The sequence below is a fragment of the Hemitrygon akajei genome, chromosome 8 (assembly GCF_048418815.1).
Source record: "Hemitrygon akajei chromosome 8, sHemAka1.3, whole genome shotgun sequence".
In the NCBI taxonomy this organism is placed as follows: domain Eukaryota; kingdom Metazoa; phylum Chordata; class Chondrichthyes; order Myliobatiformes; family Dasyatidae; genus Hemitrygon; species Hemitrygon akajei.
In genome coordinates, this window is record NC_133131.1 from 177,820,122 (window position 1) to 178,108,479 (window position 288,358).

Consider the following 288,358-nt stretch of genomic DNA (forward strand, 5'->3'; position numbering starts at 1 on the left):
GTGGTACTATATTCAAGAAGCTGTCCCAGAGCCTGTTGGTCCTGGCTTTTATGCTGTGGTACTGTTTCCTGGATAGAAGCAGTTGGAACAGTTTGAGGTTGGGGTGACTCAGGTCCCCAATGATCCTTCAGGCCCGTTTTACACACACGTCTCTGTAAATGTCCTGAACAGTGGGAAGTTCACAACAACAGATGCGCTGGGCTGTCCACACCACTCTCTGCAGAGACCTGCGATTGAGGGAAGCACATTTCCCATACCAGGCAGTGATGCAGCCAATCAGGATGCTCTTAATGGTGCTCCTGTAGTAAGTCGTTAGCATCTGAGGACCCATACTAAACTTCCTCAACCGTCTGAGGTGAAAGAGGTGCTGCTGTGCTTTTTTCACCTGTTACGTACCCTGTAACTGGGTGTCAGACCAGCAAAGATAGAAGTATCCATTGGAGTCTGGTGGTACTATATTCAAAGGTGTTTATTAGTAAAATAAGCAAAACAATACCAATACAGCAAATATACATACAACACAAGTTAGCAGTAATAAACCTAAAAGTGTAGGAATAATAATAAACAATAATAAACAAGCTCTATCGATGTCTAGGGGTAAATGAATTGTCATAGAAAAGTATTAAGTTCAGTTCAGTTCATGCATGCTGAGGTAGGTATAGTTGTTTTGTGGTAATCGTTGGAGAGAGAGAGAGAGAGCGAGCGAGATGTAACAGCTGCAGCAGGCAAACCTTCCTGTGGCTTTCTTAATTCGTCGTGTCGTTGCGGCCATTCAGTTATGACCCCTCCGTCCTTCAGCTAGATTGTTCTTCTGTGGTGGACTCGTCACTCTGGCATGAGTGGACACACACACAAGTCCCCACCGACCCCGCCGTTACACTGAGAGCTATATTGACCAATCTCCTGATTCGGTCTCCGAAGCCCCCACCTTTCTGTGGGTTCCACAACACTCAGTCAGTGTCCACTGGTGTGTCTGAAGGGTGTCTCTCCAGACCTGTCTTTTATCCCTACTAACGGGGTCTCAGCTAGCTATCAACTCTGAATGACTGTGTCCATCAAATCAGGCCACTCCTGCTGTCTCCTGAGGAACGTTAACGAGCAAAGTGAAGTCCTTGTAGTGAAAGGTAAATAATCCAGGAAGAGCCAAAATACAATAAATCAACAGTCTCTCTCTCCCTCTTATCTGTAGCCAATGTTCGTGCCTGTGTTTCGTCTCTCTCTCTCATGAGCAGCATAGCAACAGCAATATTTCATGGTTCTTGGAGGGGGGGGATGGTTAACTCTGCACCCCATTGTCCATCAGGTCTGTTCATCACTCATAACGATATATATATAAATTAATAAAAATATTGGAAAGGAGAAAGATAAATGAAATATAATATTTGAATGTGTATGTTCATGCACTTTGGTAGATGAAATAAACAGGCACACTATTATTTAAATGGGGAGAGAATTCAAAGTGCAGAGATGCAAAGGGACTTGGGAGTCCTTGTGCAGGGCATCCTAAAGGTTAACCTTCAGGTTGAGTCGGTTGTGAAGAAGGCGAATGCAATGTTGGCATTTATTTCTAGAGGTATAGAATATAGGAGCAGGGATGTGATGTTGACACTTTATAAGGCACTCCTGAGACTACACTTGGACTATTGTGTGCAGTTTTGGGCTCCTTATTTTAGAAATGATATACTGACATTGGAGAGGGTTCAGAGAAGATTCATGGGAATGATTCCAGGAATGAAAGGGTTACTGTATGAGGGACATCTGGCAGCTCTTGGGCTGTATTCCCTGGGGTTCAGGAGAATAAGGGGGGATCTCAAAGAAATACTCTGAATGCTAAAAGGCTGGAACAGATTAGATATGGCAAAGTTATTTCCCGTGATAGAGGAGTTTAGGACAAGAGGGCACGACTTCAGGATTGAAGGATGTCTTTTAGAACTGAGATGTGGAGAAATTACTTTAGTCAGAGGGTGGTAAATCTATGGAATTCTTTGCCATGAGTGGCTGTGGAGACCAAGTCATTGGGTGTATTTAAGGCAGAGATAGAGAGGTTCTTGATTAGCCAGTGTATCAAAGGGTATGGGGAGAAGGCAGGGGAGTGGGGATGACTGGAAGAATTGGATCAGCCTATGATTGAATGGTGGAGCAGACTCGATAAGCTGAATGGCCTACTTCTGCTCCTATATTGTATGGTCTTATGGTCTGTCCCTCCTCTTTGTTTTTTGGCTCTGTACTCTCTCGCCCTCTCCTAGATCTGTCTTCGCTCCTGCTCCGTCATCTCTTATCTTTCATGTTTTCTGAAAGATGAAATGTAGTAGAATTTTATGTTTGAAAGAAAACAATGCATTGACAGACAACCATCTCCAAATCAATCAGAGCCAAACACTGCCAGACAACAAATTTGCGAAGATTAACTATGCAAATAAATCCAAAAAAGAGAACATTATGTGCAAAGAATCACTTAAGGTTCATCAGTTCAGAGTTCAGTTGAGTGAAGTTATCCACGTCTTTACAGGAGCTGATAATTGAAAAGTAACAACTGTTCTTGAAACTGGTTGTTTGGGAACTAAGGCACCTGTTTCTGCTGCTGGGTTGTAGTAGAGAAGAGAGGGCATGGCCTGGATGGTGGTGGTCGTTGATAATGGATGGTGTGTTATTGTAGCAGCACTTGATGCAAATGTGCTCTATGGTGTGACAGTTGTGTCTCTGATAGATTCAGCTGTGTTCACCACCATTTTCTGAAGCCTTTGCCTATCCCCTTTTCCCTCTCTCACCTTATCTCCTTGCCTGCCCATCGCTTCCCTCTGATGCTCATTCTCCCCTTTTCTTTCTTCAATGGCCTTCTGTCTCCTTCACCAACTAACCTCCCAGTTCCTTACTTCACCCGTCCCTCTTCAGGTTTCCCTATCACCTTGCGTTTCTCTCGCTGCCCTCCCCCCAACTTTTAAATCTACCCCTCAGCATTTTTCTCCTGCCCAGCTGAATGGTCTCGTCCCGAAATGTCAACTGTACTTTTTCCATAGGTGCTGTCTGGCCTGCTGAGTTCCTCCAGCATTTGTGTGTGTTGCTTGGGAGTGTGTGTGCAGGATTCTCTAAAGGTTAGTTTGCAGGTTGAGACTGTGGTGAGGAAGGTAAATGCAATGTTAACATTCATTTGTAGGGGACTAAAATATAAAAGTAAGGTTCACGAAAATGATTCCATGATTGAATGGCTTGTCACATGAAGAGCTTTTGATAGCTTGGGGGCTGTATTCACTAGAGTTCAATCAAATAAGGGTTGACCTCATTGAAACCTATCAAAGGGTGAAAGGCCTTGATAGAGTGGATCTGGAGAGGATGTTTCCGATGGTGGGAAAATCTAAGTGCAGATAACAGAGTGACGTGAGGTGTGTTCTTTTGGAACAGAGTTGAGGAGGAATTACTTGAGCGAGAGAGTAGTCAATCCATGGAATTCATTGCCACAGGAAATTTTGGAAAATACTCAATGGGCCAAATGGCCTTTGTTATGAATGCAGCAGCAATGAATATGAAACCGAGACAGGGTTTAAAACAAATCCCGAGATTTATTAACCTCCGCTCAAACCTTAGGAAAGTGAAGAAATGACTAAACCCGAAGTTAACAGTTAGGCGGCAATATCTAACAGTCAAACTTAGAAACTGTTCTTAACAAGTTCTCATCCAAGCACAGACTTAAAGTGATAAATTCAAAAGCCCATGTGGTTTATACAGTCATTAAGGAGAGACTTCCCCAAAACAACGATTCCTTTGACGTAACGACGAATCTGCCGATCCCACAGCCGAGAGATGCCTTGGTCACAGAAATCACGAGGAAATGAAAAGGAACTGAACTTTTGACTGGAGGGTGGTCACTACACAAACTTTCCTGACTTTGTTGGGGTTTAACTGTGATGTGCATGCCACAATTCCTGAACAAAGTCACAAAGGTCTATCATTCCCCCAAACGCTGAATGACATTAACTTTATCCAATCCAAACTCGGATAATTCCGGTAATGCCTTCACTCTCCGATACTGGACTGTAAGGGAAAAATAAACGTGTAACAAACAAAATCAGTGGAGCCTCACACCTCCGACCGGCAACAAAAACTTTGCACAAAAATAAAAATGAGGACTGCGTCACAGACCGCGGCTTGGTTTAACTACTGTTTGGAACATGCCATCACGTGACATAACATCACCCCACGGTCATGAGACAATTACATCACCCCACGGTCATGAGACAATTACATCACCCCACGGTCATGAGACAATTACATCATCCCACTCACAAGACCATTACATCATCCCACTGTCCCGTGTTCAAACTATGAGTATGTAACACCTTATTTTGCTTCTCCATCTTATGGCCTCATATCTTAATCCGAACATAGATCAGGGATGGTAGTTACAGAAGGGTCAGAGTATGTTGGTATTTCACTTAATGTGGGGATGTCATGCTTTATACTTGATTAATATTTATTGATTAGAATTGACTTTATTATTTACATCCTTCTTATACATGAGGAGTAAAAATCTTTACATTATGTCTCTGTCTAAATGTGCAATGTCCAATTTATAGTAGTTTATAATGAATGGTATGTACAACAGGACAGTCAATATAACCTAGAAATACAATTATATCAGATGAATGAATAAGTCTGATGGCCTGGTGGAAGAAGCTGTCCCGGAGCCTGTTGGTCCTGGCTTTTGTGCTGTGGTACCGTTTCCTGGATGGTAGCAGCTGGAACAGTTTGAGGTTGGGGTGACTCAGGTCCCCAATGATCCTTCAGGCTCTTTTTACACACCTGTCTCTGTAAATGTCCTGAATAGTGGGAAGTTCACATCTACAAATGCGCTGGGCTGTCCACACCACTCTCTGCAGAGTCCTGCGATTGAGGGAAGTACAGTTCCCATACCAGGCAGTGATGCAGCCAGTCAGGATGCTCTTAATGGTGCTCCTGTAGTAAGTCGTTACTATCTGGGGACCCATACTAAACTTCCTCAACCGTCTGAGGTGAAAGAGGTGCTGCTGTGCTTTTTTCACCTGTTACGTACCCCGTAACTGGGTGTCAGACCAGCAAAGATAGAAGTATCCGTTGGAGACTGGTGGTACTATATTCAAAGGTGTTTATTAGTAAAATAAGCAAAACAATACCAATACTGCAAATATACATATAAAACAAGTTTGCAATAATAAACCTAAAAGTGTAGGAATAATAATAAGCAATAATAAACAAGCTCTATCGATGTCTAGGGGTAAATGAATTGTCATAGTAAAGTATAAAGTTCAGTTCAGTTCATGCGTGCTGAGGTAGGTATAGTTGTTGTGTGGTAATCGTTGGAGGGAGAGAGAGAGCGAGATGTAACAGCTGCAGCAGGCAAACCTTCCTGTGGCTTTCTTAATTCGTCGTGTCATTGTGGCCATTCAGTTATGACCCCTCCGTCCTTCAGCTAGACTGTTCCTCTGTGGTGGACTCGTCACTCTGGCATGAGTGGACACACACACACACAAGTCCCCACCGGCCCCGCCGTTACACTAAGAGCTTTACTGACCAATCTCCTGATTCAGTCTCTGAAGCCTCCACCATCCTGTGGGTTCACAACACTCAGTCAGTGTCCACTGGTGTGTCTGAAGGGTGTCTCTCCAGACCTGTCTTTTATCCCTACTAACGGGGTCTCAGCCATCCATCAACTCTGAATGACTGTGTCCATCAAATCAGGCCACTCCTGCAGTCTCCTGAGGAATGTTAACGAGCAAAGTGAAGTCCTTGTAGTGAAAGATAAATAATCCAGGAAGAATCATAATACAATAAATCAACAGTCTCTCTCTCTCCCTCTTATCTGTAGCAAATGTTCGTGCCTGTGTTTCATCTCTCTCTATCATGAGCAGCATAGCAACAGCAATAGTTCATGGTTCTCGGGGTGGAGGTAATGGTTAACTCTGCACCCCATTTCCATCAGGTCTGTTCATCACTCATAACACCACCATCCTTCCAGGAATTTTCACCAAGATGAAAATTAACTTATAAAGCATATTACAGAATTACAGAATTTAACAAAAATACGGACGTGGTCTTAACTACAAGAATAATACAGATACACGTTCAAATTAACATCTGGATAAACAATCAGCAATTACATTGTCACTCCCCTTTACATGTTGTATTTTAATATTGAATTCCTGTAACACCAGACTCCAACTTAATAACCACCTATTTTTATTCTTCATGTTAGCCAAAAATACCAAGGGGTTGTGATCTTAGCTTAGGTGTATATTACAAAATATGAACCAATCCATGTGTGATTATAATGTAGTACATTACAGAAGTTTGTGCGAATACTAATCTCTATTTTACTTTTAAACTTAACATTCAAACAGTCAATCTTCCACGGTGTTTTTATCTTTCACATGCTTTGTCAAAAAAAAAATCAAATTCCCGCAAAACCAGATCCTGTTATTCAAAGTGGCATTTGGTCAACCCTTGCCTCTTTTCCACTTAATTCTCATGTGGTTAGTTTGCTCATCAGTGTGGAATAGACCTTCACAGACTCCTTTCACAGGAGCTATCTGATCACCAATGTTTTCCAAACTGAGCCCATTTTCTGAACTTCCACACAATTCATTAATTTTCAGCAAGTCATTAATTTTATCTTCAGGATCTTGAATTCTGTTAGTTTCCAATTTAACATCTGCAGGTGATCCCTCTTTGTTAAAACAACACTTTAGGTTCTGTCTCTCCAAATCACATCCTTGAACAACATCAAGTTGTTTATCCTCAAATTCCAAAACAAACTGTAATTGATTCGCAGGCACTTTGTTAACAAGCCATTGTTCAGTTAACGGTCCCTTCCCTTTTGTCAACAATTCTGGAACCAAACCCGACTTTAAATTTACTTTTTTCAAAAGTTTAGGAACAATACTTTTCCTTTTTCCTTCGATAATATTCATCTCACCGGCTTTCATCTCATTGCTAATTTTTAACACAAGTGACTGAGAATTCTCACTTTCTACTGGTGCCAAGGTTAACCTTTTCTTCACTGAACCAAGTCTATCTGACCCAAAAGGACTGCGTTGCTTTTTAACTAAATCAGATACCTCAGACTTTTTCTGAGTTTCAACACAAGGTTCAGTACCCTGTGACTCCACATCCTTCACATCCTGAACACAAGCAAATGGGACTTCTGCCTCTTCTAGGCTTTCAATACCAGTCCCTCTTTCAAATTCCAAGTTCCCCTGATCCTCCCAGTTACTCTCTGGGCAACTCCCCTTCGGAGTAAACTCAACTTTGCGGGTTAAAACAACCTCGTCTGCTAACCCAGCAGACTCCCTCAAGGTAGCGGCATCCTTTTCATTTAGGACTGCCCTTATATCATTTTGAACGTACTTAAATTCTTCAACTGAAAACAGCTCTGTCAAGCCAGACAGATCATCCATGTCCAACCCTGGACCTTCTAACTGCCCCATCTGTTTCTCATCTTGCCTCTGTGCCTCCATAACCTCCTTCCTCACTCCAAAATGTCCACCTAGGGGTATCTTATGAGTCAGGTTCAAAATCTCGTTGCTTGACAACACTAAATCTGCTTCGTCTCCCTTACTTTCCTTCACTCCACTATCCTCCGTTTTACCCTCCTCTAACCCCTCTTGGTACAGGGTCGGTAAAAATATCTCTGCTAAATCAACACTGAACTCATTTAAACGGGTTCCTGTTTCAGCCGCCTTTCTAGACATGCTGCGAGTGACTGCGCATGCGGGATAAATCTTGGAATCTATGGGCGGGTCCTCAGCACTTACAGGTTTACTTGTTAATTTCACTGCTGAATACACGACACCACCTGCCAGATCGTTACCAAGTAGGATGTCCACGCCGTCCATCGGTAGTTTCGACCGCACCCCTATTTCGACTGGTCCAGATACCAGGTCACATTTCTGAAACATCCTGTGCAAAGGTACAGCCTCGGTTCCTTTCCCGATACCTCTTAACACAACCTCCCCAGTCTCAGTCTCAGGACCGAAGTCTAACACCTTCCTTAAAATCAATGACTGACCAGCCCCAGTATCTCTCCAGATCCGCACTGGAACTGGGGTTTCTCCTTCCTTCACAGACACCGTCCCTTCCGAGATAAACTTCTCACGCCCCTCTTGCGCTCTATCTACCTTTGCCTTCCTCATCGATCTATTGACTGGCTCAATGCAACCAGTCGGGATTGCTGTTTTCCCTTTTCCTGTCTCCTCATATAGTCATATAGCACTATATGACCAGCTTTCCCACAATTATGACAGGTAAAGCTAGGAACCTTCCTGCCAACCTGCTTTTCCTCCTCCTTACCTTTTCACTAGTTCCCTGCTTATTCTCTACCTTAGACGGTGAGCTTTCTCTGCCATCCCTACTGCCACTCTGGTAACTCTTATTTGAGGAAAACTTTGACTTGTGGGTTAAGGCATACTCGTCTGCTAACTTGGCAGTCGCGGACAGAGTCTCTGTCTCCTTCTCGTCCAAATACGTCTTCATACCTTCAGGGATACAACCTTTGAACTGCTCAATCAGCATTAACTGTAACAGTTTATCATAATCTCCAACGACCCCTTTTGAGGCTCTCCAATGCTCACAATACATTTGCATCTCACGGGCAAACTCTAAATACGTGTGGTTCCACGGCTTTCTCAAGTTCCGGAACTTCTGCCGGTATGCCTCTGGCACCAACTCGTAACTCCTCAGTACAGCCCTTTTTACTTCCTCATAATCCTTAGACTCATCCATGGACAAATGTCGAATACGCTTGCTGAGCCTTCCCCCTAAGTACACTCTGTAACAGAACAGCCCATTTCCCCTCTGATTCACAGCCACTTTCTCAAAATGAAGGAAGAACTTATCGACATCCATCTCCTTGAATGGAGGTACCAACTGGATCTCCTGAACAATCTTGAACCCCCTCATTTGGGTCTGCTGCCCGGTCTCTTCCCTGCGATGCCTTTAACTTCTCTATTTCCAGCTCATGCTGCTTCTCTTCCCCACTTTCCTCCCTCTGCTTATCAGCTTCTTCTCTCTGCTTTGCAGCTTCCATATCCTTTATCTGGAACTCATGCTCCGTTTTCTCCTTCTCCGCAGCCAACATTAATCTTTCTATATGTAACTGATCCGCTCCCTTGGCTGGTTTCCTCTCAGGGAACAGGTCCAATGCCCCCGACGGAAACACACCTTGGGATACATAATACTCTGCTAATGCTCTCTGTATTTCCAACATTCTCATCGCCGGCCGAGAGAGTCAATCGTCTCGCAGCACTCACCAATTCCAACTTTCTGGTATCCTCTAATGCCCCGGTAGTTGGTTCTTTTAAAGATTTGTCAATTTCCATCTCTGCTGGTTTCCCGTCTGGTTATCCGCACAACCAGATCAGATAAGGGAACTCTATCCCGATTCACTAGCCCCCCAATTTGGTAATCAAATCCCAAGACGAGGCCCCAATTTGTTACGTACCCCGTAACTGGGTGTCGGACCAGCAAAGATAGAAGTATCCGTTGGAGACTGGTGGTACTATATTCAAAAGTGTTTATTAGTAAAATAAGCAAAACAATACCAATACAGCAAATATACATACAACACAAGTTAGCAATAATAAACCTAAAAGTGTAGGAATAATAATAAGCAATAATAAACAAGCTCTATCGATGTCTAGGGGTAAATGAATTGTCATAGAAAAGTATAAAGTTCAGTTCAGTTCATGCGTGCTGAGGTAGGTATAGTTGTTGTGTGGTAATCGTTGGAGAGAGAGAGAGAGCGAGCGAGATGTAACAGCTGCAGCAGGCAAACCTTCCTGTGGCTTTCTTAATTCATCGTGTCGTTGCGGCCATTCAGTTATGACCCCTCCGTCCTTCAGCTAGACTGTTCTTCTGTGGTGGACTCCACCGGCCCCGCCGTTACACTGAGAGCTTTACTGACCGATCTCCTGATTCAGTCTCTGAAGCCTCCACCTTTCTGTGGGTTCACAACATTCAGTCAGTGTCCACTGGTGTGTCTGAGGGGTGTCTCCCCAGACCTGTCTTTTATTCCTACTAACGGGGTCTCAGCTATCCATAAACTCTGAATGACTGTGTTCATTAAATCAGGTCACTCCTGCTGTCTCCTGAGGAATGTTAACGAGCAAAGTAAAGTCCTTGTAGTGAAAGGTAAATAATCCAGGAAGAGTCAAAATACAATAAATCAACAGTCTCTCTCTCCCTCTTGTCTGTAGCAAACGTTCGTGCCTGTGTTTCGTCTCTCTCTATCATGAGCAGCATAGCAACAGCAATAGTTCACGGTTCTCGGGGGGGGGATGGTTAACTCTGCACCCCATTGTCCATCAAGTCTGTTCATCACTCATAACACACCACACAGCCGATATGTGCAGAGCACATGAGATCCTTACTCCTGTGTATGCCGAGGAACTTAAAGCTGTTCACCCTCTCGACCCAAGCTCCATTGATGTCAATAGGGGCTAGCCTGCCTCCATTCCTCCTGTAGTCCATAACCAGCTCCTTTGTTTTTGTAATATTGAGGGAGAGGTTGTTTTCTTGACACCACTGTGTCAGGGTGATGACTTCTCTGTAGGTTGTCTCGATAGTATTTAAGATTAGGCCAATCAGTGTAGTGTCATCAGCCAATTTAATTAACACATTGGAGCTGCGGGTGGTGACACAGTCATGGGTGTACAGGGAGTAAAGGAGGGGGCTTTGGACACAGCCCTGAGGGGCAGCTGTGCCGAGGGTCAAGGGGCAGAGGTGAGAGAGCCCACTCTAACCACCTGCCGGTGATCTGACAGGAAGTCCATGATCCAGCTGCACAAGGCCGGGTGAAGGTTGAGGTCTCTAAGTTTCTTGTCAAGCCTGGAGGGAATTATGGTGTTTTATGTTGAATTCTAGTCCAAAAACAGCATTCTCACATAAGCATCCTTCTTTGAAAAGTGCTTTGGATGCAGTGAGTGTGTTGTCATGTAAATTGCAAATGGAAGGTCATTTTGAATATTGGACTGATCCATACAACAGGTCAGTGTTAATTCCCTCAGCTTCTGAAATCACATATTTATCTAGCTGCTCACAAACAAGAGAAAATCTGCAGATGCTGGAGATCCAAGCAACACTTAAAAAGTACTGGAGGAACTCAGCAGGCCAGGCAGCTTCTATGGAAATAGTTCAGTCAGTGTTTCTGGCTGATACCCTTCCACATCACTGGAGGAAAAAAGATTAGGAGACAGCATTACAAGTTGGGGTGAGGGGAGGAAGGTGATAGTTGAAGCCAGGAGGGGAGGGGTGAAGTAAATAAAATGTCTTTTTCAGTCAACCTTGGCACTGCTGGGTTGTGATGTAGTTCTAAAGGATATTAAAGTTTCTACCCTCCTTGCAGATAACCTTCAGTGCACTGGAGAACTGCATAGGAGTCAGGACATGACCACAAGTGACCTCAAGGGACCATTTGTATCAAAGTAATAAGGGGGAACTGAAAGGAGAACAGAAAGCAATACCAGAGAACACAGACTCAAAGGAAAACCTCCATTTTTATAAATGAATCCTCGGTTATTCAGAATGGTGAGAAGAGAGTCATCTGTGGGATATATGTGAGGGTAGAAGAACACAGTTATGAAGGTGAAAGCTCACGTCAGGTGTCCCAGAGGGAATAATAGTTAATTTTTAGATCTAATTAATGAACAGCCCTCGGGTAATACTGGCCATGGTAGGGTGACGGTTCTGTGGGATCACACGTATCTGAATATAGAGGAACACTGATTCACACGAGGTATATCAATTAGGCTGGCCACACCAAGCATTTCTCAAATATTGCTTCAATCATTATAAACTGTCTACAGGAGAATATAGCACTCGGGGAGTGCAGAAACGGAGAGGCACTAAAGGACAGAGACAATAGTTTCTTTCAGGGTGCAGGCCCCTTCTAGGTTTTCAGAACTGCTAGAAATGTCATAAGGTGGGGCGTTGGAGTGGACTCAAATGCAGGACGCAGACACTGAACTACCAGGAACAGGACTAGGTGTGAGAAGGAAGCACAGAAAGGGGGGAAGAAAGGACGCTGGACATGACACAGGCCCTGGATGAGACAAGGATTCCAGGCCTGGGCGAGGACTTGACTAGGATAGCAGAACCAGGACATAGAACTGGGAACTAGGAGCCTAGGCTTGGACTCCGAGCCAGAGACTGGACAAGGACCTAGAATCTGGGTCTTGACTCGGGCTCAGACTCCAGAACTAGGCGAGGACAAGACATGGATACAGTATGAGAAGTGGCAACAGGACTGGACGTGAGACTCCCGGACAGGACGAGGGAACCCCAGCACCGGGCTGGGCAAGGTACTCCTGGGCTGGGCGAAGCACATGGACAAGGCGAGAACACGAAGCCGTGGCTTGGACAGGACAAGGTTCTTGGGCGTGGCTAGGACTGGACGAGACCCCAAAGCCTTGACCTGGTTGAGGGAGAGACAGGAACGCAGAGCCTTGGTCGAAGAAGAGGCAGGAACACAGAACACAGAGCCAGGACCCCTCCTTGGGTACAGGACGTAGGGCCGGGACTCATTACACAGAACGCACAGCCGGGACCCCTCCTTGGGTACAGGACGTGGGGCCGGGACTCATCACACAGAACGCAGAGCCGGGACCCCTCCTTGGGTACAGGACGTGGGGCCAGGACTCATTACACAGAACGCAGAGCCAGGACCCCTCCTTGGGTACAGGACGTGAGGCCGGGACTCATTACACAGAACGCAGAGCCGGGACCCCTCCTTGGGTACAGGACGTAGGGCCGGGACTCATCACACAGAACACAGAGCCGGGACCCCTCCTTGGGTACAGGACGTGGGGCCGGGACTCATTACACAGAACACAGAGCCGGGACCCCTCCTTGGGTACAGGACGTGGGGCCGGGACTCATTACACAGAACACAGAGCCAGGACCCCTCCTTGGGTACAGGACGTGGGGCCGGGACTCATCACACAGAACACAGAGCCGGGACCCCTCCTTGGGTACAGGACGTGGGGCCGGGACTCATCACACAAAACACAGAGCCAGGACCCCTCCTTGGGTACAGGACGTAGGGCCGGGACTCATTACACAGAACACAGAGCCAGGACCCCTCCTTGGGTACAGGACGTGGGGCCGGGACTCATTACACAGAACGCACAGCCGGGACCCCTCCTTGGGTACAGGACGTGGGGCCGGGACTCATCACACAGAACGCAGAGCCGGGACCCCTCCTTGGGTACAGGACGTAGGGCCGGGACTCATTCCACAGAACACAGAGCCAGGACCCCTCCTTGGGTACAGGACGTGGGGCTGGGACTCATTACACAGAACACAGAGCCGGGACCCCTCCTTGGGTACAGGACGTGGGGCCGGGACTCATTACACAGAACGCACAGCCGGGACCCCTCCTTGGGTACAGGACGTAGGGCCGGGACTCATTACACAGAATACAGAGCCGGGACCCCTCCTTGGGTACAGGACGTGGGGCCGGGACTCATTACACAGAACACAGAGCCGGGACCCCTCCTTGGGTACAGGACGTGGGGCCGGGACTCATTACACAGAACGCACAGCCGGGACCCCTCCTTGGGTACAGGACGTAGGGCCGGGACTCATTACACAGAATACAGAGCCGGGACCCCTCCTTGGGTACAGGACGTGGGGCCAGGACTCATTACACAGAACACAGAGCCGGGACCCCTCCTTGGGTACAGGACGTGGGGCCAGGACTCATTACACAGAACACAGAGCCGGGACCCCTCCTTGGGTACAGGACGTGGGGCCAGGACTCATTACACAGAACACAGAGCCAGGACCCCTCCTTGGGTACAGGACGTGGGGCCAGGACTCATCACACAGAACACAGAGCCGGGACCCCTCCTTGGGTACAGGACGTGGGGCCGGGACTCATTACACAGAACACAGAGCCGGGACCCCTCCTTGGGAACGGGACGTACGGCCGGGACTCATTACACAGAACACAGAGCCGGGACCCCTCCTTGGGTACAGGACGTGGGGCCGGGACTCATTACACAGAACTCAGAGCCAGGACCCCTCCTTGGGTACAGGACGTGGGGCCGGGACTCATTACACAGAACACAGAGCCAGGACCCCTCCTTGGGAACGGGACGTGGGGCCGGGACTCATCACACAGAACGCAGAGCCGGGACCCCTCCTTGGGTTCAGGACGTGGGGCCGGGACTCATTACACAGAACACAGAGCCGGGACCCCTCCTTGGGTACAGGACGTGGGGCCGGGACTCATTGCACAGAACGTAGAGCCGGGACCCCTCCTTGGGTACCGGACGTGGGGCCAGGACTCATCACACAGAACACAGAGCCGGGACCCCTCCTTGGGTTCAGGACATGGGGCCGGGACTCATTACACAGAACACAGAGCCGGGACCCCTAGTTGGGTTCAGGACGTGGGGCCGGGACTCATTACACAGAACACAGAATAAGATGAGACGATTCCCAACACAAGGTAGCAGCAGATAGCTGGACCTACATCGCAAAGACGTGGACACAGACAGTTTCCAACACTAGGTAGCGGGCGCGAGAGAGAGAGCTGGGAAGGGGGCGGGTGCGAGAAGGAGACGGCGGGGGGGCGGGCGCGAGAGAGAGGCGGGAAGGGGGGTGGGTGCGGGAGGGAGAGCTGAGAGGGGGGGTGGACGCGGAAGGGAGAGCTGGGAAGGGGGGCGGGCACGAGAGAGAGGCGGGAAGGGGGGCGGGTGCGAGAGGGAGAGCGGGGAAGGGGGCGGTCGCGGGAGGGAGAGCTGGGAAGGGGGGCGGGTGCGAGAGAGAGGCGGGAAGGGGGGGCGGGTGCGAGAGAGAGGCGTGAAGGGGGGGCGGGCGCGGGAGGGAGAGCTGAGAAGGAGGACGGATGCGGGAGGGAGAGCGGGGAAGGGGGCGGATGCGGGAGGGAGAGCTGGGAAGGGGGCGGGCGCGGGAGTGAGAGCTGAGAGGGGGGGCGGGCGCGAGAGGGAGAGCTGAGAAGGGGGGCGGATGCGGGAGAGCTGGGAAGGGGGCGGGCGTAAGAGGGAGCTGGGAAGGGGGCGGGCGCGGGAGGGAGAGCTGAGAGGGGGGGCGGGCGCGAGAGAGAGGCGGGAAGGGGGGCGGGTGCGAGAGAGAGCTGGGAACGGGGCAGGCGCGAGAGAGAGGCGGGAAGGGGGGTGGGTGCGAGAGAGAGGCGGGAAGGGGGGCGGATGCAGGAGGGAGAGCGGGGAAGGGGGCGGGCACGGGAGGGAGAGCTGGGAAGGCGGCAGGCATGGGAGGGAGAGCTGGGAAGGGGGGCGGGTGCGAGAGAGAGGCGGGAAGGGGGGCGGATGCGGGAGGGAGAGCTGGGAAGGGGGCGGGCGTGGGAGGGAGAACTGGGAAGGGGGGCGGGCGTGGGTGGGAGAGCTGGGAAGGGGGGCGGATGCGGGAGGGAGAGCGGGGAAGGGGGCGGGCGCAAGAGGGAGCTGGGAACGGGGTGGGCGCGGGAGGGAGAGCTGAGAGGGGGGGTGGACGCGGGAGGGAGAGCTGGGAAGGGGGCGGGCGCGAGAGGGAGCTGGGAAGGGGGGGCGGGTGCGAGAGGGAGAGCTGGGAAGGGGGCGGGCGCGGGAGGGAGAGCTGGGAAGGGGGGCGGGGCGCGAGATAGAGGCGGGAAGGGGGGTGGGTGCGAGAGGGAGAGCTGGGAAGGGGGCGGGCGCGGAAGGGAGAGCTGGGAAGGGGGGCGGGCGCGAGAGAGAGGCGGGAAGGGGGGCGGGCGCGAGAGAGAGGCGGGAAGTTGGTCGGGTGCGAGAGGGAGAGCTGGGAAGGGGGCGGGTGCGAGAGAGAGAGCTGGCGGGGGGGGCGGGTGCGAGAGGGAGAGCCGGGAAGGGGGCGGGCGCGGGAGGGAGAGCCGGGAAGGGGGGCGGGTGCGAGAGAGAGAGCCGGGGTAAGGGGGGGAGGGGGCGAGAGAGAGAGCCGGGAAGGGGGCGGGCGCCGGAGGGAGAGCTGGGAAGGGGGGGTGGGTGCGAGAGAGAGGTGGGAAGGGGGGCGGGTGCGTGAGAGAGCTGGCGGGGGGTGGGTGCGAGAGAGAGCTGGCGGGGGGGCGGGTGCGAGAGAGAGAGCTGGCGGGGGGGCGGGTGCGAGAGGGAGAGCCAGGAAGGGGGCGGGCGCGGGAGGGAGAGCCGGGGTAAGGGGGGAGGGGGCGAGAGAGAGAGCCGGGAAGGGGGCGGGCGCCGGAGGGAGAGCTGGGAAGGGGGGCGGGTGCGAGAGAGAGGTGGGAAGGGGGGCGGGTGCGAGAGAGAGGTGGGAAGGGGGCGGGTGCGAGAGAGAGCTGGCGGGGGGGGGGGGCGGGTGCGAGAGAGAGCTGGCGGGGGGGTGGGTGCGAGAGAGAGCTGGCGGGGGTCGGGTGCGAGAGAGAGAGCTGGCGGGGGGCGGGTGCGAGAGAGAGAGCTGGCGGGGGGGGGCGGGTGCGAGAGGGAGAGCCGGGAAGGGGGCGGGCGCGGGAGGGAGAGCCGGGAAGGGGGGCGGGTGCGAGAGAGAGAGCCGGGGTAAGGGGGGAGGGGGCGAGAGAGAGTGCCGGGGTAAGGGGGGAGGGGGCGAGAGTGAGAGCCGGGAAGGGGACGGGCGCGGGAGGGAGAGCTGGGAAGGGGGGCGGATGCGGGAGGGAGAGCGGGGAAGGGGGCGGGCACGGGAGGGAGAGCTGGGAAGGGGGGCGGGCGCGAGAGAGAGCTGGGAAGGGGGGCGGGTGCGAGAGAGAGGCGGGAAGGGGGGCGGGTGCGGGAGGGAGAGCTGGGAAGGGGGGCGGGCGCGAGAGAGAGGTGGGAAGGGGGGCGGGCGCGGGAGGGAGAGCTGGGAAGGGGGGCGGGCGCGAGAGAGAGGCGGGAAGGGGGTCGGGTGCGAGAGGGAGAGCTGGGAAGGGGGGCGGGCGCGGGAGGGAGAGCTGGGAAGGGGGGCGGGCGCGGGAGAGAGGCGGGAAGGGGGGCGGGCGCGGGAGGGAGAGCTGGGAAGGGGGGGCGGGCGCGGGAGGGAGAGCTGGGAAGGGGGGGCGGGCGCGAGAGAGAGGCGGGAAGGGGGGCGGGCGCGGGAGGGAGAGCTGGGAAGGGGGGGCGGGCGCGAGAGAGAGCCGGGGTAAGTGGGGCGGGTGCGAGAGAGACAGCCGGGGTAAGTGGGGCGGGTGCGAGAGAGAGAGCCGGGGTAAGGGGGTAGGGGGCGAGAGAGAGAGCCGGGGTAAGGGGGGAGGGGGCGAGAGAGAGCTGGCGGGGGGGGGGGGGCGAGAGAGAGCTGGCGGGGGAGGGGGGGGGGGGCGTGTGCTCGATCAAAGTAACTGCCGGGGATTCAGAAGGGAGGGGAGAGAGAGAACAGTGGTTTGCAGAGGTATTTAAGTGCCAGCCCGAAACGAGGATCAGGTGCCTGAACAGAACCGGGAAAACCGGAAAAGGTGAAATAAGGATCGATGGACCGGACCGTGAACCGGAATGCGGATATCGCGGACTGGACCATGAAAACACTATCTCTGATCAGCAGTGCCACGGCCCCACCTGTTTTGCCTGCCTCTCTGTCCTTTCTGAAAATCTAAAGTCTGGCACTCTGAGATTCGGAAGAAGAAGGCAGCGGGAGAGCACCCAAGGATTTCCAGCGGGAAGACATTTTGAGTTCTCGGGGGAAGAGAAAGGCAGACTGCGCAGGCGTGTGACGTCAGCCAGTTGAGCACGAACGCCAGAAGGCAGCCCCATCCAGCGGGCAGCATTGGGAGCGGGGAGCAGAGTGAAAGGGCTTTGGCTCAACAGGTTTCGCCGGTAATGGGACGAGGTGAGACAGTTGTTGATTGCAAAAGGAGGTAGTATGTGTGTGAGGCCAGTTTTCTGTGGTCGGTGTTAGACGTGGGAAGTCCTGGAGTCTCCCGGTGTCCTGGACGGCCACATCTGCACCCGGTGAATCGAGCTGCAGCTCCTAAGGGACCGTGTTAGGGAAATGGAGATGCAGCTCGATGACTTTCGCCTAGTCAGAGAGAGAACAAGGAGGTGATAGAGAGGAGTTATAGGCAGGTGGTCACTCCGGGGTCACGGGCGACAGACAAGTGGGTCACAGTCAGGAGAGGGAAAGGGAAGAGTCAGGTACTAGAGAGTATCCCTGTGGCTGTACCCCTTGACAATAAGTACTCCTGTTTGAGTACTGTTGGGGGGGACAGCCTACCTGGGGGAAGAGACAGTGGCCGTGCCTCCAACACAGAGTCTGGCCCTGTGGCTCAGAAGTGAAGGGAAAGGAAGAGAAAGGCAGTAGTGATAGGGGACTCTATAGTCAGGGGTTCAGACAGGTGATTCTGTGGATACAGGAAAGAAACTCAGATGGCAGTTTGCTTCCCAGGCGCCAGGGTCCGGGATGTTTCTAATCACGGCTAAGATATCCTGTGGTGGGAGAGAGAACAGCTGGAGGTCGTGGTACATATTGGTACCAATGACATATGTAGGAAAAGGGAAGAGGACCTGAAAGAAGACTACAGGGAGTTAGGAAGGAAGTTGAAAAGCAGGACCTCAAAGGCAGTAATCTCGGGATTACTGCGTGTGCCACGCGACAGTGAGAATAGGAATAGAATGAGGTGGAGGATAAATGCGCGGCTGAGGGATTGGAGCAGGGGGCAGGGATTCAGATTTCTGGATCATTGGGACTTCTTTTGGGGCGGATGTGACCTGTACAAAAAGGACAGGTTGCACTTGAATCCCAGGGGGACCAATATCCTGGCGGGCAGGTTTGATAGAGCTGTTGGGGAGGGTTTAAAGTAGTTTGGCAGTGGGGTGGGAATCGGAATGTGAGTGCAGGGATTAAGGTAGAAGGACAAGGGCATGATGCTAAGAGTTCTGAGTTGATGAGGAAGGACAGGCAGGGGACAGAACATGATTGTAGCCAGTTAAAGGGGTTGAAATGTGTCTATTTCAATGCTAGGAGTATTAGGAACAAGGAGGATGAACTTAGAGCATAGATTAGTACGTGGAACTACGATGTTGTGGCCGTTACTGAAACTTGGTTGGAGGAAGGGCAGGATTGGATGATGCAGGTCCCGGGGTTCAGTTGTTTTAAAAGGAATAGGATGGGAGGTAGAAAAGGGGGGGAGTGGCATTGCTGGTCAGGGATAGTATCACGGCTATAGAAAGGGAGGATGCTGCAGAAGGAGTGTCCACGGAGTCAGTCTGGGTGGAAGTCAGAAATAGGAACGGATCAATCACTGTGCTGGGAGTAGTCTATAGGCCCTCAAATAGCCCTCAGGACACCGAGGAGCAGATAAGCAGGCAGATTTTAGATTGGTGCAGGAAATACAGGGTAGTAGTTATAGGTGATTTCAACTTCCCTCATATTGACTAGCACCTCCTGAGTGCAAGGGGGATAGATGGGGCTGAATTTGTCAGGTGTGTTCAAGAAGGATTCCTGACACAGTATGTGGACTGGCCGATGTGAGGAGAGGCTATACTGGATCTAGTTTTGGGTAATGAACCTGGTCAGGTGACAGACCTCTTGGTGGGGGAACATTTTGGTGAGAGTGACCACAACTCCCTTAGCTTCAGCATAGCTATGGAAAGGGATAAAATCAGACGAAATGGTAAAGTGCTTAACTGGGGAAGGACTAACTTTGAAGGGATGAGGCAGGAACTAGCGAGAGTAAACTGGAAACAGATGTTCAAAGGGGAAAGCACAGAAGTAATGTGGGAGAAGCTTAGGGACCACTTGAGCTGGGTTCAGGATAGGTTTGTCCCACTGAGGCACGGAAAAAATGGTAGGAAAAGGGAACCGTGTCTGACGAAACACGTGAGGCAACTCGTCAAGAGGAAAAAGGAAGCATATGTTAGATATAAGAAGCAGGAAGTAGGAGGGGCTTACGAGAAATGTAGGGTAGCCAGGAAGGGGCTAAAGAAAGGACTTAGGAGAGCTTGAAGGGGGCATGAGAAGGCCTTGGCATGTAGAATTAAGGAGAACCCCAAGGCATTCTATGTGTATGTGAAGAATAGGAGGATGACGAGAACGACGGTGGGATCGCTAAAGGATAAAGAGGGCAACATGTGCCTGGAGGCGGAGGAGGTTGGGGAGGTCCTAAATGAATACTTTGCTTCAGTATTCACAAGTGAAAAGGATCTTGATCAGGATGAGGTCGAAGTAGAGCGGACCTGTGTGCTGGACAATGTAGAGATTAAGGAAGAAGAAGTCCTAGATCTTCTTAAAAACATTAAGATGGATAAATCCCCAGGGCCGGATTTGATACACCCCAGGTTGTTGTGGGAATTGAGAGGAGAGATCACAGTAGCATTAGCCATGATCTTTGAATCCTCTTTGGCTGCAGGGGAAGTGCCGGAGAACTGGAGAATGGCAAATGTATTTCCCTTGTTTAAAAAAGGTAATAGGGAGAAACCTGGGAACTATAGACTGGTGAGTCTTACGTCAGAGGTCTGCAAACTACTGGAAAGGATTCTTAAGGATAGGATCTACGAGCATTTGGTGAAGTACAGTCTACTCATGGATAGTCAACATGGCTCTCTGAAGGGAAGATCGTGCCTCATGAGCCTGATTGAGTTTTTTGAAGAGGTAACAAAAGAAATTGATGAGGGTAGGGCAGTGGATGTGGTCTACATGGACTTTAGCAAAGCATTTGAAAAGGTCCCTCACAAGAGACTCATCCAGAAAGTCATGAGGCATGGGATAAGTGGAACCTTGGCTGTTTGGATAAAAAATTGGCTTAAAGGAAGAAAGCAGAGGGTAGTTGTGGAAGGTAAGTATTCTGCCTGGAGGTCAGTGACTAGTGGAGTGCCGCAGGGATCTGTCCTGGGACCCCTGCTATTTGTGATTTTTATAAATGATCCGGATGTAGAGGCAGAAGGATGGGTGAGTAAATTTGCGGATGGCACGAAGATTGGAGGAGTAGTGGATGGAGCTGTAGGTGGTCGAAGGTTACAAGAGGATATAGACAGGCTGCAGAGTTGGGCAGAAAAATGGCAGAAGGAGTTTAATCCGGACAAGTGTGAGGTGATGCATTTTGGAAGGACAAACCAGAAGACTGAGTACAGGATTAATGGTCAGTTACTTAAGAGTGTGGATGAACAAAGGGACCTTGGGGTTCAAATCCATACATCCCTCAAGGTCGCTGCACAGGTCGATAGGGTAGTTAAGAAGGTCTATGGGATGCTTAGCTTCATTAACAGGGGGATTGAGTTCAAGAGTAGAGAGGTCATGTTGTAACTCTACAAATCTCTGGTGAGACCGCACTTAGAGTATTGTGTTCAATTCTTGTCACCGCATTATAGGAAGGATGTGGAAGCTATGGAGAGGGTGCAGAGGAGATTTACCAGGTTGTTGCCTGGTTTGGAGAACAAGTCATATGAAGCAAGGTTAGCAGAGCTGCGACTTTTCTCTTTGGAGCGTAGAGGAATGAGAGGGGACTTGATAGAGGTCTACAAGATTATGAGAGGCATAGATAAGTTGGATAGTCAGTACCTGTTTCGCAGGGCACCAATAGCAAACAACAGAGGGCATATGTACAAAATTAAGGGAGGGAAGTTTAGGGGAGACATCAGGGGTAAGTTATTTACACAGAGGGTTGTGAGTGCCTGGAATAACTTACCAGGGACAGTGGTGGAGGCTTAAACATTAGGGATATATAAGAGCCTGTTGGACAGGCAGATGGATGAAAGAAAAATGAAGGGTTATGGGGTAGTGTGGGTTTAGTACTTTTTTTTAAAGGATTATATGAGTCGGCACAACATGGAGGGCTGAAGGGCCTGTACTGTGCTGTAGTGTTCTATGGTTCCAAGTAGCATTCTTGCCATCCAAGTCTTTGTAATGGCCACAACATCATAACTCCAAGTACTGATCCACAGTCTAAGTTCATCTGCTTTCTTCATGATGCTCCTTGCATTAAAATAGACTTACCTCAAGTCATCAGTCTGAGTGCAACCCTTCCTTATCACCTGCCCATCGCCCCTCTCACAATGCCTAGAAACTTTCTCGATTTGTGAGCTAACCACCCCTCCTTCCGGCTCTTCAATTCAGTTCCCACCTCCAGCGATTCTAGTTTAAATTCTCCCCAGTAGCCTGTGCAAACCTCCCTGCCAGGATATTGGTCCTCCTCAGATTCAAGTGCAACCTGTCCTTTTTTTACAGGTCACTGCTGCTCCAAAAGAGATCCCAATGATCCAGAAATCTGAATCCTTAACCCCTGCTCCAATCCCTCAGCCGCACATTTATCCTCCACCTCACCGTATTCCCATATTGACTGTCACGTGGTACAGACAATAATCCCGGGATTACTACCTTTGTGGTCCTGCTTCTCAACAACTTCCTTCATAACTCCCTGTACTCTGCCGTCAGTACCTCCTCGCTTTCCTACCTTTGTTGCTGGTACCAAAATGTACCACAACCTCTTCCGACTTCAGGATATTGCGGACTCGATAGAAACTTTTGGACTCTGGCACCTGGGAGGCAAACTACTGAAATCAAGTTTGCATGCACCACTTGTGCTGGCAGCTCATTCCACACTCTCATGGCCCTCTGACTGAAGAAGATTGATGCCATGTTTCCCTTAAACTTCTCACTTTTCACCCTTAAACTATGACCTATGGTTGTAGTCCACCCAACCTCAGTGTAAAAATCTGTTTGCATTTACCCTAAGTATACACCCCATAATTTTGTACACCTCTATCAAAACTTCTCTCAATCTTGGACATTCTAAAGAATGCAGTCGTTTTCGATCTTTTCTTCTAACTCAGATTCTGCAGACCCAGCAACATCCTTGTAAATTGTCTCTGCACTCTTTCAATCTTGTTACATTTATTCTTTAGGTTGGTATAACAGTGATCTGTTATTACAATCTATTGTGATTGGAGCCTCTTCAGGGTATACAGAGAAAAGTAATCTGAAAGAATGATTGCGAATTCTCCGTTGTTTTGAGTCATAGGGTCACGTATCGGAGAAGATCAATTCCACTCACCATGTCCATGCTGGCAATAAACTGCTAGTCGAGACATAGAATAAATGTTGTGAGTATGCCTGTTTTCGTAGCCCGTTTCAAGCTCTCTTGTACCTTCTGAGATTCCCAGAAGTTTAGAAGTGAAGGGCTTTCGGATTGAAACGTGGGAAATTCTAAAGTACTGGAAATTGGAACCCTTTGAGGATATTTCACATCGTCGGGATTTCACGAAGTCTTATCCATTTGTTATGGAGTTGGAAAGTAATTTCCTCTCTCAGGGGGTTCCTGATCTTTAGCATCCTCTACTACAGGGAGACTAAACCATTAAATGTTTTAGAAGTCGAAGCAGAACAGGGAATAAAAAGAACAACTTTGGAATTTGGAGCAGGGGGAGTCTGTTTAGTTCTACCGGGCTATTACATCAGTGATCAGCATCAGGCCGATATGCTGCCTCCGTGCCATTATCTGGTACTGTCCACATGTTCTTTCTCTCCTTCCCCATTATGTACAGAAACGCACCAGGCTCCGCTCCGAATGAGCTCGATGATCAGCTCCCACAACTCTTTGCGGCAGGACATTTCTAAGCTTCTCCGGCACCGAGTACATAAATGTCCCTTCTCAGCTAAACAGCAAACTCTCTAATTTGAATTCTGCACACCAAACCTCTCATCTTTTCATCTATTTCCACTCCATAATATCAGACCTTTGCCATCTTATCATTACAGACTTGTCCATGAGGTGTTACAATTATTTATCAATTATACATCACCAGCCATTAATCACACGCTCCTCATTAGAGCGTTTTTGCCGAGACATCTGATGCTTCTCTTATACAAAGTTTACACATCTGCCTTTTCTTGTTTCAACATCTTGAATCCATTCTGACCACTGTTTCATTTTGGGAAATATTCTGTACCAGCCTTGTTGACTTCAAGTGGTGTGATTAACCCCAATGTGATTACCGACTGTTGTCCTATTCCACCGACACACCCAGCCTCCTGTTGGCCCTATTACCTGTGTGCTACGTGGACCTGGGTTCATTCATATTGTTATTTAGCGATGCATTGCGGAGTGGTCCTTTTTGGACCTTTGAGCAACACCGCCACAGCACCGCACAACTGCAATTTGCCCTAACCTAATCATGGGCAATTTACAATGCTATATAACCTACCGGTAGGTTTTCTAGGATAAAAAAAAATGAAATGTGATTTGAACCAAGAACCTCGTGATTCTGAAGCTCGAACCCTGCTAACTGACAAGCACTTATTATCAGTTTCCACTCAACAATTGCGTGAATGTCCTGGGAACTCACTGCACCCTCCACGACAATGAATGAGACCACAAGTGACACATTCTTTCTGCCAATAAGAGAAATTTATTTCCGTAGTTCACTGGACAATAGTAAGTCCACCGTTGAGTCTCTTGAATAAACTCAGAAGCGGAACAACATGCCACGGAGTTTGCAAGTCGCCCAGACTTCTCTATCGTAGGAACGCGGCTGGTGAAATCTGTAAAGTTGGAATTGGTTTATTACTGTCATGTCAAAAGCTCGATATGCAGTGCATTGAAAGAGCTAAAACAATAACAGACTGTAGAGCAAAGAGCAGTGCAGGTAAACAATAAGGTGCAAAACCATAACGAGGTAGATTGTGAAGTCAAATGTCCAACTTATCGCATGAAGGAACTATTTAATTCTATTGTAACAGCTGGTAGAAACTTCATCGAATCAGATGGTAAGTGCTTTCAGTTTTTTAAAAATATGTTGGCACATTAGGGGATGTTCCGGGGCAGGGAGAAGGAAGAATGTCAATTTGGGTGGGATCTTTGATTATACTGGCTGCTTTACTGAGGCATCAAGAAATGTAGGCAGTGTTCAAGGAAGGGAGGTGGGTTTCCGTGATGCGCTGAGCGGTCTATAAGTCTCTCCCATTTCTTTTGGTCATCAGCAGGGCAGTTGCCACATCAAACTGTTATGCACACTGTTATGAAAACATTTGATGCTTTCCTGGTGTTGCAATCAAAACGGGCAAAGATCGACAGGGGCACGTCAAATTTCTTTCGCCTTCTGGGGAAGTATAGGTATTGGTGAGCCTTGGCATCACGCTCAGGTGGCTGGGTCACGACGGAATATTGCTGAAGTGAAAAAATCTATGTTTCACACCAGAATCATGTCAATGTCATCAGCAGAAAATATCAGCTCTGGTACTCCAAACAAAATTCAAAAGGGTGAAGAACGCAGGACTGAAGGTGCTGTATTTAAATATGCATACATTTTGGACTAACTTTTGGCACAGTTAGAGATTGGTCAGTATGACTGTGGGCATCATTGAGTCATGGCTGAAAGATGACCATAGTTGGGAGATTAACATCAAAGACTATACTTTGCATCAAAAGGACAGGCAGGAAAGTGGTGGTGTTGGAATTATATCTTTAGAAAGAGGTGACAGGGTCAGAAATGTTGAATTTTTGAGGGCAAAGTAGACAATACTATAAGGTAGGATACTAAAAGTTTTTTTCAGTTACATAAAGAGTAAAAGGGAGGTTAGAGATTATATTGGATCGTTGGAAAATTATGCTGCTGAAGTAATGAGAGATAAAGAAATAGCAAATGAACATAATGGGTACTTTGCATCAGTCTTCACTGTGAAAGACACCAGCAATGTGCTAGAAGTACGTGAAAATCAGGGAGCAGGAGTAAGTGCCTTTGCAGTTACAAAGGAAAATGTGCTAGGCAAATTCAATGGTTCTAAGGTGAATAAATCATCTGGATCAGATGGACTACATCCCAGGGTCCTGGGAGAGTCTTCTGAAGAGATAGTGATTGCATTGGTCATGATCTTTCAAGATCATTTGATTTTTACATGATCCCGGAGGACTGGAAGATTGCAAATGTCACCCCACACTTTAAGAAGGGAGGAAGGCAAAATAACGGAATTATAGGCCAGTTCACTTAATTTCAGTGGTAGGTATGTGTTAGTGTCCATTATTAAGGATGGGATTTCGGGTTACTTGGAGACTAATGATCAAGTAAGTCAAAGTCAGCATGGTTTCTGTAAAGGGAAAACGTATCTGACAAATCTTTAAAAATTATTCGAAAAAGTTACAAGCAGAATGGATAAAGGAGAGGCAGTCGATGTTGTTTACTTGGATATTCAGAAGGCTCTTGATAAGGTGCCACACATGAGACTGCCTACCTTGATAAAATCCTATGGAATTGCAGGAAAGATAATGCCATGGATAGAGGAATGGCTGACAGGCAGCTGACACCGAATGTGAATGCCTTTTCTGGTTGGCAGCCAGTGACCAATGGTATTCCCCCTGGGTCAGTACTGGGACTGCTGCTTTTCACACTGTTTGTCAATGATTTGGATAATGGACTTGATGGCTTTGTGGCAAAGTTTGCGGATGATATGAAGATAGGTAGTGGTAGGTAGTGCTTAGGAAGCAAAGTGATTGCAGTAGGACTTAGAAATATTAGAAAAATTGGCATAAATAAGTGGCAGATGGAATACAGTGTTAGGAAATGTACGATAATGCATTTTGGTAAAAGGAACAATAGTGAAGACTATTATCAATTTGGGGAGTTAATTGAAACATCAGATATGCGAAGGGACTTGGGAGTTCTTCTGCAAGACACCCAGAAGGTTATGTTACAGGTTGGGTCTGTGGTAAAGAAGGCAAATGCAATGCTAGCATTTACAGTATTTCAAGGGGAATAGAATATAAAAGCAAGGACATAATTCTGAGCCTTTATAAGACACTAGTCAGGCTGCACTTGGAGTATTGCCAACAGGTTTGGGTTGCATATCTCAGAAAGGATGTGTTGTCATTGGAGAGACTTCAGGAAAGGTTCACGAGGCTGATTCTGGGACTGAAGTTGTTAACATATGTGGAGTGTTTGGCAGCTTTGGGCCTGCAGTCCCTGGAATGTAGAAGGAAGTATGGGAAGCTCATTGCAACCTACTGAATGTTGAAAGGACAAGATAAAGTGGATGTGCAGAGGATGTTCCTGTGATGTGTATATCCAGACCTAGAGGGTACAAACTCAAAATTGTGAGGTGGCCTTTTAGAGCAAAGGTAAGGAGAATTTATTTTAGCCAGAGAGAGGGAATCTGTTGAATGCTCTTTACAATCTGTGGAATGGACTTGGTGGAGGCCAAATCCATGAGTATATTTAAACCGTGGGTATATTTAAAATAGAAGTTGATAGTTCCCTGATTGGTTAGGGTAAAAAAGGATATGGCAAGAAGGCAAGTGTATGGGGTTGAGTGGGATCCAGGATCGGCTATGATGGAATGGCTGAACAGACTCAATGGGCTGAATGGCCCAATTCTGCTCTTATGTCTCATAGTCTTGTGGTCTTATGGTCCTTTAACAGTGCTGTAATCTGCCATCATTTCCCTCATAAAGTGCTGTTTCAATCTGGACGGTCCTCTCCAGTGATACCTGTTAAAAATGGAGGCAACCTCGATACAACATTGTCTTGATATTCCGCCTCGACTGTTCAGGCGGACACTCATCAATTCTATGGGTTTGCACCAAGCTGCAACACTATGCTGCACTCCTGTCCATATGCATTTGGGACATTAGACCATTAAACAATACAGTACAGCCCTTTTGTCCCACTCCACTGTACCAAACTCATAGGCTACTCAAAGATCAATGACAAATTTCCTTCCCACAGGCCTTCCATTTGTTTCTATCATCCCCCTGCCTATCTCAGATACTCCTAATGTATCTGCGTCTATGACTTTCTATAGCAAGGTATTCCGCTCAACACCACTCTCTGTGTAACAAGAGCTTACCCCTGACATTCACCACATACTTTCCTCCACTTAAAATAATGGCCGCTTGTAATAGCCATTTCCACCCTGGGAAAAATCTCTGGCTGTCCACTCGATCTATGCTTCATCAGCTTGTACACCTCTCTCAAGTCACTTCTCATCCAACGCACCAAAGAGAAAACCACCCAGAACATAGAACATAGAATAGTACAACACAGTACAGGCCCTTCGGCACACAAGGTTGTACCGACCCTCAAACTCTGCCTCCCATATAACCCCCCACCTTAAATTCCTCCATATACCTGTCTAGTAGTCTCTTAAACTTCACTAGTGTATCTGCCTCTACCACTGACTCAGACAGTGCATTCCACGCACCAACCACTCTCTGAGTGAAAAACCTTCCTCTAATATCCTCCTTGAACTTCCCTCCCCTTACCTTAAAGCCATGTCCGCTTGTACTGAGCAGTGGTGCCCTGGGGAAGAGGTGCTGGCTGTCCACTCTATCTATTCCTCTTAATATCTTGTGCAGCTCTATCATGTCTCCTCTCATCTTCCTTCTCTCCAAAGAGTAAAGCCCTAGCTCCCTTAATCTCTGATCATAATCCATACTCTCTAAACCAGGCAGCATCCTGGTAAATCTCCTCTGTACCCTTTCCAATGCTTCCACATCCTTCCTACAGTGAGGAGACCAGAACTGGACACTACTCCAAGTGTGGCTTAACTAAAGTTTTATAGAGCTGCATCATTACATCGCATCTCTTAAACTCTATCCCTCGACTTATGAAAGCTAACACACCATAAGCTTTCTTAACTACCCTATCTACCTGTGAGGCAACTTTCAGGGATCTGTGGGCATGTACCCTCAGCTCCCTCTGTTCCTCCAAAATACCAAGTATCCTGTCAATTACTTTGTACTCTGCCTCGGAGTTTGTCCTTCCAAAGTGTACCACCTCACATTTCCCCGAGCTGAACTCCATCTGCCACTTCTCAGCCCACTTCTGCATCCTATCAATGTCTCTCTGCAATCTTCGACAATCCTCTACACTATCTACAACACCACCAACCTTTGTGTCGTCTGCAGACTTGCCAACCCACCCTTCTACCTCCACATCCAGGTCGTTAATAAAAATCACGAAAAGTAGAGGTCCCAGAACAGATCCTTGTGGGACACCGCTAGTCACAACCCTCCAATCTGAATGTACTCCCTCCACCATGACCCTCTGCGTTCTGCAGGCAAGCCAATTCTGAATCCACCTGGCCAAACTTCCCTGGATCCCATGCCGTCTGACTTTCTGAATAAGCCTACCGTGTAGAACCTTGTCAAATGCCTTACTAAAATCAATGTAGATCATATCCACTGCACTACCCTCATCTATATACCTGGTCACCTCCTCAAAGAACTCTATCAGGCTTGTTAGACACGATCTGCCCTTCACAAAGCCATGCTGACTGTCCCTGATCAGACCATGATTCTCTAAATGCCCGTAGATCCTATCTCTAAGAATCTTTTCCTACAGCTTTCCCACCACAGACGTAAGGTTCACTGGTCTATAATTACCCGGACTATCCCTACTACCTTTTTTGAACAAGGGGACAACATTCGCTTCCCTCCAATCCTCCGGTACCATTCCCATGGACAACGAGGACATAAAGATCCTAGCCAGAGGCTCAGCAATCTCTTCCCTCACCACGTGGAGCAGCCTGGGGAATATTCCATCAGGCCCCGGGGACTTATCCATCCTAATGTATTTTAACAACTCCATCACCTCCTCTCCCTTAATATCAACATACTCCAGAACATCAACCTCACTCATATTGTCCTCACCGTCATTAAGTTTCCTCTCATTGGTGAATACCGAAGAGAAGTATTCATTGAGGATTTCGCTCATTTCCACAGCCTCCAGGTACATCTTCCCACTTTTATCTCTAATCAGTCCTACCTTTACTCCTGTCATCCTTTTGTTCTTCACATAATTGAAGAATGCCTTGGGGTTTTCCTTTACCCTACTCGCCAAGGCCTTCTCATGCCCCCTTCTTGCTCTTCTCAGCCCCTTCTTAAGCTGCTTTTCCTCAATAGACCGATCTGATCCTTGTTTCCTAATCCTCATGTATGCTGCCTTCTTCCACCTGACTAGGTTTTCCACCTCACTTGTCACCCATGGTTCCTTCACCCTACCATTCTTAATTTTCCTCACCGGACAAATTTATCCCTAACATCCTGCAAGAGATCCCTAAACATCGACCACATGTCCACAGTACATTTCCCTGCAAAAACATCATCCCAATTCACACCTGCAAGTTCTAGCCTTGTAGTCTTATAACTTGCCCTTCCCAATTAAAAATATCCCTGTCCTCTCTGATTCTATCCCTTTCTGTGATAATGCTAAAGGCCAGGGAGTAGTGATCACTGTCCCCCAGATGCTCACCAACTGACAGATCTGTGACCTGACCCGGTTCTTAACCAATACTAGATCTAGTGTGGCATTCTCCCTAGTTGGCCTGTCAACATACTGTGACAGGAATCCATCCTGGACACCCTTAACAAACTCTGCCCCATCTAAACCCTTGGAACTAATCAAGTGCCAATCAATATTAGGGAAGTTAAAGTCACCCATGATAATGTAAATCTGCCTCCCAATCTGCTCCTCTGTATCTCTGCTGCTACCGGGGGCCTATAGAATACCCCCAGTAGAGTAACTGCTCCCTTCCTGTTCCTGACGTCCACTCATACTGACTCAAAAGAGGATCCTGCTACATTACCCACCTTTTCTGCAGCTGTGATAGTATCCCTGACCAGTAATGCCACCCCTCCTCCCCTTTTTTCCCTCTCTCCATCCTTTTTAAAGCATTGAAATCCAGGAATATTGAGAATCCATTCCTGCCCTGGTGCCAGCCAAGTCTCCGTAATGGCCACTACATCATAATTCCATGTACATATCAAGCTCTCAGTTGATCTCCTTTGTTCCTGATGCTTCTTGCATTGAAGTACACACACTTTAGCCCTTCTACCTTACTACCTTTACACCCTTTATTCTGCTTCTCTTTCCTCAAAGCCTCTCTATATGTTAGATCTGGCTTTACTCCATGCACTTCTTTCACTGCTCTATCGCTCCGGGTCCCATCCCCCTTGCAAATTAGTTTAAACCCTTCCGAATCATGCTAGCAAACCTACCAGCAAGGATATTGCTCCCCTCGAGTTCAGGTGCAACCCATCCAATCTGTACAGGTCCCACCTTTCCTAGAAGAGATCCCGATGATCCAAAAATCTAAAACCCTGCGCCTTGCACCAACTCCTCAGCCATGCATTCAACTGCCATCTCCTCCGATTCTTACCATCGCTATCACGTAGCACTGGCAGCAATCCTGAGAACGCCACCCTTGAGGTCCTGTTCTTCAGCCTCCTGCCTAGTTCCCGAAACTCACACTTCAGGACCTCATCCCTCTTCCTGCCTATGTCGTTGGTCCCAACTTGCATCACAACTTCTGGTTGCTTTCGCTCTCATACCAGGATGTCGTGCACCCAGTCAGAGACATCCCGGACCCTGGCACCCGGGAGGCAACAAACAATGCGGGTGTCCTTCTCACATCCACAAAATCTCCTGTCTGCTCCCCTGACTATAGAGTCTCCAATGACGACAGCTCTCCTCTTCTCCGTCCCATCCTTCTGCACCACAGGTTCAGACTCAGTGCCAGAGGCCCTGCCACCGTGGCTCACAACTGGTCGGTCGTCCTCACCAACAGCACCCAGGACGGTAAACTTATTATTCAGGGGAATGGCTACAGGGGTGCTCTGCACTACCTGTCTACTCTCCTTCGCTTTCCCCCCTCAGACTGTCACCCAACGACCTGCTTCCGGCAGCCTAGGTGTGACTACCTCCCTGTAGCTCTTATCTATGACTGTCTCATTCTCCCTTATGAGTCGAAGGTCATCCAGCTGCTGCTCCAGATTCCTCACACGGTCTTCCAGATCACCCAGCCGCAAACACTTCTGGCAGATGTGACTGTGCGGGAGAGGGGAGTTCCCACAACACCGCCACGTCTCACAGGAGAGGCACATCACCGTCTCAGGAGGCATTGTAAAGACTAACTGGGAACAAGCTTGTCTTCCGCTTCTCGTCGAAGCCTCTCGAATCAAAGCCTCAAATCTCCACTCCTTCACTGGCCCACTCACTCAGTTTTTATTATGACTATAACATCTCAGTTCCATGTACCAACATACACCTTGAATATCTCTGTCTTAACTACTCGGCTTCTTGCATGAAAACAAATTCAGTTTAGTCGAAAGACTACCTTTCTTCCTTTCACAGCCCATCATGTCTACTATAGGCCCTCTCTGTAACTTTTATACTTTTCACAACGTAGCCATCCACTGAACCACCCTGATCAGTTCCCCTGCTGGCCCGGTGTACTCCCTCCTGAGCAGCATCCGCAGCTTTTCTTTGCAGGAGGTTTGGACTGGTCCAACGCAAGTGAAACCTGCATGATATCTCTGCTCAGAAGATATCAGAAGCCTCCTGAACAATGAAAGGGCTGAATAGAGTGAATGTGGAGAGGAGTCTGATGCCAAATCAGCTCATCAGCCAGGCACCTATCTGCACTATCGTCCTATTCCTGCCCTCGCAGTCTGTTCAGCCTTCACCCCACAACCCTTAACCCTTTTACGAGTCAACCACCTATCAATTTCTGCCTTAACTATTCCCGATGACTTGGCCTCCATCGCACTCTATGGTATCGAACTCTACAGAGTCAACATCCGTTGCCTAAAGAAATTTCTCATCATCTCAGTTCCACTGGCATGTTTCTTTATTCTAGTGCTCTGATTCTAGCTTGTCCTAGTAATGAAAATGCCCCTTCACATTCATTCCATTCAAGGCTATCATCGTTAACCATATAACATATAACCATATAACAATTACAGCACGGAAACAGACCATCTCGGCCCTTCTAGTCCATGTTGAACGCTTACTCTCACCTAGTCCTACACTCACATAACCCTTCATTCCCTTCCTTGTCCATATACCTATCCAATTTTACTTTAAATGACAATACCGAACCTGCCTCTACCACTTCTACTGGAAGCTCGTTCCACACAGCTACCACTCTCTGAGTAAAGAAAATCCCCCTCGTGTTACCCTTAAACTTTTGCCCCCTAGCTCTCAAATCATGTCCTCTTGTTTGGATCTCCCCTACTTACAGTGGAAAAAACCTATCCACGTCAACTCGATCTATCCCCTCATTATTTTAAATACCTCTATCAAACCCTCCCTCAACCTTCTATGTTCCAAAGAATAAAGATCTAACTTGTTCAACCTTTCCCTGTAACTTAGGTGCTGAAATCCAGGTAACATTCTGGTAATCCTGGTAGTGCCAGACACCCTGAGCCAATAGGCTGGTCCTGGACTTATTTCCACTTGGCATGATTAACTTATTTTTATTTAATTATTTTTATTTTATATTGCTATATTACTTCACTATTCTTGGTTGGTGCGGCTCTAACGAAACCCAACTTCCCTCGGGATCAATAAAGTATGTCTGTTTGTCTGTCTGTCTGTAAATCTTCTCTGTACTCTCTCTATTTTGTTGATATCTTTCCTATAATTCGGTGACCAGAACTGTACATAATACTCCAAATTCGGCTTTACCAATGCCTTGTACAATTTTAACATTACATCCCAACTCCTATACTCAATGCTCTGATTTATAAAGGCCAACGTACCAAAAGCTTTCTTTACCACTCTATCCACATGAGATTCCACCTTCAGGGAACTATGCACCATTAATCCTAGATCACTCTTCTACTGCATTCTTCAACACCCTACCATTTACAATGTATGTCCTATTTGGATTATTCCTACCAAAATGTAGCACCTCACACTTATCAGCATTAAACTTCCTCTGCCATCTTTCAGCCCACTCTTCTAACTGGCCTAAATCTCTCTGCAAGCTTTGAAAACCTACTTCATTATCCACAACGCCACCTACCTTAGTATCATCTGCATACTTAACTAATCCAATTTACCACCCCATCATCCAGATCATTAATGTATATGACAAACAACATTGGACCCAATACAGATCCCTAAGGCACACCACTAGTCACCGGCCTCCAAACTGACAAACTGTTATCCACCACTACTCTCTGGCATCTCCCATCCAGCCACTGTTGAATCCATTTTACTACTTCAATATTAATACCTAACGATTGAACCTTCCTAACTAACCTTCTGTGCGGAACCTTGTCAAAGGCCTTACTGAAGTCCATATAGACAACATCCACTGCCTTACTCTCATTAAGGAGGCTTCAATGAGACACCCTCATCCTTCTGAACTCCATCGAGTTTAGTCCCAGAGATATCAAAATTTTCTCGTAGGATAAACCTTTCATTCCTTGGACACTCTTGTGTACCTCCTCTGTAACCTCTTTATTCCTCCTAACAAACTGCACAAACCATGCATTTGACTCCCATATTTCACCCGTCCTTCCTTTGCCCAAATGCTGCAGTACCTCCTTTCGTAATGTTACGAGTCCCTCCACTTGGCTTTGCATCATCTGCAGACTGTCACCCTTCATCTGCATTGCTAATATATAAAGTGAAAAGTTGTCACCCCAACACCAAGAAGTAAGGAATGATGTCATCCATTATCATGGACTCCCACCACCCAGAACATGTTTTGTTTTGCTCCTACCATCAGAGAGAAGGCACAGAAGCCTTATGACCCACACCACCAGATTCAGGAACAGTTATCTCTCAAACATCAGGCTCTTGAACCAGAGGGGAAACTTCACTCAATTTTACTCATCCCAAAACTGAACTGTTTCCACAATCTATGGACTATTCATCTTCCAAGTACTATTCATCTCATGGCCTTGATGCTTATTGCCTATTTCTTTATTATTATTGTTAGTCTTTTTCTGTCTTTGTGCAGTTTGCTGCCTTTTGAACTTTGGTTGTTTCTTCATCTTGTGTGCCATTTTCATTGTGTTTCTTTGAATTTACAGTGATTGGGAACACAGTAAATGGATATCATGACTGCAGATAAGCACATTGATTATAAATTTACTTTTAACTTTGAACTTTGATTCATGGAAAGCCATCCTAAGAATGATCCTTTTATTCCTTCTCTTCAATGTTTGCTAGTTAGCCAGTCTTCTTTTCATACTAGTACCTTCCTTATAACTCCATGGGCTCTTATCTTGTTTAGTAGCTTCATGTGCAGCACTTTGTCAATCCAATTAAATAACATGCACCGACTTCCCTTTTCTAACCAGCTTGTTACATCCACAAAGAATGCTGACAGATTATCAGGCAATATCTCCTCTTCTGGAAAGCATACTGACTTTGCCCTATTTGATCAGGCACTTCCAAGTAACCCATCATTTCAGCCTTCGTTATGAAAATCTTGCTCATCCTGAGCTCAGACTGACCAGCGAGTAATTTCCAGTCCTTTGTTCCAATTTCCCTCTTGAGTGTCACACTCAAGAATTTGACGGGGGTTTTCATTGTGGTCTGGCTCCTTCCTCGATTTCGTCCTCTACCTTAATCTGCGCTAGGATGGAATTTGATATTGAACTGATTATTTTGTACATACGGTAGTTTGTGATGACCTTGAGATAGTAAGCAATATGTTATTGCAGTCGGCTATCCCAGAATGACTTCCAGGGCTGCATGCACGCATTGAGCCAGGGCGGGGTTTTACATTGCATTTTTATGTGGATGCCAGGACCCCCCCAGTCTCAAAAATGCTACTTCCTCCAACCCGTCAGGCTGTTCAACTCATCCACCTATTAATCCACCCTACCACTGCTTCAACATTTTCTGTCAGAGTCACATTATGTACACCTTGGGCACGCCCTATACCTTATATATATATATACAAATCTGTCAACGTATATGTTAAAGTTCTGATATATTGTGCTATTTACACTTCATGTGTCCATTATGCTGCATCAGATCCAGAGTAACAATCATTTTGTTGGTAGGAGTATTAAAGAATGACAATAAACAATCTTAATTCTTGAATCATATGGGATGATACAACTTGTTTAGAGCATTGGTTCTGTTATATGATATTATAGGAAATTATAGGAAAGATATCAATAAATTAGAAAGAGTGCAGAGACGATTTACCAGGATGTTACCTGGGTTTCAGCACTTAAGTTACAGAGAAAAGTTGAACAAGTTAGGTCTCTATTCATTGGAGCGTAGAAGGTTGAGGGAGGATTTGATCGAGGTATTTAAAATTTTGAGACGGATAGATAGAGTTGACGTGAATAGGCTGTTTCCATTGAGAGGATTCAAACGAGAGGACATGATTTGAGAGTTAGGGGGCAAAAGTTTAAGGGAAACACGAGGGGGTATTTCTTTACTCAGAGAGTGATAGCTGTGTGGAATGAGCTTCCTGTAGAAGTAGTAGAGGCCAATTCAGTTGTGTCATTTAAGGTAAAATTGGATAGGTATATGGACAGGAAAGGAGTGGAGGGTTATGGGCTGAGTGCGGGTAGGTGGGACTAGGTGAGATTAAGAGTTCGGCACGGACTAGGAGGGCCGGAATGGCCTGTTTCCGTGCTGTGATTGTTATATGGTTATATGGTTACAATCTTTACTGCTGTTCCAATGTGGTTCAATAGGAATGAAATTATACGTTCAGAGGTTGTTTCAGCAGAAGTTACCTTTACTTCGGACTGGACGCGTGTGCAAATCTAAATTACATGGAAGTGACAGCATATTGTTGAACAGATAATTCGGTCCACGATGTTCAATCAAGCTTTTAGTTTAACTCTTTCCTCCTACATAGTTCTCCACTTTTTCTATCATCCACATGGCTATGTAAACATTGTGGTCATTAATTTTGGGAAAATGAATAAAGGCATAGACTGATTTCTAAACGGGGAGGAAATTCAAAATGTAGTGATGAAAGTGACTTGGGGGCCCTAGTGCAGTATTCCCTGAAAGTTAACTTTCAGGTTGAGGCAAAGGAAGCCAAATGCCATGTTAGCATTCATTTCCAAAGGACTAGAATAAAAAAGCAAAGATGTAATGCCGAGGGTTTATAAGGTGCTGGTCAGACCACACAGAGTATTATGAGCAGTTTTGGGTTGAGTATCCAAGAAAAGATGTGCTGACATTGGAGGAGGTCCAGAGGAGTTTCATGAGAATGATTTTGTGAATGAAGTGGTCAATGTAAGAGGAGCAATTGATGTTTCTGGGCTTGTACTCACTGTAGTTTCGAAGAATGAAGGAGGATCTCATTGAAAACTATGGAATTCTGGAAGACCTGTATGAAGTGAATGTGGAAATGATATTTCCTATTTTAAGAGGTGAGGACCATAGCCTCAGAATAGAGACACATCGACAGGTTACTATCGATGCAATGCTCCTCAGACAGGATGAAGAGGTCAATACTCCCCAATGCCATTAGGCTTTACAATTCTACCGCCAGGACTTAAGAACTTTTTAAAAGCTATTATTAATGCTTTTTGAGATAGTGATTTAGATGCATATCATATTTTTTACTGAGTTAAGTATTGTATGTAATTAGTTTTGCTACAACAAGTGTATGGGACATTGGAAAAAAAGTTGAATTTCCCCATGGGGATGAATAAAGTATCTATCTATCTATCTATCTATCTATCTATCTATCTATCTATCTATCTATCTATCTATCTATCTATCTATCTATCTATCTATCTATCTATCTATCTATCTATCTATCTATCTATCTATCTATCTATCTATCTATCCACTTAAAACAGAGATGTGGAGCAATTTCATTGCCACAGATGGTTGTGGAGGCCAAGTCATTGAGTATATTCAAAGCGAATGTTAATAGGTTCTTGATTAGTCAGGGCATCAAAGGTTACAGGGAACATGCAGGAGAAAAAGGTTGAGAGGGATAATAAATCAGCTGTGACAGAATAGCCTTATTCTGCTCCTGTACCTAATGGTCTATGTATTGTCTATATTTCCCTAATACACATATCTGTCTCCAACGAGAAAAACCCTAGCTGTCTAACCTATCCTCATAAGGTTTATTATGGATTTCATCCTACCTTCAGTTCAGTGGAGTTTCTGTGCCAAAAACTTCAACCTCACACAGAGCCAGGGTTTTATTTGGTCCCGGGACCATGATATTCACATATTGACCTGTGAATCCAGGACAGTTGAACGTATAGCTTTCCGACACTGTTTTGACAATTCCACAGCTGAAAAAAAAAGAAATTATCCAGATGAGCACCTTCACATAGGAATTTGCCATACATTGCAATATGTTATACTTGGTTTGAAGGATTTGATCCTGTAGAGGCTGTGCCTTCCTGTCAGCCATTGTTCTCTGCCAGCCTGCGATGGAGAACAGCTTACAGCATTTGATAGTGGTATAAAGAGTAGAGTGATCTGATAGGAATGAGTCAGATATACTTAAAATGCAAATGTGTACACCTACTCATTAATCACAACATCTAATCATCCAGGCAGTGGCAGCAACTCAATGCTCGAATGGATGGAGACGTGGTCAGGTGGTTCTGTCATTGTTCAGACCAGGTATTAGAATTAGGAAGAAGTATGATCTAATTGACTCTGGCTCTGGAATGATAGTTAGCGCCAGACAGAGTGGTTCAATTATCTGAGAAACTGTTGAAGCCCCAGGGTTTTCCCGCACAACAGGCTTTGGAGTTGGGGGCGAAAACCACAGAACATCCAGCGAGAGGCAGTTCTGTGGGCAAAAGCACTTTGTTAATGAGAAAGGTCATAGAAAAATGGTCGGGCTGGTTCAAGCTGACAGGAGGGTGACAGTACATCAGATGAGCAAGCGTTAAAATAACGATGTGCCGAAGGGCATCTGTAAATGCACAGCACGTTGAACCTTGAAGTTGATGGGCTACTCTTGCCTCTCTGTTGCACTTTATATATCTGAAACTTCTGGTATCCTCTAATATTATTGGCTAGCTTACCCTCGTATTCCATCTTTTCTTTCTTTATGACTTATTTAGTTGCCATTTGTTGGGTTTTAAATTATTCCCATTCCTCTAACTTCAGACTAACTTTTGCTCTGTTATATGCCCTCCCTTTGGCTTTTAGGTTGGCTTTGAATTCCGTTGTTAGCCACAGTTGCAACACACTGCTTTCAGAATTCTTCATTAGGACCTATCTATCCTGTGTCTTCCGAATTGTTCCCAGAAACTCCAGCCATTGCTGCTCTGCCGTCATCTTCACTAGTACTCCCTTCAGAGACAGCTCCTCTCTCATGCCTGGGCAATCCCCTTCACTTCATTGTAATACTGATACATCTAAAGCAAAGGGTGAATTCAATCATATTATTATCACTTCCCTGAGGGTTCTCTTACCCTAAGCTCTCTAATCAAATCCAGAACATTGTAAAACAACCAATCCAGTATAGCTGATCCCCTAGTAGGTTCCACCCTGAGCTGATCTGAAAAATAGCATCTCGTAGGCATTCTCAAAAGACAGACAGACATACTTTATTGATCCCGAGGGAAATTGGGTTTTGTAACAGTTACACCAACCAAGAATAGTGTAGAAATATAGCAATATAAAACCATAAATAATTAAATAATAATAAGTAAATTATGCCAAGTGGAAATTAGTCCAGGACCAGCCTATTGGCTCAGAGTGTCTGACACTCCGAGGGAGGAGTTGTAAAGTTTGATGGCCACAGGCAGGAATGACTTCCTATGACGCTCAGTGTTGCATCTCAGTGGAATGAGTCTCTGGCTGAATGTATTCCTGTGCCTAACCAGTACATTATGGAGTGGATGGGAGACATTGTCCAAGATGGCATGCAACTTGGACAGCATCCTCTTTTCAGACACCACCGACAGAGAGTCCAGTTCCACCCCCACAACATCACTGGCCTTACGAATGAGTTTGTTGATTCTGTTGGTGTCTGCTACCCTCAGCCTGCTGCCCCAGCACACAACAGCAAACATGATAGCACTGGCCACCACAGACTCATAGAACATCCTCAGCATCGTCCGGCAGATGTTAAAGGACCTCAGTCTCCTCAGGAAATAGAGACGGCTCTGACCCTTCTTGTAGACGGCCTCAGTGTTCTTTGACCAGTCCAGTTTATTGTCAATTCGTATCCCCAGGTACTTGTAATCCTCCATCATGACCACACTGACCCATTGGATGGAAACAGGGGTCACCAGTGCCTTAGCCTTCCTCAGGTCTACCACCAGCTCCTTAGTCTTTTTCACATTAAGCTGCAGATGATTCTGCTCACACCATGTGAGAAAGTTTCCCACCGTAGCCCTGTACTCAGCCTCATCTCCCGTGCTGATGCATCCAACTATGGCAATTTTCCCTTCTGGGATCCATCACCAATCTGATTTTCCCAATCTACCTGCATATATTCCCCTATGACTATTATAACATTGCCCCTTTGAAATACACTTACCATCCCCCGTTCTAATTTGCTACTGTTTGCAGGTCAGTATATAATTCCCATCAGGGTCTTTTTACCCTTACATTTTCTTAGCTCACAATGTTTCTACCCCTTCCGATATTATGTCATCTCTTTCTAAGGATTTGATTTCATTTATTTTTTCCAACAAAGCCACACACCCCTCTGCCTACCTGCCTGTCCTTTCGATGCAATGTGTATCATTGGACGTTAAGCTCTCAGCAATTTTAGTTCAGCAACAATTCAGTAATATCCACAAAGTCATACATACCAATCTGTAACGGTGCTATAAGTTCATCTGACTTATTCCTTATACTGCATGCATTCAACACTTCAGCCCTGCATTCATTACTCTTTTCAGTTTTGTCCCATTTTCACATTGTTACTCATTCCGCTGATTGCAATTTTGCCCTATCAACAGCCTCTCCTAATTACACATTGCCTCTGTTTGTAATCCAACTATCCCATCCCCAGCACTGTCACTCCAGTATCGCTCCTACAAAATTAGTTTAAATCCCCAACCCCCGAACAGCTCTAGCAGACCATGCACCCCCCCATGGCTTAGGCATCCCCCGTGCGTTTTGTACCAATTGTACCTTCCCCAGGTGAAATCCGAATGATCCATAAAGCTGAACCCATTCTCCCTGCAACAGTTACTCAATCGCACATTCATCTGCCAAATTTGCTGCACAAATCACTCTCTCACCTAGAGGGGGTCAGTTGTGCTGTGAGGATTACATTCCTTGACTTCTCTAGTGCCTTTAACACCATCCAGCCCAAGATCTTAAGGCACAATCTAACGGAGATGGGAGTAGACTCTCACATGGTGGATTGGATAGTGGACTACTTGACAGATAGACCTCAGTATGTGCGGTTGGGAGACTGTAGGTCTGACACGGTGGTCAGCAGCACAGGGGCGCCGCAGGGAACCGTACTCTCTCCGGTCCTGTTCACCCTGTACACATCAGACTTCCAATATAACTCGGAGTCCTGCCATGTGCAGAAGTTCGCTGATGACACGGCCATAGTGGGGTGTGTCAGGAATGGACAGGAGGAGGAGTATAGGAAACTGATACAGGACTTTGTGATATGGTGCAACTCAAACTACCTGCGTCTCAATATCACCAAGACCAAGGAGATGGTGGTGGACTTTAGGAGATCTAGGCCTCATATGGAGCCAGTGATCATTAATGGAGAATGTGTGGAGCAGGTTAAGACCTACAAGTATCTGGGAGTACAGTTAGACGAGAAGCTAGACTGGACTGCCAACACAGATGCCTTGTGCAGGAAGGCACAGAGTCAACTGTACTTCCTAAGAAGGTTGGCGTCATTCAATGTCTGTAGTGAGATGCTGAAGATGTTCTATAGGTCAGTTGTGGAGAGCACCCTCTTCTTTGTGGTGGCGTGTTGGGGAGGAAGCATTAAGAAGAGGGACGCCTCACGTCTTAATAAGCTGGTAAGGAAGGCGGGCTCTGTCGTGGGCAAAGTACTGGAGGGTTTAACATCGGTAGCTGAGTGAAGGGCGCTGAGTAGGCTACGGTCAATTATGGATAACTCTGAACATCCTCTACATAGCACCATCCAGAGACAGAGAAGCAGTTTCAGCGACAGGTTACTATCGATGCAATGCTCCTCAGACAGGATGAAGAGGTCAATACTCCCCAATGCCATTAGGCTTTACAATTCTACCGCCAGGACTTAAGAACTTTTTAAAAGCTATTATTAATGCTTTTTGAGATAGTGATTTAGATGCATATCATATTTTTTACTGAGTTAAGTATTGTATGTAATTAGTTTTGCTACAACAAGTGTATGGGACATTGGAAAAAAAAGTTGAATTTCCCCATGGGGATGAATAAAGTATCTATCTATCTATCTAAATCATCCCCTTCTTGCCCTTACTGGGACGTGACACAGGCAGCACTCCAGAGATTTCTATGCTAGATGTCCTGTTTTTCAGCTTTCTACCTATCTTCCTAAACCCGCTCTTCAGGACCTCCTCATCTTTTCTATTTATGTTATTGGTGCCAGTATGTACCAGACCTTCTGGCTGTTCACCCTCGCACTTTAGAATGCTATGGGCTGGATTGGATTCATACCTGATCCTGGCACCTGGGAGGCAACTCACCATCCAGTGTTTTCATCGTGTCTCCAGAATCTTGTCTTTATTCCCCTAACTAAAGAATCTCTTTTCACTACTGCAGCCCACTTCACCTTATTTCACTTCGGAGCCACAGGGCCATACTCAGTGTGGTGATTTTTCGCTGTGGCTCCTCTCCTCCAGTCCATACTTCCACAGAAGCACCGTCCAATGTGTCCCATCTGGCTGAATCGTTGTGAAGTATGGAAGCTGCTAGGCGTCGGACCACAAAACCCTATGGAGGACAGGAAAAACCCTACAGAGGACAGGAATAACCCTATGGAGGACAGTGAAACCCTACGGAGGACAGGAAAAACCCTACGGAGGAGAGTGAATCCTTACGGAGGAGAGTGAAACCCTACGGAGGAGAGTGAATCCTTACAGAGGAGAGTGAAACCCTACGGAGGAGAGTGAATCCTTACAGAGGAGAGTGAAATGCTACGGAGGAGAGTGAAACCCTACGGAGGACAGTAAAACCCTACGGAGGACAGTAAAAACTGCTGAGAGGATCACTGGGGTCTCTTTCCCCCATTTGTGATACTTACTGGGAGCTTAGCAGACAAAGGGCCCCAAGCATTGTTGAGGATCTCCAACTCTCATCACACAATCTCTCTGACCCACTACCGTCAGGAAGGAGATTCAGGAGTATCAGGATTAGTACTGCCAGACTGGTTAACAGCTTTTATCTCAGGCTGTGAGAATCATGAATACGCTACCACCACCGAGTTTTCATCATCAGGGCAATGGACTGTTTACATGTGGCTGCACTGTATACTGTTCACCAGGCTGCACACCACATGTACTTTGAATTATATTAGGTATTATTAATTTAGTTGCAGTAATATTTTGTTTTATGTGCTGCATATATTATATACTATGTCTTATAGCTGCACAATAGACCAGAGGAACATTATTTCATTTGTTTGTATATATGTACAGCCAGATGACAATAAGCTTGAACTTGAACTTGAAGGCATTCAAGAATTTAAGGTGACAGAAAAATTACTTAATAGGAGTTGCAGGGGCACAGTTTTCTTTCTTTTACAATCTTTTTATTGAATTTTCGAAAATAGATATATAACAGTCATAATAATACAAAGGGAGTGAGATTACATTGTTGGCTGTTAACATATGAGTAAAACCTACAGGTAACAGCATATAATAGACCTCCCAAACCCTAAAAATAAACAGGATACCAGAAAAAAAGATGGAAAAAACCCCAAATTGAAAAAAAAACCAAAAATAAAATTTACTAAACTAAACACAACTAAACCTAAACTTAAAAAAAAAGCAAGCTGGGCTATTCTATCACATCAAAAAAAAATTATTAGTGTCATTTACTCTGCTCCTCTACTCAAATTAATGAATACTATAAAGGAATCAGAAAAGGTGAAATTACATTCTGTGAAAGTATTGAATAAAAGGCCTCCAAATTTCTTCAAATTTAACCAAAGAATCAAAGGTAACACTTCAATTTGTTTTTCTAAATTTAAACAGGATATGGTTTGAGAAAACCATTGAGATGTACATGAAGATTGGAGGAGTTGTGGATGGAGCTGTAGGTAGTCGAAGGTTACAAGAGGATATAGACAGGTTGCAGAGTTGGGCAGAAAAATGGCAGATAGAGTTCAATCTGGATAACTGTGAGGTGATGCATTTTGGAAGGACAAACCAGAAGATTGAGTACAGGATTAATGGTCAGTTACTTAAGAGTGTGGATGAACAAAGGGACCTTGGGGTTCAAATCCATACATCCCTCAAGGTCGCTGCACAGGTTGATAGGGTAGTTAAGAAGGCCTATGGGATTCTAGGCTTCATTAACAGGGGGATTGAGTTCAAGAGTAGAGAGGTCATGTTGCAACTCTACAAATCTCTGGTGAGACCGCACTTAGAGTATTGTGTTCAATTCTGGTCACCTCATTATAGGAAGGATGTGGAAGCTATGGAGAGGGTGCAGACGAGATTTGCCAGGATGTTGCCTGGATTGGAGAACAAGTCATATGAAGCAAGGTTAGCAGAGCTGGGACTTTTCTCTTTGGAGTGTAGAAGAATGAGAGGGGACTTGATAGAGGTCTACAAGATTATGAGAGGCATAGATAGGATGGATAGTCAGTACCTGTTTCCCAGGGCACGAATAGCCAACACCAGAGGGCATATGTACAAAATTAAGGGAGGGAAGTTTAGGGGAGACATCAGGGGTAAGTTTTTTACACAGAGGATTGTGAGTGCCTGGAATGACTTCCCAGGGATGGTGGTGGAGGCTAAAACATTAGGGGTATTTAAGAGCCTCTTGGACAGGCACATGGATGAAAGAAAAATGGAGGATTATGGGGTAGTGTGAGTTTAGTACTTTTTTAAAGGATTATATGGGTCAGCACAACATGGAGGGCTGAAGGGCCTGTACTGTGCTGTAGTGTTCTATGGTTCTATGGTAGTTGGAGGATTTATCTTTCCATTTTTTAAACTAGATCATCTAGCCATTAAAGTAGCAAATGCAATTATCCACCGAGCTGAAGAGGACAAATGAATTATTAGTAAACCAAAAATTGCAGTAATAGGGTGAGGTTGTAAATCAATATGCAAAACTATAGAGAATGTATCAAAAATATCTTTCCAAAATTTTTCCAAAACAGGACAAGACCAAAACATATGAGTCAGAGAGGCTACCTCAGACTGATATCTATCAGAAATCGGGTTTATATCTGAGTAAAAATTAGCTTATCTATCTTTAGCCATATGGGCCCTATCCACTTTAAATTGAATCAACGTCTGTCTAGCACACATAGAAGAAAAATTAACTAATTGAAAATTTTCCCATTTCTCTAAAGGTAAAGAAAGTTGAATTTCCTTCGCCCAATCATTTTTAATTTTATCAGATATATCTGGCTGCATATTCATAATCACATCATAGATGATTGCAATTAAACCCTTTTGATAGCGGTTTAAGCCTAAATCTTTTTCCATGATATCAGTTGGATATGAAATCAGAAAAGTAGGTAACATCGTATTTAAAAAATCTCTAATCTGTAAGTATCTAAAAAAATGAGATCTGGGCAAATTATATTTATTAGATAATTGTTCAAAAGACATAAAACAGTTATCCAGAAATAAATCACGAAAACATATTATACCCTTTGTTTTCCAAACCAAAAAGGCTTGATCCATGACAGACGGTTGAAAGAAAAAAATAGATATAATAGGACTTGATAAAATAAATTTATTCAAGCCAAAAAATTTACGAAACTGAAACCATATCCGAAATATATGTTTAATTATTGGAATAGCCATTTGTTTATTCAATTTAGAAAAAAACCCAAGGGAAGTGAAGTCTCTAAAATGGAAGTCCATGAAAATCCTTGTACAGAATTACATTCAAGATTAACCCATTATGGACTGACGTTAATATCCACATCTTGTGTCCAAAATATTAAATATCTAATATTAATTGCCAAATAATAAAATTTTAAATTCGGCAGTGCCAGCCCACCGTTTTTTTTGGATTTATGCAAGTTTTTTTACGTAGCTTAGGATTTTTATTTTGCCATATATATGACGGAATTTTGGAATCAATAGTGTCAAAAAAAGGATTTAGGAATAAAGAGGCACAGTTTTCATCGAGGGTGTGTTACGTATATGGAACAAGATGCCAGAGGAAGTAGATGAGACAAGTACTGCATCATCACTTCAAATGCATTTGGACAGTGCGCAGACAGAGAAGGTTTAGAAGGATGTGGGTCAAACACGGCCACATGGGACTAGCATAGCTGTGTATAAGACTATAAGTTATAGAAGCAGAATTAACCATTCCATTATGGCTGATATATTATCCTCTCAACCCAATCTCCTGCCTTCTCCCCGTAAACTTTTTCGCCCTAGCTATCCAAGAACCAATTAACTTCTGCTTTAAATATACTCAGCGACCTGGCTTCCACATCCGTCCATGACAATGAATTCCACAGATTTCTATCCTCTGACTACAAAAAAAAACTTCTCTGTTCTGAATGAACATCCCTCTATTCAGAGGCTGTGCCCTCTGGTCCTAGACTATTCCACTATAAGAAATGTTCTTTCTTCATCCACTCCAAGCCTTTCAATATTTAGCTGGGCGTGGAGGAGTTCGGCCAAGGAGTACGTTTCCATTTTATTATGTTACTCTCTGATCTGCAAGGAACCAGAGTTGCTGCTGAATACTTACAGCCTGTTAGCACTCCTGGTAATCTTGGCTGAGTTCCCGATGCGGACTTCGGCTCCTAGGATTTGGTTCGAGCTCGAGCAGCAGTCCATCCTGTTGGTGATTCTCACTGTGGAAATTGCATACGTTTTTTGTAAGTCTAACCTCCACCAGGGGTTTTGGCCTTGCTTGGTTTCTGTACAGGAACCCATCTTACTGTTCCAGTTGTTGCTGCCATCAATAGCTCGTTGAGCATCTGCCACCGAGTAAAAGCTCGACTGTGACGCAGCCCCTCTTAAAGCCAGGTTTACTGTTGGGTGAGAGAATAAGTTATCCATCAACGAGTTTGAAATATTATTCTAGTTTTCCATCAGCTGTTCTCCAATCATTTTCCATGACTGATCAAATATAATTCTTAACAGGGATTTGCCCTGGAACATGAGGAATTGTGGGATCCGAGGGGAAATAAGCAGTAGAGGGAACTGGGTGTATGTAGATACATTCTATGAAGTCTGGAGTATACACGGGGAACCATGCAGGGGTGTAGGGTTCGTGTTAGGAGCCAGAGTGTTGAGTCATATAGGTGGCCAATGTTCCTATTTTGTTCCTGTTCTGAAATGAAATCATTAGAAAGAGGTGACATAGGGTCATTTGCTGTGGATAAAGCTAAGGAACCGCAAGATGGGAGTTATATACAGATTCGCAAACAGCAGTAAGAATGTGGTCTACAATTTACAATAGGAGATAGAAAATGCATGCCAAAACATCAATGTTACAATTGTCAAAATTGATTCCAATGTGCAGGTAGATTTGGAAAATTAGGTTTGTTTTAAGCGGGAGCATTTCTAGAATGCCTAAGAGACAGTTTTTTTAGAGCAGCTCATGGTTTTGTCCACTAGGGATCAATAATTCAGGATGGGTGTTGATGAGTAAGCTTAAGGTAAATGAATCTTTAGGAAAGAGTGATCATAATGTGATCGAATTCACCCCGAAATTTGAGAAGGAGAAGCTGAAGTCAGACGTACCAGTGTTACAGTGGAGTAAAGGAAATTACAGAGGAATGAGAGAGGAGTTGTCCACAATTGATTGGAAAAGAATACTGGCATGGATGTTGGCGGAGCAGCAATGGCTGGAATTTCTGGAAGCAATTCGGTAGTACAGGATATATACATCCCAAAGAGGAACAACTATTCTAAAGGAAAGATAACATAACAGCAACTGACAAAGGAAGTCAAGGCCAACATAAAAGCCAAAGAGTGGACCTAAAATGGAGCAAAAATTAATCGGAAGCTAGAGGATTGGGAAGCTTCTAAAAACCAATAGAAGGCAACCGAAAAATCGTTAAGAAGGTAAAGATGGAATTGAACATTAAGTTTGACAATATAATTAAATAGGATACCAAAAGTTTCTTCAGGTACATAACGTTAAAAAGAAAGGTTCGAGTGGATATTGGACGCTGAAAAACGATGCTGGAGAGGTAGTAATGGGAGACAAAGAAATCGTGGAAGAATTGAATAATTATTTTGCATCAGATTTCACGGTGGTTGTCACTAACAGTTTGAAGGTAATTTCAGGAGTCAGAGGTCATGCAGCATGTGAAATTTTATTAATAGGGTGAAGGGTTTTGGGAAATTGAAAGCTCCAAAGATAGATAATTCACCTGGGCCAGATACACCAGATTCCTGAAGGAGGTAGTTGAGGAGATTGTGAAGGCATTAGTAGTGATCATTCAAGAATCATTAGATTCTGGAAAACTGCAAGATTGCAAATGTCACTCCACTCTTCGAAAAGGGAGAGAGAGACAGAAGAAAGGAAATTATAAACCAATTATTCTAAACTGATTGGTTGAGAAGATGTCAGAGTCAATTGCTAAAGTTGTGGTTTCGGGATAAAATAATCCGTAGTCAGTATGGTCTCCTAGAGGGAAAATCTTGCCTGACAAATCTGTTGGAAGTATTTGAAGAAATATCAAGCAGGATGGACAAAGGAGAATCGGTCGATGTTGTGTATTTGGATTTTAAGAGGGCCTTTGACAAGGTGCTGCACATGAGGCTACCTGACAAGCAGCGAGCCCATGGTATTGCAGGAAATATTCTAAGATGGAAAAGCAGTAGCTGATCGGCGAGATGCAAAGAGTGGGAATAAAGGGAACCTTTTCTGTTTACTGCTGGTGACAAGTAATGTTCAACAGGGGTCTGTGTTGGAACAGATTTTTTTTTACGTTATATGTCAATGATTAGGATGATGGAATTGATGACTTGTAAAGTTTGCAAGCAACACGAAATTAGGTGGAGGGGCAAGTAGTTTTAATAGGCCACAGAAGGACCTAGACAGATTAGGAAAATGGGTGAAGAAGTGGCAGATGGAATACAATGTCGGAAAGCGTATGGTCAAGCACATTGGTCGAAGAGATGAAAGGTTTGACGATTTTGTAAATGGAGAGAAACTGAGGTGCAAAGAAATTTGTGAGTCCTTGTGCCCGATTCCCTGAAGGTTAATTTGCAGGTTGAGACCCGTTTCCTTTGAGAGTTAGAAGAATGACGGTGGTCTTTCCGACATCCTCAGGGGGCTGAAAGTGTCGAGATTGAGATGTTTGAGAGGTTTGGATTGGGACATGGATGAGAGGTATATTGAGGACAATGGTCCAGGTACGAGTTGATGAGGTTATGAAGAATAAACTTCGGCATGGGCTAGATGGGGCAAAGGTCATTTTTATCTACTGTAGTGCTCTATGACTCTACTACCCTGAAGTAAGAGAGTACGGAGTACGGGAGCGGTGATTTCAATAACTGCACGGTTATACTTCCTAAGAAGGTTGGCGTCATTCAATGTCTGTAGTGAGATGCTGAAGATGTTCTATAGGTCAGTTGTGGAGAGCGCCCTCTTCTTTGTGGTGGTGTGTTGGGGAGGAAGCATTAAGAAGAGGGACGCCTCACGTCTTAATAAGCTGGTAAGGAAGGCGGGCTCTGTCGTGGGCAAAGTACTGGAGAGTTTAACATCGGTAGCTGAGCGAAGGGCGCTGAGTAGGCTACGGTCAATTATGGAAAACTCTGAACATCCTCTACATAGCACCATCCAGAGACAGAGAAGCAGTTTCAGCGACAGGTTACTATCGATGCAATGCTCCTCAGACAGGATGAAGAGGTCAATACTCCCCAATGCCATTAGGCTTTACAATTCTACCGCCAGGACTTAAGAACTTTTTAAAAGCTATTATTAATGCTTTTTGAGATGGTGATTTAGATGCATATCATATTTTTTTTTACTGAGTTAAGTATTGTATGTAATTAGTTCTGCTACAACAAATGTATGGGACATTGGAAAAAAAAAGTTGAATTTCCCCATGGGGATGAATAAAGTATCTATCTATCTATCTATCTATCAGTTGTGATGAGAATTGTTCAGTTCAAACTCATGTCCTCAAACAGAAAAGCACACGTTCTGTTTCCTCTACATTGACGTTCTAAAGGATCATCTTTCCATTCTGAAGTTGTTCCCTTTGGTGCTGGATTCCGTCAGTATGGGTAACATGTTTTCCACGCTCACTCTGCCGAGGCCTTCCAATATTACACAGAGTTCAACAAGAACCACTTCACGGCATTCTTCCAAACTCCAGCGAGTACAGGATCAGCGGCATCAAACATTCCTCATACATCAACACTGTTAATCCCGGGGTTCTCGTGAACTTTCTCTGGACAATGTTGATTTGTTTTTGGATGTTTGAGGGATGAAATAGGATATTCATAAAGGCACCTTGATAAGGCCTAGAAGGTTTGTGGAGCTCGCTACCGGGAATATGCCATAATCTGTTTGCTGAGTCATCAGTTTCTGTTCAATTGTTATTCAAAGAACTCTGCACGTCGATCCTTCTGTGCTCCTGTTACGTTCCTCTTCATTGCCATATGTAAGGTCACTCTGCTAGCTCATTGCCGTAACGATTAGTCCAACGCTTTGCAGCGCCAATGGTTGGAGTTCTACTCCCAACGCTGTTGTCAGGAATTTGCACGTTCCCCCCTTTATGTGCAGGTTATAGTTAGTAAGAAGTGGGCATGCTATATTGGAGCCGAAGCACACTGTTGGACTGTGGAACACACAGAAATTGCTGCGGGAATTCTGCAGATCAGGCAACATCTACGGGAAAAAAGTACAGTCGACGTTTCGGGCCGAAACCCTTTCCACAGATGCTGCCAGGCCTGTTGAGTTCCTCCAGCATTTTGCGTATGTTGCTCGGATTTCCAGCATCTGCAGATTTTCTCTTGTTTGCCGTTGGACTGTGCTGGTCTTTAACGCAAACAATATATTTCATCGCATCTTTCGATGTAGATGCGACAAATAAAGCTAATTTTACGCTAATAGTTCCTACGCCCTGCACGCGATTTGGTTCAGAAATAATTGTCAACGTCTACATGGATAATTCTGCCAGTCTTGGGCCACACGCGTGATGGGATACTGCTGACGGCAGTGACAGAATAATCTATTGCTTTTACAAGCTCATTTCCATCAACGTACGGATCAGATTGTGGTTTTCTCAGGCCTTTCTTTGCACAACGTTGATGCAACGCTTTTCCGTTTCGGCAGTAAATACTGGTCAAAAATTCTCACTGTTTCTGAAATGCTTTGCACGTTCAGAGGCACCACCTGCACATGACTCACCGACCGAGGCTGCCAGACTGTGTACCGGAAAACACTATATGCAAAAGAAACCCACCTTGATCATGTCCACCGGAGGATATCGGAGGCATATACGACAATCCGAGTATTTTATGCAAAGCTGTCCTGTGCAAAACAAATAGAAAGAAGTCACTTCATCCCAGTCACATCATCGTCACATTCGATCTCCCAATCTGCTCTAATGGGAGCGCTTTGAACCACCGAGGTTCCTGTTTGCACCCCTAGTTAATCCGGTTATCTACCACCAGTAGAAAAGCAGCTGCAAAATTTGCTCTTCTTCCTATTTTCTAAATTTAAAATATGTATTAGACAGGACTCTCTGAGCAACAACTCAGATTGTGTGATACCAGCCCTCAAGGTGGGGTTCTGTCCTGGAAAATGAGATGATGTCAATAAAGTTTCCGCTGCTATTTGTGGGAAAGAATCTTGGGACTCTTTGGTTAAAAGGCTGGCACAGCACCGTGGGTCTATGGGCCTGTACTGTGCAGCAATGTTCTAAGTTTTATATTTATTTATTAAGATTTAGCTTGGAACAGGCACTTCCGACCTTTGAGCCACGCCACCCAGCAATCCCCCTGTTTAATCCTAGTCTAATCATTGATAATTTATCAGTTAACCTACCAACTGGCACACCTTTGAATTGTGGGAGGAAGCCGAGGCACCTGGGGGAAACCCATGCAGTCATGGGGAGCACGTTCAAACTCCTTAAAGGAGGCGATGGGAATTGAACCCGTGTCGCTGGTATTTGTAAAGCGTTGTGCTAACCAGTGGGTACCATGCTGCCTCAGCCGAGTTTGCTATGTTCTAAGATACTGCTGCGAGAAACTGATTTTCCTGGTGTTTATTCCATGGGTGTGAGTATGTTTGTCCATGGGAAATAATTTCAGGTAGGCTGCAGATAACTGTAACTCTGATCGTTGGAATATTGTGGAAGGAGGTTGTCAGATATAGACATCTGCGAGTGAGGGGTGATTGGAATGCCCTGCTAAGAATTGTGGCAGAGGCAGGGACATTAAAGATAGTCTTAGATAGGCATATGGATCGCACAAAATGGAGGACTATGTGAGAAGATTGATCTTAGAGTAGGGCCAGCATCAGAAGGAAGGACTTGAACAGAGCTGTAATGTTCTGCGTTCTATTTTTGTTTATTATCCGAGCTCAGGGAGGAGTGTCACTGGACTGGCAGGGTTAATCTGTCATCATCGTGTGCAAAAGAGACTGTTAGATGCTAAGTGAAAGGGAAAGGCTGGGAAACGAATGATATTGACAATTTAAACAGGGAGAAGAAGGGAGTGCACATCATGTATAAGGATCGGGTAAAGAGGGTTCATTTGAGAATTTTCATGGATATAGGAGAGTAGGAAGAAATTCAAAAAGCAATAAAGCACCGTGAATCAATACTGCATTGATACCAGCTTTTGGCTAGAACCAGCCTACTCCCCTGTTCTAAAACGGGAGTGGGAGTTTCATGGAAGACTCAGGCTGCTGAGTTTATACCGGTGGAAAGAAAGTTGTTGGAGAAGACTCTGAGATACGTTATTGTGTTCATTTCTAAAGGCAGGACTTTATACACTGCGGATTGTTTTGAGGTTCAATGTGTTTTAAGGTGACAGGTAATAAACGATGGAAATATGGTGGTCGACATAATTTGCACAGATTGAATTAAGAACAGGGTAAGTTAGGTAGGTTACGGTACAAAGAATCCCCAGTGTGTGGGCCAACGTCACTCACACCATCACCGATCAGTCTGTGTATTCACTTTCAAGGACTCTGCAAATAATGTTCTCAATATATACTATCTATCTATCTTTTTTTATTTTCACAATTTGTTGTCTTTTGCACATTGGCTTTGTTCGTCCTTGTGTTTAGTTTGCCGTTGATTCTATTGTGTTTACATTGATTCCCCGCAAGGAAATGAATACCTCGGTAGTATAGTGACATACGTATATGTTCTTTGATGATAAATGCACCTTTGAACTGTGGATTGAATCAAGCCATTTCTGGCTCACAAGAAGCAGCTGCCGTTTTCTGTACTGCAAGTTGGTGACATGGGGTAAGACACAGATATCGGTGATTCCATGCAGGGAGAAGACTCAGAAACTAGAGGTGTGGGGGGCATAGAGGTGCTCGTGCAGGGTTTCCTAAAGGTGAACGTGCAGGTTGGCACGAGGGTAAGGAAAGCAAATGCATTGTTAGCATTCATTTCGAGAGGAGCAGTATATAAAAGCAAAGATGTCATATTGAGGGAGCTAGAAAACATCATTCAGATTGCATTTGGAGTATTGTGAGTAGTTTTGGACCCCTCATCTAAGAACAGATGTGCTGACATTGGAGAGGGTTCAGAGGCTGTTTAGGACAATGATCCTGGGAATTAACTCTTTAGAGTTCAGAAGAATGAGTGGGGATCTTACGCAAATGTCGAATATTGTAAGGCCTACATAGATGGATGTGGGATGACTTTTTCCTACAGTGGTGGAGTCTACGGCTAGCGAGCACCGACTCAACAAGGCGATGACCCTTTAGAACAGAGACGAGAAGGTTTTGTTTTTACCAGAGGGTTGTTAATAAGTTTAATTCCGGACCACAGACGGCAGTGGAGACAGTGTATTTTAAAATGGAGGCTGATAGGCTCTTGATTAGCCAAGGCATCAAAGGTTATGGCGGGACTTCCGGTAAGATGGCGATTGCTTAGCTGCTCCGAACTTTTGTTCTGTTACTGTCGCTATCTTTGCACTAAATGTCTCAATTTTTTAAACCTTAATTAGGAACTTTTTCGGTATCTCTTAATTGCCTGTGAACACATCTAACTTACAATGTCTAGCAAGAGTTCTAAATCCGGGAGAAAGGAAGCTACGGCTCTCTCAGACGAGACCCGGGCTGCGCTCGGACAGCTCCGAGACGAAATTTTAAAGGAATTCAAAACCGCTTTCAAACAGTTGGAAGACAAACCGGATTGGATCAACGATAAAGTGGACAAACATGCTGAACACTTATCTCGCATCGATTCGACTTGTGAAGATTTAGCAAGCCGTGTTCGATACTTGGAGACTCTGTTCCAGCTTAGAGGGAAAATGTAACAAACTCCTTTCCAAAATGGTGGATCTCGAAAATCGCAGCAGACGCTGCAATCTTAGAATTCTTGGATTACCAGAGGCCACCGAACAGGGATCAACAGTGAAGTTTTTCGCCAAGTTTCTCTGTGAGATATTCGGGAAAGATTTGCTTCCGAACCCGCCCGAGCTCGAACGGGCACACAGAGTTTACGTTCCCCCCGGCATTCTGGGCTCCTGCCCGCGACCAGTAATTTTGTGCTTCCATCAATACCAGGTAAAACACAGTCTGATTGTGGAGGAACGTCACAGAGGTCCTTTTTCTTTCCAGGATACAACCATTCGCTTTGTGGAAGATTTTGCACCCCAGACCTTAAAGATGCACGCTGAGTTTAAAGGCACAATGAAAGTGCTTTTTGATCGTGGTTTTAAACCCTCTCTTCATACTCCTGCTGATCTACGAATCAAGCTTAATACTGGAAAATACAAGTGGTTTAAATCAGCGAAGGAAGCTGAAGCATTTGTGGCAAGTCTTCCGGCTATCCAGTCATCTTCGGAACCCGATCGGACCTCCTAAAACGGTGGATAAGTACTTCTCGTAGTAAAATTACTTTTTCTGGACTCAGACTTTACGTGAATCATTCAGATATTATTCATTGAAACTCTAAGGGCTGTTGACAATCTCTCCCTGGATTTGGTGTGTGAGTAATCTATTTTATTCTTGTATAACTTTATCTACAGAGTTCTACAACTGACTCTAACTTGTTTTGGAGGTGTGAAGTCTTTAGTGAAGGCCTCCCTGTTTGTTGGTTCACAGTTTAATTGCTGATTTATTTTTCCTTTTTGAAATATTTATTTATTTATTTATTCTCTTTTCTTGCCCTTTTTTCTAATCTCTGAATTTTTTTCTCTCCTCTCTGTAAATGGTTGATAAATACTCATCTTGAATTTATAATTTTCCCTTTCTTCTCCTTTTTTAACCTTTTTTCCCCCTTTCTCTCACTTTATTCTTCTATAATTTTTCGCGGGTAGGTTAGTTTTGGTTTTCTCCCGATTTTCTTTGTATTAAGTTTTATATTTCTGCAGAAGGTGTTCTAATCTGTAGTTATGTTTTCTAGTGTGTAAACTAGTTACTATTTGCTATAGTATTTATACGGAACTGCTGTTAATGACACAGATCTGGAAGTTGTATTTGGGTTAATTTTTTTGGTAGAGCTAGCTACTTGTTTTGGTAGCCGTCCAGTTTTGGGTTGTGTGGATGGGGTGGGTTTTCCAGTTCCAACATCACTCACTGTATTTATTGTTTCTCTTTGTTGCTCAGGACACGTATATGTTTTGATTTTACGAATCTATGTTTACATCTCTGCTCTCAGACTGCTACTGTACTGCTTGACTTTTTATATGCCTGCTGCCTTTTATGCATTAGTAATTGATAATGGCTAGTGCACTTAAATTCGTGAGCTGGAATGTAAAGGGATTGAATCACCCTGTTAAAAGGAGGAAGGTATTCTCACATATCAAACAACTCAAAGCTGACATTGCTTTCCTTCAAGAAACTCATATTCGGTGTGTTGATAACTCCCGGCTTCTGTCAAAGTGGGCGGGTCAGCATTTTCATTCATCCTTTACCGCTAAAGCTAGGGGAGTCTCCATTCTTATTAACTCAAATATTCCATTTGAACTCCATAATAAAACTTCTGATACAAATGGCCATTTTATTATTGTTTCTGGTAAACTATATAACACTAAAGTTGCACTAGCAACCCTGTATGCCCCCAACTTTGATGATGTTAACTTTTTTGAACGGTTTTTTTCCTCACTACCAGACTTAAACTCATACTCTCTTATACTGGGTGGTGACTTCAACTGTTGGTTGGATCCTAATCTGGATCGATCGTCCTCTGTTACCAGATCACCTACTAAATCTGCCTTAGCTATCCAATCGTTTCTCTCTAATTTTGATATCTCTGATATATGGCGTTTCTTTCATCCTACGGAGAGAGATTATTCTTTTTTCTCACATGTTCACCATACCTTCACTAGAATTGACTATTTCTTACTCGATAACCAACTTATTCCATTTGCCCACTCTTGTGACTATCAGAGTATACTGATTTCTGACCATGCCCCAATTACTCTCTCTCTGAACTTTCCTGGTCTCCCTCAGAGGAATAAACACTGGCGGTTTGATTCAACTTTATTATCGGATGATGATTTTTAAAAATTCATTAAGGATCAGATAACCTTTTATTTTAACACCAATACATCACCTGAAGTGCCATCCCAGATTGACTGGGATGCCATGAAAGCATATCTGAGGGGTCAAATAATCTCTTACACAGCAAATCTCAACAGAAGATCCCGTGCAGATCGACTAGACCTCATTAACCAGATTAAAGAATTGGGTCAAATATATGCTCAAACTAAGAACCCTGAATTATACAAGAAGCGCGTTGAACTCCAAACTAAATTTAACCTTCTGTCCACTCAACCTATCGAACGCCAACTTCTCTAAAGCAAGAGTCGCTTTTACATTCATGGGGATAAGTCTGGTAAACTCCTAGCCAATCATCTGAGGCGTTCCAAAGCCAAACAACATATTACAAAGATCCGGAAGGAGAACGGAGACTTTACATCGGATCATTTAGAAATTAATGACGCATTTAAAAATTTCTATTCTTGGCTTTATTCCTCTGAAACTCTGAATGACAATATCTCTGTTGATCAATTTTTACAGAATCTGAATATCCCCACACTTTCATCTGATTTCAAAGCCAAACTCAATGTGCCTATATCATCAGAAGAAATATCTTTTGCAATTTCTGCACTGTCCACAGGGAAATCTCCTGGACCTGACGGGTTCCCTGTAGAATTTTATAAATCATTCTCTTCACTTCTTTCTCCTCAGTTACTTTCAGTATTATCTGACTCGTTTAATTGCGGCAAATTGCCACCCTCTTTCAATGAGGCATCTATTATTCTTCGTTTAAAAAAGGGCAAAGACCCAACAGAGTGTTCCTCGTACAGGCCGATCGCTGTGCTCAATGTTGATGTAAAGATCTTAGCTAAAGTTTTGGCTCATAGACTAGAAATCGTTACTCCCTCCATTATCTCTGATGACCAAACAGGCTTTATTAAAAACCGTCTCCCTTTTTTTAACATCTGGCGTTTATTCAATATCTTATACTCACCTCCAACTGGGATTCCTGAATGTGTTATTTCCATCGATGCGGAGAAAGCATTTGACCATATAGAGTGGAACTACCTTTCTGCAGTCTTAGAAAAATTTGACCTCGGCCAAAGTTTCATCTCCTGGATCCAATTGCTGTACCTGTGTCCTACTGCTTCTGTTTTAACTAATTTTCAGAAATCCCAAGTATTTAATCTCAAACGTGGCACCCGTCAGGGATGCCCCTTAAGTCCCTTTCTCTTTGATTTGGCTATAGAACCTCTGGCGATAGCATTTCGAAATTGTCCTGAATTGACCGGGATTTGGAGAGGGGGTGTTGAGCATAAAGTTTCTCTCTATGCTGATGACTTAGCACTCTTTCTCTCAAATCCGTCTACGTCCTTACCTCTAATGTTTTCACTTCTTGACCAGTTTAGCCAGATCTCTGGCTATAAACTTAATTTACATAAGAGTGAACTTTTCCCAATTAATAAAGAAGCACAAGAACTAACATTTCGTGATCTCCCTTTTAAAGTAGTCCATAATCAATTTACTTATCTTGGAAATACAGTCACAAGGAAGTTTAAAGATCTCTTTCGTGAAAACTTTGCTAATCTTTCATATGCTATAAAACAGAATCTGGTACAATGGTCACCTCTATCTATGTCTTTGGTAGGTCGTATTAATGTTGTTAAAATGTATGTTCTCCCCAAATTTTTATACTTATTTCAATCTATCCCAATTTTTATTCCTAAATCTTTTTTTGATTCCTTAGACTCTATTATTTTGTCATATTTGTGGCAGAATAAGTGCTCTAGAATTAATAAAATACATCTCCAAAAATCTAAAAAAGAGGGTGGCATGGCTTTACCTAACTTTCGCTTATATTATTGGGCAGCTAATATACGTTGTGCTACCTTTTGGTCTTTCTTCCACGGCCAACCCGAGTGCCCTAACTGGGTGGCAATGGAGTTGAGCTCCACTAAAGAATTATCTATCTCTGCACTTCTTGGCTCTGCACTCCCTAGTAGTCTGCCCAGATCAATAGCTAATCCTCTTGTTAGACACACTTTGCGTATATGGGCTCAGTTCAGGAAGTGCTATGGCTTCCAGGGGTTTTCCGTTTCCAGCCCTGTCGCACATAATCACCTTTTTTTTACCTACTACGTACGATTCAGCATTCCATGTTTGGTATAGGAAGGGCATTAGACATTTTGAAGATCTTTTCATTGATAATCGCTTCGCCTCTTTTCAGCAGCTCTCTGTTAAGTTCAACCTGCCTAACGCTCACTTTTTCAGATATCTCCAAATCCGACACTTTACTGCTCCTTTAATTCCTAAATTTCCTGAAATGCCTGCGAAAAATGCTATGGACCTATTTCTTTCCATCAATCCACTAGGTAAAGGTTTAATATCAATTATCCAAGATAAACTAGCAGCCTTACGACGGGCCCCTGTGGATAAAATTAAAATGGCCTGGGAGCAGGACTTAAATATCTCCTTATCCGAGGAGAGCTGGGGCTCAGTTCTCAAATCGGTTCACTCAACCTCTCTTTATGCTCGCCATTGCCTTTTACAGTTTAAGATTGTTCATAGAGCCCATATGTCTAAATCTAAACTATCTCGATTCTACCCTAGCATTAGTCCGCTCTGTGATAAATGCAAGAAGGGCGTGGCCTCTCTCATCCATATGTACTGGTTCTGTCCTAGTTTGGAGAAATTCTGGAAAGATGTCTTCACTACGTTATCGTGTATTCTGAATCAGCACCTAGAACCAAACCCCTTAATTTCTCTGTTCGGTTTTTGGGGCGAGACAGATTTATGTCTAGGTCCGACCAAATGCCGAATATTATCCTTTGCCTCTCTCCTGGCTAGACGCTTGATCCTCCTTAGATGGAGAGATGTTGCCCCGCCCACTCATGCGCAATGGCTTAACGACATTATGGCCTGCTTGGACCTCGAAAAAAATCATTATTCATTTCTGAATTCGGATCTAAAGTTCCATAAGGTCTGGGGACCTTTTATCGAGTACTTTCATAACCTTCCTCTTGACTAGGGGTTTTGTTTTTTTTTTCTTCTTCTTTTCGGTCCTTTGCTTTCAGCTCCCTTTTTTTCTGGTAGTAGGCATTATTATCCTCTGTTGCTAAGTGTAATCACAGTCTGGGAGCTTGACTGTTCTGACTTATACTCTCTATATTGTGTGGTGGTTGGTCTGGAGTTGTTGTTTTTTTCTTGTGTTGTGGGGCTTGGGGAGCACACTAAGCTCACTTGTCTTTAATTTAGGTGCTTTTTTGTTAATTCTCTTCCTTTGTAGCATATTGTTATTGTATGCTTAATTTTGCACTATATTAATGTCCCTCATTGGGATTTGGGGTTTTTAATTTGTAAAATGTTTTGAAAAACTTATAAAAAAACTAATAATAAAAAAAAGGTTATGGCGAATGGGATTGAGAATGATAATAAGTCAGCCAGGGGCGACTGGCAGAGCAGACTGGATGAGATGGAGTCTGGCCAATAACGGGTGACCCTGAGGTCCCGCTTTTCAGCTTTTAACCTAACTCTGTTCACTCTCTCTTCAGGTGCTCAGCTCCTCCATCGCTGTAGCACGTGGTTGGTGCCAATATGTATCTCGACTTCTGATTTTCTGCCTCCTTAGAATGTGAACCTCGGGCAGTGAGCTCTCTAACCCTGTCAGCTGGGAGGCCACATACCATCCTGGTGTCTCCTTCGCGTCTTCTCCTCTGGCTATTGAATCCCCTATCACTATGGCACTCCCCTCCTCCTCACTTACCTCCTGAACCACAGGGCCAGACTCTGCTAAAGACCAGGTCGCTGTGGCTAGCCTCTCTTACATCGTCCCGCACAACAATATATAAACCTATTTTTGAGAGGAATCGCACAGGGGTACTCTGCACGGGTGGCCTATTCCTTTTATCTCTGCTGACTGTCACACAGCTTCCTGCTTCCTGCAGCTTAGGAGTGACTACCTCCCCGTATCTCCTGCCTATTACCTTCTCATTCTTACGTATGAGCCGAAGGGCATCCAGAACACGGTTCGTGAGGAGCTTGCAGCTCAGTGCACCTCGTGCAAATGTAGTTATCAGGGAGATGGCAGTTCTCCCTGTCTTCCCAACTATCACACGAAGAATATATCACTGGCCCTGGATGTATTCTCACTGCGCTAGCTGTGTACTAATACTCAAGGAAAGACAATCTATTTTCTTTCAGAGTAGGAACCAGAACCTCCCCTGGACATTTAGCTCTTCACGCCAAGCCTCTTGAGCCGAAGCCTCTCTAGTACTGTCCTACTCACACTATGGCCGCTCCCACAATGGCTGCTCCGCTTAAACGTCAATTCTTTTCATTCGCCTTTGCCAGGGACCTATAGATCACAATGATCAAAACCTACTAATAAGTTCTGGAAGATCCCGAGCTCTTTTAGAACCTTACACCATTTCAGCCAAAGAGTGACTGCTCACGATGATAGAAGATAGCCAATAAGTCCCTAAAGACCCCGAGCTTATCTGGCATGTCCAGCTAGATCTCGCATTAATTCTACCTCATGGAGCCTGAATAAAACAGCACAGCCTTTCCCCCGGGATGTTCTGTTTCATATACTCGATGGAACAATTCCTGCTGAATTCCGGACATTCATGTTCTTTGGTAATCCTGCTGATCTGATGACTCCAGTACAGCACACAAATTAAAATCAGCAGCGATGGTTTCTTCAGTGCATGCCAGTATGTTCTCATCTGTGCTTTGCACTGTCAAGAGGCGACATCATGAGGATCTATAGGATCTCTCGCTCACGTTTTCCTTTATCAATGTCACTGTGATACCGCCGATAGTTTGGTTTATTTAGAGATACAGCAAGGTAACAGGCCCTACTGGCCCAACAAGCTTGCACCGTCTAATTACACTTGTGGCCAATTAACCCACTAACCTGTATGGGTCTTTGGAATGAACACCAATGACTAACCCGGAAGTTCTGTACGTAGTTGGAATGTGGAAGGAGACCAAAACAGCCTGAGGAAACCCAGGTGGTCACAGGGAGAACGTACAAGCTACTTACAGACCGCAAAGGAAGTTAAACCCAGGTAGTTAGCATTGTAAATTATTAGGCTAATAGTTACATTACCCAATATATTCGCAAATTCCCTTCTCAGTGTCATTCATCTCGTAAGCAGTGAGAACTGCAGTGACCAGATGACCAATGTTTCACTTTATTACTGACCAACCTGTTGTCCTTCCAGCCAAAGACCTCAACCTCGCACAGAGTGAGGATTCTGTTAAAATCCCAGATGCTGATCAACAGGTATCGGCCCATAAAGTAGTGACAGCTGAAGCTAAACGATGGAGAAATGGTTCGTACAGTTCCACAGCTGAAAGAGATAGAAATCCCACCATGAGAAGCCAAGATCTGAGATTATGCATCATCTGAAACTTAACTCCTTGATGTCGAGTGCTGGAAGGCAGACTTAGTTGTCCTAAATGACCAGACGGTAATGAGTCACTATCAAGGGGTGATCAGACAGGGAAGGGTCCTGTTTAGCACCAAATTACCAGAGGAAAGCGTCTGAGGTTACATAGAAATGAGACTGAGGTACCTTCCTGCAAGGAAAAGTTGGTGAAAATGGGTTATAGCCACAACTGAAATAACAGTCTATTTGTTACTTCTGTTGAGATATACACTGGTGGTCAGTTTATAATCGTTTATTAATGCAAATACGTGGCCTATAAAAATTATTTATTTCCCCCGACCGCTGGAAGTTTTCATGTTTTATTCTTTTACAACATTGAATCACAGTGGATTAACTGAAAAATACTCTTTCGTATCAAAATTAAAAACAGATAAAACCATAGAACCATAGAACATGACAGCACCGAAACAGGCCATTCGGCCCTTCTTGGCTGTGCCGAACCATTTTTCTGCCGTGTCCCACTGACCTGCACCTGGGCCATATCCCTCCATACACCTCTCATTCATGTACCTGTCCAGGTTTTTCTTAAATATTAAAAGTGAGCCCACATTTACCACTTCATTTGGCAGCTCATTCCACACTCCCACCACTCTCTGTGTGAAGAAGCCCCCCCCATGTTCCCTTTAAACTCTCCCCCCTTCACCCTTAACCCATATCCTCTTTTTTTTTCTCCCCTAGCCTCAGTGGAAAAAGCCTGCTTGCATTCACTCTATCTATACCCATCACAATTTTATATACCTCTATCAAATCTCCCCTCATTCTTCTACGCTCCAGGGAATAAAGTCTTAACACAACACAGTCTCAACATAGTCACCAAAATTAATTACAAATATAAACACAAAGTAATTTGTGCATAAGTATTTATCCCCCCCTTTAATATGACACACTAAATCATCATTGGTGCAGCCAATTGGTTGGAGAAGTCACATAATTAATTGAATGGAGATATGTTTTAGAGACCTGTGTGCAGTCAACGTACACTGTATTTCAATTGATTGCAGCAAAAAATGCACTTGCGTCTGGAAGGTCGAACTGCTGATGAGATAGTATCCTGGCAAAAGCTACACCATGAAGGCAAAAAACAATTCAAGCCTCCACAAAAATGGTTTTAAAAACACAAGTCAGGAGATGGATACATGAAAATTTCCAAGTATGTGAATATTCCTTGGATCACAGTTAAGTCAAACATGAAACATAGAATCACCGAAAACCTCCAACACAATACAGGCCTTTCGGCCCACAATGCTGCGCCGAACATGTACTTACTTCAGAAATTACCTAGGGTTACCCATAGCCCTCTATTTTTCTGAGCTCCATGTACCTATCCAGGCGTCTCTTAAAGGACCCTATTATATCTGCCTCCACCACCATCGCCGGCAGCCCATTTCACGCACTCACCACTCTCTGAGTACAAAGATTTAACCCTGAAATCCCCACTGTACCTATTTCCAAGCACATTAAAACTGTGCCCTCTCGTGTTAGCTATTTCAACCCTAGGAAAAACCCTCTGACTGTCCACGGGATCAATGCCTCTATAACTCATGCTTCGTTAGCAAAAAAGAAACAGACTGTTGTTAATGTCATTCCTGCATTATCTATGCAGTACTTAAGATTATGATTTCTTAAGATTAGTTTTATTTTTCACAAGGATATCGATATATGGAAATATGCAATGAAATGTGTTATCTTAGTCAATGCCAGTATTATCCGAGAATGTGCCGAGAGGAGCCCGCAAGTTTCGCCATGCTTCTGGCATGAACATAGCATGCTCACGGCTCACTAACCCTAACCTGCCTGTGTTCAGAACGTGGGAGGAAACCGGAGCACCCGGATCAAGAAATGGGAAGAAAATGGCACTGCTGCACATCTACCTAGGGCAGGCTGTCCTAATAAAACTGAGTGAGTGTGCAAGAAGAAGACTAGCCGTTTTTTTAAAGCTGTCCTATTCTCTAACTTCCCGTTATTTTTTACTACATTAGCTGTATTCGTTATATGCTGGCTTTTACTTCTCCAGTCAGCCATGAAAGCCTCATCAACCCTGCAGAATACTTTGTTATCTTTGGAATGGGTCAACCCAGCACCTTCTGAAGTGCTTTCCGAAACTCCAGCTATTGCTGTTCTGCTATTATCCCTGCTAGTGTTCCCTTCCAATTAATTTTGGCCAGCTCCTGTCTTGTGGCTCTGGAATTTCATTTACTGCACTGCACTGCACTGTAATATTGACACATCTGACGTTATCTTCTTCATTTTGAAGTGCGTGGTGTGTTCTGCTGATATTATCCATGTCATTGCTGGGAGTAATTTATCATTGCAAAGCGGGATTTTTAAAAAAATCCTTGAATTTAATTTGCTCCCCCGGCCGAATGGACGTTGGGCGCAGGTCTCTCATAAAGGGTTTACTCTACTGGTTTATCATGTGCAATCAGGATCCTGTGGGCCAGAACTCCGCGCATGAGTCCAGTAATGTAAACAATACGTCACCGCAGCCTATTCCATTGTCAGCGAAGCATCAAGAAAAGTGGAATTTGTAGAACAGCCGCCTCCAGCTGTGGAATTCACTGCCGCAGACGGCTGCGGAGGCCAAGTCATTGGGTCTATTTAGCGCCGAGTTTGATACCTCACTAAAGGCATCAAAGGTTACGGACAGAAAGCAGGAGAATGGTGGTGAGAGGGATAATAAATCGGTCATTATGGAATGGCGGAGCAGGTTCTATGGACAGAAAGGCTTAATTCTAGTCCTATGAGTTATGGTCTTGTGGTCTAAGATGTGCAGCTAGTGCTGCTGAATACCTACAGCTTGTCGGAGTTTGGATTGATCTTTTGAACCGTCTTGATGCGGACCTCGGATCCCACGAGTCGTTCCAAACAACAGTCTTGCCTGTTGGTGATTCTAACTGTTGCCACGATGTAGGTGCTACCCAAATCGAGCATCCACCAGGGGTTTATGGATGAGCTTGTGCGAGTACAAGACCTCTCATTCGCGTCCGCGCTTTTCCTACCGTCAATAGCCCGAGCAGCTTCTCCATTCTCGTCGGTGCTGGACTGGATGGCAGTTCCGAATGACGCCAGGTTTACTGTTGGGCGACAAATTAATTCAAGTCCAAGTTTAATTGTCATTCAGCCATACACAGAAATACAGCTAAAGACAACAGCTTTCCTCTGGGGCGAATGAACCAACAGCCGCAAGCAGTGCACAGCGCAAATAATTATGATCGCAGAGAAACATGCAGGTATAAAAATAACGATAGAGCCCAAGTTCCTGAGAGTCATAGCCCGTGGATTGATGCTACATGGTCGTTGCCTTGGAGTCACGTTTCTGCAATAACAGTCTGTATCACTTTCTCATATCGCTCAGTGCAGCCGCCGACGAACGCAGTCTACAGAACGAACACGACGGACGGAAGAGGCCAAGCCCCCAAACCAGCACGGAATCCAGAGACACACTGGCTGATAAGAGTTAGGTCACAGGCCTGCTCTTCACTGGGCTAGATAACTAAAGAGATGAGAGGTGTCACTACTTTATTCGTGAGGGGTGGTGGGGGGGGGGGGAGGGAGATTGATAAAAGTCGGCTCCTCAGCCAGCAGTTCTTGAGCAAAGCCGTTCTGCTAGGTACAGCGAGGGCTTGAGTGCGGGTTTGAGCCTACCTGTGCCTTCTACCGTCAGAATCCTCGTCCCATATACCTCAACCTCGCACAGACTGAGAACTCTGTTAGGTCCCGGGACCATGATGTTCACATATCGACCGATACATCCTTCACAAACGTAAAGGTAACTTTGCTTTACTGTTTGAACGGTGGCACATCTGAAAGGGATGAATTCATGTTCAAGTTAACAACCAAATGAAACAAGGTACTTCGGACACGGTTCTCCCACAAAATATACATCACAGGCAGTATATAAAGCAAACTATTACCATTAATAAGTTCATAAAATATATTTCAAAATGCACGTCGTATGCAGCAAAGGTGAACAGTAAACGGTTCGCTATATATCCGAGTAATGAGACCTCGGTGGTGACGTGGATATTCATTAGTCTCACAGCCTGAGGGGGAGTAAGTTGTTACCTAGCCTGGCAGTCCTAGGCATGCTCCTACCTGACGCTAGTGGGTCAAAGGTGGGACTGTTGCTAAAGGTCGTCAACAACGCTCCCGGTTTGCGCGGAATTCGACAATGCTCTCAAACGTGTTTCACACTCGAAGCACGGCTATGGTCGTTCCTCTCACGTCTCTGATCACCGTCAATAGATATTACTGTATCGTCGGTAACTGCTGGTAGGATTTATGTGTCTCCAAAAGCCATGTCATCGCACCCTGTCTGAGGAATTCTAATATGTCGGCAAGGCTATAAGACATCAGAACAGGATCAGGCCATCCGGCCAATCGAGTGAGTTTGCTCCGTCATTCAATTATGGCCAATCTATAATCTCTCTCAACCTAATTTTCCTGCCTTCTCCCCAGAACCTTTGATGCCCTTACTAATCAAGAGGTTATCAATCTCCACTACACCATCAGCCGGCCAATTCTTCACACTGTGACTAATGAAATTCCTCCTGATCTCAGTTCTAAAAGGACTGTGCCCTCTGGTTTTAGACTCCCCCCACTATAAGAAACATCCCCTCCACATCACTTCTATCTTGGCCTGTGAAATATTGCCCGGCTGGCGCGCGTGTACGCGCGCGCGCACACACACACACACACACACACACACACACACACACACACACACACACACACACACACACACACACACACACACACACACACACACACACACACACACACACACACACACACACACACACACACACACATTAAACCGGGCATCGAAGACGCAGACTGGGCCTGTATCAGTGCTAGATGACTCTATGAATTAAATGTTAGTTTCTTCCCTGCAGAACTTCGAAGCTAGGATGTCTTATGACCACAGTTAGGATCTTTGGTTTATATCGTTACAGAGCCTAATTTAATTGGTATTAAGCAGATTCGGTTAATTCTCTGATTCTCTGACTTTAAAGATACCCTCTGCTGAGCCAGTGTTGAAACTCATGTTTATGGAGCAGTGATCGGTACCATGGAATCTGAGAAACGGAACCTGGCATCCGAAGTTCTCACCTCTGGCTTCCAGCACGGTGAGGTAAAGCTACCCCTCTGCACCTATTCCTTTCTGCCATGTCTAAACACATGCTAATCTCTTTCAAAGTTTTCCATTTTTTCAAGATCCCCGTGCTTTCAGATATGTTTCCTCATCTATGAACCTTGTGTCCTAGCACAGTCAATGCAGACAAAATGCTGGAAAAGCTCAGCAGGCCAGGCTCCATCTATGGAGAAGAGCAAGCGGTCGCTGTTTCGGACCGAACCCCTCGTCACAACAGGAGAATAAAAGATGAGGTCAGAGTGAGATGTTGGGGGAAGTGGAGGAATAAATACCAGGTAGTAGATGATAGGTGAAACCGGATGGGGGTGGGGAGTGGTGAGGTGGAGAGGACAGGAGGCCATGGAAGAAAGGGACGGGGCAGGAGCACCAGAGGGAGGTGATGGATAAGTAAGGCAATGAGGTGAGAGAGGAAAATGGGAATGTGGAATAGTGAAATGGGGGGGGGGGGGGCATTACCAGAAGGTCGAAAAATTGATGTTCAGGCCATCGGGTTGGAGGCTACCCATACGGAATATAAGGTCGTGCTCCTCCACCCTGAATGTGGCCTCATCACGGCAGTAGATGAGTAGACTGGCATGTCGGAACGAGAATGGGGAGTGGAATTAAAATGAGTGGCCCCTGGGAGATGCCGCTTTTTCTGCCGAGCGTAGATGCTCGGCTAAACGGTCTCCCGATCAACATCAGGTCGCACCGATATACAGGAGGCCACGTCGGGAGCTCTGGATACAGTAAATGTCACCAGAAGACTCACAGGTGAAATGTCGCCTTACCTGGAAGGACCTGGATGGCAGTGAGGGATGAGATGTAGAGGCGGGTGGAGGTCAGTGGGGAGAAACAAATGGGAAAGGGAGCCGCATAGGGAGCGATCCCAGTGGAAAGCAGAAAGTGGGGGTGGGGTGGGGGGGAGAGGGGAAGATGTAATTGGTGGTGGTATCCTGTTGGAGATAGTGGAAATTACGGAGAATTGTGTGCTAGACGCCCTAGCACAGCCACTGTCTTACACTTGAAAATATTCAGTCAATCAAAAGCTGCAAATCCTCATTTAAATTCTGTTTTTCTAGTCCGTCTGACCAATTTCATTCTTTTTTCCTCCTCCGAGTGAAGTCCCTTGATTGAAAATTTTCCTACCTTTGTTCTCTGGATTGAGATTTGTTTTTGAATTCTCAATTGTTACTTTCAGTACTTCGTGAGAATGGATATTCCAGAGTATCGGCCTTGCGTGGGCCTTTGCCACTGAATACTTACAGATGGTTGTAATTGCCATTGTTCTCCAGTGAGTCCCCGATGAGGACTCTGGCTCCTTTGATCCGATCCGAGCAGCAGTCCATTCTGTTGAAGATTTTCACCGTTGACACGGCGTAGGTTTGCTTTAAATCGAGTCTCCACCAAGGGTCGTTGCTTCGCGTTGTTTGCGTACAAGTGCCGTCGGCTGCGTTTCTGCTCCCGTCAATAGCTCGGGATGCGATTCCGTCGTATTCCACACTGGATTGAATCGCGGTTCCCTTGATCGCGACATTTATTGCTGAACACGAAAGATAAAATCAGTTACGAATAAATTTTAATAGTCAATAGGTGCAGCAGTAGGCCATTCGGCCCTTCGAGCCAGCGCCGCCATTCAATGTGATCATGGCTGATCATCCACAATCAGTACCCCGTTCCTGCCCTCTCCCCATATCCCTTGAACCCGCTATCTTTAAGAGCTCTATCTAACTCTTTCTTGAAAGCATCCAGAGAATTGGCATCCACTGCCTTCTGAGGCAGAGCATTCCATAGATCCACAACTCTCTGGGTGAAAAAGTTTTTCCTCAACTCCGTTCTAAATGGCCTACTCCTTATTCTTAAACTGTCGCGTCTGGTTCTGGACTCCCCCAACATCGGGAACATGTTTCCTGCCTCTAGCATGTCCATCCCTTAATAATCTTATATGTTTCAGTCAGATCCCCTCTCATCCTTTTAAATTCCAGTGTATACAAGCCCAGTCGCTCCAATCTTTCAACATATGACAGTCCCGCCATCCCGGGAATTAACTTCATGAACCTATGCTGCACTCCCTCAATAGTAATAATGTCCTTCCTCAAATTTGGAGACCAAAACTGCACACAATACTCCAGGTGTGGTCTCACCAGGGCCCTGTACAACTGCAGAAGGACCTCTTTGCTCCTGTGCTCAACTCCCCTTGTTATGAATGCCAACATGCCATTAGCTTTTTTCACTGCCGGATGTACCTGCATGCTTACTTTCAGTGATTGGTGTACAAGAACACCTAGATCTCGTTGTACTTCCCCTTTTCCTAACTTTTCCTGTTCTTGCCACTGAAGTGGATAACCACACATTTATCCACATTAAACTGTATCTGTCATGCATCTGCCCACTCACCCAACCTGTCCAAGTCACCCTACATTCTCCTAATATCCTCCTCATATTTCACACTGCCATCCAGCTTTGTGTCATCTGCAAATTTGCTAATGTTACTTTTAATCCCTTCATCTAAATTATTAATGTATATTGTAAATAGCTGCTGTCCCAGCATCGAGCCTTGTGGTACCCCACTAGTCACTGCCTGTCATTCTGAAAAATACCCGCTAATCCCTACTCTTTGTTTCCTGTCTGCCAACCGATTTTCTATCCATGTCAGTACCCTACCCCCAATATCATGTGCTCTAATTTTGCCCACTAATCTCCTATGTGGGACCTTATCAAAGGCTCACTGTTTTATCTCACTGTTAATTGCTCAATCTCTCCTCTTCGGCCAAGTCAGCAACTGCGTAAAACAGCGTCAGTGATAAAGAAGCTTTCAAGATACATTTACAAGTTAGTATGGAGTTTCCGTCAATGCACCCCATGTTGTCCATGTCATGGCAAAACAGAATATTGACGATTTCCATCATTTTGTTCCAATCTGGAGATTGAAATTCCTGTATATGTGTGTGTGTGTGTGTGTGTGTGTGTGTGTGTGTGTGTGTGTGTGTGTGTGTGTGTGTGCGTGCGTGCGTGCGTGCGTGCGTGCGTGCGTGCGTGCGTGTGTGTGTGTGTGTGAGTGTGTGTGTGTTTGCGTGTATGTATGTGTGCGTTTGTGTGTGTGAGTGTGTGTGTGTGTGCGTGCGTATGTGTGTGTGTTTGCGTGTATGTATGTGTGCGTTTGTGTGTGTGAGAGTGTGTATGTGTGTACGTGTGTGTGTGTGTGCGTGCGTGCGTATGTGTGCGTGTTTGCGTGTAAGTATGTGTGCGTTTGTGCGTGTGTGGGAGTGTGTATATGTGTGTGTAGTTGTGCGCGTGTGTGTGCGCGAGAGTGAGAGTGTGCATGTGTGAGTGTGCGTGCGCGTGTGTGTGTGCGTGTTTGTGTGTATTGCAAAGAGAAAGAACGAGAGATGTCCACACGGCTGGTGGGAATCTCTCTCTCTCTCTCTCTCTCTCTCTCTCTCTCTCTCTCTCTCTCTCTCTCTCTCTCTCTCTCTCTCTGTCTGTCTGACTCTCTCTCTCTCTCTCTCTCTCTCTCTCTCTCTCTCTCTCAGTCTATCGCACTCTGTTACACACGCATATACACTGTTCAAGTTCAAGATTAGTCCAAGTTTACCTGTCAGTCAATCGTCCACAGGCATACAGCTGAACGATACAGCGTTTCTCCGGGACTAAAGTGTGAAACACACAGTACATATAGCTCCGATAGCACATAGATGGGTGAATCAATCCATTGTCGATATTCTTCAGAGATTGTCTGCTTGGCTTCAGTCATATAACCAGAGCTTGTGATATGCATCAGCCGCTCATACGCACTGTCTGTTCCCATGGCTTCAAATAACTCTGATTGGGGGCTAAATAGGTGCAACACCTTACCCAAAGGTATCCTGTAGGCTAGCGGAAGGAAGGGATGCATGGCAGAAGTGAAATAGCTTTTTTTATATTTTGCATCGGAGACTGCATCAGGATGCCCATCAGAATGGAGATGTTAAAGTGTGTACAATTGGAGACGGAGCGGAGATTCAAACATACCTGGAATCGATGATGAAGAGACTCGTGAACCAAAGACCTCAACCTCACACAGGCTGAGTACTCTCCGATGTCCTGGAATGGTGATATACACATACCGAACTGGAGTAAGAGCGCAGTGGAAGGTCAACGTCCGTCCAGTAATTGAATAGACGGTACCACAGCTGAAAGAGATGGAGATCGAGCGGTGAGAAGGCGCCGCCTGAGTCTCTGCTGTACTCTCAGTGCTGGTTCTGAAGTGTCAGTACGCCGCGATGGATGTCTCTGCCCACTTCATGTCACCGGAGCATCTCCTGATGAACGGCAGGCGCATCTATTTTCAAGCTTCAAACAAAGTTTATAGTATGGAAGATCAATAAACAAAGGAAAGGGACAAATGAAACGAAACGTAATGCAAACAATGACAATGACAGGACTTATCCTAGAATGAAGTTAAGGATGATAGGTGATTGTTAGGCCCCTCCCTAACGAATTGTTCCTGTTTTTATTTTTATTTTATTTAGAGATATAGCACGGTATCAGGCCCTGCCGACCCGACTAGTCCGCACCGCCCAATTATAGCAAAGTGCGCAATTAACCTGCTAACCCGTACGTCTTTGGAATGTGCAAGAAAAGCAGAGAAAATCCACGTGGTCCCAAGGAGAACCTCCGAACTTCTGACAGATAGCGGCCGAACTGACACCATGTCGCATACTCTGTATCAGCGTCTCGCGAGCCACTACGCTGCCGTGACGCCCCAGTGTAGTCAGGACAACAATTGCTGGTCCCTTCTTGACAAAAATGTCGGTAGGGATCATCCAGAAAAGTAGAGACCAGTTAGACTTAGGCAGTGGTAAAACAATTAATGCAAAGCAAATCTATGTGACCAGATATACCTGCAATTGAAAAAGCAGTAACTGCTGGCGAGATCACGGATTTATGCCGGAGCAAAGACATCCCATGTACCTGAGTGCTCTGAGGAAGAACGTATTACATGTTATGAAGGCAGGGTGCAGGCGTGATGTCTTTAGATGTTTGTAAGGCTTCGGACAGAGTTTGGCCATGAGGCCAAGGCAGAAATAGGGATACCACCATAAAACATAGGAGCAGTCTTGGGCCAATCGAATCTTCTCCGTCTTTCCATCATGCCCGATATAGTAGCCCTCCCAACTCCATTCTCATGTCTTCTCCCCATAATCTTTAACGTCTTTTCTAACAAAGTACTTATCATGTCACAACCTCGGGCCGTTGGAAGAGTATACAGAGGGTTCTGATTTTTTTGCTGTTTGATTTTTGTTTTATATTTTTCTGCATTTTATTAATTAAAATTAATTGATTTATTGCGCTTCGGGGAATTTTATATTTTAAAGCTGTAGCACTCTAGTTTACCTTTAAGTTGCTATTGCCTTTGGGTACTAAAGATAATAGCAACTTAAATGACTGGGGAAGAGGAGGTTGGCTCACAAATAGAGAAAGCTTGTGGACAGTGCGAGAGGGAGGATAGGCAGGAGATAGAGAAGGGACGCGCTCAGACCGAAGGCTTGAGATGTGTCTATTTTAACGCAAGGGGTATTGTGAACAAAGCGGATGAGCATAGAGCGTGGATCAGTACTTGGAGATATGATGTGGTGGCCATTACAGAGACTTGGATGGCTCAGTGACAGGACTGGTTACTTCAAGTGCCAGGCTTTAGATGTTTCAGAAAGGGCAGGGAGGGAGGCAAAAGAGGTGGGGGCGTGACACTGCTGATCAGAGAGAGTGTCACGGCTGCAGAAAAGGTGGATGCCATGGAGAGATTGTCTACGGAGTCTCTGTAGGTGTAGGTTAGGAACAGGAAGGGGTCAATAACTTTACTTGGTGTTTTTAATAGGCCGCCCAATAGTAACAGGGATATCGAGGAGCAGATAGGGAAACAGATCCTAGAAAGGTGTAATAATAAGAGTTGTCCTGATGAGAGATTTTAATTTCCCAAATATCGATTGACATCTCCCTAGAGCAAGGAAGTTTAGCTGGGTTGGAGTTTGTTAGGTGTGTTCAGGAAGGTTTCTTGACACAATATGTATATAGGCCTAGAAGAAGAGAGACTGTACTTGATTTGGTATTGGGAAATGAAGTTTTGGTTATTGTAGTGATGACTTGCAGCAGACTGAAAAGTTTGAGCGTGTAGATATTAAGAAAGAGGATGCGCTGGAGCTTTTGGAAAGTGTTAAGTTGGAGAAGTCGACGGAACCGGATGAGATGTACCCCAGGCTACTGTGGGAGGCGAAGGTGGAGATTGCTGAGCGTCTGTTGATGATCCTTGAATCATCATTGGGGACGGGTGGGGTTCCTGAGGATTGGAGGGTTGCAGATGTTGTTCCCTTAGTCAAGAAAGGGAGTAGAGATAGCCCAGGAAATTATAGACCAGTCAGTCTCATCTCAGTGGTTGGTAAGTTGATGGGGAAGATCCTGAGAGGCAGGATTTATGAACATTTGGAGAGGTATAATATGATTAGGAATAGTCAGCATGGCTTTGTTAAGGGAAGGTTGAGGCTTACGAGCCGGATTGAATTTTTTGAGTATGTGACTGAACACATTGATGAAGGAAGAGCAGTAGATGTAGTGTATATGGATTTAAGCAGGGCATCTGATAAGGTACTCCACGCAAGGCTTATTGAGAATCTAAGGAGGCATGGGATACAAGGGGACATTGGTTTGTGGATCCAGTAGTGGCTTGCCCACAGAAGGCAAAGAGTGGTTGAAGACGGGTCATATTCTGCATGGAGGTCGGTGACCAGTGGTGTGCTTCAGGGATCTGTTCTGGGACCCTTACTCTTTGTGATTTTTATAAGTGACCAGGATGAGGAAGTGGAGGGATGGGTTAGCAAGTTTGCTGATGATACAAAGGTTGGAGGTGTTGTAGTGTGGAAGGCTGTCAGAGGTTACAGCGGGACATTGATAGGATGCAACACTGGGCTGAGAAGTGGTAGATGGAGTTCAACCCAGATAAGTGTGAAGTGGTTCATTTTGGTAGTTCATTATGGTAGAATATAGTATTAATGGTAAGATTCTTGGCAGTGTGGAGGATCAGAGGGATCTTGGGGTCCGAGTCCATAGGACGCACAAAGCAGCTGCGCAATTTGACTCTGTGGTTAAGAAGGCGTATGATTCAAAGATCAAAGTAAATGTGTAATCAAAGTACATAAATCTCACCATTCACTACCCTGAGATTCATTTTGCGGGCATTCACAGCAAATATACACAAACACAAAATAGTCAATTATAAACTACACAGGGCAGAGACGGGCACAAAACCAATGTGAAAAAGACAACAGTGCATGCAAATACATAATTACATAATAATACCAGCTTAAGCTGAGAAAAATATTTAAAATGATAATAATGCAAAAAAACAAAAGCTCAGTGCATACAAAACCAGACTAAATAGATACATAAAGAGCACCAAACGAAGAAAACAGAATTATCAATTCAGAAACAATGAAAACAGTTCAGATAGGACATTGAAACTAAATTGGATGCGCCAAAATGTTACCCAGAAAAACAGAGTTAATAACTTTTGGTCCAATATCTGGTCAAACACGGTGACGCATACTCACGTAGTAAGCTGGATTAGGGACCACAAAGAACGCACAGAACTGCTAATACCTGAAGTTACAATGGATATGCTAAAAGAGGTTATAAAATACCCACAAATGGAAAAATACTGCCTCTGATAATATTCATAATTACAGGCACAAAATTTTACTTGCCTTCATTCATATCTATTCATATCATTCATATCATATCTACATAACAATAATTTCCTTAAAAGTTCTGAAAAAGTGTTAGAACATTTGACATCACATAAAATATATCCCTTACTTAAAGGAGGAATCACAAATGATCTATCAAAGTATCGTCCTATTATCTCATTTTTCTTTCTTTTCTTTATAAAAAAACTTTTTTCCATTATCATATATTATTCTTTTTCGATAAGCTTTTTTCAGCTTTATTAATTGTATATATATCAACTTGAAGTTTTGTATCATTTTGTAGCTGTAGAAGATTATGTATCAATAAAAAGATTCTAAAAATGAAAATATTATTTGTTTATAAACTATATGTAGGGCTCTTTGTACCAGTAACTGTGATGTTAACTGTTCAGGCTAGCAAAATGGCTTCTCTGTAATGTTATTTAATGCAGTAACGGGTTTCTGTGTCTGGACAGTTTGGGTTATGAGTGCAGATAAAAGGGGAACTAACTAACGGAGAATTGTTATGCTCTCTTGTATGTGTAAGTCGAGCGGGAGTTCGCGGTATTTTTCGGGAGGCGGGCGAGGAGGTCGGACGTGTGAGGAGCGGACAGCGGTTCCAGGGCAGCGGACACTGGATGTCGGCGGTTCGGTCGGTGGCCGAAAGCTCGGGAGGTCGTTGTGGATGGAACCGGCGGCGTGAGCTCCAACGTATTAAAATATTATGTGCACAACTTGATAAATTTACTGATATGGAGCCTTTAGGTTATATGTTTCTACTAACCCATCACTAAGAAATAACTATAAAGTTGCAATTATTTACTCGCCTTTAGTGTATCCTCTGGTATTTGTATTGCGAGCGTGGACTTGGGGGGATTACACCGTATTTACAACGAAGTATTGCACTATTGGCGGGGCGACGGCGGTTCACCCTAGGCGAACGGGGGTAAATTCGGGGCACGGATGCTACATTTGTGGGGGTTTCTCGTGCGGGATTTGAATTATTTGAATTTGTCAGATACGATGTAATTCGCCCCGGTTTAAACGAGGAGAGATGGATTCGGATAAGATTGAACTCAGGAGTGAGATCGAGGGAGTACCGGTTAGTCATGCCTGCGTATTAAGTGGGGTGGACATGCGTACCTTGGATGAAGCGTAATTCAATATTTGAGTACGGTTAGAGCTATCGGTAAGGTCGAAATCGTAGACAGAAAGATTGGTCAAATGGGGAATTTAGGCTTTGTGTTAGCGCAGGTTGGTGCTGATGTCTCGGCGGTGGGACCGCCGCTGTGTATCGGTGACGCGGGGCCGTGGGGCGTGCACATTATCACATCGGAAAGGTTGGACGGGTCTGTTGAGACACCGGAGGAGTTGCCAGCAGCCGGGGGCGGAGATTTTCGAGAGCGGGTCCTATCGTTTTGAAGGATGAAGGAAGGGTGTGGTCAGATTTGGCAAATCTAATTAGCACCCCTCTCCCACGGAAGGAGGAAGGCACGGAGTTGGCATCAGCCATGAACTCTTGGTGAACAAGGCGGCGGGTCCACGTCAGAAGTTAAGCATTTTCTCAGGGAGGTCTCCCACCCCTGAAGGGGAGGATGATGTTGAGACCTGGATAGAGCGTCTCTTGGCTGCTGGGTGAGTGGCAGTGTTCTGAGGAAGAGAAGCGGCAAAGATTGGTTGACAGTTTGCGAGGGGTAGCAGCTGAGGTAGTAAAAGGCGTGAAAGGCAGCAAACCCTTGGCTACCTGGAAGGAGTATCTAGAAGCATTGGAGGAGGCTTTTGATCTGACGGGGGACACAGTGGATCTTTTAGCGGGGCTTCGGCGCCTGCGTTAAGAGAAACGGGAAAAGCTTTCTGAGAATCTTTTCCGGGTAGAGCGAAGGATAAATTGTTTAAGGCAATGGGGGGTCATTTCGGAGACAGAGGTGAATCAGATAAGGATAGACCAGGTTGCCCGGGGCGCCCAGAGGCATGATGTTATTACTACGAGTCTCCGGTAGTCCCGTAGATCGCGGTCCCCCCCCCCCCCCATCCTTTGTTCAGTTGCTCAGAGAGGTGAGGGAGGAGGAGGGCACAATGGAGTCGGAAGAGGGCTCCGTCAGTACGGTGCAGTCCTCCGTGGTAGCCCCTTGTAGTGTAGTAACTGGGGCCAGCTCCAATCAGGAAATAGTTAGGGGGGTCGCGGCAGGTGGGGTCCCTCCGCGTGAGGGGACTGGCAGAGAGGGCCCCTCCCTGAAGGGACGGACTGCACAGAGGCCGGGGGAGGCCAAGGTGTGTGTTATAACTGTGACGACGAGGACCACATCAAGCGGGAATGTGACCAGCCGGCAGCTCCTCGGAGGGAGACTCCACGGGTGTCCCAGCAGGATGGGGGGACGGGAAACTTAGAGGAGACCCATTGAGGGAACGGTCTGGAGTTTCTGGGAAAGCACACTCCCAGCAAGATTCCACGGGACCGCCGAGAGGTAAAGATCCTATCCCAGAAGGATTGGTGGGTCCCCGATCCAGTGTGTCGATCTGGATAGAGGGAATAGATGCAAAAGTCATACTCGACACGGGGTCGCAGGTCACGCTATTGTTCCAGTTGTTCTACGATCAGTATTTGTCGAATTTACCCTTGACGCCCTTCAGTGCTCTGGAAATTTGGGCATCAGTGCTGGTGATTACCCATACGATAGGTATTTGTCGGTGAGGCTGGAGTTCCTTGAGGCCGAGGTGGGAGTGTCTGAGGCTCATGAGGCCTTGGTGCTGGTTTGCCCGGACCCAGTTGCGACTGGAGGTGTGTCAATTCTGGTAGGGACCAACACCCCTATTGTGTGGAGACTCCTGGGGGCCTGCAAAGAGAAGGCGGGTGAGGACTTCGTGGGGGCCCTGTCAGTGCACCCAGTGTTTCAAACTGTCTTTAAGGAGGTGTGTGGTCGCACGGGGCGGGACACGACATTGGAAAGAGGAACTGTATGGTGTGCCCAGTCGAAGCCCAGGGTGGTACGGCCCAGTGAAGTAGCAAGAGTGATGGGGATCCCCAGATAGACCAGAGTGCCTGAGGGTGAAGCCATTTTAGTGGACACCCCGGAGGATCTCGAAGGGGAATCAAGATTCCCAGCTGGGGTGCTGTTGAGACCTGAGCTGCAGAAGCTCTCGGTGGTACGGGCACGCCGGGTGGTGGTGAGACCTGAGCTGCAGAAGCTCTCGGTGGTACAACCACGCCGGGTGGTGGTGAGACCCGAGCTGCAGAAGCTCTCGGTGGTACAGGCACGCCGGGTGGTGGTGAGACCTGAGCTGCAGAAGCTCTCGGTGGTACAGGCACGCCGGGTGGTGGTGAGACCCGAGCTGCAGAAGCTCTTGGTGGTACAACCACGTCGGGTAGTGGTGAGACCTGAGCTGCAGAAGCTTTCGGTGGTACGGGCACGCCAAGTGGTGGTGAGACCCGAGCTGCAGAAGCTCTCGGTGGTACAACCACGCTGGGTAGTGGTGAGACCCGAGCTGCAGAAGCTCTCGGTGGTACGGGCACGCCGGGTGGTGGTGAGACCCGAGCTGCAGAAGCTCTCGGTGGTACAACCACGCCGGGTAGTGGTGAGACCTGAGCTGCAGAAGCTTTCGGTGGTACAGGCACGCCGGGTGGTGGTGAGACCCGAGCTGCAGAAGCTCTCGGTGGTAGGGACACGCCGGGTGGTGGTGAGACCCGAGCTGCAGAAGCTCTCGGTGGTACGGGCACGCCGGGTGGTGGTGAGACCCGAGCTGCAGAAGCTTTCGGTGGTACAGGCACGCCGGGTGGTGGTGAGACCCGAGCTGCAGAAGCTCTCGGTGGTAGGGACACGCCGGGTGGTGGTGAGACCCGAGCTGCAGAAGCTCTCGGTGGTAGGGACACGCCGGGTGGTGGTGAGACCTGAGCTGCAGAAGCTCTCGGTGGTACGGGCACGCCGGGTGGTGGTGAGACCCGAGCTGCAGAAGCTCTCGGTGGTACAACCACGCCGGGTGGTGGTGAGAACCGAGCTGCAGAAGCTCTCGGTGGTACGGGCAAGCCGGGTGGTGGTGAGACCTGAGCTGCAGAAGATCTCGGTGGTACAGGCACGCCGGGTGGTGGTGAGACCCGAGCTGCCGAAGCTCTCGGTGGTACAACCACGCCGGGTAGTGGTGAGACCTGAGCTGCAGAAGCTTTCGGTGGTACAGGCACGCCGGGTGGTGGTGAGACCCGAGCTGCAGAAGCTCTCGGTGGTAGGGACACGCCGGGTGGTGGTGAGACCCGAGCTGCAGAAGCTCTCGGTGGTAGGGACACGCCGGGTGGTGGTGAGACCCGAGCTGCAGAAGCTCTCGGTGGTACAACCACGCCGGGTGGTGGTGAGAACCGAGCTGCAGAAGCTCTCGGTGGTACGGGCAAGCCGGGTGGTGGTGAGACCTGAGCTGCAGAAGATCTCGGTGGTACAGGCACGCCGGGTGCTGGTGAGACCCGAGCTGCAGAAGCTCTCGGTGGTACAGGCACGCCGGGTGGTGGTGAGACCTGAGCTGCAGAAGCTTTCGGTGGTACGGGCACGCCAAGTGGTGGTGAGACCCGAGCTGCAGAAGCTCTCGGTGGTACGGGCACGCCGGGTGGTGGTGAGACCCGAGCTGCAGAAGCTCTCGGTGGTACAACCACGCCGGGTGGTGGTGAGACCCGAGCTGCAGAAGCTCTCGGTGGTACGGGCACGCCGGGTGGTGGTGAGACCTGAGCTGCAGAAGCTCTCGGTGGTACGGGCACGCCGGGTAGTGGTGAGACCTGAGCTGCAGAAGCTCTCGGTGGTACGGGCACGCCGGGTGGTGGTGAGACCCGAGCTGCAGAAGCTCTCGGTGGTACGGGCACGCCGGGTGGTGGTGAGACCCGAGCTGCAGAAGCTCTCGGTGGTACAGGCACGCCGGGTGGTGGTGAGACCCGAGCTGCAGAAGCTCTCGGTGGTACGGGCACGCTGGGTGGTGGTGAGACCCGAGCTGCAGAAGCTCTCGGTGGTACGGGCACGCCGGGTGGTGGTGAGACCCGAGCTGCAGAAGCTCTCGGTGGTACGGGCACGCCGGGTGGTGGTGAGACCTGAGCTGTCGAAGCTCTCGGTGGTACGGGCACGCCGGGTGGTGGTGAGACCCGAGCTGCAGAAGCTCTCGGTGGTACGGGCACGCCGGGTGGTGGTGAGACCTGAGCTGCAGAAGCTCTCGGTGGTACAACCACGCCGGGTGGTGGTGAGACCCGAGCTGCAGAAGCTCTCGGTGGTACGGGCACGCCGGGTGGTGGTGAGACCCGAGCTGCAGAAGCTCTCGGTGGTACAACCACGCCGGGTAGTGGTGAGACCCGAGCTGCAGAAGCTCTCGGTGGTACAGGCACACCGGGTGGTGGTGAGACCCGAGCTGCCGAAGCTCTCGGTGGTACGGGCACGCCGGGTAGTGGTGAACGTCAGGAACACCACACAATGGGAGGTCACTTTTGAACGAGGGATGCTCCTGGCGCATTTTTTCCCGGTGACAGTGATGCATAGTGCCCCCGTGAGGGTCGCTGGGGGAGGGCCTTTGGAAAACAGGGGTAAGTTGACCGCTGGGGCGTTTAACTTTGAGGCCTCGCCTGTGCCGGAAAGTTGGAAGCGGAGGATGGTGGAGAAGATGTTGATGCTGAAAGATGTTTTTTCACTAGACCAGTTTCAGGAGCACTAACCAAACCATCCGGGTGACTGAAGACACCCCGTTTCGAGAAAGGTCGCGGCGACTGGCCCCTGCAGACGTGGAGGATGAGCGGCAGCATTTGAGTAAGTTGAAGGAAGCTGGGATCATTACAGAGTCCCGCAGCCCTTATGCGTCCCCGATAGTCGTGGCCAGGAAGAACAACGGGAAGATTCGTTTGTGTGTGGACTATATGACCCTGAATAGGCGCACCATCCCTGACCAGTATACGTTTCTCAGGGTCGAAGACGCGCTGGCCTATCTGAGTGGGGAGAAATGGTTCAGTGTGTTTGATTTGAGGAGTGGATATTACCAGATCCCGATGAGTGAAGCGGATAAGGAGAAGGCGGCCTTTATATCCCCTCTGGGATTTTACCAGTTCGAAAGGACGCCCCAGGGCATATTGGGGGACCCTGCCACCTTCCAGAGGGTCATGGAGAAGACCGTGGGGTATATAAACTTGCTTGAAGTGCTGGTATATTTGGACGACCTGATAGTATTTGGATCCACCTTGGAAGAATACGAAGGGACGCTGATGAAGGTGCTCAACCGGCTGAAGGATGAAGGGCTTATGAGTTGGTTAGGGAGGCGGCCGCCAAATAGAATCGGGGAAATAAGAAGAGGTATGACCAGAAAGTGAAGTTGTCCTAACTCCTGCCGGGAGACCGAGTCCTCATGAGGAATCTGGGATGCCTGGGAAGCACAAGCTGGCTGATTGCTGGTCGGGCACGCCCTATATGGTGAGAATCAGTTGCTCAATTTACCAGTTTTCCGAGTGCGGCCCGAGAATGGGAAGGGGCTCATCAAGATTTTCCATCGGAATCATCTGTTGCCCCTGGGGCGAGATGTACAGGTACAGCGGGAGCCCGAGGTGCCGGCTGCACCTAGTACCAGGACTCTGTGTCCAGGCAGGGTGGAGGAAGAGCCCACACCGGGAGAGTCGGGCCCGGGCCCAGCCCCCGTGATGAATACTGACTCGGAGGATGACGACTCGGATTATTGGTACAGGCTGCCGTTCGCTGATGCCCCCGTGATGGAAGGGGAGGCTCCTGGCCCTTCCCCCACTGGGTTAGATGGGGTTGGGGGGCTAGTGATGGGCCGTCGGGAGTACCGCAGGGCGTTGGCGGGGAGGATGTGGAGCCCGAGCAAGGGATAGAGAGTTCCGAGGTGCAGAGGGGTTTGGGTGACCGCTCACGGGAGGGTTCGCCTCTCAGTTTCCATGAGTCTGCTGTAGTGTCCGAAGTGGAGGAGTTAGAAGAGGGAGTGCGCAGGTCTCAGAGAAGTAGGCAGATAGGTTGGCCTATGTTACACCCGGGGAACAGGATGTGATCTCCACTGTTTTGGGGAGTTATGTCACTGCTTTCTGCACTTGGGTTGGGCTTTGTGATTTGCAGGAAGGGTTGGCAAAGTATCTGAGCGTCATGAGGGCATGAGTCAATTTGCTGGGGGGAGAATGTAGGGCTCTCAGGACCAGTAACTGTGATGTTAACTGTTCAGGCTAGCAAAATGGCTTCTCTGTAATGTTATTTAATGCAGTAACGGGTTTCTGTGTCTGGACAGTTTGGGTTATGAGTGCAGATAAAAGGGGAACTAACTAATGGAGAATTATTATGCTCTCTTGTATGTGTAAGCTGAGCGGGAGTTCGCGGTATTTTTCGGGAGGCGGGCGAGGAGGTCGGACGTGTGAGGAGCGGACAGCGGTTCCAGGGCAGCGGACACTGGATGTCGGCGGTTCGGTCGGTGGCCGAAGGCTCGGGAGGTCGTTGTGGATGGAACCGGCGGCGTGAGCTCCAACGTATTAAAATATCATGTGCACAAACTGATAAACTTACTGATATGGCGCCTTTAGGTTATATGTTTCTACTAACCCATCACTAAGAAATAACTATAAAGTTGCAATTATTTACTCGCCTTTGGTGTGTTGTCTGGTATTTGTATTGCGAGCGTGGACTGGCGGGGGAAATTACACCGTATTTACACCGAAGTATTGCACTATTGGCGGGGTGACGGCGGTTCACCCGAGGTGAACAGGGGCTTAAATTCGGGGCACGGATGCTACATTTATATAAAATTGAAACATCATGCAATTACATCTAATCCCCACTCACTTAGGTAACCACAATATACTTGCAGAAGAGCCGAAAGGATGCCGCAAGGGCATGAAAGGATGTAAAGAACAACTGATAATCGATTCTGTAATTTTAAGACAAGTCTAGTTCTTACCATTTATAAACTGCACCAAATAGGTGAAAATCTTTCAATATCGGAGAAAGCACTGGCGTAATAGAACCATCCTATCTATTAACAACGAAAAAGAAGCCCACCGTAATCAAAATAAACGCAGGCATTTTCCCGGGAGACAATCTAAGCCCATTATGGTTCTGTTTACCTTTAAGCCGCCCTCTAACTTACTGAATCACACGAAAATTGGGCATTAAATCATTAACAGCGAAACAAATTATACCTTTACGTGGACGGTTCAAAGTGATATGCTACTTCATCAATAAAGCTAAAGCTATTAATTCAAATGGTAGAACTGTTTTCCAAAGATCTGAAGAAGATCTTTGGACGAGATAAATGCTGAACGTTAAACATACAGGAAGGTGCAATAGAATACCGAACGGAGCAACAGTGCAACTGATGGATGAGTATGAAACATAAATACTTTATGCAATTGCCGTTTTAACAGCCGCTACATATCTGATATGGACTTGGCAGAGAAAAGGCTGCTCCCAATATGTTTCTATGACACTACGCTGTAGTACCCCTATATTTTCAACTGATATATTTGGTACAACATTATAAAGGATTGCAAAACAAAATACACTTTTGCTAAGTACATCTGAAAATAAGCCAGTGTCCGTCAACGTATACTTACAGGATATTATGATTGTTTTCACTTTCCATCGAGCTTGCTATATAGACCTCAGCACCTAAAAACCGTTCGGTGCAGCAGTCTTTTCTTGCGGTGATTATGATTGTTTCTACGGTATAGGTTCCCTCAAGATCCAATATCCACCAGGGGAAACTGGACTCTTTTGTTTGAGAACAAGAATTATGTCTGGCATCCGTGTCTTTGTTTCCGTCAATGGCTCGGTTGGCGTCTGCTGAGTATTCAGTGCTGGACTGTATCGCCCTTCCCCAAGTAGCCAGATTTGCTGTTGGTGGTTGGGGTGAGAGGGGTAGGGAGATAAGGGTTACTTTTAGAATAATCCTGAGCATTGAAATACCTAGATAGTGTGTATGTGGAGAGGATGCTCATCATAGTGGGGCGAGGCTGGGACCCGAGGACATAGCCTCAGAAAGGAAGAGCGAGGAAGGGAATTTCTTTAGCCACAGGAAAGAGAATCTATGGAACTCATTGCCACAGACGGCAGTGCAGGCCAGTTTGTTGGATATGCTTAACGTGGGAGTTGCTAGGTTGTTGATTATTCAGGGCGTCGAAGGTTTCGGGCAGAATGCAGGAGAATGGGGTTGGGAGGGATAAAAATATCAGCCATGATGGAATGGCGCAGTAGACACATTGCCGAAAGACCTAATTCTCTCCCTGTCTTATGGTGTAAGATGTGGGAATCCTGGGAATCTTCCAGTCTCCCTGATGGCCACATCTGCGCCAGGTGCACCGAGATGCAGCTCCTGAGAGACCGCGTTAGGAATCTGGAGCTGTATCTTGATGATCTACACCTTATTAGGGAAATTGAGCAGGAGATAGACAGGAGCTACAAGGAGTTAGTCACCCCGAAGCTGCAGGAGTTAGTCAAGTGGCTGACTATCAGGGAAGGGAAGGGAAGAGCTCAGATAGTAGAGAGCACCCCTATGGCCATCCCCCTCAGTAATCGTTATCTCGCTTTGGATGCTATTGAGGGAGCTAATCTGACAAAGGACGACTACGATGATTGAGTCACTGTCACTGAGCCTGGTTCCGTGGTTCAGGAGGGTGAGAAGAAGATGAGGAATGCGGAAGTCATAGGGGAATCCATAGTGAGAGAAACGGACAGGAGGACTGTCAGCCTGATAGAGATACCTGCATAGTGTGTTGCCTTCCAGGTGCCAGGGTACGGGATGTCTCGGATCGGGTCCAGAATATTCTGAAGGGAGAGGGTGAGCAGCCAGCAGAAGTCTTGGCACACGTTGGTACCAATGACATAAGTAGAAAAAGGGAGGAGGTCCTGAAGAGAAACTTCAGGGAGCTGGGCAGGAAGCTGAAGAGCAGTAATCTCGGGTCTGACGCCTCTGCTACGTGATAACGAGCGCAGCAATAGCGTGATCAGGCATATTAATGCGTAGCTGAGAGACTGGTATCGGAGGCAGGGCTTCGGGCCTGGATCATTGGGGCATTTTCTGGAGGAGGTACGACCTGTACAAAAAGGACAGGTTACATATGAACCCAAAGGGGTCCAATATCCTAACAGACAAGTTTAATAGAACTGTTAGGGAGGGTTTAAACTAATTTGGCAGGGGGATGGGAACCGGAGTGATGTGGCTGAGGAAGGGGAAAGCAGAAATAAATGAAAGATAGCGCGCAACAGAGATGATAGAAAGGACAGACAAGGGATGCGGCATAATCAAAGCCAGTGGCATGAGTTACAGGGCAACAGAAGCGTGGTGCAGTTAAAACAGGAAACAACAAATACTGGGCTGAAAGTGTTGTATTTGAAGCAAAAGCATAAGAATCTTGAAATTCAACTGCAGATTGGCAAGTATGATGTTGTGGCCATCTATGAAACTTGGCTAAAGGTTGATTGCCATTGGGAGTCGAATCTCCAAGGATATACGGTGTATCAGAAAGACAGGTTAGTAGGCAGAGGGGGTGGTGTGGCCCTGTGTATAAGAAATAATATTAAATCGTTAGAAAGGAATGACATAGGATTGGAAGGTGTAGAGTCTCTGTGGGGTGAGTTAAGAAATGGCAAGGGCAAAAGGAACCCATTTACCGTTGTAACCAGGTTGGTGTTGGGACCGCTGCTTTTTACGATGTATGTCAATGACTTGGACTATGGGATTAATGGATTTGTGGCTAAATTTGCCGATGATATTAAAGATAGGTGGAGGAGCAGGTAGTGTTGAGGAAACAGAGAGCCTGCAGAGAGACCTAGATAGTTTAAGGGAATGGGCAATGTAGTGGCAAATGAAATACAATGTCGGAAGTGTATGGTCATTCACTTTGGTGGAAGAAATAAACGGACAGATAATTATTTAGATTTGGAGAGAATTCAAAATGCAGAGCTGCAAAAGGACTTGGGAGTCCTTGTGCTGGATGTGCTAAAGGTTCAGCTCCAGGTTGAGTCTGTGGTGAAGAAGGCGAATCCAATGTTGTCATTCATTTCTAGATGGATAGAATATAAGAGCAGGGAAGTGATGTTGGAGCTCGATAAGGCACTCGTGAGACCACACTTGGAGTGTTGTGTGAAGTTTTTGAGCTTCTTATTTTAGAAAGAATATACTGGACAGGTTTTAGAGAAGATTCACAAGAATGATTCCAGAAGTGAAAGGGTTACCATACGAGGAACATCTGGCAGATATTGGGCAGTACTCCCTGGAGTTCAGGAGTGGAGTGCGGCCAGTGAAGAAGTGGAGGTTTGAAGCTTTGACTCGAGAGGTTTTGGCAGTTTTGGAAGTTGGATTGTGCAATCAAGTCAATGAAGATTCAAATATCTCAGACTCAGCAGAAAGTCGCAATGAAAAATCGAAAAGCTCGAACAAATAAAAAGAGGGGTGGTTCAAGCAGAGCGGCAAGTGAGTGAGTGGGCTAGTGAAGGAGTGGAGCGTTGAGGCTTTGGCTTGAGAGGTTTTGGCGAGAAGAGGCGGAGAAACGAGCTTGCTCCCAGTGAGGTAAGGCCAAGTAAGTTTCTTTAATTAATTTAACTAACTTAGCAGTTGGTGATGGAGGCAGTAGTAGGGCAGTCCAGTGCTCCAATTGTAGGATGTGGGAAGTCAGGGACAGCACAATTGTCTCTGATAACAACACCTGCAAAAGGTGCATCCAGCTACAGCTGTCAAATCGAGTTAGGGAGCTGGAGCTGGAGCTGGAGGAACTTCGGATTATTCGGGAGGCAGAGGCAGTAACAGATCGGAGTTTCAGGGAGACAGTCACCCCTAAAAGTCAGCGGATAGGTTACTGGGTGACTGTCAGGAGAGGGAAAGGGAATAGACAGAAAGAGCGGAGCATCCCTGTGGCCGTTCCCATCAACAATAAGTATACCGTTTTGGGTACTGTTGGTGGGGATGACCTACCAGGGACAAGTTGTAGTGGTTGCGTCTCTGGCACCGGGATTAGACCCTCAGCTCAGAAGGGAAGGAGGGAAAAGAGGAGAGCAGTAGTGATAGGGGATTCGATAGTTGGGGGACAGATAAGAGGTTTTGTGAGAGAGATCGATAATCCCGGATGGTCTGTTGCCTCCCTGCTGCCAGGGTCCGCGATATCTCAGATCGAGTTCTAGGTATTCTCAGGAGAGAGGGTGAGCAGCTAGATAGACAATAGACAATAGACAATAGGTGCAGAAGTAGACCATTCGGCCCTTCGAGCCTGCCCCGCCATTCTGAGATCATGGCTGATGTCGTGGGGACCAGTGCCATAGATAGGAGTAGGGATGAGATCCTGAAGAAGGAAAATAAGGAGTTAGGAAAGAAGTTAAAAATCAGGATCTCAAGGGCGGTAATCTCGGGATTTCTGCCTGAGCCACGAGACAGAAAGGGTAGGAGCAGGAGGTTATGGTAGATGAATGCATGGCTGAAGAGTTGGTGCAGGGGACAGGGGTTCAGATTTCTGGATCATTGGGATCTTTTCTGTGGAAGGTCTGACCTGTACAAAAAGGACGGGCTGCACCTGAACTGGAAAGGGACCAATATCTTGGCGGGCAGGTTTGCTAGAGCTGTTGGGGAGGGTTTAAACTAGTTTGGCACGGGGTGGGAATCAGAATGTGAGTGCAGAGTTAGGCTAGAAGGACAAGGGCACGATGCTATGTGTTCTGAGTTGGTGAGGAAAGAGAGGCAGGGGACAAAACATATATATAGCCAGTTATAGGGGTAGAAATGAGTCTATTTCAACGCTAGGAGTATTATGAATAAAAGGGGCGAACCTAGAGCATGGATCAGTACGTGGAACTACGATGTTGTGGTCGCTACTGAAACTTGGCTGAAGGAAGGGCAGGATTGGCTGATGCAGGTCCCGGGGTTTAGGTGTTTTAAAAGGAAGCGGATTTGAGGTAGAAAAGGTGGGGGGGGGGTGTAGCATTACTGGTCTGGGATAGTATCACTGCTATAGAAAGGAAGGACGCTGCAGAGGGAGTGTCCACTGAGACGGTGTGGGTGGAAGTCAGAAATAGGAAGGGATCAATCACTGTGCTGGGAGTGTTCTATTGGCCCATAAATAGCCCTCGGGACAGCGAGGAGCAGATAAGTAGGCAGACTTTAGAATGGTGTAGGAAATACAAGGTTGTACTTATGGGTGATTTCAACTTCCCTCTTATTGACTGGCACCTCCTGACTGCAAGGGGGATAGGTGGTGCTGAATTTGTCAGGAGAAGGAATCATGACACAATATGTGGACCGGCCGACGAGAGGAGAGGCCATACTGGATCTAGTTCTGGGTAATGAACCTGGTGAGGTGGCAGACCTCTTGGACGGGAGCATTTGGTGAGAATGAGTACAACTCCCTTAGCTTCAGCATTGCTATGGAAAAGGATAAAAACAGACAAACTGGGAAAATGCTTAACAGGGGAAGGGCTAACTATGAAGGGATGAGGCAGGAACTAGCGAAAGTAAATTGGAAACAGATGTTCAAGGGTGAAAACACAGAAGTAATGTGGGAGAAGTTTAGGGACCACTTCAGCTGGGCTCAGGATAGGTTTGTCCCACTGAGACAGGGAAAAAATGGTAGGAAAAGGGAACCGTGGCTGACGAAACACGTGATGCAACTCGCCAAGAGGAAGAAGGAAGCATATGTCAGATATAAGAAGCAGGAAGCAGGAGGGGCTTATGAGAAATATAGGGTAGCCAGGATGGAGCTTAAGAAAGGACTTAGGACAACTTGAAGGGGGCATAAGAAGGCCTTGGAATGTAGGATTAAGGAGAGCCCTAAGGTGTTCTTTGCGTATGTGAAGAACAGAAGGATGACAAGAATGAAGGTGGGGTCGCTAAAGCACAAAGAAGACAACATGTGCCTGGAGGCGGAGGAGGCTGGAGAGGTCCTAAATGTATACTTTGCTTCAGTATTCACAAGTGAAAAGGGTCTTGATCTGACATGGTCTGGTCTGTGAAATCCGCATTCCGATTCACGGTCTGGTCCAAGTTCCTTATTCCAGGTTTTCCAGGTTTCCCCAGTTTCTGTTGAGGCAGCTGATTCTTGTTTGGGCTGGCCTCATAAATAGCTTCAAGATTCAGCCTCTGGCTGCTGGATTGTTCCTGTCCAAACCCCCTGTCTGTATTCCTTCCCTTCACCTTCCTCCTGGAGCCTCGCCTGTAACCCTTGTCTTCACTGCTGTCAAGTTCTACCACCGGAGCAAGATAAGGAACTGTCTTTTGTTGTTTTGAACTGTCTCTGTGTCCTCACCTTCGCTAGGTAGGTCCAGCCGTCTGCCGCTACCTTGTGTTGAAAATCGTCTCGTCCTGTTTTGCATTCTGTGTAATGAGTCCCGGCCCTACATCCTGTTTCCAAGGAAGGGTCTCGGCTCTGTGTTCCATGTTCTTGTCTCTTCCTCGACCAAGGCTCTGCATTCCTGTCTCTCCCTCGACCAAGTCAAGGCATCGGGGTATCATACAGTCCTAGACATGTCCAAGAACCTTGTCCTGTCCAAGCCATGGCTTTGTGTTCTCGTCTTGTCCATGTGCCTCGCCCAGCCCAGGTGTACCTCGCCCAGCCCGGTGCTGGGGTTCCCTTGTCCTGTCCAGGAGTCTCACGTCCTGTCCTGATACCTCTCCTCGTCCTGTAGTCACGTCTTGCCCTCGCCTAGTTCTGGAGTTCGAGCCCGAGTCAAGACCCAGGTTCTGGGTCCTTGTCCAGTCTCTGGCTCGGAGTCCAAGCCCAGGCTCCTAGTTCCCAGTTCCATGTCCTGGTACTGCTATCATAGTCAAGTCCTAGACCAGGCCCGGAATCCTAGTCTCGTCCAGGACCTGTGTCATGTCCATCGTCCTTTCTTCCCCACTTTCTTTGCTTCCTTCTCGCGCCTAGTTCTGTTCCTGGTAGTTCAGAACCTGTGTCTTGCATTTGGGTCCGCTCCCAACTCCCCCCTTATGAAATGATCAGGGTGAGGTCGAAATAGAACAGGCCGGTGTGCTGCACAATGTAAAAATTAATGAAGAATAAGTGTTGGATCTTCTTAAAAACATCAAGGGCCGGACGTGATATACCCCACGTTGCTGTGGGAAGTGAGGGAAGCGATCGCTGGAGTAGTAACTATGATCTTTGAATCCTCTTTGGCTGCAGTGGAGGTGCCAGAGAATCAGAGAATGGCAAATGTAGTTCTCTTGTTTAAAAAAGGTAATAGGGAGAATCCTGGGAACTATAGACTGGTGAGTCTTACGTCATGGTCTGCAATCTATTGGAAAGGATTCTTAAGGACAGGATCTACGAGCATTTGGAGAAGTGCTGTCTACTCAAGGATAGTCAACATGGCTTTGTGAAGCGAAGATCGTGCCTCATGAGCCTGATTGAGTTTTTTGAAGAGGTAACAAAAGAAATTGATGAAGGTAGGGTGGTAGATATGATCTACATGAATTTTAGCAAGGCATTTGACAAGGTTCTCCACAAGAGACTCATCCAGAAAGTCATGAGGCATGGGAGCAATGGAACCTTGGCTATTTGGATTTAAAAAATGGCTTGCAAGAAGAAAGCAGAGGGTAGTGGTGGAAGGAAAGTATTCTGCCTGGAGATCGATAACTAGTGGAGTGCTGCAAGGATCTGTCCTGGGACCCCTGCTCTTTGTGATTTTTATAAATGACCCAGATGAAGAGACGGAAGATTGGCTGAGTAAGTTTGCGGATGACACGAAGATTGGAGGAGTTGTGGATGGAGCTTCAGGTTGACGAAGGTTTCAAGAGGATATAGACAGGCTGCAGAGCTGGGCAGAAAAGTGGCAGATGGAGTTCAATCCGGACAAGTGTGAGGTGATGCATTTTGGAAGGACAAACCAGAAGACTGAGTACAGGATTAATGGTCAGTTACTTAAGAGTGTGGATGAACAAAGGGACCTTTGGGTTCAAATCCATACATCCCTCAAGGTCGCTGCACAGGTTGATAGGGTAGTTCAGAAGGCCTATGTGTTGCTCGGCTTCACTAACAGGGGGATTGAGTTCAAGAGTAGAGAGTTCATGTTGCAACTCTACAAATCTCTAGTGAGACCGTACTTAGAGTATTGTGTTCAGTTCTGGTCACCTCATTATCTGAAGGATGTGGAAGCTATGGAGAGGGTGCAGAGGAGATTTACCAGGCTGTTGCCTGGATTGGAGAACAAGTCATATGAAACAAGGTTAGCAGAGCTGGGACTTTTCTCTTTGGAGTGTAGAAGAATGAGAGCGGACTTGATAGAGGTCTACAAGATTATGAGAGGCATAGATAGGGTGGATAGTCAGTACCTGTTTCCCAGGGCACGAATAGCAAACACCAGAGGGCTTATGTACAAAATTAAGGGAGGGAAATTTAAGGGAGACATCAGGGGTAAGCTTTTTACACAGAGGGTTGTGGGTGGCTGGAATGACTTGTCAGGGATGGTGGTGGAGGCTAAAACATTATGGGTATTTAAGAGCCTCTTGGACAGGCACATGGATGAAAGAAAAATAGATGGTTACGGGTAGTGTGGGTTTAGTACTCTTTTTAAAAAGAATATATGGATGGGCACAACATAGAGGGCCGAAGGGGCTGTACTGTGCTGTAGTATTCTGGCGTTCTAGTGTTCGACTGTTCTAATGAGGGGGTGATTTCATAGAAACTTTCCGAATGTTAAAAGGCCTGAACACATTAGCTATGGCAATGTTATTTCCCATGGTAGGGGAGTCTAGGATAAGAGGGCAGGACTTCACGATTGAAGGAAGTCTATTTAGAACAGAGATGTGGAGAAATTACTTCAGTCAGAGGATGGTAAATCTGTGGAATTTGTTGCCACGAGAGGTGGTGGAGGCCAAGTCACTGGGCGCATTTAAGGCAGAGATAGATAGGTTCTTGATTAGCCAAGGCATCAAATGGTATGGGGAGAAGGCAGGGGAGTGGGGATGACTGGAAGAACTGGATCAGCCTATGATTGAACGGCGGATCAGGCTTGATAGGCCGAATGGTCTACTTCTGCTCCTAAATGTTATGTTCTTATGGTCTTAGAGCGGGTGGGGATCTCGTAGATCCCATTAACATAACGACTGTACTCTCCTGTATAATCCGATTACAAGCACTCCTCACCCCCTTTATGGTTTATTTTTAGTTCCTTCTGGGACATTCTAGAGCTCTCCAACACCCATGTTTTTAAACACCCGCTCGTATTTGCCAGTTTCTTTCTCCTCACGCATGTGTCTCCATGTCTTTCACCCACAAGATACTATCCTTGCCCAGTCACTCCCTCCCTCCACTGTGCGTTGCTGGGTGGTGCGACTTGTTGGGACAGAAGGGACTGTTCCGCACTGGATATCCAAATAAATATCAAATAAATGCCATTAGGAAAGCTGGCGATCTTTGTTTGCATTAATCTATAGCTCTATAAGTACACATTTGTCATAATTTATTTAACCTCCACATGATCCTGAACCATGTGTCTTGGCTAATAAAGTTGTTATATGAACACTTCTTAAATAGCTCTGGAAAGAAGTTAACATTCAACGTTTTGGGCCAAAACCCTTCATCAGGATGGATGGATTATGGACTCAGTCTGAAACGTCAATGTTTACTCTTTTCCATGGATGCTGCCTGAGTTCCTCCAGCACTTTTGTGTACGTTGCTAGGACTTCCAGCATAAGCAGATGTTCTCCTGTATGTAACTAGACATTGAATATTATGAGATTGAGGGCATGAGTTCCAGCTACTATCTGATCGAAAAAAGAAGCAAAATCTTTCAAACGGAGATGGGAACCAGTGCACCTGAGCAGATAATGGAGTGCTTGGGAAAATTGTTTTTGAGCTTAGATACAAAGTCAGGAATCGAAAGGAAGAGCAGGGTGGGATTAATGGTCAGCGTTGTGTACATTGAACTATGACACTGTAGACATTAGATAGACTTGTTTGCAGGAGGGGCATGACTGGCAGCTGAATTTTCCATGGTTCCATGTCTTAGACATGATAATAAGTTTTACGACATGTACCCGTGATATTAAACCTGGTTCTAATTCTGATTCTGGTAGATCGAGAAGGGTTAAAGGCAGTGCTCGGACAGGACAGAATGGTGGGCTCATCTACTGCAGCTATAGGTGTGGAACTGAGAAATAAGAAATGGATGACTACGTTTCTGCTATAATATTATAGACAGCCCAATATTTTAGCGGGATTTAGAGGAGCAAATGTTTAGAGAGATAGTAAATATTTGCAAGAAACATAATGAGTTCTTAAATTGAATTTGACATTGGTTTCGAGGGAGAATCTGAAGAATGATACTAGATGATTACCTCTCTGACTGGAGGCTTGCAACTAATGGTGTGCCGCAGGGATTGGTGCTGGGCTCATTTATATCAATGATCTGGATGACAATGTAGTAGAATTGATCAGCAAATTTATGGATGACACCAATATTTGGGGTGCAGTGGACAGCGAGAGAGGTCACCAATTCATGCACCGGAATCCAGGCTGGAGGACTGAAAAATCGCAAGTGAAAATTAATCCAGACAAGTGTGAGCTGTTGTACTTTGGCAAACGACTGAGAAGTACGGTACAACAGAGGAATATGGATCGTGGCATACAGCTCCATACTTTTGAAAGTTCCGTCACAGATGGATCTGGTTATCAATAGAACTTTTCCCACATTGACCAAAGATATTGAGTACAGGAGTTGGGATATTTTGTTGAGGTTGTATAAGACGTTGACGAGGCCTAATGGGAAGTATTGTGTATAGTTCTGGGAATCTACAGCACCTAAACGGAATAAGATTGACTGAGTGCAGAGAAAATTACAAGGATGGCGCTGGAACTTGAGGAACTGAGTTCTAGAGGATGATTGAATAGTCTAGGACTTCGTTCCATAGATTGTAGGGGAATTAGACATTATCTGATAGAGGAATACAAAATGATGAGGTGTATAGATAAGGTAAATGCAAGAAGGCTTTTTTCCCCACAGAATTTGGGTAAGACTGGACTTCATGATTCAGGGAGAAAGGTGAAATATCTTGGGGACCATAAGGAGGAACGTCTTCACTCAGAGGGTGTTGAGAGTGTGAAACGGGTGCATTCGGTTCGATTTCAACACTTGAGATAAATTGGATAAGCTAATGGATGGGAGCGGTATGGAGGGCTAAGCTTCAGGTGCTTGTCCATGGCACAAGACAGAATAAAAACTGGGTAAGGACTAGATGGGCTGAAGGGCCTGCTTCTGCGCTGTATTGCCCTATGTCTCTGCGACTCTAATTACCCCCTACTCGCCGTTCAGATTGTTACCTGATTTGTTTTTGTTTTTTTTTGCTGCGCGTGTATTAGTTTCGTGCCCCTTCATTGCTTGTGAGAGAGATTCCCATGGTTGTATGAGTAACTACCACTCGCTGGCGGAAGTTGTTAACGCGTGGGTTAGGGAGGGATGACGATGTGGTGAACTCACTTGCAGCATGAAAAACGGGGAATATTTCAGACAGGCACGTCAGTCCCAGCAGGAAAATCATAGCAATCCTGTGTCGGAAGAAATAACATTATGAAAATGTCGCTGCAGATGTGTCAGAGAACATTCATATGTATATCATATAACCATATAGCAATCACAGCACGGAAAGAGGCCATCTCGGCCCTCCTAGTCCGTGCCGAACTCTTAATCTCACCTAGTCCCACCTACCCGCACTCAGCCCATAACCCTTCTATTACATTTGAATGGACAGCTTGAAGCAAACCAGTACATTTGCCCCAAGAAACTGCAAGAGAGTTGTAGATACAGCTTAACTCATCATAGATACCAGACTCATCTCCATGGACCCTGCCTATACTTCCCGCTGGTTCAATAAAGCAGCCAGCATAATCAAAGTTCCCACCTACCCCGGACTTTGTCTGTTTCTCCCCTTCCATCGGGCAGAAATTATAAAAGCGGGAATACACGTACCACCGGGCTCAGGAGCAGCTTCAATCCCGCTGTGATAAGGCTATTAAAAGGTTTCTATACTGTAAAGAGTTAATTTTTTTTGCTTATCGTATGCCTTATCATAACTTTGGACATAACGGGAATGGCTGTAGGAGGTTTGATTACTACTGTGGGAATGCACCACGGGAATATAATTCTGTGCCAACGTAGCCAGGGAACACGTTCAACACAGGAATGAGACTCGTGAAGAGTGATGACGAATGATCACCGGATTGATTCGATGGTTTGAGATGGCCCAAGTTCTTCAGCAGTTCATCAGTAGAAAGGGTCTAAAACAGAGCGGTCAGCGACCTGGGTGTATAAAAGTTATTATCAAAGTACACGACCGTCACCGTATACAATCCCGAGATTCCTTTCCTTGCGGACAATCACAGTAAATACAAGAAACACAATCGAATCAATGCAAGACGGCACCCAGCAGGGCGGATAACAACAATGTAAAAAACTGCAGATACAAAAGCAAAGATAAAATATAGTTAATTATAATAATAAATAAATTAGTAAGCAATAAATATCGAGGATATGCGATGAAAAGTCCTTGAAAGCGAGCTCAGTACAAATGGATACAGTTCAGTGATGAGGAAATGAAGTTGAGTGCAATTATCCCCTCTGGCTCAAGGCTCTGATGCTTGAGGGATAATAACTTTTCCTGGTGGAAACTGGTGGAAGCAGCGCGATCACTATCATTGTTCTGTAAAGATTCAATTTCTCAGTTTTGCTCTGCTTTAATTTTGCAGTTATTTGGAATTAATTCCCTATGCCCTGACTGGCAGAGGCTTCGTGTCCACAACTCACTGTCTGGAAAGACAATACCATGCCTTTAGTTTACATTAAATGCCCGTGATTTCGAGTACTCTGGCTAAGGACTCTGTCTGTTGAAACATTTCACCGTCAGCATCACCAAACTCTTAATGGATCTTTATATTGGCTCAGACTAACCCGAGTAAAACCCGAGCCACGGAAAATAGCACAATGACTCCCCCGCTCCTGCAGGGAGATTTTAAATACTTAACAGACACAGAACCTTGAAGAATTTCACGTGCCGATCGCATCTCAACAGAACAACCCAATCCGCCACATACTCCTTTAATCCGAAACAACTTACCGCTTTCTCATTGTTCTTATTTTTCAGCGATCAATAATAGTTATTCGCCTTATACAGATTTCCAGCAGACTTCTACAGCCAACTGCTCGGTTGGTTTAAAAAGGATCAAATCTGGATTGAGTCCAGATTACTTGCAGCTAGCGCTGGCCACATTGGGAGTAGGTGTGCTGGAAGTATTGTGTGGAAATTGGCTCTCATTGTTCTTATTAAGGACAACAGCTTCACCTACAGTCAACAAAGTTGATAGAGGATGTGTCACCAAATGAAAGAATGGCCCCAGGCGGATTCGCCTTCCTGAAACAGAAAAGGTGTGACTAGCATGAATGCACAAGCTGTCCATAGTGCAAAGTTTGGTCGGGGCAGAACTTGGTCGGTGGCCCAAAAGGATTTTCTACACAATATGTGGACTGCTGACCACAGAAGAGGCTACGGTGGATCTGATTCTTGGCAATGAACCCGATCAGGTGATAGATCTCTCGGTGAGTGAGCATTTCAGAGACAATGACAAACTCCTTGACCTTTACTACAGTTTTGGACAAGGGATTGGAACAGACAATATTAGAAAGTATTTAATTTGGGTGGAGAATTGGCGATGCAATTGAACAGGAAAATGGGATCGCAATTCGAATGATGTTCTCAGGGAAATGCATTGCTGAAATGTGGGGGCTGTTTACAGTAGTGAGCACTTGTATAAGGGCTTGGAAATGTTTTTTTTCCCCCATTAAGGCAAGGAAAGAATGGTACGGTGAATGAGCCATGGCTGATAAGAGATCTAGCAAGACATTCAGTCAAGAAGAACAAGGGAGGTTTAATAAGCAAAGTTTTTTCAGGGCTCCTGAGAGTTACAAGGTAGACAGAAAGGAGCTTGCGAAGGGACTTAGGAGAGCTGGACGGAGGCATGAGAAATCCTTGACCTGTTATATTACGGTAAGTTCAAAATGATTCTACACATATGTGAAGAACGGGAGTATGACTAAAGTAAAGGTTTGACCGATCAAGGGTGAAAGAGGAAACACGTGCCTGGGGTCGGAAGAGGTAGAGGAGGTATTTGGTGAAAAGATCGATGCATTACTTAGCAGCGAGTTGGATCTCACAATTATCCCATCGTAAAATCGCTGGTATGCTGGGACCTGTCTGGATGAAGAAAGAGGATGTGTTGGAACTTTTGATAAAAACATGACAGATGTTCCAGGGTTGAACGAGACATACCGCATGTTACTGCTGTAAGTGAGGATGAGATTGCGGCCTCGGTGGTGATGATCTTTGAGTCCTCACTGGCCTTAGGAGAAATACTAGATGATTGGACAATGGCAAGCATTATTCCTTAGTTCACGAAAGGCAGTAGGGATAAGCCTAGGATTAATAGACAAGCGACCTTTACTTCAATGGTGGAAAATTATTGGAGTGGATTATTAAGAACAGGACTTACAAGCATATGGAGAGCATAGTTTGAATAGGAATAGTCGGCATGGCTTTGTGATGGCCAGGTCATGTCTCACTACCCTGATTGAAGTCTTTGATGAAATGATAAAATTAACAGGTGAGGATAGAGCAGTACATGAGGTGTATATGGGTTTTGGAAAGGTGTTCAAAATATACTATTGTAGCAATTGGAAGTCCCATGCTGAAGGCCGAGGCAAGTGATCCGTGAAGCGGACTTTCGCCTCGCAGAGTGTGAAGAGCAATAGAATGCACTGCCTGATCGAGTAGTTAAAGCTAGGTCGCTGATGACATTTGTCTGCCCCCACCCCCCATCTATTGGTGAGAGTCTAGAAAAGGCTCAGGAGGATGATCCGAGAATGAAAGTTTCTAGAATATCAGGAGTTTTCATGACTCTGTGCCCACGCTCGCTGAATGGCGGCCGGGCGATCTTACTGAAGTATATCAAATATTGAGAAGTCTAGATAGAGCGGACGCAGAGCGGATGTTTCCTGTAGCGGGCAAGTTCAGGATCAGACGGCACGGCGTCAGATTAGAGGAAGTTAGCTTTAGAACAGAGATGTAGAGGAATTGCATTAGCCAGATGGTAGCGAATCGATGGAATTCCTTGCCCCAGGTGGCTTAGAGACCAAGTCATTGGGTATATTTAAAGCGAAGGTATATAGATTATTGATTAATAAGTGCATCAAAGGTTACGGGGAGCAGGTAGATGGATGGGTTTAGGAGGGATAATAAGTCAGTCACAATTGAATGACGGGTTCGCCTTGATGGCTGAACGGCCCAATTCTCTACAATGATTTATGGTTTTACGGCTCAGAAATGGAGGTGCTTACGTCGGTTGGTAAAATTCCATCTTCCCCAGAAGATAATGATGCAACCATACACTGCCATTACAGAAAGAACGTTCACATAAACCATTACTGGCTGGTTTGGTGCTGCATTCCCTCCTAAAATACGAAAATCACAACGGACTGCCAGTTCGGCCGAAAAGGTCAAAAGTTACAGTCCACAGTCACTGCATGACTTGAATGTGTCCTGGACAATGAAACAGGCAGAAAAATCATTGTGGACTCTACCCACTCAGCAAACTGTCTTTTCAAACAGCTCTCTTCTGGAAAGCGCTATAGACGATTAAAACAGAAACGTAACGGCATCTTAAATAGTTCCTTCCCTCAGGCAATCAATCTGATTAACTATTACAGTCAGCCCCCAAGCCCTCTATTACCCAGTTACTGCACTACCCAATAGATACTCTGAAGTACTTTTTATAATGCCGTTTGCATTGGAAATGCACGCTGGTGCACACTTCCAGTCAAGATGACGCCAGCGAAAAACGATTCCTTGGGAGACATTCTCCAGATAGAAAATCTATTCAATTATTTCACTTTTTTTTACACCTTTTGCTTGTTATTTTTGTCTTTTTCATCTATGAAGTTTTCATCTATGAAAACTGTTGGAACCCGTGACGGTTCCAGGGATGATTTGCAGGGTCATGAACGACTCCATAAGACCATAAAGCCAGAAGACATTGGAGCAGAATTAGACCATTCAGCCCATCGAGTATGTTCCACCATTTCATCATGGCTGATGACGGATCCCAGTCACCTACCTTCTCGCCATTCCTATAACCTCGAAGCAGCAAGTGAGATTGAGGCATCGACGTGAATACAGAAGGTGTGAAAGGTGGGGGGATGGTTTTGGGGACTTGGTGCTACTGCCGCAAGCGAGGGTTTCGGGGACTGGAGATTGTTAACTTAGATATACTACACTCGACCCTCTCTTCCAGAGCGTTAGTGTATCATTAGGGAGGCGGGCAATTTTTATGTAAGACTTTTGAGCAGGTGGTTACACCCAGAGTGCAGAATTTGGTGAGTAGGAAGGGAGAAGGAAGTCTGTGATCTTTGTGTCTGTTCCCCTCAGCAGCAGCTATACCCTTTTGGATACTGGTGAAGGGGATGACTTATCTGTGCAAGGAAGCAGGAGCCAGACCAATATCAATGTGGTCGGCTCTGAGCCTCATAAGTGGCAGGCGGAGGAATAGTCATAGGGGACTCGATAGTTAGGGGGACAGATACGAGATTCTAAGGCAGCAAAAGAAACGCCAGGATATTGTGTTACCTCTCGGGTGCTTGGGCCAAGAATGCCTCTGAGCGTTTTGTTACAGACCACGTGGGTATCTTGTGACTGTACATGACCATGATGTAATTGAGTCTCTGCTGGGCATGATGTAATGGTCTTGTGATGGTGAAGTGATGTAATTTCCCGTCAATGTGAGGTCACGTGATGTAATTTTCCCGCCAGTGAGAGGTCATGTGATGGCCTATTTCAACAGGTATAAAAGGGGAAAACCCTGCTGTGACGCAGGTCAGTTCGTGGCTTGATTCGTCAGCAACTCCGTTATGCTGCGTGATCGTCTGATGACGCAGTTTTGTTTTAAAGTGGAGTTTTACTTTCTATTGTAAGCTGTGCCAGCAGATTTTAAAACCACTGCCAGTTTTGATTCCTACCTTTGCAGTCCAGTTGGGGAGTGAAGAATTTCTTGAAGTACGGAAAACCCGAAGGATCGAGAAAAGTTGGTGTTGTCAATGGTAAAACAGATTCGACCTTATTTAATCTTCATTCGGAAGGAATTAGTAACCTGCATCTGAGATAGTCCCTGCTATAAGAGCAGAAAGGACTGGAGCAGACTTTCGCTAAGGAACGGTCAGTACCTTTAAGCCATTTTATTTCCTTCGTCGTAAATCCTTCAGGTAAGGCATATTTCGGCTGGGATCAGCAGTAAAAGTCACGTCGTCGAGGAATTCGTTACTTCAGGAAAGTCTCTCCTAATTGACTGTAAATCATTCGGACTTTTGCATTTACCACTTTTATGAACTGTGTTTGCATCCGTGCTGTGATTGTTGATTGTTATATGGTTATTTATTGCTTTAAGAACTGTTCGAGTTGACGTATAGCAGTTAACTTCCATTTAAGTTAGTTGCTTGTTTGGTTTTTTATTGAGCAGTGTTTAATAAATGTTTTACTTGTTTAAAAACACCTATCTCAATTCTATATTCATTGTTGCCGTATAGTAACAGTTTGCAGAATAATCTTGAAGTGCACGGGTGGCCAGAGGTTGTCATGCATATTGGTACCAATGACATAGGCAGGAGAGGGGCAGAGGTCCTACGCAGTAAGTTTAGGGAGCTAGGAAGGAGGCTGAAAAGCAGGACCTCCAAGGTGGTAATCTCTGAATTACTCCCGATAGAGCGAGGTAGGGAAGGTCAGAACAGAAAGATAGCGCATATGAATGAGTGGCTGAGGAGATGGTGCAGAAAGCTGGGTTTCAAGTTCCTGGATCATTGGAACCTTTTCAGGGGAAAAGGAGACCTGTACAAATGGGACGAGTTGCCCCTGAACTGGAGGGGAACCAATATCCTGGGAGGAAGGTTTGTTAATGCTATTGAGCAGGGTTAAACTCAATTTGCAGCCGGTTGAAACTGAAGTGAAAATGCAGACGATTGGGGTGTTGGGGCAGAAATAGAGACAACTTGTAGGGAGTTTGGGAGGAAGGATAGGCGGATGATAGAGCAAAGATGTACTCAGCTAGACGGTGTGAGATGTGTCTACTATAAGGCAAGGGGTATCATAAACAAGGCGGATAAACTTAGAGCGTAGATCAGTATGTGGAACTATGACGCTGTGGCTATTGTTGCAGAGACTTGTATGTCTCAGGGCAGGAATGGTGTCATTGCATTCGGATATAGCCCAAGTGCAGAGCGAGAGACACTGGAGCAGGTGGACAGTTCACAGATGCACATAGTTAAAGGGAAAAGGAAACAGTATTTCTAGGCCAAATCGGTAGTTATCTAAAACTATCAAATGAAAAATGAAGCTAACCCTGCGGCTGAGTGAAATAACTAAATCTAAAACGAATACCGATAGATTTCAGAGTCAGTTGACTCGACAGTCCAATTTCTCAGGCAAGGCCGAATGCAAGCAAGCAGCGAAACGTTACAGTGCTTTGCTCAAGTGTTGACAAGCGCTACGAAGAAAAGAATGGAGTTAACTACTATTACAGTGAGATAATAATTAACTGACACCTACATATTCACATGCGTAGTTGCTGTATCTGCTATGTTGTCGCATCCGTGGTTTTAACTGAGCCCCATCCCTTGTTACAGCCCCTGAGACGTTACAGACCTATGTCCGCTGGAAATGTGGATGAGCGACTTGTTCAAGATGTCCTTCGCCGGGATCCAAGAACATTCTTCTGGACAATACCCGTCCTAGTCCACAAGATATTGAACTTTACCACGTACCCGGCGAGATGCCAGGAGGTGCCTCACCGTATAGAGTAGGGAACCATCTACCAAGCGAGGAGGAGGGGTAGGTGGGTTGACCGTGGCCAGGGGAGCGGTAGTAACCGGCTTGGATGGGAAACCTGGAATACTGAGTGGATCTTCAGTAATGCTGCTAGACACAATCTATACGATACCTTGTTTACAGACTTTTTCACTACACATGGCCCCCAAGTAGCACAGTGCCAATTTGCACCTCTCGACTTTCAGGGAAATATCCCTTGATGCTACCCAAAACTCCTCTCCTGGCTTGAATGACCTTATCTGTCGCTAGAACCGATCAGTCTGCTGGGTATGTTGCTTCTGGGTGCGCAGCAGAGAAGCCCTGGCTCGTCTCCAGGTGCGCTAGTAGCACTGGATCAGTTGTTCAGCACCAGGATCCGCTACCTCAATCTCCCGATCAGGAAAGAACGAGGGATGGAATCCCTTCTGGCATTCAAAGGGAGATATACCCGTGGAGGACGACTGGAGATTATTGTGGGGGATCTCTGCCCATATCAATTGGGAGCTCCGAGACGTGGGGTTGTAAGAAGCAAGACAGTGCAAGGTTGTCTCCAACTGCTGGTTCACTCTCTCAGTCTGGCCATTGGAGTGGCGGGGAAACCAGAGAAGAGGCTGGCTCTGTCTCCTACAAGAGAGCAGAAAGCCTTCCAAAAGCGGGAATTGAACTGTAGTCCACGATCAGACACGATGTCTTGAGGAATGCCGTGCAGCCTGACCACATGTTGAAACATGGGTGTGCCAGTCTCACGAGCTGATGGGTGCTTGGAGAGGGCAATGACGTGGGCAGCATTGGAATATCGGTCCACAGCGACTAAAACGATGGTGCTTCCATTAGAATATTAAAGCTGAATAAGCCCTTGGTCATACCCCACTTGGAGTATTACGTTCATTTCTGGTCACTTCACTACAGGAAGGACATGGATGTTATTGATAGAGTGCAGAGAAGATTTACAAGGAAGTTGCCTGGATTGCAGGAAGTGCCTTATGAGAATAGGTTAAGCGAACTTCGTTTTTTCCTCCTTGGAGCGACAGACGATGAGACGCGTACTGATAGAGGTGTATAAGATGATGAGAGGGATTGATCGTGTTGATAGTCAGAGGCTTTTTCACAGTGCTGAAATAGTTATCACGAAGAGGCATAGTTTTAAGGTGCTTGGAAATCGGTACAAGGGGGATGTCAGAGGTAGGTTTTTCATATAGAGCGTTGTACTGCCAGTGACGGTGGTAGAGGCGGATACTATAGGATCGTTTAAGAATCTATAGATGGAGCATTGAAAAACAGAGGGCTATGCGGTAGAGAAATTCCAGGGAGTTTCTAGAGTAGGTTACATGGTCGGCACAACATTATGGGCCGAAGGGCCTGTAATGAGCTGCAGATTTCTATGTTCAGAGCATCAATGGAGTTAGGTCCTGGGTAAATGAAGAGGATCGATGTATTCCAAAAACGAAAAAAAGCTCAAATGCCAAAATATAACAATCTTGGCTGAGAAGGGTCGTCAAAGCTAATGCAAAATCAATATAGAGGCCATACAACCAAGAAAAAAATAGCGGCAAACTCGAGGATTGAGAAATTTTAAAAACCTACAGAGAGCAACTAAAAGAATCATTAGGAGGGAAAAATGAAATTTGAGAGCAAGCGAGCAAACAGTATCAAAGTGGATAGTAAAAGCCTTTTCAAGCATGTAAAACCGGAAGAGAGACGAGAGTGGATACAGAACCGCTAGAAAATGATGCCGAATAAATAATAACCAGGGGCAAGGAGATGTCAGATGAGCTAAATGAGTATTTTGCATCAGTTTTCACTCTGCAAGAAACTAGTAGTGTGCCAGACGTTGAAGGGTGTGAGGGAAATGAAGTGAGTGCAGTTAGTATTACAAGGGAAAAGGTGCACAAAAAGGTGAAAGACCAAAAATTGCGTAAGTCACCCGGACCAGATGAACTGCACCCTAGGGTTCTGAAAGAGATAGTGGTTAAAATTACGGAGGCATTAGTAATGATCTTTCAAAAATCATTGGAATCTGGCATGGTTGCGGAGGACTGGAAAATTTCAAATGTCACTCCACTCTTTAAGAAAGGAGGAAGACAGCAGAAGGGAAATTATAGACCAGTTAGCCTGACCTCAGTGGTTGGGTAGATGTTGGAGACCATTGTTAAGGGTGAGTCTATGGAGTACTTGATGGCGCAAATCAAGACAGCACAAAGTCAGCATGTTTTCCGTGAGGGAAAAGCTTGTCTGACGAGCCTGCAGCAATTCTTCGAGGTTACTGCAAATAGGATAGATAAGGAGGATGCAGAGAATGTTGTATATTTGGACTCTGGAAGGCGTTTGACAAGGTGTCACACATGAAGCTGCTTACCGTGTTAACAGCCTATGATATTACAGGAAAATTACTGGCACGTTAGAGCAAGAAAGTAATAAATGAAACACAATGTTGGAAAATGCATGGTCATGCAGCTAGCTAGAAGAAATAAATGTGAAGACGATTTTTTAAACGGGGAGACAATCCAAAAATCTGAGATGCAAAGGGAATTTGTAGTCCTAGTGCAGAATAACATTAAGGTAAACTTGCAAGATGAGTCGGTGCTGTGGAAGACAAATGCAGTGTTAGCTTACATTTCAAGAGGTTCATCAATGAGTATTCAAGGAAGAGATTGACAGGCTGTTGATTTGACACGGCCATCTAAAGTCTACTGACCGGCTCTGTCGTACCTACTTACCTCAGCTTGTTCTCAGCACCCACTGTTCTATGAGGAAAGCAACCTGTCTCGCACATCATGCGCTACCTGTCTGATTTAAATGCGTGTCCTCTAATATTTGATGCGACAAATACGTCTACTTCTAGAGGACAGGTATTTAAGTGAGTGGGGGGGGGGGGGGCGCATATGTTTTTAGTGAGTTTTTATCTTCTCTATCTATACTTGCCGCATGTTCTTAAGCTTCTACCAAGTCACTCACCCCACTAAGCGACTAAACTCCAGTGAAAATAACACAAATATGTCCATCCTCTCCTTCAACTTCATATCCTCTGATCCAGGCAGTATCTACACCTTCTCTATCTTTACCAACCACCTCACATCTTCGGTACTCCAAGCTGTATATAGCTGCTATATTATTACTTCTGTTGTCCGCGTCCAGACTAAAGAACGCACCCACGCCATGAACCGTCTTTACCACTCTGTATACTTGCCTGAGGTTCTTAGAGATCTTTGGACGTGTTTCCAAGAACCCACTGTACGTCAGTGCTGTTGAGGGTCTTGCATGCCTTTATTTTATACTGACCCTTCCGAAGTTCGACATCTCACACGTACCCGCAATAATCTCCATTTGTCATTCGTACGCTCATATGTGTAACTGATCTATGTCGCGTTGTATTCTTTCACTGTCCAGAATTCCACCAATGCCTGCAAACATTCTAAGCCACCTCTAAATCTCCATTCCTTGCACCACAAACGAGAGGTCCCGACACCGCTGACGGTGGAGCCACGCTGCTCACGTATCTCCAGCCAGAATCACAACCTTCCACCCTGACTTCAATGGGCGGCCTCAGAAGGCTCAACAGCGACTTTCAAAGCTGAACAGCAGATGACTCGGGTGGGTACGAACCTGGGCACAGAAATCGACTGTGCGTTCCGCCTCTCCCAAGGGAACACCTTGCGACATTGAATGAGGTACACGCTAGATGTAATAAGAAAAATATATTAGGATTATATTTATTTGTCACATGTACGTCCAAACATACAGTGAAATTCATCGGTTGTGCCATCAACCGATATAGTCCGACGTTGTACTGGGGGCAGTCTACAAGTTCGCCATTATTCTGGCACCACCGCAGAAAGCCGACAAGCTTTTACTAAGCCTGGCCTGTTCGTCTTCAGAACGTTGGAGGAAACGAGACCACAAGGGGCATTGCAGACAGCGGAGAAGGTACAGGCAGTGGAGTGAACTGGCGGTGTAAAGGGTTACACTGTCTTCTACGATACTGTGCCGCAGATCGGGAAACAGTTTGGGAAACAACACGACATATAACTTCGGAGCAAGAAGGCTGCGAGTCAACTGCTGATTTTTCGGAGCAAGGGAGTTTTTACTACTTGGGTTAAAGAGAGGTGAGACTGCGCAGGCGCTTGACGTCAGCCAGTAGTGCGCGAAAGGTTTAAAAAGAAGACCACCGTATCTATCGGTCAGCGTTTGGAGCGGGCAGCGCAGTAAGAAGCAGCAGAGTGGTATGACTTTGGCGGTAACGGGACGAGGCGAGGTAGGAAGTATGTGTGTGAGGCCAGCTTCCTGTGCTCAGTGTCAGGTGTGAGGGTTCCTGGAGACTCCCAACCTCCCGGATGGCCATATCTGCACCAGCTGTGTCGAGCTACAGCTCCTGAGGGACCGAGTTAGGGAACTAGCGATGCAGCTCGATGACCTTCGCCTAGTCAGAGAGAGAGAGATCGAGGAGGTGATGGAGAGGAATTATAGGCAGGTAGTCACACCGGGGCCACGGGAGACAGACAAGTGGGTCACAGTCAGGAGAGGGAAGGGGAAGAGTCAGGTACTAGAGAGTACACCTGTGGCTGTACCCCTTGACAATAAGTACTCCTGTTTGAGTACTGTTGGAGGAGCAGCCTACCTGGGGGAAGTGGCAGTGGCCCTGCCTCTGCCACAGAGTCTGGCTCTGTGGCTCAGAAGGGTAGGGAAGGGAAGAGGAAGGCGGTAGTGATAGGGGATTCTATATTTAGGAGGTCAGGCAGGAGATTTTGTGGACGCAGGAAAGAAACTCGGATGGTACTTTGCATCCCAGGTGCCAGGGTCCGGGATGTTCCAGATCATGTCCAAGATATCCTGCAGTAGGAGGCAGAACAGCTGGAGGTGGTGGTGCATATTGGTACCAATGACATAGGTAGCAAAAGGGAAGAGGTCCTGAGAAAATACTACGGGGAGTTTGGAAGGAAGTTAAGAAGCAGGACCGCAAAGGTAGTAATCTCAGGATTACTGCCTGAGCCATGCGACAGTGAGAATAGGAACAGAATGAGGAGGAGGATAAATGCGTGGCTGAGGAATTGGAGCAGGGGTCAGTGATTCAGATTTCTGGATCATTGGGACCTCTTTTGGGGCAGGTGTGACCTGTACAAAAAGGACAGGTTGCACTTGAATCCCAGGGGGACCAATATCCTGGCGGGAAGGTTTGCTAAGGCTACTTGGAGAATTTAAACTAGAGTTGCTGGAGGGTGGAAGTCAAACTGAAGAGGTGGAGGAAAGGGAGATTGCCTCACAAATAGAGAAAGTTTGGATACAGTGTGAATGGGAGGATAGGCAGGTGATAGATAAGGGACGCGATCAGACCGATGGTTTGAGATGTGTCTATTTTAATGCGAGGAGTATCATGAATAAAGCAGATGAGCTTAGAGCATGGATCAGCACTTTTACAGTGGTCATTACAGAGACTTGGATGGTGCAGGGGCAGGAATGGCTACTTCAAATGCCAAGCTTTAGATGTTTCAGTAAGGATAGGGAGGGAGGCAAAAGATATGGGGGCGTGGCAATGTTGATCAGAGATAGTGTCACGGCTGCAGACAAGTAGAAAGTCATGGAGAGTTTGTCTACCGAGTCTCTGTGGTTGACGGTTAGGAATAGGAAGTGGTCAATAACTACTGGGTATTTTTTATGACCTCTTTTGGTGCAGGTGTGACCTGTACAAAAAGGACGGGTTGCACTTGAATCCAGGGGGGCCATCATCCTGGCGGGGAGGTGTGCTGAGGCTTACGGGCAGGAATGGTTACTTCAACTGCCGGGTTTTAGATGTTTCAGAAAGGACAGAGAAGGAGGCAAAAGAGGTGGGGGCATGGCACTGTTGATCAGAGATAGTGTCACGGCTGTAGAAAAGGTGGACGCCATGGCGGGATTGTCTACGGAGTGTCTGTGGGTGGAGGGTAGGAACAGGAAGGGGTCAATAAATTTAATGTTTTTTTTATAGGCTGCCAATAGTAACAAGGATATCGAGGAGCTGATAGGTAAACAGATCGTTGAAAGGGGTAATAATAACAAAGTTGTCGTGATGGGAGATTTTAATTTCCCAAATATCGATTGGCATCTCCCTAGAGCAAGGGGTTTAGATGGGGTGGAGTTTGTTAGGTGTGTTCAGGAAGGTTTCTTGACACAGTATGTAGATAAGCCTACAAGAGGAGAGGCTGTACTTGATTTGGTATTGGGAAATGAACCTGGTCAGATGTCAGATCTCTCAATGGGAGAGAATTTTGGAGATAGTGATCACAATCCTATCTCCTTTACCATACATAGCATTGGAGAGAGGTAGGAACAGACATGTTAGGAAAGCGTTTAATTGGAGTAAGGGGAATTATGAGGCTATCAGGCAAGGAATTGGAAGCTTAAATTGGAAACAGATGTTCTCAGGGAAAAGTACGGAAGAAATGTGGCAAATATTCAGGGAATATTTGTGTAAAGTTCTGTATAGGGACGTTCTAATGATACAGGGAAGTTATGGTAGGGTACAGGAACCGTGGCGTACAAAGACTGTAATTAATTTAGTCAAGAATAAAAGAAAAGTATACAAAAGGTTCAGAGAGCTAGGTAATGTTAGAGATCTAGAAGACTATAAGGCTATTAGGAAAGAGCTTAAGAATGAAATTAGGAGAGCCAGAAGGGGCCATGAGAAGGCATTGGCGGGCAGAATTAAGGAAAATCCCAAGGCATTCTACAAGTATGTGAAGAATATGAGGATAAGACGTGAGAGAATAGGATCAATCAAGAGTGACAGTGAAAATGTATGTATGGAACTGGTGGAGATAGCTGAGGTACTTAATTAATGCTTTACTTCAGTATTCACTATGGAAAAGATTCTTATAGATTGTACTGATGATTTGCACTAGAATGAAAAGCTTGAGCATGTATATATTAAGAAGGAGGATGTGCTGGGGCTTTTACAAAGCAACAAGTTGGATAAGTCGCCGGGACTGGATGAAATGTACCCCAGGCTACTGTGGGAGGCGAGGGAGAAGATTGCCGAGCCTCTGGTGATGATCTTTGCATCATCAATGAGGACTGGGAGAGGTTCTGGAGGATTGGAGGATTGCGGATGTTGTTCCTTTATTCAAGAAAGGGAATAGAGATAGCCCAAGAAATTAAAGACCAGTGAGTCTTACTTCAGTGGTTGGTAAGTTGATGGAGAAGACCCTGAGAGACAGGATTTATGAGCATTTGGAGAGGTATAATATGATTAGGAGTAGTCAGCATGGCTTTGTCAAGGGCAGGTCGTGCCTTACGAGCCTGATTGAATTTTTTGAGGATGTGACTAAACAGATTGATGAAGGAAGAGCAGTAGATGTAGTGTATATGGATTTCAGCAAGGCATCTGATAAGGTACCCCATGAAAGGCTTTTTGAGAAAGTAAGGAGGCATGGGATCCAAGGGGACATTGCTTTGTGGATCCAGAACTGGCTTGCCCACAGAAGGCAAAAAGTGGTTGTAGACGGATCATATTCTGCATGGAGGTCTGTCACCAGTGGTGTGCCTCAGGCATCTGTTCTGGCACCGTTACTCTTCATGATTTTTATAAATGACCTGGATGAGGAAGTGGAGGTATGAGTTAGTGAGTTTGCTGGTGACACAAAGGGTTGGGGTGTTGTGGATAGTGTGGAGGGCTGTTAGAGTTTACAGCTGGGCATTGATAAGTTGAAATACTGAGATGAGAAGTGGCAGATGGAGTTCAACCCAGATAAGTGTGAAGTGGTTCATTTTGATAGGTCATTATGGTAGAATATAGTATTAATGGTAAGAATCTTGGCAGTGTGGAGGATCAGAGGGATCTTTGCGTCGGAATTCATACGACACTCAAAGCAGCTGCACAGGTTGAGTCAGTGGTTAAGAAGGCGTAAGGTTTATTGGCCTTCATCAATCGTGGAATTGAATTTAGAAACCAAGAGGTAATGTTGCAGCTATATAGGACCCTGGTCAGACCCCACTTGGAGTACTGTGCTCAGTCCTGGTCCCCTCACTACAGGAAGGATGTGGAAGCCATAAAAAGGATGCAGTTGAGACTTACAAGGATATTGCCTGGATTGGGGAGCATGCCCTATTAGAATAGGTTGAGTCAACTCGGCCTTTTCTGCTTGGAGCGAAGAGGAATGAGAGGTGACCTGACAGAGGTGTACAAGATGATGAGAGACACTGATCGTGTGGATAGTCAGAGGCTTTTTTCCAGGGCTGAAATGGTTGCCACGAGAGGACACAGGTTTAAATTGCTGGGGAGTAGATACAGAGGAGATGTCAGGGGTAAGTCTTTTTCTCAGAGAGTGGTGAAGGCGCGGAATGGGCTGCCGGCAACAGTGGTGGAGGCGAATACTATAGGGTCTTAGAAGAGGCTTTTAGATAGGTACATGGAGCTTAGCAAAGTAGAGGGCTACAGGTAAGCCTATTAATTTCTAAGGTAGGGACATGTTCGGCACAACTTTGTGGGCCGAAGAGCCTGTATTGTGCTGTAGGTTTCTATATTTCTAACATGCAGCAGAGTGCAATCAAGCGCGATGAACTCAAGGCCTTTTGTCCAGCTCGTTATTCGAGTTGCATAATCTAAGTTCCCACTGTCGGTATCTCAATAAACGGACTGAGGATTCCTATATATCCAGGGGCAGAGGCTGCTGCAACATGATCGACGGGTTTCAGAAACCCCACCCGTTTGAAATAGACATGATTAGTGCACACAGGGTTATAAATTCTGCATCCGGCTGTAACTAGGAGAGTTATAATCAGTAATGAGTTAAATAGTAATGAGTTTAAAACTAACCCAGCTTTTGGAATGATTTAGAACATAGAACACAGAACAATGTAGCACAGGAAGCGTCCATTCTGCCCACAATGTCGTGCTGAACCAAATAAACTAATAGTCAAGTAGCTGAGCAGATGGTGCAGGGAACATGTTTCAAGTTCTTGGATCACTGGAACCCTTTCTGGTAAAGGGCTGACCTGTACAAGGGGTCAGATTGCACCTGAACTGGATCGGAGCCAATAAACTGGTCGGGATGTTTGCTAATGGTATACGGGAGAGTGTAAACTGGATTTGAAAAGGGCTGGGAACCGGAGCACAGGTCAGTAAGGGAAGGATATGATCAGAAGGTAGATGTCAGGGTAAAAGGCAAAATCGATATTAGTTTGAATTGTGAGTATTTTAATGCTGGGATCATTATGTGGAAAGGCGATGAACATAGAGCATGGATCAGTACATGGAACTACAATGTTGTAGCCATTGCTGAAAATTGGTTGGGAGCGGGGCAGGAATGAGCGATTACTGTACCCGGCTTTTGAAATTTTAGAAAAAGTACGGAAGGAGGTAAAATGGGAAGGGGGATGGTTACGTTACTAATCAGGGACAATATTGGACAATAGGCAGATTGGAAAAATGCTAATGTAACTCCTTTATTTAAAAAGGGCAATAGGCAGAAGGCTGGGAATTATAGGCCAGTTAGCCTAACATCTGTGGTTGGCAAAATGTTGGAATCGATAATTAAGGAAACAGTAACAGGGCATTTGGATAAACATAGCTTAATAGGACAAAGTCAGCATGGCTTTACAAAAGGGAAGTCATGTTTGACAAATTTGTTGGAGTTCTTTGAGGACATAACATATAGGGTAGATAAAGGGGAACCAGTTGATGTGGTGTATTTGGACTTCCAAAAGGCATTTGACAAGGTGCCACACCAAATATTATTACTTAAAGTAAAAAATCATGGGATTGGGGATAATATTCTGGCATGGGTGGAGGATTGGCTTTCTAACAGAAAACAGAGAGTTGGGATAAATGGTCTATTCTCAGATTGGCATTTGGTGACTAGTGGTGTTCCGCAGGGGTTGGTGTTGGGACCCCAACTCTTTACAATCTATATTAATGATTTGGAGAAAGGGACTAAGTGCAACGTATCAAAGTTTGCTGATGACACAAAGATGGGAGGGAGTGTAATGAGTGCGGAGGACATTGAAACCCTGCAGGGGGACATAGATAGGTTGAGCGATTGGGCAGACATTTGGCAGATGAAATATAATACTGACAAGTGTGAGGTCTTGCACTTTGGCAGGAAAAATAATAGAGCAAGTTATTATCTAAATGGAGAGAAACTGGAAAGTGCTTCTTTGCAAAGGGATCCGGGGGTCCTGGTGCAGGAAACACAAAAAGTTAGTATGCAAGTGCAGCAGGTGGTCAAGAAGGCCAACGGAATGCTGGCTTTTATTGCTAGGGGGATGGAGTATAAAAACAGGGAGGTCTTACTGCAGTTGTACCGGGTATTGGTGAGACCACACCTGCAGTACTGCGTGCAGTTCTGGCGTCCATATTTAAGAAAGGACATACTGGCTCTCGAGGCAGTGCAGAGAAGGTTCACTAGGTTAATTCCAGGGATGGGTGGGTTGATGTATGATGAGAGGTTGAGTAGATTGGGACTCTACTCATTGGAGTTCCGAAGAATGAGAGGCGATCTTATTGAATCATATAAGATTGTGAAGTGGCTTGATCGGGTGGATACAGGGAGAATGCTCCCAATGATGGGTGAAACTAGGACTAGGGGGCATAATCTTAAAATAAGGGGATGCCGTTCCAGGACTGAGATACCGAGAAACTTTTTCACTCAGAGGGTAGTGGGGCTGTGGAATTTACTGCCCCAGAGAGCTGTGGAAGCTACTACACTCAATAAATTCAAAACGGAGATAGACATTTTCCTGGATAAAAATGGCATTAGGGGATACGGTGAGCGAGCAGGTAAGCGGACATGAGGCTAGGTTTAGATCAGCCATGTGATCTCCTGGACCAGTTTTCGATAGCCTGGATGGGTCGGAGAGGAATTTTCCAGATTTTTTCTCCTCAATTGGCAACTTCCCCGGGTGATCACATGGGTTTGGGCGGGATGAGTAATAAAATAAAATGGGCGGTATGGTGCCCTGTTGGTTGGCACTGTTGCCTTGTGGGATTCGGTGAAAACTAGAGTTAAGATTGGATCAACCATGATCTTGTTGAATGGCGGAGCAGGCTTGAGGGGCCGATTGGCCTACTCCTGCTCCTATCTCTTATGTTCTTATGTTCTAATAATAGAGCTGCACTGAGGAACTCTGGTATAGGGCGGGGGCAATCACACTGATGGGATTCTAGTATAGACCACCCTCCTTCCAGTAGTCCCTGAAACATTGATGCACAAATATGTAATCAGATTAAGGAAATGTGTCAAATTAATAGAGCTGTTGTCATTGAAGATGTCATGGTCCGATCCGTGGAATCCGCATTCCAGACCAAGGTCCGGACCATATACCTTAATCCAGGTTTTCCGGGTTTCCTCAGTTTCTGTTGAGGGAAGTGATTCTTGTTTGGGCTGACTTCACAAATAGCTTCAGTATTCAGTCTTTGGCTGCTGGACTGTTCCTGTACTAACCCCCTGTTTGTATACCTTTCCTTCACCTTCCTGCCTGGAGCCTTGCCTCGCCTTTCCTCTGCCTGGAGCCTTGCCTCGCCTTTCCTCTGCCTGGAGCCTTGCCTCGCCTTTCCTCTGCCTGGAGCCTTGCCTCGTCTTGCCTCTGCCTGGAGCCTTGCCTCGCTTGCCTCTGCCTGGAATCTGGCGTCGCCTTGCCTCTGCCTGGAGCCTTGCCTCGCCTCGCCTCTGCCTGGAGCCTTGCCTCGTCTTGCCTCTGCCTGAAGCCTTGCCTCGCTTCGCCTCTGCCTGGAGCCTTGCCTCGTCTTGCCTCGCCTCGCCTCTGCCTGGAGCCTTGCCTCGCCTTGCCTCGTCTTGCCTCGCCTTGACTCTGCCTGGAGCTTTGCCTCGCCTTGCCCCGTCTTGCCTCGCCTTGACTCTGCCTGGAGCTTTGCCTCGTCTTGCCTCTGCCTGGAGCTTTGCCTCGTCTTGCCTCGCCTTGACTCTGCCTGGAGCCTTGCCTCGCCTTGACTCTGCCTGGAGCTTTGCCTCGCCTTGCCTCGTCTTGCCTCGCCTTGACTCTGCCTGGAATCTTGCGTTGTCTTTCCTCTGCCTGGAGCCTTGCCTCGTCTTGCCTCTGCCTGGAGCCTTGCCTCGCCTCGCCTCTGCCTGGAGCTTTGCTTCGCCTTGCCTCGTCTTGCCTCTGCCTGGAATCTTGCGTCACCTTTCCTCTGCCTGGAGACTTGCCTCGCTTTGACTCTGCCTGGAGCTTTGCCTCGTCTTGCCTCGCCTTGCCTCGCCTTGCCTCTGCCTGGAGCCTTGCCACGTCTTTCCTCTGCCTGGAGCCTTGCCTCGCCTTGACTCTGCCTGGAGCTTTGCCTCGCCTTGCCTCGTCTTGCCTCGCCTTGACTCTGCCTGGAGCTTTGCCTTGCCTCGTCTTGCCTCGCCTTGCCTCTGCCTGGAGCCTTGCCTTGCCTCGCCTTGCCTCTGCCTGGAGCCTTGCCACGTCTTTTCTCTGCCTGGAGCTTTGCCTCGCCTTGTCTCGTCTTGCCTCGCCTTGACTCTGCCTGGAGCTTTGCCTCGCCTTGACTCTGCCTGGAGCTTTGCCTCGCCTTGCCTCGTCTTGCCTCGCCTTGACTCTGCCTGGGGCTTTGCCTCGCCTTGACTCTGCCTGGAATTTTGCCTCGCCTTGCCTCGTCTTGCCTCGCCTCTGCCTGGAGCCTTGCCTCGCTTCGCCTCTACCTGGAGCCTTGCCTCGCCTTGCCTCGTCTTGCCTCGCCTCTGCCTGGAGCCTTGCCTCGCCTCGCCTCTACCTGGAGTCTTGCCTCGCCTCGCCTCTGCCTGGAGCCTTGCCTCGCCTTGACTCTGCCTGGAGCCTTGCCTCGCCTTGCTTCGCCTCGCCTCGCCTCTGCCTTGAGCCTTGCCTCGCCTCGCCTTTCCTCTGCCTAGAGCCTTGCCTCGCCTTGCCTCGCCTCGCCTCGCCTTGCCTCGTCTTGCCTCGTCTTGCCTCGTCTTGCCTATGCCTGGAATCTTGCGTTGTCTTTCCTCTGCCTGGAGCCTTGCCTCGTCTTGCCTCTGCCTGGAGCTTTGCCTCGCCTTGACTCTGCCTGGAGCTTTGCCTCGTCTTGCCTCTGCCTGGAGCCTTGCCTCGCCTCGCCTCTGCCTGGACTCTTGCCTCGCCTTGACTCTGCTTGGAGCTTTGCCTCGCCTTGACTCTGCCTGGAGCTTTGCTTCGCCTTGCCTCGTCTTGCCTCGTCTTGCCTCTGCCTGGAATCTTGCGTCACCTTTCCTCTGCCTGGAGCTTTGCCTCGTCTTGCCTCGCCTTGCCTCTACCTGGAGCCTTGCCTCGCCTCGTCTTGCCTCTGCCTGGAGCCTTGCCACGTCTTTCCTCTGCCTGGAGCTTTGCCTCGCCTTGCCTCTGCCTGGAGCTTTGCCTCGCCTTGACTCGTCTTGCCTCGCCTTGACTCTGCCTGGAGCTTTGCCTCGTCTTGCCTCTGCCTGGAGCCTTGCCTCGTCTTGCCTCTGCCTGGAGCTTTGCCTCGCCTTGACTCTGCCTGGAATTTTGCCTCACCTTGCCTCGTCTTGCCTCGCCTCTGCCTGGAGCCTTGCCTCGCTTCGCCTCTACCTGGAGCCTTGCCTCGCCTTGCCTCGTCTTGCCTCGCCTCTGCCTGGAGCCATGCCTCGCCTCGCCTCTACCTGGAGTCTTGCCTCGCCTCGCCTCTGCCTGGAGCCTTGCCTCGCCTTGACTCTGCCTGGAGCCTTGCCTCGCCTTGCTTCGCCTCGCCTCGCCTCTGCCTTGAGCCTTGCCTCGCCTCGCCTTTCCTCTGCCTGGAGCCTTGCCTCGCCTTGCCTCGCCTCGCCTCGCCTCGCCTCGCCTTGCCTCGTCTTGCCTCGTCTTGCCTATGCCTGGAATCTTGCGTTGCCTTTCCTCTGCCTGGAGCCTTGCCTCGTCTTGCCTCTGCCTGGAGCTTTGCCTCGTCTTGCCTCTGCCTGGAGCCTTGCCTCGTCTTGCCTCTGCCTGGAGCCTTGCCTCGCCTCGCCTCTGCCTGGACCCTTGCCTCGCCTTGACTCTGCCTGGAGCTTTGCCTCGTCTTGCCTCTGCCTGGAGCCTTGCCTCGTCTTGCCTCTGCCTGGAGCCTTGCCTCGCCTCGCCTCTGCCTGGACCCTTGCCTCGCCTTGACTCTGCTTGGAGCTTTGCCTCGTCTTGCCTCTGCCTGGAATCTTGCGTCACCTTTCCTCTGCCTGGAGACTTGCCTCGCTTTGACTCTGCCTGGAGCTTTGCCTCGTCTTGCCTCACCTTGCCTCTACCTGGAGCCTTGCCTCGCCTTTCCTCGCCTCTGCCTGGAGCCTTGCCTCGCCTTGCCTCTGCCTGGAGCCTTGCCTCGCCTTTCCTCGCCTCTGCCTGGAGCCTTGCCTCGTCTTGCCTCTGCCTGGAGCCTTGCCTCGCCTTTCCTCGCCTCTGCCTGGAACCTTGCCTCGCCTTGCCTCGCCTTGCCTCGCCTCTGCCTGGAGCCTTGCCTCGCCTCGCCTTGCCTCTGCCTGGAGCCTTGCCTCGCCTCGCCTCGCCTCGCCTTGCCTCGTCTTGCCTCGCCTTGCCTCGCCTCTGCCTGGAGCCTCGCCTCTCCTCTGCTTGGAACCTTGCCTCGCCTCTGCCTGGAGCCTCGCCTTGCCTTGCCTTTCCTCTGCCTGGAGCCTTGCCTTGCATTGCCTCTGCCTGGAGCCTTGCCTCGCCTTGCCTCTGCTGGAGCCTTGCCTCGCCTCACCTTGCCTCGGCCTGGAGCTTTGCCTCACCTCGCCTTGCCTCTGCCTGGAGCCTTGCCTCGCCTCGCCTTGCCTGTGTCTGTAGCCTCACCGTTTTGGAACTCTCTGTCCGTGTCCACGCCTTGGCTAGGTAGGTCCAGCCGTTTTGCCGCTACCTAGCGTTGGGAACTGTCTCGTCGTGTTCAGCGTTCTGTGTTATGTGTCCCGGCCCTACGTCCCGTACCCAAGGAGGGGTCCTGGCTCTGTGTTCCATGTGATGAGTCCCGACCCTACGTCCTGTACCCAAGGAAGGGTCCCGGTTCGGTGTTCCATGTTCCTGTCCCTCCCTCGGCTCTGTGTTCTCGTCATCTTCATGTGCTCGCCCAGCACAGGTGTACCTTGTCCAGCCCGGTGCTGGGATTCCCTCGTCCTGTGCTGGGTTCACCTTGTCCCGTCCAGGAGTCTCTCGTCCCGTCCTGTGCCTCCCCTCATCCTGTAACCCCGTCATGTCCTCGCCTAGTTCTGGGGTCCGTGCCCGAGTCAGGACCCAGGTTCTGGGTCCTTGTCCAGTCTCTGGCTCGAAGTCCAAGCTCAGGCTCCTAGTTCCCAGTTCCATGTCCTGGTTTCCTATCCTAGTCAGTTCCTAGCCCAGGCCTGGAGCCCTTGTCTCGTCCGGGGCCGGTGTCGTCTCCAGTGTCCTTTCTTCCCCACTTTCCTGGATTCCTTCTCACGCCTAGTCCTGTTCCAGGTAGTTCAGTGCCTGTGTCTTGCTTTTGGGTCCACTCCAACGCCCCCCTGTGACAGAGCCCCCCTTATGACAGAAGGCAAGACCATAAAACAGAAACAGAATTAGGCCAGTAGGCCCATCGAAGCTGCTCTGCCATTCAATCATGGCAGCTCCTTTTCCCCTCCTCCGCCCCACTTCCCGCATTGTCCCGCCACAATTGATGCCGTGGCTAATTGAGACATAACGATTTCTGCCTTAAATACCCCCAACAACCTGGCCTCCACGGATGCTTGTGCTAACAAATTCCACCAATTCACCTTCCTCTGTTTAGAGAAATTTCTCTGCACATCTGCTTTAAATGGATCCATCTCTACCCTGAGGCTGTGCCCTCTTGTTCTAGACTCCTCCACCATGAGAAACATCCTTTCCTCGTCTACTCTTTCTCGACCTTTAAACATTCGAAAAGTTTCAATGAGATCTTCCTTCATCCGGAGGCATTGATTGTGTGGATTGTCAGAGGCTTCTTCCAAGGGCTGGAATGGCTAACACGATAGGGCACAGTTTTAAGGTGTTTGGAAGTAGGTACAGCAGAAATGTCTGGGGTGAGTCTTTTACAAAGAGAGTGGTGAGTGCGTGTGATAGGTTGCTGGCGACAGTGGAGGAGGTGGATACGATAGGGTCTTTCAAGATACTCCTCTGTGTGTCTCTGCTTCTAAGTTCCAGTGAGTACAGGCCAAGAATTATCATATTTTCCTCATATAATAACCTTTTTATTCCCGGAATTATCCTTCCAATGCTGACACACCTTTTCTTAGATGAGGAGCCCAAAACTGTTCACAATACTGAAGGTGAGGCCTCAATAACACACACAAAATGCTGGAGGAACTCAGTAGGCCAAGCAGCATCTGTGGAAAAATGTAAGGTCGACGTTCGGGCAATACCCTTCAGTAGGTCCTTCTTGTCGAGCTGAAGGGTCTTGCCCGGAGATGTGGACCCTATTCCTTTGTATAGGTGCTGCCTTACCTGCTGAGGTCCTCCAGCATTTTGTGTGCATTGCTTGGATTTCCAAAATCTGTAGATTTTCTCTTTTTTTGTGAAGTCTCACCAGTACCTTATAAAGCCTCAGCATCACAACCTTGCCCTGATATTCAATACCTCTTGAAATGAATGATAACATTGCATTTGGCTTCATCACCAATGACCTTTAGGGTGCTCTGCACAAGGACGTCCAAGTTATTTTGCATCTCCCACTTTTTTGATTTTCTCCCCGTTTAGAAAACAGTCTGCACACTTATTTCTTCTTCCATGGTGCATGACCATGCATATTTGTTGTAGCTATTAGTGAAACATGGTTGCAGGAGGGGTGTGATTGCCGACTAAATATTCCTGGATTTCGTTGCTTCAGGTGTGATAGAATCGGAGGGACAAGAGGGGGAGGTGTTCCGTTGCTTGTCAGAGAAAATATTACAGCGGTGCTTCGGCAGGATAGATCAGAGGGCTCGTCTAGGGAGACTATTTGGGTGGAATTGAGGAATGGGAAAGGTGTAGAAACACTTATAGGGGTGTATTATAGACCACCTAATGGGGAGCGAGAATTGGAGGAGCAAATTTGCAAGGAGATAGCAAATATTTGTAGTAAGCACAGGGCGGTGATTGTGGGAGATTTTAATTTTCCACACATAGACTAGGAAGCCCATACTGTAAAAGGGATGGATGTTTTGGAATTTGTAAAATGTGTGCAGAATAGTTTTTTTTGCAGCAATACATAGAGGTACCGACTAGAGAAGGGGCAGTGTTGGATCTTCTGTTAGGAAATGAAATAGGTCAGGTGACGGAGGTATGTGTTGGGGAGCATTTTGGGTCCAGTGATCACAATGCCATTAGTTTCAATATAATTATGGAGATGGACAGGACTGGACCCAGGGTTGAGATTTTTGATTGGAGAAAGGCTAACTTTGAGGAGATGCGAAAGGATTAGAAGGAGTGGATTGGGACAATTTGTTTTATGGGAAGGATGTAATAGAGAAATGGAGGTAATTTAAAGGTGAAATTTTGAGGGTACAGAATCTTTATGTTCCTGTTAGGTTGAAAGGAAAGGTTAAAAGTTTGACAGAACCATGGTTTTCCAGGGATATTGGAAACTTGGTTAGGAAAAAGAGAGATATCTACAATAAATATAGGCAGCATGGAGTAAATGAGGTGCTCGAGGAATATAAAGAATGTAAGAAGAATCTTAGGAAAGAAATTAGAAAAGCTAATTAGAAGATACGAGGTTGCTTTGGCAAGTAAGGTGAAAATAAATGCGAAGGGTTTCTACAGTTATACTAATAGCAAAAGGATAGTGAGGGATAAAATTGGTCCCTTAGAATATTAGAGTGACCAGCTATGTGTGGAGCCGAAAGAGATGGGGGAGATTTTGAACAACTTCTTTTCTTCGGTATTCACTAATGAGAAAGAGATTGAATTGTGTAAGGTAAGGGAAACAAGTAGGGAAGTTATGGAAACTAGGACGATTAAAGAGGAGGTAGTACTGGCGCTTTTAAGGAATATAAAAGTAGATACATCTCCGGGTCCTAACAGGATATTCCCTAGGACCTTGAGGGAGGTTAGTGTAGAAATAGCAGGTGCCCTGACAGAAATATTTCAAATGTCATTAGAAATGGGGATGGTGCCGGAGGATTGGCGTATTGCTCATGTGGTTCCATTTTTTTAAAAAGGGAACTAAGAGTAAACCTAGCAATTATAGGCCTGTCAGTTTGACGTCAGTGGTGGATAAATTAATGGAAAGTTTTCTTAGAGATGGTGTATATAATTATCTGGATAGACAGGGTCTGATAAGGAACGGTCAGCATGGATTTGTGCGTGGAAGGTCATGTTTGACAAATGTTATTGAATTTTATGAAGAGGTTACGAGGAAATTTGACTAGGGTAAAGCGGTGGATGTTGTCTATATGGACTTCAGTAAGGCCTTTGACAAGGTTCCAAACGGAAGGTTAGTTAGTAAGGTTCAATCGTTAGGTATTAATATTGAAGTAGTAAAATGGATTCAACAGTGGCTGGATGGGAGATGCCAGAGGGTAGTGGTGGATAACTGTTTGTCAGGTTGGAGGCCGGTGACTAGTGGTGTGCCTAAGGGATCTGTACTGGGCCAATGTTGTTTGTCATATACATTAATGATCTGGATGATGGGGTGGTAAACTGGATTAGTAAGTATGCAGATGATACTAAGGTAGGTGGCGTTGTGGATAATGAAGTAGGTTTTCAAAGTTTGCAGAGAGATTTAGGTCAGTTAGAAGAGTGGGCTGAACGATGGCAGATGGATTTTAATGCTGATAAGTGTCAGCTGCTACATTTTGGTAGGAATAATCCAAATAGGACATACATGGTAAATGGTAGGGCATTGAAGAATGCAGTAGAACAGAATGATCTAGGAATAATGGTTCATAGTTCCCTGAAGGTGGAATCTCATGTGGATAGGGTGATGAGGAAACCTCTTGGTATGTTGGCCTTTATAAATCAGAGCACTGAGTATAGGAGTTGGGATGTAATGTTAAAATTGTACAAGGCATTGGTAAGGCCGAATTTGGAGTATTGTGTACAGTTCTGGTCACCGAATTATAGGAAAGATGTCAACAAAATAGAAAGAGTACAGAGAAGATTTACTAGAATGTTACCTGGGTTTCAGCACCTAAGTTACAGGCAAAGGTTGAACAAGTTAGGACTTTATTCTTTAGAGCGTAGAAGGTTGGGGGGGGGGACTTGATAGAGGTATTTATAATTATGAGGGGGATAGATAGAGTTGACGTGGATAGGCTTTTTCCATTGGGAGTAGGGGAGATTGAAACAAGAGGCCATGAGTTGAGAGTCGGGGGCTAAATTTTAAGGGTATCACGAGGGGGAATTTCTTTACTCAGAGAGTGGTAGCTGTGTGGAATGAGCTTCCAGTAGAAGTGGTAGAGGCAGGTTCGGTATTGTCATTTAAAGTAAAATTGGATAGGTATATGGACAGGAAAGGAATGGAGGGTTATGGGCTGAGTGCGGTCCAGTGGGACTAGGTGAGTGTAAGTGTTCAGCATGGATTAGAAGGGCTGAGATGGCCTGTTTCTGTGCTGTAATTGTTATATGGTTATGAGGTTATATTTTCCAACATCCTATTTCAATTGCCACTATTTTGCCCATCCTCCTACTCTGTCTACGTCTTTCTGCAGCATTCCCGTTTCTTCAACACTACCTGTTCCTCTACCAATCTTTGTATCATCTGCAAACCTGGCCATCTATTCCACCATCTAAATCATTGTTAGATGGCATACAAAGAAGTGGTCTCAACACCGACCCCAGACAAACACGACTGGTCACTGGCAGTGAACCAGAAAATGTTCCTTTCATTCCAACTCGCTGCCTCCTACCAATCAGCCAGTGCTCTAGCCATGCTAGTAAATTTCTTATAATACCATGGGCTCTTAACTTAGTAGGTAGTTTCACGTGTGGCACCTAGTCAAAGTCCATCTAAATTCCAAATATACAATATCCACTACACCCACTTTATCTATCCTACTTGTAATGATTTCAAAGAATTCCAACTGGCTCGTTAGGCAAGATTTTCCCTTGAGGAAACCATGCTGACTTAGTGCTATCTTCTCCTGTGTCACCAAGTACTTGGTAACCTCATCCTTAACAATTGACTTAACATCAGATTGGAGGAAGTCCATTTAGAACAGAGATGCGGAGAAATTACTTTAGTCAGAGTGTGGTAATTCTGTGGAATTTGTTGCTAGGAGCGGCTGTGGAGGCGAAGTCATTGGGTACATTTAAGACAGAGATAGATAGGTTCTTGATTATCCAGGGCATCAAAGGGCATGGGGAGAAGGCGGGGGAGTGGGGATGACTGGAAGAATTGGATCATCTCACGATTGAACGGCGGAACAGACTCGACGGGCCGAATGGCCTGCTTCTGCTCCTATATCTTATGGTCTTATGCTCTTATTTTCTCAAGCACGGAAGTTAGGCTAACTGGTCTATATATTTTTTTTTCTGCTGCCTTCCTCCTTTCTGAAAGAGTGGATTGAGATTTGCAATTTTCCAGTCCCCTGGAACCATGCCAGAGTCCAATCATTCTTAAACAATCACTACTAATGACTCCACAGTCTCTACCGCTACCTATTTAAGAACCCTTGGGTGCAGTTCATCTGGTCCAGGTGGCTTACTTATCTTTCGCTCTTTCAGCTTTTAGAGCACCTACTCCCTTGTAATAGTAACTGCACTCAATTCTCTTCTCTCACACCCTCTTGTTTTTCTCAGTGAACAGCGATGCAATATACCTATTTTGTTAATCTACCAACTCATTGTCCCCAGCTATTCCTTCTCTGAACATATTTTATAGCAGTGTTACATGCACTCTCATCTCTCTTTTATTTTTTATAGTGTTGAAAAAGCTTTTATTTCTATCCAACACATACACCACGCTGGAGGAACTCAGCAGGTCGGGCAGCATCCGTGGGAACGAGCAGCCAACGTTCCGGGCCGAGACCCTTCGTCAGGACTGAAGATGGAGGAGGCAGGGGCCCTATAAAGAAGGTGCGAGAAGGGTGGGAAGGAGAAGGCTGGTAGGTGTCAGGTTAAAAACCAATCAGAGGAAAGATCAAACGGTGGGGGAGGGGAAGCAGGGAGGGGATAGGCAGGAAGGGTGAAGAAGGAATGTAAGGTGAAAGCATTGTGTAGTAGGAGAAGGCTGAATCATGAGAGAGGTGATAGGCAGCTGGAGGAGGAGGCAGAGTGAAACTGGGATGGTGAAGGGAGAGGGAGGTAATTACCGGAAGTTGGAGAATTCAATGTTCATGCCAAGGGGCTGGAGACTACCCAAACGGTATATGAGGTGTTGTTCCTGCAACCTGAGTTTGGTCTCATCATGGCAGTAGAGGAGGCCATGTATGGACATATCCGAATGGGAGTGTGAAGCAGAGTTGAAGTGGGCGGCAACCGGGAGATCCTGTCTGTTGTGGCGGACGGAGCGGGGGTTCTCGACGAAGCGGTCCCTCAATCTGCCTCGGGTCTCGCCGATGTAGAGGAGCACTGCCAGCCTCCGGATCTTGCATATTACCCTCCGCAAGGGGTCAACCTTCATCCCGTTGGCAGTAATCCCTCCAGACTGAACGGCTACATTTACAGGACCACCGATTGCCGGTCCTAGTATAGGCAGCACTACTCCTTTCAAGTGGGGAGTTGCTGAGGTAATGAGATGCCCTATCATGGAAGAGGTTAGTTCAACATCCTCTGGCAGGCTATCACTAATTACATTCTATGATGAGGGCCCACTGGCGAAGGGCTCGAATCCCTTCCTGTGCTGTGCTCGACTTCGCCTGGGGCTTGAAATGCTATTCAACGAGAGAAGGGTAGCTGAAGCTGACTGGCGCTGCCATCCGATCCCATAGAATCATGCTCAGGGGCAGCAAGCAGCGTCCTCAGGGCGTATTGATCCAGTGTAGGGATGATAGGTTCCCTAAACAGCAATCTCTTTATTAGATCAGATCACTCCAGTACTCCTCATCCCGTACCCTCAACAACCACACGGTCAGAGGGGCCCATTGTATCACGTCCACACATTCATGATCCTCCTCCTCTTCCTCTGCCACCTGAGAGGAAGGGGACGCGGGCAGGTACTCCCCATTGGCGTGATTGGGACCACGTGATTACCGGCCTAGTCCATACAGTTTCGGGTGCATACGGGAGACAGCGATCAGTTTGAGGAATCCAGTCCACCATCTCTTCCACAGTTTCACCATCCGCCCAGACATCCCCACCCCCATCCATGGTGTGAATCTTCGCCCAGCCGCATCAAAGCTCGGACTTAAACAAGATCTTGTTGTCAATTGGTTCTCCGGGAAGCCTCTAATTGCTGTTACTTCATTAGACGACAGGATATCTCCGTATTCTTGTCTTCTAGCTCTGAGGCGCGGGTCTGGGACATCCGGACAACTTTCTCCACTTCATCATAAAGATCTGCAATCATCCTGTGCTGGTGCCTTACAATGGCTGTAAACAGATAGAAAGCATCACTCCGAGTATCCTTTCTCCTGGGGAATCCTGATAAGACGATAAAATCACAAGACATAGGAGCAGAATTAGGCTATTTGACCCATCGAGTCTGCTCCGCCATTTAATCATGACTGATCCTTTTTCCCCTCCTCAGCCCCACTCCCTGGTCTTCTTCCCGTGACCTTTGATACCGTGCCCAATCAATAACCTATCAAGCTCTGCCTTAAATACACTCAGTACCCTGGTCTCAACAGCTGCCTTTGGTAATAGATTCACAAATACATCACCTTCTGGCTAAATAAATTTCTCCCTATCTTTCTTTTAAATGAGGTCCCTCTATCCCGAGGCTGCGCTGTCTTGTCCTAGACTCCCCCACCATGGAGAGCATTCTTTCCACATCTACTCTGTCCATGCCTTTCAACATTCGAAACGTTTCTATGAGATCCCCTCTCTTCCTTCTAAATTCCAGCGAGTACAGGCTAAGAGCCATCAAACGTTCCTCATATGATAACCCTTTCATTCCGGGAATCATCCTTGTGAACCTCCTCTGGACCCTCCCCAATGCCAGCACATCTTTTCTTAGATGAGGGGCCCAGAACTGTTCACAATGCTCAAGGTGAGGCCTCACCAGTGCCTGTAAAGTCTCAGCATCACATCCCTGCTCTTGGATTCTAGACCTCTTGGAATGAATGCTAACATTGCATTTGCCTTCCTCACCACCAACTCAACCTGGAAGTTAACCTTTCGTGTGTTCTGCACAAGGACTCCCAATACCTTTGCATCACAGATTTTTGGGTTTTCTCCCCGTTTGAAAAATAGTCTGCATATTTATTACTACTACCAAAGTGCATGACCATGCATTTTCCAATATTGTATTTAATTTGCTAGTCTATTAACCATTTTCCTACGGCCTCTAACTCCTCCGACAGCATATCTGTTTCCTTAACACTACCTCCCCCTACACCAATCTTTGTATCATTTGCATACCTGACAACAAAACTGTCAGTTCCATCATCTAAATCATTGATATACAGCATAAAAAGAAGCGGTCCCAACTCCTGTGGAACACCACTGGTCACTGGCAGCCAACCAGAATAGAATCCTTCTATTCCCACTCGCAGCCTCCAACCAATCAGCCAAAGCTCTAAGCATGAAAGTAACTTTCCTGTAATGCCATAGTCTCATAATTTGGTAAGCAGCCTCATATATCGCACCTTGTCAAAGGCCTTCCGAAAAACCAAATGTACAACATCCACTACATCCCCTTTATCTCTCCTACGTGTAATTCCTCAAAGAATTCCAAAAGGTTAATTAGGCAAGATTTTCTCTTAAGGAGACATACTGACTTTGCCCTATTTTGCCCGTTGTCTCCAAGTACTCCAAAAACATCATCCTTTCCGCAAGACTGAAGTGACATTTGCAATTTTCCAGTCCGCTAGCACCTAACCTCATTTGTAATTACTACTGAGGAGTTTGATCCGACATAAACTGACTGGTTTGATGTGGGGATTGGGGATCGGCTTCAGAAGCATTTTATGCAAAAGAACAAATCATCATCTAGAGGAAATGGGTTAATTAAACTAAACCATATAACCATATAACAATCACAGCACGGAAACAGGCCATTCCGGCCCTCCTAGTCCGTGCCGAACTCTTAATCTCACCCAGTCCCACCTACCCGCACTCAGCCCATAACCCTCCACTCCTTTCCTGTCCATATACCTATCCAATTTTACCTTAAATGACACAACTGAACTGGCCTCTACTACTTCTACAGGAAGCTCATTCCACACAGCTATCACTCTCTGAGTAAAGAAATACCCCCTCGTGTTTCCCTTAAACTTTTGCCCCCTAACTCTCAAATCATGTCCTCTCGTTTGAATCTCCCCTACTCTCAATGGAAACAGCCTATTCACGTCAACTCTATGTAATCCTCTCAACATTTTAAATACCTCGATCAAATCTCCCCTCAACCTTCTACGCTCCAATGAATAGAGACCTAACTTGTTCAACCTCTCTCTGTAACTTAACTGCTGAAACCCAGGTAACATCCTAGTAAATCGTCTCTGCACTCTCTCTAATTTATTGATATCTTTCCTATAATTCGGTGACCAGAACTGTACACAATATTCCAAATTTGGCCTTACCAATGCCTTATACAATTTTAACATTACATCCCAACTTCTGTACTCAATGCTCTGATTTATAAAGGCCAACGTTCCAAAAGCCTTCTTCACCACCCTATCTACATGAGACTCCACCTTCAGGGAACTATGCACTGTTATTCCTAGATCTCTCTGTTCCACTGCATTACTCAATGCCCTACCATTTACCCTGTATGTTCTATTTGGATTATTCCTGCCAAAATGTAGAACCTCACACTTCTCAGCATTAAACTCCATCTGCCAACGTTCAGCCCATTCTTCTAACCGGCATAAATCTCCCTGCAAGCTTTGAAAACCCACCTCATTATCCACAACACCTCCTACCTTAGTATCATCAGCATACTTACTAATTCAATTTACCACCCCATCATCCAGATCATTTATGTATATTACAAACAACATTGGGCCCAAAACAGATCCCTGAGGCACCCCGCTAGTCACCGGCCTCCATCCCGATAAACAATTATCCACCACTACTCTCTGGCATCTCCCATCTAGCCACTGTTGAATCCATTTTATTACTCCAGCATTAATACCTAACGACTGAACCTTCTTAACTAACCTTCCATGTGGAACTTTGTCAAAGGCCTTGCTGAAGTCCATATAGACTACATCCACTGCCTTACCCTCGTCAACATTCCTCGTAACTACTTCAAAAAATTCAATAAAGTTTGTCAAACATGACCTTCCACGCACAAATCCATGCTGGCTACTCCTAATCAGATCCTGTCTATCCAGATAATTATAAATACTATCTCTAAGAATACTTTCCATTAATTTACCCACCACTGATGTCAAACTGACAGGTCTATAATTGCCAGGCTTACTTCTAGAACCCTTTTTAAACAATGGAACCACATGAGCAATACGCCAATCCTCCGGCACAATCCCCGTTTCTAATGTCATCTGAAAGATCTCCGTCAGAGCTCCTGCTATCTCTACACAAACTTCCCTCAAGGTCCTGGGGAATATCCGGTCAGGATCCGGAGATTTATCCACTTTTAAATTTCTTAAAAGCGCCAGTACTTCCACCTCTTTAATTGTCATAGGTTCCATAACTTCCTTACTTGTTTCCCACACCTTACACCATTCAATATCCTTCTCCTTAGTGAATACCGAAGAGAAGAAATCGTTCAAAATCTCTCCCATCTCCCTCGGCTCCACACATAGCTGACCACCCTGATTCTCTAAGGGACCAATTTTATCCCTCACTATCCTCTTGCTTTTAATATAACTGTAGAAGCCTTTCGGATTTACTTCCACCTTATTTGCCAAACCAAACTCGTAACTTCTTTTAGCTTTTCTAATCTCTTTCTTAAGTTTCCTTTTACATTCTTTATATTCCTCGAGCAATTCTTTTACTCCATGCTGCCTATATCTATTGTAGACATCCCTCTTTTTTCGAACCAAGTTTCTAATATCCATTGAAAACCATGGCGCTTTCAAACCTTTAACCTTTCCTTTCAACCGAACAGGAACATAAAGATTCTGTACCCTCATAATTTCACCCTTAAATGACCTCCATTTCTCTATTACATCCTTCCCAGAAAACAACTTGACCCAATCCACTCTCTCTAAATCCCTGCGCATCTCCTCAAAGTTAGCCTTTCTCCAATCAAAAATCTCAACTCTAGGTCCAGTCCTGTCCTTCTCCATAATTATATTGAAGCTAATGCTATTGTGATCACTGGACCCGAAGTGCTCCCCACCACATACATCTGTCAGCTGACCTATCGCATTCCCTAACAGGAGATCCAACACTGCCCCATCTCTAGTCGGTACCTCTATGTATTGTTGCAAAAAACTATCCTGCACACATTTCACAAACTCTAAACCATCCAGCCCTTTTACAGAATGAGCTTCCCAATCTATGTGTGGAAAATTAAAATCTCCCACAATCACCACCTTGTGTTTACTACAAATATCTGCTATCTCCTTACACATTTGCTCTTCCAACTCACGCTCCCCATTAGGTGGCCTATAATACACTCCTATCAGTGTTACTACACCTTTCCCATTCCTCAATTCCACCCAAATAGCCTCCCTAGAGGAGCTCTGTAATCTATCCTTCCAAAGCACCGCCATAAGATTTTCTCGGACAAGCAATGCAACACCTCCTCCTCTGGCCCCTCCTACTCTATCACACCTGAAGCAACTAAATCCAGGAATATTTAGTTGCCAATCACACCCTTCCTGCAACCATGTTTCACTAATAGCTACAACATCATAATTCCAGGTATCAATCCACACTTTAAGCTCATCCACCTTTCTTACAATGCTCCTAGCATTAAAATAGATACATTTAAGATACTCTCCACCTCCTCCTCTCTTTTCATCCCTAGCAATGCTTTCAAATTTATTATCCTTTTCTTTCTTCTCCCCTACAACTTCGGGCTGAGCGCATCCCTTCTCCATCACCTGCCTTTCCTCCCTCACACACTGTCTACTTACTTGCTCTACTGGTGAACTAACCTCCTCTCTCATAGTCTCCTCAAATTGATTTCCGCCCCCCCCCCATCTTACTAGTTTAAAGTCTGCCCTGTAGCCCTAGCAAACTTCCCTGCTAGGATATTGGTCCCCCCAGGATTCAAGTGTAACCCGTCCTTCTTGAACAGGTCACGCCTGCCCCAGAAGAGGTCCCAATGATCCAGAAACTTGAATCCCTGCCCCCTGCTCCAATCCCTCAACCACGCATTCATCCTCCACCTAATTCCATTCCTACTCTCACTGTCGCGTGGCACAGGCAGTAATCCCGAGATTACTGCCTTTGCAGTCCTTCTTCTTAACTGCCTTCCTAACTCCCTATACTCTCGTTTCAGGACCTCTTCCCCTTTCCTACCTATGTCATTGGTACCTACATGTACCACAACCTCTGGCTCCTCACCCTCCCACTTCAGGATATCTTGGACGCGATCAGAAACGTCCCGGACCCTGGCACCAGGGAGGCAAACTACCATCCGGGACTCCCGATCACCTCCACAGAACCGCCCGTCTGAACCCCTGACTATCGGGTCCCCTATTACTATGGTCCTCTTTCTTCTATCCCTACCCTTCTGAGCTACAGGGCCGTCCTCTGTGCCGGAGGCCCGGCCACTGTCACTTCCTCCAGGTAGGCTGTCCCCCCCAACAGTACTCAAACATGAGTACTTATTGTCAAGGGGTACAGCCACTGGGGTACTCTCTAGTACCTGCCCCTTCCCCTTCCTGACCGTGACCCACCTATCTGCCTCCCGTGGCCCCGGAGTGACCACCTGCCTGTAACTCCTCTCTATCACCTCCTCACTCTCCCTGACCAGGCGAAGGTCATCGAGCTGCAGCTCCAGTTCCCTAACTCGGTCCCTCAGGAGCTGCAGTTCGACGCACCTGGCGCAGATGTGGACGTCCGGGTGGCTCGGAGACTCCAGGACCTCCCACATCCGACACCGAGAACAACAAGCTGCCCTCACACTCATACTTCCCGAATAACTGAAAATAACAAGAACTAAAAGATAAGCCTACTGTGCCCTCTTCCGCCTAAGCCCTCTGAGCCCAAGCCCTACACTCTGCTCCCGGCTCACTCCGCTGCCCGCAAACGAACCAGTTGCAACTTTATGGACGCTTTTTGTGTTAAGGCAAGCTACGACAAAGTAATTTCTTGGAACTTCTGAAGAGATCATCACTACTTAATGAGGAGCCTCGCCGGTGTTTCGGCAACAGTCAGATAACAGGTTGGTAGGCGGTGCCACAGCACATAGTACAAAAGAAGCATTGTTGTTGTGTGTTGGAACTTAGGTGAATAAAGGTCAGCAGAGCGTGGCGGAAAATAGAAGAAGAGGAACAGTCAGCCATGGCGTCCTCAGTGTAGCGTTCGAATCCATCTTCATCTTTGGGATTTATCTAACCCGTGCCTTTCGAATTGCCCCCAGAAACTCCAGCCATTGATCTGCCGTCATTCCAGATACTGATCCCTTCCAATCAGCTTCTGTAATCCCTGATCGTGTCTCAATCAAATATTATCCGTTCCTTTGCCGCCACCGATGTTGCGTGCCCCGCTGGTCTCCCTGGACAATTTGTGTTTTGTAGGGGTTTTATGCTTGCTCTGTAATTCCTATGTTTTGCACAATTTATTTAATTTAAATATACAATATATACTGTACTTCAAATTTCAGTTTTCTTTTGTCTCTATCATCACGTATCGCATTTTACTGCTGCCTGAATGTTAACAAATTTTATGACATATGCCGGTGATATTAAAACTGATTCTGATATCTGCAATCGGCACCAATCGTCCCTAACAAATTGCGAACACTTCAATCAAAAAGTCTTGTTTTCCGCTTAGATTCCGGGGAAGGAACATCAAGCTCGCCGCTGGCAGAACGGTACCCAAGTGCGGAATGACGGCAGACTGTCACGGTGGGCGCATTCAGGACGGTACTCATCTGCGGAATGACGGCAAACTGACAAGACTGGACCAAATGGACCAAGGTAAACGTACAAGGTAAACAAGGTAAACCAACAGACCATCGGAGGCACTACCGAGCGTCACCGCGAGTCTGTTCTCCAACATACAGTAGGACTCCGCTTACAGAGCACAGCGCGTGTCCCCTTAAAGTAATCAAAGAACTCGAGAAACGCGCGACCGGTCACAACCAGGCTGACAAAAGCAAACAGAAAGAAACTTGGCTTAACGGCTGTATCCGTTAGTCTGTCCAGGTGCTGGAGAAACCCAGAAACCCAACGCACTACGGCAGCGACAGAGGACTACAGGGCTCATGGCAAGGAAGTGAGCCGTGTGTCCGATCAGTGCCCGAGGTATGTCTCAAACTGCTGAGGATTCCACAGAATCGAAGAAATCTGATGTGGAGTCTGTACAGATAGCGAAGGTCTTCGTCGAATCAGCGGGGAAGGTGGATTCCGCAGTCGGGGTGTTCGGACCCATCCTTAGCTGGCCGCAACCATTGTTAAACTAACCTTGGGCAATATAGACAGCCCGGAGTTGGTCTACATGAAGAAGCGGTCCCACGTCGTGAGGCACCAGCTGTAGGTCGTATCCGGGCAGATTAAGGCAGTCCTTCGGGAGATCTGGAGAAGCACGATGAACAACTAGTACTTCCCCATTGAGGAGAACATCAAGAACTAGTTTAGGAAGTATATGAACAACCTCCACGCGGCGCTAAAGTACCCGCAGGCCGAGAAGGAAGAGTTCCTCAAACACGTCGATGTGAGCCAGAACCTCGACACTCTCTCTCTGCTGCGGTGATGGACTTTAGCAAACCCATCCTGGAGCCCGCCAGGAACTGCGATCAGAGGAACCGGCGCCTGATGGAGGGTTTGCATCCATCTGAAGGATCTCTTCAGGCCTGATCGCCCTGGCAGGACACGCCGCCAAGACTGAGAACGATGGAAAGGCGCACGGGAAGCAATGGAATGCGAAACGGGCCAAAGTCCAAGAGAAAATGAATCTGTGAAACATAAGTTGCGCAGCAGATGGCGATTAATATAAAGAGAATACAAAAGGAAAAAAGGTGGGAGAGATAGCAATGATTGTTCAATTTCCGCCCGGAAAGTATAGAAACGAATAATGATAGGGTCCGTTGGTCAGATCGGGTCCTTGATAACGTCTCTAAGTTTGAAAATAGTCTTTGGTTATAACCATATAACCATATAACAATTACAGCACGGAAACAGGCCATCTCGGCCCTTCTAGTCCATGCCGAACGCTTACTCTCACCTAGTCCCATCGACCCGCACTCAGCCCATAACCCTCCATTCCTTTCCTGTCCATATACCTATCAATTTTACTTTAAATAACAATACCGAACCTGCCTCTACCACTTCGACTGGAAGCTCGTTCCACACAGCTACCACTCTCTGAGTAAAGAAATTCCCCCTCGTGTTACCCCTAAACTTTTGCCCCCTAACTCTCAAATCATGTCTTCCTGTTTGAATCTCCCCTACTCTCAATGGAAAAAGCCTATCCACGTCAACTCCTATCTATCCCCCTCATAATTTTTGTTACGTACCCTGTAACTGGGTGTCAGACCAGCAGAGATAGAAGTATCCGTTGGAGTCTGGTGGTACCAAAACTAAAGGTGTTTATTAGTAAACTACACAATACAATATCAATAATGCAAATATACATATAAAACAAGTTAGCAGTAATAAACCTAAAAGTGTAGGAATAATAATAAGCAATAATAAACAAGCTCTATCGATGTCTAGGGGTAAATGAATTGTCATAGAAAAGTATAGAGTTCAGTTCATGCGTGCTGAGGTAGTTATGGTTGTTGTGTTGTAATTGTTGGAGAGAGAGAGATAGAGAGAGAGAGCGAGATGTAACAGCTGCAGCAGGCAAACCTTCTACTGCTTTCTGATTCCGTCGTGTCATTGTGGTCATTCAGTTATGACCCCTCTGTTCTTCAGCTAGACCGTTCTTCTGTGGTGGACTCGTCACTCTGGCATGAGTGGACACACACACAAGTACCCACAGGCCCTGCTGTCACACTGTGAGCTTTACTGACCGATCTCCTGATTCGGTCTCCGAACACCCACCTTCCTGTGGGTTCGCAACACTCAGTCAGTGTCCACTGGTGTGTCTGAAGGGTGTCTCCCCAGACCTGTCTTTTATCCCCACTCACGGGGTCTCAGCCATCCATCAACTCTGAATGACTGTGTCCATCAAATCAGGCCACTCCTGCTGTCTCATGAGGAATGTTAACGAGCAAAGTGAAGTCCTTGTAGTGAAATCCAGGAAGAGTCAAAATACAATAAATCAACAGTCTCTCTCTCCCTCTTATCTGTAGCAGATGTTCCTGCCTCTGTGCTTCATCTCTCTCTCTCTCTCTCATTAGCAGCATAGCAACAGCAATAGTTCATAGTTCTCGGGGGGGGGGGGGAGATGGTTAACTCTGCACCCCATTTCCATCAGGTTTGTTCATCACTCATAACACCCCCATCCTTCCGGGAATTTTCACCGGGTGAAAATTAACTAATAAAGCATATTACAGAATTCCAAAGATGAACAGAATACAGAAGTGGTCTTAACTACAAGAATAATACAGATACACGTTCAAATTAACATCTGGATAAACAATCAGCAATTATATTACTACTCCCCTTTACATGTTGTATTTTAATATCGAATTCCTGTAACAACAGACTCCAACTTAATAACCGCCTATTTTTATTCTTCCATGTTAGCCAAAAATACCAAGGGATTGTGTTCTTAACTTAGGTGTATATTACAAAGTGTGAACCAATACAGGTGTGATTATAATGTAGTACATTACAGCAGTCTGTGCAAATACTAATCTCTATTTCACTTTTAAGCTTAACATTCAAACAATCAATCTTCATTGGTGTTTTTATCTTTCACAGCTTCGTCGAACAAAAAAAAATCAATTTCCTGCACAACCAGAACCCGTTATTCAAAGTGGCATTTAGTCAACCCTTGCCTCTTTTCCACTTAACTCTCACGTGGTTAGTTGGGTTACCAGTGTGGAATAGGCCTTCACAGACTCCTTTCACAGGAGCTAGATCATCACTAATGTTTTCCAGACTAAGCTCATTTGCTGAACTTCCACACCACTCATTAATTTTAAGCAGGTTATTAATTTTATCTTCAGGATCTTTAATTCTATTAGTTTCCAGTTTAACATCTGCAGGTGATCCCTCTTGGTCAAAAGAACACTTCAAGTTCTGCCTCTCCAAATCACATATTTGAACAACATCAAATTGTTTATCCTTAAACTCCAAAACAAACTGTAATTGATTCGCAGGCACCTTGTTAACAAACCACTGTTTAGTTAACGGTCCCTTCCCTTTGATCAACAGTTCTGACACCAAACCCGGCTTTAAATTTTTTTTATTCAAAAGTCTAGGAACAATACCTTTCCCTTTTTCTTCAATAATATTCATCTCACCAGCTTTCATCTCATCACTAACTTTTAACACAAGTGGCTGAGAATTCTCACTTTCTACCGGTGCCAAGGTCAACCCTTTCTCCACTGAACCAAGTCCATCTGACCCAAAAGGACTGCATTTCTTTTCAACCAAGTCAGATACCTCAGACTTTTCCCGAGTCTCCACACAAGGTTCAGTACCCTGTGCATCCACATCCTTCACATCCTGAACACAGGCCAAAGGGACATCTGCCTCTTCTAGGCTTTCAATACCAGTCCCCTTTTCAAATTCTAAGTTCCCCTGATCCTCCCAGGTACTCTCTGGGCAACTCCCCTCCGGAGTAAACTCAACCTTGCGGGTTAAAACAACCTCGTCTGCTAACCCAGCAGACTCCCTCAAGGTAGCGGCATCCTTTTCATCTAGGACTGCCCTTATATCATCGGGAACACACTTAACTTCTTTAACTGCAAACAGCTCTGTCAAGCCAGACAGATCATCCGTGTCCAACACTGGACCTTCCAACTGCCACATCTGTTTCTCATCTTTACTCTGTGCCTCCATAACCTCCTTCCTCACTCCAAAATGTCCACCTAGGGGTATCTTATGGGCAAGGTTCAAAATTCCATTCCTTGACAACACTAAATCTGCTTCGTCTCCCTTACTTTCCTTAGCTCCACTATTCTCCGCTTTACCATCTTCTAACCTCTCTTGGTACGGGGCTGGTAAAAACGTCTCAGCTAAATCAACACTGGACTCATTTAAGCTGGTTCTTGTCTCAGCCGCCTTTCCAGACATGCTGCGAGTTATTGCGCATGCGGGATAAATCTTGGAATCTATGGGCGGGTCCTCAGCACTTACAGGCTTACTTGTCAGCTTCACTGCTGAGAACACGTCACCTGCCAGATCGTTACCGAGTAGGACGTCCACGCCGTCCATCGGTAGTTTCGACCGCACCCTTATTTCGACTGGTCAAGATACCAGGTCACATGAGAGACATGACTGCTGAGCTGATTCAGTGTGCTACGTGCATGATGTGGGAGGTCAGGGACACTGATGGTGCCCCCGGCTGCTACAGCTGTGGAAATTGTGTCCAGATTCAGCTTCTGAAGGAGCATGTTGCAGCACTGAAGAAAGAACTGGATGATCTCAGGTTCATCCGCGAAAACGAGAGTTTTCTGGATAGGACCTACGGTGAGGTCATTACACCGAGGATACCGGAAGAGAGAAAGGGGGCGACGATGAGGAAGGAAAGGATACTTGAAGTACAGGAGACCCCAGGGGATGTACCTCTCGTAAACAGGTTCACCCTCTTGGAAGCTGTCAGGACAGAAGATACTGCCAGTCTGAGAGGCGGACAGGTCTGCGAGCCGAAAATTGGTGCAGAAGCAGAGCCGAGGAGTCAGACATCAGGAAGAGCCGTGGTAGTAGGGGACTCCATAGTAAGAGGTACGGAAAGGGGTTTCTGCGGCAACAGGCGAGATTTAAGGATGGTGTGTTGCCTCCCTGGAGCTAGGATTCAGGACATCACGGACCGATTGCAGGGAATCCTCAAGGGTGAAGGTGAACAGCCGGAAGTGGTAGTGCATGTAGACACAAATGACATCGGGAAGAAGAGGAAGGACATTCTGCAGCGGGACTTCAGAGAACTCGGAAGAAGGTTGAAAAGCAGGACTTCCAGGGTGGTTATCTCTCGTTCGCTTCCAGTTCCTCGTGCTGGAGAGGGCAGGAACAGGGAGATAATGGATCTGAATGTGTGGCTGAGAAACTGGTGCAGGAAGAAAGGATTTACATTCTTGGACCACTGGGATCTGTTTTGGGGTAGGGATGAATTGTACAAAAGGGACGGGTTGCACCTTAATAGGCGGGGGACCAGCATTCTGGCAGACAGGTTTGCCACTGCAACACGGATGTGTTTAAACTAAGTAGTGGGGGGAGGTGATGGACTGGAAATATAAGGATGGAGTTAAAGGGAAAGTGAAAAAAGAAAAGTTAAAAAAGACAACAGAATCAATGGAGTAGAAGGCTCAAGAAGAGATCATACAGTATGGCTAAGTAAAATAGGAATTGATATGAAAGGCGAGGGGAGCAACGAATTAAAAGTATTATATATGAATCCACGAAGTATAAGGAATAAAGTAGATGAGCTTGAGGCTCAGTTGGAAATTGGCAAGTACGATGTTGTGGGAATAACTGAGACATGGCTTCAAGTGGACAGGGCCTGGGAAATGAATATTCAAGGATATGCATCTTATCGAAAGGACAGACTGACTGGCAGAGGGGGTGGGTTGGCTCTGTTGGTGAGGAATGATATTCAGTCCCTTGCAAGGGGGGACATAGAATCAGGGTATGTAGAGTCAGTATGGATAGAACTGAGAAATTCCAAGGGTAGAAAGACCCTAATGGGAGTTATCTACAGGCCCCCAAACAGCAGTCTGGATGTAGGGTGTAAGTTGAATGAAGAGTTAAAATTGGCATGTCGCAAAGGTAATGATACAGTTGTCATGGGGGATTGCAACATGCAGGTAGACTGGGAGAATCAGAATGGTACTGGACCCCAAGAAAGGGAGTTTGTGGAGTGCCTCCGAGATGAATTCTTAGAACAGCTTGTACTGGAGCCTACCAGGGAGAAGGCAATTCTAGACTTAGTGTTGTGCAATGAACCGGATTTGATCAGGGACCTGGAGGTAAAGGAACCATTAGGAGGTAGTGACCATAATATGATATGTTTTAACCTACAATTTGAGAAGGAGAAGGGAAAATCGGATGTGTCAGCATTACAGTTGAACAAAGGGATCTATGGAGCTATGAGGGAGGAGCTGGCCAAAGTTCGATGGAACAATACCCTAGGAGGGAAGACAGTGGAACAACAATGGCAGGTATTTCTGAGAATAATGCAGAAGATGCAGGATCAGTTCATTCCAAAGAGGAAAAAAAGATCCTAAGGGGAGTAAAGGGCAGTATAAAAATAAAAGAGAAGTATAACATAGCAAAGATGAGCGGGAAACCGGAGGACTGGGAAGCTTTTAAAGAGCAACAGAAGATAACAAAAAAGGCAATACGCCAAGAAAAAGTGAGGTACGAAGGTAAACTAGCCAAGAATATAAAGGAGGATAGTAAAAGCTTCTTTCGGTATGTGAATAGCAAAAAAATAGTTAAGACCAAAATTGGGTCATTGAAGACAGAAATGGGTGAATTTATTATGGGGAACAAGGAAATGGCAGATGAGTTGAACAGGTACTTTGGATCTGTCTTCACTAGGGAAGACACAAACAATCTCCCAGATGTAATAGTGACCAAAGGAACTAGGGTAAAGGATGAACTGAAGGAAATTTATATTAGGCAAGAAACGGTGTTGGATAGACTGTTGAGTCTGAAGGCTGATAAGTCCCCGGGACCTGATGGTCTGCATCCCAGGGTACTTAAATGAGGTGGCTCTAGAAATCGTGGACGCATTGGTAATCATTTTCCAATGTTCTATAGATTCAGGAACAGTTCCTGCTGACTGGAGGGTGGCTAATGTTGTCCCAGTTTTCAAGAAAGGAGGGAGAGAGAAAACAGGGAATTATAGACCAGTTAGCCTGACGTCAGTGGTGGGAAAGATGCTGGAGTCAATTATAAAAGAAGAAATTACCACACATTTGGATAGCAGTAGAAGGATCAGTCCGAGTCGGCATGGATTTATGAAGGGAAAATCATGCTTGACTAATCTTCTGGAGTTTTTTGAGGATGTAACTATGAAAATGGACAAGGGAGACCCAGTGGATGTAGTGTGCCTGGACTTCCAGAAAGCTTCTGATAAAGTCCCACATAGGAGATTAGTGGGCAGAATTAGGGCACATGGTATTGGGGGCAGAGTACTGACATGGATTGAAAATTGGCTGGCTGACAGGAAACAAAGAGTAGCAATTAACGGGTCCCTTTCGGAATTGAAGGCTGTGACCAGTGGGGTACCGCAAGGTTTGGTGCTGGGATCGCAGCTGTTTACAATATACATTAATGATTTAGATGAAGGGATTAAAAGTAACATTAGCAAATTTGCTGATGACACAAAGCTGGGTGGCAGTGTGAAATGTCAGGAAGATGTTATGAGAATGCAGGGTGACTTGGACAGGTTGGGTGAGTGGGCAAATGTATGGCAGATGCAGTTTAATGTGGATAAATGTGAGGTTATCCACTTTGGTGGCAAGAACAGGAAGGCAGATTACTATCTAAATGGAGTCAAGTTAGGAAAAGGGGAAGTACAACGAGATCTAGGTGTTCTTGTACATCAGTCAATGAAAGCAAGCATGCAGGTACAACAGGCAGTGAAGAAAGCTAATGGCATGCTGGCTTTTATAACAAGAGGAATTGAGTATAGGAGTAAAGAGGTCCTTCTGCAGCTGTACAGGGCCCTGCTGAGACCCCACCTGGAGTATTTTGTGCAATTTTGGTCTCCAAATTTGAGGAAGGACATTCTTGCTATTGAGGGAGTGCAGCGTAGGTTCACAAGGTTAATTCTCGGAAATGCGGGACTGTCATATGTTGAAAGATTGGAGCGACTGGGCTTGTATACACTGGAATTTAGAAGGATGAGAAGGGATCTGATTGAAACATATAAGATTATTAAGGGATTGGACACACTGGAGGCAGGAAGCATGTTCCTGCTGATGGGTGAGTCCAGAACTAGAGGCCACAGTTTAAGAATAAGGGGTAGGCCATTTAGAACTGAGATACGGAAAAACTTTTTCACCCAGGGAGTGGTGGATATGTGGAATGCTCTGCCCCAGAAGGCAGTGGAGGCCAAGTCTCTGGATGCATTCAAAAGAGAGTTAGATAGAGCTTTTATAGATAGCGGGGTCAAGGGATATGGGGAGAAGGCAGGAACGGGGTACTGATTGTGTATGTAAAGGGGATTTCTTCTTTTTCTTTGTTACTGTGTATGTAATCAAAATGGCTTCTTTGTTTTGTTAAAAGTAGGAATGCTTCTTTGTTGCGAGAGAGTTCTGGAAGCTTGTTTGGGTTAAAATTTACTGATAACGATAATTGTATTCCTTTGTAAACCAATTGGGATTAATGTTGTTCTTTCTTCTGAGTCTGTAAGCTATTGTTGGCGGGCTTTTGGGGAGATCGGCGCGAGGGGGTGAGAGAGAGAGGACGCGATGCTATAAACTGGGCGAGGAACGGACCCCAAGCAGGGGTCCAAGGCCAGGAGGTACCCCGAGGAGAGGAGACGAAGATAGATGTGCTTGGTTGACCACTTCGAATGGTCCTAAGCTGCGAGTCGAGGAGTTCGGAGGGGATCGAATGGTGGCCAGAAGACTTCAGTAATTGAGCTCCAACGGTTGTGCACGAAGTGGTTTGGACTTTGATAAGTTTGGCGCCTTTTCTTTATTTTTTTCCCTTCATATATACTGTATCGTTATTAATCACTTAGTTATAGTAACCTTTATAAATTGTACTCATTTTATCGCATATGGTGTACTGTCTGTTTTTGAGCGAGGCGGGGACATCACACAGCATCCACACCAGCTGATTACCCGGTTTGGCGGGGCCGAAGGCTGCTCCCCCTAGACGAGAACGAGCTGAGCGAGCCTGAGGCGACTCAGGGGGTTACATGTATGATCAGCCATGATCACAGTGAATGGCGGTGCTGGCTAGAAGGGCCGAATGGCCTCCTGCTGCACCTATTGTCTATTGTCTATTTCAGAAATATCATGTGCAATGGTAGGGCCTCGATCCCTTTTCCGATACCTCTTAACACAACCTCCCCAGTCTCAGTCTCAGGACCAAAATCTAACACCTTCCTTAGAATCAATGACTGACCAGCCCCAGTATCTCTCCAGATCCGCACTGGAACTGGGGTTTCTCTCTCTTCCACAGACACCGTCCCTTCCAAGATAAACTTCTCACGCCCCTCTTGGGCTCTATCTAACTTTGCCTTCCTCATCGATCTGTTGACTGGCTCAATGCAACCAGTCGGGATCGCTGTTTTCCCTTTTCCTGTCTCCTTCTTCAGAGCAAAGCACTTAGATGCTATATGACCAGCTTTCCCACAATTATAACATGTAAAGCTAGGAATCTTCCTGCCAGCCTGTTTTTCCTCCTCCTTACCTCTTCCACTAGCTCCCAGCTTATTCCCTGCCTTAGACAGTGGGCTTTCTCTACCGTCCCTACTGCCTCTCTGGTAGTTCTTATTTGGGGAAAACTTTGTCTTGTGGGTTAAGGAATACTCCTCTGCTAACTTGGCAGTCGCAGACAGAGTCTCTGTCTCCTTCTCATCCAAGTACGTCCTCATACCTTCAGGGATACAACCTTTGAACTGCTCAATCAGTAATAACTGTAGCAGTTTATCATAATCTCCAACGACCCCTTTTGAGGCGCACCAACGCTCACAATATATTTGCATCTCACGGGCAAACTCTAAATACGTGTGGTTCCACGGCTTTCTCAAGTTCTGGAACTTCTGCCGGTATGCCTCTGGAATCAACTCATAACTCCTCAATATAGCCTTTTTTACTTCCTCATAATCCTTAGACTCATCTGTAGACAATGCCGAATACGCTTGCTGAGCCTTTCCCCAAAGTACGCTCTGTAACAGAACAGCCCATTTCCCCTTAGGCCAGTTCTGATTCACAGCCACTTTCTCAAAATGGAGGAAGTACTTATCGACATCCATCTCCTCGAATGGAGGTACCAACTGGATCTCCTGACCAATCTTGAACCCCTCATTTGGGTCTGCTGCCCGGTCTCTTCCCTGCAATGCCTTTAACCTCTCCATTTCCAGCTCATGCTGCCTCTCTTTCTCTCTTTCCTCCTTCTGCTTATCAGCTTCTTCCTTCTCCCTTTCAGCTTCTTCCTTCTCCCTTTCAGCCTCCTCTCTCCTCCTTTCAGCCACCTCCCTCTCTCTCTGCCTCCAGCTGCCTTATCCAGAGTTCATGCTACCTCTTCTTCCTCAGCCAACCTTAATTTTTCTATCTGTAACTGAACCTCACCCTCGGCTGGTTTCCTCTCAGGGAACAGTTCCAATACATCCGATGTGAACACACCCTCAGATACATAATGCACAGCTATTGCTCTCTGTATATCCAAATTTCTCATCGTCGATTTCACCACCGAGAGATTTAATCGTTTCGCAACACTCACCAATTCCGCCTTCCTGGCATCCTCTAATGCCCCCGAAGTCGGGTCATTTAAAAATTTGTCATTTTCCATCTCTGCTGGTTTCCCGTCTGGTTATCCGCACAACCAGATCAGATAAGGGACTTTTATTCTAATTCACTGCCCCCCCCCCCCAATTTGGTAATCAAATACCAGAGACGAGGCCCCAATTTGTTACATACACCGTAACTGGGTGTCAGACCAGCAGAGCTAGAGGTATCTGTTGGAATCTGGTGGTACCAAAACTAAAGGTGTTTATTAGTAAACTACACAATACAGTATCAAAAATGCAAATATGGCATGAGTGGACACACACACAAGCCCCCACCGGCCCTGCTGTCACACTGTGAGCTTTGTGACCGATCTCCTGATTCGGTCTCCGAAGCCCCCATCTTCCTGTGGGTTCACAACACTCAGTCAGTGTCCACTGGTGTGTCTGAGGGGTGTCTCCCCAGACCTGTCTTTTATCCCTACTAACGGGGTCTCAGCTATCCATTAACTCTGAATGACTGTGTCCATCAAATCAGGCCACTCCTGCTGTCTCCTGAGGAATGTTAACGAACAAAGTAAAGTCCTTGTAGTGAAAGGTAAAAAATCCAGTAAGGGTCAAAATACAATAAATCAACAGTCTCTCTCTCCCTCTTATCTGTAGCAGATGTTCCTGCCTCTGTGCTTCATCTCTCTCTTTCTCAGTAGCAGCATAGCAACAGCAATAGTTCATAGTTCTCGGGGTGGGGGGGGGAGATGGTTAACTCTACACCCCATTTCCATCAGGTCTATTCATCGCTCATAACATTTTAAATATCTCTATCAAGTCCCCCCTCAACCTTCTACGCTCCAAAGAATAAAGACCTAACTTGTTCAACCTTTGCCTGTAACTTAGGTGCTGAAACCCAGGTAACATTCTAGTAAATCTTCTCTGTACTCTTTCTATTTTGTTGACATCTTTCCTATAATTCGGTGACCAGAACTGTACACAATACTCCAAATTCGGCCTTACCACTGCCTTGTACAATTTTAACATTGCATCACAACTCCAATACTCAATGCTCTGATTTATAAAGGCCAACATACCAAAAGCTTTCTTCACCACCCTATCCACATGAGATTCCACCTTCAGGGAACTATGCACCATTATTCCTAGATCACTCTGTTCTACTGCATTCTTCAATGCCCTACCATTTACCATGTATGTCCTATTTGGATTATTCCTTCCAAAATGTAGGACCTCACACTTATCAGCATTAAACTCCATCTGCCTGTTGCAAGTGGACATGAGGCTGGACCCAAGTGCAGGGCGCAGACACTGAAGTACTGAGGGCAGGACAGGAACAACTAAAGGATAGAACAAGTAGGGGAGACCTTGGCGTTCAAAGGTGATCCTGGTGTTCAGAGATAGTTCAGGCAGGGCAGGACCCTGGAGTTCGTGGCGAGGCAGGACCCTGGCTAGGCTAGACAATGGGTCTATGGGACAAGGAATGCTGGGTGGATAGCCCCCTGGGCCCGCCGCATAACTCCTGGGCAGGGGCCGGCCTCACAGGCAGGATCACAGGGGCCTGGGCAGGTCGCAGGGCAGCTGGGCAGGATGCGGGGCACAACCCGTCGGAGGCGAGGGGTAGGAAAGGGTCAGAGTCCTCTGGGCGGTCCGCATAACTCTTGGGCAGGGCCCGGCCTCCCAGGCAGGAACACAGCGGCCTGGGCAGGTCGCGGGGCACCTGCGCAGGATGCGGGCACAACCCGTCGGAGGCGAGGGGTAGGAAAGTTTCAGAGTCCCCCGCCGGGCAACGGCAGTGAGGCAGGGATAGAAAGGGAGCTCGGTCTAGGGTGACTCACAGAACTAGTTGATTAGTGGTGGGTACTCCAAGCTGGGGTGAACAGGACGAAAAGAACGAAACCGGGCGAACAGCGCAAGCAGGGCAAGTATGATGAACAGGTCAGAACAGGGTAAATAGGGCGACCAGTGCAAACAGGACGACCAGGTCGGAACGGGATAGACAGGCGAACCTGACGGAACAGCGGGACCAGCGCGTACAAGGGAAACAGGACGACCACCCAACTAGACTCAGTCCCAGAACCCCCTATATACACCTGCCAGCCGATGGGCATCAGGTGCGCCTCCTTGAGTTCCAACAAGCCACAATGATCCACAGGTGTAACTAATTGGGCTCAAGGGTGAAAGGAGGGAAGGCTACAAGACCCGGAGTCCGGAGTCCCCCGGACCAGATCAGGACCCGGAGTGCGGGCTCCGAACCGGACCATATCACTGCTATCATTCAGCCCACTTTCCTAACTGGCCTAAATCTCTCTGCAAACTTTGAAAACCTACTTCATTATCCACAATGCCACTTACCTTAGTATCATCTGCATACTTACTAATCCAATTTACCACCCCATCATCCAGATCATTAATGTATATGACAAACAAGATTGGACCCAGTACAGATCCCTGAGGCACACCACTAGTCACTGGCCTCCAACCTGACAAACAGTTATCCACCACTACTCTCTGGCATCTCTCATCCAGCCACTGTTAAATCCATTTTACTATTTCAATATTAATACCTAACGATTGAACCTTCCTAACTAACCTTCCGTGCAGAACCTTGTCAAAGGCCTTACTGAAGTCCATATAGACAACATCTACTGCTTTACCCTTGTCAACTTTCCTCGTAACCTCTTCAAAAAATTCAATAAGATTTGTCAAACATGACCTTCCACACACAAATCCATGTGGACTGTTCCTAATCAGACCTTGTCTATCCAGATAATTATATATGCCATCTCTAAGAATACTTTCCATTAATTTACACACCACTGATGTCAAACTTACAGGCCTATAATTGCTAGATTTACTCTTAGAACCCTTTTAAAATAATGGAACCACATGAGCAATACGCTAATCCTTCGGCACCATCCCCGTTTCTAATGACACTTGAAATACTTCTGTCAGAGCACCTGCTATTTCTACACTAACCTCCCTCAAGATCCTAGGGAATATCCTGTCAGGATCCGGAGATTTATCCACTTTTATATTCCTTAAAAGCGCCAGTACTTCCTCCTCTTTAATTGTCATAGTTTCCATATCTTCCCTACTTGGTTCCTTTACGTTACCTAAGACAGGCTTCAGAGTATCCCATAGAATGGGAGGTGAAACCTCTCCATTATCATTAAATTCTAAGCAGAGTCCAATTCATTTTTCACTTTGTTCCTTAAAGTTGGGATCATTTGGTAGACTTGAATTTAGTTTCCAAATAGTATTCTTCGGTTGTAGGTGAAAATCAACAGATAAATATTTTGGTGCATGGTCACTTACATCTATTGTCCCAATTCCACAGGTGTTTATTTTGTCTTTGTCTTTTCCAAATGTTATGAAATAGCCTATTCTTGTATATACAGAATGGGAAGCAGAATAATGAGTGTAATCCCTTCTGTCGGGGAAAAGGTCCCTCCATATATCAATTAAACCAACATCCTCAAAAAGTGTATTAACTTTCTTATGTAAAGATTTTGTTTCATAGGTTTTTCTATTGGAAGAGTCTAAGTTTGGTTATAATTGTAAATTTTAGTCTCCCCCACATATCAGGAGACCTTCTGTTTCCGTTACCATAATATCAGTAATTTTCTGAAAGAAACCAATATCACTTCCCGGGGGTGCGTATATATTCAATAGAGTAACTGAATTGCCGTCTAGATTACCCCTTACCAGAATATATCTGCCCTCTTTATCTCCCATTTCGAATACTTTTTCAAAATTTAGCTTACTGGAGATAAGAATAGCAACTCCTCTCCTATGTCCTGATTTATATGAAGAGAAAAAACAGATTAGTGAAGCCCATTCTCTTTAGTTTTTTATGCTCATTATCACTTAAACGAGTTTCCTGTAAATATACTACATGGGCTTGTACTTTTTTCATTTTGGATAAAATTCTCTTACGTTTGATTGGATTTAATAGCCCATTGACATTAAAAGAAATGAATTTTACCTTGTCCTAAGCCATCTGTATTTATCTGCAAATGTATAATTGAAATTAGAACAAAACTTAATCGATCTAATCCCAGAACAAATAAGAACCAAGAAACGCAAATGATAACAAAAATTTCAACGAACGTGTGATTCCAAGGCTGAGGTCTCTAGTAGATGACCCTGCGTTGAGCTAGAGGAAATGTCTAGCTGTGAGGGATAACCCCTCCTACTTGTGAGTTGAGGGCCCCCATTGCAGTATTCATAAAAGTCAGTGAACAGATACATTACACAGAAAAGATTTCCGTGTACTCCTATATATATATACATATACACACACACAAAAATATATATATATACACACATACACACACACATACATACACAAGCATATATTACATACATGCACATATATACACACATATATATATATATATTCTCATTTTGGTGGGGAAAAAGGAGTAAGTGAGCGAATAAAGAATAACAACTAAGTAATATAAAATCCACATTATAATAAGTATTTCTCGAGATAGGTAAAACACCGTGCACTTTTGCTTCCGCTTAGCTTCTCAACTTTTTTAAAGTTAGCCAAACCTTATGGCTCTTCTGAAGGGGGTGAGGACTGTCTTTGGGGAACTTCCGGTCTCTTCCTGATATATTTCTCTCGGCCTCCTCCCGTCTCCTGCCTTCTCGTTTCTCGCACTATTTCCCTAGCCGAGCGGGACAATTCCTCAGTCAGGCTTTCCCTCATTTTGATCACGCTGATGGGCAACCCTCTGGCCTTCATGTCTGTAGTCGCCTCTTCCACTGTCTGGTACAACCGCGTCCCGTTGTCATAAAACACTCGAAGTTTAGCAGGGTATGGAGTTTGAAATCTAATCTTATTTTGCTTTAGTACTCGCTTTAATTTAGAGTATTCTTTGCATTTCTGGAGGACCGCGGGGGGTAATCTTGGTCGAAATATATTCATTTATCCTCTAAAACCATTCTCTTCTTACCCCAGGCCCTTCGTAGAATCTCCGCCTTGGTGCTGTACCGAAGGAATTTAATTATTATTGAGCGTGGCTTTCTATCCTGGGTAGGTTTTAGGACTAACGCGCGGTGGGCTCTTTCGACTTCCAGCTCCATAGCCGGGGGAAGATCCAACGCGTCCCGCAGTAATTTTCCGTCAAACTCCGTCAGAGACGAGCCCTCCGCTCCTTTGGGAACATTGTAGATTCTGATATTTTTCCGCCGTGATGTTCCCTCCAGGTCAAGCAGTTTACCTTCTTGGTGATGTATTATTTTTATTGTCTTGCTCAGTATCCGTTCCACGTTTTGAATGCGATCTTCCACCTTCTCAATGCGAGTCTCTGCCACCACTACTTTTTGATTAATGCTGGCGAGCTCTGACTTAATATCACGGAGCTGCTGCTTCATATCTTTCTGGACCTCCATTATTTCTTTCAGGATCTCGAAGATATTCGCCACCTCGACTGAACGAGGCCCAGCAGCCGACGCGGTCGGGTCGGAGAGCCGCTCGCTGCACTCCTCTCGGACGCAGGCTCCGCAGAGTCGCTTTTTTAATTTCCATTTCTTCTCTCCATTCTTGCCCCTCTCTTCAGTTCAAATATTTTTCGAAAAATATTATATTTGAATGGTTAATGGGGCTTAATACGCGTTTTTCCGGAGTAGCTAGTGACTTAAGCTGCCATTCTCGACGAAGACGTCACCGGAAAAAACCACAAGGACCCATTCTTTTTGTGATTTTTATCAATGACCTGGCTGAGGAAGTAGAAGGGTGGGTTAGTAAGTTTGCTGATGACCGAAAGGTTGGAGGTGCTGTGGATAGTTTTGAGGGTTGACAGAGCATAAGATGCAGAACTTGGCTGAGAAGTGGCAAATGGGCCCAAATGAGTGTGAAGTCTTTCATTTAGGTAGTTCAAATTTGAAGATAGAATACAGTATTAATGGTAAGACTCGGAAGTATGGAGTATCAGAAAGAACTTGCGGTCTGTGTCTATGGGACACTCAAAGCTGCTGAGCAGGTTGACAGTGTTCTTCAGGACGTGTGCGGTGTGTCGGTCTTCATCGAGAGTGGGATTGATTTCAAAAGCCGCGAGGAAATGTTACAGCTATATCAGATCTTGGTCAGACCCCAAAGGAAGGATGTGGATACACTAGAGACGGTGCAGAGGAGATTTACAAGGACGTTGTCTGGAATGGAGAGCGTGCCTTATGAGAGTAAGTTGAGTGAACTTAGCCTCTTCTCCTTGGAGCGACGGGGAATCAGATGTGACCTGATAGGGGTGTATAAGATGATGAGAGTCATTGATCATGTGGATAGCCTGACAATATTTACCCGAGGTGGTGGCTAACACAAAAGAGCATAAGTGCTTGGAAATAGCTACAGAGGGAATGTCAGGGGTACATTTTACACACAGAGAGTGGTGGGTGGGGAGAATGCACTGCCAGGGATGGTGGTGCAGGCGGATACACTAGGGCATTTTAAGAGACTCTAAGGTACATGGAGCTCAGAAAAATCGAGGGCTATGCTGTCGGGAAATTCTAGACAGTTTCTAAAGTAGGTTTCATGGTCGACACAACGTTGCTGGCCGAAGCGTCTGTAATGTGCTGAAGATTTATACGTTCAATATTCTATGAGCCTAAATTGAAACCTGGAGTTCCATTATATCCATTAACTACCTGCTTTCCTCTCTCATTGTGCAGCGTTATTCCCAGAAAACGTGAGGGTTTAAGAAGCATCTGTTGTAACAGGGCAGAATACTTCTCGCATCCCGCAACAATGCGTGTGTCACTCTGACCTACCCATTCAGTATGACATTGGGCGAGCATCAGTAATGTGCCGAGGTAGATGACAGTTTCAGGTCGAGCGAACCGGGGTTTCCCAGCTTTGGGAGCAGAGCAGGAAATAGGAATGGCTGAGAGCACAGTCTCAAGTTACTCGAGTCATGGCTGCGGAGCTAGTGAAGGTTGGCTGCTTTTGAGGATCTTGTGGGGGAGGGGGGCAATTGCATGATTATGTTGAATGTTCAGGGTTGAGCACTGGGGCGCCATTGCACAGATTCGGAAATGAAGAAAGCTCCAAACGGATGTCGAATCAGACCGTCCATCATGAACGGTAGCCTCTCCACCATGGAGGACATTTTCAAAATGAGGTGACTCAGGAAACCGGCATCCATGTTAAAGTGCTCACACCATCCAGGACATGCCCTCTCCTCATCACTATGATTAGGGAGGAGGTCAGGAAGGAGAAAACCCACCCTCAACGTTTTACGAACAGGTTTTCCTCTCAACCCTGAGATTTCTGAATGGGCCATGAACTTATGTACACTACGGCGCTTTCTGCTCTCACTTCACAATACTTACTTATTTTGATGTATTACATATCGTAACGGCAAATTTGTTCGTATATTTGTTCTGTGCTGCTGCCGCAAAACAACTAATCTCTGAACATATGCCAGCGGTCATACTGATTCGGGGAGTGCTGAGCATTTGTCCTGATCTTGGTGTTTCTCTTGAACAGAACCACTGGCTCGTCAATTTTGTGCTTGTATTTCACATATCAAGAAGTGTTAATGAAGGAGTGGGTAGTGTGGTAGGGAGTTAGCGTATCTGCTGATGTGTGAGGGAGAATAAGACAGAGAGGGGGAAGAGAGGTGAGTAAGGGATGGGGGATTGAGAACGAGAGAGTTTAGAAAAAGACGTGAGGGAGGGTGTAACAGATAGGAAAGAAAGGGAAAGCTGGAGAGGGCGGAGAAGGAAGAACAAAATGGAGAAGAGAGAGAGAGAGAGAGAGAGAGAGAGAGAGGAGAGAGAGAGAGAGAGAGAGAGAGAGAGAGAGAGAGAGAGAGAGAGAGAGAGAGAGAGAGAGAGAGAGAGAGAGAGAGAGAGAGAAAACTCCAAGTTCTTTGTTAAAGTTTATTTCAGTGCAAGAACCATTTTGGCTAAGGCAGATGAACCTAATGCCTGGATCAGAGTGCAAGCGTGATGTTGCAGCCATTATATGCACACATAATCCATATTCCTCCATTCTCACTTTGTTTAAATATCCATTTAATGCTCCTAAAACAGCACCATTATTTCTATGTGTTTTACCTCCACTCCTGGAAGTATATTCCATGCCCTTGTCAGTCTCTATGAAATAAACGCTTTATCCATCTCTCTTCACCTTACTCTCTCTTACCTGATATCTCTGCCCTCTCGTGTTAGACATTTCAAACCAGGGGAAGGAACAGGCGCCGGCTAACTCCACGTTTCAAATATATTCAGAAAACTGCTGTCATTCCACCAAAACTCCCCTTGTATCTCATTCCTAATAATCCGGGCAGCATCCTGGACAACCTCGTCTGTTCTCCTCTGCAACTACAAATCCAGTGATCCAGTGTTATAACGCGGCAAGCAGGTGTGACATATCCGGATTTAACAGGGATCCGATCTCTGATAGTTAGTGTCCCAACCATTGAAGGCCAGCATGCAGTGCGGTTTCTTTATTCCCGAAATACTTGAGTCATTATTTTCATGGAATTGTGAACTGGGACCCCCGAATGCCCCTGTACACGAACATTCCCAAGGACACTGCCACTGGATTGTAACTTCCTCTGTAATGTGGCCTGTCAACTTCAACATGGCACTCCAGTCCGGATGAAATTTCAGTCACTATTTCTCATCTTCAATCTTCGCCTGATCTACGTTCTGCTGTGTCTTTTCACAGCCTCCTCAGCTGCTCAGGATCCGCCAATTTTGTGTCGCCTGCAGACTTTCTAATCCGCCCTGTACATTTTCGTCGACAAATCAAGAATAGCGGTGGCTACTACACTGTATTGTTGTTGTTATAGTGTTTCTCCAGATGGAACTGACGATGGCACGCATAAATTGAAGGGTGAAACTGTTACCAGTTTTTGAGCATTTCAATTGCGTTTATTTAACTCATTCGCAAACAATCAGCTTTATTTCCAAGTTCAAGAAATCATTATAAGTAAAACCCAGCCATGACATAAATTTGGTACAATTTAAAGTAAATCTATTTGTAACAATTCCATTTCTACAAGCGGCACAAGCAGCACAGATCAGATTATCGCAGAAACAAAGTACAATTGAAGTTGCCCTTCTGTGGGGAAGGACGGTTTCTGGCCTGACATGATTACAGCTTAGTGTTCCGGCTGGTCTTTGGTATTTCTTCCTCTGCCCGTACCACAGCTTCAACCCGGCAAAGGCTCAGGTAAGGGATCTGAAGTCTGAAAGGTGAATACTAGGGGAGAGAAGCCTGTGGGCAAGTTATTATCTGGCCGCCATTTGATGGCTGTGGCAGAGCAAATCCGCTCCGATGTCTCCACCCTTTCACCGTGGGAGTAGGGTTGTTCTTTCAGACACCCCTTGACCACACGGTCTCACTGACCCATTGCGAAAAATAAAGCCTCGGGCTCTCGGGGTAGGAAGGAGGAGTGAAAGGAGTTTGCAAGACTCTCAGGAGTTGGGCGCGTGTTGTGTCAGAACCGGTAAGGGTGAAGAAGGGTGGGGTGCATCTTATAAAGGGCGTTAGGAAGCTGCAGTGTCAGGACCAGTAACTAAGGGAATCGCAGCGTTGGCGGCAGCACTTCAAGTTAGCGTTCTGGAAGCTGTATCAGGGGTGACCTGAGTCTTGCAGTCGGAACTCAGGACGGGTCGGGGGGAGATACCACAGAATGTTGGTGACGCTGAGGTTAAACGGCACAATGCGTTTTTTAATTTTGCGTGTAATGGACAGCAGGGTATTATATGCATGACCCAGGGCGCAGTGGGGAATTATGTGGCGTGTCCCATACAATCATAGGTTTATGTTCGGTGAACGGAGAGGGTAACACCACTATAGTTCTCCCAGAAATGACATTCAGTGGGAAAGTTCCAGGAGCCCCACAGACCTTTATACCGTCTCACTGCGTGAACACCGTGCCCAGTTCCGGGGAGGTTTTTGCATATATATACGGCCACATCTCTAGCATCATTGAGATGATCTTTCCCTTCCATTAGCTGCCTGACGAGGCGCTCATCAACTGCCTTTGGGTCAGTGCTGTAGGAGACAACAATATTAACATTGTTGAGCCTGAAAAAGGCAATGAAGTTAGAGCCAACGATACAGTGATTATCAAATCCACCGACGGGATCATAGACTCGCACTGACCAGCGGACCCAATCATACTTTTTTTCCAGATTTTCCAATACATAGGATGAGCATTGCTTATTATCTCTCCCTTCCTTCTCCTTTACCATTCTCTCTATATCTATCTTCGCCTGCTCGGCAAACTCATTGATGCAGCGATCTATGATGGATTTCATTTTCTCTTCGACCTTGGACAGTTTCTCGTTCCACTGTTTCTCCAGCGTCTTTACGTCGTTCCCAGTGATTGCCGCGTGACCCAGCAAGGCGATCAGGCCGATACAGAAGAGGCTCTTCAGACGGGCACAGAACTCCTCCATCAGGCGCCGGTTCCTCTGGTCACAGCTCATGACGGTATCCAGGATGGGTTTGCTGAAGATGGTAGAGTATCCCATCACAGCATCGTAGAGAGTGTTGAGATTCTGGTCCCCCTTGCTCGCGTCGAAGTGTTTGAGAAACTCTTCCTTCTCAAACTGTCGGTACTGTGGCCCCGTGCTGAGGATGTCCATGTACTTCCTAAACTGGTTCTTTATGTTTTCTTCAATGGGGAAATACTGGCTGTCCATCGTGCTTCTACGGAATGCCAGAAGGACGTCATTGATTTGGTCGGAAATGACGTCCAACTTGTTCCTGACGATCTGGAACTGCTCCTTCATGTAGGCCAGCTCTGGGCTGTCCACGTTGCCTAGGGCCAGTTTAACAATGCTCGCGGCTATACTGAGGAGAGGACCGAACACCCCGAGTGCGGAAGCCAGCTTCTCTGCTGATTCGATGAAGGGCATCGCTGCCTGTACAGCCTCAACAGCAGACTTCGTCAGCTCTATGGAATCTACGGCAGTTTGAGACATGGTTCAGTTACCGTTTGGCAACAGTGGTCAGTTCCTTGTCTGAAATTTAATCAGAAAACATTCATTTTTTAATGCCCACCTTTGCTTGGGATCGTTTCTGTGTGAAGCAAGTATAAAATAACCCTTAAAAACACAAATTACCGTGCGAGCCCAGCCCGTCAGCGGCATCGATTGAGACAAAGGGACAGATAATATTGGAAGGGGTCAGTATCTGGGATGACGGCAGATCAGCAATGGCTGGAGTTTCAGGAGGCAATTCGAAGGCGTAGGTCGGATACATCTCAAAGGTGAGGATGTATTCTAAAGGGACGATGAGTCAACCATGGGAACCGTGACTGTTAAGAACAGTTAAAGACTCATACAAGAAAAGAGAGGACATATAATATAGGACAAATTAGTGCGAAGTTAAAGGGTTGAGAATCTTTTAATACCAAAAAATACATTTACTGTACATAAGCCATCAGGAAGGAAAAGATAAAATATGAAGGTAAACCAGACAATAATATAAAGGACGATACCAGGTTTTATTCAGATATATAAAGTGCAAAATAGAAGCGAGAGTGGATATTGGATGCTGAGTAATGATGCTAAGGAGGTAGTAATGTAAGGTAAAGAACTGACGGATGAACCTAATCAGTATCTTGTGTCAGTCTTCACTGTGGAACACGTTAGAGGTATGCCAGAAATTCGGAAATGTCAGGAGCAGTGGTGAGTGTAGTTGTCGCTAGTGACGTGAAGGTGCGTGGGAAGCTGAAAGTTCTGAAGGTTCAATACCTATACCCACCCGCCCCGGAGGTTTTAATGCTTTATTGTTTTCAACGTTGAATCACATGGGTTCAATTTGGATTTTTTTTCACACTGATCAACAGAAAAAGCCTTTCGTGTCAAAGTGAAAGCAGGTGTCTATAAAGTGATGTAAATTTATTACAAATATAAAACACAAAATAATTGATTGCATAAGTATTCATCCCCTTTAATATATAAGATTATCATTGGTTCAGCCAATTGGTTTTAGAAGTCACATAATACTTTAAATGGAACTCAGTGTTTGGAGATCTGTGTGCAGTCAAGGTGTTTCAATTGATTGTAGTAAAATACATCTGTACTTCTAAGGTCCAACAGCGAGAGAGTCTGTATCCCGGGAAAAACTGCACTACGAAGACAAAAGAACACTCCAAGCAACTCTGCGAAAAGGTTATTGAAAAGCACAAGTCAGGAGATGGATACAAGAAAATGTCCAAGTCACTGAATATCCCTTGGAGTACAGTTAAGTCAATAATCAAGAAATGGAATGAATATGGCACAGCTGTAATTCTGCTAGATCAAGCCGTGCTCAAAAGCTGAGTGACCGTGCGAGATAGGAACTAGTGAGGGATGCCACAAAGAGAACTATGATAGTTCTGGAGGAGTTACAAGCTTCAGTGGCTGAGATTGGACACGCTGCGCACACAACAACTGTTGCCCGGTGATTCACCCATCGCAGCTCTGTGATAGAGTCACAAAGAAAAAGCCACTGTTAAAAAAAGAACTCACATGAAATCTCGAGTAGAACTTACCAGAAGGCATTTGGAAGACTCTGGAAGTCAGCTCGAAGAAGGTTTTATGGTCTAAGCGGGGCGGAGTGGCGGAGCAAGATGGCTCGAGGCGGCGACTCCTTTGCTTGCATCTTCAGAAACAGCTCTATTTCCATCTTTGATATCTCTTTTTCTTATCTCTTTCAAGGTTCTTTTGAAGACCCTGATGTGGAGTTACACTCTCACTTCGGTTCATTGCGGGAATGGCATCCGCTCTCAGGGCCTCACAAATGGTGGCTTTTTGATATCCCAAGCAAACGGCCTGGAAGACGAGCGCGCATTCAAGGTTCCGGATTTTCCTGGCTCTGGAGATGTGCTGAGTCTAGGCTGCTGCCCTTGACTGAGGCATTGAGGGAGAACACGGAACATCGGGAGCAGCAGATTAGCATCCGTAGGGTGTGTGTTCTTTCTGGGGCCGACTGTCTGGGCACAGCGCTCGGAAAAACCGATGCAGCAGACTTTTAATATCGTCAACCAACCAGTTATTTGTTATTTCACCCGTCTCGCTTTTAAACCGAAACAGCACTTTTTACCCTTCTTTGACCATAAGATCACAAGACCTTAAGACAATGGAGCAGAAGTCGGCCATTCGGCCCATCGAGTCTGCTCCGCCATTTTATCATGAGCTGATCCATTCTCCCATTTAGTTCCACTCCCCCGCCTTCTCACCATAACCTTTGATGCCCTGACTACTCAGATACCTATCAATCTTTGTCTTAAACACACCCAATAACTTGACTTCTATTGTTGCCCGTGGCAAAAAATTCCACAGATTCCCCACACTCTTTCTTCGCATCTCTGTTCTGAATGGGTGCCCTTCAATCCTTAAGTCATGTCCTCTCGTACTAGACTCCCCCACCATGGGAAACAACTTTGCCACATCCACTCTGTCCATGCCTTTCAACATTGGGAATGTTTCTATGAGGTCCCCTCTCATTCTTCTAAACTCCAAGGAGTGCAGTCCAAGAGCGGTCAAACGTTCCTCATATGTTAACCCTCTCATTCCCGGAATCATTCTAGTGAATCTTCTCTGAACCCTCTCTAAGGTCAGCATATCCTTTCTTAAATAAGGAGACCAAAACTGCACACAGTACTCCAAGTGAGGTCTTACCAGTGCCTTATAGAGCCTCAACATCACATCCCTGCTCCTATACTCTATTCCTCTAGGACTGAATGCCAACATTGCATTCGCCTTCTTCACCACCGACTCAACCTGGAGGTTAACCTTAAAGATATCCTGCACGAGGACTCCCAAGTCCCGTTGCATCTCAGAACTCATTCCACATTTAAATAATAGTATGCCCGTTTATTTCTTCTACCAAAGTGCATGACCGTACACTTTCCAACATTGTATTTCATTTGCCATTTCTTTACCCGTTCTCCCAATCTATCCAACTCTCTCTGCAGACTCTCTGTTTCCTCAGCACTACCAGTCCCTCCAATTATCTTTATATCATCAGCAAACTTAGCCGCAAAGCCATCTATTCCATAATCCAAATCGATGATATACAACGTAAAAAGAAACGGCCCCAACACGGACCCCTGTAGAACACCATTGGTAACTGGCAGCCAACCAGAATGGGATCTCTTTATTTCCACTCTCTGTTCCCTGCCAATCAGCCAATGCTCTATCCACGTATGTAACTTTCCCATAATTCCATGGGCTCTTATCTTGTTTAACAGCCTCATGTGCGGCACCTTGTCAAAGGCCTTCTGAAAATCCAAATACACAACATCCACTGCATCTCCCTTGTCTAGCCTACTTGTAATTTCCTCAGAAACTTGCAATGGGTTTGTCAGGGAGGATTTTCCTTTAAGGAAACCATGATGAGTTCTGCCTATCTTGTCATATGCCTCCAGGGGCTCCGTAACCTCATCCTTGACAATTGACTCCAATAACTTCCCAAACACCGATGTCAAGCTAACAGACATATAAATTCCTTTTTGCTTCCTTGCCTCCTTCTTAAATAGCAGATCTTCCAGTCCGCTGGAACCAGTCCAGAACCTGTTGACTTTTGAAAGATCATTGCTAATGCCTCCGCAATGTCCACAGCTACTTCCTTCAGAACACGAGGATACATTCTATCTGGCCCGGAAGATTTATCTACCCTTAGACTATTCAGCTTCCTGAGTACTTTCTCTGTCATAATTGTGACTGCGCACACTTCTCTTTCCTGACACCCTTGAATGTCCGGTATATTGCTGATGTCTTCCTCAGTGAAGACTGGTGCAAAATACTCATTCAGTTCCTCCGCCATCTCCTTATCTCCCACTACAATTTCTCCAGCATCATTTTCTATCGGTCCTACGTCTACTCTCACCTGTCTTTTACTCTTTATATACTTGAAAAAGCTTTTAGTATCCTCTTTGATATTATTTGCTAGCTTCCTTTCATAGTTCATCTTTTCCCTCTTAATGACATTCTTAGTTTCCTTTTGTAAGCTTTTAAAAACTTTCCCAATCCTCTGTCTTCCCACTAATTTTTGCTTCCTGGTATGTCCCCTCCTTTGCTTTTACTTTGGCTTTGACTTCTCTTGTCAGCCGCGGTTGCATCCTTTTTCCATTCGAAAATTTCTTCTTTTTTGGAATTGCAGCTCTGCCGTCCATCTCGCTCGTGTCCCTTTCCAGTCAACTTTGGCCAGTTCCTCTCTCGTGCCACTGTAATTTCCTTTGCTCCACTGAAATACTGACACATCAGATTTTGGCTTCTCCTTCTCAAGTTTCACAGTGAACTCAATCATGTTATGACCACTGCCTCCAAAGGGTTCATTCACCTCAATCTCTCTAATCACCTCTGGTTCATTACACAACACCCAATCCAGTACAGCCGATCCCCTAGTGGGCTCAACAACAAGCTGTTCTAAAAAGCCATCTCGTAGACATTCTGAAAGTTGTCTCTCTTGAGATCCAGTGCCGACCTGATTTTCCCAATCCACTCGCATGTTAAAATCCCCCACAATTATCATAACACTGCCATTCTGGCAAGTCTTTTCTATCTCCTGTTGTAATTTGTGGTCCACATCACTGCAGCTGTTTGGAGGCCTGTATATAACTGTCATCAGGTTCCTTTTACCCCTGCGATTTCTTAGCTCAACACATAAAGATTATGCACCTTCCGATCGTATGTCACCTCTTTCTAATGATGTAATATCATTTCTTACCGATAAAGCCACGCCACCCCCTCTGCCTACCTGCCTATCCTTCGGAACACCGTGTATCCTTGGATGTTCAGCTCCCAGAGACATGCATCCTTTAGCCATGTCTCAGTGATGGCCACAATATCATACCTGCCAATCTGTAGCTGTACGACAAGATCATCCACCTTATTCCTTACGCTGCGTGCATTTAAGTATAACACCTTAAGTCCAGTATTTGGTTCTTTTTCCTTTGATTGCAATGCAAATTTATTGCACTGCAACTCATCCCAGGGGCTGCAAATTTGACCCATCACCTGTCTGTCCTTCCTGACATCCTTACTGCTCACTACTTCGATTTATTTCTGTTTTCCCCCTTCTCCGCTCTATCATTCTGGTTCCCAGTCCCCTATCAAATTAGTTTAAACCCTCCCTAACAGCTCTATTAAACCTTCCCGCCAGGATACTGGTCCCCTTCGGGTTCAGGTGTAACCCATCCTTTTTTGAACAGGTCATACTTCCCCCAGAAGAGATCCCAATGATCCAAGAATCTGAAGCCCTGCCCCCTGCACCAGTCTCTCAGCCACGCATTCACCTGCCTGATCCTTCTATTCTTGCCCTCTCTAGCACGTGGCACAGGTTGCAATCCTGAAATTACTACCCTAGAGGTCCTGCTTCTCCGCTTTCTTCCTAACTCCTGGAAATCTCTCTTCAGGACCTCCTCCCTTTGCCTATCTATCTCATGGGTACAGCTAGCTGCTCGCTCACTCCCTTCAGAATATTCTGGACCCGATCTGAAACACCCCGTACCCTGGCACCTGGGAGGTAACACACCATGCGCGTATCACTACCAGGCTCACAGAATCTCCCCTCTGCTCCCCTGACTATGGAATCCCCTATGACTACCGCATATTTCTTCTCCCTCTTCCTTCCTGCACAACAGCGCCAGTCTCAGTGCCAGAGACCCGGTCACCGTGGCCGTCCCCTGTCAGGTCATCCCCCTCAACAGCACCCCAAACGATAGACGTTGCTGAGGGAGGGGCAGCCACAGGGGTGCTCTCTACTATCCCGGCATTTCCCTTCTCTCTTCTTACAGTCACCCAGTTTTCTGACCCCTGTAGCCTAGGGATGACTACCTCCCTGTAGCTCCTGTCTGTCACCTCTTCACTTACCCTAATAAGCAGTAGGTCATCAAGCTGCAGCTCCAGATCCCTAACCCGGTCTCTGAGGAGCTGCATCTCGTTGCCTGGCTCTCGCCTCTTCCCGTTAGAGCCTAAGCCAGTTGAGCTAAAAAGCCCTACACTCTATTAGTGAGAGAGAGAACTTGTCAATTGTCGAATTACCGGGTGAACGAGTTGTCTTTGGGATGCTTCAAGTCTGTGTCTTCAGTGATGCTTGCTGCACACTAGAGTGCTTGGTGGAGGGCGCTAATGCTTTATGTTGGTGGCGTTAGGGGTGGGGGTCGTTGTCTTACTGTTGCTTGTCTGTGGGAGGAGGGAGCTGGAGGGGTTTTAACGTTAGGAAAAGCAGAAACATAGAAAACCTACAGCACAATACAGGGCCTTCGGCCCACAAAGTTGTGCCGAACATGTCCCTACCTTAGAAATTAATAGACTTCCTCATATCCCTTTATTTTTCTAAGCTCTATGTGCCTTTCCAAACGTCTCTTAAAAGACCCTATCATATCCGCCTCCACGATCGTTGCCAGCAGCCCATGCGACGCACTCACCACTTTCCGAGTAAAAAACTTACTGCTGAAATCCCCTCTGTACTACTCCCCAGCACCTTAAGCAAATGCCCTCTTTTGGCAACTATTTTAGCCCTTGGAAAAAGCCTCCGACTATCCACACGATCAATGCCTCTCATCACCTTGTACACTTCCATCAGGTCACCTCTTATCCTCCGTCGCTCCAAGGAGAAAAGGCCGAGTTCACTCAACCTATTCTCATAAGGCATGCTCCCCAATCCAGGCAACATCCTTGACAATCTCCTCTGCACCCTTTCTATGGCTTCTACATCCTTCCTGTAGTGAAGCTACCAGAACTAACAACAGTACACCAAGTGGGGCCAGACCAGGGTCTTATATAGCTGCAGCATTACCTCTAATCTGCTAAATTCGATTCCACGATTAATGAATGCCAATACACAGTATGCCTTCTTAACCAGAGCGTCAAACTGCGCAGCTGCTTTGAGTGTTCTATGGATTTGGAGCCCAAGATCCCTCTGATCATCCACACTGCCAAGATTCTTAACATTAATACTATAATTTGCCATCATATTTGACTTATCCAGACGAACCACTGCACACTTATCTGGGTTGACCATATCTGCCATTTCTCCGCCCAGTTTTGCATCCTATCAATGTCCCGTTGTAACCTCTGACAGCCCACCACACTATCCATAACACCTCCCACATTTGTGTCATCAGCAAGCTTACTAACCCATCCCTCCACTTCCTCATCCAGGTCATTTATAAAAATCACGAAGTGTAAGGGTCTAAGAACAGATTCCTGTGGCACCCCACTGGTCACCGACCTCCATGCAGAATATGACCAGTCTACAACCACTCTTTGCCTTCTGTGGGCAAACCAGATCTGGTTCTACAAAGCAACGCTTCTTGGATCCCATGCCTCCTTACTTTCTCAATAAGCTTTGCGTGGAGTACCTTATCAAATGCCTTGCTGAAATCCATATACATTACATGCACTGCTCTTCCTTCATCAATGTGTTTAGTCACATTCTCAAAAAATTCAACCAGGCTCATAAGGCACAACTTGCCCTTGATAAAGCCATGCTGACTATTCCTAATCATATTATACCTCTCCAAATGTTCATAATCCTGCCTCGAAGGATCTTCTCCAACAACTTGCCAACCACCGAAGTAAGACTCACTGGTCTATAATTTTCTGGGCTATCCCTACTCCCTTTCTTGAATAAAGGAACAACAACCGCAGCCCTCCAATTTTCGGGAACCTCTCCCATCCCCATTGATGATTCAAGGATCATCGCCAGAGGCTCAAAAATCTCGTCCCTCACCTCCCACAGCAGCCCGGCGTACATCTCATCCGGTCCCTGCGACTTAACCCGGCTGCTTTCCAAAATCTCCAGCACATCCTCTTTCTTAATATCTACATGCAGCTTTTCAGTCTGCTGCAAGTCTGCAGTACAATCGCCAAGTTATTTCTCAATTGTGAATACAGAAGTAACGTATTTATTAAGTGCACTTGCTATTTCCACCGGTTCCATACACACTTTCCCACTGTCACACTTGACAGCTCCTATTTTTTCACGTCTTACCCTCTTGTTCTTCATGTACTTGTTGAATGTCTTGGCATTTTCCTTAATCCTGCCCGCCAAGGCCGTCTCATGGCCCGTTCTGGCTCTCCTAATTTCCTTTTTAAGCTCCTTCCTGTTAGCCTTATAATCTTCAAGATCCCTAACGTTATCTCACTCTCTGAACCATTTGTATGCTTTTCATTCTTCTTGATTAGATCTATTACAACCTTTGCAGACCACGGTTCCTGTACCATACAATAAGTTTCTTGTCTCATTGGAATGTACCTACGCAGAACTCCACACAAATATCCCCTGAACATCTGCCACATTTCTTCTGTACCTTTCCCTGAGACCATCTATTCCCAATTTAAGCTTCCAAGTTCCTGCCTGATAGTCTCATAATCCCCTTACTCCAATTAAACGTTTTTCTAACGTCTGTTCCTATCTCTGTCCGATGCTATTGTAAAGGAGATAGGATTGTGATCACTATCGCCAAAATGGTCTCTCTGACACCTGACCAGGTTCATTTCCCAATACCGAATCAAGTACAGTCTCTCCTCTTGTAGGCTTATCTACATATTGTGTCAAGAAAGCTTCCTGAACGCACCTAACAAACTCCACCTCATCTAAACCCCTTGCTCTAGGAAGATTCCAATCGATATTTGGGAAATAAAAATCTCACATCACGACAACTCTGTTATTATTACACCTTTCCAGGATTTGTTTCCCTATCTGCTCCTCGATATCCCTGTTACTATTGGGCAGCCTATAAAAACACACAGTACAGTTATTGTCCCCTTCCTGTTCCTAACCCCGAGATTACTACCTTTGCGGCCATTCATTCTTTGGGGCACTTCTCCATTGTCATGCATATTTGCGAAGAAAAGGAATATCAGGATATCTATTGTCTACATTTCTCTGATATTAAAAATACCTATTGAAACCTATTGATGAAACCAGAATTGAGTTTGTTGACCATCAGACTAAACGCTATGCTTGGTGTAAACCAAACACCGCATATCATCAAAAACACATAATCCCTACCGTGAAGCATGGTGGTGACTGCATCATGCTGTGGGGATGCATCACTGCTTCAGGCCCCGGAAGGCTTGTGAAAGTAGAGGGGAAAATGAATGCAGCAAAATATAGCGAGATCCTGGAGGGAAACCTGATGCAATTAGCAAGAGATCTGTGACCTGGGAGATTTAATTTCCATAAACCAATCATCAATCCAAAGCTACATAGGAATGGCTTTAAAACAACAAAGGTAATGTCCTGAAGTTGTCCAGTCAGAGTCCAGAACGTAATCAAATTAGGAATATATGGTTGGACATGAAAAGGATTGTTCAGTTACGATTCCCATGCAATCAGAAAGCTGATAGAGACCTATCTACACAGACTGAAAGCTGTAATTGCTGCCAGAAGTGCACCTACTAAATGCTGATATACAGGGGTGAATACTTATGCTATTGTTACGAAGGAGGAACAACTCTGATGGGCAGAAGGATGCAGAGTTGCCCATGTCCCCTCCCCTGGGAGAATCACAAACTGTTACTATTTCGATGCTGCTAACGAGAGAGTAAAAGAGACAAAAGAAAAAAGGCCAGGACATCTGTTACTGATAACAGCCTGAGAGACAGTTATGTTTATCCACCATGTTCTGACTCCCGAAAGACTTATGGCTCCGGAGTGGGCTGTTTACGTGGTACCATCCCACTCATTAAAATTCCTCAGTGGACAGCCAGAGTGGGCTGGTTTGATGGGTTAAGTCATTCAAACCTGATTGACACCTGAGACCCCATGAGTGGGAATAAAAGTGAGGTCTGGGGTGACACCCCTCAGACACACCAGGAGACACACTAGTGAGCATCAGAAACCCACGAGAAAGTGTGGGGCACCGGAGACTGAACGAAGGATCGGCCAATTCTAAATCACAGTGTTTATAGCGAGGCCGATGGGGGCTTGTGTGTGTGTCCACCCTTGCCTGGGTGACGAGTCCACCACGGAAGAACGGTCTTGCTAAAGGACAGAGGGGTCATACCTGAATGGCCACAACAACACATCGACGGATCAAGATCGTAAAGGAAGGTTTGCAAGACAATAGCTGTCACTGTTTGATTGCCCTCTCTCTCTCTCTCTCTCTCTCTCTCTCTCTCTCTCCTCTCTCTCTCTCTCTCTCTCTCTCTCTCTCTCTCTCTCTCTCTCTCTCTCTCTCTCCCTCTCTCTCTCTCTCTCTCTCTCTCTCTCTCTCTCTCTCTCTCTCTCTCTCTCTCTCTCTCTCTCGCTCTCTCTCCAACAATTACAGCACATCGACCAACAGCTACCTCAGCCTGCATGAACTGAACGGAACTTTATATTTCCATGTGACAATTCATTATCCCCTAGACAACAATAGAGCTTGTTTATTATTGATTACTATTATATCCACACTTTTAGGTTTAGTATTGCTAACTTGTATTATCTGTATATTTGCAATGATATTGATTTGTATATTTTTACTAATACACACTGTTGAAAATAGTACCACCAGACTCCAACGGATACTTCTGTCTTTGCTGGTAAGACACCCAGTTACGGGGTATGTAACAAATTGGGGCCTCGTCTCAGGATTTGATACAAAATTGGGGGGGGGGGCAGTGAATCGGGCTATAAGTCCATTATTTGTTCTGGTTGTGTGGTTAGCCAGACGGGAAACCGGCAAAGGTGGATGTAGACGAATTTATAGAAAACCCGACTTTGAAGGCGCTAGAGAGTGCCAAAAAGACGGACTTGGTGAATATTGCGAAAGGTTTAAATCTCACAGAGGTGAAGTCCTCAATGAAAAAGTGGGAGATACAGAGGGCCATAGCCCAGTATTATATATCCGAGGATGTGTTCACGCCGGGGGTATTGGAACTTATCCCTGAAAAGAAGCCAGTTGTTGGGGTGGTTCAGTTAGATTCGGAAAAATTAAGGTTGGACGTGGAACAGAAAAAAAGGGAGTATGAGATCCAGCTAAAGGAGTTGGAGGTGAAAAGGGAGAAAGAAAGAGCTGAGTTGGTTGAGAAGGAGAAGCAGAGGGAGCATGAACTTAGGTGAAAACAGCTGGAAGCTGAAAGGAGGATGAAGGAGGAAGAAAGGAAAGCTGAAAGGAGGATGGAGGAGGAAGAAAGGGAAGCTGAAAGGAGGATGAAGGAGGACGAAAGGAAAGCGGAAAGGAGGATAGAGGAGGAAGAAAGGGAAGCTGAAAGGAGGATGAAGGAGGAAGAAAGGAAAGCTGAAAGGAGGATGGAGGAGGAAGAAAGGGAAGCTGAAAGGAGGATGAAGGAGGAAGAAAGAAAAGCTGAAAGGAGGATGGAGGAGGAAGAAAGGAAAGCTGAAAGGAGGATGGAGGAGGAAGAAAGGGAAGCTGAAAGGAGGATGGAGGAGGAAGAAAGGAAAGCTGAAAGGAGGATGGAGGAGGAAGAAAGGGAAGCTGAAAGGAGGATGAAGGAGGATGAAAGAAAAGCTGAAAGGAGGATGGAGGAGGAAGAAAGGAAAGCTGAAAGTAGGATGGAGGAGGAAGAAAGGAAAGCTGAAAGGAGGATGGAGGAGGAAGAAAGGAAAGCTGAAAGGAGGATGGAGGAGGAAGAAAGGGAAGCTGAAAGGAGGATGAAGGAGGATGAAAGAAAAGCTGAAAGGAGGATGGAGGAGGAAGAAAGGAAAGCTGAAAGTAGGATGGAGGAGGAAGAAAGGGAAGCTGAAAGGAGGATGGAGGAGGAAGAAAGGAAAGCTGAAAGGAGTTGAGAAGAGGAAGAAAGGAAAGCTGAAAGGAGGATAAAGGAGGAAGAAAGGAAAGCTGAAAGGAGGATAAAGGAGGAAGAAAGGAAAGCTGAAAGGAGGATGGAGGAGGAAGAAAGGGAAGCTGAAAGGAGGATGGAGGAGTAAGAAAGGAAAGCTGACAGGAGGAGGGAGGAGGAAGAAAGGAAAGCTGACAGGAGGATGGAGGAGGAAGAAAGGGAAGCTGAAAGGAGGATGGAGGAGGAAGAAACGAAAGCTGAAAGGAGGATGGAGGAGGAAGAAAGGAAAGCTGAAAGGAGGATAAAGGAGGAAGAAAGGGAAGCTGAAAGGAGGATGGAGGAGGAAGAAAGGAAAGCTGAAAGAAGGATGGAGGAGGAAGAAAGGAAAGCTGACAGGAGGATGGAGGAGGAAGAAAGGAAAGCTGATAGGAGGAGGGAGGAGGAAGAAAGGAAAGCTGACAGGAGGATGGAGGAGGAAGAAACGAAAGCTGAAAGGAGGATGGAGGAGGAAGAAAGGAAAGCTGACAGGAGGAGGGAGGAGGAAGAAAGGAAATCTGACAGGAGGATGGAGGAGGAAGAAAGGGAAGCTGAAAAATGGAGGGAGGAGGAAGAAAGGAAAGCTGAAAGGAGGATGGAGGAGGAAGAAAGGAAAGCTGAAAGATGGATGGAGGAGGAAGAAAGGAAAGCTGAAAGGAGGATGGAGGAGGAAGAAAGGAAAGCTGAAAGGAGGATGGAGGAGGAAGAAAGGAATGCTGAAAGGAGGAAGGAGGAAGCTGTTAAACAACGGCAGTTCGAGGGGGAGAAATGGCAACATATGGGTAGTGGGGCAGACCGAGAGGAGAAGTTTAATGTTAGTAGGGAGTTTAGCTTAGTACCTCCGTTCCAGGAGACGGATGTTGATAGTTACTTCTTGCATTTTGAAAAGGTGGCAGTGAATCAGAAGTTGCTCAGAGATCAGTGGGTGGCGTTGTTACAAAGTGCATTAAAAGGGAAGGCTCAACAGGCATATGTGGCATTGTTCATGGACGAGTCATGGATTATGAGGAAGTAAAGCAGGCTATCCTTCGGGCCTATGAGTTGGTACCTGAAGCGTATAGACAAAAGTTCAGAGATTTAAAGAAACTGTGGAATCAGACGTATGCAGAGTTTGCCTATGAGAAGGTTGTGCTCTTGGATCGCTGGTGTGCAGCAGAAAGGGTGGAGGAGGATTTCCATCGTTTCAGAGAGTTAATTCTGATTGAGGAATTTAAAGGTTGTGTTTCGGATAATATCCGGATGTATCTGAACGAGAAGCCGAATAAGTCTATATCGGAATTTGCCAGGTTCGCAGATGAATATGTCCTAACCGACAAGTCAAGGTTTTCCTCAAATAAGAGTTATCAGAAAGGCAGTAGGGACGGTAAAGAAAGTCCACCGGCTAAGGTCGAGAATAAACCGGGAGCTAGTGGTAAAGGTGAGGAGGAGGAAATGCAGGCTGGCAGGAAGGTTCCTGGCTTGACCTGTTATAATTGTGGAAAGGTTGGTCATATTGCATCTAAGTGCTTTGCTCCGAAGAAGGAGACAGGAAAAGGGAAAGCAGCAATCCCTACAGAGTGTATTGAGTCGATCAGTAAATCGACGAGGAAGGCAAAGGTAGATAAAATACGAGAGGGGCGTGAGAAATTTATTTCAGAAGGGACGGTGTCTGTGGAAGGAGGTGGGACCCCAGTTCCAGTGAGAATCTGGAGAGATACTGGAGCTGATCAGTCATTGATTCTCAGTAAGGTGCTAGATTTTGGTCCTGAGACTGGAGAGGCAGTTTTGAGAGGCATAGGAAAAGGGACAGAAGCTGTGCCTTTGCATGGGATCATTTTAAATTCTGACCTGGTATCTGGACCAGTCGAAGTAGGGGTGCGGTCAGAATTACCGAGAGACGGTGTGGACGTCCTTCTTGGTAATGATTTAGCAGGTGGTGACGTGTGCGCAGCAGTGAAATTGACGAGCAAGCCTGTGAGTGCTGATGACCCGCCCCTGGATTCTAAGAACTATCCCGCATGCGCGATCACTCACAGCATGTCGAGAAAAGCGGCTGAGAAGGAAGACATTTAAATGAGTCCAGTGTTGATTTGGCTGAGATGTTTTTACCGACCTTGTACCAAGAGGGGTTAGTGGGTGATAGTGAAGAATAGGGAGCTGAAAGAGAGTAAAGGAGAGGAGGTAGACCTACCCTTAGCAAGAAGAGAATTTATAAAAGAGCAGGGACGTGACGAGGAACTGGTGGCATTGAGAGAGTCAGTTCATTCTGAGACAGAGATTGAGAAAGAGCCAGAGGGTTACTACCTGAAGGAGGGTGTGCCGGTCGATGAGGACTGGGCGGTGGTACATCAGGTGGTAGTTCCGAAGGTGCATCAGGATGAAATTTTGAACATAACTCATAAGGTACCTTTAGGCAGACATTTGGGAGTAAGGAAGACAGTGGATAGGGTTATGAAAGATTTCTATTGGCCAAACATGAGAAAAGATATTGCTGATTATTGTAAAAGGTGCCATATATGTCAGGTGGTAGGAAAGCCAAACCAGGTTATCCCTAAGGCACCCCTCAGACCAATACCCGCTTTTGAGGAGCATTTCTCCCGAGTCATTGTGGATTTTGTGGATCCTTTACCTAAAACTGCGAGTGGGCGGCAGTACGTCATGACCATGATGTGTGCCGCTGCACGATTTCCAGAGGCTGTGCCTCTGGGGAATATTAGGACCCCTGCTGTGGTGAAAGCCATCATTAAATTCTTTACCATAGTGGGGCTACCTAAGGAAATACAGTCGGATCAGGGGAGTACATTTACATCCAAAGCACTTCAGCAAATGATGACCCAGATGGGAGTCAAACAAACTTTAGCTTCTGCATACCATCCGGAATTTCAAGGAGTGTTGGAAAGATTCCACGCTACACTAAAGACCATGATTAAAACTTACTGTCATGAAAACGTTCGTGACTGGGATGATGCATTACCACTTCTGTTATTTGCAGTAAGGGATACGGTTCAGGAATCTCTGGGGTTCAGTCCGTTTGAGCTCGTTTTTGGTCACAGGCCCAGAGGACCTTTAACCCTACTTAAAGAGAAGTGGTCTAGTCCGAACGTTCAGGTCAGTGTGATTGACTATGTTTTAAAATTCCAGGAAGACTTCATCAGGTATGCGCCTTGGCAAAAGAAAATCTTAAAGACTCCCAGACAAGAATGAAACAATGGTATGACAAACGAACGAGAGAGCAAGAGTTTGACGTGGGCGATAAGGTTTTGGTCCTATTTCCTGTAGTTACCAACCCCCTACAGGCAAGGTTTCAAGGACCGTATAAAGTGCTTAAGAAAATAGATTCACTGAATTATGTGATTGAAACACCTGATAGACGAAAGCCGAACCAGTTGGTTCACGTGAACATGATGAAAGGTTATCATGAAACGACCCCCGCGGTGGTCAGTGCAGTCACAAAAACTGAAGAGGCAGAAAGGAGTGTTGAGGAGGAACCAGAGCGGTTTGAAAAGATAAGTATAGGTCCCACCAGATTAGAGAACTCTGTTATTTTAGCAAACCTTGCTGATAGAGTCAATCACTTAGAGCCTGAACAAAAAGAACAGTTAACACAGCTCATTAAACGGCATGCAGATTTATGTCCAGATGTTCCAAGGAGGTGTAGAGGAACAGAGCATGATGTCATTGTTACCTCGACACAGCCTATTAAACAATCCCCTTATCGGATGAATTCGGAAAAGAGCAAGCTGGTAGGAAAAGAGATTGAGCATATGCTAGCTGCTGGTGTAATCCGCGAATCCTTTTCTGCATGGCCCTCTCCCTGCGTGGTCGTCCCAAAACCAGACGGTACCTTAAAATTCTGTACCGATTACAGAAAGGTGAATGCTGTCACGCAGACAGATGCTTACCCTATCCCTAGGGTGGACGATTGCATTGATAAAATGGGGAAGGTGAGGTACATCACTAAGATTGACTTGTTAAAGGGGTACTGGTGCGTTCCTTTAACGGACAGGGCTCGAGAAATTTCAGCCTTTGTCACCCCATCCGGGTTTTACGAGTACAATGTTTTGCCGTTCGGAATGAAAAATGCACCAGGGACATTTCAGAGGATGATTGACATGGTGATAAAAGGGTTAACCAACACCAAGGCTTATATTGACGATGTGGCAGTTTGGAGTGACACCTGGGAGGAGCACATTGAGGCTGTACAAAACCTGTTTAAAAGAATGTCTGCAGCCCAACTTACAGTGAACCTTGCAAAGAGTGAATCTGGTCATGCCACAATCACGTACTTGGGGTATGTGGTAGGAAAGGGGCAGTTGGCTCCTGTGCAAGCAAAAGTACAGGCTTTTTCCGAGGTTCCTGTACCCACCAATAAAAGGGCACTGAGAAGGTTTTTGGGCATGGTGGGGTACTATCGAAAATTTTGTAAAAATTTTGCGGATATTGCCCTCCCACTTACAAAACTCCTACGGAAGGAGGAAACATTTGAATGGAGTAATTCTTGTCAGGATGCTTTTGAAAAGTTAAAAACCATGCTGTGCCATCACCCTGTGTTAAAGGCAACTGACTTGTTAGAACCGTTTTCCCTGGCGACTGATGCAAGTGATGAGGCTGCAGGGGCAGTCCTATTGCAGAAAGCAGGGGATGGAGTGGAACACCCGGTAGCGTATTTCTCTCGGAAGTTCAATATGCACCAGAGGAATTACTCTACCGTAGAAAAAGAATTGTTGACACTTGTTTTGGCAATACAACATTTTGAAGTATACATTTGTTCAGCGCAAAGACCCTTAATTGTTTATACAGATCACAACCCGTTGGTATTCCTGGCTAACATGAAAAATAAAAACAGGAGGTTGTTAAGTTGGAGTCTGATGCTGCAAGAATTTGATATTAAGATACAACATATTAAAGGAGGTGACAATGTAATCGCTGACTGCTTATCTAGATGCTAAGTTGAATGTATATCTATATTGCTCTGTAGTTAAAAAACCCTTCTGTATTTTGTTAGATTCTGCAATTCTGTAAGACTGTATTAGTTAATTTTCCCCTTTGGTGAAAATTCCTAGAAGGATGGGGGTGTTACGAAGGAGGAACAACTCTGATGGGCAGAAGGGTGCAGAGTTGCCCATGTCCCCTCCCCTGGGAGAATTACAAACTGTTACTATTTCGATGCTGCTAACGAGAGAGTAAGAGAAACAAAAGAAAACAGGCCAGGACATCTGTTACTGATAACAGCCTGAGAGACAGTTATGCTTATCCACCATGTTATGACTCTCGAAAGACTTATGGCTGCAGAGAGGGCTGTTTACGTGGTACCATCCTGCTCATTAAAAACATCCAAATTAAATTCACTGTGTTCAATGTAGTAAACAATAAAACATGAAAACTTCCAAGAGGTGTGAATACTTTTTACAGGCATTGATTACATAGTTATATGTATGGACTACATCCTAGGGTTCTGAAAGAGGAAACTGAAGAGTTTTGTGGAGGCAATAGCAACGATCCCTTAAGACTAACTATATTCTGAAATGGTTCTATAGGACTGGAAAACTGCAAACGTCACTCTACAGCTTTAGAAGGGGAAAATGCCGAAGAAAGGAAACTATAGGCCAATTAATTTGACAAGTTATCGCTCAGCAGGCTAGTTAACAAGAAAAGAGCCGATTGAACTGACAAGAACCGACGGAATTGATGGCATTGTGGCCACGTTTGGGCTCGATGTAAAGATAGATGAAGGGACAGCTCATTTTGAGAAAGCAGGGAGTCTGAATGAAGAACGACATTCGATAGGGTCCACAGGAATTTTTCGAGAATGAGTTTGGGAAAGAAAGGGTTTAAGAAAGAGGGATATTTGACGGCTCTGGACCTGTACTCGCTGAGTTTAGAAAAATTAATGGATGTTTCATTTAAATTTATTGACTATTGAAAGGTCTCGGGAGAGTGGATGTGGAGAGCAGATTTCCGATATTGGGCGAGCTTAAGGCTGGAACAGTAAGAATCAGAACAGAGGAACGTCCATTTAGAACAGAGATGAAGGGGGATTTATTTAGCTTAAGGGCGATGAATCTGTGGAACTTATGGCCACGGATGACTGTGGAGGTCAATCATTTGGTATATCTGAAGCATAGATTCATAGGTTTCTGATTAGTCAGGGTGTTGAAGGTTACAGGGAGAAGGTAGGAGAATGGGGTTGAGAGGGATGATAAATCAGCCATGATGGAATGTCGGAACAGGTTCGATGGGTCAAAAGGCGTAATTCTGCTCCTATGTCTTATGGCCTTTTGGTCTCTTCTCTCAAGCGGAGACAACGACTATCTATTTTCCCAACCCGCTTCCACCTGCCTCTAATATTCATTTGCATCTCCGTCTCTTCTTGTCAATCAGCAGCCACTATCTGTCAATCCATCCTGCCCTTAACTAGCGCTATCAGCACACTAACATTCTCTTTCTCTCTCTCTTAGGAAGATTAGTCAATTAGTCTGTGGCAACAGGACTGGCACGGTAGCGTAGCGGTTAGTGCCACGCTCCCACAGCACCACAGATCACAGAATAGATTTCAATTCCTCTGCTGAATGTAAGGAGTCTTTACGCTCTCTCCGTTGCGCTTTGGTTTCCCCGAGTACTCCGGTTTTCTACCACTATCGAATGCTATGTATTTTTGGTAAAATGTATGTAACTTGGATCCGCGAGCTGTTACCGCAACCTATCGCTAAACAAAAGAAAAATTTAGAGGAGGAGAGCTTGTAGACAGATCCTTCATCTGGCCGCAGCTAGCCTGCTTTCGCAGTGACATCCCGTCTTCATCTGACTTCCACTGACCTGCTTTTGAACCGTAGTGAGGTTAGAGCTATGCGTGTGGGATTCGGAGGGGGCTTGGACTCCGACCGGAGTTGGGAACAGGATCCGTTCTCTTCTCGACACTGACGGTGAAGCCTCATAGTGAAAGGGGCCCTTAAACATGGGCTTCTACACCTCTCTCTCTCTCTCTCTCTCTCTCTCTCTCTCTCTCTCTCTCTCTCTACACACACACACACACACACACACACACACACACACACACACACACACACACACACACACACACACACACACACACACACACACACACACACACACACACACACACACACACACACACACACCTCCTTATCCATGCCACGGGTCACATTAACCAAACACGTAAGTTCCCGGAGCAGGCAACCTACGAAGACAGATAATGTTCCTTACCTCCGAGCGGATCGTTGAAGGAGTGCGGAATACTGGCGTGTTGCTTGTTTTATAGAGAAGTTCGGACAATCCTCAGAACACGAGGGATCACTGCCAGCAGTGTCAGTTCCGGGCTGGTCCCACGTCATCCGAGCTGTGGGAGGTGCGATCACCCTTGGTCATAGAAGTAGTGCAATCTCGGGATTCTCCGAGACGCACAGGCAGAAGAAATTGTCAAACTTAGCTAGAGAGGGAGATGGAGTGGGGAGAAAGAGAGAGAGGGAAGGGCTGCTGCATGAGAACAGCGAGGAATAGGTGTTTCAGAGGAGGACGGATAAAGGGAGAGCGAGTGAGTGGACGACACAGTGAGCAAGCGGGAGCGTGAGAGAGAGGGCGGAGAGAGAGCGGAGAGAGGGGAGAGAGGGAGGGAGAGAAAGAGCGGGAGATACTTGTAATATGAAACAGACCGCAGCACGTAGTGGTCCATGAGAAAACATCCCTTTTCAGGATGGAGAAAAGGAAGAGAGAGCGGAGAGGGTGATAGAGAGAAAGAGAGAGAGGTGGGGGGAGAGAGAGAGTTTTGATCTGCCTGAAATCGTTCCTTTTCAGGTGACCTTTAAATCTTCCCCTTCTCCACTTGAACCTATATCTAGTTCAAGAATTTAATTTCCCGGGAAAATAACGGCGGCAATCTACGCGCTTCATGATTTTACAAATGTACTCATAACATGCTTCATTCTCTTTATAACTCATTTACTCCAATAAGGAATGCCCTTTAGAGTTTTTTTCTTCAACCTGCGTAGCCTTATCACATTATTTCTGCAACTTTGCTACCATAATTGCATAACATTACTCGGAGATAACTATACAACATTTCTCTAAGATTGAGTCTTTTGAGCCGCGAGGTAATGCTGCAACTATTAAACAGTGGTTAGATCACCTAGGAATGTTGTATTCAGTTCTGGTCGCCTCATTATTGGAAGAATGAGGAAGTCTGGACACGATGCAGAAAATATTTCCCAGGATGCCTCCTGGATTAAAGAGTATGTCTTGTCAGAAGAGTTAAGCGAATTATGGTCTTCCTTTTTAGAGCGAAGAATGAGAGGCAACTTCAGGGAGGTGTACAAGATAATAAGAAGTATGGATCGAGTAGCTAGCCAAACAATTTTTCCCCAAGGATGAAAACCATCTAAAGTGCCGGCCAGTTTTCAGTCCCTGTAAACGCCTCCTGCTTGAAGCAATGGTTGGCCTGCGCAGTTGAAAAATAATAAGGCATGTTGGCATAATGGTCGATTAATCTACATTGAAGACTCTTAAGAGTCTCTTAGGCGCATGGATGACAGAAAAACGGAAGGCTTCACAGAAGGAAAAGTTTAAATTGATTGTAAGTTTATTAAATCTTTCCACATCGTGGGCCGACATTCAGAACTTCAGTTGTGCTTGTACTAAGCTGTAATGTTCTCTGTTTTATCCAGCTCTATCATACTCAGTACCTCTATCAATGAAGGCATACGTCTTTCTCACAACTCTCTCTACCTTCGTCGCTACTTCCTGGATAGCATGTACTTGTTCTACAAAACTCCCCTTTACTCAGCTATTTACTGTGAATGTTCTTCACAGTTTAACTTCCCAAAGTACATCACTTCACACTTTTCGGTATTAAATCTACAAAGAACGTTTGTTGCACAAAGACAGCATCCATCAGCAAAGACCCCCACCACCCAGGCCGTACTCTCTTCCCGCTGCTGCCATCAGCAAGAGTGTAGAGGATCCTCATCACCAAGTCCACGAACAGTTATTGCCTCCTCAACAATCAGGCTCTTCAAGCAGAGAGGATAAATTCACTCAACTTCACTCACTTCCTGACTGAACTGTTCAAACAACCTATGGACACACTCATGTTCTCGATGTTCATTGCTTATTTATGCGCTGTTATTTCTCTTTTTTGTTGTATTTGCACGGATTGGTGTCTTTTACACATTGGTTGCTTCTCAGTCCTGTTAGGCGCCGTTTCTCAATGACGATATGATTTTTTGCTTGTTCGATCTACTGAGCGTTCGTACAAGAAAATGAATCCCAGGGCTGTACATGGTCAAACATATGTACGATGGTCATAAATTTACTTTGAACTTTGAACTTTGAAATTCCAGCTGGTTTTCTTTGTTGCACATTCCCGTTCGATCGAGATCCCTTTGTAACATAACAAATACATACTCCACTGTCCGTTATGCCACAAATTCCAGTGTCAGCAGCACACCCGCTATCCATACAAAATGATGGAGCAACTCAGCAAGTCAGGCAGCATTTAAGGAAAGGAATAAACAGTCCTTGTTTGGGGCCACGTCCCTTCATTTTAGCAGCTGCGGAATCTGTTGTGTTTATTGCCTACTGACCATGTCAACTTCCATCCAAATTACCAAACCACAGATGGTCCAGCACCGATCCAGTAGGCAGAACCATATAACAATCACAGCACGGAAACGGGCCATCTCGGCCCTTCTAGTCCGTGCCGAACGCTTACTCTCACCTAGTCCCACTGGCCCCCACTCAGCCCATAACCCTCCATTCCTTTCCTGTCCATATACCTATCCAATACCCATATACCCCTATAACAATCACAGCACGGAAACAGGCCATCTAGGCCCTTCTAATCCGTGCCGAACGCTTACTGTCACCAAGAACAATAGCAGTCTGAATAACTGGGTATGGAAAGAAGTTCAGTTTGAAAAATGTACACTTCACTGCTATCTGATTCAAAGCCAGTTTTGATTTCTCTCTTTCAAATTTAAGAAAAAGGAGGCAAAAGTGGAGGAGGGAGAGGGCAGAGAAAAGAGGAAAACCAAGAGAGAGAGGATGGAGTAGAGATTTAAGAGAGCTTATCAAAATTGAATCAGTTCATTCTCAGTTGGCTGGGATCAATCTCTGCCTACCAGCCGTCTAGCTACACTTCTATTACCTGCCCTGTCACTGGCTGTGACGTGTATACAAGCGTAACGCTATACAGCGGCCACTGGGAAGATGCAGTTCAGCAGATTTCCACCGGGAACCGCTGTTCTCTGCTAGAGTAGTAATCTCGAAGACTGTCAGGGTGACGGCCGAGTCTGAGACACTCCCACTTCAGAACAGAGAATCGTATTGTCACCATCTCGGGCAGAGGTGTGTGTGCTGGAGCCAAGAACGTATTGACAGCATTGTAGCGACACGAACGTCAGACATCCATCCATTGTGTCTGTATACAGGAACAGACATAGCAGGTAACATTGTTGGTCTGGCAGAGCTCCAGCGAGGTCAAAAGGTACGAATGGATATCGATGTGCACAGTTAGAAAACAACGGCCCTGCAAATTGGATACCATGCCGGAAAACGAAATTGTACACTTTGCAAGGAAACAAATAATTTGATCAAAACAGTGGTGGAGACATCCAGCTCAAACAAGCCTTCAGCCCAACATACTCATACCAGCCATCAAATACTCACCGGCAATTAACTAAATGCACGGAGCCTCACAGGGAGGGCCCACGAGCTGAGAGTTGTTAGAATCAGAAAACATGACAAAGGGAAGGGCAAGGCTTGCAGATCGGCGCTCTGGCAATGGAAGTTTCAGATAGAAACATAGAAACACGTACAACACAATACAGGGACTTCGGCCCGCAATGCTGTACCAAAAGTGTCCTTATTTAGAATTTACCTCAAGTTATCCATAGCCGGCAGCCCATTGCACGCACTCACCACTCTCTGCGTTAAAACCTTACCCTGGACATCTCCTTTGTACCTACTCCCCAGCACCTTAAAACTGTGCCCTCTCGTGTTAGCTATTTACACCCTTGGGGAAAAGCCTCTGAATATCCACATGATCAATGCCTCTGTCAGGTCACCTCTCATCTCTGTCGCTCCAAGGAGAAAACACCAAGTTCATTCAACCTGTTCTCACAAGGCATGCTCGCCAATCCAGGCAACATCCTGGTAAATCTCCTCTAAACCCTTTCATAGTTTCCACATCTTTCCTGTAGTGAGGTGACCAGAACTGAGCACAGTACTCCAAGTGGGGTCTGACCAGGGTCCTATATTGGTGTTACATTACCTCTAGGCTCTTGAATTCAATCCCAATGTTGATGAAGGCCAACACTCCGTATGTCTTCTTAACCTCTCAGTCAACCTGTGCAGCAGCTTTGAGCGTCCTATGGAGTCGGACCCCAAGATCCCTCTGATCCTCCACACTGTCAAGAATCTCTACTTTCTGCGAAGGCTGAGGAAAGGCCATTTCCCACCTCCCATCCACATAGTGAGGTCAGTTGAAGGGATCATCGGGGTCTCTCTTCCCACCATTACAAACATTTAGACCACATGCTGCATCCGCAAAGCTAACAGCATTGTGAAGGTCTCCACACACCCTTCCTACAAACTCTTCTCCCTCCTGCTATCTGGCAAAAGGTACTGAAGCATTCAGGTGAACACCACTCCACTCCCTTTGCAATTTTTGCTCATTTCTTTCTCAATTCCTGCTAAAACATTAAAACATTGTTTACGTTGTTCACATTTACATCATTTATTATTATATTATAATTTGCCCTTTACTGCATCTATTGTCTTGTTTATTAATTATTGTACTGTCTTGCACTGTTTTGTGTACTTTATGTAGTCCCGTGTAGGTCTGAAGTCTAATGTAATTTTGTGTTGTTTCAAGTAGTCCAGTGTAGTTTTCTGTTGCTTCATATAGCACCATGGTCCAGGAGGAACGCTGTTTCATTTTTACTGTGTACTGTACCAGCAGTTATGGTTGAAATGACAATAAAAGTGATTTAACTGGACTTACCGTCAATACTATATTCTGCCATCATATTTGACCTACCAAAATGAACCATCTCACACTTATCTGGGTTGTACTCCATTTGCCGCTTCTCAGCCCAGTTTTGCATTCCATTGATGTCCTGCTGTAACCTTTGACAGCCCTCCACACTATCCACAACACCCCCAACCTTTGCGTCATCAGCAAATGTACTAACCCATCCCTCCATTTCCTCGTACAGGTCATTTATGAAAATCATGAAGAGAAGGGGTCCCAGAACAGATCCCTGAGGCACACCACTGGTCACCAACTTCCATGCAGAATATGACCCTTCTACAACCACTCTTTGCCTTCTGTGGGCAATCCAGTTCTGGATCCACAAAGCAAGGTTCCCTTGGATCACATGCTTCCTTACTTTCTCAATAAGCCTTGCATGGAGTACCTTATCAAATACCTTGCTGAATCCATATACAATATATCTTCTGCTCTATCATCATCAGTGTGTTTGGTCACATCGCCATAAAATTCAATCAGGCTCATAAGCCACGACCTGCCTTTGACAAAGCCATGCTGACTATTGCTAATCATATTAAGCCTCTCCAAATGTTCGTAAATTCTGCCTCTCAGGATCTTTTCCATCAACTTGCCAACTACTGAGGTAAGACTCACTGGTCTATAATTTCCTGGGCTACCTCTACTCCCTTTCTTGAATAAGGGAACAACATCTGCAACTCTCCAATCCTCCAGAACCTCTCCTGTCCCATTTGATGATTCAAAAATCATTGCCAGAAGCTCAGCTCTCTCCTCCCTCTCTTCTTACAGTACCCTGGGATATATCTCATCTGGTCCCGGCGACTTATCCAACTTGATGCTTTCCAAAAACTCCAGCCCATCCTCAATGTCTTTATGCTGAAGTGTTTCAGTCCACTGTATGCATTCGCCACATCACCAAGATCCTTTTCCGTAGTGAATACTGAAGCAAACATTCATTAAGTACCTTTGCCATCTCCTCCGGTTCCATACACACTTTTCCAATGTCACACTTGATTGGTCCTATTCATTGTCTGCCTATGATTTCAACCTGAAGTACTGGCCGGGGAGCCGGAATATTGATGTGGATGCTTTGTCCCGAGGGGTGCATGAGGGACTGGACAGGGACGAGGAGTGAGAGAGCGTCCCTGCCCCTGGGGTGATGGCCATGTCTCAGTTTGCCATCACCGTGAAGGCAGAGGAAAAGGAGGAGCAGGATCAAGTGGTGGATCAACTGGAAGCCGAAAACTGGAAACTGGAAAACGATATTTTCCCTAACGCATAACCCTGTGTTTTCCTTTCCTTTCCTTTCCACGTTCTGCAAAATATCGTTGTGTTTGCTTCGTTAAACTGGACAACTCAATTCTGGCAACTGGTTGGTTCTCAGAGTGTCAGGTTTCAGTAAACTTGGTGTATGGCGTCATCAGAGGCTTCCAGTTGATCCTGCTCCTCCTTTTCCTCTGCCCTCACGGTGATGGCAAACTGAGACATGGCCATCACCCCAGGGGCAGGGACGCTCCCTCACTCCTCGTCCCTGTCCAGTCCCTCATGCACCGGTCGGGACAAAGCATCCACATCAATATTTCGGCTCCCCGGCCAGTACTTCAGGTTGAAATCATAGGCAGACAATGCTGCCAACCACCTTTGGCCTGTAGCATCCAGTTTCACCGAGTGCAGGATATAAGTTAGGGGGTTGTTGTCCGTCCCCACCTCAAAATTTGTTCCATAGCGATAATCACTCAGCTTATCCACCATCACCCATTTCAATGCCAGGAATTCCAAAGTGTGCATGGAAAAGTTTCTCCTGGAGGTTGACAGACTCCATATAAACGTATAACAATTACAACACGGAAACAGGCCATCTCGGCCCTTCTAGTCTGTGCCGAATGCTTACTCTCACCTAGTCCCATTGACCCGCACTCAGCTCATAACCCTCCAATCCTTTCCTGTCCATATACCTATCCAATTTTTTTTAAATGACAATACCGAAACGGCCTCTACCACTTCTACTGGAAGCTCGTTCCACACAGCTATCACTCTCCGAGTAAAGAAGTTCTCCCTCGTGTTACCCCTAAACTTTTGCCCACTAACTCTCAATTCATGTCCTCTTGTTCAAATCTCCCCTACTCTCAGAGGAAAACGGCTATCAACGTCAACTTTATCTATACCCCTCATAATTTTAAATACCTCTATGAAGTCCCCCCTCAACCTTCTACGCTCCAAAGAATAAAGACCTAACTTGTTCAACCTTTCTCTGTAACTTAAGTGCTGAAACCCAGGTAACATTCTAGTAAATCTTCTCTGTGCTCTCTCTAACACCGATGGGAGTTCAGGGAGCTGGGTTAAGCACAATAGGCAGCAATTTAAACAGAGAGAGGAGAAATGGGCTAAAAATTCTATATCTGAATGCACGAAGTGTCAGAAATAAGGCGGATGAGCTTGAAGCTCAGGTACGAATGGATAACTATGATGTTGTTGGGATAACGGAGACATGGCTGCAGGGAGATCAGACCTGGGAAATGAATGTACAAGGCTATACGTGCTATTGTAGGGACAGAAATGTGGGTAGAGGGGGTGGGTGGCCCTGTTGGTGAGGAATGAGATTCAGTCCTTTGCAAGGGGGGACATAGGATGAGGAGAAGTAGAGTCTGTGTGGATAGAACTGAGGAACAGTTAGGGCAAAAAGACCCTAATGGGTGTTGTCTAAAGGCCACCAAACAGTAGCATGGATATTAGATGAAAGTTGAATAGGGAGTTAACATTGGCATGTGGCAAAGGTAATGTCGCAGTAGTTATGGGGGATTTCAACATGCAGGTGAACTGGGAGAATCAGGTTGGTGCTGGACCCCAGGATAGGGAGTTTGTAGAGTGCCTACAGGATGCATTCTAGGAACAGCTTGTACGGGAACCGACCAGGGACAAGGCTATTCTGGATTTAGCGTTGTGTAATAAACAGGATTTGATAGGCGATCTTGAAGGAAAGGAGCCATTAGGAGGTAGTGACCATAATATGATGTTTTTATCTGCAATTTGAGAAGGATAAGGGCAGATCGGAGGTGTCAGTGTTGCAGCTGAACAAAGGGGACTATGGAGCCATGAGGGAGGAGCTGGCCAAAGTTAACTGGATGGTTATCCTAGCAGAAAAGACAGTGGAACAGCAACGGCAGGTATTCTTGGGAATAATGCACAAGGTGCAAAATCAGTTCATCCCCCGGAGAAGGAAGGATTCAAAGGGGGGAAAGGAGCCACAGTGGTTGACAAAGGAAGTCAGAGATTGCATAGCATTAAACAAAAGGAAGTATGACAGAGCTAAGGTGAGTCGGAAGACAGATGATTGGGAATTTTTTAAGGAACAACAGAACTTAACTAAAAAAGGCAATACGGGGAGAAAAAATGTGGTATGATCGCAAGCTAGCCAGGAATATAAAGGAGGATAGCAAAAGCCTTTTTAGGTATGTGAAGAGAAAGAAAATAGTTAAGAACAATGTTGGGCCCTTGAAGAATGATTTGGGTGAAATTGTTATGGGAAGCAGAGAAATGGCAGAAGAATTTAATAAGTACTTTAGATCTGTCTTCACTAGGGAAGACACAAGCAATCTTCCAGATGTATGGATGGGCCAAGGACATAGAGTAACAGAGGAAATGAAACAGATTGTCATTCGGAAGGAAACGGTGATGAGAAGACTGATGGGACTGAAGGGTGACAAATCCCCAGGTCCAGATGGTCTGCATCCTAGGGTACTAAAGGAGGTGGCCCTGGAAATTGTGGATGCATTGGTAATCATTTTCCAATGTTCCTTAGATTCAGGATCAGTTCCTGAGGATTGGAGAATGGCTAATGTTATCCCACTTTTTAAGACAGGAGGGAGGGAGAAAACAGAGAACTATCATCCTGTCAGCGTAACATCAGTAGTGGGGAAGATGCTAGAGTCCATTAGTAAAGATGAAATAGTGGCATATCTAGATAGCAGTGATAGGATTGGGCCGAGCCAGCATGGATTTACCAAGGGCAAATCATGCTTGACTAATCTACTGGAGTTTTTCGAGGATGTAACCAGGAAGTTAGACATGGGAGATCCAGTGGATGTAGTGTACCTTGATTTTCAGAAGGCATTTGATAAGGTCCCACATAGGAGATTGGTGGGTAAAATCAGAGCTCATGGCATTGGGGGGGAAGATATTGACATGGATAGAAAACTGGTTGGCAGATAGAAAGCAAAGGGTAACGGTGAATGGGTGATTCTCGGAATAGCAGGTGGTGACTAGTGGGGTGCCACAGGGCTTGGTATTGGGACCACAACTGTTTACGACTTACATCAACGATTTAGATGAAGGCATTGAGAATAATGTCAGCAAGTTTGCTGATGATACTAAATTTGGTGGCAGTGTGACATGTGATGAGGATTTTAGGAGAATTCAGGGTGACTTGGATCGGCTGGGTGAGTCTGCAGATACTTGGCAGATGATGTTTAATTTGAATAAGTGTGAGGTTATCCGCTTTGGGAGTAAGAACAGGAAGGCAGATTATTATCTGAACGGTGTAGAGTTAGGTAAGGGAGTAATAAAGAGAGATCTCGGAGTCCTTGTTCAGTCACTGAAGGTGAATGAGCAAGTGCAGCAGGAGGTGAAGAAGGCTCATGGAATGTTGGCCTTTATTACAAAGAGAATTGTGTACAACAGCAAGGAAATCCTTTTGCAATTGTATAGGGCCCTGGTGAGACCACACATGGAGTAGGTCTCCAGGGTTAAGGAAGAACATGCTGACTGTAGAGGAAGAGCAGCGTAGATTCACAAGTTTAATTCCTAGGATGTCAGGACTGTCTTACGCAGAGAGGTTAGAGAGACTGGGCTTGTACGCGCTGGAATTAAGGAGATTGAGAGGGGATCTGATTGCAACATATAAGATTATTGAGGGATTGGACAAGATAGAGGCAGGAAATATATTCCAGATGCTGGGAGAGTCCAGTACCAGAGGGCATGTTTGAGAATAAGGGATAGGTCATTTGGGACAGAGTTAAGGAAAAGCTTCTTCTCCCAGAGAGTTGTGGGGGTCTGGAATTCACTGCCTCAGAAGGCAGTGGAGGCCAATTCTCTGGATGCTTTCAAGAAGGAGCTAGATAGGTATCTTATGGATAGGGGAATCAAGGGATATGTGGACAAGGCAGGAACCGGGTACTGATAGTAAATGATCAGCCATGATCTCAGAATGGCAGTGCAGGCTCAAAGGGCCGAATGGTCTACTTCTGCACCTATTATCTATTGTCTATTTCGTTGATATCTTTCCAATAATTCGGTGACCAGAACTGTACACAATACTCCAATTCAGTCTTACCAATGCCTTCTACAATTTTAACATTACATCCCAACTCCTATACTCAATGCTCTGATTTATAAAGGCCAGCATATCAAAAGCTTTCTTCATCACCCTATCAACAGTAGCATGGATATTGGGTGCAAGTTGAATAGGGAGTTAACATTGGCATGTGGCAAACGTAATGTCGCAGTAGTTATGGGGGATTTCAACATGCAGGTGAACTGGGAGAATCAGGTTGGTGCTGGACCCCAGGATAGGGAGTTTGTAGAGTGCCTACAGGATGCATTCTAGGAACAGCTTGTACGGGAGCCGACCAGGGACAAGGCTATTCTGGATTTAGCGTTGTGTAATAAACAGGATTTGATAGGCGATCTTGAAGTAAAGGAGCCATTAGGAGGTAGTGACCATAATATGATAAGATTTTATCTGCAATTTGAGAAGGATAAGGGCAGCTCGGAGGTGTCAGTGTTGCAGTTGAACAAAGGAGACTATGGAGCCATGAGGGAGTAGCTGGCCAACGTTAACTGGATGGATATCCTAGCAGAAAAGACACTGGAACAGCAATGGCAGGTATTCATGGGAATAATGCACAAGGTGCAAAATCAGTTTATCCCTTGGAGAAGGAAGGATTCAAAGGGGGGAAAGGGGCCACAGTGGTTGACAAAGGAAGTCAGAGATTGCATCGCATTTAAAAAAGCAAGTATGACAGAGCTAAGGTGAGTGGGAGGACAGATGATTGGGAATTTTTCAAGGAACAACAGAGCATAACTAAAAAGGCAATGCGGGGAGAAAAAATGAGGTACGAAAGCAAACTAGCCAGGAATATAAAGGAGGATAGCAAAAGCCTTTTTAGGTATGTGAAGAGAAAGAAGATAGTTAAGAACAATGTTGGGCCATTGAAGAATGAATTGGGTGAAATTGTTATAGGAAACAGAGAAATGGCAGAAGAATTTAATAAGTACTTTAGATCCGTCTTCACTAAGGAAGACACAAGCAATCTCCCAGGTGTATGGATGGGCCAAGGACATAGGGTAACAGAGGAAATGAAACAGATTGACATTAGGAAGGAAACGGTGATGAGTAGACTGATGGGACTGAAGGCTGACAAATCCCCAGGTCCAGATGGTTTGCATCCTAGTGTACTAAAGGAGGTGGCCCTGGAAATTGCGGATGCATTGGTAATCATTTTCCAATGTTCCTTAGATTCAGGATCAGTTCCTGAGGATTGGAGAATGGTTAATGTTATCCCACTTTTTAAGAACGGAGGGAGGGAGAAAGCAGAGAACAATCGACCTGTCAGCCTAACATCAGTACTGGGGAAGATGCTAGAGTCCATTACTCTCCGGTCCTGTTCACCCTGTACACATCAGACTTCCAATATAACTCAGAGTCCTGCCATGTGCAGAAGTTCGCTGATGACACGGCCATAGTGGGGTGTGTCAGGAATGGACAGGAGGAGGAGTATAGGAAACTGATACAGGACTTTGTGATATGGTGCAACTCAAACTACCTGCGTCTCAATATCACCAAGACCAAGGAGATGGTGGTGGACTTTAGGAGATCTAGGCCTCATATGGAGCCAGTGATCATTAATGGAGAATGTGTGGAGCAGGTTAAGACCTACAAGTATCTGGGAGTACAGTTAGTCGAGAAGCTTGACTGGACTGCCAACACAGATGCCTTGTGCAGGAAGGCACAGAGTCGAATGTACTTCCTAAGAAGGTTGGCGTCATTCAATGTCTGTAGTGAGATGCTGAAGATGTTCTATAGGTCAGTTGTGGAGAGCGCCCTCTTCTTTGTGGTGGCGTGTTGGGGAGGAAGCATTAAGAAGAGGGACGCCTCACGTCTTAATAAGCTGGTAAGGAAGGCGGGCTCTGTCGTGGGCAAAGTACTGGAGAGTTTAACATCGGTAGCTGAGCGAAGGGCGCTGAGTAGGCTACGGTCAATTATGGATAACTCTGAACATCCTCTACATAGCACCATCCAGAGACAGAGAAGCAGTTTCAGTGACAGGTTACTATCGATGCAATGCTCCTCAGACAGGATGAAGAGGTCAATACTCCCCAATGCCATTAGGCTTTACAATTCTACCGCCAGGACTTAAGAACTTTTTAAAAGCTATTATTAATGCTTTTTGAGATGGTGATTTAGATGCATATCATATTTTTTTACTGAGTTAAGTATTGTATGTAATTAGTTTTGCTACAACAAGTGTATGGGACATTGGAAAAAAGTTGAATTTTCCCTTGGGGATGAATAAAGTATCTATCTATCTATCTATTAGTAAAGATAAAATAGTGGCATATCTAGATAGCAGTGATAGGATTGGGCCGAGCCAGCATGGATTTACCAAGGGTAAATCATGATTGACTAATCTATTGGAGTTTTTCGAGGATGTAACCAGGAAGTTAGAGAAGGGAGATCCAGTGGATGTAGTGTACCTCGATTTTCAAAAGGCATTTGATAAGGTCCCACATATGAGATTGGTGGGTAAAATCAAAGCTGATGGCATTGGGGGGAAGACATTGACATGGAAAGAAAACTGGTTGGCAGATAGAAAGCAATGGGTAGCGGTGAATGGGTGTTTCTCGTAATGGCAGGTGATGACTAGTGGGGTGCCACAGGGTTCGGTATTGGGACCACAGCTGTTTACGATTTACGTCAACGATTTAGATAAAGGCATTGGGAATAACATCAGCAGGTTTGCTGATACTAAGCTGGGTGGCAGTGTGACATGTGATGAGGATGTTTGGAGAATTCATGGTGACTTGGATAGGCTGGGTGAGTGGGCAGATACTTGGCAGATGACATTTAATATGAATAAGTGTGAGGTTATCCACTTTGGGAGTATTATCTGAATGGTGTAGAGTTAGGTAAGGGAGAAATACAAAGAGATCTAGGAGTCCTTGTTCATCAGTCACTGAAGGTGAATGAGCAAGTGCACCAGGCAATGAAGAAGGCTAATGGAATGTTGGCGTTTATTACAAAGGGAATTGAGTACAAGAGCAAGGAAATCCTTTTGCATTTATACAGGGCCCTGGTGAGACCACACCTGGAAAATTGTGTACAGTTTTGGTCTCTAGGGTTAATGAAGGACATCCTGGCTGTAGAGGAAGTGCAGCGTAGATTCACAAGGTTAATTCCTGGGATGTCAAGACTGTTTTACGCAGAGAGGTTAGAGAGACTGGGCTTGTACACACTGGAATTAAGGAGATTGAGAGGGGATCTGATTGCAACATATAAGATTATTAAGGGATTGGACAAGATAGAGGCAGGAAATATGTTCCAGATGCTGGGAGAGTCCAGTACCGGAGGTCATGGTTTGAGAATAAGGGGTAGGTCATTAAGGACAGATTTAAGGAAAAACCTCTTCTCCCAGAGAGTTGCGGGGGTCTGGAATGCACTGCCTCGGAAGGCAGTGGAGGCCAATTCTCTGCATGCTTTCAAGAAGGAGCTAGATAGGTATCTTATGGATAGGGGAATCAAGGGATATGGGGACAAGGCAGGAACCGGGTATTGATAGTAGATGATTAGGAATGATCTCAAAATGGCGGTGGAGTCTCGAAGGGCCGAATGGTCTACATCTGCACCTATTGTCTATTGTCTATTGTCACATGAGATTCCACCTTCAGGGAACTATGCACCATTATTCCCAGATTACTCTGTTCTACTGCATTCTTCAATGCCCTATCATTTCCATGTATGTCCTATTTGGATTATTCCTACCAAAATGTAGCACCTCACACATATCAGCATTAAACTCCATCTGCCATCGTTCAGCCCAGTCTTCTAACTGGCCTAAATCTCTCTGCAAGCTTTTAAAACCTACTTCATTATCCACATAGCCACATATCTTAGTATCATCTGCATACTTACTAATCCAATTTACCACCCCATCACATGACAAACAACATTGGACCCAGTACAGATCCCTGAGGCACACCACTAGTCACCGGCCTCCAACCTGACAAACAGTTATCCACCACTACTCTCTGGCATCTCCCATCCAGCCACTGTTGAATCCATTTTACTACTTCAATATTAATACCTAACGATTGAACCTTCCTAATTAACCTGCCATACGGAACCTTGTCAAAGGCCTTACTGAAGTCCATATAGACAATATCCACTGCTTTACCCTCGTCAACTTTCCTCGTATCCTCTTCAAAATATGCAATAACATTTGTCAAACATGACCTTCCACGCACAAATCCATGTTGATTGTTCCTAATCAGACCCTGTCTGTCCAGATAATTATATATCCCATATCTAAGAATACTTTCCATTAATTTACCCACCACTGACATCAAACTGACAGGCCTATAATTGCTAGGTTTACTCTTAGAACACTTTATAAACAATGGAACAACATGAGCAATATGCCAATCCTCCGGCACCATCCCCATTTCTAATGACATTTGAAATATTTCTGTCAGAGCCCCTGCTATTTCTACACTAACTTCTCTTAAGATCCTAGGGAAAATCTTGTCAGGCCTTGGAGATTTATCCAAATTTATATTGCTTAAAAGTGCCAGCCCTTCCTCCTCTTTAATTGTCATAGTTTCCATAGCTTCCCTACTTGTTTCCCTTACCTTACACAATTCAATATCCTTCTCCTTACTGAATACCGAAGAAAATAAATTGTTCAAAATCTCCCCCATCTCTTTTGGCTCCACACATAGCTGTCCACTCTGATTCTCTAAGGGACCAATTTTATCCCTCACTATCCTTTTGCTATTAGTATAACTGTAGAAACCCTTTGGATTTATTTTCACCTTACTTGTCAAAACAATCTCGTATCTTCTTTTTGTTTTTCTAATTTCTTTCTTAAGATTCTGATTGGAGGGAGGTGAATGTTGTCCCCTTGTTCAAAAAAGGTAGTAGGGATAGTCCGGGTAATTATAGACCAGTGAGCCTTACGTCTGTGGTGGGAAAGCTGTTGGAAAAGATTCTTAGAGTTAGGATCTATGGGCATTTAGAGAATCATGGTCTGATCAGGGACGGTCAGCATGGCTTTGTGAAGGGCAGATCGTGCCTAACAAGCCTGATAGAGTTCTTTGAGGAGGTGACCAGACATATAGATGAGGGTAGTGCAGTGGATGTGATCTGCATGGTTTTTAGTAAGGAATTTGAGAAGATTCCACATGGTAAGCTTATTCCGAAAGTCAGAAGGCATGGGATCCAGGGAAGATTGGCCAGGTGGATTCAGAATTGACTACCTGCAGAAGGCAGAGGCTTGTGGTGGAGGGAGTACATTCAGATTGGAGGGTTGTAACCAGTGGTGCCCCGCAAGGATCTGTTTTGGGACCTCTACTTTTTGTGATTTTTATTAATGAACTGGATGTGGGGTAGAAGGGTGGGTTGGCAAGTTTACAAACAACACAAAGGTTGGTGGTGTTGTAGATAGTGTAGAGGATTGTTGACGATTGCAGTGAGACATTGATAGGATGCAGAAGTAGGCTGAGAAGTGGCAGATGGAGTTCAACCTGGAGAAGTGTGAGGTGGTACACTTTGGAAGAACAAACTCCAAGGCAGAGTACAAAGTAAATGGCAGGATACTTGGTAGTGTGGAGGAGCAGATGGATCTGGGGGTACATGTCCACAGATTCCTGAAAGTTGCCTCACAGGCAGATAGGGTAGTTAAGAAAGCTTATAGGATGTTAGCTTTCATAAGTAGAGGGATAGAGTTTAAGAGACACAATGTAATGATGCAGCTCTATAAAACTCTAGTTAAGCCATACTTGGAGTACAGTGTCCAGTTCTGGTCGCCTCAGCGTAGGAAGGATGTGGAAGCATTGGAAAGGGTACAGAAGAGATTTACCAGGATGCTGCCTGGTTTAGAGAGTATGCATTATGATCAGAGATTAAGGGAGCTAGGGCTTTACGCTTTGGAGAGAAGGAGGATGAGAGGAGACACGATAGAGGTGTACAAGATATTAAGAGGAATAGACAGAGTGGACAGCCAGCACCTCTTCCACAGGGCACCACTGCTCAGTACAAGAGGACATAGCTTTAAGGTAAGGGGAGGACATAGCTTTAAGGTAAGGGGAGGAAAGTTCAAGGGGGATATTGGAGGGAGATGTTTCACTCAGAGAGTGGTTGGAGCGTGGAATGCACTGCCTGAGTCAGTGGTGGAGGCAGATACACTAGTGAAGTTTAAGAGTCTCCTAGACATGTATATGGAGGAATTTAAGGTGGGGGGTTATATGGGAGGCAGGGTTTGAGGGTCAGCACAACATTGTGAACCCATGGGTCTGTAATGTGCTGTACTATTCTATGTTCTATGTACAGGACTCAATTGAGTAGGTGGACTGGATAATAGTCAGGGATTCATCTTCATCCTCACATGAATAGCATTTGATGGCTCTGGGCCTGTATTCACTAGAATTTGAAAGAATGATGGGTGTCTTCATTGAAACCTATCGAATGGTGAAAGGTCTTGATAAAATGGATGTTGAGAAGATGTTTCCTATGATCAGAGGGCACAGTCTCAGATTCGAGGGGTGTCTTTTTAGAATGGAGATGAGGAGGAATTTCTTTTGCCAGAGAGTGGTGAATCTGAGGAATGCTTTATCACAGGCAGCTGTGGAGATAAAGTTTTTAAGTATATTTAAGGCAGAGGTTGATAGATTCTTGATTGGTCAGGCTCCAAGGCAATACAGGGAGACCGCAGCAAATTGGGGCTGAGAGAAAAATTTGTTCAGCTGTGATGAAAAAGCAAAGCAGACTTGATGGGCCAAATGGCCCAATTCTGCTCCTATATCTTATGGTCTTAGTCCTGTGTGAATGAGTGTATAACATACTTGACATGCCCAGACAAAAAGCTGTACTTGAACTGGGAGCTCCATATTCTGCTGAGGGCTCGAACTGTGGCATTCAAGTCCAGTGATCCAGAACTATATAAGAAATCCAGGTACAACCTACAGAAGGGTGGTTTAAATGTGAAAAAACAATTTTGATTGAAGTTAGAGATGGAATTGGATGCATGTCGGCTTTGGCAGGTTTGCAAGTCATTATTACCTATAAGACAAAGCTTAACATCATGAAAGGCTGTGATGTTTCTCACCCAGATTAGCTAATGCTATTTATGTATGTTTTGCAATGGGGAATTATACCGTATCTACGTGAAGCCGTGCAGCACCTGGTGACCTTGTGATCTGTGTCTTGGAGGCTAATGTCAGAACATTTCAAGAGGGTGAATCCTCTTGAAGCATCAGGCCTTGATGGTGCACCAGGTTGGGCACTGAAAACCTGTGCCAACCAACTTGTGGGAGTGTTCAAGGACATCTTCACTGCAGAAGTCAGAAATTCCCACCTGCTTCAAAAGACTGATAATCCAAGAAGAGCAGCCTAACGACTATTGCCCAGTTGCACTCAAATCTACCATTATAAAGTGCTTTGAAACGTTGGTTGTTCTAGCCTAAGCAAGGACCTGTACTTGATGCAACTTGCTTATTGCCACGACAGGTCTACATTGGATGCGATCTCATTGGCTTTCCATCACCTGGTTATTGATTACAGCTCTACATTTGATGCTTTCATACAATTAACAAGAACCAGGACCAGGGCCTCAGTACCTCCCTCTGCGACTGGATCCTTGACTTCCTTATCAGGAGACCACAGTTGGTGCAGATTGGAAACAGCATCTCCTCCTCACTGACAATCGACACTGGTGCACCTGAAGAATGCCTACTTAGTCCAGTGATGTACTTTCACTACACCACTACATAGGCACCATTCAAACACCATCTAAAAATTGCAAATGATGTAACTATTGTTGTCAGAATACCAGAAGGTGACAAGGGGGGTTTTCCGGTGACGTCATCGTCGAGAATGGCAGCTTGAGTCACTAGCTCCTCTGGAAAAACACGTATTAAGCCCCGTTAACCCATGAAATATAATATTTTTCGAAAAATATTTGAACTGAAAAGAGGGGCAAGAATGGGGAAAGGGAATGGAAATTTAAAAAGTGACCCTGCGGAGCCTCTGGCTGAGAGGAGTGCAGCGAGCGGCTCTCCGACCCGACCGCGTGCGAGCGAGGCGAACGCTGGGCCTCGTTCAGTCGAAGCGGCAAATAAGTTCGAAATCCTGAAAGAAATAATGGTGTTCCAGAAATATATAAAGCAGCAACTCTGTGATATTAAGTCAGAGCTCACCAGCGTCAATCAAAAAATAGCGGTGGCAGAGACTCGAATTGAGAGGGTGGAAGGTCGCGTTCAAAACGTGGAACGGATACTGAGTAAGACAATAAAGATATTACATCACCAAGAAGGTAAACTGCTTGACCTGGAGGGAAAATCACGGCGGAAAAATATCAGAATCTACAACATTCCCGAAGGAGTGGAGGGCTCGTCTATGACGGAGTTTGTCTGAAAGTTCATGCGGGACGCGCTGGATCTTCCCTCAACTATGGAGCTGGAAGTCGAAAGAGCCCATCGCGCGTTGGTCTCGAAACCTACCGGGGATAGAAAGCCACGCTCAATAGTAATTAAATTCCTTCGGTACAGCACCAAGACGGAGATTCTACGAAGGGCCTGGGGTAAGAAGAGAGTGTTTGTAGAGGATAAATTAATATATTTCGACAAAGATTACCCCCCCCACCCCCGCGGTCCTCCAGAAATGCAAAGAATACTCTGAAGTATAGCGAGTACTAAAGCAAAATAAGATTAGATTTCAAACTCTGTACCCTGCTAAACTTCGAGTGTTTTATGACAACGGCACGCGGTTGTACCAGACAGTGGAAGAGGCGACTACAGACATGAAGGCCAGAGGGCTGCCCGTCAGCGTCACCAAACCGAGGGAAAGCCTGGCTGAGGAATTATCCCGCTCCACCTGGGAAATAGTGCAAGAATCGAGAAGGCAGGAGACGGGCGGTGGCCGAGAGAAATATATCAGGAAGAGACCGTGAGTTTCCCAAAGACAGTCCTCACTCCCTTCAGAAGAGCCATAAGGTTTGGTTAACTTTAACAATGTTGAGAAGCTAAACGGAAGCAAAAGTACATGGTGATATACCTATCTCAAGAAATACTTATTATAATGTGAATTTTATATTACTTAGTTGTTATTCTTTATTCGTTCACTTACTCCTTTTTCCCCAACAAAATGAGAATATATATATATACATATATATGTATGTATGTAATGTGTGTGTGTGCATATGGCGTGTGTATATATATATATATATATATATATATATATATATATAGGAGTAGACAGGGAAATCTTTTCTGTGTAATGGATTTGTTCACTGACTTTTATGAATGCTGCAATGGCGGCCCTCAACTCACAAGTAGGAAGGGTTATCCCCCACAGCTAGACATTTCCTCTCGCTCAACGCAGAGTCATCTACCAGAGACCTCAGCCTTGGAATCACACGTTCGTTGCCATTTTTGTTATTATTTGAATTTCTTGGTTCTTATTTGTTCAGGGAGTAGATCGATTAAGTTTTGTTCTAATTTCAGTGATACATTGACAGAGAAATACAGATGGCTGACAAGGTAAAATTCATTTCTTTTAATGTCAATGGGCTATTAAATCTAATCATACATAGGAGAATTTTATCCAAAATGAAAAAGAAGAATAAGCCCATGTAGTATCTTTACAGGAAACTCATTTAAGTGATAATGAGCGTAAAAAACTAAAGAGAATGGGCTTCACTAATCTGTTTTTCTCCTCATATTAATCAGGACATAGGAGAGGAGTTGCTATTCTTATCTCAAGTAAACTAAATTTTGAAAAAGTATTCGAAATGGTAGATAAAGAGGGCAGATATATTCTGGTAAGGGGGAATATAGATGGCAATTCAGTTACTCTATTGAATATATACGCACCCCCGGGAAGTGATATTGGTTTCTTTCAGAAAATTACTGATAGTATGGTAACGGAAACAGCAGGTCTCCTGCTATGTGGGGGAGACTTAAATTTACAATTACAACCAAACTTAGACTCTTCCAATAGAAAAACCTATGAAACAAAATCTTTACATAAGAAAGTTAATACAGCTTTTGAGGATGTTGGCTTAATTGATATATGGAGGGACCTTTTCCCTGACAGAAGGGATTACACTCATTATTCTGCTCCCCATTCTGTATATACAAGAATAAACTATTTCATAACATTTGGAAAAGACAAAGAAAAATTAAACACCTGTGGAATTGGGACAATAGATGTAAGTGACCTTGTACCTATATATTTATCTGTTGATTTTGACCTACAACCAAATAATACTATTTGGAAACTAAATTCAAGTCTACTCAATGATCTGTACTTTAAGGAACAATTTGGTCTCTACTTAGAATTTAATGATAATGGAGAGGTTTCACCTCCCATTTTATGGGATACTCTGAAGGCGGTCTTAAGAGGGAAAATTACCACAATATCTTCATATAAGAAAAAAAGGGAACAAAACATTAGAGGAATTTCAAAATTGGCTGAAGGAACTAGAGAAAAAAACATAAATTGAATTTGGCACAGGATACATTAAGGAAAATTTAAAGAATTAGGAATGAAATAATTAATTTGGCTACGCAAGAAATCAGGAAAATCTTAATGTTTCTGAAACTGAGACAGTATGAAAGTGGATCAAAATCTGAAAATACTGGCATGGAAACTGAAAAAAAAGATAGCACAAAATACAATTCATAGAATTAGGGACCCAGGAACGAAAATGATAAAAAAAAATAAGCAAAGTGAAATTCAAGAAGCTTTTGAAGTGTTTTACAAAACACTATATTCCAAAGTTCCAGGGGGAAGCATAACCCAAATTGACACTTTCTTGAATTCTATAGAGTTACCCACTTTAAGCGAAGAACAAAATAGAAGGATGACTGCTGACGTAACTGAAGTTGAATTAAAAGTTGCAATTAGTAGGCTTAAATTAAGCAAGTCACCAGGATCAGATGGGTATACAGCAGAGTGATACAAAGAATTTAAAAATGAGTTAATTCCTGTTTTACTCCCCACACTGAACTGGGCTCTAAAAAAGGCACAAATACCACCTAGTTGGAAGGAAGCGATAGTCTCAGCTATACCAAAAGAAGGCAAGGATAAAATGGAATGCGGATCATTTAGACCAATATCCGTTCTTAATGTAGATTATAGATTATTTACCTCCATCATGGCCAAATGATTAGAGGAATTTCTACCCATGCTGATACGTAACGATCAGACAGGTCCTATACGACAATGCCAGACACAAGACAATATACAAAGGACACATCACATTATGGATTATGTACAAAAAAAAATAAAATCGAAGCAATAGTGATATGTGTGGATGTAGAAAAAACATTTGATTTGGTTATTTGGAATTTTCTTTACAGAGTTTTACATAGATTTGGTTTCCAAGACACAATTATTAAAACTATACAGACACTATACGACAATCCTACTGCTGGGATTAAAATCAATGGATATTTATCAAATAGTCTTACCCTAGAAAGGGGCACGAGACAGGGTTGTGCATGATCACCGCTACACTTCGCGTTATATCTGGAACCATTAGCTCAATACATCAGACAAAATGAAGATATAAGGGGAATTACTATTAAAGGGACAGAGCATAAATTTACTTGCTATGCGGATGACATTTTGATCTATCTAGGGTGTTAGGGATTCAGCAACAATAAATATGCGAGTGAGGCAGGGTTTTGATAACAAATGAAATGTTTATTAATACACTGAAAAACAAACCCCCAAAAGTAAACAAATCACTAACATAACCAGAAATCAGCTGCTGTGTGGCAGCTTAAACAGTTCTTAAAGCAATGAAGCTTAAACAGTTCTTAAAGCGATGTTGCAAAAACAGTTCTTCAAAGTAGTATTTCAAAAGTTCAAAATGCTCAGAGTCCATTTAAGGAGAGACTTTTTAAGACGATTTAAATTCTCGTTCACATCGTGTTGTTGCACTTCCCAGTCAAACCACACTTTTCCCACGAAGAATTTAGAAAGATGAAGAATGAAGCGGCTTAAAGGCACTGTCCTTTCCTTTACAAAACTGTTCCCAATCCTTTCTGCTATTCACAGGGATTAACACGGGGACAGTCAACGAATTCCTTCCGAATGAGAATCAAACAAGGTCGAACCTGTTTCACAGTCGAAATCGACTTTCCTCAATCCTTGAACTCCCGAACTCCGATCTTCACTCTCCACTGATTCTCAACTAGCAGTATTCTAAAGAAACTGCTGGCAATGACCTTTTAAACTTTAGGGATTAGATAAAACTTCATCTTTCAACTAAACTGAGTCATAACATTAAATCACGCAGTGGCATGAAGTCACCATGGCAAATCCAGCCACGAATTGCCCCTCCTCACAGGGAGGAGTCCTCCTTTTATACCCTGTAAAAAAAACCTGTCACATGACCTCTACTGGCGGGAAAATGAGGTCACTCCACCATCTCAAGGCCATTACCTCAAGTCCAGTATAGCTTCAACACCTGTCACGTGACAAGTACACCACTGTCACGTCTCACGGGTACATAACAAGGGCAACCAACATACTCTTTGCCTGAATTGATGCAATCCTTTGAACAATATGGTCAATTATCAGGATACAAGATCAACATAGATAAAACCCAATTACTTTCATATAACTATAGCCCACCAAGATAAATTGAAAGTCGATACCCCTGGGCATGGCACACAGAGTCTTTCAAATATTTGGACATCATTATGCCAAAATATTTGGCAAAATTATCAGAATGTAATTATTAGCCTTTATATAAAAAAGTTAAGGAAGATGTGGCAAGATGGAACCTGATTCGTTTTTTCAGTCTCAGTTCAAGGATTGAGTCTATTAAAATGAATATACTGCCCAGGCTGTTATATCTCTTTCAGACCCTACCAACAGAGAATAATCAAAATCAATTCAATGAATGGAACAAGATGCTATCAAGGTATATTTGGCAGGGTAAAAGGCCTAGAGTTTGTATCAAAACTTTGGAATTGGAAAAGGAAGAGGGGGGATGGGGCTTACCTTCCCTTAGAGATTATTATTTTGCAGCACAGTTGAGAGCTGTAATATGTTGGTGTAACCCATCATATGACGCTTAATGGAAAAGCATTGAGGAACGGGTACTTCCTATCCCCATACAAGCAATTTTGGCTGATAACAACCTGCAAAGGTGCATAAATACTATTGATAACCCATGGGTGAAATTGTCTCTTAAAATATGGAAATCTACTATAAAAGAATATAATCTGGAAGGAGATACTGCAATTCTTAAATGGTGCACATATGACTCAGATTTTACACCAAATAAATTGGATGCTAGATTTAAGGACTTATCAGCTAAAGGAATAACAGTTCTTTGCAACATTATGAAAGAAGGAACACTGTTCAGTTTTGAAATGCTAAAGAGAAACACTTATTAGAAAAAGCAAGACTTTTATCAGTATCACACGAGTGAATCTGCAGATGATGGAAATAAGTAAAAACACAAAATGCTGGCAAGACTCAGCAGGCCAGACAGCATCTATGGGAGGAGGTAGTGACAATGTTTCGGGCTGAAATGTTGTCACTACCTCCTCCCATAGGTTCTGTCTGGCCTGCTGAGCCCTGCCATCATTTTGTGTTTTTACTTTTATCAGTATTTACAGATGTGACAATATGTTAATAAGATGCTTAAAAATGGAACCAAGGCAAATGCATGCTTGATAGAGCTATTTAGAAAAGCATATAATTCAGATAATAGTAGTAGAATCATTACAAGCGTGTGCAAGGGTTTGTCAAATCTTAAAACACATTCAACTTCATACATTAAAATAAAATGTGAGAAGGAAGGAGGGATAATTATATCTGAGGAACAATGGAAAATACTATGGAGGTATCAATGGAAGTGTACCAGTTCACAGAAATGGAGGGAGTTTGGATGGAAAAATTGATAAAATATTTGATTACACTCTCTCAGAAATTGCATTCTGATAGTAACATCCCTGTTTGCTGGAGAAATCTAAATGCAAACCATTATCATATTGTCTGGGAATGCTCCGTTATCAAAGACTATTAGAGTGGGATACACAATACCCTACAGGACATCTTTAAAGGTGGAATACCCTCAGAAATTAAGACCATATATTTTGGGTATACACCTCAAGAATGGTTGAAAAAAGATAAATATTTAATGAATATACTGCCGGTGGGTGGTAAAAGGACTCTTACTAGGATATGGTTATCACAGGAGAGCCCAACCTTAAATGCATGGATGGAAATTACAATGGACATTTACAAAATGGAGAAGATAACAGCACCTGTTAATCTGTTAATCTCTTATAGATAGCGGGGTCAAGGGATATGGGGAAAGGGCAGGAACAGGGTACTGATTGTGTATGATCAGCCATGATCACAGTGAATGGTGGTGCTGGCTAGAAGGGCCGAATGGCCTACTCCTGCACCTACTGTCTATTTGCTATTTTCTATAAGTTGGAACAATTTGATTCATAATGGGGAAAATGGTTTAACTACATAAAACCTCATAGGCCTGATCTGATCCTCTGAAATCAATGAATATGTTGTAAAAAAAGATCACTCCCTACTTGTACATAGTTTTCTCCTTTCACTTGTTTTTTTCCTTCCTCTCTTTTCTATAAGTGTATACCTCAGATAAATACTATGTGGAGATTTGTGGCATATATGACTATATGATATGTATGTACACTATATGAAATACATCTTATGGAAATGTTTGATGATGAACTTCAATAAAATATAAATTACAAAGAAAAAGAACGTAGGGGTTCAGATATATATATATATATATATATATATATATATATATATATATATATATATACATACTAGATATACATATATATGTAGTGTGGTGTAATGTTTCACTGATAATGTAATGGTTTCTGTGTAGTGGCAATGTTTGGGTTATGACTAGAGATAACGGGGGTTGGAATGCTGCTGTTCTTTCTTGTGAGTCTTAAAGAGAGATTTTCACGGTATTTTGTTGGCCAGAGAAGAGAAGGAAGACGCGTATGGAGAGAGCTGGTAGACCACCGGATGGAGTGGACTGGGAGTGAGGGTCTGGATGTCGGCAACACTCGTAGGAGCTCGATGGTTGATGAATGGCCATAATAGTGAGTTTCAAAGTGCACTTTTGACTTTTCTCTTAAATTGGGCCCATTTTCTTTTTATTTTCTGTACTAACCCTATATTCAGATTATGTTCAATCAGTTAATTGCATATGGCGTACTGCATGATATTTCGCGGTGCTGATTCGTAACCGGGCAACACATCACACAGTAACCATAGAAACGAGATTTCTCAGTTTGGCAGGGCCAGAAATTGTCTTCCCCTAGGCGAACATGTACTGGCCGAGCCTGTGTGTTACAGAAATGAGACAGCATCAAGAAAGGGCATAGCACGATGGTCCTATGATCCTAAAAGTTTTTTTAAGTACTAAAGGGTATAAGAGAGTTGAGGGTAGATATAGGACCAATAGAAAATGACATTGGAGATACTGTAATGAGAGACGCAGAGATGGCAGAGGAACAAAATGCTCATTTTGCATCAGTCTTCACAGTGGAAGACACCTGCAGTACACAGGACATTCAAGAGTGTTAGGGAAGTGAGGTTTGTGCAGTGAAAATTATGAGTGAGAAGGTGTTCAGGAAGCTTCATGGTTTGAGGGTGGATAAATCTCCTGGTCATGCTGGAATGCACCCTCAGGTTCTGAAGGAAGTATGTTGAGAGAATATAGAGGTATTAATGATGATCTTTAAAGAGTCGATAGATCCTGGCATTGGACCGGATGACTGGAAAATTGCAAATGTTACTCCAGTATTTAAGAAGGGTGGGAGGCAGCAGAAAGGAATCTATAGATCTGTTAACCTGACATCAGTGGTTGGCAGGCTGTTGCGATCGATAGTTAGAGATGAGATTACGGAATACCTGGAGGCACATGACAAGATAGGCCAAAGTCAGCATGGTATCCTGAAAGGGAATTCCAGGAATGAAAGGGTTACTGTATGAGGGACATCTGGCAGCTCTTGGGCTGTATTCCCTGGAGTTTAGGAGAATGAGGGGGGAATCTCAAAGAAATATTCTGAATGCTAAAAGGCCTGAACAGATTAGATATGGTAAAGTTATTTCCTATGGTAAGGGAGTTTATGACAAGAGGGCATGACTTCTGGATTGAAGGACATCCTTTTATAACTGAGATGTGGAAATTACTTTAGTCAGAGGGTGGTAAATCTGTGGCATTTTTTGCCACATGTGGCTGTGGAGTCAGGTCATTGGGTGTTTTTAAGGCAGAGAAAGATAGGTTCTTGATTAACCAGTGCATCGAAGGGTTTGGGGAGAGAGCATGGGAGGGGGGTTGACTGGAAGAATTGAATCGGCCCATGATTGAATGGTGGAACAGACTCAATGGGCTGAATGGCCTACTTCTGCCCCTATATCGTTTGGTCTTATGGTCTCTCCCTCCTCTTTGTTTTTTGGCCCTATACCTCTTGCCCTCTCCTAGATCTCTCCTCCCTCCTGCTCCGTCATCTCTCTTTCTTCTCACCCTGTTCGCCTTCTCTACATCCATTCACCAATGTCCCGTCTCTTTGCCCTTTTTCTTAACCCCCTGTAGACCTGTGATACATATGCCTCATGTTATTTTATTGTCATTTTTTTTCTTTCCTCTCACTTGGTCGTACCTTTAGTTTCACTGCGTGGAACTCCCCACTTCTCCTTAGCCTACCTAGACACATTCATGGACTTTATTTTTTGCAACGCTCTCCTTGTCAATGAATAACGACCATCCCTTCTTTCAGTGCATATATTTCTTTGAGAAAGCTGTCATATGCACTCAACATTTGGGTCAAATTTCGAAAGCAAGAAAAGTAATCTCCATGATAAGCAAGGAATTTATTTGCTAATAGTTTATGACTGTCTCATGCATCAAGGTGCAGTGGAAAGTTCTTATTTCCATGCCAAGCAGGCAGTGAATTGCATCAATGTTTAAATCCTACAGCAAACTTATTATCAAAGGATATACATGTACTCATTCACTTGCAGGCACTTAAAGGGAAAAAGAAATGTAGTAGAATTTTATGAAGGAAAGAAGAGTGGAATGATAGACAATCATCTCCACATCAATCAGAGCCAAACACTGCCAGGCAACAAATTTGCAAAGATTAACTATGCAAATAAATCCAAAAAAGAGAACATTATGTGCAAAGAATCACTTAAGGTTCGTCAGTTCAGAGTTCAGTTGATTGAAGTTATCCACACCTGTTCAGGAACTTTATTACTTACATCCTTCATTTATGTGAGGAGTAAAAAATTTTAAGTCATGTCTCCATCTAAATGTGCAATGTCCAATTCATAGTAATTTAAAATAAGTGATATGTCTAACAGGACAGTCAATATAACCTAAAAATACAATTGTATCACCATGAATTAATCAGTCTGATGGCCTGGTGGAAGAAGCTGTCCCGGGGCCTGTTGGTCCTGACTTTTAAGCTGTGGTACTACTTCCTGGATGGTAGCAGCTGGAATAATTTGTGGCTGGGGTGACTCGGGTCCCCAACGATTCTACCGGCATTTTGTACACACCTGCCTTTGTAAATGTACTGTATATTGGGAAATTCACATCTGCATATGCACTGGCCTGTCCGCATCACTCTCTGCAGAGTCCTGTGATTGAGGGAGGTACAGATCTCATACCAGGCAGTGATGCAGCCAGTCAGGATGCTCTCAATTCTGTCCCTTTAGAACGTTTTTAGTATTTGGGGACCATGCCAAACTCCTGAACCGTCTTGAGTTAAAGTAGGCGCTGCTGTGCTTTTTCACCACACAGCCGATATGTACAGACCACATGAGATCCTCGGTGATGTGTATGCCGAGGAACTTAAAGCTATTCACCTTTTCAACCCCAGCTCCATTGATGTCAATAGGGTTTAGCCTGTCTCCAATCCTCATGTAGTCCACAAGCAGCTCCTTTGTTTTTGTGACATGGAGGGAGAGGTTGTTTTCTTGACATCACTGTGTCAGGGAGATGACTTCTCGGTAGTCTGCCTCATTAATATTTAAGATTAGGCCAATCAATGTACTGTCATCAGCAAATTTAATTAGATTAGATCTGTGGGTGGTGGCACAGTCATGGTTATACAGGAAGTAAAGCAGGGGGCTTAAGACATTGAGGGGCACCTGTATTAAGGGTCAAGGGGCAGAGGTGAGGGTGCCCACTCTTCCCACCTGCCCGTGATCTGACAGGAAGTCCATGATCCAGCTGCACAAGGCCGGGTGAAGGTTGAGGTCTCTAAGTTTCTTGTCAAGCCTGGAGGGAATTATGGTGTTGCATGCTGAATTCTAGTCCAAAAACAGCATTCTCACATCAGCATCTTTCTTTGGAAAATGCTTTGGATGCAGTGAGTGCGTTGTCATGGAAATTGCAAATGGAAAGTCATTTTAAATATTGGACTGATACATACAGCATTTCAGTGTTAATTCCCTCAACTTCTGAAATCACATATTTATCCAGCTGCTCACAAACAAGAGAATATCTGCAGATGCTGGAGATCCAGGCAACTCCTAAAAAGTACTGGAGGAACTCAGCAGGCCAGGCAGCTTCTATGGAAATAGTTCAGTCAGTGTTTCTGGTTGATACCCTTCCACATCACTGGAGGAAAAAAGATTAGGAGGCAGAGTTACAAGCTGGGGTGAGGGGATGAAGGTGATAGGTGAAGCCGGGAGGGGAGGGGTGAAGTAAATAAAATGTCTTTTTCAGTCAACCTTGGAACTGCTGGGTTGTGATGTAGTTCTAAAGGATATTAAAGTTTCTACCCTCCTTGCAGATAACCTTCAGTGCATTGGAGAACTGCATAGGAGTCAGGACAGGACCACAAATGACCTCAAGGGACCATTTGTATCAAAGTAATAAGGGGGAACCGAAAGGAGAACAGAAAGCAATACCAGAGAACACAGACTCAAAGGAAAACCACCATTTCAGTGCAGGTTTGTGAATGGTGAGGTTAATGTATGCCCTGAGTGATTTGATTATGGGTTTGGAAACTGATTTAGAATTAAAGAGCCATAGTTATCAATTGCAGAAGATGGCAATGAATGGATGCTTGCTGGGACTAGAGGCAAGTGCATGGTGATATATTTCAGTCAGTTGACCCACATCCAATAAGAGCAGAATGTGACTTTTGAAATGATGAGGAAACAGGATAAATGCAGACATTTCAAATGAGAAGCAATAATAACTTCCCAGAGACCAACCACCATGAATGCGTGGTACTCCACAGACTAGTGGAGATTAGATCGGGACAAAGAGAAATACACGGTCAGTGTAGACTCCTTTCCTGGGTATTGTCTGATCGCATTTTCTCCATCTATACTTCTCATAATGTTGTATTCGTCTATCAAATCTCCTTGCAATCTTCCACGTTCCAAGGAATAAAGTCCTAACCTGTTCAATCTTCTGATCCAGCAATATCCTTGAAAATTTTCCCTACACGCTTTCAAACATATTCACTTATTTTATATAGGTCGGTGAACAAAACTGCAGATAATACTCCAATTTAGGCCTCACCATTCAACTTCAACAGAACGTCCCGTCTCCTGTACTCAATACTTTGACTTGCGAAGGCCATTGTGTTAAAAGATTTCTTAATGAACCGAGCAACCTGTGGCACCATTTTTAATGAATTATGGGAGATTATTCTCAGGTCCCCTTGTTTTACAGCACTCCTCAATCGCTGTGTAAGTCCTACCCTGTCTGGCCCTATCAAAGTGCAACATCTCACACTTGTATTTATTAAGGTCCATCTGCCATTTTGCCATCCTCATTCCGTCTGGTGCAGAACCCGCTGCAAACCGTGTCATTCCTCCTCGCTGTCCACTACATCCTGAATCTCAGTCTCATCCATAATTTGCTGATGTAGATAACCACATCATCATCCAGATCGTTAGTATACATATGTGACAGAAACCAACGGACTCAGCACCCTGCAGCACTCCACTAGTCACAGGCCTCCAGTCAGAGAGGCAACCATCTACTTCCTTTCTCTGTCTTCTCCCACAAAACCAATGTCTAATCCAATTTACCACCACATCTTCAATGCCATCCTCCCATGCAGGAGCTTGTCAAAAGCCTTGTTAAAGTCCAGGTAGACAACATTCACCATCATACCTTCATTAATCTTCCTGGTAACATCCTGAAAATATCGATATGTTGGATTGACAGGACCTACCACATATATCTGACTATCCCCCATCAGTCCACATCTATCCAAATGCTCATAAATCCAGTCCCTTAGACTGCCTTCCAATAACATTCTCACTACTGTTACGTATTCGTGAGTATCTTGTACTTGTCACGTGACAGTGGTGTTGAAGCTATACTGGACTTAACGTAGTGGTCTTGAGATGGTGGAGTGACATCATTTTCCCGCCAGTAGAGGTCATGTGACAGGTTTTTTTTACAGGGTGTAAAAGGAGGACCCCTCCCTGTGAGGTGGAGCAGTTCGTGGCTGGAATTGCCATTTTTACTCCATGCCACTGCGTGGTCCAATATTATGATGCAGTTTGGATGAAAGATGGAGTTTTATTTAATGCCTAAAGTTTAAAAGATCATTGCCAACAGTTTCTTTATAATACTGCCAGTTAAAAATCAGTGGAGACTGAAGATCAGAGTTCAGCAGCTAAAAGATCGAGGAAAGTCGATTTCAATGGTGAAACAGGTTCGACCTTGTTTGATCCTCATTTGGAAGGAATTCGTTGGATGTCCCTATGTTAATCCCTACAAAATATAGCAGAAAGGGTTTCGGTTCAGTTTTGTCAAGGAAAGGTCAGTGCCTTTAAGATGTTTCATTTTCACCTTCATTAATTCTGCGGGGAAAAGTATAGTTCAACTGGGAATCACAACAACATGACGTGAAAGAGAATTTAAATCATCTAAAAAGTCTCTCCTTTAATGGACATTTAAAACTTTTGCAGTACTACTTTGAAGAACTGTTTTTGCAACATCACTTTAAGAACTGTTTAAGCTGCCGCACAGCAGCTGATTGCCGGTTACGTTAGTTGTTTGTTTACTTTTGGGGGTTTGTTTTTCAGTGTTTAATAAACGTTTTATTTGTTATAAAAAACCCTGCCTCACTCATATATTTATTGTTGCTGAATCCGTAACATAAATATGGGGGCTGCATCTGGTATGAACCATTTTTGAGTTTAAATGCTTGTTAAATTTTGAATCGGTGTTTTGTAAAAGGGGAATACTCGATTCTTTTGTTTGATTGGCTTGTGAGTGGTATTCGGCAACGATGAATATTGATGAGTTTCTGGCTTCGCCAGACGCGGAATTGTTAGCGAAGGCGAAAAAACTGAGGTGTCTGAGCTAGCTAGTAGATTGGAACTTAAAGGTATTTCGAACTCTACATCGAAGGCTGTAATACAGAGAAAAATCGCGTCACGCTATGTGGATTCGGGTGATTTTGATGAATCAATTTTAGAGTCGTTTCCAATAAGTAATCTAGAGATGCAGTTGCAAATCGAACAAATGAAGTTGGAACAAAGTAAAGCAGAATTGGAGCATTGTAGGCTAGAAGCTGATAATAAAAAAAGAGAATTTGAATATGCGATGGCGGAATTAAGGTCTGAGAATCAGTCTTCTGGTTCTAGAAGACCTTTTGTTACTAGTCAAGAAATTAAATTGGTCCCTCCATTTAGTGAAACGGAAGTGGAAAGGTATTTCCAACATTTTGAAACAATTGCTCAGATTTTAGAGTGGCCGAAAGATAAATGGTCAGTGTTGTTACACAGTGTAATTAAAGTCAAAGCACAACAAGTTTATACAGCTTTAACTGCTGTGCAAGCACTTGATTATGATATTGTGAAATAGCAGATTTTGAAAGCATACAAATTGGTCCCAGAAGCGTATAGAGAAATATTCAGAAGTTTGAAGAAGTCTGCAGAAAAAACGTATGCGGAATTTGCCTATGATAAAGCTGTGTGTTTTGAGAGATGGGTTTGCTCTAAAAATGTAAATCGGGATTATAATACATTGAAAGAGCTGATTTTAATGGAGGAATTTAAAAGAAACATCCCTGTTGAATTAAGGACCTACTTAAATGAGAGGGATACTAATACATTGCAGGACTCTGCTAGATTAGCTGATGAGTATGTTTTAATCCATAAGAATAAATTTCCTCAGGGCAGAGTTTTTAAGAGGAAAAATAACACAGAAACTCAAGGTAAATCAGAAATTAAATCAGAAGTTAATGAGAAAGGTAAGGAGGAAGGAAAACCTGTGAAGGAAAGACAGGTTGGTCCTATTTGTAACTATTGTAAGAAACCTGGACATGTAATAGCTAACTGTTTCCGATTGAAAAAGAAAGAGAAGGAAGCAGTCCCAGTTGCTTGTGTGCTACATACTGAAGCACCTGTAAAATTACAGGGTTTGATAAACACAAATGAGGTTTTGATAGAGACTGACTAAGTTAAAAAGGGATATGATCATTTTATAACTGAAGGGTTTGTATCCTTGAAAGAAGGTTCTACTCTGGTGCCAATAAAAATCCTTAGGGATACTGGAGCTTCTCAATCACTGATGTTAGACAGTGTATTGAAGTTTAATGAAGAGTCTGATACTGGTGAGGTAAATTATATACGAGGTGTTGGGAGTGCTTTTATGCCTGTACATTTGCATAAAGTAAATTTAAAGTCAGGGTTAGTTACAGGATTTGTTAAAGTAGGATTACAGCCTAGCTTACCTGTGAAGGAAATTTCTTTATTGTTAGTTAATGACTTGGCAGGTGGACAAATTTTTTCCCGAAGTGCATTTGACAATGGAGTCAGAGGAACCAGAGGTGAATTCTAACACAGATTCTTCCTGTGTTGTGACCAGAGCTATGGCTAAAAAGATTGATGCACAGAATGAGATTGTTACTCATGACTATTCAACTCAGGATTCGAGTTTTGAGGATGTTTCAGAGACTTTCTTACCTTCATTGTTTGAACAAGATTCTTGGAGTAAGTCTGACTATGAAGATTTATCTCTGTCTCGGAAGGAGATGATAGCAGAGCAGAATAGAGACCTTGAGATTATAAAATTAACGAACAAGCTCTACCAGATAGTGAAATTGAGAAAGTGCCAGTAGGATATTACTTGGAAAAATTAGTGTTGATGAGGAAGTGGAGATCACCTACAATTCCTGCAAGTGAGGAATGGAATATTGTTTAGCAGGTAGTTGTCCCTAAAATTTATTGAAATGAGATTTTGACTTTAGCTCATTGTGTGCCCTTAGGTGGATATCAAGGGATAAGGAAAACTGTGGACAAGATTTTAAAACATCTTTATTGGCCTGGTCTAAGAAAAGATGTGGCAATGTTTTGTAAAACGTGCCATACTTGTCAAATTGTGGGTAAACCAAATCAAGTTCCACCAGTGGCTCCATTACAACCTATTCCAGCATTTGGTGAACCATTTTCTAAAGTTATTATAGATTGTGTTGGTCCATTACTAATGACAAAAACTGGTTATCAGTCCTTGTTGACTATCATGTGTACTTCGTCTAGGTTTCCAGAGGCAGTACCATTTAGGAATATAACTGCTAAAACTGTGACAAAGGCTCTTATAAATTTCTTTACTTATTTTGGATTACCTAAGGAAATACAAACTGATCAAGGCAGTAATTTTATGTCTGGATTGTTTCAACAGATAGTTTATAAATTGGGAGCTAAGCAAATCACTTCGTCCGCATACCATCCAGAATCGCAAGGTGCCTTGGAGAGGTTTCATTCTACCCTCAAGAATACGATTAGGACATATTGTGTGGAAAATGAAAGTGATTGGGATGAGGGTATAAACTTTCTTTTATTTGCAGTAAGGGAATCGGTACAAGAATCTTTAGGTTTCAGTCCATTTGAACTTGTGTTTGGGCAGAGAGTTAGAGGACCTTTAGCTTTATTAAAAGAACAGTGGATTGGTAAGGAAGTACACACTAATTTGTTGGACTATGTTTTGAAATTTAAGGACAGGTTACATAAAGCTTGTAGCTTAGCCAAGGAAAATTTAAAATTGGCTCAGGAGAAAATGAAAACTTGGTACGATAAAGAAGCTAGGATGAGGATGTTTAAGCCTGGAGATAAGGTGCTGGTTCTTTTCCCAGTGCAAACGAATCCTTTACAAGCTAGATTTCATGGTCCTTATGAAATTGCGTCTAAAATCAATGATGTGGATTACGTGATAAAAACTCCAGATCGTAGAAGGCCAACACAACTTTGCCATATAAATATGATAAAACCATATTATGAGAAACAATCTGATACTGTGACTGTTGTGGTTAATGATAATGAATCTGATCTAACTAGGGACATGATAGATGATTCATCTGAATTTCATTCTAATTCCAACATGTTTTCTGTCAGGTTACCAAATTCAACCATTCTGGAAAATATTGATGAGAATCTAGCACATTTACAGCCAGAGCAGAAACAGCAGATGAAGGAATTAATTTTTAAATATAAGGATTTGTTTCCACATGTTCTGAGAAGGACTACTATAGCTTCACATGATGTAGATGTTGGAGATGCCAAACCCATTAAACAACACCCATATAGGATGAACATAGAAAAATGTGAACTTGTTGAGAAAGAAATTGAATATATGCTAGAGAATAATATTATTAGATCTTCTAACTCGAACTGGAGTTCACCCTGTGTTATGGTGCCAAAACCAGCTGGTAGTATTAGGTTTTGTACGGACTATAGGAAGGTGAATGCTGTAACGAAAACAGATACATATCCAATTCCTAGAGTAGATGATTGAGTAGATAAAGTTGGAAAAGCAAAGTTCCTTACAAAGATTGATTTATTGAAAGGGTATTTGTGTGTTCCACTATCAGACAGAGGTAGAGAGATTTCTGCATTTGTAACTCCATCTGGGCTATATGAATTTAATGTTCTTCCATTTGGGATGAAGAATGCCCCAGGTACTTTCCAAAGGATGATTAACTCTGTGATTCAGGGATTGAAAGATACAGATGATTATATTGATGAATTAGTGACAGGAAATGATACTTGGGAAGCACACATTATTGCGGTGGAGAAATTGTTTGAATGGCTTTCAAAAGCTAACTTAACTATTAATTTAGCTAAGAGTGAATTCGGACATGCCACTGTGACTTACCTTGGTTATGTTGTGGGTCAAGGTAAGGTGAGCTGTTCAGGCAAAAGTTCGGGCAATTTTAGAGATTCCCACTCCAACAGGGAAAAAAAAAACTCTCAGAAGATTCTTGGGAATGGTAGGATATTATCGAAGATTTTGTAAGAATTTTGCTAATGTTGCACTTCCATTAACTAACCTTTTGCAGAAGAATGTGAAGTTTATGTGGACAGTGCCTTGTCAAGAAGCATTTGAAAAATTGTAAACTATGATATGTCAGCAACCTGTGCTTAAGGCATCTGACTTTGGAAAACCTTTTTCATTAGCTGTAGACGCTAGTGATGAGGCTGTAGGACCAGTATTAATGCAAAGGAATGAGGGTGATGAGGTTGATCATCCAGTAGCTTACTTTTCTAAGAAATTTAAAAAGCATCAAAGAAACTATTTGACAATAGAGAGGGAATTGGTATCTCTTGTTTTAGCTTCAGAACATTTTGACATATATGTTGGTACAACGCAAAAACCACTTATTGTTTACACTGATCATAATCCGTTAGTGTTTCTGAGTAAGATGAAAAACAAAACCAGAAGGTTATTAAATTGGAATTTGATGCTACAAGAGTACAATATTGTGATAACTCATATTAAAGGTAAAGATAATGTGGTTGCTGATTGTCCATCTCAATGTTGAATGTACAATGTAATTTCTTTTATGGAGTGGTTTTTTTACAATTGCAACACTCCTACTGTATTGTAAGTTGTAAGATGTTATATGATGATACTATGCATACTGTGTATATTATAAACTTTATACATTTGTTTTTTTCCTGTAAATAATTGTTAAAATGTTGTTCTTGACAGACCAATTTTTTTTTTTTGGAGGGAGGTGTTACGTACCCGTGGGTATCTTGTATTTGTCAAGTGACAATGGTGTTGTAGCTATACTGGACTTAAGGTAGTGGTCTTGTGATGGTCGAGTGACGTCATTTTCCTGCCAGTAGAGGTCATGTGACAGGCTTTTTTTCACACAGGGTATAAAAGGCGGACACCCCCCCCCCCCCGAGGAGGAGCAGTTCGTGGCTGGATTTGCTATTTTTACTCCATGCCACTGCGTGGTCCAATAATATGACGCAGTTTGGCTGAAAGATGGAGTTTTATTTAATTCCTAAAGTTTAAAAGGTCATTGCCAACAGTTTCTTTATAATACTGCCAGTTAAAAATCAGTGGAGAATGAAGATGAGAGTTCAGCAGCTAAAAGATCGAGGCAAGTTGATTTCGACGGTGAAACAGGTTCAACCTTGTTTGATCCACATTCGGAAGGAATTCGTTGGCTGTCCCTATGTTAATCCCTGCGAAATATAGCAGAAAGGGTTTGGGTTCAGTTTTGTCAAGCAAAGGTCAGTGCCTTTAAGCTGTTTCATTTTCATCTTCGTAAATTCTCCAGGGAAAAGTATAGTTTGACTGGGAACCGCAACAACACGACGTGAAAGAGAATTTAAATCGTCTAAAAAGTCTCTCCTTTAATGGACTGTAAGCATTTTGAACTTTTGCAGTACTACTTTGAAGAACTGTTTTTGCAACATCGCGTTAAGAGCTGTTTAAGCTTTATTGCTTTAAGAACTGTGTAAGCTGTCGCACAGCAGCTGATTTCCGGTTACATTAGTTGTTTGTTTACTTTTGGGGGTTTGATTTTCAGTGTTTAGTAAATGTTTTGTTTGTTATAAAAAACCCTGCCTCACTTATATATTTATTGTTGCTGAATCCGTAACACTGCTGATATCAGGGACACTGGCCTATAATTTCCTGTTTTAGTTTTAGAACATTTCTTAAACAGCTAGACAACTTTGTCTATCCTCCAATGCTCCAGATGTTTCATTTTGGGAGAGCAAACCTAAGAGGAAAGAGATAAGAGCATTAGGAGTATTGTTGTACTTAGAATGGTGTATTTGGGAATACAAAGATGCAAATTCAGTATTTCCCCATTCATTTCCTCTGGTTTGCCCTCATATCCTAAAGTGCATGTTGTTGGTGTGTTGATGGGGGTGTGGTGCAATGTGGTAGAATTCAAGACATTGTGGGGGAATGTTATGACTGTAAGTTAGTAAATTAATTTATTATTGTCACATGTGCTGATTACACACATTTGGGCTGTTTATAATCCATATATAACACTCATTACAACAGACATCAAGGTAGCTCAAAATAAGCAGCAACTCAGTGCAGAACAGTGTATTAAAGCACAGAGAAAATACAGTGCAGGTAGACGGTACGATACAAGGTCACAACAACATAAACTGTAAGATCAAGTGCGTATATTATCGTACGAGGGAAGCATTTGATGTCCGTATTATAGCAGGATAGAAACTATCCTTCAGCTTGTTTGGTACCTCCTTCAAGCTTTTGTGTCTTCTTGCTGGTGGCAGGTGGGTGAGAGAATAGAGAATGGCTGCGTGTGTGGGGTCTGTGATAATGCTAGTTGCTTTATTGAGGCATTGACAAGTGTATACAGAGCCCATGGAGGGATTCTGGATGTTGTGATTTGCTGAATTGTTCACAGCTCTCTGTAGGTCTCATGGTCATATGCAAAATACTTGCCACAGCAAACCACGATGTATACAGATGGATTCATAAAAACAGGTGAGGGTCAAAGGGGCATCTCTAATTTCTTTTGCTTCCTCAGAAGTAGAGCTTTTGCGAGCTTCCTTGCTGATGGATTCACCATAGTTGTACCAGAGTAAGCAATGTTCACACCTCGGAGGAGCTGAAGTTTTGAACCATCTTCTCCCTTAAACAGAAGCATTTGACTCATACTCCTTTCCTGAAGCTAATGGCCAGCTCGACTAGCTGTTTAGTTCTGCAGAGTGTAAATATTTGCTGACGGTCAATGTGTTCTCACCGGGCGGAGAGGCCTGTCTCATTATTTTGTGGCTCCTTGATGATATCCTGGAACACGTTGGGAATGTATTCATTTTAGAGAAGTAAGAAAAAGCCAAATTAGATTGGAACTTGTGCAATAAACATCAACGATATACTTGGTGATACAGAGTCCATTGTACTCAGGCAACAGCAACTTCAGGGTAAAAAGAATATGGCAAGAAGACACTTCAAGATCCAGCTCATTGTCATGCACATTCCCAGCATGTTGGTGTGATACAAATCAGCGTGTTCCAGCAGTAGTAGAGGAGGTAATTAACATGACAAAAGCCAACAACATAAAACTGAAATATACCTAATTACACCATTAGATAAACATGAAAATAGGGATTCAGAGATATTTATGTAGTGCGTTGTAAGGTTTCACTGCTAACGTAATGGCCTGTGTGTAATGCTACACTGCTAATGTTATAGTTTCTCTGTAGCAGCAATGTTTGGGTTATGACTAGAGATAATGGGGTTTGGAACGCTGTTGTTCTGTCTTGTGAGTCTGGAAGAGAGATTTTCGTGGACTTTTGTCGGTGAGAGAAGAAGAAGGAAGACACGTGTTGGGAGAGCTGGTAGACCACCGGACGGAGTGGACTGGGAGTGAGGGTCTCGATGTCGGCAACACTCATAGGAGCTCGATGGTTGATGAATGGCCATAATAGTGAGTTTCAACGTGCACTTTTGACTTTTCTCTTAAATTGGGCCCATTTTCTTTTGATTTTATGTACTAACCCTATATTCAGATTAAGATTTATAAAGTTCAATCAGTTAATTGCATGTGGTGTACTGTTTGATATCTTGTGGAACCGATTTGCAACCGGGCAACCCTTCACGCAGCAATGACACAAACGAGATTTCTCAGTGTGGTGGGCAGAAGTTGTTTTCCCCTAGACGAACATGTGCTGGCCGAGCCTGAGTGTTAGAGAAATGAGACAGAATCAAGGAAGGGCATAGCACGATGGTCCTATGATCCTAAAGGCTTTTTTAAGAACATAAAGGGCAAAAGAGAGTTGAGGGTGGACAGAGGACCAATAGAAAATGATGCTGGAGATATTGTAATGAGAGACACAGAAATGGCAGAGGAACTGTATGCGTATTTTGCATCAGTCTTCACAGTGGAAGACACCTGCAGTATACCGGACATTCAAGAGTGTCAGGGAAGTGAGGTCTGTGCAGTGAAAATTACGACTGAGAAGGTGCTCAGGAATGTTAATGGTCTGAGGGTGGATAATTGTCATGGACCTGATGGAATGCACCCTCAGGTTCTGAAGGAAGTATGTTGAGAGAATATAGAGGCATTAATGATGATCTTTAAAGAGTCGATAGATTCTTGCATTATACAAGATGACTGGAAAATTGCAAATGTTACTCCAGTATTTAAGAAGGGTGGGAGTCAGTAGAAAGGAATCTATAGACCTGTTGGCCTGACATCAGTGGTTGGCAGGTTGTTGGGATTGATAGTTTGGGATGGGATTACAGAGTACCTGGAGGCACATGACAAGATAGGCCAAAGTCAGCATGGTTTCCTGAAAGGAAAATCCTGCAGGACAAAACTACTGCGATTCTTTAAGGAAATTACAAGCAGGGTAGACAAAGGAATGCAATAGATGTGGTGTAATGGGATTTTCAGAAGGCCTTTGACAAGGTTCTGCATATGAGTCTGCTTAGGAAGATAAGAACCCATGGAATTACAGAGAAGTTACCAGCATAGGTGGAGCATTGGCTGTTTGAAAGAAAACAGTGAGTGGGAATAAAGGGACCCTATTCTGATGGATGTTGGTTACCAGTGGAGTTCTACAGGGATCGGTGTTGGGCCCGTTGCTTTTTATGATGTACGTCAATGATTTGGACTACGGTAATAATGGATTTGTGGATAAATTTGGCCGATGATACAAAGATAGGTGGAGGAGCGGGTAGTGTTGAGGAAGCAGAGAGCCTGCAGAGAGACTTAGGCAGTTTAAGGGAATGGGCAAAGAAGTGACAAATGAAATGCAACGTTTGAAAATGTATGCTGATGCACTTTGGTGAATGAAATAAATGGGTAGACTATTATTTAGATGGGGAGAAAATTCAAAATGCAGAGATGCAAAGAGACTTGGGAGTCCTTGTGCAGGATATCCTAAAAGGTAACCTCCAGGTGGAGTCCGTTTTGAAGAAGGTGAATGCAATGTTGGCATTCATTTCTAGAGATATAGAATATAAGAATAGAGATATGATGTTGAGGCTCTATAAGGCACTCGTGAGACTACACTTGGAGTATTGTGTGCAGTTTTGGGCTCCTTATTTTAGAAAGGATATAATGACATTGGAGAGGGTTCAGAGAAGATTCATGAGAATGATTCCAGGAATGCAAGGGTTACTGTATGAGGGACATCTGGCAGCTCTTGGGCTGTATTCCCTGGAGTTCAGGAGAATGAGGGTGGGATCTTAAATAAATATTCTGAATGCTAAATGGCCTGAACAGATTAGATATGGCTAATTTATTTCCTATGATTAGGGAGTTTATGACAAGAAGGCATGACTTCAGGATCAAAGGACGTTTTTTAGAACAGAGATGTGGAGAAATTACTTTAGTCAAAGGGTGGTAAATCTGTGGAATTTTTTAATGCTCTCTCCCTCCTGTTTGTTTTTTGGCCCTGTACTCTCTCGCCCTCTCCTAGATCTGTCCTCCCTCCTGCTCCGTCATCTCGCTTACTTCTCACCTTGTTCTCTTTCTCTACCTCCATTCACCAATTTCCCATCCCTTTGCTCTTTTTCTTAACCCCCCGTAGAAATGTGATACATATGCCTCATGTTATTTTACTTTCATGTTTTTTCTTTCCTCTCACTTAGTCGTGCCTTTAGTTTCACTAGGAGTCTGTCCCCACCTCTCCTTTGTCTACCTAGACAGATCCATGGACTTTATTTTCTGCAATGCCCTCCTTGTCAATGAATAACAACCTTCCCTTTTCTTAGTGCATATCTTTCTTTGAGAAAGCTGTCATATGCACTCAACATTTGGGTCAGAGTTCGAAAGCAAGAAAAAGTAATCTCCATGATAAACAAGGAATTTATTTGGTAATAGTTTATGACTGTCTCATGCATCAAGGTTCAACGGAAAGTTCTTATTTCCATGCCAAGCAGGCAGTGAATTGCATCGATGTTTAAAGCCTGCAGCAAATTTATTATTAAAGAATATACATGTACTCATTCACTTGCAGGCACTTAAGGGGGAAAAAGATGTAGTAGAATTTTATGAAGGAAAGAAGAGGCGAATGACAGACAACCATCTCCAAATCAATCAGAGCCAAACACTGCCAGACTAACAAATTTGCAAAGATTAACTCTGCAAATAAATCCAAAAAAGAGAACATTATGTGCAAAGAATCACTTAAGGTTCATCTGTTCAGAGTTCAGTTGAGTGAAGTTATCCACGCCTGTTCAGGAGCTTTATTACTTACATCCTTCAGTAAATGAAGGAGTAAAAATTTTTAAGTCATGTCTCCATCTAAATGTGCAATGTCCAATTCATAGTAATTTATAATAAGTGGCATGTCGAACAGGACAGTCAATATAACCTAAAAATACATTTGTATCAGCATGAATTAATCAGTCTGATGGCCTGGTGGAAGAAGCTGTCCCGGGGCCTGTTGGTCCTGGCTTTTAAGCTGTGATACTACTTCCTGGATGGCAGCAGCTGGAACGATTTGTGGCTGGGGTGACTCGAGTCTCCAATGATCCTACCGGCACTTTCTACACACCTGCCTTTGTAAATGTCCTGTATAATGGGAAATTCATATCTGCATATGCGCTGGGTAGTCTGCACCACTCTCTGAAGAGTCCTGTGATTGAGGGAAGTACAGATCTCATACCAGGCTGTGATGCAGCCAGTCAGGATGCTCTCATTTGTGTTCCTGTAGAATGTTCTTAGGATTTGGGGACCCATACCAAACTTCCTGAACCGTCTGAGGTAAAATAGGTGCTGTTGTGCTTTTTCACCACACAGCCGATAATTATTTCGCTGCTCACAAACAAGAGAATATCTGCCGATGCTGCAGATCCAAACTGCATAGGAGTCAGTACAGGACCACAAATGACCTCAAGAGACTATTTGTATCAAAGTAATAAGGGGGAACCGAAAGGAGAACAGAAAGCAATACCAGAGAACACAGACTCAAAGGAAAACCTCCTTTATTGTAAATGGTTCCTCGGTTATTCAAAATGGTGTGGGGAGAGTCATCTGTGGGATATATGTGAGTGTAGAAGAGCACAGTCATGAAGGTGAAAGCTCCAGTCAGATGTCCCAAAGGGAATAACAGTCAATTTTTAAATCTAATTAATGAACAGCCCTCAGGTAATACTGGCCATTGTAGGGTGACGGTTCTGTGGGATCGCATATATCCAGGTGGGATCCAGATGTATGGATGGGCCAAGGACATAGGGTAACAGAGGAAATGAAACAGATTGACATTAGGAAGGAAACGGTGATGAGTAGACTGATGGGACTGAAGTCTGACAAATCCCCAGGTCCAGATGGTCTGCATCCTAGGGTACTAAAGGAGGTGGTCCAGGAAATTGCAGATGCATTGGTAATCATTTTCCAATGTTCATTAGATTCAGGATCAGTTCCCGAGGATTGGAGAATGGTTAATGTTATCCCACTTTTTAAGAAAGGAGGGAGGGAGAAAACAGTGAACTATCGTCCTGTCAGCATAACATCAGTAGTGGGGAGGATGCTAGAGTCCATTATTAAAGATGAAATAGTGGCATATCTAGATAGCAGTGATAGGATTGGGCCGAGCCAGCATGGGTTTACCAAGGGCAAATCACGCTTGACTAATCTATTGGAGTTTTTCGAGGATGTAACCAGAAAGTTAGACAAGGGAGATCCAGTGCATGACTTTCAGAAGGCATTTGATAAGGTCCCACATAGGAGATTGGTGGGAAAAATCAGAGCTCATGGCATTGGGGGGAAGATATTGACATGAAAAGCAAACTGGTTGGCAGATAGAAAGCAAAGGGTAACGGTGAATGGGTGTTTCTCGGAATTGCAGGTGGTGACTAGTGGGGTGCCACAGGAATCGGTATTGGGACCACAGCTGTTTACGATTTAAATCAACGATTTAGATGAAGGCATTGAGAATAACATCAGCAAGTTTGCTGATGATACCAAGCTGGGTGGCAGTGTGACATGTGATGAGGATGTTAGGAGAATTCAGGGTGACTTGGATAGGTTGGGTGAGTGGGCAGATACTTGACAGATGACGTTTAATGTGAATAAGTCTGAGGTTATCCACTCTGGGATTTTAGAACAGGAAGTCAGATTATTATCTGAATGGTGTAGAGTTAGGTAAGGGAAAAATACAAAGAGATCTAGGAGTCCTTGTTCATCAGTCACTGAAGGTGAATGAGCAAGTGCAGCAGGCAGTGAAGAAGGCTAATGGAATGTTGGCCTTTATTACAAAGGGAATTGAGTACAAGAGCAAGGAAATTATTTTGCATTAGTACAGGGCCCTGGTGAGACCACACCTGGAGTATTGAGTACAGTTTTAGTCTCCAGGGTTAAGGATGGACATCCTGGCTATAGAGGAAGTGCAGCGTAGATTCACGAGGTTAATTCCTGGGATGTCCAGACTGTCTTACGTAGAGAGGTTAGAGAGACTGGCTTGTACACGCTGGAATTAAGGAGATTGAGAGGGGATCTGATTGAAACATATAAGATTATTAAGGGATTGGACAAGATAGAGGCAGGATATATGTTCCAGATGCTGAGAGAGTCCAGTACCACAGGGCATGGTTTGAGAATAAGGGGTAGGGCATTTAAGGAAAAACTTCTTCTCCCAGAGAGTTGTGAGGGTCTGGAATGCTCTGCCTCGGAAGGTAGTGGAGGCCAATTCTCTGGATGCTTTCAAGAAGGAGATGGATAGGTATCTTATGGATAGGGGAATCAAGGGATATGGGGACAAGGTAGGGACCGGGTATTGATAGTAGATGATCAGCCATGATCTCAGAATGGCGGGGCAGGCTGGAAGGCCCGAATGGTCTACTTCTGCACCCATTGTCTATATACTGAATATAGAGGAACACTGATTCACACGAGGTATATCAATTGGACTGGCCACACCAAGCATTTCTCAAATATTGCTTCAATCATTATAAACTGTCTACTGGAGAATATAGTACGTGGGGAGAGTAGATTTGGAGAGTCACTAAAGGACACAGATAACAGTTTCTTTCAGGGTGCAGGCCCTTTCTGGGCTTTCAAAATGGCTAGAAAACTGACCACCCCACAAACCTAACTACTGGAATTGAAACTACACCAGGCAGCTCACCAACACAAGTTATTGTTGGGAATGGTAGTGAGAAAGGGATAGATTTATTAAGATGCCTTTCGTAAAGGCACAATGTTGTTGTTGAGAGCTAGACTTGATATATGACTGTTGGAGGACAAATGTTGCCTCAGCCATCAGTGGATATTGTGAGGAAGAAGAACCTCACAATCCAACAAACTGACACAGATCGATACTTGAGGGACTATGCTGTTACCAAGTTGGCACCCGTTCCTCACTTGACTGCAGAATGGACCCGAGTTGTGAAGGAGGGAAGGGAGGTAATCCATCAAAGGACTAAACATACAGAAGTAATTATGACACACACAATGATGAGACAAATGAAATATTGCGTGACCAAGGCTTGTGGGATAAGTTTTGGAATTGGGAATGAAATGTTGAAATACATTATTGGGTGAGGATATTATCACAGGCTGCTCTAATATTAATTTTATGTATGCTGATAATTATACTGTTGAATGTAATTGACCCCAGAAAGTGGAAAGATGAAATTATGCAAAAGGTAGAGGATGATGATTTTCCCTGTAAAGAGTGCATGAATTCAGTAGCTTTATGTAATGTAAGTGTAGCACACCATTTGGGGTTTCATGACAATCCTATGTGTGATCAACAGAATGAGAGGAGAACGCTCCCAGGATGAATATGTTTAGATAAAGATTATGATGGGCAGAATGAACTCCAGTCTATAAATAAGTGAATTCAAATGAAGCAAGGACAGAAGAAGAAGACAGATGAATTGTCTTTGTTCTTGCCATGAGGTTGAAGGAATAACTGCTGCACTTTGTGAAGCTGTTCTACTTCCTCCATTTTGTGAACTGGTTTTGGTTGGCTGAATCCATGTTTTAAAGTAGAAGCAACAATAATGCAAGAAATCTGCTGGACCAGGGAGATCTTCCGAATAAAGTGTTATTTGTGTTGTGTTGTTTGGTATGATCTAACACGCAGGTTTGTGAATGGTGAGGTTAATGTATGCCCTGACTGATTTGATTTGGTTATTGGTTTGGAAACTGATTTAGAATTAAAGAGCCATAGTTTTCAATTGCAGAAGACGACAATGAATGGATGCTTGCTGGGACCAGAGGCAAGTGCATGGTGATATATTTCAGTCAGTTGACTCACATCTAATAAGAGTGGAATGTGACGATTGAAATGATGAGGAAACAGGATAAATGCAGAGACTTCAAATGGGAAGCAGTAACAACTTCCCAGAGACCAACCACCATGAATGTGTGGTACTCCACGGACTAGTGGAGATTAGATCGGGACAAAGAGAAATACACGGCCAGCATAGACTCCTTACCCGGGTATTGTCTGATCGCATCTTCTCCATCTATACTTCTCATAATGTTGCATTCGTCTATCAAAGCTCCTCACAATCTTCCACGTTCCAAGGAATAAAGTCCGAATCTGTTCAATCTTCTGATCCGGCAACATCCTTGAAAATTTTCCCTGCACTCTTTCAAACATATTCACTTATTTTATGTAGGTCGGTGAACAAAACTGCAGATAATACTCCAATTTAGGCCTTACCATTTAACTTCAACAGAACGTCCCGTCTCCTGTACTCAATACTTTGACTTGTGAAGGCCATTGTGTTAAAAGATTTCTTAATGAACTGAGCAACCTGTGGCACCATTTTTAATGAATTATGGGAGAATATCCTCTGGTCCCCTTGTTTTACAGCACTCCTCACTCACTGTGTAAGTCCTACCCTGTCTGGTCCCATCAAAGTGCAACATCTCACACTTGTATTTATTAAGTTCCATCTGCCATTTTGCCATCCCGTTTCCATCTGGTGCAGATCCTGCTGCAAACCGTGTTATTCCTCCTCGCTGTCCACTACATCCTGAATCTCAGTGTCATCCATAATTTGCTGATGTAGATAACCACATCATCATCCAGATTGTTAATATACATATGTGACAGAAACTAACGGACTCAGCACAGATCACTGCAGCACTCCACTAGTCACAGGCCTCCAGTCAGAGAGGCAATCATCTACTTCCTTTCTCTGGCTTCTCCCACAAAACCAATGTCTAATCCAATTTACCACCACATCTTCAATGCCATCCTCCCATGCAGGAGCTTGTCAAAAGCCTTGTTAAAGTCCAGGTAGACAACATTCACTGTCATGCCTTCATTAATCTTCCTGGTAACATCCTGAAAATATCGATATGTTGGTTAGACATGACCTTGTTACAAGGGGACTTGGAGACTGGACCCAAATGTAGGATGAAGGCACTGAAGTACTAGGGGCAGGACAGGAACAACTAAAGGTAAGAACAAGATGGGGAGACCGTGGCGTGCGTGAGGGATGTGGTGTTCAAGGTTACCCTGGGGTTCAGAGAGAGTTCAGGGGAAGGCAGGATCCTGGAGTTCAGGGCAAGGTAGGATCCTGGAGTTCGAGGCAAGGTAGGATCCTGGAGTTTGAGGCGAGGCAGGATCTTGGCTAAGCTAGAGGATGGCTCAATGGGTCAGGGAATGTTGGGAGGATAGCTCCCTGGGCGGGCTGCATAATTCCTGGGCAGGGCCCGGCCTCCCAGGCAGGAACACAGGGACCTGGCAGGTCGCCGGGAACCTGGGCAGGATGCGGTGCACAACCCATTGGAGACGAGGGATAGTAAAGGGTCAGAGTCCCCTGCTGGGCAACGGCAGTCCCGCCTGCTTACCCGACGGAGGCAAGGGATAGGAAGGGATTTCAGTCCAGGGTGACTCACAGAACTAGTTGATTAACGGTGGGTACGCCAAGCCGGGGCGAACAGGACGAACAGAGCAAAACCAAGCGAACAGCGCAAGCAGGGCAAACATGTTGAACAGGTCAGAACAGGGTAAATAGGGCGACCAGTGCAAACAGGACGACCAGGTCGGAACAGGATAGACAGGCGAACAGCGCGAACAAGGCAAACCGGACGGAACAGCGGGACCGGCGTGTACAAGCGCTGATTTATATGAAGAGAACAACAGATTAGTGAAGCCCATTCTCTTTAGTTTTTTATGCTCATTATCACTTAAATGAGTTTCCTGTAAATATACTACATGGGCTTGTTCTTTTTTCATTTTGTATAAAATTCTCTTATGTTTGATTGGATTTAATAGCCCATTGACGTTAAAAGAAATGAACTTTACCTTGTCCTTAGCCATCTGTATTTATCTGTCAATGTACCATTGAAATTAAAACAAAACTTAATCGATCTATTCCCTGAACAAATAAGAACCAAGAAACGCGAGTAATAACAAAAATGGCAACAAACGTGTGATTCCAAGGCTGAGGTCTCTAGTAGACGACCCTGCATTGAGTTAGAGAAAATATCTAGCTGTGGGGGATAACCCCTCCTACTTGTCAGTTGAGGGCCTCCATTGCAGTATTAATAAAAGTCAGTGAACAAATCCATTACACAGAAAAGTTTTCCGTGTACTCCTCCTATACATATATATATATATATATACACATACACACACACATATATATATTCTCATTTTGGTGGGGAAAAAGGAGTAAGTGAGCGAATAAAGAATAACACCGAAGTAATATAAAATTCACATTATAATAAGTATTTCTCGAGATAGGTATATCACCATGTACTTTTGCTTCCATTTAGCTTCTCAACATTTTTAAAGTTAGCCAAACCTTATGGCTCTTCTGATGGGGGTGAGGACTGTCTTTGGGAAACTCCCGGTCTCTTCCTGATATATTTCTCTCGGCCTCCTCCCGTCTCCTGGCTTCTCGATTCTTGCACTATTTCCCATGTGGAGCGGGATAATTCCTCAGCCAGGCTTTCCCTTGTTTTAGTCATGTTGACGGGCAACCCTCTGGCATTCATGTCTGTAGTCACCTTTTCCACTGTCTGGTACAACCGCGTCCCGTTGTCATAAAACACTCGAAGTTTAGCAGGGTATGGAGTTTGAAATCTAATCTTATTTTGCTTTAATACTTGCTTTACTTCGGAGTATTTTTTGCATTTCTGGAGGACCGCGGGGGGCGGGGGTATTCTTGGTCAAAATATATTAATTTAGCCTCTAAAAACACTCTCTTCTTACCCCAGGCCCTTCGTAGAATCTCCGCCTTGGTGCTGTACCGAAGGAATTTAATTATTATTGAGCGTGGCTTTCTATCCTGGGTAGATTTTGGGACTAACGCGCGGTGGGCTCTTTCGACTTCCAGCTTCATAGCCGGGGGAAGCTCCAGTGTGTCCCGCAGTAACTTTCCGACAAACTCCATCATAGACGGGCCCTCCGCTCCTTCGGGAACGTTGCAGATTCTGATATTTTCCGCTGTGATCTTCCCTCCAGGTCAAGCAGTTTACCTTCTTGGTGATTTAATATTTTTATTGTCTTACTCAGTATCCATTCCGCGTTTTGAACGCGATCTGCCACCTTCTCAATTCGAGTCTCTGTCACCGCTATTTTTTGATTGACGCTGGCGAACTTTGACTTAATATCATGGAGCTGCTGATTTATATCATATTTGCCGCTTCGCCTGAACGAGGCCCATCATCAGCCTCGCTAGCACGCGGTCGGGTAGGAGAGACGCTCGCTGCACCCCTCTTGTCCACAGGCTCTGCAGTGTCGCTATTTTATTTCCATTTATTTTCCCCATTCTTGCCCCTCTTATCAGTTCAAATACTTTCTAAAAATCCTATCTTTGATGGGTTAACGGGGCAAAATATACGTTTTTCTGGAGGAGCCATTGACTTAAGCTGCCATTCTGGATGATGTCGTCACCGGAACCCCAGGTTCCCAGTCTCAGTGATGTTAATATTGTGTCCTACACCACTACCCAAAGTAGTTGACGAGAACCTGGTCGGGTAGCTAATTTAAAGGAAAGACCACTTCGATCATGCTGGAGAAGGGACCGGGTATGTTAAGACCAGATGACCATAAGGTCTAGGAGTAGAATTAGGCCATTTGGCCCATCGAGTCTGCTCTGTCATTTCATCAGGTCTAATCGATTTTTCCTTGCAGCCCCAATCTCCTGCCCCTCACCACCCACCCCACCCCATATCCGCACCAATCAAGAATCTATCAACCTTTGTCTTAAATTACATAAAGACTTGGCCTCCACAGATGTCCGTGGCAAAAAAAGAAATAACAAGCCACAGATTAACTACTCACTGACTAAAGAAATTCCTCCGTTCTCGTCTCCCTCTCTTCTGAAGTTGCATCCTCTGGTGTTAGACTGTCCCGCCATAGGAAACATCCTCTCCACACTCTCCACATCCACTCTATCAGGACATTTCACCATTCGATAGGTTTCAATGAGGACATAGCTTATTGTTCTAAATTCCAGTGAATACAGGTCCAGAGCCATCAAACCCTCTTCATACAACAAGCCATTCAATCCTGGAATCGTTTTCCTGAACTTCCTTTGAACCCTCTCCAGTTTCAGCACATCCTTTCTAAGATAAGGGGCCCCAAACTGTTCACAATACTCCAAGGGAGGCCTCACAGTGCTTTATAAATTGTCAACATTTACGAAAAGATTCCCGGTGGGCATATTAGCCACATAATGAGACAGTATAAAGGTCGTGGGCGCCTGGAGCTTCCCAGTGGATCACGTTTCTGAGAGAACAAAATGGCGTCACCCTGTGTGTCAATCGGATATAGATTCATCATTGTCCCAAAGCATTCCCTACAATTCCTCACTGTCCTAGATCATGCGTACATTACTAGCCTCTGACAATGCACTTTCCTCCTGGACGGCAGCATCTCCAACATTCTCTGGTAAATTTCCTCTTCCCTTCCAGTATCCTGCATGCCGGTCTCCTGTCACCCTTGCCTCTGCTCACAGAGATGTTTTCTTCCTGCGCTTCCAACACCGCGATTCCCGGAAGACTGGGGCTGACACTGCCCACCTTGCAACGTTAATTATTTAATGCATCCCCGCCCATGCAAGCTCAAAACCGCAGAGCCATTCACACCCACCAAAACCATACAGCCTTGCACACCCAGTTTTAACTGCCCCCCCAACTCCCGAGGGTCCGAGATTCTCTTCACGATGACGAAGGCATGGAGGCCTATGCATGCTACAGACAGCTAGTACCGGGTAGATGAAAACTTCCAAAACTTGGAGCACACCTGAGCAGGGGCAAATAGCTGGTTGCGACATCCCTCATCTCTGCCTGGGTCCGACTGCTGGGCGGCCCTCACATCCGGTAATCTATTACCCAGATCACCGGAGCAGCAATGCATGAGCGAGGAAGGGTAGGCTTTAAATCGGCACTGTCCTCAGACCCGTCCATCAGCCTGGAGGGATCGTCGGCCCCGGTATACTTGCTGCCGGGACGACAGGTGAGGTTGAAGAATAGAGCCCAATGGTCCTTGCGATCTCTCCAACCAAAAACGGATCATCTGCCCCCTCCAATTCCTCCATGGTTTTCTTGACAGCCTGAAGTTCCCGATTCCCAACGTCGTAATTATTCTCGGCCGGGGTCCAGCAACAAGAAGGAAAGGCACAAGGGTGCAGGTCGCTATCCATGGCAGATCGTTGAGAGAACATAACTCCAATGCCATTATCGGATACGTCCACTTTAACTAAGAATGGCCATGATGGGTCTGGGAGTTACAGCACCCAGTGGTGAAACGTTGCATTAGTTCCTACAATGCTTGGCCGGAAACTCTTGTCCAATGGAATCCTGCAGGGTTTTCCTAATCAGTGTATTTGTGATACCCGCGATAGCACGATAAAATTTCGCAAACCCCATGAAACGACGTACTCTGTCTACTGTATATCGGTGAGAACCGACGTAGATTGAAAGATCGTTTCGCTGGGCATTTATGCTCTATTCGCCACAAAAAGGTGGGATCTCTCGGTGGCCTCCCATTTCAATTTTCCTTCCCGTTCCCATTTCGCCATGGGAGTCCATAGAGCTCTCTACTGTTGCGATGAGGGCCACACTCAGGCTGAAAAAGCAGCGCTCGATATCCCGTCTGGGTAACTATCAAACTGACGGCATTAACATCGATTTCTCGAACTTCCGGTAATCCCCCCCCCCCCCAAACCCTTCCGCCTCTTTCACCACTCCCCATTCCCGTTTCCCTCTCTCACCTTATCTCATCTGCTCACCAACAACCTCTGGTGCCCCTTCCCATTCCCTTTCTTCTATTGTTTACTGCACTTTCCGATGAAATTCTCCCTTCTCCACTCCTTTATCTCTCTCAGCAAGCAACTTCCCAGCTCTTAAATACATCAATACCCCTTCCTCCAGATTCACCTACCACCCACCACCTTGTACTTATTCCTCCTTTTCGTCACCTTATTCTGACTTCTCATCTTTTTCCCCATTCCTGTTTAGCCCATAAGGCAATCAGTTATAGGAGCAGAATTGCGACATTTGGCGCATCGCGATTGCACTGCAATTTCTTCATGGCTGGTCCAGTTTTTCTCTGAGCCCGAGTCTCCGGCCTTCTATCCATATCCCTTTACACCGGACTAATCAAGAATCTGTCAACTCTGCCTTAAAAATAAGTAAAGACTTGGCCTTCACAGCTGCCTGTGCCAACGAATTCCATAGACTCACTACTCTCTGACGTAAGAAATTCTTCCTCTTCTCTTAAAAGAACCCCTCCCTATTCTGAGGTTGTGCCATCTTGTTTTAGAGACACTATAGGGAACATCCTCTCCACAACTACTCTATCAAGGTATTTCCCCATTCGGTAGATTTCAATCAGGTCACCCTCATTCTTCTGAATTTTTGTGAATATGCCCTTCAGATGACGAGCAATTCAATCCCGGAATCATTTTCATGAACCTCCTTTGAGCCCTCTCCGGTTTCAACACATCCTATCTAAGATAAGGGGTGCGACACCGCTCACAATACTCCACATAAGGCCTCACCAGTGCTTTATAAATTCTCAGCAATGAATGCTAACATTGCATTTGCCTTCTACACCAAACCCAACCTGCAAATTCCCCTTTAAGGAATACTGCACAGGACTCCCAAGCCACTTTGCACCTCAGAGTTTTGTATTGTCTTTTCAGTTAGAAAATAGTCAACCCTTAGTTTCTTTTTACACTTACAATTCCTTAGCTCTATCCACAATAAATCAACGGGTTATGACCCTATGTAACACATTTCTAATGATTTGATGTATTTTCCTTTTTGTTTTTTACCAACTGAGCAAACACCGTCTTCCCTAGCTTTCAGCCAATTCATTCGATATACTGATTATCCTTGGACATTAAGCTCCCAGTTCTACTCTTTGTGCCATGACTCAGTGATGCCCATATGCATCTATGATGCAGTGTTATCTACTTTATTCCGTATGCTGTGTGTATTCAGATACAACACTTTCAATCCTGTTTAATGTTTAACTCACCATTTTCAACCTTTGATTCCTAACTTTGCCTTACGATCATCTGCCGTCTTATCCTTTCCACAAATTATTTTGCCATTCTGGTTTGCACCTCCCTCCAATGCTAGATTAAACCCCAACGTGCCGATTTAACAAACCTTCCTCCTGGGATACTTGTCGCCCTGCAGTTCAGGCGCAATCCATTCACTCTATACAGATCACACCTTCCCTGAAACGAAGCCAATGATCCAAATTTCTTATGCCCTCCCTCCTACACAATCTCCATATCCACGTATTACACTGTATAATCTTCCTAGTTCTAGACTCACCATCACATGGCAAGAGTAGCGATACTGACAACCCTGGAGGTCCTGCCCTTTATCTTAGCATCTAACTTCCTGAACTCGCTTTGTAGAACCTCGTCACTCGTCATTGGGACCTGCGTAGACCAGGACTTCTGACTGTTCTGGTCTTCGTTCTCACCCACAAAACACGCTGTCCGTTTCCCTAAATAAAGAACCCCCGTGTCACAGCATGCTTCTTCCCCTTTCCTTCTGAGTCACAGAGGCAGACTCTGTGCCAGAGACCAGACCACGGTGTCTTTCCACTATTAGGGTACACCCCCGACAATATGCAAAGTGATTTATTCGTTGTTTAAGGGGATGACCACAGGGTACTCAAAACTCGATCCTTAATTCCCTTCTCTTTCCTAATTATCACCCAGTTTCCTGTGTTTTGCACCATGTGTGTAACTGCCACTCTATATGTCCTACCAACCCTTCAGCCTCCCGATTGATCTGGAGTCCATCTGGTTCCAGTTCCAACTCCTTAACGTGGTTTGTTAGAAGCTGCACCTGGATGCACTTCTTGCAGTTGTAGTCGTCAGAGATGAAGAGTCTCGGCCCGAACCGGCGACTATTACATACTTTTCCACAGATACTTGCTGCCTGGCCAGCAGAGTTTCCTCAATATTTAGGGTGTTTCGCTTGTGTCAGCCTCAGGTTCGGGAGCATGCCTCCCGGCCCAGCCAAACCTGAGAAACCTCTTTGGTGTGGATGCTGCGTGATGTGTTGCCCGGTTTAAGAAGTATCTGTTGTAACAGGGCAGAATACTTCTCGCATCCCGCAACAATGCGTGTGTCGCTCTGACCTACCCATTCAGTATGACATTGGGCGAGCATCAGTAATGTGCGGAGGTAGATGACAGTTTCAGGTCGAGCGAACCGGGGCTTCCCAGCTTTGGGAGCAGTGCAGGAAAAGGAATGGCTGAGAGCACAGTCTCAAGTTACTCGAGTCTTGGCTGCGGAGCTAGTGAAGGTTGGCTGCTTTTGAGGATCTTGTGGGGGAGGGGGGCAATTGCATGATTATGTTGAATGTTCAGGGTTGACACTGGGGCGCCATTGCACAGATTCGAAAATGAAGAAAGCTCCAAACGGATGTCGAATCAGACCGTCCATCATGAACGGTAGCCTCTCCACCATGGAGGACATTTTCAAAATGAGGTGACTCAGGAAACCGGCATCCATGTTAAAGTGCTCACACCATCCAGGACATGCCCTCTCCTCATCACTATGATTAGGGAGGAGGTCAGGAAGCAGAAAACCCACCCTCAACGTTTTACAAACAGGTTTTCCTCTCAACCCTGAGATTTCTGAATGGGCCATGAACTTATGTACACTACGGCGCTTTCTGCTCTCACTTCACACTACTTACTTATTTTGATGTATTACATATCGTAACGGCAAATTTGTTCGTATATTTGTTCTGTGCTGCTGCCGCAAAACAACTAATCTCTGAACATATGCCAGCGGTCATACTGATTCGGGGAGTGCTGAGCATTTGTCCTGATCTTGGTGTTTCTCTTGAACAGAACCACTGGCTCGTCAATTTTGTGTTTGTATTTCACATATCAAGAAGTGTTAATGAAGGAGTGGGTAGTGTGGTAGGGAGTTAGCGTATCTGCTGATGTGTGAGGGAGAATAAGACAGAGAGGGGGAAGAGAGGTGAGTAAGGGATGGAGGATTGAGAACGAGAGAGTTTAGAAAAAGACGTGAGGGAGGGTGTAACAGATAGGAAAGAAAGGGAAAGCTGGAGAGGGCGGAGAAAGAAGAGCAAAATGGAGGAGAGAGAGAGAGAGAGCGAGAGAGAGAGAGTGAGAGAGAGAGAGAGAGAGAGAGAGAGAGAGAGAGAGAGAGAGAGAGAGAGAGAGAGAGAGAGAGAGAGGGAGAGGGAGAGAGAGAGAGAGCGAGGAGAGAGAGAGAGAGAGAGAGAGAGGAGAGAGAGAGAGAGAGAGAGAGAGAGAGAGAGAGAGAGAGAGAGAGAGAGAGAGAGAGAGAGAGAGAGAGAGAGAGAGAGTCCTCCAAATTCATTGTTAAAGTTTATTTCAGTGCAAGAACCATTTTGGCTAAGGCAGATGAACCTAATGCCTGGATCAGAGTGCAAGCGTGATGTTGCAGCCATTATATGCACACATAATCCATATTCCTCCATTCCCACCTTGTTTTAATGCTTCTAAAACAGCACCATTATTTCTATACCTCCACTCCTGGAAGTATATTCCATGCCCTTGTCAGTCTCTATGAAATAAACGCCTTATCCATCTCTCTTCACCTTACTCTCTCTTACCTGATATCTCTGCCCTCTCGTGTTAGACATTTCAAACCAGGGGAAGGATCAGCGCCGGCTAACTCCACGTTTCAAATATATTCAGAAAACTGCTGTCATTCCACCCAAACTCCCCTTATATCTCATTCCTAATAGTCCAGGCAGCATCCTGGACAACCTCGTCTGTTCTCCTCTGCAACTTGCCTCCCTGTTGCCTCCCTGGTGCCGGGGTCTGGGACATCTCAGATCGGGTGCAGGTTATTCTCGAGAGGGAGGGCAAGAACCCGGATGCTGTGGTCCATGTAGGGACCAACGACGTGGGTAGGATGAGTGAGGGGGTCCTGCGTAGTGAGTTCAGGGAGTTAGGTGTGAAGCTGAAGGGCAGGACCTCCAGGGTAACAATCTCAGGATTGTTACCTGTGCCATGTGCGAGTGAGGCAAGGAACAGAAGGATTATACAGATTAATACATGGCTGAGAGGATGGTGCAGGAGGGAGGGCTTCAGGTTTTTAGATAATTGGGCTTTGTTCCAGGGAAGGTGGGATCTGTTCCGACGGGACGGTTTACACCTGAACTGGAGCGGTACTAACATTCTTGAGGAAAGTTTGCTAGTGCTTCTCGGAGGTGGGGGGCGGTTTAAATTAAATTTGCAGGGGGCAGGGATCCAGAATGCGAGAGAGGATAGCGAGATGAAGAATAAAGGACAGGTGGGGACTACACAGTTCCGGAATATTAAGTGTATAGTAGAGAAAGGTGAGGCGGAACAAGTGATAAGGAGGACACATGTACAGAGGGATGGTCTGACGGAACATGGAGTTAAATGTGTTGAAAGAATAAGTAAATTTAGAAAGGACAACAAAATTCAAAGGGCATATAGCCCGAAGGGAGTTCGGAGAGCTGTGTTAAGCACAACAGGCAGCAATTTAAACAGAGAGAGGAGAAATGGGCTGAAAATTCTATATCTGAATGCACGAAGAGTCAGAAATAAGGTGGATGAGCTTGAAGCTCAGGTGCGAATGGGTAACTATGATGTTGTTGGGATAACGGAGACATGACTGCAGGGAGATCAGACCTGGGAAATGAATATACAAGGGTATACGTGCTATCGCAGGGACAGAAATGTGGGCAGAGGGGGTGGGGTGGCCATGTTGGTGAGGAATGAGATTCAGTCCTTTGCAAGGGGGAACATAGGGTCAGGAGAAGTAGAGTCTGTGTGGATAGAACTGAGGAACAGTAAGGGCAAAAAGACCCTAATGGGAGTTGTCTACAGGCCAAACAGTAGCATGGATATTGGGTGCAAGTTGAATAGGGAGTTAACATTGGCATGTGGCAAACGTAATGTCGCAGTAGTTATGGGGGATTTCAACATGCAGGTGAACTGGAAGAATCAGGCTGGTGCTGGACCCCAGGATAGGGAGTTTGTAGAGTGCCTACAGGATGCATTCTAGGAACAGCATGTACAAGAGCCGACCAGGGACACGGCTATTCTGGATTTAGTCGTGTGCAATGAACAGGATTTGATAAGAGATCTTGAAGTAAAGGAGCCATTAGGAGGTAGTGATCACAATGTGATAAGTTTTATCTGCAATTTGAGAAGGTAAGGGCAGATCGGAGGTGTAAGTGTTGCAGTTGAACAAAGGAGACTATGGAGCCATGAGGGTGGAGCTGGCCAAAGTTAACTGGATGGATATCCTAGCAGAAAAGACACTGGAACAGCAATGGCAGGTATTCTTGGGAATAATGCACAAGGTGCAAAATCAGTTCATCCCCCGGAGAAGGAAGGATTCAAAGGGGGGAAAGGGGCCACAGTGGTTGACAAAGGAAGTCAGAGATTGCATAGCATTAAAAAAAGGAAATATGACAGAGCTAAGGTGAGTGGGAGGACAGATGATTAGGAAATTTTTAAGGAACAACAGAAATTAACTAAAAAGGCAATACGGGGAGAAAAAATGTGGTACGATTGCAAGCTAGCCAGGAACATAAAGGAGGATAGCAAAAGCTTTTTTAGGTATGTGAGGAGAAAGAAGATAGTTAAGAACAATGTTGGGCCCTTGAAGAATGAATTGGGTGAAATTGTTATGGGAAACAGAGAAATGGCAGAAGAATTTAATAAGTACTTTAGATCTGTCTTCACTAGGGAAGACATAAGCAATCTCCCAGATGTATGGATGGGCCAAGGACATAGGGTAACAGAGGAAATGAAACAGATTGACATTAGGAAGGAAACGGTGATGAGTAGACTGATGGGACTGAAGGGTGACAAATCCCCAGGTCCAGATGGTCTGCATCCTAGGGTACTAAAGGAGGTGGCCCTGGAAATTGCGGATGTATTGGTAATCATTTTCCAATGTTCCTTAGATTCAGGATCAGTTCCTGAGGATTGGAGAATGGCTAATGTTATCCCACTTTTTAAGAAAGGAGGCAGGGAGAAAACAGAGAACTATCATCCTGTCAGCCTAACATCAGTAGAGGGGAAGATGCTGGAGTCCATTAATAAAGATGAAATAGTGGCAAATCAAGATAGCAGTGATAGGATTGGGCCGAGCCAGCATGGATTTACCAAGGGCAAATCATGCTTGACTAATCTATTGGAGTTTTTCGAGGATGTAACCAGAAAGTTAGACAAGGGAGATCCAGTGGATGTAGTGTACGTCGATATTCAGAATGCATTTGATAGGTCCCACATAGGAGATTGGTGGGTAAGATCAGAGCTCATGGCATTGGGGGGGAGATATTGACATGGATAGAAAACTAGTTGTCAGATAGAAAGCAAAGGGTAACGGTGAATGGGTGTTTCTTGGAATAGCAGGTGGTGACTAGTGGGGTGCCACAGGGCTCGGTATTGGGACCACAGCTGTTTTCGATTTACATCAACGATTTAGATGAAGGCATTGAGAATAACATCAGCAAGTTTGCTGATGATACTAAGCTGGGTGGCAGTGTGACATGTGATGAGGATGTTAGGGGAATTCAGGGTGACTTGGATAGGCTGAGTGAGTGGGCAGATACTTGGCAGATGACGTTTAATGTGAATAAGTGTGAGGTTATCCACTTTGGGAGTAAGAACTGGAAGGCAGATTATTACCTGAACGGTGTAGAGTTAGGTAAGGGAGAAATGCAAAGAGATCTAGGAGTCCTTGTTCATCAGTCACTGATCGTGAATGAGCAAGTGCAGCAGGCAGTGAAGAAGGCTAATGGAATGTTGACCTTTTAATACAAAGGGAATTAAGTACAAGAGCAAGGAAATCCTTTTGCATTTGTACAGGGCCCTGGTGAGACCACACCTGGAGTATTGTGTACAGTTTTGGTCTCCAAGGTTAAGGAAGGACATCCTGGCTATAGAGGAAGTGCAGCATAGATTCACGAGGTTAATTCCTGGGTTGTCCGGACTGTCTTACGCAGACAGGTTAGAGAGACTGGGCTTGTACACGCTGGAATTAAGGAGATTGAGTGGGAATCTGATTGCAACTTATAAGATTATTAAGGGATTGGACAAGATAGAGGCAGGAAATATGTTCCAGATGCTGGGAGAGTCCAGTACCAGAGGGCATGGTTTGAGAATAAGAGGTAGGTCATTTAGGACAGAGTTAAGGAAAATCTTCTTCTCCCAGAGAGTTGTGGGGGTGTGGAATGCACTGCCTCGGAAGGCAGTGGAGGCCAACTCTCCGGATGTTTTCAAGAAGGAGCTAGAAAGCTATCTTATGGATAGGGGAATCAAGGGATATGGGGACAAGGCAGGAACCGGGTATTGATAGTAGATGATCAGCCATGATCTCAGAATGGCGGTGCAGGCTCGAAGGGCCGAATGGTCTACTTCTGCACCTATTGTCTATTGTCTATTGTCTATAACTCCAAATCCAGTGATCCAGTGTTATTATGCAGCAAGCAGGTGTGACATATCCGGATTTAACAGGGATCCGATCTCTGATAGTTAGTGTCCCAACCATTGAAGGCCAGCATGCAGTGCGGTTTCTTTATTCCCGAAATACTTGAGTCATTATTTTCATGGAATTGTGAACTGGGACCCCCGAATGCCCCTGTACACGAACATTCCCAAGGACACTGCCACTGGATTGTAACTTCCTCTGTAATGTGGCCTGTCAACTGCAACATGGCACTCCAGTCCGGATGAAATTTCAGTCACTATTTCTCATCTTCAATCTTCGCCTGATCTACGTTCTGCTGTGTCTTTTCACAGCCTCCTCAGCTGCTCAGGATCCGCCAATTTTGTGTCGCCTGCAGACTTTCTAATCCGCCCTGTACATTTTCGTCGACAAATCACGAACAGCGGTGGCTACTACACTGTATTGTTGTTGTTATAGTGTTTCTCCAGATGGAACTGACGATGGCACGCATAAATTGAAGGGTGAAACTGTTACCAGTTTTTGAGCATTTCAATTGCGTTTATTTAACTCATTCGCAAACAATCAGCTTTATTTCCCAGTTCAAGAAATCATTATAAGTAAAACCCAGCCATGACATAAATTTGGTAAAATTTAAAGTAAATCTATTTGTAACGATTCCATTTCTACAAGCGGCGCAAGCAGCACAGATCAGATTATCGCAGAAACAAAGTACAATTGAAGTTGCCCTTCTGTGGGGAAGGATGGTTTCTGGCCTGACATGATTACAGCTTAGTGTTCCGGCTGGTCTTTGGTATTTCTTCCTCCGCCCGTACCACAGCTTCAACCCGGCAAAGGCTCAGGTAAGGGATCTGAAGTCTGAAAGGTGAATACTGGGGAGAGAAGCCTGTGGGCAAGTTATTATCTGGCCGCCATTTGATGGCTGTGGCAGAGCAAATCCGCTCCGATGTCTCCACCCTTTCACCGTGGGAGTAGGGTTATTCTTTCAGACTCCTCTTGACCACACGTATGCCTTCTCACCGACCCATTGCGAAAAAGAAAGCCTCGGGCTCTCGGGGTAGGAAGGAGGAGTGGAAGGAGTTTGCAAGACTCTCAGGAGTTGGGCGCGTGTTGTGTCAGAACCCGTAAGGGTGAAGAAGGGTGGGGGGTGCATCTTATAAAGGGCGTTAGGAAGCTGCAGTGTCAGGACCAGTAACTAAGGGAATCACAGCGTTGGCGGCAGCACTTCAAGTTAGCGTTCTGGGAGCTGTATCAGGGGTGACCTGAGTCTTGCAGTCGGAACTCAGGGCGGGTCGGGGGGAGATACCACAGAATGTTGGTGACGCTGAGGTTAAACGGCAGAATGCGTTTTTTTAAATTTTGTGTGTAATGGACAGCAGGGTACTATATGCATGACCTGGGGCGCAGTGGGGAATTATGTGGCGTGTCCGGTTTATGTTCGGTGAACGCAGAGGGTAACACCACTATAGTCCTCCAAGAAATGACATTCGGGGGGATGTTCTTGTCGCAACACAGACCTTTATAGTGTCTCACTACGCGGACAATGTGTCCAGCAGGGACCCCATTGCATATATGTTTGGCCAGTTCTCTAGCATCATCTAAGCGAATCTTTCGCTTCCATTAGCTGCCTGACGAGGCCCTCTTCAATTGCCTTTGGGTCAGTGTTGTAGAAGACAACAATATTAACATTGTTGAGCCTGATAAAGTGAATGCAGTTATAGCCAATTAAACAGTGATTATCAAATCCACAGAAGGGATCATAGACTCGCACTGACCAGCGGACCCAATCATACTTTTTTTTTTAGATTTTCCAATACGTAGGATGAGCATTGCTTATTATCTCTCCCTTGCTTCTCCTTTACCATTCTCTCTATATCTATCTCCGCCTGCTCGGCAAACTCATTGATGCAGCGATCTATGAGGGATTTCATTTTCTCTTCGACCTCGGACAGTTTCTCGTTCCACTGTTTCTCCAGCGTCTTTGCGTCGTTCCCAGTGATTGCCGCGTGACCCAGCAAGGCGATCAGGCCGATACAGAAGAGGCTCTTCAGACGGGCACAGAACTCCTCCATCAGGCGCCGGTTCCTCTGGTCACAGCTCATGACGGTATCCAGGATGGGTTTGCTGAAGATGTCAGAGTATCCCATCACAGCATCGTAGAGAGTGTTGAGATTCTGGTCCCCCTTGCTCGCGTCGAAGTGTTTGAGAAACTCTTCCTTCTCAAACTGTCGGTACTGTGGCCCCGCGCTGAGGATGTCCGTGTACTTCCTAAACTGGTTCTTTATGTTTTCTTCAATGGGGAAATACTGGTTGTCCATCGTGCTTCTCTGGACTGCCCGAAGGACGTCCTTGATCTGGTCGGAAATGACGTCCAACTTGTTCCTGACGACCTGGAACTGCTCCTTCATGTAGGCCAGCTCTGGGCTGTCCACGTTGCCTAGGGCCAGTTTAACAATGCTCGCGGCTATACTGAGGAGAGGACCGAACACCCCGAGTGCGGAAGCCAGCTTCTCTGCTGATTCGATGAAGGGCATCACTGCCTGTACAGCCTCAACAGCAGACTTCGTCAGCTCTATGGAATCTACGGCAGTTTGAGACATGGTTCAGTTACCGTTTGGCAACAGTGGTCAGTTCCTTGTCTGAAATTTAATCAAAAAACATTCATTTTTTAATGCCCACCTTTGCTTGGGATCGTTTCTGTGTGAAGCAAGTATAAAATAACCATTAAAAACACAAATTGCCGTGCGAGCCCGGCCCGTCAAGCGGCATCGGTTGAGACAAAGGGACAGATAATATTGGAAGGGGTCAGTATCTGGGATGACGGCAGATCAGCAATGGCTGGAGTTTCAGGAGGCAATTCGAAGGCATAGGTCGGATACATCTCAAAGGTGAGGATGTATTCTAAAGGGACGATGAGTCAACCATGGCAACCGTGACTGTTAAGAACAGTTAAAGACTCATACAAGAAAAGAGAGGACATATAATATAGGACAAATTAGTGCGAAGTTAAAGGGTTGAGAATCTTTTAATACCAAAAAATACATTTACTGTACATAAGCCATCAGGAAGGAAAAGATAAAATATGAAGGTAAGCCAGACAGTAATATAAAGGACGATACCAAGATTTTATTCAGATATATAAAGTGCAAAATAGAAGCGAGAGTGGATATTGGATGCTGAGTAATGATGCTAAGGAGGTAGTAATGTAAGGTAAAGAACTGACGGATGAACCTAATCAGTATTTTGTGTCAGTCTTCACTGTGGAACACGTTAGAGGTATGCCAGAAATTCGGAAATGTCAGGAGCAGTGGTGAGTGTAGTTGTCGCTAGTGACGTGAAGGTGCGTGGGAAGCTGAAAGTTCTGAAGGTTCAATACCTATTCCCACCCGCCCCGGAGGTTTTAATGCTTTATTGTTTTCAACGTTGAATCACATGGGTTCAATTTGGATTTTTTTTTCACACTGATCAACAGAAAGAGCCTTTCGTGTCAAAGTGAAAGCAGGTGTCTATAAAGTGATGTAAATTTATTACAAATATAAGACACAAAATAATTGTTTGCATAAGTATTCATCCCCTTTAATATATAACGCACCAGATTATCATTGGTTCAGCCAATTGGTTTTAGATGTCACATAATTCTTTAAATGGAACTCAGTGTTTGGAGATCTGTGTGCCGTCAAGGTGTTTCAATTGATTGTAGTAAAATACATCTGTACTTCTAAGGTCCAACAGCGAGAGAGTCTGTATCCCGGGAAAAACTGCACTACGAAGACAAAAGAACACTCCAAGCAACTCTGCGAAAAGGTTATTGAAAAGCACAAGTCAGGAGATGGATACAAGAAAATGTCCAAGTCACTGAATATCCCTTGGAGTACAGTTAAGTCAATAATCAAGAAATGGAATGAATATGGCACAGCTGTAATTCTGCTAGATCAAGCCGTGCTCAAAAGCTGAGTGACCGTGCGAGATAGGAACTAGTGAGGAATGCCACCAAGAGAACTATGATAGTTCTGGAGGAGTTACAAGCTTCAGTGGCTGAGATTGGACACGCTGCGCACACAACAACTGTTGCCCGGTGATTCACCCATCGCAGCTCTGTGATAGAGTCACAAAGAAAAAGCCACAGTTAAAAAAAGAACTCACATGAAATCTCGAGTAGAACTTACCAGAAGGCATTTGGAAGACTCTGGAAGTCAGCTCGAAGAAGGTTTTATGGTCTAAGCGGGGCGGAGTGGCGGAGCAAGATGGCTCGAGGCGGCGACTCCTTTGCTTGCATCTTCAGAAACAGCTCTATTTCCATCTTTGATATCTCTTTTTCTTATCTCTTTCAAGGTTCTTTTGAAGACCCTGATGTGGAGTTACAGTCTCATTTCGGTTCATTGCGGGAATGGCATCCGCTCTCAGGGCCTGACAAATGGTGGCTTTTTGATATCCCAAGCAAACGGCCTGGAAGACGAGCGCGCATTCAAGGTTCCGGATTTTCCTGGCTCTGGAGACGTGCTGAGTCTAGGCTGCTGCCCTTGACTGAGGCGTTGAGGGAGAACACGGAACATCGGGAGCAGCAGATGAGCATCCATAGGGTGTGTGTTCTTTCTGGGGCCGACTGTCTGGGCACAGCGCTCGGAAAAACCGATGCAGCAGACTTTTAATATCGTCAACCAACGAGTTATTTGTTATTTCACCCGTGTCGCTTTTAAACCGAAACAGCACTTTTTACCCTTCTTCGACCATAAGATCACAAGACCTTAAGACAATGGAGCAGAAGTCGGCCATTCGGCCCATCGAGTCTGCTCCGCCATTTTATCATGAGCTGATCCATTCTCCCATTTAGTCCCACTCCCCCGCCTTCTCACCATAACCTTTGATGCCCTGACTACTCAGATACCTATCAATCTTTGTCTTAAACACACCCAATAACTTGACTTCCATTGTTGCCCATGGCAAAAAATTCCACAGATTCACCACACTCTTTCTTCGCATCTCTGTTCTGAATGGGCGCCCTTCAATCCTTAAGTCATGTCCTCTCGTACTAGACTCCCCCACCATGGGAAACAACTTTGCCACATCCACTCTGTCCATGCCTTTCAACATTGGAAATGTTTCTATGAGGTCCCCCCTCATTCTTCTAAACTCCAAGGAGTGCAGTCCAAGAGCGGTCAAACGTTCCTCATATGTTAACCCTCTCATTCCCGGAATCATTCTAGTGAATCTTCTCTGAACCCTCTCCAAGGTCAGCATATCCTTTCTTAAATAAGGAGACCAAAACTGCACACAGTACTCCAAGTGAGGTCTTACCAGTGCCTTATAGAGCCTCAACATCACATCCCTGCTCCTATACTCTATTCCTCTAGGACTGAATGCCAACATTGCATTCGCCTTCTTCACCACCGACTCAACCTGGAGGTTAACCTTAAAGATATCCTGCACGAGGACTCCCAAGTCCCGTTGCATCTCAGAACTTTGAATTCATTCCACATTTAAATAATAGTATGCCCGTTTATTTCTTCTACCAAAGTGCATGACCGTACACTTTCCAACATTGTATTTCATTTGCCATTTCTTTACCCGTTCTCCCAATCTATCCAACTCTCTCTGCAGACTCTCTGTTTCCTCCGCACTACCGGCCCCTCCAATTATCTTTATATCATCAGCAAACTTAGCCGCAAAGCCATCTATTCCATAATCCAAATCGATGATATACAACGTAAAAAGAAGCGGCCCCAACACGGACCCCTGTAGAACACCATTGGTAACTGGCAGCCAACCAGAATGGGATCTCTTTATTTCCACTCTCTGTTCCCTGCCAATCAGCCAATGCTCTATCCACGTATGTAAATTTCCCGTAATTCCATGGGCTCTTATCTTGTTTAACAGCCTCATGTGCGGCACCTTGTCAAAGGCCTTCTGAAAATCCAAATACACAACATCCACTGCATCTCCCTTTTCTAGCCTACTTGTAATTTCCTCAGAAACTTGCAATGGGTTTGTCAGGGAGGATTTTCCTTTAAGGAAACCATGATGAGTTCTGCCTATCTTGTCATATGCCTCCAGGTGCTCCGTAACCTCATCCTTGACAATTGACTCCAATAACTTCCCAACCACCGATGTCAAGCTAACAGACATATAAATTCCTTTTTGCTTCCTTGCCTCCTTCTTAAATAGCAGATCTTGCAGTCCGCCGGAACCAGTCCAGAACCTGTTGACTTTTGAAAGATCATTGCTAATGCCTCCGCAATGTCCACAGCTACTTCCTTCAGAACACGAGGGTCCATTCTATCTGGCCCGGAAGATTTATCTACCCTTAGACTATTCAGCTTCCTGAGTACTTTCTCTGTCATAATTATGACTGCGCACACTTCTCTTTCCTGACACCCTTGAATGTCCGGTATATTGCTGATGTCTTCCTCAGTGAAGACTGGTGCAAAATACTCATTCAGTTCCTCCGCCATCTCCTTATCTCCCACTACAATTTCTCCAGCATCATTTTCTATCGGTCCTACGTCTACTCTCACCTGTATTTTACTCTTTATATACTTGAAAAAGCTTTTAGTATCCTGGATAGGTATATGGACAGGAAAGGAGTGGAGGGTTATGGGCTGAGTGCGGGTAGGTGGGACTAGGTGAGATTAAGAGTTCGGCACGGACTAGGAGGGCCGGAATGGCCTGTTTCCGTGCTGTGATTGTTATATGGTTATATGGTTATCCTCTTTGATATTATTTGCTAGCTTCCTTTCATAGTTCATCTTTTCCCTCTTAATGGCCTTCTTAGTTTCTTTTGTAAGCTTTTAAAAACTTTCCAAATCCTCTGTCTTCCCACTAATTTTTGCTTCCTTGTATGTCCCCTCCTTTGCTTTTACTTTGGCTTTGACTTCTCTTGTCACCCACAGTTCAAATAAATGGGGGAGATATTAAATGGTTTCTTTTGCATCTGTATTTACTAAGGAAACTGGAATGGAGTCTATGGAAACAAGGCAAACAAGTAGGTGGGTCATGAAACTTATACAGATTGAAGAGGAGGACGTGCTTGCTGTCTTGAGGCAAATCAGAGTAGATAAATCCCCAGGACCTGACAGGGTATTCGGACCTTGAAGGAGACTAGTTTTGAAATTGCAGGGGCCCTGGCAGAAATACTTAAAATGTCGATATCCACGGGTCAGGTGCCGGAGGATTGGAGGATAGCTCATGTAGTTCCGTTGTTTAAAAAAGGCTCCAAAAGTAAGCCGGGAAATTATAGGCCGGTAAGTTTGACATTGGTAGTAGGTAAATTATTGAAAGGAATACTAAGAGATAGGATCTACAAATATGTGGATAGACAGGGACTTATTAGAAAAAGTCAGCATGGCTTTGTATGTGGTAGGTCATGTTTAACCAATCTATTAGAGTTTTTCGAGGAAGTTACAAGGAAAGTGGATGAAGGGAAGGCAGTGGATGTTGTCTACATGGACTTCAGTAAGGCCTTTGACAAGATCCCGCATGGGAGGTTAGTTAGGAAGATTCAGTCGCTAGGTATACATGGTGAGGTAGTAAATTGGATTAGACATTGGCTCAATGGAAGAAGCCAGAGAGTGGTAGTGGAGGATTGCTACTCTGAGTGGAAGCCTGTGACTAGTGGTGTGCCACAGGGATCAGTGCTGGGTCCATTGTTTTTTGTCATCTATATCAATGATCTGGATGATAATGTGGCAAATTAGATCAGCAAATTTGCTGATGATACAAAGATTGGAGGTGTAGTGGACAGTGAGGAAGGTTTTCAAAGCTTGCAGAGGGATTTGGACCAGTTGGAGGAATGGGCTGAAAAATGGCAGATGGAGTTTAATGCGGACAAGTGTGAGGTATTGCACTTCGGAAGGTCAAACCAAGGTAGAACATACAAGGTAAATGGTAGGGCGCTGAGGAGAGGGATCTGGGAGTACAGATACATAATTCCCTAAAAGTGGCATCACAGGTGGATAGGGTTGTAAAGAGAGTTTTTGGTATACTGGCTTTTATAAATCAAAGTATTGAGTATAAGAGTTGGAATGTTATGGTGAGGTTGTATAAGACATTGGTGAGGCCGAATTTGGAGGATTGTGTGCAGTTTAGGTCACCGAATTACAGGAAGGATATCAATAAGGTTGAGAGAGTGCAGGGAAGGTTTACAAGGATGTTTCCGGAACTTGAAAAACTGAGTTACAGAGAAAGGTTGAATAGGTTAGGACTTTATTCCCTGGAATATAGGAGAATGAGGAGAGATTTGATAGAGGTATAGAAAATTATGATGGGTATAGACAGAGTGAATGCAAGCAGGCTTTTCCCACTGAGGCTAGGGGAGAAAAAAACCAGAGGACATGGGTTAAGGGTGAAGAGGGAAAAGTTTAAAGGGAACATTAGGTGGGGCTTCCTCACACAGAGAGTGCTGGGAGTATGGAATGAGCTGCCAGATGAAGTGGTAAATGCGGGCTCACTTTTAACATTTAAGAAAAACTTGGACAGGTATTTGGATGAGTGGGGTTTGGAGGGATATGGCCCGGTGCAAGTCAGAGGGACTAGGCAGAAAAATGGTTCGGCATAGCCAAGAAGGGCCGAAGGGCCTGTTTCTGTGCTGTAATGTTATATGGTTCCCCTGTCCTTTTTCCCACTCCCTTTCTTCCCCAAGGGAGGGTAACCACACAGAATCTGATTCAATGGGTGACTCACTTTGGTGTAGCCCTGCACGAATCTCTGATAATAACTACAGAACCCGAGGAACGAGCGCAGAGAGCTCACAGTCTGGGGCCTTGGCCAAGTGGTCACTGCTTCCATCTTAGCCGGGTCTGTAGCTGCTCCAGTGCATGAAGTTATGTGTCTGACATAGCTAACAGACTTTTTGCAGCACAAACACGAGGTGATCTGCAGACGCTGGAAATTCAAACAACACACACACACAAAATGCTGGTGGAACACAGCAGGCCAGGCAGCATCTATAAGGAGAAGCACTGTTGACGTTTCTGGCCGAGACCCTTCATCAGGACTAGCTGAAAGGTGAGATACTAAGTGATTTGACAGTAGTGGGGGGAGGGGGAAATGCGAAATGACGGGAGAAGACCGGAGGGGGTGGGGTGAAGCTAAGAGCTGGAAAGGTGATTGGCGAAAGTGATACAGAGCTGGAGAAGGGAAAGGATCATGGGACGGGAGGCCTCGGGAGAAAGAAAGGAGGAGAGGGGAGCACCAGAGGGAGATGGAGAACTGGCAGGGTGATGGGCAGAGAGAGAGAGAAAAAAAAAGCAATCAGCTAAATATGTCAGGGATGGGGTAAGAAGGGGAGGAGGGGCATTAACGGAAGTTAGAGAAGTCAATGTTCATGCCATCAGGTTGGAGGCTACCCAGCCGGTATATAAAGTGCTGTTCCTCCAACCTGAGGTTGGATTCAGTTTGACAGTAGAGGAGGCCATGGATAGACATATCAGAATGGGAATGGGACGTGGAATTAAAATGTGTGGCCACTGGGAGATCCTGCTTTCTCTGGCGGACCGAGCGTAGGTGTTCAGCGAGTGGGGTGGCGGGCGGATGGGGTGAGGGCAGATGTGCGAGAAATGGGAAATGGGATATGTAACCTGCCCTTACAATCTCCGTGCCTGTGTCCTGCAATTGGATTCTCCTCAGTTGCTCTGTGCAACACTTCCATCTATCACCTCCCAGCTTCTTACTTCATATCCCTCACCCAGTCCTCCAAATTCCGCACCACATCACATCTTTTTATTCTGGCTTCTTCCCCTTCCTTTCCAGTCGTGATGAAGGATCTCGGTCCGAAATGCTGACTGTTTATTCTTCTCCATTGATGCTGCCTGACCTGTTGAGCTCCTTCAGCAGGGAAATATCAGGTTAACAGGCCGCATGACCAGAAATTGCATAAAAATAAGAGCAGGCTACCAATTTGAAAAGGATTCAGATTCATCAAACGTGACCTATGCTGCCCACCGAAGCTCGGGCCGATGGTTGGGAAAGCTCTATGGGACAATGTACTCTGGATTGGAGATGGACTATTATGATGAGAGAAGGGATAGGCTCTGTACATATAAGAAATGACCGTCAGAGTTTTCGAATACGACTAGAAATCCAGTCACTGTTGAGGGTAATGATAATGTTTTAACGATCAGCACAGACACGAGCACCTGAGGGCGCGAATGCTTTCCACTCTGACTGAGATGTCAGTCCGTGCTGAATTCTCAACTCGGGCTCCTCAGTTCCTCAAACAGCTCCTCGGGATGTTGCAACCAACACAACATCCTGTTGAAATGACCTTGTTATTTCCTTGTTCAATGTACAATGTACATTCCTTGTACAACACCCATGACGTGCAAACATTAGCTGTTTTCCTAGAATTTCCCAGGTGTAGACATCAACACATTCCACATTCTGAATCAACAGACTTTATTTGATTACTACAATAAACCATCAGTCCAAAGAAACCGCAGTCCTGGTTTTGCTTCTTAATTCCTTCATCACCCTTCTCAGTGTTGGTCTGGACTTCACCTTTGATTTTATCGCCTCCTACTACATCTCTTGATCTGAACCCGATCTGTAAAGAAAGGTTTATAATAACATTCATTGCCAACCCACTTAAAAACAATGATCACATATATTTCAGGGTAAACTTCATTCTTGTGGGATCGAATGCTTTCGTCAACAAAACGCTCCCTTGCTACAGCAGAGTTCGGAATGGCTAACTCTATACCCACACACGTACAATGGAAGCGATGCTAGAAATGGCATCCCAAGGAGCGCAACATGGCAGAAAGGAGGCTGGGTTAACATAGAACATAGCACAGGGAACAGTACAGCACAGGAACTCGCCATTCAGACCACAATGTTTTGCCAAACCATCTACATATGCATATACTGTAACAGGGCCATGGGAGTGGGTTACAGGCTGGGATTTCTGGAAGAAGGTTACAGATCGTGCATTCTGCACTGCCATACCTGGGCTGTTATGGGCTGAGGGGTTGCCTGCACTGAAAGGGCAGAAGGTGAGCAGTAATACCTTGCCAGCTGCCACTAACTGCCTTGCACTGTGCCCCAAGTGGCACTGGCAAGCTGCCAGCCTGGAACGGTCAGTAGCTAGGGTGGTGGGCACTGAAACCCAGATGTCACCTTGTTGAGCCCACACCTGAATATCCGGAATATTGTGAGCAGTTTTGGGCCCCTTATCTAAGAAAAGATGTGTTGACATTGGAGAGGATCCAAAGGAGGTTTACAAGAATGATTCCAGGAAAGAAAAGTTTAATGCATGAGGAGTGTTTTTGGCTCTTGGCCCGTACTCACTGGAGTTTAGAAAAATAAGTGTGTGTGGGGGCGGGGGGAGAATCATATTGAAGCATTTCAAATATTGAAAGGTTTAGATAGAGAAGAGGTGCAGGGGATGTTTCCTAAGGTGGGTGACTCTAGGACCAGAGGACACAGCCTCAGAATAGAGGGATATCCATTTAAATAGAGATGAGGAGGAATTTCTTTGGCCAAAGGGTGGTGAATCTGTGGCATTCATTGCCACAAATGGCTGTCATTGAGTATATTTAAACTGGAGGTTGATAGGTTCTTGATTAGTTGGGGCTAATAGCCCAAGTCATTGAGTATATTTAAACTGGAGGTTGATAGGTTCTTGATTAGTTGGGGCAGTAAGGTTACAGAAAGAAAGCAGGAGAATGGGTTGAGTGGGGTAATAGATTGGCGGGGTGGTCTCGATGCGGTGAATGGGAATATGCGGCTTCATTGTCTTATGGCCTCAGTCAGAATCAGGTTTATTTTCACCGACATGTGTCGTGAAACCTGTATCTTGGCAGCAGCAGTTCAACGCAGTACATAATATAGAAGAAGAAATAATAGTAATAATAAATTAATAAATCAATTTACAGTATATGTATATTGAATAGATAAAATCATGCAAAAACAGAAATAATATATATTAAAAAAGTGAGGTTGTCTTCATGGGTTCAATATCCATTTAGAAATTGGATAACAGAGGGGAAGAAGCTGTTCCTGAATCACTGAGTGTGTGCCTTCAGGCTTCTGTACCTCCTGCCTGATGGTAACAGTGAGAAAAGGACATGCCCCGGGTGCTGGAAATCCTTAATAATGGATGCTGCCTTTCTGAGACACCACTCCCTGAAGATGTCCTGGGTACTTTGTAGGCTAGTACCCAGATGGAGCTGACTAGATTTACCGCTTCTGCAGCATCTTTCGTTCGAGTGCAATGGCCACCCCCATCCCCGCCTCCATATTAGACAGTGATGCAGTATGTCAGGGTAGACTCCATGGTATATCTATAGAAGTTTTTGAGTGTATTTGTTGACAGACCAAATCTCTTCAAACTCCAAATGAAGTATAGACACTGTGTTGCCATCGTTGTAACTACATCGATATGTTGGGACCTGGTTAGATTCTGAGAGGTTTTGACACCCAGGAACTTGAAGCTGCTCACTCTCACCTGGAGTCTAGGAGGACTGGTGTGTGTTCCTTCATCTTACCCTTCCTGATAAGCTCTTTTGTCTTACTGAAATTGAGTGCAAGTTTGTTGCTGCAACACCACACCACTAGTTGGAATATCTCGCACCTGTACGCCCTCTTGTCTCCATCTGAGATTCTACCAATAATGGTTGTATCATTAGCAAATTTATCGATGGTATGCCTAGCCACACAGTCATAGAGAGAGAAGAGCAGTCGGCTAAGTACGCAGCTTTGAGGTGCGCCAGAGTTGATTAGCAAGGAGGACATATTATCACCAATCTGCAGAGACTATGGTCTTCTGGTTAGGAAGTCGAGGATCCAATAGCAGAGGTAGGTACAGAGGCCCAGGTTCTGCAACTTCTCAATCAGGATTGTGAAAATGATGGTATTAAATGCTGAGCTACAGTCGATGAACTGCATCCTGACATAGGTGTTTTTATTGTCCAAGTGGTCTAAGGCCATGTGAAGAGCCATTGCGATTACATCTGCCATTGACCTATTGTGGCAATAGGCAAATTGCAATGTGTCCAGGGCCTTGCTGAGGCAGGAGTTCAGTCTAGTCATGACCAACCTCTCAAAGCATTTCATCACTGTTGATATGAGTGCTACCAGCCAAAAGTCATTAAGGCAGTTCACATTATTCTTCTTCGGCACTGGGATAAATGTTGCCTTTTTGAAACAAGTGGGAACTTACACCCATAGTATTGAAAGGTTGGAAATATCCTTGAATACTCCCACCAGTTGGTTGGCACAGGTTTTCAGAGCCTTACCAGGTACGCCTTCGGGACCTTCTGTCCTGTGAGGGTTCACACTCTAAAGACAGCCTGACATCAGCCTCCGAGACAGAGATCAACAGGGTCACAGGGTGCAGCAGGGATCTTCACAGCTGTAGTTATATTCTCCCTTTCAAACGGGCATAGAAGGGCGTTGAGTTCATCTGGTAATGAAGCATCACTGCCATTCATACTATTGGGTTTCGCTTTGTAGGAAGGAATGTCTTGCAAACCCTGACAGAGTTGTTTTACATCAGATGTTGCCTCCAACCTCATTCAAAATTGGCTCTACACCTTTGAAATAGCCCTCTGAAAATCATACCTGTTTACTGGTACAGAGCCTAGTCGCCAGACTGCAATGCTACAGATCTAGCCTTCTGCAGACAACGTACATCATGGCTCATCCACGGCTTTTGGTTTGCGAGTGTACAGTAAGTCTTCGTGGGCACACACTCACCCACACTGGTTTACTGAAGTCGGTAACAACTGCAGCAAACTCATCCAGATGTTCCAATGTCCTCTGGTCTAATGGGTACCCTGCTCCCCACCACACAGGGTTATATTGGTTGTGAGGGCAAATCCGCAGAAGAGAGAGAGAGAGAGAGAGAGAGAGAGAGGAGAGAGGAGGAGAGAGAGAGAGAGAGAGAGAGAGAGAGAGAAAGAGAGAGTGTGTGTGTGTGTGTGTGATGAGAGAGAGAGAGAAAGAGAGAGAGTGTGTGTGTGTGTGTTTGTGAGAGAGAGAGAGAGAGAGAGAGAGAGAGAGAGAGAGAGAGGAGAGAGAGAGAGAGAGAGAGAGAGAGAGAGAGAGAGAGAGAGAGAGAGAGAGAGAGAGAGAGAGAGAGAGATGTGAAGAGAGAAAGAGAGACAGGCTTTGGATTGCAAGCTGCTGGAGCAGTTTCCTATGATATGGGTAAAGTTTGCTACTTACCCAGCCCAAAAGATTGGGTTGTTCAACGGCACATGATGACTGTCATTTCATAAAATCCTTATGTGAATTTTTGTTGGAGTATCCTGTAGAACCACTTTTGTTAACCCTCACCTAGATTAGGGTGTGTATTGTAGTTGCCACTTGGAAGAAGGGATATTTCTGTGACATGTCACCTATTTCTGTGTGGATTTCGGAACTAATCGACGAATAAGATCTTCGGAGGTTATTTCGCAACCGCCTTATCGCTATTTTAATATGGATTTACAAATGTCTCCCCTCACTCATTTATTCTGTGGATTACTGAACCTTTCTACTTTGCCATCTGAATCTTAAGACTTAAATAATTGGTCTGAATCTTAAGACTTAAATAATTGTTCCTAAGCTTGACTGTTTGAGAGCCACACAAACATACATACGTACGTAACTGTTAACTTCTGTTTATTTTGTTTGATCTTTTATATTTTGAGTAATAAAAACAGTGGTTTTAACAGTAAAACCTGACTCATTTTGTGATCTATTGCTGTTGGTACTAACACCTGGACCCTTTCATTCCTGAAATCATCCTTCTGAACCTGCTCTGAACCATCTCCAATGCCAGCACATCTTTCTAACATAAGGAGCCCAAAACGGTTCACCATACTCAAGGTGAGGCCTCACCAGTGCCTTGTAAAGCCTCAGCATCACATCCTTGCTCTTGTATTCTAGACCTCTTGAAATTAATGCTCACATGGCATTTGCCTTCCTCACCACCGACTCGACCTGCAAGTTAACCTTCAGGGTATTCTGCATAAGGATTCCCAAGACCCTGTGCATCTCAGATTTTTGGATTTTCTCCCATTAAGAAAATAGTCTTTATTTATTTATTTATTATTCTTTTTTTTTTTTCTCTCTACTACCAAAGTGTATGACCATACATTTTCCAACATTGTATTTCATTTGCCACTTTCTTGCCCACTCTCCTAATCTGCCTGTCCTTCTGCATCCTACCTGTTTCCTCGACACTATCTGCTTCTCCACTAATCTTCATATCATCTTCAACCTTGACAACAAAGCTATCGATTCCATCATCTAAATCATTTATATACAGCATAAAAAGAAGTGGTCCCAACACCAAACCCTGTGGAACACTACTAGTCAATGTCAGCCAACCAGAGAAGGATCATTTTATTCCCTCTGCTGCCTCCTACCAATCAGCCAATGCTCTAACCATGTCAGTAACTTCCCTGTAAAACCATGGGCTCTTAACTTGGTAAGCAGCCTCATCTGTGGCACCTTGTCAAGGGCCTTCTGAAAGTCCAAGGATACAACTTCCACTGCAAAGGTCAACCAGAATAGGACAAATCCAGTATAGTTGATCTCTTAGTAGGCTCAATGACAACCTGCTCCAAAAAGCCATCTCTTAAGCATTCAGCATACTCACTCACTTGAGATCCATTACCAACTGGATTTTCCCAATCAATCTGTAAGTTAAAATCTCCCAGGACTACATAACCTTGCCCTTTTGACTCACGTTTTCTATTTCCTGTTGTAATCTGTGGTCCACTACCCAGCCACTGTATATAACTGTCATCAACGTCCTTTTACCCTGGCATTTTCTTAACTCAACCCTCAAGAATTCAACATCTTCATATCTTATGTCACATCTTTCTACACCACCCCACACCACACCACCCCCTCTGTCTGCCTTCCTATCCCTCTGATATAATGTGTAACCTTGGACATTCAGCTCCCAACTACAACCACCCTTCAGCCACAACATCATACCTGGCAATATGTAGTAGTGCAACAAGATCATCTTATACTACTTGCATTCAGGTACAACACCTTGAGTACTGTATTCAAAGCCGTGTGAACCTGGTTGTGTAGGACCTAAGGCTCCTGTAACTCCTGATTTGTCTACAGCCATTTACTGTAGAAAGGAAGTACACCTGGCGGCAGCATTAGGAGATTTACCACTTAGCCAGCAGAAACCATTGAACTATGGAGCCATTACAGCTTAGAAGGCCATTCATCCCATCCAGTCAATGCTGCCTTGCAGTAGTATAACCCTCCCAAACCAATTACTCTTTCTTTTACAAATTCTGTATTGGAGTCACTTTCCCCAGCATGACTGACAAATATTAAAATCAACGGGTGAGCGTGACAGGTCTACCTTGAGTCTTTCTGAAATTGACGTGAAATGCTTTCACAGAACATAGAAATCTACAACACATTACAGGTGTTTTGGTCCAACATGTTGAGCCGACCATGCAACCTCCTCTAGAAACTGCCTTGAATTTCCCTAACGCATACCCCTGTGTTTTCCTTTCCTTTCCTTTCCACGTTCTGCAAAATATCGTTGTGTTTGCTTCGTTAAACTGGACAACTCAATTCTGGCAGCTGGTTGGTCTTCAGAGTGTCAGGTTTCAGTAAACTTGGTGTATGGCGTCATCAGAGGCTTCCAGTTGATCCACCACTTGATCCTGCTCCTCCTTTTCCTCTGCCTTCACGGTGATGGCAAACTGAGACATGGCCATCACCCCAGGGGCAGGGACGCTCCCTCACTCCTCTTCCCTGTCCAGTCCCTCATGCACCCATCGGGACAAAGCATCCACATCAATAGTCCGGCTCCCCGGCCAGTACTTCAGGTTGAAATCATAGGCAGACAATGCTGCCAACCACCGTTGACCTGTAGCATCCAGTTTCACCGAGTGCAGGATATAAGTTAGGGGGTTGTTGTCCGTCCCCACCTCAAAATTTGTTCCATAGCGATAATCACTCAGCTTATCCACCATCACCCATTTCAATGCCAGGAATTCCAAAGTGTGCATGGAAAAGTTTCTCCTGGAGGTTGACAGACTCCATATAAACGTATTACAATTACAACACGGAAACAGGCCATCTCGGCCCTTCTAGTCCATGCCGAACACTTACTCTCACCTAGTCCCATTGACCCGCACTCAGCTCATAACCCTCCAATCCTTTCCTGTCCATATACCTATCCAATTTTTTTTTAAATGACAATACCGAAACTGCCTCTACCACTTCTACCGGAAGCTCGTTCCACACAGCTACCACTCTCCGAGTAAAGAAGTTCTCCCTCGTGTTACCCCTAAACTTTTGCCCCCTAACTCTCAATTCATGTCCTCTTGTTCAAATCTCCCCCACTCTCAGAGGAAAAAGCCCATCAACGTCAACTTTATCTATACCCCTCATAATTTAAAATACCTCTATGAAGTCCCCCCTCAACCTTCTACGCTCCAAAGAATAAAGACCTAACTTGTTCACCCTTTCTCTGTAACTTAAGTGCTGAAACCCAGGTAACATTCTGGTAAATTTTCTCTGTGCTCTCTCTAACACCGATGGGAGTTCAGGGAGCTGGGTTAAGCACAATAGGCAGCAATTTAAACAGAGAGAGGAGAAATGGGCTAAAATTCTATATCTGAATGCACGAAGTGTCAGAAATAAGGCGGATGAGCTTGAAGTTCAGGTGCGAATGGTTAACTATGATGTTGTTGGGATAACGGAGACATGGCTGCAGGGAGATCAGACCTGGGAAATGGAATGTACAAGGGTATACGTGCTATCGTAGGGACAGAAATGTGGGTAGAGGGGGTGGGGTGGCCCTGTTGGTGAGGAATGAGATTCAGTCCTTTGCAAGGGGGGGACATAGGATCAGGAGAAGTAGAGTCTGTGTGGATAGAACTGAGGAACAGTTAGGGCAAAAAGACCCTAATGGGTGTTGTCTACAGGCCACCAAACAGTAGCGTGGATATTAGATGAAAGTTGAATAGGGAGTTAACATTGGCATGTGGCAAAGGTAATGTCGCAGTAGTTATGGGGGATTTCAACATGCAGGTGAACTGGGAGAATCAGGTTGGTGCTGGACCCCAGGATAGGGAGTTTGTAGAGTGCTTACGGGATGTATTCTTGGAACAGCATGTACAAGAGCCGACCAGGGACAAGGCTATTCAGGATTTAGCGTTGAGTAATGAACAGGATTTGATAGGCGATCTTGAAGTAAAGGAACCATTAGGAGGTAGTGACCATAATATGATGTTTTTATCTGCAATTTGAGAAGGATAAGGGCAGATCGGAGGTATCAGTGTTGCAGTTGAACAAAGGAGACTATGGAGCCATGAGGGAGGAGCTGGCCAAAGTTAACTGGACGGATATCCTAGCAGAAAAGACAGTGGAACAGCAACGGCAGGTATTCTTGGGAATAATGCACAAAGTGCAAAATCAGTTCATCCCCCGGAGAAGGAAGGATTCAAAGGGGGGAAAGGGGGCCACAGTGGTTGACAAAGGAAGTCAGAGATTGCATAGCATTAAACAAAAGGGAGTATGACAGAGCTATGGTGAGTGGGAAGACAGATGTTTGGGAAATTTTTAAGGAACAACAGAACTTAGCTAAAAAGGCAATATGTGGAGAAAAAATGAAGTACGATCGCAAGCTAGCCAGGAATATGAAGGAGGATAGCAAAAGATTTTTTAGGTATGTGAAGAGAAAGAAAATAGTTAAGAACAATGTTGGGCCCTTGAAGAATGTATTGGGTGAAATTGTTATGGGAAACAGAGAAATGGCAGAAGAATTTAATAAGTACTTTCGATCTGTCTTCACTAGGGAAGACACAAGCAATCTCCCAGATGTATGGATGGGCCAAAGACATAGGGTAACAGAGGAAATGAAACAGATTGACATTAGGAAGGAAACGGTGATGAGTAGACTGATGGGACTGAAGGCTGACAAATCCCCAGGTCCAGATGGTCTGCATCCTAGGGTACTAAAGGAGGTGGCCCTGGAAATTGTGGATGCATTGGTAATCATTTTCCAATGTTCCTTAGATTCAGGATCAGTTCCTGAGGATTGGAGAATGGCTAATGTTATCCCACTTTTTAAGACAGGAGGCAGGTAGAAAACAGGAACTATCATCCTGTCAGCCTAACATCAGTAGTGGGGAAGATGCTAGAGTCCATTCGTAAAGATGAAATAGTGGCATATCTAGATAGCAGTGATAGGATTGGGCCGAGCCAGCATGGATTTACCAAGGGCAAATCATGCTTGACTAATCTACTGGAGTTTTTCGAGGATGTAACCAGGAAGTTAGACATGGGAGATCCAGTGGATGTAGTGTACCTTGATTTTCAGAAGGCATGTGATAGGTCCCACATAGGAGATTGGTGGGTAAAATCAGAGCTCATGGCATTGGGGGGAAGATATTGACATGGATAGAAAACTGGTTGGCAGATAGAAAGCAAAGGGTAACGGTGAATGGGTGATTCTTGGAATAGCAGGTGGTGACTAGTGGGGTGCCACAGGGCTTGGTATTGGGACCACAACTGTTTACGATTTACATCAACAATTTAGATGAAGGCATTGAGAATAATGTCAGCAAGTTTGCTGATGATACTAAACTGGGTGGCATTGTGACATGTGATGAAGATGTTAGGAGAATTCAGGGTGACTTGGATAGGCTGGGTGAGTCTGCAGATACTTGGCAGATGATGTTTAATGTGAATAAGTGTGAAGTTTGGGAGGAAGAACAGGAAGGCAGATTATTATCTGAACGGTGTAGAGTTAGGTAAGGGAGTAATAAAAAGAGATCTCGGAGTCCTTGTTCAGTCACTGAAGGTGAATGAGCAAGTGCAGCAGGAGGTGAAGAAGGCTCATGGAATGTTGGCCTTTATTACAAAGGGAATTGTGTACAACAGCAAGGAAATCCTTTTGCATTTGTATAGGGCCCTGGTGAGACCACACATGGAGTAGGTCTCCAGGGTTAAGGAAGACATCCTGACTGTAGAGGAAGAGCAGCGTAGATTCACAAGTTTAATTCCTAGGATGTCAGGACTGTCTTACGCAGAGAGGTTAGAGAGACTGGGCTTGTACACGCTGGAATTAAGGAGATTGAGAGGGGATCTGATTGCAACATATAAGATTATTAAGGGATTGGACAAGATAGAGGCAGGAAATATATTCCAGATGCTGGGAGAGTCCAGTACCAGAGGGCATGGTTTGAGAATAAGGGGTAGGTCATTTGGGACAGAGTTAAGGAAAAGCTTCTTCTCCCAGAGAGTTGTGGGGGTCTGGAATGCACTGCCTCAGAAGGCAGTGGAGGCCAATTCTCTGGATGCTTTCAAGAAGGAGCTAGATAGGTATCTTATGGATAGGGGAATCAAGGGATATGTGGACAAGGCAGGAACCGGGTACTGATAGTAAATGATCAGCCATGATCTCAGAATGGCAGTGCAGGCTCAAAGGGCCGAATGGTCTACTTCTGCACCTATTATCTATTGTCTATTTCGTTGATATCTTTCCAATAATTCGGTGACCAGAACTGTACACAATACTCCAATTCAGTCTTACCAATGCCTTCTACAATTTTAACATTACATCCCAACTCCTATACTCAATGCTCTGATTTATAAAGGCCAGCATATCAAAAGCTTTCTTCATCACCCTATCAACAGTAGCATGGATATTGGGTGCAAGTTGAATAGGGAGTTAACATTGGCATGTGGCAAAGGTAATGTCGCAGTAGTTATGGGGGATTTCAACATGCAGGTGAACTGGGAGAATCAGGTTGGTGCTGGACCCCAGGATAGGGAGTTTGTGGAGTGCCTACAGGATGCATTCTAGGAACAGCTTGTACGGGAGCCGACCAGGGACAAGGCTATTCTGGATTTAGCGTTGTGTAATAAACAGGATTTGATAGGCGATCTTGAAGTAAAGGAGCCATTAGGAGGTAGTGACCATAATATGATAAGATTTTATCTGCAATTTGAGAAGGATAAGGGCAGCTCGGAGGTGTCAGTGTTGCAGTTGAACAAAGGAGACTATGGAGCCATGAGGGAGTAGCTGGCCAACGTTAACTGGATGGATATCCTAGCAGAAAAGACACTGGAACAGCAATGGCAGGTATTCATGGGAATAATGCACAAGGTGCAAAATCAGTTTATCCCTTGGAGAAGGAAGGATTCAAAGGGGGGAAAGGGGCCACAGTGGTTGACAAAGGAAGTCAGAGATTGCATCGCATTTAAAAAAGCAAGTATGACAGAGCTAAGGTGAGTGGGAGGACAGATGATTGGGAATTTTTCAAGGAACAACAGAGCATAACTAAAAAGGCAATGCGGGGAGAAAAAATGAGGTACGAAAGCAAACTAGCCAGGAATATAAAGGAGGATAGCAAAAGCTTTTTTAGGTATGTGAAGAGAAAGAAGATAGTTAAGAACAATGTTGGGCCATTGAAGAATGAATTGGGTGAAATTGTTATAGGAAACAGAGAAATGGCAGAAGAATTTAATAAGTACTTTAGATCCGTCTTCACTAAGGAAGACACATGCAATCTCCCAGGTGTATGGATGGGCCAAGGACATAGGGTAACAGAGGAAATGAAACAGATTGACATTAGGAAGGAAACGGTGATGAGTAGACTGATGGGACTGAAGGCTGACAAATCCCCAGGTCCAGATGGTTTGCATCCTAGTGTACTAAAGGAGGTGGCCCTGGAAATTGCGGATGCATTGGTAATCATTTTCCAATGTTCCTTAGATTCAGGATCAGTTCCTGAGGATTGGAGAATGGTTAATGTTATCCCACTTTTTAAGAACGGAGGGAGGGAGAAAGCAGAGAACAATCGACCTGTCAGCCTAACATCAGTACTGGGGAAGATGCTAGAGTCCATTACTCTCCGGTCCTGTTCACCCTGTACACATCAGACTTCCAATATAACTCAGAGTCCTGCCATGTGCAGAAGTTCGCTGATGACACGGCCATAGTGGGGTGTGTCAGGAATGGACAGGAGGAGGAGTATAGGAAACTGATACAGGACTTTGTGATATGGTGCAACTCAAACTACCTGCGTCTCAATATCACCAAGACCAAGGAGATGGTGGTGGACTTTAGGAGATCTAGGCCTCATATGGAGCCAGTGATCATTAATGGAGAATGTGTGGAGCAGGTTAAGACCTACAAGTATCTGGGAGTACAGTTAGTCGAGAAGCTTGACTGGACTGCCAACACAGATGCCTTGTGCAGGAAGGCACAGAGTCGAATGTACTTCCTAAGAAGGTTGGCGTCATTCAATGTCTGTAGTGAGATGCTGAAGATGTTCTATAGGTCAGTTGTGGAGAGCGCCCTCTTCTTTGTGGTGGCGTGTTGGGGAGGAAGCATTAAGAAGAGGGACGCCTCACGTCTTAATAAGCTGGTAAGGAAGGCGGGCTCTGTCGTGGGCAAAGTACTGGAGAGTTTAACATCGGTAGCTGAGCGAAGGGCGCTGAGTAGGCTACGGTCAATTATGGATAACTCTGAACATCCTCTACATAGCACCATCCAGAGACAGAGAAGCAGTTTCAGTGACAGGTTACTATCGATGCAATGCTCCTCAGACAGGATGAAGAGGTCAATACTCCCCAATGCCATTAGGCTTTACAATTCTACCGCCAGGACTTAAGAACTTTTTAAAAGCTATTATTAATGCTTTTTGAGATGGTGATTTAGATACATATCATATTTTTTTACTGAGTTAAGTATTGTATGTAATTAGTTTTGCTACAACAAGTGTATGGGACATTGGAAAAAAGTTGAATTTTCCCTTGGGGATGAATAAAGTATCTATCTATCTATCTATTAGTAAAGATAAAATAGTGGCATATCTAGATAGCAGTGATAGGATTGGGCCGAGCCAGCATGGATTTACCAAGGGTAAATCATGATTGACTAATCTATTGGAGTTTTTCGAGGATGTAACCAGGAAGTTAGAGAAGGGAGATCCAGTGGATGTAGTGTACCTCGATTTTCAAAAGGCATTTGATAAGGTCCCACATATGAGATTGGTGGGTAAAATCAAAGCTGATGGCATTGGGGGGAAGACATTGACATGGAAAGAAAACTGGTTGGCAGATAGAAAGCAATGGGTAGCGGTGAATGGGTGTTTCTCGTAATGGCAGGTGATGACTAGTGGGGTGCCACAGGGTTCGGTATTGGGACCACAGCTGTTTACGATTTACGTCAACGATTTAGATAAAGGCATTGGGAATAACATCAGCAGGTTTGCTGATACTAAGCTGGGTGGCAGTGTGACATGTGATGAGGATGTTTGGAGAATTCATGGTGACTTGGATAGGCTGGGTGAGTGGGCAGATACTTGGCAGATGACATTTAATATGAATAAGTGTGAGGTTATCCACTTTGGGAGTATTATCTGAATGGTGTAGAGTTAGGTAAGGGAGAAATACAAAGAGATCTAGGAGTCCTTGTTCATCAGTCACTGAAGGTGAATGAGCAAGTGCACCAGGCAATGAAGAAGGCTAATGGAATGTTGGCGTTTATTACAAAGGGAATTGAGTACAAGAGCAAGGAAATCCTTTTGCATTTGTACAGGGCCCTGGTGAGACCACACCTGGAAAATTGTGTACAGTTTTGGTCTCTAGGGTTAATGAAGGACATCCTGGCTGTAGAGGAAGTGCAGCGTAGATTCACAAGGTTAATTCCTGGGATGTCAAGACTGTTTTACGCAGAGAGGTTAGAGAGACTGGGCTTGTACACACTGGAATTAAGGAGATTGAGAGGGGATCTGATTGCAACATATAAGATTATTAAGGGATTGGACAAGATAGAGGCAGGAAATATGTTCCAGATGCTGGGAGAGTCCAGTACCGGAGGTCATGGTTTGAGAATAAGGGGTTGGTCATTAAGGACAGATTTAAGGAAAAACCTCTTCTCCCAGAGAGTTGCGGGGGCCTGGAATGCACTGCCTCGGAAGGCAGTGGAGGCCAATTCTCTGCATGCTTTCAAGAAGGAGCTAGATAGGTATCTTATGGATAGGGGAATCAAGGGATATGGGGACAAGGCAGGAACCGGGTATTGATAGTAGATGATTAGGAATGATCTCAAAATGGCGGTGGAGTCTCGAAGGGCCGAATGGTCTACATCTGCACCTATTGTCTATTGTCTATTGTCACATGAGATTCCACCTTCAGGGAACTATGCACCATTATTCCCAGATTACTCTGTTCTACTGCATTCTTCAATGCCCTATCATTTCCATGTATGTCCTATTTGGATTATTCCTACCAAAATGTAGCACCTCACACATATCAGCATTAAGCTCCATCTGCCATCGTTCAGCCCAGTCTTCTAACTGGCCTAAATCTCTCTGCAAGCTTTTAAAACCTACTTCATTATCCACATAGCCACATATCTTAGTATCATCTGCATACTTACTAATCCAATTTACCACCCCATCACATGACAAACAACATTGGACCCAGTACAGATCCCTGAGGCACACCACTAGTCACCGGCCTCCAACCTGACAAACAGTTATCCACCACTACTCTCTGGCATCTCCCATCCAGCCACTGTTGAATCCATTTTACTACTTCAATATTAATACCTAACGATTGAACCTTCCTAATTAACCTGCCATACGGAACCTTGTCAAAGGCCTTACTGAAGTCCATATAGACAATATCCACTGCTTTACCCTCGTCAACTTTCCTCGTATCCTCTTCAAAATATGCAATAACATTTGTCAAACATGACCTTCCACGCACAAATCCATGTTGATTGTTCCTAATCAGACCCTGTCTGTCCAGATAATTATATATCCCATATCTAAGAATACTTTCCATTAATTTACCCACCACTGACATCAAACTGACAGGCCTATAATTGCTAGGTTTACTCTTAGAACCCTTTATAAACAATGGAACAACATGAGCAATATGCCAATCCTCCGGCACCATCCCCATTTCTAATGACATTTGAAATATTTCTGTCAGAGCCCCTGCTATTTCTACACTAACTTCTCTTAAGATCCTAGGGAAAATCCTGTCAGGCCTTGGAGATTTATCCAAATTTATATTGCTTAAAAGTGCCAGCCCTTCCTCCTCTTTAATTGTCATAGTTTCCATAGCTTCCCTACTTGTTTCCCTTACCTTACACAATTCAATATCCTTCTCCTTACTGAATACCGAAGAAAATAAATTGTTCAAAATCTCCCCCATCTCTTTTGGCTCCACACATAGCTGTCCACTCTGATTCTCTAAGGGACCAATTTTATCCCTCACTATCCTTTTGCTATTAGTATAACTGTAGAAACCCTTTGGATTTATTTTCACCTTACTTGTCAAAACAATCTCGTATCTTCTTTTTGTTTTTCTAATTTCTTTCTTAAGATTCTGATTGGAGGGAGGTGAATGTTGTCCCCTTGTTCAAAAAAGGTAGTAGGGATAGTCCGGGTAATTATAGACCAGTGAGCCTTACGTCTGTGGTGGGAAAGCTGTTGGAAAAGATTCTTAGAGTTAGGATCTATGGGCATTTAGAGAATCATGGTCTGATCAGGGACGGTCAGCATGGCTTTGTGAAGGGCAGATCGTGCCTAACAAGCCTGATAGAGTTCTTTGAGGAGGTGACCAGACATATAGATGAGGGTAGTGCAGTGGATGTGATCTGCATGGTTTTTAGTAAGGAATTTGAGAAGATTCCACATGGTAAGCTTATTCCGAAAGTCAGAAGGCATGGGATCCAGGGAAGATTGGCCAGGTGGATTCAGAATTGACTACCTGCAGAAGGCAGAGGCTTGTGGTGGAGGGAGTACATTCAGATTGGAGGGTTGTAACCAGTGGTGCCCCGCAAGGATCTGTTTTGGGACCTCTACTTTTTGTGATTTTTATTAATGAACTGGATGTGGGGTAGAAGGGTGGGTTGGCAAGTTTACAAACAACACAAAGGTTGGTGGTGTTGTAGATAGTGTAGAGGATTGTTGACGATTGCAGTGAGACATTGATAGGATGCAGAAGTAGGCTGAGAAGTGGCAGATGGAGTTCAACCTGGAGAAGTGTGAGGTGGTACACTTTGGAAGAACAAACTCCAAGGCAGAGTACAAAGTAAATGGCAGGATACTTGGTAGTGTGGAGGAGCAGATGGATCTGGGGGTACATGTCCACAGATTCCTGAAAGTTGCCTCACAGGCAGATAGGGTAGTTAAGAAAGCTTATAGGATGTTAGCTTTCATAAGTAGAGGGATAGAGTTTAAGAGACACAATGTAATGATGCAGCTCTATAAAACTCTAGTTAAGCCATACTTGGAGTACAGTGTCCAGTTCTGGTCGCCTCAGCGTAGGAAGGATGTGGAAGCATTGGAAAGGGTACAGAAGAGATTTACCAGGATGCTGCCTGGTTTAGAGAGTATGCATTATGATCAGAGATTAAGGGAGCTAGGGCTTTACGCTTTGGAGAGAAGGAGGATGAGAGGAGACACGATAGAGGTGTACAAGATATTAAGAGGAATAGACAGAGTGGACAGCCAGCACCTCTTCCACAGGGCACCACTGCTCAGTACAAGAGGACATAGCTTTAAGGTAAGGGGAGGACATAGCTTTAAGGTAAGGGGAGGAAAGTTCAAGGGGGATATTGGAGGGAGATGTTTCACTCAGAGAGTGGTTGGAGCGTGGAATGCACTGCCTGAGTCAGTGGTGGAGGCAGATACACTAGTGAAGTTTAAGAGTCTCCTAGACATGTATATGGAGGAATTTAAGGTGGGGGGTTATATGGGAGGCAGGGTTTGAGGGTCAGCACAACATTGTGAACCCATGGGTCTGTAATGTGCTGTACTATTCTATGTTCTATGTACAGGACTCAATTGAGTAGGTGGACTGGATAATAGTCAGGGATTCATCTTCATCCTCACATGAATAGCATTTGATGGCTCTGGGCCTGTATTCACTAGAATTTGAAAGAATGAAGGGTGTCTTCATTGAAACCTATCGAATGGTGAAAGGTCTTGATAAAATGGATGTTGAGAAGATGTTTCCTATGATCAGAGGGCACAGTCTCAGATTCGAGGGGTGTCTTTTTAGAATGGAGATGAGGAGGAATTTCTTTTGCCAGAGAGTGGTGAATCTGAGGAATGCTTTATCACAGGCAGCTGTGGAGATAAAGTTTTTAAGTATATTTAAGGCAGAGGTTGATAGATTCTTGATTGGTCAGGCTCCAAGGCAATACAGGGAGACCGCAGCAAATTGGGGCTGAGAGAAAAATTTGTTCAGCTGTGATGAAAAAGCAAAGCAGACTTGATGGGCCAAATGGCCCAATTCTGCTCCTATATCTTATGGTCTTAGTCCTGTGTGAATGAGTGTATAACATACTTGACATGCCCAGACAAAAAGCTGTACTTGAACTGGGAGCTCCATATTCTGCTGAGGGCTCGAACTGTGGCATTCAAGTCCAGTGATCCAGAACTATATAAGAAATCCAGGTACAACCTACAGAAGGGTGGTTTAAATGTGAAAAAACAATTTTGATTGAAGTTAGAGATGGAATTGGATGCATGTCGGCTTTGGCAGGTTTGCAAGTCATTATTACCTATAAGACAAAGCTTAACATCATGAAAGGCTGTGATGTTTCTCACCCAGATTAGCTAATGCTATTTATGTATGCTTTGCAATGGGGAATTATACCGTATCTACGTGAAGCCGTGCAGCACCTGGTGACCTTGTGATCTGTGTCTTGGAGGCTAATGTCAGAACATTTCAAGAGGGTGAATCCTCTTGAAGCATCAGGCCTTGATGGTGCACCAGGTTGGGCACTGAAAACCTGTGCCAACCAACTTGTGGGAGTGTTCAAGGACATCTTCACTGCAGAAGTCAGAAATTCCCACCTGCTTCAAAAGACTGATAATCCAAGAAGAGCAGCCTAACGACTATTGCCCAGTTGCACTCAAATCTACCATTATAAAGTGCTTTGAGACGTTGGTTGTTCTGGCCTAAGCAAGGACCTGTACTTGATGCAACTTGCTTATTGCCACGACAGGTCTACATTGGATGCGATCTCATTGGCTTTCCATCACCTGGTTATTGATTACAGCTCTACATTTGATGCTTTCATACAATTAACAAGAACCAGGACCAGGGCCTCAGTACCTCCCTCTGCGACTGGATCCTTGACTTCCTTATCAGGAGACCACAGTTGGTGCAGATTGGAAACAGCATCTCCTCCTCACTGACAATCGACACTGGTGCACCTGAAGAATGCCTACTTAGTCCAGTGATGTACTTTCACTACACCACTACATAGGCACCATTCAAACACCATCTAAAAATTGCAAATGATGTAACTATTGTTGTCAGAATACCAGAAGGTGACAAGGGGGGTTTTCCGGTGACGTCATCGTCGAGAATGGCAGCTTGAGTCACTAGCTCCTCTGGAAAAACACGTATTAAGCCCCGTTAACCCATGAAATATAATATTTTTCGAAAAATATTTGAACTGAAAAGAGGGGCAAGAATGGGGAAAGGGAATGGAAATTTAAAAAGTGACCCTGCGGAGCCTCTGGCTGAGAGGAGTGCAGCGAGCGGCTCTCCGACCCGACCGCGTGCGAGCGAGGCGAACGCTGGGCCTCGTTCAGTCGAAGCGGCAAATAAGTTCGAAATCCTGAAAGAAATAATGGTGTTCCAGAAATATATAAAGCAGCAACTCTGTGATATTAAGTCAGAGCTCACCAGCGTCAATCAAAAAATAGCGGTGGCAGAGACTCGAATTGAGAGGGTGGAAGGTCGCGTTCAAAACGTGGAACGGATACTGAGTAAGACAATAAAGATATTACATCACCAAGAAGGTAAACTGCTTGACCTGGAGGGAAAATCACGGCGGAAAAATATCAGAATCTACAACATTCCCGAAGGAGTGGAGGGCTCGTCTATGACGGAGTTTGTCTGAAAGTTCATGCGGGACGCGCTGGATCTTCCCTCAACTATGGAGCTGGAAGTCGAAAGAGCCCATCGCGCGTTGGTCTCGAAACCTACCGGGGATAGAAAGCCACGCTCAATAGTAATTAAATTCCTTCGGTACAGCACCAAGACGGAGATTCTACGAAGGGCCTGGGGTAAGAAGAGAGTGTTTGTAGAGGATAAATTAATATATTTCGACAAAGATTACCCCCCCCACCCCCGCGGTCCTCCAGAAATGCAAAGAATACTCTGAAGTATAGCGAGTACTAAAGCAAAATAAGATTAGATTTCAAACTCTGTACCCTGCTAAACTTCGAGTGTTTTATGACAACGGCACGCGGTTGTACCAGACAGTGGAAGAGGCGACTACAGACATGAAGGCCAGAGGGCTGCCCGTCAGCGTCACCAAACCGAGGGAAAGCCTGGCTGAGGAATTATCCCGCTCCACCTGGGAAATAGTGCAAGAATCGAGAAGGCAGGAGACGGGCGGTGGCCGAGAGAAATATATCAGGAAGAGACCGTGAGTTTCCCAAAGACAGTCCTCACTCCCTTCAGAAGAGCCATAAGGTTTGGTTAACTTTAACAATGTTGAGAAGCTAAACGGAAGCAAAAGTACATGGTGATATACCTATCTCAAGAAATACTTATTATAATGTGAATTTTATATTACTTAGTTGTTATTCTTTATTCGTTCACTTACTCCTTTTTCCCCAACAAAATGAGAATATATATATATACATATATATGTATGTATGTAATGTGTGTGTGTGCATATGGCGTGTGTATATATATATATATATATATATATATATATATATAGGAGTAGACAGGGAAATCTTTTCTGTGTAATGGATTTGTTCACTGACTTTTATGAATGCTGCAATGGCGGCCCTCAACTCACAAGTAGGAAGGGTTATCCCCCACAGCTAGACATTTCCTCTCGCTCAACGCAGAGTCATCTACCAGAGACCTCAGCCTTGGAATCACACGTTCGTTGCCATTTTTGTTATTATTTGAATTTCTTGGTTCTTATTTGTTCAGGGAGTAGATCGATTAAGTTTTGTTCTAATTTCAGTGATACATTGACAGAGAAATACAGATGGCTGACAAGGTAAAATTCATTTCTTTTAATGTCAATGGGCTATTAAATCTAATCATACATAGGAGAATTTTATCCAAAATGAAAAAGAAGAATAAGCCCATGTAGTATCTTTACAGGAAACTCATTTAAGTGATAATGAGCGTAAAAAACTAAAGAGAATGGGCTTCACTAATCTGTTTTTCTCCTCATATTAATCAGGACATAGGAGAGGAGTTGCTATTCTTATCTCAAGTAAACTAAATTTTGAAAAAGTATTCGAAATGGTAGATAAAGAGGGCAGATATATTCTGGTAAGGGGGAATATAGATGGCAATTCAGTTACTCTATTGAATATATACGCACCCCCGGGAAGTGATATTGGTTTCTTTCAGAAAATTACTGATAGTATGGTAACGGAAACAGCAGGTCTCCTGCTATGTGGGGGAGACTTAAATTTACAATTACAACCAAACTTAGACTCTTCCAATAGAAAAACCTATGAAACAAAATCTTTACATAAGAAAGTTAATACAGCTTTTGAGGATGTTGGCTTAATTGATATATGGAGGGACCTTTTCCCTGACAGAAGGGATTACACTCATTATTCTGCTCCCCATTCTGTATATACAAGAATAAACTATTTCATAACATTTGGAAAAGACAAAGAAAAATTAAACACCTGTGGAATTGGGACAATAGATGTAAGTGACCTTGTACCTATATATTTATCTGTTGATTTTGACCTACAACCAAATAATACTATTTGGAAACTAAATTCAAGTCTTCTCAATGATCTGTACTTTAAGGAACAATTTGGTCTCTACTTAGAATTTAATGATAATGGAGAGGTTTCACCTCCCATTTTATGGGATACTCTGAAGGCGGTCTTAAGAGGGAAAATTACCACAATATCTTCATATAAGAAAAAAAGGGAACAAAACATTAGAGGAATTTCAAAATTGGCTGAAGGAACTAGAGAAAAAAACATAAATTGAATTTGGCACAGGATACATTAAGGAAAATTTAAAGAATTAGGAATGAAATAATTAATTTGGCTACGCAAGAAATCAGGAAAATCTTAATGTTTCTGAAACTGAGACAGTATGAAAGTGGATCAAAATCTGAAAATACTGGCATGGAAACTGAAAAAAAAGATAGCACAAAATACAATTCATAGAATTAGGGACCCAGGAACGAAAATGATAAAAAAAAATAAGCAAAGTGAAATTCAAGAAGCTTTTGAAGTGTTTTACAAAACACTATATTCCAAAGTTCCAGGGGGAAGCATAACCCAAATTGACACTTTCTTGAATTCTATAGAGTTACCCACTTTAAGCGAAGAACAAAATAGAAGGATGACTGCTGACGTAACTGAAGTTGAATTAAAAGTTGCAATTAGTAGGCTTAAATTAAGCAAGTCACCAGGATCAGATGGGTATACAGCAGAGTGATACAAAGAATTTAAAAATGAGTTAATTCCTGTTTTACTCCCCACACTGAACTGGGCTCTAAAAAAGGCACAAATACCACCTAGTTGGAAGGAAGCGATAGTCTCAGCTATACCAAAAGAAGGCAAGGATAAAATGGAATGCGGATCATTTAGACCAATATCCGTTCTTAATGTAGATTATAGATTATTTACCTCCATCATGGCCAAATGATTAGAGGAATTTCTACCCATGCTGATACGTAACGATCAGACAGGTCCTATACGACAATGCCAGACACAAGACAATATACAAAGGACACATCACATTATGGATTATGTACAAAAAAAAATAAAATCGAAGCAATAGTGATATGTGTGGATGTAGAAAAAACATTTGATTTGGTTATTTGGAATTTTCTTTACAGAGTTTTACATAGATTTGGTTTCCAAGACACAATTATTAAAACTATACAGACACTATACGACAATCCTACTGCTGGGATTAAAATCAATGGATATTTATCAAATAGTCTTACCCTAGAAAGGGGCACGAGACAGGGTTGTGCATGATCACCGCTACACTTCGCGTTATATCTGGAACCATTAGCTCAATACATCAGACAAAATGAAGATATAAGGGGAATTACTATTAAAGGGACAGAGCATAAATTTACTTGCTATGCGGATGACATTTTGATCTATCTAGGGTGTTAGGGATTCAGCAACAATAAATATGCGAGTGAGGCAGGGTTTTGATAACAAATGAAATGTTTATTAATACACTGAAAAACAAACCCCCAAAAGTAAACAAATCACTAACATAACCAGAAATCAGCTGCTGTGTGGCAGCTTAAACAGTTCTTAAAGCAATGAAGCTTAAACAGTTCTTAAAGCGATGTTGCAAAAACAGTTCTTCAAAGTAGTATTTCAAAAGTTCAAAATGCTCAGAGTCCATTTAAGGAGAGACTTTTTAAGACGATTTAAATTCTCGTTCACATCGTGTTGTTGCACTTCCCAGTCAAACCACACTTTTCCCACGAAGAATTTAGAAAGATGAAGAATGAAGCGGCTTAAAGGCACTGTCCTTTCCTTTACAAAACTGTTCCCAATCCTTTCTGCTATTCACAGGGATTAACACGGGGACAGTCAACGAATTCCTTCCGAATGAGAATCAAACAAGGTCGAACCTGTTTCACAGTCGAAATCGACTTTCCTCAATCCTTGAACTCCCGAACTCCGATCTTCACTCTCCACTGATTCTCAACTAGCAGTATTCTAAAGAAACTGCTGGCAATGACCTTTTAAACTTTAGGGATTAGATAAAACTTCATCTTTCAACTAAACTGAGTCATAACATTAAATCACGCAGTGGCATGAAGTCACCATGGCAAATCCAGCCACGAATTGCCCCTCCTCACAGGGAGGAGTCCTCCTTTTATACCCTGTAAAAAAAACCTGTCACATGACCTCTACTGGCGGGAAAATGAGGTCACTCCACCATCTCAAGGCCATTACCTCAAGTCCAGTATAGCTTCAACACCTGTCACGTGACAAGTACACCACTGTCACGTCTCACGGGTACGTAACAAGGGCAACCAACATACTCTTTGCCTGAATTGATGCAATCCTTTGAACAATATGGTCAATTATCAGGATACAAGATCAACATAGATAAAACCCAATTACTTTCATATTACTATAGCCCACCAAGATAAATTGAAAGTCGATACCCCTGGGCATGGCACACAGAGTCTTTCAAATATTTGGACATCATTATGCCAAAATATTTGGCAAAATTATCAGAATGTAATTATTAGCCTTTATATAAAAAAGTTAAGGAAGATGTGGCAAGATGGAACCTGATTCGTTTTTTCAGTCTCAGTTCAAGGATTGAGTCTATTAAAATGAATATACTGCCCAGGCTGTTATATCTCTTTCAGACCCTACCAACAGAGAATAATCAAAATCAATTCAATGAATGGAACAAGATGCTATCAAGGTATATTTGGCAGGGTAAAAGGCCTAGAGTTTGTATCAAAACTTTGGAATTGGAAAAGGAAGAGGGGGGATGGGGCTTACCTTCCCTTAGAGATTATTATTTTGCAGCACAGTTGAGAGCTGTAATATGTTGGTGTAACCCATCATATGACGCTTAATGGAAAAGCATTGAGGAACGGGTACTTCCTATCCCCATACAAGCAATTTTGGCTGATAACAACCTGCAAAGGTGCATAAATACTATTGATAACCCATGGGTGAAATTGACTCTTAAAATATGGAAACCTACTATAAAAGAATATAATCTGGAAGGAGATACTGCAATTCTTAAATGGTGCACATATGACTCAGATTTTACACCAAATAAATTGGATGCTAGATTTAAGGACTTATCAGCTAAAGGAATAACAGTTCTTTGCAACATTATGAAAGAAGGAACACTGTTCAGTTTTGAAATGCTAAAGAGAAACACTTATTAGAAAAAGCAAGACTTTTATCAGTATCACACGAGTGAATCTGCAGATGATGGAAATAAGTAAAAACACAAAATGCTGGCAAGACTCAGCAGGCCAGACAGCATCTATGGGAGGAGGTAGTGACAACGTTTCGGGCTGAAATGTTGTCACTACCTCCTCCCATAGGTTCTGTCTGGCCTGCTGAGCCCTGCCATCATTTTGTGTTTTTACTTTTATCAGTATTTACAGATGTGACAATATGTTAATAAGATGCTTAAAAATGGAACCAAGGCAAATGCATGCTTGATAGAGCTATTTAGAAAAGCATATAATTCAGATAATAGTAGTAGAATCATTACAAGCGTGTGCAAGGGTTTGTCAAATCTTAAAACACATTCAACTTCATACATTAAAATAAAATGTGAGAAGGAAGGAGGGATAATTATATCTGAGGAACAATGGAAAATACTATGGAGGTATCAATGGAAGTGTACCAGTTCACAGAAATGGAGGGAGTTTGGATGGAAAAATTGATAAAATATTTGATTACACTCTCTCAGAAATTGCATTCTGATAGTAACATCCCTGTTTGCTGGAGAAATCTAAATGCAAACCATTATCATATTGTCTGGGAATGCTCCGTTATCAAAGACTATTAGAGTGGGATACACAATACCCTACAGGACATCTTTAAAGGTGGAATACCCTCAGAAATTAAGACCATATATTTTGGGTATACACCTCAAGAATGGTTGAAAAAAGATAAATATTTAATGAATATACTGCCGGTGGGTGGTAAAAGGACTCTTACTAGGATATGGTTATCACAGGAGAGCCCAACCTTAAATGCATGGATGGAAATTACAATGGACATTTACAAAATGGAGAAGATAACAGCACCTGTTAATCTGTTAATCTCTTATAGATAGCGGGGTCAAGGGATATGGGGAAAGGGCAGGAACAGGGTACTGATTGTGTATGATCAGCCATGATCACAGTGAATGGTGGTGCTGGCTAGAAGGGCCGAATGGCCTACTCCTGCACCTACTGTCTATTTGCTATTTTCTATAAGTTGGAACAATTTGATTCATAATGGGGAAAATGGTTTAACTACATAAAACCTCATAGGCCTGATCTGATCCTCTGAAATCAATGAATATGTTGTAAAAAAAAGATCACTCCCTACTTGTACATAGTTTTCTCCTTTCACTTGTTTTTTTCCTTCCTCTCTTTTCTATAAGTGTATACCTCAGATAAATACTATGTGGAGATTTGTGGCATATATGACTATATGATATGTATGTACACTATATGAAATACATCTTATGGAAATGTTTGATGATGAACTTCAATAAAATATAAATTACAAAGAAAAAGAACGTAGGGGTTCAGATATATATATATATATATATACATACTAGATATACATATATATGTAGTGTGGTGTAATGTTTCACTGATAATGTAATGGTTTCTGTGTAGTGGCAATGTTTGGGTTATGACTAGAGATAACGGGGGTTGGAATGCTGCTGTTCTTTCTTGTGAGTCTTAAAGAGAGATTTTCACGGTATTTTGTTGGCCAGAGAAGAGAAGGAAGACGCGTATGGAGAGAGCTGGTAGACCACCGGATGGAGTGGACTGGGAGTGAGGGTCTGGATGTCGGCAACACTCGTAGGAGCTCGATGGTTGATGAATGGCCATAATAGTGAGTTTCAAAGTGCACTTTTGACTTTTCTCTTAAATTGGGCCCATTTTCTTTTTATTTTCTGTACTAACCCTATATTCAGATTATGTTCAATCAGTTAATTGCATATGGCGTACTGCATGATATTTCGCGGTGCTGATTCGTAACCGGGCAACACATCACACAGTAACCATAGAAACGAGATTTCTCAGTTTGGCAGGGCCAGAAATTGTCTTCCCCTAGGCGAACATGTACTGGCCGAGCCTGTGTGTTACAGAAATGAGACAGCATCAAGAAAGGGCATAGCACGATGGTCCTATGATCCTAAAAGTTTTTTTAAGTACTAAAGGGTATAAGAGAGTTGAGGGTAGATATAGGACCAATAGAAAATGACATTGGAGATACTGTAATGAGAGACGCAGAGATGGCAGAGGAACAAAATGCTCATTTTGCATCAGTCTTCACAGTGGAAGACACCTGCAGTACACAGGACATTCAAGAGTGTTAGGGAAGTGAGGTTTGTGCAGTGAAAATTATGAGTGAGAAGGTGTTCAGGAAGCTTCATGGTTTGAGGGTGGATAAATCTCCTGGTCGTGCTGGAATGCACCCTCAGGTTCTGAAGGAAGTATGTTGAGAGAATATAGAGGAATTAATGATGATCTTTAAAGAGTCGATAGATCCTGGCATTGGACCGGATGACTGGAAAATTGCAAATGTTACTCCAGTATTTAAGAAGGGTGGGAGGCAGCAGAAAGGAATCTATAGATCTGTTAACCTGACATCAGTGGTTGGCAGGCTGTTGCGATCGATAGTTAGAGATGAGATTACGGAATACCTGGAGGCACATGACAAGATAGGCCAAAGTCAGCATGGTATCCTGAAAGGGAATTCCAGGAATGAAAGGGTTACTGTATGAGGGACATCTGGCAGCTCTTGGGCTGTATTCCCTGGAGTTCAGGAGAATGAGGGGGGAATCTCAAAGAAATATTCTGAATGCTAAAAGGCCTGAACAGATTAGATATGGTAAAGTTATTTCCTATGGTAAGGGAGTTTATGACAAGAGGGCATGACTTCAGGATTGAAGGACATCCTTTTATAACTGAGATGTGGAAATTACTTTAGTCAGAGGGTGGTAAATCTGTGGCATTTTTTGCCACATGTGGCTGTGGAGTCAGGTCATTGGGTGTTTTTAAGGCAGAGAAAGATAGGTTCTTGATTAACCAGTGCATCGAAGGGTTTGGGGAGAGAGCATGGGAGGGGGGTTGACTGGAAGAATTGAATCGGCCCATGATTGAATGGTGGAACAGACTCAATGGGCTGAATGGCCTACTTCTGCCCCTATATCGTTTGGTCTTATGGTCTCTCCCTCCTCTTTGTTTTTTGGCCCTATACCTCTTGCCCTCTCCTAGATCTCTCCTCCCTCCTGCTCCATCATCTCTCTTTCTTCTCACCCTGTTCGCCTTCTCTACATCCATTCACCAATGTCCCGTCTCTTTGCCCTTTTTCTTAACCCCCTGTAGACCTGTGATACATATGCCTCATGTTATTTTATTGTCATTTTTTTCTTTCCTCTCACTTGGTCGTACCTTTAGTTTCACTGCGTGGAACTCCCCACTTCTCCTTAGCCTACCTAGACACATTCATGGACTTTATTTTTTGCAACGCTCTCCTTGTCAATGAATAACGACCCTCAGTGCATATCTTCCTCTCAGAAAGCTGTCATATGCACTCAACATTTGGGTCAAATTTTGAAAGCAAGAAAAGTAATCTCCATGATAAGCAAGGAATTTATTTGGTAATAGTTTATGACTGTCTCATGCATCAAGGTGCAGTGGAAAGTTCTTATTTCCATGCCAAGCAGGCAGTGAATTGCATCAATGTTTAAATCCTACAGCAAACTTATTATCAAAGGATATACATGTACTCATTCACTTGCAGGCACTTAAAGGGAAAAAGAAATGTAGTAGAATTTTATGAAGGAAAGAAGAGTGGAATGATAGACAATCATCTCCACATCAATCAGAGCCAAACACTGCCAGGCAACAAATTTGCAAAGATTAACTATGCAAATAAATCCAAAAAAAGAGAACATTATGTGCAAAGAATCACTTAAGGTTCGTCAGTTCAGAGTTCAGTTGAGTGAAGTTATCCACACCTGTTCAGGAACTTTATTACTTACATCCTTCATTTATGTGAGGAGTAAAAAATTTTAAGTCATGTCTCCATCTAAATGTGCAATGTCCAATTCATAGTAATTTAAAATAAGTGATATGTCTAACAGGACAGTCAATATAACCTAAAAATACAATTGTATCACCATGAATTAATCAGTCTGATGGCCTGGTGGAAGAAGCTGTCCCGGGGCCTGTTGGTCCTGACTTTTAAGCTGTGGTACTACTTCCTGGATGGTAGCAGCTGGAATAATTTGTGGCTGGGGTGACTCGGGTCCCCAACGATTCTACCGGCATTTTGTACACACCTGCCTTTGTAAATGTACTGTATATTGGGAAATTCACATCTGCATATGCGCTGGGCTGTCCGCATCACTCTCTGCAGAGTCCTGTGATTGAGGGAGGTACAGATCTCATACCAGGCAGTGATGCAGCCAGTCAGGATGCTCTCAATTCTGTCCCTTTAGAACGTTTTTAGTATTTGGGGACCATGCCAAACTCCTGAACCGTCTTGAGTTAAAGTAGGCGCTGCTGTGCTTTTTCACCACACAGCCGATATGTACAGACCACATGAGATCCTCGGTGATGTGTATGCCGAGGAACTTAAAGCTATTCACCTTTTCAACCCCAGCTCCATTGATGTCAATAGGGTTTAGCCTGTCTCCAATCCTCATGTAGTCCACAAGCAGCTCCTTTGTTTTTGTGACATGGAGGGAGAGGTTGTTTTCTTGACATCACTGTGTCAGGGAGATGACTTCTCGGTAGTCTGCCTCATTAATATTTAAGATTAGGCCAATCAATGTACTGTCATCAGCAAATTTAATTAGATTAGATCTGTGGGTGGTGGCACAGTCATGGTTATACAGGAAGTAAAGCAGGGGGCTTAAGACATTGAGGGGCACCTGTATTAAGGGTCAAGGGGCAGAGGTGAGGGTGCCCACTCTTCCCACCTGCCCGTGATCTGACAGGAAGTCCATGATCCAGCTGCACAAGGCCGGGTGAAGGTTGAGGTCTCTAAATTTCTTGTCAAGCCTGGAGGGAATTATGGTGTTGCATGCTGAATTCTAGTCCAAAAACAGCATTCTCACATCAGCATCTTTCTTTGGAAAATGCTTTGGATGCAGTGAGTGCGTTGTCATGGAAATTGCAAATGGAAAGTCATTTTAAATATTGGACTGATACATACAGCATTTCAGTGTTAATTCCCTCAACTTCTGAAATCACATATTTATCCAGCTGCTCACAAACAAGAGAATATCTGCAGATGCTGGAGATCCAGGCAACTCCTAAAAAGTACTGGAGGAACTCAGCAGGCCAGGCAGCTTCTATGGAAATAGTTCAGTCAGTGTTTCTGGTTGATACCCTTCCACATCACTGGAGGAAAAAAGATTAGGAGGCAGAGTTACAAGCTGGGGTGAGGGGATGAAGGTGATAGGTGAAGCCGGGAGGGGAGGGGTGAAGTAAATAAAATGTCTTTTTCAGTCAACCTTGGAACTGCTGGGTTGTGATGTAGTTCTAAAGGATATTAAAGTTTCTACCCTCCTTGCAGATAACCTTCAGTGCATTGGAGAACTGCATAGGAGTCAGGACATGATCATAAATGACCTCAAGGGACCATTTGTATCAAAGTAATAAGGGGGAACCGAAAGGAGAACAGAAAGCAATACCAGAGAACACAGACTCAAAGGAAAACCACCATTTCAGTGCAGGTTTGTGAATGGTGAGGTTAATGTATGCCCTGAGTGATTTGATTATGGGTTTGGAAACTGATTTAGAATTAAAGAGCCATAGTTATCAATTGCAGAAGATGGCAATGAATGGATGCTTGCTGGGACTAGAGGCAAGTGCATGGTGATATATTTCAGTCAGTTGACCCACATCCAATAAGAGCAGAATGTGACTTTTGAAATGATGAGGAAACAGGATAAATGCAGACATTTCAAATGAGAAGCAATAATAACTTCCCAGAGACCAACCACCATGAATGCGTGGTACTCCACAGACTAGTGGAGATTAGATCGGGACAAAGAGAAATACACGGTCAGCGTAGACTCCTTTCCTGGGTATTGTCTGATCGCATTTTCTCCATCTATACTTCTCATAATGTTGTATTCGTCTATCAAATCTCCTTGCAATCTTCCACGTTCCAAGGAATAAAGTCCTAACCTGTTCAATCTTCTGATCCAGCAATATCCTTGAAAATTTTCCCTACACGCTTTCAAACATATTCACTTATTTTATGTAGGTCGGTGAACAAAACTGCAGATAATACTCCAATTTAGGCCTCACCATTCAACTTCAACAGAACGTCCCGTCTCCTGTACTCAATACTTTGACTTGCGAAGGCCATTGTGTTAAAAGATTTCTTAATGAACCGAGCAACCTGTGGCACCATTTTTAATGAATTATGGGAGATTATTCTCAGGTCCCCTTGTTTTACAGCACTCCTCAATCGCTGTGTAAGTCCTACCCTGTCTGGCCCTATCAAAGTGCAACATCTCACACTTGTATTTATTAAGGTCCATCTGCCATTTTGCCATCCTCATTCCGTCTGGTGCAGAACCCGCTGCAAACCGTGTCATTCCTCCTCGCTGTCCACTACATCCTGAATCTCAGTCTCATCCATAATTTGCTGATGTAGATAACCACATCATCATCCAGATCGTTAGTATACATATGTGACAGAAACCAACGGACTCAGCACCCTGCAGCACTCCACTAGTCACAGGCCTCCAGTCAGAGAGGCAACCATCTACTTCCTTTCTCTGTCTTCTCCCACAAAACCAATGTCTAATCCAATTTACCACCACATCTTCAATGCCATCCTCCCATGCAGGAGCTTGTCAAAAGCCTTGTTAAAGTCCAGGTAGACAACATTCACCATCATACCTTCATTAATCTTCCTGGTAACATCCTGAAAATATCGATATGTTGGATTGACAGGACCTACCACATATATCTGACTATCCCCCATCAGTCCACATCTATCCAAATGCTCATAAATCCAGTCCCTTAGACTGCCTTCCAATAACATTCTCACTACTGTTACGTATTCGTGAGTATCTTGTACTTGTCACGTGACAGTGGTGTTGAAGCTATACTGGACTTAACGTAGTGGTCTTGAGATGGTGGAGTGACATCATTTTCCCGCCAGTAGAGGTCATGTGACAGGTTTTTTTTACAGGGTGTAAAAGGAGGACCCCTCCCTGTGAGGTGGAGCAGTTCGTGGCTGGAATTGCCATTTTTACTCCATGCCACTGCGTGGTCCAATATTATGATGCAGTTTGGATGAAAGATGGAGTTTTATTTAATGCCTAAAGTTTAAAAGATCATTGCCAACAGTTTCTTTATAATACTGCCAGTTAAAAATCAGTGGAGACTGAAGATCAGAGTTCAGCAGCTAAAAGATCGAGGAAAGTCGATTTCGACGGTGAAACAGGTTCGACCTTGTTTGATCCTCATTTGGAAGGAATTCGTTGGATGTCCCTATGTTAATCCCTACAAAATATAGCAGAAAGGGTTTCGGTTCAGTTTTGTCAAGGAAAGGTCAGTGCCTTTAAGATGTTTCATTTTCACCTTCATTAATTCTGCGGGGAAAAGTATAGTTCAACTGGGAATCACAACAACATGACGTGAAAGAGAATTTAAATCATCTAAAAAGTCTCTCCTTTAATGGACATTTAAAACTTTTGCAGTACTACTTTGAAGAACTGTTTTTGCAACATCACTTTAAGAACTGTTTAAGCTGCCGCACAGCAGCTGATTTCCGGTTACGTTAGTTGTTTGTTTACTTTTGGGGGTTTGTTTTTCAGTGTTTAATAAACGTTTTATTTGTTATAAAAAACCCTGCCTCACTCATATATTTATTGTTGCTGAATCCGTAACATAAATATGGGGGCTGCATCTGGTATGAACCATTTTTGAGTTTAAATGCTTGTTAAATTTTGAATCGGTGTTTTGTAAAAGGGGAATACTCGATTCTTTTGTTTGATTGGCTTGTGAGTGGTATTCGGCAACGATGAATATTGATGAGTTTCTGGCTTCGCCAGACGCGGAGTTGTTAGCGAAGGCGAAAAAACTGAGGTGTCTGAGCTAGCTAGTAGATTGGAACTTAAAGGTATTTCGAACTCTACATCGAAGGCTGTAATACAGAGAAAAATCGCGTCACACTATGTGGATTCGGGTGATTTTGATGAATCAATTTTAGAGTCGTTTCCAATAAGTAATCTAGAGATGCAGTTGCAAATCGAACAAATGAAGTTGGAACAAAGTAAAGCAGAATTGGAGCATTGTAGGCTAGAAGCTGATAATAAAAAAAGAGAATTTGAATATGCGATGGCGGAATTAAGGTCTGAGAATCAGTCTTCTGGTTCTAGAAGACCTTTTGTTACTAGTCAAGAAATTAAATTGGTCCCTCCATTTAGTGAAACGGAAGTGGAAAGGTATTTCCAACATTTTGAAACGATTGCTCAGATTTTAGAGTGGCCGAAAGATAAATGGTCAGTGTTGTTACACAGTGTAATTAAAGTCAAAGCACAACAAGTTTATACAGCTTTAACTGCTGTGCAAGCACTTGATTATGATATTGTGAAATAGCAGATTTTGAAAGCATACAAATTGGTCCCAGAAGCGTATAGAGAAATATTCAGAAGTTTGAAGAAGTCTGCAGAAAAAACTTATGCGGAATTTGCCTATGATAAAGCTGTGTGTTTTGAGAGATGGGTTTGCTCTAAAAATGTAAATCGGGATTATAATACATTGAAAGAGCTGATTTTAATGGAGGAATTTAAAAGAAACATCCCTGTTGAATTAAGGACCTACTTAAATGAGAGGGATACTAATACATTGCAGGACTCTGCTAGATTAGCTGATGAGTATGTTTTAATCCATAAGAATAAATTTCCTCAGGGCAGAGTTTTTAAGAGGAAAAATAACACAGAAACTCAAGGTAAATCAGAAATTAAATCAGAAGTTAATGAGAAAGGTAAGGAGAAAGGAAAACCTGTGAAGGAAAGACAGGTTGGTCCTATTTGTAACTATTGTAAGAAACCTGGACATGTAATAGCTAACTGTTTCCGATTGAAAAAGAAAGAGAAGGAAGCAGTCCCAGTTGCTTGTGTGCTACATACTGAAGCACCTGTAAAATTACAGGGTTTGATAAACACAAATGAGGTTTTGATAGAGACTGACTAAGTTAAAAAGGGATATGATCATTTTATAACTGAAGGGTTTGTATCCTTGAAAGAAGGTTCTACTCTGGTGCCAATAAAAATCCTTAGGGATACTGGAGCTTCTCAATCACTGATGTTAGACAGTGTATTGAAGTTTAATGAAGAGTCTGATACTGGTGAGGTAAATTATATACGAGGTGTTGGGAGTGCTTTTATGCCTGTACATTTGCATAAAGTAAATTTAAAGTCAGGGTTAGTTACAGGATTTGTTAAAGTAGGACTACAGCATAGCTTACCTGTGAAGGAAATTTCTTTATTGTTAGTTAATGACTTGGCAGGTGGACAAATTTTTTCCCGAAGTGCATTTGACAATGGAGTCAGAAGAACCAGAGGTGAATTCTAACACAGATTCTTCCTGTGTTGTGACCAGAGCTATGGCTAAAAAGATTGATGCACAGAATGAGATTGTTACTCGTGACTATTCAACTCAGGATTCGAGTTTTGAGGATGTTTCAGAGACTTTCTTACCTTCATTGTTTGAACAAGATTCTTGGAGTAAGTCTGACTATGAAGATTTATCTCTGTCTCGGAAGGAGATGATAGCAGAGCAGAATAGAGACCTTGAGATTATAAAATTAATGAACAAGCTCTACCAGATAGTGAAATTGAGAAAGTGCCAGTAGGATATTACTTGGAAAAATTAGTGTTGATGAGGAAGTGGAGATCACCTACAATTCCTGCAAGTGAGGAATGGAATATTGTTTAGCAGGTAGTTGTCCCTAAAATTTATTGAAATGAGATTTTGACTTTAGCTCATTGTGTGCCCTTAGGTGGATATCAAGGGATAAGGAAAACTGTGGACAAGATTTTAAAACATCTTTATTGGCCTGGTCTAAGAAAAGATGTGGCAATGTTTTGAAAAACGTGCCATACTTGTCAAATTGTGGGTAAACCAAATCAAGATCCACCAGTGGCTCCATTACAACCTATTCCAGCATTTGGTGAACCATTTTCTAAAGTTATTATAGATTGTGTTGGTCCATTACTAATGACAAAAACTGGTTATCAGTCCTTGTTGACTATCATGTGTACTTCGTCTAGGTTTCCAGAGGCAGTACCATTTAGGAATATAACTGCTAAAACTGTGACAAAGGCTCTTATAAATTTCTTTACTTATTTTGGATTACCTAAGGAAATACAAACTGATCAAGGCAGTAATTTTATGTCTGGATTGTTTCAACAGATAGTTTATAAATTGGGAGCTAAGCAAATCACTTCGTCCGCATACCATCCAGAATCGCAAGGTGCCTTGGAGAGGTTTCATTCTACCCTCAAGAATACGATTAGGACATATTGTGTGGAAAATGAAAGTGATTGGGATGAGGGTATAAACTTTCTTTTATTTGCAGTAAGGGAATCGGTACAAGAATCTTTAGGTTTCAGTCCATTTGAACTTGTGTTTGGGCAGAGAGTTAGAGGACCTTTAGCTTTATTAAAAGAACAGTGGATTGGTAAGGAAGTACACACTAATTTGTTGGACTATGTTTTGAAATTTAAGGACAGGTTACATAAAGCTTGTAGCTTAGCCAAGGAAAATTTAAAATTGGCTCAGGAGAAAATGAAAACTTGGTACGATAAAGAAGCTAGGATGAGGATGTTTAAGCCTGGAGATAAGGTGCTGGTTCTTTTCCCAGTGCAAACGAATCCTTTACAAGCTAGATTTCATGGTCCTTATGAAATTGTGTCTAAAATCAATGATGTGGATTACGTGATAAAAACTCCAGATCGTAGAAGGCCAACACAACTTTGCCATATAAATATGATAAAACCATATTATGAGAAACAATCTGATACTGTGACTGTTGTGGTTAATGATAATGAATCTGATCTAACTAGGGACATGATAGATGATTCATCTGAATTTCATTCTAATTCCAACACGTTTTCTGTCAGGTTACCAAATTCAACCATTCTGGAAAATATTGATGAGAATCTAGCACATTTACAGCCAGAGCAGAAACAGCAGATGAAGGAATTAATTTTTAAATATAAGGATTTGTTTCCACATGTTCCGAGAAGGACTACTATAGCTTCACATGATATAGATGTTGGAGATGCCAAACCCATTAAACAACACCCATATAGGATGAACATAGAAAAATGTGAACTTGTTGAGAAAGATATTGAATATATGCTAGAGAATAATATTATTTGACCTTCTAACTCGAATTGGAGTTCACCCTGTGTTATGGTGCCAAAACCAGCTGGTAGTATTAGGTTTTGTACGGACTATAGGAAGGTGAATGCTGTAACGAAAACAGATACATATCCAATTCCTAGAGTAGATGATTGAGTAGATAAAGTTGGAAAAGCAAAGTTCCTTACAAAGATTGATTTATTGAAAGGGTATTTGTGTGTTCCACTATCAGACAGAGGTAGAGAGATTTCTGCATTTGTAACTCCATCTGGGCTATATGAATTTAATGTTCTTCCATTTGGGATGAAGAATGCCCCAGGTACTTTCCAAAGGATGATTAACTCTGTGATTCAGGGATTGAAAGATACAGATGATTATATTGATGAATTAGTGACAGGAAATGACACTTGGGAAGCACACATTATTACGGTGGAGAAATTGTTTGAATGGCTTTCAAAAGCTAACTTAACTATTAATTTAGCTAAGAGTGAATTCGGACATGCCACTGTGACTTACCTTGGTTATGTTGTGGGTCAAGGTAAGGTGAGCTGTTCAGGCAAAAGTTCGGGCAATTTTAGAGATTCCCACTCCAACAGGGAAAAAAAAAACTCTCAGAAGATTCTTGGGAATGGTAGGATATTATCGAAGATTTTGTAAGAATTTTGCTAATGTTGCACTTCCATTAACTAACCTTTTGCAGAAGAATGTGAAGTTTATGTGGACAGTGCCTTGTCAAGAAGCATTTGAAAAATTGTAAACTATGATATGTCAGCAACCTGTGCTTAAGGCATCTGACTTTGGAAAACCTTTTTCATTAGCTGTAGACGCTAGTGATGAGGCTGTAGGAGCAGTATTAATGCAAAGGAATGAGGGTGATGAGGTTGATCATACAGTAGCTTACTTTTCTAAGAAATTTAAAAAGCATCAAAGAAACTATTTGACAATAGAGAGGGAATTGGTATCTCTTGTTTTAGCTTCAGAACATTTTGACATATATGTTGGTACAACTCAAAAACCACTTATTGTTTACACTGATCATAATCCGTTAGTGTTTCTGAGTAAGATGAAAAACAAAACCAGAAGGTTATTAAATTGGAATTTGATGCTACAAGAGTACAATATTGTGATAACTCATATTAAAGGTAAAGATAATGTGGTTGCTGATTGTCCATCTCAATGTTGAATGTACAATGTAATTTCTTTTATGGAGTGGTTTTTTTACAATTGCAACACTCCTACTGTATTGTAAGTTGTAAGATGTTATATGATGATACTATGCATACTGTGTATATTATAAACTTTATACATTTGTTTTTTTTCCTGTAAATAATTGTTAAAATGTTGTTCTTGACAGACCAAATTTTTTTTTTGGAGGGAGGTGTTACGTACCCGTGGGTATCTTGTATTTGTCAAGTGACAATGGTGTTGTAGCTATACTGGACTTAAGGTAGTGGTCTTGTGATGGTCAAGTGACGTCATTTTCCTGCCAGTAGAGGTCATGTGACAGGCTTTTTTTCACACAGGGTATAAAAGGCGGACACCCCCCCCCCCCCCCCCGAGGAGGAGCAGTTCGTGGCTGGATTTGCTATTTTTACTCCATGCCACTGCGTGGTCCAATAATATGACGCAGTTTGGCTGAAAGATGGAGTTTTATTTAATTCCTGAAGTTTAAAAGGTCATTGCCAACAGTTTCTTTATAATACTGCCAGTTAAAAATCAGTGGAGAATGAAGATGAGAGTTCAGCAGCTAAAAGATCGAGGCAAGTTGATTTCGATGGTGAAACAGGTTCAACCTTGTTTGATCCACATTCGGAAGGAATTCGTTGGCTGTCCCTATGTTAATCCCTGCGAAATATAGCAGAAAGGGTTTGGATTCAGTTTTGTCAAGCAAAGGTCAGTGCCTTTAAGCTGTTTCATTTTCATCTTCATAAATTCTCCGGGGAAAAGTATAGTTTGACTGGGAACCGCAACAACACGACGTGAAAGAGAATTTAAATCGTCTAAAAAGTCTCTCCTTTAATGGACTGTAAGCATTTTGAACTTTTGCAGTACTACTTTGAAGAACTGTTTTTGCAACATCACTTTAAGAGCTGTTTAAGCTTTATTGCTTTAAGAACTGTGTAAGCTGTCGCACAGCAGCTGATTTCCGGTTACATTAGTTGTTTGTTTACTTTTGGGGGTTTGATTTTCAGTGTTTAGTAAACGCTTTGTTTGTTATAAAAAACCCTGCCTCACTTATATATTTATTGTTGCTGAATCCGTAACACAACTGATATCAGGGACACTGGCCTATAATTTCCTGTTTTAGTTTTAGAACATTTCTTAAACAGCTAGACAACTTTGTCTATCCTCCAATGCTCCAGATGTTTCATTTTGGAAGAGCAAACCTAAGAGGAAAGAGATAAGAGCATTAGGAGTATTGTTGTACTTAGAATGGTGTATTTGGGAATACAAAGATGCAAATTCAGTATTTCCCCATTCATTTCCTCTGGTTTGCCCTCATATCCTAAAGTGCATGTTGTTGGTGTGTTGATGGGGGTGTGGTGCAATGTGGTAGAATTCAAGACATTGTGGGGGAATGTTATGACTGTAAGTTAGTAAATTAATTTATTATTGTCACGTGCTGATTACACACATTTGGGCTGTTTATAATCCATATATAACACTCATTACAACAGACATCAAGGTAGCTCAAAATAAACAGCAACTCAGTGCAGAACAGTGTATTAAAGCACAGAGAAAATACAGTGCAGGTAGACGGTACGATACAAGGTCACGACAACATAAACTGTAAGATCAAGTGCGTATATTATCGTACGAGGGAAGCATTTGATGTCCATATTATAGCAGGATAGAAACTATCCTTTAGCTTGTTTGGTACCTCCTTCAAGCTTTTGTGTCTTCTTGCTGGTGGCAGGTGGGTGAGAGAATAGAGAATGGCTGCGTGTGTGGGGTCTGTGATAATGCTAGTTGCTTTATTGAGGCATTGACAAGTGTATAGAGAGCCCATGGAGGGATTCTGGATGTTGTGATTTGCTGAATTGTTCACAGCTCTCTGTAGGTCTCATGGTCATATGCAAAATACTTGCCACAGCAAACCACGATGTATACAGATGGATTCATAAAAACAGGTGAGGGTCAAAGGGGCATCTCTAATTTCTTTTGCTTCCTCAGAAGTAGGGCTTTTGCGAGCTTCCTTGCTGATGGATTCACCATAGTTGTACCAGAGTAAGCAATGTTCACACCTCGGAGGAGCTGAAGTTTTGAACCATCTTCTCCCTTAAACAGAAGCATTTGACTCATACTCCTTTCCTGAAGCTAATGGCCAGCTCGACTAGCTGTTTAGTTCTGCAGAGTGTAAATATTTGCTGACGGTCGATGTGTTCTCACCGGGCGGAGAGGCCTGTCTCATTATTTTGTGGCTCCTTGATGATATCCTGGAACACGTTGGGAATGTATTCATTTTAGAGAAGTAAGAAAAAGCCAAATTAGATTGGAACTTGTGCAATAAACATCAACGATATACTTGGTGATACAGAGTCCATTGTACTCAGGCAACAGCAACTTCAGGGTAAAAAGAATATGGCAAGAAGACACTTCAAGATCCAGCTCATTGTCATGCACATTCCCAGCATGTTGGTGTGATACAAATCAGCGTGTTCCAGCAGTAGTAGAGGAGGTGATTAACATGACAAAAGCCAACAACATAAAACTGAAATATACCTAATTACACCATTAGATAAACATGAAAATAGGGATTCAGAGATATTTATGTAGTGCGTTGTAAGGTTTCACTGCTAACGTAATGGCCTGTGTGTAATGCTACACTGCTAATGTTATAGTTTCTCTGTAGCAGCAATGTTTGGGTTATGACTAGAGATAATGGGGTTTGGAACGCTGTTGTTCTGTCTTGTGAGTCTGGAAGAGAGATTTTCGTGGACTTTTGTCGGTGAGAGAAGAAGAAGGAAGACACGTGTTGGGAGAGCTGGTAGACCACCGGACGGAGTGGACTGGGAGTGAGGGTCTCGATGGTTGATGAATGGCCATAATAGTGAGTTTCAATGTGCACTTTTGACTTTTCTCTTAAATTGGGCCCATTTTCTTTTGATTTTATGTACTAACCCTATATTCAGATTAAGATTTATAAAGTTCAATCAGTTAATTGCATGTGGTGTACTGTTTGATATTTTGTGGAACCGATTTGCAACCGGGCTACACATCACGCAGCAATGACATAAACGAGATTTCTCAGTGTGGTGGGCAGAAGTTGTTTTCCCCTAGACAAACATGTGCTGGCTGAGCCTGAGTGTTAGAGAAATGAGACAGAATCAAGGAAGGGCATAGCACGATGGTCCTATGATCCTAAAGGCTTTTTTAAGAACATAAAGGGCAAAAGAGAGTTGAGGGTGGACAGAGGACCAATAGAAAATGATGCTGGAGATATTGTAATGAGAGACCCAGAAATGGCAGAGGAACTGTATGCGTATTTTGCATCAGTCTTCACAGTGGAAGACACCTGCAGTATACCGGACATTCAAGAGTGTCAGGGAAGTGAGGTCTGTGCAGTGAAAATTACGACTGAGAAGGTGCTCAGGAATGTTAATGGTCTGAGGGTGGATAATTGTCATGGACCTGATGGAATGCACCCTCAGTTTCTGAAGGAAGTATGTTGAGAGAATATAGAGGCATTAATGATGATCTTTAAAGAGTCGATAGATTCTTGCATTATACAAGATGACTGGAAAATTGCAAATGTTACTCCAGTATTTAAGAAGGGTGGGAGTCAGTAGAAAGGAATCTATAGACCTGTTGGCCTGACATCAGTGGTTGGCAGGTTGTTGGGATTGATAGTTTGGGATGGGATTACAGAGTACCTGGAGGCACATGACAAGATAGGCCAAAGTCAGCATGGTTTCCTGAAAGGAAAATCCTGCCGGACAAAACTACTGCGATTCTTTAAGGAAATTACAAGCAGGGTAGACAAAGGAATGCAATAGATGTGGTGTAATGGGATTTTCAGAAGGCCTTTGACAAGGTTCTGCATATGAGTCTGCTTAGGAAGATAAGAACCCATGGAATTACAGAGAAGTTACCAGCATAGGTGGAGCATTGGCTGTTTGAAAGAAAACAGTGAGTGGGAATAAAGGGACCCTATTCTGATGGATGTTGGTTACCAGTGCAGTTCTACAGGGATCGGTGTTGGGCCCGCTGCTTTTTACGATGTACGTCAATGATTTGGACTACGGTAATAATGGATTTGTGGATAAATTTGGCCGTTGATACAAAGATAGGTGGAAGAGCGGGTAGTGTTGAGGAAGCAGAGAACTTGCAGAGAGACTTAGGCAGTTTAAGGGAATGGGCAAAGAAGTGACAAATGAAATGCAACGTTTGAAAATGTATGCTGATGCACTTTGGTGAATGAAATAAATGGTTAGACTATTACTTAGATGGGGAGAGAATTCAAAATGCAGAGATGCAAAAAGACTTGGGAGTCCTTGTGCAGGATATCCTAAAAGGTAACCTCCAGGTGGAGTCCGTTTTGAAGAAGGTGAATGCAATGTTGGCATTCATTTCTAGAGATATAGAATATAAGAATAGAGATATGATGTTGAGGCTCTATAAGGCACTCGTGAGACTACACTTGGAGTATTGTGTGCAGTTTTGGGCTCCTTATTTTAGAAAGGATATAATGACATTGGAGAGGGTTCAGAGAAGATTCATGAGAATGATTCCAGGAATGCAAGGGTTACTGTATGAGGGACATCTGGCAGCTCTTGGGCTGTATTCCCTGGAGTTCAGGAGAATGAGGGTGGGATCTTAAATAAATATTCTGAATGCTAAATGGCCTGAACAGATTAGATATGGCTAATTTATTTCCTATGATTAGGGAGTTTATGACAAGAAGGCATGACTTCAGGATCAAAGGACGTTTTTTAGAACAGAGATGTGGAGAAATTACTTTAGTCAAAGGGTGGTAAATCTGTGGAATTTTTTAATGCTCTCTCCCTCCTGTTTGTTTTTTGGCCCTGTACTCTCTCGCCCTCTCCTAGATCTGTCCTCCCTCCTGCTCCGTCATCTCGCTTACTTCTCACCTTGTTCTCTTTCTCTACCTCCATTCACCAATTTCCCATCTCTTTGCTCTTTTTCTTAACCCCCCGTAGAAATGTGATACATATGCCTCATGTTATTTTACTTTCATGTTTTTTCTTTCCTCTCACTTAGTCGTGCCTTTAGTTTCACTAGGAGTCTGTCCCCACCTCTCCTTTGTCTACCTAGACAGATCCATGGACTTTATTTTCTGCAATGCCCTCCTTGTCAATGAATAACAACCTTCCCTTTTCTTAGTGCATATCTTTCTTTGAGAAAGCTGTCATATGCACTCAACATTTGGGTCAGAGTTCGAAAGCAAGAAAAAGTAATCTCCATGATAAACAAGGAATTTATTTGGTAATAGTTTATGACTGTCTCATGCATCAAGGTTCAACGGAAAGTTCTTATTTCCATGCCAAGCAGGCAGTGAATTGCATCGATGTTTAAAGCCTGCAGCAAATTTATTATTAAAGAATATACATGTACTCATTCACTTGCAGGCACTTAAGGGGGAAAAAGATGTAGTAGAATTTTATGAAGGAAAGAAGAGGCGAATGACAGACAACCATCTCCAAATCAATCAGAGCCAAACACTGCCAGACTAACAAATTTGCAAAGATTAACTCTGCAAATAAATCCAAAAAAGAGAACATTATGTGCAAAGAATCACTTAAGGTTCATCTGTTCAGAGTTCAGTTGAGTGAAGTTATCCACACCTGTTCAGAAGCTTTATTACTTACATCCTTCAGTAAATGAAGGAGTAAAAATTTTTAAGTCATGTCTCCATCTAAATGTGCAATGTCCGATTCATAGTAATTTATAATAAGTGGCATGTCGAACAGGACAGTCAATATAACCTAAAAATACATTTGTATCAGCATGAATTAATCAGTCTGATGGCCTGGTGGAAGAAGCTGTCCCGGGGCCTGTTGGTCCTGGCTTTTAAGCTGTGATACTACTTCCTGGATGGCAGCAGCTGGAACGATTTGTGGCTGGGGTGACTCGAGTCTCCAATGATCCTACCGGCACTTTCTACACACCTGCCTTTGTAAATGTCCTGTATAATGGGAAATTCATATCTGCATATGCGCTGGGCAGTCTGCACCACTCTCTGAAGAGTCCTGTGATTGAGGGAAGTACAGATCTCATACCAGGCTGTGATGCAGCCAGTCAGGATGCTCTCATTTGTGTTCCTGTAGAATGTTCTTAGGATTTGGGGACCCATACCAAACTTCCTGAACCGTCTGAGGTAAAATAGGTGCTGTTGTGCTTTTTCACCACACAGCCGATAATTATTTCGCTGCTCACAAACAAGAGAATATCTGCCGATGCTGCAGATCCAAACTGCATAGGAGTCAGTACAGGACCATTTGTATCAAAGTAATAAGGGGGAACCGAAAGGAGAACAGAAAGCAATACCAGAGAACACAGACTCAAAGGAATACCTCCTTTATTGTAAATGGTTCCTCGGTTATTCAAAATGGTGTGGGGAGAGTCATCTGTGGGATATATGTGAGTGTAGAAGAGCACAGTCATGAAGGTGAAAGCTCCAGTCAGATGTCCCAAAGGGAATAACAGTCAATTTTTAAATCTAATTAATGAACAGCCCTCAGGTAATACTGGTCATTGTAGGGTGACGGTTCTGTGGGATCGCATATATCCAGGTGGGATCCAGATGTATGGATGGGCCAAGGACATAGGGTAACAGAGGAAATGAAACAGATTGACATTAGGAAGGAAACGGTGATGAGTAGACTGATGGGACTGAAGTCTGACAAATCCCCAGGTCCAGATGGTCTGCATCCTAGGGTACTAAAGGAGGTGGTCCAGGAAATTGCAGATGCATTGGTAATCATTTTCCAATGTTCATTAGATTCAGGATCAGTTCCCGAGGATTGGAGAATGGTTAATGTTATCCCACTTTTTAAGAAAGGAGGGAGGGAGAAAACAGTGAACTATCGTCCTGTCAGCATAACGTCAGTAGTGGGGAGGATGCTAGAGTCCATTATTAAAGATGAAATAGTGGCATATCTAGATAGCAGTGATAGGATTGGGCTGAGCCAGCATGGGTTTACCAAGGGCAAATCACGCTTGACTAATCTATTGGAGTTTTTCGAGGATGTAACCAGAAAGTTAGACAAGGGAGATCCAGTGCATGACTTTCAGAAGGCATTTGATAAGGTCCCACATAGGAGATTGGTGGGAAAAATCAGAGCTCATGGCATTGGGGGGAAGATATTGACATGAATAGCAAACTGGTTGGCAGATAGAAAGCAAGGGGTAACGGTGAATGGGTGTTTCTCAGAATTGCAGGTGGTGACTAGTGGGGTGCCACAGGAATCGGTATTGGGACCACAGCTGTTTACGATTTAAATCAACGATTTAGATGAAGGCATTGAGAATAACATCAGCAAGTTTGCTGATGATACCAAGCTGGGTGGCAGTGTGACATGTGATGAGGATGTTAGGAGAATTCAGGGTGACTTGGATAGGTTGGGTGAGTGGGCAGATACTTGACAGATGACGTTTAATGTGAATAAGTCTGAGGTTATCCACTTTGGGATTAAGAACAGGAAGTCAGATTATTATCTGAATGGTGTAGAGTTAGGTAAGGGAAAAATACAAAGAGATCTAGGACTCCTTGTTCATCAGTCACTGAAGGTGAATGAGCAAGTGCAGCAGGCAGTGAAGAAGGCTAATGGAATGTTGGCCTTTATTACAAAGGGAATTGAGTACAAGAGCAAGGAAATTATTTTGCATTAGTACAGGGCCCTGGTGAGACCACACCTGGAGTATTGAGTACAGTTTTAGTCTCCAGGGTTAAGGAAGGACATCCTGGCTATAGAGGAAGTGCAGCGTAGATTCACGAGGTTAATTCCTGGGATGTACAGACTGTCTTACGTAGAGAGGTTAGAGAGACTGGCTTGTACACGCTGGAATTAAGGAGATTGAGAGGGGATCTGATTGAAACATATAAGATTATTAAGGGATTGGACAAGATAGAGGCAGGATATATGTTCCAGATGCTGAGAGAGTCCAGTACCACAGGGCATGGTTTGAGAATAAGGGGTAGGGCATTTAAGACAGAGTTAAGGAAAAACTTCTTCTCCCAGAGAGTTGTGAGGGTCTGGAATGCACTGCCTCGGAAGGTAGTGGAGGCCAATTCTCTGGATGCTTTCAAGAAGGAGATGGATAGGTATCTTATGGATAGGGGAATCAAGGGATATGGGGACAAGGTAGGGACCGGGTATTGATAGTAGATGATCAGCCATGATCTCAGAATGGTGGGGCAGGCTGGAAGGGCCGAATGGTCTACTTCTGCACCCATTGTCTATATATCTGAATATAGAGGAACACTGATTCACACGAGGTATATCAATTGGACTGGCCACACCAAGCATTTCTCAAATATTGCTTCAATCATTATAAGCTGTCTACTGGAGAATATAGTACGCGGGGAGAGTAGATTTGGAGAGTCACTAAAGGACACAGATAACAGTTTCTTTCAGGGTGCAGGCCCTTTCTGGGCTTTCAAAATGGCTAGAAAACTGACCACCCCACAAACCTAACTACTGGAATTGAAACTACACCAGGCAGCTCACCAACACAAGCTATTGTTGGGAATGGTAGTGAGAAAGGGATAGATTTATTAAGATGCCTTCCGTAAAGGCACAATGTTGTTGTTGAGAGCTAGACTTGATATATGACTGTTGGAGGACAAATGTTGCCTCAGCCATCAGTGGATATTGTGAGGAAGAAGAACCTCACAATCCAACAAACTGACACAGATCGATACTTGAGGGACTATGCTGTAACCAAGTTGGCACCCGTTCCTCACTTGACTGCAGAATGGACCCGAGTTGTGAAGGAGGGAAGGGAAGTAATCCATCAAAGGACTAAACATACAGAAGTAATTATGACACACACAATGATAAGACAAATGAAATATTGCGTGACCAAGGCTTGTGGGATAAGTTTTGGAATTGGGAATGAAATGTTGAAATACATTATTGGGTGAGGATATTATCACAGGCTGCTCTAATATTAATTTTATGTATGCTGATAATTATACTGTTGAATGTAATTGACCCCAGAAAGTGGAAAGATGAAATTATGCAAAAGGTAGAGGATGATGATTTTCCCTGTAAAGAGTGCATGAATTCAGTAGCTTTATGTAATGTAAGTGTAGCACACCATTTGGGGTTTCATGACAATCCTATGTGTGATCAACAGAATGAGAGGAGAACGCTCCCAGGATGAATATGTTTAGATAAAGATTATGATGGGCAGAATGAACTCCAGTCTATAAATAAGTGAATTCAAATGAAGCAAGGACAGAAGAAGAAGACAGATGAATTGTCTTTGTTCTTGCCATGAGGTTGAAGGAATAACTGCTGCACTTTGTGAAGCTGTTCTACTTCCTCCATTTTGTGAACTGGTTTTGGTTGGCTGAATCCATGTTTTAAAGTAGAAGCAACAATAATGCAAGAAATCTGCTGGACCAAGGAGATCTTCCGAATAAAGTGTTATTTGTGTTGTGTTGTTTGGTATGATCTAACACGCAGGTTTGTGAATGGTGAGGTTAATGTATGCCCTGACTGATTTGATTTGGTTATTGGTTTGGAAACTGATTTAGAATTAAAGAGCCATAGTTTTCAATTGCAGAAGACGACAATGAATGGATGCTTGCTGGGACCAGAGGCAAGTGCATGGTGATATATTTCAGTCAGTTGACTCATATCTAATAAGAGTGGAATGTGACGATTGAAATGATGAGGAAACAGGATAAATGCAGAGACTTCAAATGGGAAGCAGTAACAACTTCCCAGAGACCAACCACCATGAATGTGTGGTACTCCACGGACTAGTGGAGATTAGATCGGGACAAAGAGAAATACACGGCCAGCATAGACTCCTTACCCGGGTATTGTCTGATCGCATCTTCTCCATCTATACTTCTCATAATGTTGCATTCGTCTATCAAAGCTCCTCACAATCTTCCACGTTCCAAGGAATAAAGTCCGAATCTGTTCAATCTTCTGATCCGGCAACATCCTTGAAAATTTTCCCTGCACTCTTTCAAACATATTCACTTATTTTATGTAGGTCGGTGAACAAAACTGCAGATAATACTCCAATTTAGGCCTTACCATTTAACTTCAACAGAACGTCCCGTCTCCTGTACTCAATACTTTGACTTGTGAAGGCCATTGTGTTAAAAGATTTCTTAATGAACTGAGCAACCTGTGGCACCATTTTTAATGAATTATGGGAGAATATCCTCTGGTCCCCTTGTTTTACAGCACTCCTCACTCACTGTGTAAGTCCTACCCTGTCTGGTCCCATCAAAGTGCAACATCTCACACTTGTATTTATTAAGTTCCATCTGCCATTTTGCCATCCCGTTTCCATCTGGTGCAGATCCTGCTGCAAACCGTGTTATTCCTCCTCGCTGTCCACTACATCCTGAATCTCAGTGTCATCCATAATTTGCTGATGTAGATAACCACATCATCATCCAGATTGTTAATATACATATGTGACAGAAACTAACGGACTCAGCACAGATCACTGCAGCACTCCACTAGTCACAGGCCTCCAGTCAGAGAGGCAATCATCTACTTCCTTTCTCTGGCTTCTCCCACAAAACCAATGTCTAATCCAATTTACCACCACATCTTCAATGCCATCCTCCCATGCAGGAGCTTGTCAAAAGCCTTGTTAAAGTCCAGGTAGACAACATTCACTGTCATGCCTTCATTAATCTTCCTGGTAACATCCTGAAAATATCGATATGTTGGTTAGACATGACCTTGTTACAAGGGGACTTGGAGACTGGACCCAAATGTAGGATGAAGGCACTGAAGTACTAGGGGCAGGACAGGAACAACTAAAGGTAAGAACAAGATGGGGAGACCGTGGCGTGCGTGAGGGATGTGGTGTTCAAGGTTACCCTGGGGTTCAGAGAGAGTTCAGGGGAAGGCAGGATCCTGGAGTTCAGGGCAAGGTAGGATCCTGGAGTTCGAGGCAAGGTAGGATCCTGGAGTTTGAGGCGAGGCAGGATCTTGGCTAAGCTAGAGGATGGCTCAATGGGTCAGGGAATGTTGGGTGGATAGCTCCCTGGGCGGGCTGCATAATTCCTGGGCAGGGCCCGGCCTCCCAGGCAGGAACACAGGGACCTGGCAGGTCGCCGGGAACCTGGGCAGGATGCGGTGCACAACCCATTGGAGACGAGGGATAGTAAAGGGTCAGAGTCCCCTGCTGGGCAACGGCAGTCCCGCCTGCTTACCCGACGGAGGCAAGGGATAGGAAGGGATTTCAGTCCAGGGTGACTCACAGAACTAGTTGATTAACGGTGGGTACGCCAAGCCGGGGCGAACAGGACGAACAGAGCAAAACCAAGCGAACAGCGCAAGCAGGGCAAACATGTTGAACAGGTCAGAACAGGGTAAATAGGGCGACCAGTGCAAACAGGACGACCAGGTCGGAACAGGATAGACAGGCGAACAGCGCGAACAAGGCAAACCGGACGGAACAGCGGGACCGGCGTGTACAAGCGCTGATTTATATGAAGAGAACAACAGATTAGTGAAGCCCATTCTCTTTAGTTTTTTATGCTCATTATCACTTAAATGAGTTTCCTGTAAATATACTACATGGGCTTGTTCTTTTTTCATTTTGTATAAAATTCTCTTATGTTTGATTGGATTTAATAGCCCATTGACGTTAAAAGAAATGAACTTTACCTTGTCCTTAGCCATCTGTATTTATCTGTCAATGTACCATTGAAATTAAAACAAAACTTAATCGATCTATTCCCTGAACAAATAAGAACCAAGAAACGCAAATAATAACAAAAATGGCAACAAACGTGTGATTCCAAGGCTGAGGTCTCTAGTAGACGACCCTGCATTGAGTTAGAGAAAATATCTAGCTGTGGGGGATAACCCCTCCTACTTGTCAGTTGAGGGCCTCCATTGCAGTATTAATAAAAGTCAGTGAACAAATCCATTACACAGAAAAGTTTTCCGTGT

The 288,358-nt window shown here is 44.6% G+C and overlaps 2 protein-coding genes and 1 pseudogene across 2 annotated transcripts; all 3 read right to left on the reverse strand.

The window, feature by feature from the left end:
* Positions 1–24,324: 24,324 nt before the first annotated feature.
* On the reverse strand, positions 24,325–134,832 carry LOC140732549 (uncharacterized). The gene is made up of 14 exons (XM_073055318.1): positions 134,763–134,832; positions 130,966–131,076; positions 123,718–123,898; positions 94,048–94,115; positions 83,208–83,487; positions 80,794–81,062; positions 68,202–68,478; positions 65,447–65,604; positions 64,596–64,875; positions 61,559–61,702; positions 51,139–51,206; positions 46,455–46,740; positions 37,748–37,900; positions 24,325–24,420 (listed from the first exon to the last, which is right to left on the reverse strand). The coding sequence occupies exons 1-13, from the start codon at positions 134,830–134,832 to the stop codon at positions 37,750–37,752; spliced, it is 2,343 nt and encodes a 780-aa protein (XP_072911419.1). The 3' UTR covers positions 24,325–24,420; positions 37,748–37,749.
* A 15,073-nt stretch (positions 134,833–149,905) lies between these two features.
* Positions 149,906–161,120, reverse strand: LOC140731492 (protein rapunzel-like). The gene is made up of 2 exons (XM_073052967.1): positions 161,007–161,120; positions 149,906–152,017 (listed from the first exon to the last, which is right to left on the reverse strand). The coding sequence occupies exon 2, from the start codon at positions 151,976–151,978 to the stop codon at positions 150,809–150,811; it is 1,170 nt and encodes a 389-aa protein (XP_072909068.1). The 5' UTR covers positions 151,979–152,017; positions 161,007–161,120; the 3' UTR covers positions 149,906–150,808.
* A 70,653-nt stretch (positions 161,121–231,773) lies between these two features.
* Positions 231,774–232,802, reverse strand: LOC140732550 (protein rapunzel-like; annotated as a pseudogene).
* Between the last annotated feature and the right edge of the window lie 55,556 nt (positions 232,803–288,358).

Bases quoted from the DNA above. Each gene is read 5' to 3' on its own strand.
- LOC140732549 (XM_073055318.1), bottom strand. From the start codon at position 134,832: ATGGACGGCGTGGACGTCCTACTCGGTAACGATCTGGCAGGTGACGTG. The intron at 123,899-130,965 runs GTTAGTTTAACA...TCGTCTTATCAG, and splicing joins GGCTGTCTATATTGCCCAAG to GATTCCCCAGGAGAAAGGAT. The intron at 81,063-83,207 runs GTAAGTATACGT...CTCACCATATAG, and splicing joins GAAAACAATCATAATATCCT to GGCGTGCCCGACCAGCAATC.
- LOC140731492 (XM_073052967.1), bottom strand. From the start codon at position 151,978: ATGTCTCAAACTGCCGTAGATTCCATAGAGCTGACGAAGTCTGCTGTT.